Source organism: Monodelphis domestica, chromosome 3 (assembly GCF_027887165.1).
Source record: "Monodelphis domestica isolate mMonDom1 chromosome 3, mMonDom1.pri, whole genome shotgun sequence".
Classification (NCBI taxonomy): Eukaryota; Metazoa; Chordata; class Mammalia; order Didelphimorphia; family Didelphidae; genus Monodelphis; species Monodelphis domestica.
This window is the reverse complement of record NC_077229.1, coordinates 68,180,205-68,438,981: the sequence shown is the minus strand read 5'-3', so window position 1 is coordinate 68,438,981 and position 258,777 is coordinate 68,180,205. Positions and strand designations below refer to the sequence as shown.

Genomic DNA, 258,777 nt, shown 5'->3' with positions numbered 1-258,777 from the left:
ATGGCAGAGTAGAAGCAGGAAAGCTCAAAGCTACCATGAGAATCCTCTCCAACCAATGTACATTAGAAGGGAGGATAAGGGTGATGATTTGCAATGCTTAAACTTTCCTCTCATCATAACTGACTCAGAGAGGGAATAATTACCATAATCATCAGGGTACAGAATCATATGTTATTGTATAGAAAAGTAGGAGGGGGGGACTCTGATTAGGAAAGAGGGATGGTAGTAGGAGAGAGGGGAAAGTAAGGGGGAGATAAAAAGCAAGACTCTGGTGAAGTGAGAGGGAAAGGAAAAAGAACAGAAAGGGGTATTATAATATTAAATAGGTGGTCACCAGGGATTTAATTCCAAAATCTCAAAATGAATTAGTAAAGTGTAATTTATGATAGTTTATTTTTACAATAGAGGGAAGATATTGAAGAAGAGAGAAAAGGGGAGAGACAAAGAAAGAGAGTGAGAGAGATAGAGAGAGTGATAGACAGAGACAGAGACAGAGGGAGAGAGAGAGAGCTAGAGCTCCAGTTTCCTCTGAACCACTTAGAAATTCTAAGGCACCAGTCAGGGGAAAGGTGTCTCAAGACAATAGGCCTTTCATGGAGGTTCATACCTCCAGGAAGGACAAGGAAGATGTCAGCCTAGACACTCACCACTGTGACTGTCTAAAAGGAAAGTAGTCTGAAGCCTCCTGCACAAGCTCCTCCACGGGTCCAGTTCCACAGCCAAGTGTCTTCACTCCAAGTCTGACTGTTTATCTTCCAGTCTCTCCTGAAGTGTCTGTCTTCCCTCCAGCTCCACGTGACTTTCTTCACTCCAACTTCAAGGGACTGTCTCTGTGTGTCTCTTTTTCCACTATTTTAAAGACATTTTTCTGCTGTGTAGCTTCCCCTAATTTTTATGTCTACCAATCACAGCCAATGCTCCACACCAGAACTGCCCACTCTTTCACATGTGGGTCACAGACCTCCCATTCAATGTATGAAATGGGTGTTCACAACTTTCGTGGTTAATTCACACCTTTTTTGGTTAAAATGAAAAATGGGTAGATCTAATTTAAGAACTTAGTTTACACTTTGGGGATTAAAATCTAAAAATAAACAGGTGATTACAATGTAATCTTCACTATCAAGGAACAGCTAAGTACCTCCATTGTTGCAATTTGGGGAGAGCCAAATCCAATCTTCACAAGGGAAATCAAGATGGAAGGGAATATACAGTTGGTAATCATAACTGTGAATGTGAATTGCCTTGAATTTACCCATAAAACAGAAATGGATTTTAGAGTGGATTAAAAACCAGAATCCTACTATATGTTGTTTACAAGAAATGCATTAGAGACAGGATAACCCATTTAGATTAAAGGAAGGGACTGGAGCAGAATTTATTGTATATCTAAAGTAAAAAAAAAAGTAGCAATCATGGTTTTTTAGACAAAAACTAAAGTAAAATAGATCTTATAAAAAGAGACAAGGAAGGAGATTACATCTTGTTAAAAGGTACTATAAACAATCAAGTAATATCAATACTAAATATATATGTGTATATATATATATACTGATTGGTAAGTTTTGTATGGGCCTTTATGATTGATTTGTGTGTTGGCTTCATGAGAATAAGTTTCTGTGAGTGGGAAAGTTCTTGACTTCGTTTGTAGCTGCAGTTTTGCCTGGAATTATGTACCTAAATAAAAGCTAACCCATGATAGTCTTTTGGCGTTGGATTTGAGGGTCTGATCTTTTGGTGATGTTTTAGAGAATTAAGGTACAGGTGTTTTACTCTTGCATTATTCCTTCTGAGACCAGGGAATTCCATAGGTAAGGGATATTGATGAGAGGTTATGCAAAGAGTGGGCAATCACATCTTGCCAAGGGCTACTCTGAGGCCTCCTTAGCTACCACTCCTGACTCTGTCAAGGGGTCCTAGGGCCTGATGGCTCTCAGCAAGTAGACTTTCATGCCCAGATTGTAAATTCAGCCCCCAGAGCATGAGGTCTTGGTCAGAGCTGGGTGAGGGTCTTTGCATTAGGAATCCATAAAATACTTTTATCTGTACTCATGCAGTGGACATTGCCATTAGGGAGATGTCTCCTTCCTCAATGGGAAAGAATAAAGACTGCAAAATCTACTATGTACTCTTTGACTCCAGATTTGTAATTAAAATTTGTGTGTGGTCATTTTATTTCATCCTACACTCCAGAAAGAGAACAAATTTAAAAGTCCTTATTTAAAGACTAAATTGGAAATTCTAAAAAAAGGAGAAATGAATAAAAGCAAAAGTAAGAGAAATATTGAACCAATAAATAAAAGTAGAAGGTGGTTTTATGAAAAAAAAAACAGTGTTGGTTAATTTGATTTAAAAAAAGGAAAGAAGAATATCAAATAATCAGTATCAAAATTGAAAAGGGTAAAATCATAACCAATGAAGAGGAAATTAAAGCTATCATTAGGAGCTATGGTAGTGTTGGTCTCTCAGTAACCGAGGATGACGATTGTCTTTGTGTGCTTTTATCTATGATAGATGAGTGTGCACAAAGACACTTGTGTGTGAAAAGTCCATGTACAGAGACAGTCCCACTCTCTTGGCATTGGAAGCCTGGGTCTAGTGGCACGAAAAGTTGTTACACCTAGAGACTTCCTCAGCTGCATTGGATGGCCGTTTTGTCTTTTGTGCTCCAACACACCCTAAGCACTCCACAGTGCTTTGCTGTGTCGCCTTCTCAGCCATTGAAACTTCTTATTGGTTTCTTCTGTCTGTTCAGCCGAAGCATTCTTCACATGCTGGGTGAGCAAGGCCCTGGTTCACCAGGGGTCTATGACCCGATGGCTACACCAACAAGGTTTAGCCGGCCTGTCGAAGCCGTTGCCTGGGGTGTGGCCACTGCCGCATGCTAGCAGCTACTGGGAGCCACAAGTGAGAGCTGGGTGTCAGGTGGGGGTCAGAGGCTGGAGAGCTGCCCTAGAAGGGCACAACAAGCCCTCCATACCAGAGATACTACCCCTCTCTGAGCTCCCCATACACCCCATTAGGAGCTATAATGCCCAATTATATGCCAAGAAATCTGACAAAGTGTAATGGATGAATATTTACAAAAAGAGAAATTGCCCAGATTAGCAAAAGAGGAAGTAAAATCCTTAAACAATGATAGGGAATAGGGGAAATGGAGTGTTAATTTGGAAATAACATAGAACTATCAAATAGTCAGAAAAACCAAGTCTTTAATCAGGATAGGGATAAGTCCAGTATTTAATTCTTTATTGGTGCCACAACTTTTACAGGGTATAAACCCTGGAATCTGGGGATGTGGCACCACACTAGATGACCACTCCAAGGAACAAAAGACTTGGGGGAACCCATATGCCATTTGGGGGGAAACCAGGGTCAAGGAAAGGTGATTGACAATACAATAGCTACAAGAAAATGAGACTGTTCAAACTACATGGATAGGATACAATCAAGCCTGGGAAAGGAATCATAGCTAGAGGCTAGGATGTAAGAGAAGGGGGCTGCTTGTGAGGGAGGCCAAAATGACCAACCTTGAAAATACAGGAAGAACTTAACAAGCTGGCTAGCCTTGGAAGTTAGTCAAACCATAAATATGCCAAACCCCAGCTGCAAGGGGTACCAGATAAAGGCCAAGAAGACCCCAAAAACATAAGAACCATAAACATGCCAAACCCCAGCTGCAGTGGGTACCAGATAAAGGCCAAGGAGACCCCAATAACATAAAATTGTCAAAGTTCCAAGGATGGTATGTCGCAGATAAGGTTCTGGAATTGGGGGGGCCATACATGCTGAAAAGTATTTAAAGCCCAGCTTCTCAACTTGTAACTCTGATGGCAGAGGTTCCCACTGGTGTGTACTAGTTCTATAATAAATGGCCTTTTTCCTTGCCTGATTGCATTGTCCGCGGTCTTCCTTGGTGGTGGGTGAAATCCTAGACCTTAACATTTGGGAGCTTGCCCGTACCCCTCCACCTTGGAACCCCCCAGACAGGAGGGCCTAAGGCACTGCCTTGGACCAGATCTTCAGGTGAGCTGAGTGTGTTGTGGCTGTGTGTGCGAATGGTGACCGAATGTGTATGGGAGAGATGAGGACCCCAGATGGGCATAAGGCTTAATGGAACATTCGTCCTTGCGGTTTGTACAAGGGTTCCTATGCCAAGCCCCAGGGCCTGCCTTTTTCTAAGGCAAGAGGCTTAGCCTCGCCACGTTGGTCCAACCCTCTCACCTGTTTCTGAGTGTGGACTCCCGATTTCTGCAGTTCTGTTTCTTTCTCGAGAAAGCCAGTCAGAAAATGGAGAAAGCATCTCTGTTCAGGGAATACGGTCCTGGGCACGTCCCTAAATCGGAACTTTCAGGGTGTTTGAGGCCCCCGAGTATGGAGTTCAAATCTCCATCTGGCTGTCAGGGCCCTGAGCATGAGATTTCACATCTCTGTCAGGTACCCTGGCACTTTTCGGAATTCCAGTTCCCCCAGAACAGAGTTCAAGTTTCTGTCTAGTTTGGGAAAGGGGTTGTTGTTGAGGCACCTTTTTGGGAAGATATTGCCCCTAAGAGAGACTGGGGGACGCCCCATGATCTCTAGGTGATTTTTAGACACACTGAGGTTTTTTTGCCATGTGGAGGAGTCGGGTGGCCAGCCGCTTGCTGCCGGACCCTGACAGGTAACCGGAGACAGTTGGAGACAGCCGAAGGGACCTGGCCACTGATGAGTAATTGCTGGTATCAGGTTTCTTCTTTACTGGGGCTGGCCTGACAGGCAGAGGAAGGAAGCCAAAGGCAGTTGCTGGTGTCAGGTTTTTTCCTGATTAAAATCTAGCTGCTTTGGACAGTTGTTAACCCTTTCCTTGCAACTTCTTGGTCTCAACAATAGAAAATCAGCCTGTTTGTCAAACAGCTTGCTTAAGGTTTTACGGTCCTTACAAGTACATGCCAAGAAATTAGATCTTAAGATAAGTTCCTAGGATCGGGGTAGTTTACGTGTCCGTGTCTCTGTTGTTTGTGTTCTGGCTTTTGCTGTTTGTCTCATGTGTCTTTCTGTATTTGGATGCAGATATGTGGATGTATGGGAGAGGGTGTCCTATAGGATTCGTTGAGTCTTTGTTGTGTCTGGATTAATGGGAAAAAAAACAGGGGGGATTTTTGGATGCAGGGTCACAAAGGAGAATAGATTTTGCACCCCTGCTCCCTCTGCCTGCGTTCCAACCAGGCAGGCTATGATGAAGTAACACTGTGCTTGCTCCTACAGCAGGCTTCAGGGTGGGAGAGAGAGTACAATTACCTGTTCAATGATTTTTCCCTCCTTCATCCTTTGGATGGGCCCCCAAAGGAGCGGAAGAGAGAAAATTCTGAACAGAAAAGGGAGATTCTTACTCCACAGTTAGAACTTTTCACTTAAAATTAATTCTCTGGCCTCAGACACTTCCCAGCTGTGTGACCCTGGGCAAGTCACTTGACCCCCATTGCCTAGCCCTTACCACTCTTCTGCCTTGGAGCCAATACACAGTATTGACTCCAAGACGGAAGGTAAGGGTTTAAAAAAAAATAAATAAAAAATTAATTCTCAACATCGGTGGATAGCTAATGATTTTGATATAGTACAAATGTAATGTATTACAACAAAACTCCTGATTAATGTTTTCTTTGTTAAACCTTGCAATGCATAATGATTTCAGTGAATTTGAGAATTGTGTAAATGTAATTGATAGCAAGTCTGATGCAGAGAGGAAAGTTTATTCTGTATGGACAGAAATCGCACTGACTACTTTATAGATGTAAATGTCTTTCAGAAAAACTTATGTTGTTGAAAAGAACTTATTCTAGAATTTGAACTTGGGAATCCTTCAAATCACATTTATTTTAATGTATGTGTTGTCAGAAATAGCAGCAAGAAATTATATTACACACAAGAGTTTTTTTGTTTTTTTAATAGTTAATCTGCATGGGATTAATGAGATAAGTGCTAAAAATTGATATCTTACAAAAGGGGAAATTTTTAAATGATCAATGTCATATGAATTGTTTTTAAACGTGCAAAATGCATAGGAAGGAATTTGTCATCTAGAAATTCATGTATGTATTCAGATGCCAAATGCTGGAAATTAGTAATGCTGAATGAATGCTAAATATGTATGCATTATATTATGAAGAGGATTAAGTTTTCCACCTAAATAGGTTAAGGGTATATGACATACATCCTGTATGCCTTTAACAAGACAAATTCAACCAGCCCTGTAATCGAGAGGGCTTGTCATGAGGATTAAATACAGTCTAGTTCCAGATATATCAGAGAGGTCAGGCTGGAATGCCAGGTAACATGTCACTAACTAGGGAAAGGTGATTAAGTACATGTGAGAGGAAATAACTTCATATCTTATAACCTAACTATATAAGTTAATAATTGGATTTTGGGGTGTCTGGATTCATTTTATGAAGTGCTCCATTTCAATGAGAGTAATGAATAGAGATACTAGTTGATATTATGATACAACAAATTATAAATTGGAATTTAATCAAGTATGTAGCAATATTTTGAGCTAAAAGACAACTAAAATGGAGGATCTAAATGCTTTGTACTTCAGTTTGGTTACACATTGAAAGATAGCTAAAGAACTTAATCAAAGTTATTTGGAAGTTGTGGAGTTCAAACTAAAATTTGCTAAGAATAAATTATTATGAAAGAGGTTTGATAAATTCAAAATTTTAAATTGCAGTAAGCTAGTCACTGGTTAAAGACGGATGGGCCAGGGTTGCTAAGTAATAAAATCTAAGTCAAGGCCAGCAGCCTTGCGATAAAATTGCTCAGAAGCTATTAACCCCTTCCTTGCACCCAGGAAGGAGAAAGAAGTGCTTATAAAATTATGAACTGACATAGGGGCTTCAAAGAGTTAACAACCGCTGTGTGATAGAACTTAAAGATGAGTATATCTTAATTGTAGGAACGGAGGATTTAAGGTGCTCAAGCAAGCAAATATTGCCATCCCTGTCTGACCAAAAAAAGGTTGTTTGCAGCTGTGGAATCTTACTACAAACATTCCAGGTCCAGAATGATAAAATGAGTAGTGTAATATTTAATTGATAAAGTTACCTCATATGAGTTCTGGGATTGTTGGTTGATATTTTAATTACATTTTTGATCTGTATAAGGATATATGTGGCAAACAAGAGCCAACGAATGGGTAGGGTATTAAAAATGGCACATATGTGAAAATGCTTGCTCATAAATTTATGATTGTTATATGTTATATGAAGAATGGCTCAGAAACTGGAGTGAGTTGCCTGTACACACACAGGAGAAACCTCAGAAGCTCATTCAGAGACCAAGAGAAGGGTTACTGGGATGCAAAAAGAGCATTTCACTAAGCTGGGCTTTTCCTCCTCCCTTGAAAGAGCCAGTCTACTCAATGATGAGGAGCACAACAGAATCCCCAGCCTTTTCCTCTATCCCCATGCTACTTTCCCCTCCTCCTGCTAAATTTCCATTATGATTCTGACCTTAATATTCTCTCAAAGAATCATTATTTCTCAATACCCTTTTATTACACCAACCACAGAAAATAAACCCGGCCCCTATCTACTTTCCTGTATTTTCTTTCATTTGGGATTTTCTGGGTTATTGTATTTTAGGTGCAAAAACAGAGATATCTCAGTTTCCTATTCTATTCAATGCTTTTGCTTTTATTTTTTAAAGTCCCTTATCTTTTGTCTTAAACTTGAATCTAAGTATCACCTCCAAGGAAAAAGAGCTGTAAGATGGGGAGGGAAGAGGCTAATCATTTGGGATTATATGATTTATGGGGAGTCACAGCAAGGATGTTTCTGAGGACAGACCTGAGCCCAAGACTTTTCCATCTCAAGACCTGGCTCTCTATCCATTGATTCATTTAGCTGCCTCTATTCAATGTTGTTAAATATAATTTGCAATTTCTGGGTCCAAAGGCAAGATGGCAGAGTAGAAGCAAGAAAGCTCAAAGCTACCATTAGAATCCTCTCCAACCAATGTACATTAGAAGGGAGGATAAGGGTGATGATTTGCAATGCTTAAACTTTCCTCTCATTATAACTGGCTCAGAGAGGGAATAACTACCATACTCGTCAGGGTACAGAATCATATGTTACTGCATAGAAAAGTATGAGGGGGGGGACTCTGATAAGGGAAGAGGGATGATAATAGGAGAGAGGTAAAGTACGGGGGAGATAAAAAGCAAGACTCCGGTGAAGTGAGAGGGAAAGGAAAAAGAACAGAAAGTGGTGTTAAATTTAGACTGAATATAAATTGGTGGTCACCAGGGATTTAATTTCAAAATCCCAAAATGAATTAGTAAAGTAAAATGTAATTTATGGTAGTATATTTTTACAATAGAGGTAAGATATTAAGGAGGAGAGAAAAGGGGAGAGAGAAAGAAAGAGAGTGAGAGACAGAGAGACAGAGGGAGAGAGAGAGAGAGAGAGAGAGAGAGAGAGAGAGAGAGAGAGAGAGAGAGAGAGAGAGTGAGTGAGAGACAGAGACAGAGACCAAAGGAGAGAGAGAGAGCTAGAGCTCCAGTTTCCTCTGAACCAGTTAGAAATTCTAAGGCACCAGTCAGGGGCAAGGAGTCTTAAGACAATGGGCCTTTCATGGAGGTTCATACCTCCAGGAAGGACAAGGAAGGATGTCAGCCTAGACATTCACCACAGTGACTGTCTAAAAGGAAAATAGTCTGAAGTCTCCTGCACAATCTCCTCCACGGGTCCAGTTCCACAGCCAAGTGCCTTCACTCCAAGTCTGACTGCCTATCTTCCAGTCTCTCCTCAAGTGTCTGCCTTCACTCCAACTCCAAGGGACTGTCTCTGTGTGTCTCTTTTTCCACGATTTTTTAAAATTTTAAACATTATTTTATTTGGTCATTTCCAAACATTATTCACTGGAAACAAAGATCATTTTCTTTTCCTCCCCTCCCCTGCTCCCACCACCATTCACTCTCCCATAGCCGGCAAACGATTCCACTGGTTATCACATGTGTTCTTGACTCGAACCCATTTCCCTGTTGTTGGTATTTGCATTAGAGTGTTCATTTAGAGTCTCTCCTCAGTCATATCCCCTCAACCCCAGTAGTCAAGCAGTTGCTGTTCATCGGTGTTTTTACTCCCACAGTTTATCCTCTGCTTGTGGATAGTATTTTTTAGATCCCTGCAGATTGTTCAGGGACATTGCATTGACCCTAATGGAGAAGTCCATCACCTTCGATTGTACCAAAGTGTATACTGCAGTCTCTGTGTACAATGTTTTCTTGATTCTGCTCCTTTCGCTCTGCATCACTTCCTGGATATTGTTCCAGTGTCCATGGAATTCCTCTACTTTATTATTTCTTTTAGCACAATAGTATTCCATCACCAACATATAACACAATTTGTTCAGCCATTCCCCAATTGATGGGCATCCCCTCATTTTCCAATTTAGCCACCACAAGGAGTGCAGCTATGAATATTCGTGTACAAGTCTTTTTCCGTATTATCTCTTTGGGGTACAAATCCAGCAGTGCTATGGCTGGATCAAAGGGCAGACAGTCTTTTACTGCAATTTGAGTATAGTTCCAGATGGCCCTCCAGAATGTTTGGATCAATTCACAACTCCACCAGCAATGAATTAGTGTCCCCACTTTGCCACATCCCCTCCAGTATTCATTACTTTTCATAGCTGTCATGGTAGGCAATCTGCTAGGTGTGAGGTGATACCTCAGAGTTGTTTTGATTTGCATCTCTCCGATTATAAGAGATGTAGAGCACTTTTTCATGTGCTTATTAATAGTTTTGATTTTCTTGGCTGACAACTTCCTGTTCATGTCCCTTGCCCATTTATCAAGTGGAGAATGGCTTGATTTTTTGTACAATTGGTTTAGGTCTTTGTAAATTTGAGTAATTAAACCTTTGTCAGAGGTTTTTATGAAGATTGTTTCCCAATTTGTTGTTACCCTTCTGATTTTGGTTACATTGGTTTTATTTGTACAAAAACTTTTTAACTTGATGTATTCCAGATTATTTATTTTGCATTTTGTAACTCTTTCTAAGTCTTGCTTGGTTTTGAAGTCTTTCCCTTCCCAAAGGTCTGACATGTATGCTATTCTGTGTTCGCCTAATTTTCTTATAGTTTCCTTCTTTATGTTCAAGTCATTCACCCATTTTGAATTTATCTTGGTGTAGGGTGTGAGGTGTTGATCTAAACCTAATCTTTCCCACACTGTCCTCCAATTTCCCCAGCAGTTTTTATGACATAGTGGATTTTTGTCCCAAAAGTTGGAATCTTTGGGTTTGTCATATACTGTCTTGCTGAGGTCGCTTGCCCCCGGTCTATTCCAGTGATCCTCCTTTCTGTCTCTTAGCCAGTACCAGATTGTTTTGGTGACCCCTGCTTTATAATATAGTGTGAGATTTGGGACTGCAAGGCCCCCTTCCTTTGTATTTTTTTCATGATTTCCCTGGATATCCTTGATCTTTTCTTCTTCCAAATGAACTTTGTTATGGCTTTTTCTAAACCAGTAAAAATTTTTTTTCTAAGTTCTATGGGTATGGCATTAAATAGATAGATGAGTTTGGGTAGGATGGTCATTTTTATTATATTGGCTCAACCTAACCATGAGCAGTTAATGTTCTTCTAATTGTTCAAGTCTAGTTTTAGTTGTATGGAAAGTGTTTTGTAGTTGTGTTCATATAGTTCCTATGTTTGTCTCCGGAGACACATTCCTAAGTATTTTATTTTGTCTAAGGTAATTTTGAATGGGATTTCTTATTCTAGTTCTTGCTGCTGAGCTATGTTGGAATTATATAGAAATGCTGATGACTTATGTGGGTTTATTTTGTATCCTGCAAATTTGCTAAAGTTATTGATTATTTCGATTAGCTTTTTGGTTGAATCTCTAGGATTCTTTAACTAGACCATCATGCCATCTGCAAAGAGTGATAATTTGGTCTCCTCCTTGCCTATTTTGATGCCTTCAATTTCTTTTTCTTCTCTAATTGCTACTGCTAGTGTTTCTAATACAATGTCAAATAATAGAGGTGATAATGGCTATCCTTGTTTCACTCCTGATCTTAATGGGAATGAATCTAGTTTATCCCCATTGCAGATGATATTTGTTGATGGTTTTAGATATATACTGTTTATTATTTATAGAAATGACCCTTCTATTCCTATGCTTTCTAATGTTTTTAGTAGGAATAGATGTTGTATTTTATCAAAGGCTTTTTCTGCATCTATTGAGATAATCATGTGGTTCTTGTTGGTTTGCTTGTTGATGTGGTCAATTCTGTGGATAGTTTTCCTAATATTGAACCAGCCCAGCATCCCTGGTATAAATCCTACTTGATCATGGTGGATGACCCTTCTGATCACTTGCTGGACACTTTTTGCTAGTATCCTTTTTAAGATTTTTGCATCTGTATTTATTAGGGAGATTGGTCTATAATTTTCTTTCTCTGTTTTTGGCCTGCCTGGCTTTGGGATTAGTACTATGTTAGTGTCATGAAAGGAGTTTGGTAGAACTCCCTCTTTGCTTATTATGTCAAATAGTTTGTATAGTATTGGAGTTATCTGTTCTTTGAATGTTTGATAGAATTCACTGGTGAATCAGCCAGGCCCTGGGGATTTTTTCTTAGGAAGTTTTTTAATGACCTGTTGGATTTCTTTTTCTGATATGGGATTATTTAAGAAATCTATTTCTTCTTCTGTTAGTCTAGGCAATTTATATTTTTGTAAATATTCATCCATATCACCTAGGTTGGTATATTTATTGCCATATAGTTGGGCAAAGTAGTTTTTAATGATTGCCTTAATTTCCTCTTCATTGGAGGTGAGATCCCCCTTTAAATCCTTGATGCTGTTAATTTGCCTTTCTTCTTTCCTTTTTAAAATTAGATTGACCAGTACTTTGTCTATTTTGTCTGTTTTTTCAAAGTACCAGCTTCTAGTCTTGTTTATTAGCTCAATAGTTCTGTCACTTTCGATTTTATTAATTTCTCCCTTAATTTTTAGAATCTCTAGTTTGGTTTTCTGCTGGAGGTTTTTAATTTGTTCATTCTCAAGTTTTTTGATTTGCATTTCCAATTCCTTGATCTCTGTCCTCCATAATTTGTTAATATATGCAGTTAGTGATATGAATTTTCCTCTAAGTACTGTCTTGGCTGTATCCCATAAGGTTTGAAAGGATGTCTCACCGTTGTCATTTTCCCCAATGAAATTATTAATTGTTTCTATGATTTCTTCTCTAACTAACAGATTTTGGAGTATCATATTATTTAATTTCCAAATAATTTTTGATTTGGCTCTCCATGTACCCTTACTGATCAATATTTTTATTGCCTTGTGATCTGAAAAGCCTGCATTTATTGTTTTTCCTTTTCTGCATTTGAGTGCCATGTTTCTGTGACCTAGTGTATGATCTATTTTTGTGAATGTGCCATGTGGTGCTGAAAAGGTGTATTCCTTTTTGTCCCTATTTATTTTTCTCCATATGTCTATTAACTCTATTTTTTCTAAGATTTCATTCACCTCTTTTACCTCTTTCTTGTTTTTGGTTGGATTTATCTAAATTTGATAGTGGTTGGTACAAGCCTCCCACTAATATGGTTTTACTGTCTATTTCCTCCTTCAATTCTCCTAGTTTCTCTATTAAAAATTTGGATGCTATACCATTTGGTGCCTACATGTTGATTAGTGATATTTCCTCATTGTCTATGCTCCCTTTTAACAGAATATATTTACCTTACCTATCCCTTTTGATCAGGTCTATTTTTGCTTTGGCTTTTTCAGATATCATGATTGCAACTCCTGCCTTCTTTCTGTCAGTTGTGGCCCAAAAGGTCTTACTCCAACCTTTAATTCTTACCTTGTGAGTGTCAACCCGCCTCTTATGTGTTTCTTGAAGACAACAAATGGTAGGGTTTTGGGTTCTAATCCAATCTGCTATTTGTCTACATTTTATGAGTGAGTTCATCCCATTCACGTTCAAAGTTATGATTGTCATTTGTCGATTCACTGGCATTTTGATATCTTGCCCTAGTTCTGACCTTTCTTCTTTAGCTATATACTTTTGAACCAGTGATTTACTTTAGGTCAGTCCCCCTAGTCCCCTCCCTTGAGATGCTTCCCTTTCTAGCCCCTCCGTTTTCATGCTCCCTTCCCCTCCCCCCTCTCCTTCCCTCCCTTTTTATACTCCCTTCCCCCTTCCCATCCTTAATTTTCCTTTCTTTCTTGCCCTGTTGGATAAGATAGAATTCAGGATCCCACTGCATCTAGATGTTCTTCCCTCTCTGATTTGATTTCACTGAGAGTAAGGTTTAAGTAATTCCACTTCACGCTCTCTTCCTCTCCTTCTCATATGAGAATTCTTGCCCTCCCCCTTCCCATGTGTATCTTTATATGGGAAAGATTATTCTATTAAGTCCCCCCCCCATTTCTTTAAGAAAATCTTAGTGTTATCGACGGTTCCCCCCTCCCTTTTCCATTCTTTGACCCCACTTTCCCCAAATCTGTGTAAGTCTAATGAAGATTAATTTAGATTTTTAAATAAAATTATTTATACCTTTAATTCCTTCATCTGAAAACTGCTAGTTTACATCCTTTGACCATTTGTCAATTGGGGAATGGCTTGTACTCTTATAAAGTTGACTTAGTTATCTACAAGTTTGAGAAACAAGACCTTTATTAGAGAAATTTTATACCCTTCTGCCTTTTTATTGTTTCCCTTCTAGTCTTGGTTATATGGGATTCATGTACACAAAAATTAATGAAATCAAAATTATTCATTTTCTATTTTGTAATGTTTTCTTTCTCTTGTTTGGTCATAAATTATTTCCTTTTGCACAGACCCATCAAGAAAACATTCCTCCCTCCCTTGTTTATTATAGCATCACTCTTTATTTCTAAACCATATACCCATTTTGACTTCATCCTGGCATAAGGTATGAGATATTGGTCTCTACCTCATTTCTGCCACACTGTTTTAACAGTTTACACAGTTTACACAGCAGTTTTTATTCAACATTGAGTTCTTATCCCCAAAGCTTGAATCTTGTCACTTTTTAGCCAGGACTATATTGTTTTGATGTTTCAGCTTTATAGGTCAGTTGAGATTTGGTACTGCTAGGCCATATTCCTTCATTTTGCCATTTATTCCCTTCATTAAATTCTTACTCTATTGTTCTTCCAGGAGAATTTTGATATTTTTTCTACTTCTAGAAAATATATCTTTGATAGTTTGAATTGTGTGTCACTGAATAAGTACATTAATTTAGATACAATTGTCATTTTTATAATATTTATTAAAACAGGAAGAAGTTTCAAGGGCTAACATGAGCTAGTTGCACTGTGAACTCTTTTGCACTGGGGCTTGGGGCTTCATTGCACTCTGCATCTATATAAGGCATATTCTTTGTGGACTACCTTACACTGGGGTTTGGGGCCTTGCTGAAATCTTTTCCAAGAGTTCTAGCCTCCTCTTAGACTTGCACTGGCCAGCAACTCCATGGATTGCTTTCAATTAGGGTATGGGGCCTCATTACAGGCTTGAGCTAGGGCTTGGAATTTCATGGTTTAGGCAAGGGGTGTACTGTTAATCGGCTTAGGCAGGGACTCAGGGTACCAAAATTGACTATGACTAGACCTAAAGCAGTAGGTGAGTAGTTGGCAAGGGTTGCTATTGCCTTGTGCCTTTACTCTTTGGTACAGCCTTGCTGCCAGCTGCACTCTCCTCTCACCACCGTGAAAGAGATCCCCTGTCTACCTTCCAAGTTATTTTCTGCAGGAAAGTTACTGCACTCTGTGCCCGTGTTGGTTCAATTACTCCAAAATTCATTTTGAAATGTTATTTTAGAGTGGTTGGAGAGGATTTTCAGAGCAATTGGAGCTTTCCCTGCTTCTATTCCATCTTAGCTCTACCTCAAATCATCTCTTTTAGGCACAGGATTGTCCAGCAAGTACACAAAGATAGCAGTTCCCAGGGGTCTATCCCTGGATAACTCAGAGGACATGGCCAACCAGTCTTTTTGAGGTTGGATACACAGATTTGGTACCTCCCAGTTTAAAGACACTAGGAGGGACCTCTTATGGCCAAGGCTCTGATCAGTCCTGCCTGTGAATTCTGCTGCAGGGAAACAATGTCCAGAGACAACTCAGACAACTATTTCTTTTCTGGAACAACCCTCCCTCCTACTCCAAACAACGTTTCTTCAAGAGTATCTATGGGCACTAGCTCTCTCCCACATGGATCCACAACAGTTGAGTCCAAGGGCATGCTAGACTCTAATCCTTCCTTAGACACTAGCCCCAAAGGGACCTTTTCCCCTTTTCCCACATGGCAGCCATTAGAGAAGGCACAACAACAGGGTGGGAATCTAACACTACTAGACATCCTGAAACAAGTCCAAGTAAGTCTTTTCATACTAGGGTTATTTCCTTCAGAGGAAGTCATCAGCTCACCATTTGCTGTCTTCATCTGACTCCATCTCTACTAGCAAAGATTCCATTTCCATGACAACACACACAGTGGATCCTGCCAATACAATGAAAGCCCATATAAAAGGAATGGACCTATCTTAGCTGGGCTATCTTGAAATAAGGTCCCATTTTCCCATAGCCCTCTTTTTCTCCTTTGTTCCCCCAACAGGGATGCAAAGTATACCCATCTTCCTAAAAAAGGAAAAAAAAAACCAGGTACTGTTTTTAGTTCAGTCCATGGTGCTTCATGAACTCTTTTTCTTCTCTGGAAGATCAGAGTCATGTTTGAGTCAGGGAGGCTGATTCATTTCTGCTTTAAGATGGGAAAGAATTATATGTATTTAACATGAAGACATTCCATTCTCTAGCAATTGCCCATCATGGTCTCTGTTTCTGTCTTCTGGGGAGACTGATTTTCATAGTCACTTTAGTTTCCCACAATCTTCTTGAGAGTAGCCTTGTCATCCTTGGGACTGAAATGACCCTTCCTTTCCTTATCATGGTCAGATGCTTTAGGTATGTAGTAAAATTGGACTGTGGCAAGTGGAAACCTTCGAGGCAGCTAAAAAAGGGAAGGGGATACCAAAGATTAACTTCTGGGAGACCTTACATCTTTACATGTTGCTTTTTATGTGAAAAGACTCTCTGCCTGATGTGCAATAAATGCTCAATAAATGCATACTGAATTAGAGATTGACTGACTTTCCTTTTTGAGAGGCATCAGCAGGAACCTGAGTCTCAGCACCACCACTGTACACCTATCCTGGCATGATGGAACTATATCTCCAGGAGGGAGCCCCTCCTGCCCTCTACTAGTGTTAGTGCTTCTGGTCTGTAAGAATCTCCCCTCTGCTTCCTCTCCTGGACAAACCTACATGTGCACCCATTCTCTGTTTACTTTTTCTAGGAGTTCTTCATCTCATGAATATTTGTGGTATTATTCTTGGGTTTTGTGTCCTTCTTTCCCCCCAAAGCCACCCTTAGTGTAGCCAACAGAGCAGGTTGGGACCTTGACATAGTCAGGCATAAGTGATTACTTCAGGTGACTTTTTCCACCCCCCTGGTGTCCTCCAGATCCCTGTTGCCAGACCAGGACTGTGGGTTATCAGCTGTCAACAAAACTAGAGCCATGTGGTCACTACCTGGGGAAAACCAGAAGTTCAGAAATAGTCACCCTGACCAGTAGTATGATGTTATTGCTTCAGCCCAGGCTGGATGACTCTGTCTACCACCTCAGGTGTGACTGTCATGGTTCCATCAAGAAGATGGTCATATTTAGTGGAGAAAAGTACTCATTCCCTAGTGCTAAGCCAGGTAATGGGCAAAGGAAGCTTTCCAAAGTTGTGTCCTATTTGGGGTTCTCCCAGGAGGCTGAAAGTACCTGAGATTAGTTTTCGACAAGTACCTGAGAGACTCCTCCCTGCTCTTTCAGGTGGAGCTCCTGTACTGGGAAGTCCTGCAGGTAGAGCTACCTCTTGAGCACTACTGGCTACGATGTCCCAGAATGGAGGGTGCCAGCCTTCCTGGGACATGATTATCCACAGCTGTGCCAATGAAGAGGCTGCCCAGGAAAACCCTCTTCCATCCTGTGGATGAGGACTTCTGGCTTTTTCTTCTCCACTTGACAAGATTCTTAATGAAACATTTGCCTTCAGGAGGGGCCAGGTGATGCTATAGGAGGTGCATCCTGGTGGTACTCTGGACAGCTTGACTCAGACACTCTGGGGAGAAGCTGTATCCCAGGAAAGCAACAAGTAAGACAGCGTCACCATGTCCCGCAGTGTTCGGACAGTCTCAGCAGAAGCCATTTGCCTACCCACCTCTGAAAGATCCTGAAGGCATCTGCTGTATCCCTGCGAGCTGAGTGAGCGCAAATTTCTAAGTATTAAAGAAAAAAAGGGGAAGTGAAGGGGTTGGAGAGAACAGCGGTCAGCTGCAGCCATGCTGGGGAACCACCTGCACATCTGAGGCGCTGAAGAGTCCCAGCCTCCCGGGCTGTTCATGCTCCGGCCAGAGCTGGACAGCAATGGCGATGATAACGCCGACAATGACGAGGCAGAGGGGACGGCAGGGGACCCGGATACCCAGCACGCTGTTGAGCCGATTCAACGGCTCAGCCCACTGGAAGCCTTCTTACCGGCGGCGAATTGTAGAGCGCGAGCCCGAATCACCAGCAGCCAAGATGGCTGGAGTGAGCGCGGCAGCAGGCGCTCCTGCTACCTTCCCGCCAGGCTCCTGCAGGACACTGATGCTGGAGGCGCCAAGCTGCTGCGGGAGCTGACAGAGGCCAGTGCTTGAGATGTACGTGCTTCAGGCCAGTAAGAGTCATCTTTGCTTGTTCTGCAGGACCAACCTTCATGCCTCCTCGGGTTCTGTGTGCTGCTTTCCGGAGCTCTCAGTCTCCTAGGTATTTGCAGTGTGATCCTTGAGTCTGGGCCACTTCCCACAGGGCTTCCCATGTGGGCAACATTTTCACTTTGCCTTCATTGATTTCTCTTTGCAAGTCTTTCCCTCAGTTTCTAGATGATCAAAAACAAGCTCATTTCTTTTGGATGGGGTAAGGCCCACCAGGACTTGTATACTGGCTGTGTGGGGGTCTGTTATAAGCCCATCCACACTTCTGAGCAGATGACATCTCCAGGTCCACCAGGGGGTCCTCCAGAGGAAGCGAATCTGAGGAAATGGTCTGTGGGGTTGAAAAGCGACCGAGAGCATATTGAGGAGGGCTCAGTAGGAGTCTCTTGATAGACTCCCAGGCTAACCCCTCTCTCACAGCACTGTCTTTCAGCATCAGAGGTGAACTCTGGCTCATAGTTTGTGACAGGGAACTTTGAGTGACAAAAGTGCTAGCTGCTCAGTTGGAACCTTTGACTACAGTGGGTTCTTCATCATTGCCTTTAGCCATCTGACAAGAATGATCCCAACACCCCTCCCTCTCCTTCATTCTGGTACCCACCAAGAATATTCCTGCTTCTGCATCACCTGTAGGAACCCCAACACCCACAGAGAGTTGATGGCCACCATCAGTACTGGAGGTAAGCAGAAACGCCCTTTCCCCCTTCTCAGCTGAATGGGTATTTGGCCTGCCTGAAACTTTTCTTCCTCTTCTCTAGGGCAAAAGCCATTTTTCAAAATTCTGGAAGATTGTCTTTTCAGTTACACATTTCTTACACCATAATTTCTAACACCTAAATTCTCACTTCTTGGACTGTTCTTTTTTACTTCTTGCCCATAGTTTCTATTCACTTGTGTTCTATCCTGCTTAAATGTAGCCTCCTTGATGTTAGGCACTGTCTTTTTGGCTTTATATCTCCAGTGCCTGGTATAGTGACTACTACATGGTAGTCGTCCCTCGGTAACCGAGAATGACGATTGTCTTTGTGCGTTTTCATCTATGGTGTATAGATGAGTGTGCACAAAGACACTTGTGTGTGAAGGAGATTTAAGTGGAAAAGTCGATGCACAGAGACAGTCCCACTCTCTCGGCATTAGAAGCCTGGGTTCAGTGGAACGAAAAATCGTTACACCTGGAGACTTCCTCAGCTGCATTGGATGGCCGTGTTGTCCTTTGTGCTCCAACAAGCCCTAAACACTCTACAGCGCTTTGCTGCGTCGCCATCTCAGCTGTTGAACCTTCTTATTGGTTTCTTCCATCTGTTCAGCTGAAGCAGTCTTTACTTGCTGGGTGAACAAAGCCTTAGTTCACCAGGGGTCAATGACCCGATGGCTACCCTCACAAGTTTTAGCTGGCCTGTGGAAGCCATTGTCCGGGGTGTGGCCTCTGCCACATGCTAGCACCTACTAGGAGCCACAAGTGAGAGCTGGCTGTCAGGTGAGGGTCAGAGGCTGGAGAGCTGCCCTAGGAGGACACAAGAAGCCCTCCATACCAGAGATACTACCCCTCCCTGAGCACCCCATACACCCCACTAAATAGTACTGCTACATAGTACTTAATAAATGTTAACCAATAGCCTATTTTTTTCCCTCTGTGAAGATGTGCTTTGTCTATTGATTAGGTATGGGCCCTGGACTTTGGGAGCATCCCAGGACCCCTCCTAAGATAGTTGGCAGCCTCTTTTATTTTTTTTTAATATATTTTATTTGATCATTTCCAGGCATTATTCGTTAAAGACATAGATCATTTTCTTTTCCTCCCCCCCACCCCCCATAGCCGACGCGTAAGTCCACTGGGCATTAGATGTTTTCTTGATTTGAACCCATTGCTTTGTTGATAGTATTTGCATTAGAGTGTTCATTTAAAGTCTATCCTCTGTCATGTCCCCTCAACCTCTGTATTCAGGCAGTTGCTTTTTCTCGGTGTTTCCACTCCCATAGTTTATCCTTTGCTTATGAATGGTGTTTTTTTTCTCCTGGATCCTTGAAAGTTGTTCAGGGACATTACACCGCCCCTAATGGAGAAGTCCATTACGTTCGATTATACCACAGTGTATTAGTCTCTGTGTACAATGTTCTCCTGGTTCTGCTCCTCTCGCTCTGCATCACTTCCTGGAGGTTGTTCCAGTCTCCATGGAACTTCTCCACTTTATTATTCCTTTTAGCACAATAGTACTCCATCACCAACATATACCACAGTTTGTTCAGCCATTCCCCAATTGATGGGCATCCCCTCGTTTTCCAGTTTTGGGCCACCACAAAGAGCGCAGCTATGAATATTTTTGTACAAGTCTTTGTGTCCATTATCTCTTTGGGGTACAGACCCAGCAGTGCTATGGCTGGGTCAAAGGGTAGATATTCTTTTGTCGCCCTTTGGGCATAGTTCCAAATTGCCCTCCAGAATGGTTGGATCAGTTCACAACTCCACCAGCAATGAATTAATGTCCCTACTTTGCCACATCCCCTCCAGCATTCATTACTTTCCTTTGCTGTTATGTTAGCCAATCTGCTAGGTGTGAGGTGATACCTCAGAGTTGTTTTGATTTGCATCTCTCTGATTATAAGAGATGTAGAACACTTCTTCATGTGCTTGTTAATAGTTTTGATTTCTTTATCTGAGAACTGCCTATCCATTTCCCTTGCCCATTTATCAATTGGAGAATGGCTTGATTTTTTGTACAATTGATTTAGCTCATTATAAATATGAGTAATTAAACCTTTGTCAGAGGTTTCTATGAAGATTTTTTCCCAATTTGTTGTTTCCCTTCTGATTTTAGTTATATTGGTTTTGTTTGTACAAAAGCTTTTTAGTTTGATGTAGTCAAAATTCTTTATTTTACATTTTGTGATTCTTTCTATGTCTTGCTTGGTTTTAAAGCCTTTCCCCTCCCAAAGGTCTGACATGTATACTATTCTGTGTTTACCCAATTTACTTATGGTTTCCTTCTTTATGTTTAAGTCACTCACCCATTTTGAATTTATCTTGGTGTAGGGTGTGAGGTGTTGATCTATTCCTAGTCTCTCCCACACTGTCTTCCAATTTTCCCAGCAGTTTTTATCGAATAGTGGATTTTTGTCCCAAAAGCTGGGATCTTTGGGTTTATCGTATACTGTCTTGCTGAGGTCGTTTTCCCCCAGTCTATTCCACTGATCTTCCTTTCTGTTTCTTAGCCAGTACCAAATTGTTTTGATGACTGCTGCTTTGTAATATAGTTTGAGGTCTGGGACTGCAAGGCCCCCATCGTATGTGTTTTTTTTCATTATTTCCCTGGATATCCTTGATCTTTTGTTCTTCCAAATGAACTTTGTTATGTTTTTTTCTAAATCAGTGAAGAAGTATTTTGGTAGTTCAATGGGTATGGCACTAAATAGATAAATAAGTTTGGGTAGGATGGTCATTTTTATTATATTGGCTCGTCCTATCCATGAGCAGTTAATGTTTTTCCAATTGTTCAAGTCTAGTTTTAGTTGTGTGGCGAGTGTTTTGTAGTTGTGTTCATATAGTTCTTGTGTTTGTCTTGGGAGATAGATTCCTAGGTATTTTATTTTGTCTAAGGTGATTTTGAATGGGATTTCTCTTTCTAGTTCTTGCTGCTGAGCTGTGTTGGAGATATATAGAAAAGCTGATGATTTATGTGGGTTTATTTTGTATCCTGCAACTTTGCTAAAGTTGTTGATTATTTCAATTAGCTTTTTGGTTGAATCTCTAGGATTCTTTAAGTAGACCATCATGGTCTCCTCCATGCCTATTCTGATGCCTTCAATTTCTTTATCTTCTCTAATTGCTACTGCTAGTGTTTCTAGTACAATGTCAAATAGTAGAGGTGATAATGGGCATCCTTGTTTCACTCCTGATCTTATTGGGAATGCATCTAGTTTATCCCCATTGCAGATGATATTAGCTGTTGGTTTTAGATATATACTGTTTATTATTTTTAGGAATGACCCTTCTATTCCTATGCTTTCTAGTGTTTTTAATAGGAATGGGTGTTGTATTTTATCAAAGGCTTTTTCTGCATCTATTGAGATAATCATGTGGTTCTTGCTAGTTTGCTTGTTGATGTGGTCAATTATGTGGATGGTTTTCCTAATGTTGAACCAGCCCTGCATCCCTGGTATGAATCCTACTTGATCATGGTGAATGATCCTTCTGATCACTTGCTGGACTCTTTTTGCTAGTATCCTATTTAAGATTTTTGCATCTATATTCATTAGGGTGATTGGCCTATAGTTTTCTTTCTCTGTTTTTGACCTGCCTGGTTTTGGAATCAGTACCATGTTTGTGTCGTAAAAGGAGTTTGGTAGAACTCCCTCTGTGCTTATTATGTCAAATAGTTTGTATAGTATTGGGGTTAACTGTTCTCTGAATGTTTGATAGAATTCACAGGTGAATCCATCAGGCCCTGGGGATTTTTTCTTAGGAAGTTCTTTGATGGCTTGATGGATTTCAATTTCTGATATGGGATTATTTAAGAATTCTATTTCCTCTTCTGTTAGTCTAGGCAGTTTGTATTTTTGTATATATTCATCCATTTCTCCTAAATTGGTGTATTTATTGCCATATAATTGGGCAAAGTAATTTCTAATGATTGCCTTAATTTCCTCCTCATTGGAGGTGCTGTCCCCCTTTTCATCTTTAATGCTGTGAATTTGCTTTTCTTCCTTCCTTTTTTTAATTAGATTGACCAGTACTTTGTCTATTTTGTTTGTTTTTTCAAAGTACCAGCTTCTTGTCTTATTTATTAAATCAATAGTTCTATCACTTTCGATTTTATTAATTTCTCCCTTAATTTTTAGGATTTCTAATTTGGTTTTCTGCTGGGGGTTTTTAATTTGATCGCTTTCGAGTTTTTTCAATTGCATTTCCAATTGATTGATCTCTGCTCTCCCTTGTTTGTTAATATGAGCTTTCAGGGATATGAATTTGCCTCTGATTACCGCTTTGGCTGCATCCCAAAAGGTTTGAAAGGATGTTTCGCCATTGTCATTTTCCTTGATGAAATTATTAATTGTTTCTATGATTTCTTCTTTAGCTAAACGGTTTTGGAGTATCATATTGTTTAATTTCCAATTGGTTTTAGATTTGGTTTTCCATGTACCATTACTAATCATTATTTTTATTGCCTTGTGATCTGAGAAGGCTGCATTCATTATTTCTGCTTTTTTGCATTTGTGTGCTATGTTTCTGTGACCTAATGTATGGTCAATTTTTGTGAATGTGCCATGTGGTGCTGAGAAGAAGGTGTATTCCTTTTTATCCCTATTTATTTTTCTCCATATGTCTATTAATTCTAATTTTTCTAAGATTTCATTCACTTCTTTTACCTCTTTCTTATTTATTTTTTGATTTGATTTATCTAAATTTGATAATGGTTGGTTTAAGTCTCCCACTAGTATGGTTTTATTGTCTATTTCTTCCTTCAATTCTCCTAGTTTCTCCATTAGAAATTTGGGTGCTATATTATTTGGTGCATACATGTTGATTAATGATATTTCCTCATTGTCTAGAGTCCCTTTTAACAAAATATAATTACCTTCCCTATCCCTTTTGATCAGGTCTATTTTTGCATTGGCTTTATCAGATATCATGATTACCACTCCTGCCTTCTTTCTATCAGTTGAGGCCCAGAAGATCTTACTCCATCCTTTAATTCTGACCTTGTGGGTGTCAACCCGCCTCATGTGTGTTTCTTGAAGACAACATATGGTAGGGTTTTGGATTCTAATCCATTCTGCTATTCGTCTACGTTTTATGGGTGAGTTCATCCCATTCACGTTCAAAGTTATGATTGTCATTTGTGGACTCCCTGGCATTTTGATAGCCTTCCCTAATTCTAACCTTTTCTTCTTTGGCTCTACCTTTTAGTCCAGTGATTTACTTTGAATCAGTCCCCCTTGTCCCCTCCCTTGATGTTTCCCTTTTTAGTCCCTCCCTTTTTGTTCCCTCCCCCTCCCCCCTCTCTTTCCCTCCCTTTTTGTTCTCCCTCTCCCCCTCCCCCCCTTGGTTTTCCCTTCTCCTTACCCTTGTTGGGTAAGATAGAATTCAAGATCCCAATGGATCTGGATGTTTTTCCCTCTCAGAGTTGATTTCCCTGAGATTGAGGTTTAAGTAAACCCCCCCCCCTCTCTTCCTCTCCTTCTTATAGGAGTTTTCTTCCCCTCCCCTTCCCCTGTGAATCTTTGTGTGAGAACCATTATTCTATTTGGTCTTTCTTTACCCCCTATTTATACATTACATTTTCCCCACATATTAGTATACATAGGTTGATATAAATGTAGTCCTTATAGAAGAGAGTTTGAGTAAAAGAAGATAACATTTTTCCCCTTTCCTTAATATTTACCTTTTCAGGTATTCCTTGCTCTTTGATTTTCGGTGTCAAACTTTCCACAGAGCTCTGGTCTTTTCTTTGCAAAAAGTTGGAAGTCTTCTATTTTGTTGAATGCCCATACTTTCCCTTGGAAGTATATAGTCAGTTTTGCTGGGTAGCTGATTCTTGGTTGGAGACCCAGCTCTCTTGCCTTTCTGAAGATCATGTTCCATGCCTTACGATCATTCAGAGTAGAACTTGCAAGGTCTTGTGTGACCCTGATTGGCATTCCTTTATGTCTAAATTGTCTTTTTCTGGCTTCCTGTAGGATTTTTTCTTTTGTTTGATAGCTTTGGAATTTGGCAATTACATTCCTGGGAGTTGTCTTTTGGGGGTTTAGTGTAGAAGGTGTTCTGTGAGCTCTGTCAGTGGCTGTATTGCCCCCTTGTTCTAGAATCTCTGGGCAATTTTCTTTGATTATATCTTGTATCACCATGTCCAGTTTGGTGTTTATTTCTGGCTTTTCTGGGAGTCCAATTATTCTTAAATTTTCTCTTCTCCCCATGTTTTCCAGATCTATCACCTTGTCGGTGAGATATTTTATGTTCTCTTCTAATTTCTTGGTGTTTTGGCTTTGCTTTATTAGTTCTTGCTTTAAAGCCTGGTTTTCTTTTACAGTTTGGTCAAACTGGTTTTGTAGATGCGTGAATTTCTTTTGCATCATTTCCCACTTTTCCTCCCAGAGGGCTTCCATCTTTTTGGTCCTTTCTGATTCAAATTCTTCATGGGTTTGTGGAGTGTTTCTATTTCCTTTGGAAGATTTTGGAGAATTTTCTTGTATATCTTCTTCTATCTGCTCTGTATTTTGTATTTTGGCTCCATAGAATGTGTCCAGAGTCGCCCCTTTCTTCTTATTTTTCTTGGTATTTTGGGGCTTCTGTGCTTCTGTGGAGTTTGTCATCTCTGAACGTGGAGGATTGGCTTTTCTTGTCTTTGTCTGGTGATCAGAGGCTTTAGTCCTGGGCAGATGTTGGTTCTATGAGCGTTCCCTGGGTTAAACTGAATATGCCTCACTGGAACTGGAATGGAAGGGTCGGACCACGAGGCCACACTCTCCCCCTGGCTCGATTTCCGGAAGTTGCCTTCAGAATCCCTGGCCGTGAGGCTGTTTCCTCGGCCTGCGGGGGGATGGGCTGCCGCTTCCCCAAGCTCCGAGAGCACAGACTTTCACTGAGACTTGGATAGCAGGATCCAGCCCGTGAGGCTGTCTTGCCCGCCCTGAGGGTTCCTGTTGTTTTGACCAGCTCTCTGCAGCGGAGGCCCCAGGCAGTAACTTTCACCCGGACCGACCAGCTCTTTGCAGCGGAGGCCCCAGGCAGTAACTTTCACCCGGACTGGGACTTGGGTAGAAGACCCTGAGGGTTGTTGTTCCTCAGACCCTGCTCTCTGAGCCCGGCGGGGCTGCTGCTTCCGGGAGCCTTGGACTCTGCGCTCCTACCCCTGAGGTCCGAGGGATCTCGGGTTCTGGCTTTTAAGGGGAGCCGTACCTTTTGAACCGGGTCCAGGTCCAGGAGGAGGGTTCCCAGGGTCTGTGCTGTTGATCGTTTTGAATTTCGGCGCCTTAGGAGCTTCTAGTTTGAGATCGGTCGGGAAGGGTTTTCCGGAGATCTGAACTTCAGCTTTCTCTAAGCCGCCATCTTAACCGGAAGTCGGCAGCCTCTTTTATATCAGTATCTTTGGAAGTAATTCCTTCTGTTTAATCATGAAGGACAAGCAATTTGGACATGTTCTACCCAACTGACACCCAAAGCCCACCCATGAGGAGATATGGGAGAGGGATGAGGTAGAAGCAATCCTTCTGGGAGTGGTCAGGGTTGTTGACCATTTCTAGCTCTGGCAAGGAGGGAGAACAGATGACTCTGTGGAGGGACAGAGGTTCAGGAGGAAAGAAATATGACAGAAATCCACTGATACTGATTCCCAAGGCAATACCCTGTCACTGTTCTGAATCAAAAGATTGAGTATGGTGTACCTCTGACTTGTTGCCCTCTTTCTGCTTCTGATATGACTGAGACACAGGTCTATCTTTTAACCTTCTTTTCAGGCATTGATGCTAGTGTGGTGACTGTCACCCACAATCTAGACCAGGTGGCATTAGAAGCTTCTGGGTATCTACAAGTAAGCACTATGGAGAAGCAGGAGCCTTCTTTATGATCATTCTCCTAGGTGGTTTGGAGATGTCTAGCTTATATAGGGCACACCAAAAATCTTATTGTACTAGGAAGTTAAATTAGGTTAAGAGACTCACCCAGCACGAACCTGGGAGAGATTTTTTTTATTTTTTTAACTTTTAAACATTATTTTATTTGGTGATTTTCATACATTATTCATAGGAAACAGAAATAATTGTCTTTTCGTTCCCCAACCCCGCCACCCCTCCCCTAGCCGAAACGCGATTCCACTGGGTATCATGTGTCCTTGCTCTGAACCCATTTCCATGTTGTTGGTATTTGCATTAGAGTGTTCATTTAGAGTCTCTCCTCAATCATATTCCCTCCACTCCTGTAGTCAAGTAGTTGCTTTTCCTCTGTGTTTTTACTCCCACAGTTTGTCCTCTGCTTGAGAATAGTGTTTTTTTTTTCTTATAGATCCCTGCAGATTTTTCAGGGACATTGCATTGCCATTAATGGAGAAGTCCATTACGTTCGATTGTATCACAGTGCCTCAGTCTCTGTGTACAATGTTCTCCTGGTCTGCTCCTTTCATTCTGCATCACTTCCTGGAGGTTGTTCTAGTCTCCATGGAATTCCTCCACTTTATTATTCCATTTAGCACAATAGTATTCCATCACCAATATTTACCATAATTTGTTCAGCCATTCCCCAATTGAAGGGAATCCCCTCATTTTCCAATTTTTGACCACCACAAGGAGCGCAGCTATGAATATTCTTGACCTGTCTTTTTCCTTATTATCTCTTTGGGGTACAGACCCAGCAGTGCTATGGCTGGATCAAAGGGCAGACAGTCTTTTATTACAATTTGAGTATAATTCCAGATTGCCCTCCAGAATGTTTGGATCAATTCACAACTCCACCAGCAATGAATTAGTGTCTCCACTTTGCCACATCCCCTCCAGCATTCATTACTTTCTTTTGCTGTCATGTTAGCCAATCTGCTACGGTGAGGTCATACCTCAGAGTTGTTTTGATTTGCATCTCTCTGATTATAAGAGATTTAGAAGACTTTTTCATGTGCTTATTAATAGTTTTGATTTCTTTATCTGAAAACTGCCTATTCATGTCCCTTGCCTATTTTTCAATTGGGGAATGGCTTGATTTTTTGTGCAAATGGTTTAGCTCTTTATAAATTTGAGTAATTAGACCTTTGTTAGAGGTTTCTGTTATGAAGATTGTATCCCAATTTGTTGCTTCCCTTCTAATTTTAGTTACATTGGTTTTGTTTGTAGAAAAACTTTTTAATTTGATATATGTAAAGATTCAAAATTTGGGGAATCTGAGGCAGGGTAGAAATTAGTTTCTCTCTGCAAGGAGTATTATTTTTATGAGGTTTATTAAAGGTCAAGGGTTAAAGAAAATACAAGCAAGAGAAGCACATGCTAGGTTTGCCATGAGGCCCATCCAAATTTCACTCACATCATGAGACGTGTCTCTTTGACAGTGGGTGCCAGGAAGAGAAGAGACCCTTTAAATAATGATTTTGCTGTCAGCCCAGGTGAGAATTCAGTGAGATTACAAAGCATTCTGGGGAAGTGGATCAAGGACTTCTGGGGATTGAAGTCCTGGATTCAAGTCTATTTTTACATACCCTCGTTTGATCCTCTTCTGAAGAAGGACTTCCCCAAAGGATCATAAAAACATAGTCAATTTAAAGATTAGAACAATTTGAGGATGAGGGGAAAAAACACCCAAACCAATAATTGACAAAAATCCAGTTAGGGGGCAATCCCCCCCCCCAAACTTCTCTCTCGTTTGTACTGCTTCCCTCCCCACAAGTCCATTTTTTACCCTTCTACTCCTCTATAGGATGCAAATCTATTCTCTGCCCCAATGGATTGGATTGTTCTTTGCTCTTTGGGTCAGTTTCAAAGCACGTAAGAGTTGAGTATTTCCTATCTCCAACCTCTTTACCCTTCCAGTGTATCGATGTTCTCCCCCTCCCGCCATGAGCTTCTTTGTGACATATAAATTTTCCTCCAATTATTTCTTTTCCCATTTCTTTTAGTATTAACCTCTTTTTTTTCAGCTCTGGTTGTATATATATATGCATATATATATATTCACAGACACATGTATATGTATTTATGCATGCATATATCTGTATACCTATTTATGTCTTGTCTTTTCATCCTATACAGTTTGTCATTGTTCCCTCTAAGTGTAATTCTTCTAGCTGCCCAGGTGATAGCAACAGTTTTTAAGAGTTACCAATGACCTTTTTTCTTATAGGGATACATACCATTTTTACTTATTGAGTCTCTTAAACATTTTTTGTTGTTGTTTTGTTTTTTTCCCTTTTTTATTACTTTTTTTAATTACCTAACTCAAGATGATTCTCTTGAGTTCTGTGCTTGGACATCAAATTTTCTGTTCAGGTCTGGTCTTTTCTTTATGAATGCTTGGAATTCTTCTATTGTGTTGAACTTTCCCCTGTAAGAATATAGTCAGTTTTGATGGCTATTTGATTCTTGGTTGTAGACCTAGTTCCCTTTCTTTCCAGAATATCCTATTTCTTGCCTTTCGGTCCTTCTGTGTGTATGCAGCCATATCCTGTGTTATCCTCACTGTGTTTCCATGGTATCTGAATGGGTTCTTCTTGGCAGCTTGTAATATTTTTTCTTTGGTCTGATAGTTTTTGAATTTGGCTATAATATTCCTGGGTGTTGTCAGTTGGGGATTAAATACAGGAGGTGATCTGTGCATCCTTTCAATCTCCACTTTCCCCTCTTGTTCTAGGATATCGGGGCTGTTTTCCTGAATAATTTCCTGTAGTATTATGTCCAGGCTTTTTCTTTTGTCATGGTCTTCTGGTAGACCAATGATTCTTAAATTGTCTCTTCTCAAATGATTTTCTAAATCATCTGTTTTGTGAATGAGATGCTTCATGTTTTCCTCAATTTTTTAATTCTTTTCGTTTTGTTTTATAGTGCCCTGCTGCCTTGTGAGGTCACATAATTCCAGTTTTTGTATTCTGGTTCTTAAAGACTGGATGCCATCCCTGTTTTTTTTTTGTCATCCTTTTCCTTCTGGTCTGATTTTCTTTGAAGGTTGTCTCTCATCCTCTTTACCTCATCTTTCATCTCCTTTGCCTCATTTTCTAGCTTGTTGATTTTGGCTTTCAAGACACTATTTTCTTGTTTTAGTTCAAGTGCCTCTGTTTCCCAATTACACATCTTAATTTTTAAGTTCTTTCCCCAATTGTATTCAGGCTCTCTTAATTGTGTTTTGAGTTCTTCATAGCCTGTATCCAATTTGCTGGGATTTCTGATTTATGGTTTGCTGATTTCTCCTCCTCTGTTCCATTTGCTGAGTAGAAGCTGTCTATCATAGTTTCTTTCTCCCTTTTCTGTTTTTTGCTAAAATTCATCCCTTCTTCCCCCCCCCCTATTTGTTTGTGCACTTGTTCCTTTAATATTTTTGGTTTTGGGGGCTTCTGTCTGTCTCCTCTCTTGGAGTTTTAACAGGAGATCTCTCGGTGTAGTCTCTGTTGGAAATTTGTTGGGATTTGAGCTTCCCTGTCCTCTGGAGGCTTTTGATTAGATTAAAGTACAGCAGTCAGTGAGGATGGGTGTGGATCCTGGGCTTCCCTCAGTTCTGGAGACTTTTGATGGGATTAAGTTCAGCTTAGTTGGGCTGGGTGTGCTCTGAGTCCAAAATTTCCTGGAAGGCTGGAACAATATGGAGGATCTCCACAGCTCGGACCAGGCTGCCAGGTCTGTGCTCCCTCTCTAGCTCCTTCTCCTTTTTCTGTATTGGATGCTCTGAACTTGGTACATCCCTGCTCGCAAGGTAAGCCCTTCAGACCAACACCTTTGCCCACCCAGAAGTTCCCGCTGATGCTGGAGTCTCAGCGCTCTGGGTGGGAGAGTGGATGGGTCCTGGAACGGTCCTTTTGTCTTCCCCTTAAACCTGAGTATTCTCAGATTCTGGTTTTTTGGGGGGTGTACCCTTTGAATTAAGTCCAGCAGGAGGGTTCCGTGGCTCTGTCTTGTTGTTAGGTTTGTTTTTCAGTCCTCTGGGAGCATTCAGTTTGTGATCGGTTAGGAAGGGTATTCAGAGGTCTGAACTTCTGCTCCTTCTAGGCCTCCATCTTGACCTCTTGTCTTCTTTAAAGACAGAATGCCCATAGGCATAAGCCCTGTATCCCAGAATCCATTCTTGACCACTTTTCAACTCATCAAAAATCTCTAATTTAGTTTGTTCAATTCCCATAACCATGTTCACTGAAGGGGCTGTTATCTATATTTTACAGATGAAGAAAGTGAGAAAATTTAAGTATTTATCCCAGGGAAAGAGGATTTGAACACAGGTTTCCCTGACTACCAGTCTAGTAATCTTATTCTCTGCATCAGCTGACTGCAAAGGATCTACTGTTAGGAACTTTAGTGAAAGTTCTCTCTTTTGGAAATTCCTGGCCAAGTGGCAGTCTATAGTTATTTGAACTGGTAGGGACCTTCAGAAGGGACCTATTAAATTTCTCAGAGAACAAATTGAGATTCAAGTAGGGGAAGGATTTACTTTCAAGATCACTCAGCTAGCAAATGTCAGAAATAGATTATGGGGTCTCTAACTCCAAGTCCCAGTTCACAAAGAATAATAAAAATGAAAGGGAACTCAGAAGGCATCTAGTCCAACTTTTAAGTAATGGAGAATACTTCCTAGTTGCTGGAGAGGGGAGGAAGCTTCATTTAACCTACTTATTTGCTCAACAATCATTTGTTAAATACTTGTATTCACAATACTGGATATGAGAGGCTATTTCTACTCTTCACCTTTTTTGTGTTATAGACCCTTCTAGCAGTCTGGTGAAACAGAATAATGTTTTTAAGTGCATAAAAGAAAAAATATACCATTACCAAAAGGATTCTCAAAAACCAAGAGGTTACATAGTAATAAAAAATGTTTTTTATTTTTTCCCATTCAAGTTGATGATCGCGCCTCCCTGAAATCTATATAAGGGTCGATAGACCCCTTAAACCCAATGGACTGTGTTAAAAACCCTTATTTTAGATATAATTTCAGTTCTGCTGGACCATAGTCTAACAGATGGAATGAGACAGAGAGCCATATTTGTAGAACTAAAGAACTGTATTTAGTTACAAATTTGCACAAAGCAGAAATAGGAGAAAAGTAACCAGTTAGATATTATCTCCAACAAGGTCCCTCTCATAGGAAGCTGGGCATGGTGATAAGCGAACCAAGATGGGCACAGGACTCTTGTTATGGGATGGACTCAAAGAAGACCTCATGAAACTGCTTCTGAACACTGTGACAGGAGAGTTGCGAAACTGGAATTACAAGGGGTGTGTAAGGAATGTTGGATTTAGAATCAGAGGAAATGGACTCATATCTTGACTCTGTTACTACCTAAGTGAACTTGGGAATGTTATTTACTCAGATCCTTAGTTTCTTATTCTATCAAATGAGAGAGTTTAACTAGATGAACCACAACACCTTTTCCAGCTCTAAACCCAAAGAGTTCATTTCTCACTAGAGCAAAGGAAAGAATGGAACCTCTCACCACCTAACTTGACCTAACCTAACTACCTTCTCTGCTTGTGGATATAGATCTGGGCTCTCATTCTGAGATGGAAACTGAATGGGAAGAATTAGAAGGAGGTCCATATGCTGCCTAGCCTGACCTTCCTCCAAGAGCAGGAATCCCCTCTGCTGCCTCCCCAAAGCTTTTCTCCCTTTTGAGTTCTGCCCTTGTAGCATAAGAGCTCCCTTAATGGAGCCTTGGGATTGTCTTGGCTCTCTCAGAAGTGACATTACATTTGGAAAAATGTGACCATCCATCCTCTGAAGGAAGAATAAGATCTCCCTGTCTCCTGTCTTCTTAGAACCAGCAGTAAACACGATTAGGACAATAGTGGAGATTTTGTTCAGTTCTTAGTATTGACCCTCTTCTTGGAGGGAATTTGGGTGAGTGAATGGCTGGTTGTCCTTTCCTGCCTTCTGGAGAGGGTTTTATCCCAACCAAAGGTCAACAAGTCCTGGCTGAGTCAAACCCTGGAGTAATATTCAGATAGATAGGCTAAATGTCTTCTCTACCTTTCTGTATTTACTTTCACTCAACCTCTTTTGTAAATAAAAGCTATTAAAAGTCATTTCAACTTTGAGCAATACTACTTTAAATTGGTGACCACCAAATTATTTATAATTTTCATATGTTTTAGTCAAAGCATTAAAATTTAATTCCTACACTCAGAATAGGAGATGCCAGGTCAGATTCTACTCTTTCCCCAGGCATGGGGGTCAGCTCTTCTTTCATTTTCCCCATGTTTACATCTGAGAAGCAAAGTGGATCTTCTCACAAGACCACATCTCTATGCCCCATGAATCTCAGGACAGATGTCTCAATCTCTAGGCCCGCCACCAATTCAGAGTGTTGTGTTCACATTGGCTCAGCTACTGGGGAAGAGGCCCCAAGGCTAGGGGACAACCATCAGGGACTGGCCTGCCCTTCAGCTCTCCCCTGACAAGAGACGCTAGTTTTCTTCTGCACACATACTGACTCATGAACAAGTTTATCTAGATTTATGCTCAGGTACCTAATGACATCAGACAACAGCATTCTCATCTTGGTCACCACCTTGACTGAGGCAGCTAGCCTTTTCTTTGTTCATTCCCTAGAGGCAGGTACCTCTGGCAAGCTGCATTTGCTGTCCAACCTCACCTTAGACTCTTCTCCTATGTTCAACTACACCACATCCTAGAGTAGCACCTCTTCTCCTGGGATGACCCCATTCTCTGGGGCCCCAACAACATTTTTTACCCACACTGGCTCAGAGCAGAACAAAGGAAAGAAAGCAGAACAAGGGAGATAGGAGAACAAAGGAAATTAGTTATTTACATCATCCTCAATGGGCAAGGAGACCCAGTGGACATCTGCCTCTTCCCCCTCAGGGTCCACATTCAGAAGCAGGCATCCCTCCCTCATCTCTGCTTCGGGCCTTGATGCTTCCATTTCAGTCCTATTCATGAGTATTTGTGACCTCCCCCCTCCTTTCTGGAGTGTCAGATTTGAGGTGGGGGAGGTTGATTCATTTGTGTCTTGAGGTTTGAAAAATCCCTGTGTCTTTAACAGGAAACCATGTCCTTCCTGGATAGTTCCCCCTCAGGCCCTCTATTTCCATCCACTCAAGATCCCTGACCTCTGTTGAGCACTCTAGTTCCCCACACTGGCCATGAGGGTAGCCTTGTGGTCTTTGGGGTTAAAATGACCCTCGCCTTTGGGCAGAAATTGCAATTTTACATTCTGGTCAAATACTTTGGTGTGATGCAGAATTGGGCTGTGTAATGAGTGTAATTCTGGAGGTTCTTTAAGGAAGGGATGAAATAACCAAAGACACAGAGATTATGCATGAACCTGTGGGAGATCATAGGTCTTTTTATGCTGCTTCATATCTGAGAGGACTCCCTGCCTGGCATACAGTAAATACTCAGAAAATATATACTGATGGAAGGAATGAGCAATTTCCTTTTTTGCGAGCATCAATTAGCATTTGGGTGCTGGCACCCCCATTACAGGCTTATCCTTACTTGAAGATACCAAAGTTAACAGCCAATCAGCCCTAGTGCCTACCACTACTGTCAGTGTTTCGAGTTAGGAAAAGTCTCTTCTGTCCCCCTTGTACTGGACAAATCTTCACGAATGCTTGGTTTCTCTTTCCTTCTTTGGAAGGTCTCGATTTCATGGATAATTCTTGGGCCCTAGGAAATTTTATTTCTCACAATATTTAATTCTATCTTCCTCGATTTCTCTATTTGAAACCTTTTCCAATTTCTTTTTTTTTAATTTCTTTTTTTCTTTTTTAATTTTTATTTGGTCATTTCCAAACACTATTCATTGGAAACAAAGATCATTTTCTTTTCTTCCCCACCCTCCCACCACCTCTCCCATAGCCCACACGCGATTCCATTGGGTATCACATGTCTTTTCCAATTTCTATTCCTTTGAGATTGTGAATTTGGACTCTTCCTTTGGAAGATGTAGGAGAAGCAATATTTTTCCCATTGCTTTTCTTTTTAAAATTTTATTTCAATAGATTAAAAAACTCAATGAAACAAACATATCTATACAGAAAGAACAAGATTGTTCATATATGAAGTTACAAATCTCTGCTATGTTTAACTTACTTTTCTTCACATCTAAATAATAAGTTCTGAACACAAGTATCCCTGCTCTTCCCTACCCTATCTGTATCACAGAAAGTATTATATGGGAAATCAGTATGTTCATACAATGAAATTCTTTAGTGTTTTCACATTTCAGTTTACACACTGGAGGTAACATTCACAATTTATTCCTCTAGTATTAATTCTGTCATTGTGTATAGTGTTCTCTTGGTTCTAATCATTTCACTGTTCATTAGCCTGTGTAGTTCTTTCCCAGTTCCTTAGAAATTTGCCAGTTCATCACTGCTTGCAGCATAGAAGTGTTCAATCATACTCATTTACCACAATTGGTATAGCCAATTCCCAATTAATGGGCATCGCTTCAGTTGCCAATTCTTTGACACCACAAAGTGAACCACTATAAATCTCTTAGAATATATGAATTCTTTTCCCTTTCCTCTGATCTTCTTGGAAAACAGACACAATTATGGGATTCCTGAGTCTATACAATTTTATAACTCTGTATGTGTCGGTCAGGAATAACTTCACAATGGATGGATTGGCTGGTTTACAGCTCCACCAACAGTGTATTTGTGTTCTTTTTTTCCACATCCCTTCCAATAATTGCCCTTTGGTCAGTTTAGCCAATCTGATGGATATGAAATAATATCTCAGAAGTTGGCATTTCTCTAATCACTAGTGACTTGGAGCACTTTTTTCATATAACTATATATGGCTTTGATTTCTCCATCCAAAACTTGTCTATTTATAACTTTGGGCCATTTACCAATTTGGGGATGGCTGTGTTTCTTATAAACACACAGCAAAGATCTCTATATGTTTGACATTTGAGTGTATAAAAATGTCTACCCAATTTTCTGCTTTCCTTCTAATCTTGACAGAATTTATTTTATTTCTACAAAATCTTTTCAAATTAATGTACTCAAAATTATCCATCTCATATTTCACAATGCTCTCTGCTCAATCCACCAACTCCCACTATGAATTGTGCTACAGGGAAATAATGTCCAGAGGCTCCACAAACAATCATTTCTTTTCTTTAAGGACCACCCTATCCCCAGAACTACTGAAGCTTCTTCAAGAGAGTCTGTGGACACTAACTTTCTCCCACATCATTCCACATCAGTCGAGTCTAAAGGTATGCTAGACTCTGATCCTTCCTCAGACATCCGCCCAAAAGGGATCTCTTTTTCCTTTCCCCCCATGGGCACCCCTAGTGAAGCCACAACCACAGGGTGGGAACCTAACACTACCAGATATCCTGAAACTAGTCCATTCAACTCCTTCCACAAAAGGATCTCTTCTTCAAGGGAAGGCATCAGCCCAACATTTACTATTTTCATCTGACTCAGTCTCTATCAACAAAGTTCCCATTTCCATGGTAACATGGAATCAATATACAGTTGAAACTGACATCACAATAAAGGCCCCTATAAAAGGAATTAACTGAGCTCAGTTGGGTTACCTTGGACTAAGGTCCCCATCAACCCTTACCTCTATTCATTTTCTCCCCTGAACGATGGGTGCAAATTGTACGCACCATTATAGGAAACAGAGAAAAACAGGTAAAGTCTTTGGTTCAGTCCATGGTCCTTCATGAACCCTTTTTCTTCTTGGGAAGATCAGGGTCATGTTTGAGTTGGGGAGGTTGATTACTTTCTGCTTTAAGGTAGGAAGAAACCATATATATTTAACATGAAGACATTCCATTTTCTGATAGAGCTTCCCCTGGGGAATTTTGGATTCTAATAGTCAATTTAGTTTCTCACACTCTTCTTCAGTGGAGTCTTGTCTTCCTTGGGCCTCAAATGACCCTTCCTTTCCTCATTTTGGTGAAAGGCTTTACATAGGAGTTAAAATTGGGCTGTGGTAAGTGCCTTGGGGCAGTTGAGAAAAGGGATAGACTGATCAAAGATACTCAGATTTTTTTGTATGGACTTCTTTCATCCTTATCTAAATGGGCTCTGCCTGGTGTGCAGTAATTCTCAATAAGTGTGTGCTGGATGAGGGATTGACTGACTTCCCTTCTTTAAATGTATGAGCAACAGCCTAGGTCTCAACACTGCCACTGGCAGACCTAACCTGACATGAAGATGCCATATCTCCAGCCAGTGAGTCCATGGTGCCCATTACCAGTGCTAGTACTTCAGGTTTGTAAGAGTCAATCTCTGCTTCCTCTGCTGGACAAATGTACATGGGACCCAGTTTTGGTTTCTTCTTTCTGAGAGTTCTCCATCTCATGGATATTTACAGTGCTCTTCTTGGGTCTTGGTGATTTGCACTTGAATTTCCATTTCTGGGAACATTTTTGTTCTTTCTTCCTCAGTTTCTCTCTTTGGAGCTTTCTCCTAAGTATCTATTTTTTCTTGATTGAAAATAGATGGCCTTTTTTATCCTTTGGAAGATGTAGGAGAAGTAACAGTTTGCCCGCTGCTTGTCTAGGAGGCTATTTGAGGAGAGTGAACATTTGTCAGTAGTTGACATGTACTAGTCTGCCAAGGGGAGTCATCCAGAGGAAGAGGATTTGAGGAGGTGGACTGTGGAGTCCAGGAGGGAGTAAGAACACATTGCAGACAGGTCTTGTTCCCACCACCTCCAGTGGATTCACAAGGAAGCCTCAACTCCTGTTGGGGATCTTGTTAGTCCATGGGAATCACTCCTGACTGTCTTCTTTCGTAATCTGTATTGGTGGGCCTGACTTCAGGGTTTTTAGGATATTCTGTCATGCTCACTCCAGTTCCCTTTCAGACTGTCTGGAAGGGCGTCATTTGGCACTCAAAATAGCTTCTTTCCCTCCTTACTTTTTTTCATCTTATCTTTTCTCCTTCTCCACTCCTCCCTTCCTATTGACTCAAATTGACTGTCATTATTTTGGGCAGTGTATTTAAGTCATCCGACTGACTTTGAGAAAAAAGGGACCTATGGAGCCAAGATAAGGAAGTAAAGGAGAGAGAGAGAAGAGACAGGCAGTATATTTTGAATTTTGAATCTTTCTAAACATTTTTTGTACTTTGCCTTCCTCATGAGGGTACTCAAGTCAATAAATGTTAATAAGTGTTATTTGATTGACTTTATGACTGACTTCCTTTTCCCACAGATTTAAACAGAAGACTGGCTTCTGGAAGAAAAAAATTTGACACCTCTTTGCCTGATGGTACCGTTGCCCCATCAGATGACTCCTCGGTGTCCACAATAACTGCCAACAATACTTCAGGTCAGTAAAAGCCTCCTTTTTGCTTTCTCTGTTTGACAGAAATTCTTTCCTCCCAGGTCATCCTTCCTCTTTTAAGGGCTTTCCATTTCACCATTATTTGTACTGCTTTTCCTTCAGCTTATATTACTTACATGGTTGATACAGTTGAATATCTGAAGGTAGTAGGAGGAAAAATATGTGATCTGAAGTCTCTTTATTTTTCAAAATGTTAGAATGAAATAGATAGAAGAAGAATGTTGTTAAAAGTTTTAACCACAGGGACCAGAGTACACTGGAAAAAGATTACGGTTTGTTTTTCTCAGAAGCCTTCTTCAGTATATGCTCTGTATAGGCTTTGTAGTAAGACTCCTAATATTTGAATTGAACGTCGTAGCTCATCCATCACTAAGGGTTTTTTGATCATCGGAATATTATGATTACTTCTCCAACTGGTCTGTTGGATCTACCTGCTATTCCTTGAATGTCCATTTCTTTTCCATTACATCAAAGTTGAATATCTTTTCTATATTTTCCCCCGGGATAATAACTTGAATCTTCAACCAGAATACCACCTGTTTATTTGTATCAGTTTGAGCACAAACAAATTTACTTATAATAGGCAATGGTGAGCTTGGAGTTAGGAAAACTATTCCATTCAGCCTCAAACTCTTATTAGAGCTGCATGACCCTGATCAAATCAGAGTCCCTTAATTGCTGCCTGCCTCAGTTTCCTCATCTATGATATGGGGATAGCACATACCTCCCAGGGTTAATTTATGAACAAATATGATGAAATAATCAAATAATAGTAGTCTTTAGCACAGTGGTTGTCATATTGTTTTATTGAAACATCATTATTAGCTCTGTAATGTCCTTCATGAGATAATACATTGCAGAAGATCAGAGGGTTAGAAAATATATAAGTCTGGAGGGGAACATCAGGATTATTTAGTTCAAAGACCCCCTTTTACAGATCAGGTTTGCCCAAAGTCACAGCAGGAGTAAGTATCTCGGTTAGGAATTTAGCCCAGGTATAATATACTACCTTCTATTTCTTGAGCTCCTTCGATTTTACTCTGCTGTCTCCTGGGTGAAATCTCTCCACTGGCTTTTTCCTCTCTGGGTGCCTATTTTGGGCTACTTTGGGGCTTGGATTTCCAAGTTATGTCTCTTAAATCAGTCTTGTCTCCCTCAGATCACTCTCCAGGAGGGTAGCCTGCCTAAGTGGTCTGTGTGGTTCCACTGCTTGTTGGTGAAAACTGAATAGTCCTATTGGTCCTGGGATATCCAAATCTGAGATACAGTTTTGTAACTTTCCCTGGAGTCAGAGTACATATTAATAACAGAATGCATACAATCTTAGGCTGTGAAGTGAGTACCATGCTTTTGCTACCTTGCACACTATGAGTTAATCATGACAGATCCCTGGACCCCTCCCTCATTCCTTCCTGCAGACAGAGTAGCTGATGTGATGTGCACCACACAAATGCTAAACCAAAGAGCAGCAGGAGGTCCTGTAGCAACCTAGAAACAGCTTTCTAGCACTCAGAGAACCTCAGTTCTAATCTGGCCTCAGATGTTTCCTGACTGTGTGACCCTGTACAAGGCATTTAATCCTCATTGCCTAGTCCTTACCCCTCTTTTGTATATATAGTATGTATTGTTTCCAAGGCAGAAGAATGTAAGGGTTAAAAAAATACCCTTAACCATACAGGTTAGTAGATGCTTCCTCTTTGCTTCCTCTCCTGGAGAGTGATTCCTTCCTACTCTTTGGAGAAAACCCAGTGAAATCACCTCCAGAGACTGCAGTGAAGATACCTTTGTGAAGGGCATTTGGCTTCAAGCCTTTGTGGCAATAATTGCTCTTTTGATCTATCTTCCCGAGCATATTATATAGGGCTTCCTCTTTCCCCTGGGAGAAATATTTTGGGTTTGACCAACCAAAGTAGGCCAGGATAGGAGCCCTTAATTAAGCCTGATCATCTATTGAATTCCCTGTTCTCACCTGTGTCTTCTTTAGACTTCATTTGGGATGAAACAAGGATATTGGTAAGAATAAACCATATCCCTTCAGAATCTTTTCTATGATTGGTAAATTTCTAATGAGAATTGGAGGCTGGTAGCCAACTGCCAAAGATAATGGCCTGTTTTTCTATGGGACCTAGCAAGCCACCATCAGGAGTTTTGGGTAGAGTCTGTCCCAGCCTAGACAAATGGACTTCTAGCTCCTGAGTCTACTGTCCATGTTGCATTAGAGTTCTCCTCTATCCCTCCTCTGCCGGGGGTTTACAATTCTTGAGGTTTCATTTTCTGCTGTGTGGCAATAATTCACTGGTTCATCTTTAGAATCTCAGAGGAATGGGCTTCTTGAGAATTGGTTTGGCCATAGCTTTCAAGTCCCCAAGGATTATGGAATGAAAAGCAGGTACTTGGAAGAGACTGGAGTGAGTCCCACCCACAACTGCAGAATCTCCACTCCAGACTAGCCAACAAGCATCCCCAGTGCAGCATTTCTAACTTTTTCAGTAAGATTTTACATATAGGAGAACCCACTACTTTCTGGGGCAGCCTCTCATTTGGGGGCAGTGCTCAGTGGTAGAAAGTGATTTCCTGATACTCAACGTTAATTTCTCTTTGTTCTTTTGCATTTATTGCTTTTGTTCTTCCCCTGGGAAACAAACCAAAAAAGGGTTTCCAAGAAAACACTTCCAAAGGAAAATCATTCAAATACTTAGAAAACAACCATCATGTTCCCTCTGAGCCATTACTTCTCTGAAATCAGTTCCTTCAACAGATACTTAGTGGATATGGTGTTGAGATGTTTCTTCATTCTGGTTACCCTCATGGGATCTGATATCTAGAACTTGAAGGGGCCCCTCGGATTTATCTAGCACTAATGCCTTATTTCAAAGTAAAGGAAACTGAGTCTGAGGATGGCCCTTGCAAGGTAAACCACTCCAGAGAAGCAGGATGCCCAGACAGTAACAGAGTCAGGCTTATCTCAACATCTGCTGGTGGAGAATCAAGCCCTTTTCTGTCTAGAGAAGGACCAAGTGATGGTAGAAACAGTGTTCAGCATTTTTTTCAGAGAACACAGATGCTCCTGGAATCACTCAGAATGCATGTAGTCCACAGACCCACAGTCAGAAAGGGGCTCCACTTTTTGCCTAGCCTAAGCAAAGGAACCAACTAGTCCAGGACTGTCCCTTCACCCTTTGTTAGGGGTATGATGAACACTGCCATGATTGGAGCTCAGATAAGCCCAATTGGACCTTTTTCAATGGAACCCCTTGAGTCCACACTTCCTAAGAGGGGTACTCCCTCTGTTGCACCAGTGACTGAATTCAGAACCAGGGACAATGGACAGCTCACTGGTGTTTCCTCCTTCTCCCCCAGTACCCCAGGATGGGAGGCCATAGAGCTGGTAGTTTAGGTGTTTCACATCTCAGCACACTCACATCTGGACAGTCTCCCTCAGAGGAGCTTGACTGGCTGTCTTCATGGCAAGTCCTGTGAAAGGGTCCAACCCAGAGCCGGATGTTTACCCCACTTTAGTCCAAATCTCAGTTACTACAAGAACTAGGATCATAGCAGAGTCTGTCTCAAACTTGACATCAACCAGTGAAATACCAGCTATCTCCACCAGCAGCAGCTCCCCAGCATTTTCTGAAGGAAGAATGGGTGCTCTGTCCCTAAGGCTCAGAAGTCACAAGTCTCTCACAACTTCAGTCCTACTTGGCACATGACACTCTTTTCCCTCCAACTCCTGTAGCCTCTTCCAGTTATGCCCATGGCAAAAGAACATGAGATCTGCTGAAACTGCCACTAGTAACAAACAGACAACTCTGTCTCTTAGCAGCAAAGTCAGACATAATCCTTTCTCCTATGAGCCCTGTCACTCGAGCTCCAAGCACTGAGTCAGAAAGCAGGACAAGTCACCCCTTGACCAATTCTTTTTCTGAAGACCCCAAGGTGTCCTTAACCACTGTTCTGCAGAAAAATCCCTATTAGTCACCTCTGTTAAATAGCATCCCTTGACAACCACAGCCCATGGTGGCCGACATAAAGAATCAGAGAAAATCTCTCTTAATCCCCTTACCCACAGAGGCCACAGCCAGAACTTTTACTGTCAAGGTGACAAACAGTACCTATCCTCAGCAATTTCATTACTCAGCTCATCACCTGAAGTGAATTCAGTCCTGCCTCCTAGTACAATTCCAGGGGATATCCCAAAGAGTTTAAGGCCACAACTCTGGAGAGACGGGCCCTTTGTCCAGGTGGACTATGCTAAACACAGTGACCCCTGCCTATGCTGAATCAGGTACAAATCCAGCTGCTGTGAACCAGGCTGGAACTATCTATAACTCAAATTCCATTAGTCACCAAAACTCACAGGGGAGGGACATAGAATCCCTATTCTTTTCTCATCCTGTACTTGAGTCCAGTGGAACTAGTTCAAGGTCAGCTTCCACTCTGATGCCAGGACTATGGGACAGCCAATATTCTATGGGTAACATAGGCACAGAGGCCAGCCATTAACTGTGCAATCTCATACCCTCGTATTTATGCAGCACAAACAAATGGGTGTATTGTGCACACTGTCACCCTCAATGGAAAGCAGTCTTTGAGGCCAAGGATAGTGTCATTTTCCTCTTTGCATCTATAGATTTAAGCACTGAATACTTGTGGATTTGTTTGATAAGGAGACACGAGGTTCAGGAAAACAGGCCAAGGAAACAGAGGTTGGACCTCAGATATGTGTCCCATGAAGTGATCTCTCTTAGAACCTGACACCTAGCTTTCTAAGCTCTTGGACTTGGATTTAATCATCTAGGAGGTCTCTTGCAGCTCTAATAATAATAACTAACATCTATATAACACTTACTTTGAACCAGTCTCTCTGCCAAGTGCTTGACAAACATCTCATTCCATCCTCGCAACAACCTTTGGAGAGGTAGGTGCTCTTATAACCCCCGTTTTTATGATGAAGAACCTGAGGCAGTCAGGGTCAAGTGACTTGCCCAGAGTACCAGAACTAAAATGTCTGAGGCTAATTTTGAACTCAGGTCTTTCTGACTAAGTTAAGTTCTCTGTCCACTGCACTACCTAACTATTGGATCATAGGTAGATTTATTTTCTTCTGTTTCTCTCCTAACCATAGTCTCTCCACTCATGGCTGTTTTCTCTCCCTACAGGCTATAAACACCAAATCAGCTTCCCTTGCTTCAGAAACAGTGAGTATTCTTATCCTGGCACTAAACAGAGGATACAATTTGTACATCCTGATCTTGTTCCAATAGCATCTTAGGAAAGAGAAGCTGGGATAGGAGGGCCAAAGAGAGAGAAAGACACCAGAAAATCCTGGTTCCTTTCTCATATTTCAATCCCCACATGTCAGCCTGTGACCATGTGAAACAGAGATAGTTTCCCTTGTATTTTATAGCCCCTCCCTATAATCATACCATGCTTACCTGGTCCATAGTTTTCATTCACGATCTTTCTTCCTCAGTGCCTCAGAGAAAAACCATCACTTTAGCATTCTCTCTGACTTCATCCTCAGTTCCTCTCACTGCAGGAAGCAGCCATTTGCATTTTTGATGACTGCTGGTAAATTTTGCTGCATTTAATTATGAAGTTGAAAGCTAGCTACTGGTCCTAGACTCGTAACATCACAGACTTAGATCTCGAAGTGAACTTCCAGGCTATCTAGTTTAATCTACTCCTCATGATAAAATTAAATAATAAATTTCCAATGTAAAAAGCTGTCTTTTCTACCTCCCCTTAAATTATTACTATAAGAAATACCTATAATCTATAAAAATGTATTTCATTAGCTGTTTCCAAAATATATATCCTAGTCTGCCCCCTGAATCCAACACCAATCTGTTCAAACGTATGCTTCATCAATGATTCTCTGGTATTCTGATTAGTCATGGTAGTGATCAGAATTCTTAAATCTTTTAAAGTTATTTATTTTTACGATGTTGTTATTGTATACATTGTTCTTCTGGTGCTGCTCACAAGTCTCCCCAGGTTTTTCTGAAAATATCTCAAAATTTATTTTCAAGAAAGCCATGCTTTTCTGTCTGAAAACTGGTACTAAGTATCCATTCCAAGGCAGAAAGAATGTTACAAGCTAGGCAACTGGGGTCAAGTGACTTATCCAGAGTCACACAGCCAGGAAGAATTTCATGCCAGATTTGAACCCAAGACCTCATAACTCTAGAAGTGGAGCTCTCTGCTACTCTTCAATAATTTATTATAGCAAAATAATATTTCATCACACTCATGAACATGAGAACTTGTCCAGTCATTCCCTTACTGATGAGAGTATCTCCTCAACTTCTCTTCTTTAGTATCCTCTCATTTCCATTCTTTGCCACATTAAAAAGGTTTGGTATTTTTTCCTTAGGATATCTGGTTCTTTTTTTTTTTGTACTCTTTGGGATGTAAACCTAGTAATGATATTTTTCAGCCAAAGGCTATATGCATAGTTTCATGGCATAGTTCTAGTTTACTTTCTTAAAATTTGAGTCCAATGTGCAGATCTGCTCTACCAACAGTGTATCAGTAGCCCATTTTCTCCATTACCAATATTGGTCCTTTTCCTTTTTTCCAGCTTTTCCAATTGTATGGGCTTATGTGAAACACCAAAATTGTTTTAATTTTTATTTCTATAATTATCAGTGATTTGGGTAATTTGTACACATAGATATTGTTTACTTGAGTTTCTTCATTGAGACCTCCCTATTCATAAACTTTGACTATTATTGGAGAATCATTTTGATTTTTTCAACATTAAATTTTTCTATTATATGTAACAACAGTTTCCAAAATTTTTAAGGATCATTGAGTCACAAATTCCCCCACCCACTCACCCATTTTGAAATGGTAAGCAAATATTATGTAGATCTAACATATGTAAACATATAAAAGTTTCCTATATTAGACCTTTTATGAAATGAAACTGAAATAAAAAAATTAGAAGGTGAAAACAATCTTGCTTTCTTCTGGATTTAGAATTCATCAATTCTTTTTCCCTGGAAGCAGATGGCATTTAAAAAAATCACGAGTCCTGAGGCATAGTTTTGGATCATTATATTCCTGAGAAAAAACTGTTATTCATAGGTCTGTTCATTGTACTGCATTCCTGTCCCTGTGTTCAATGTCCTCCTGGTTCTGTTTATTATACTATGCTTTAATTCCTGTAAATCTTTCCAGGTTTTTCTGAGTTCCTCCTTTTCATTTCTTATATCACAATAGTATTCCATAATAATCATATATTACAACTTTGTCATTCCCCAATTGATGGATATCCTTTCACTTGCCAAATATATATCCCCCCACATCCCCCTAAAGAGCTGCTTTAAATATTTTTGCACATATAACCCCTTGCTTCCCCCCCTTTTAATCTCTTTGGTAAACAAACCTAATAATGGTATTACTGGCTCAAAGAGTATGTACTGTTAGGCCTATGCCTTTGGGCATAAGTCCAAATTGCTCTCCAGAATGGATAAATAACTTCAAAAATTCCACAAAAGGGCATTAGTGTCTCAACTTTTCCATTTGCCCTCCAAGTTTTACATTTTCCTTTTCTTCCATAATAGCCAATATCTTTTTTTTTTGTAAATTATTTATTTAGTCAATTTAGAACATTATTCCTTGGTTACAAGAATCATATTCTTTCCCTGCTTTCCCTCAACCCAACCTTCCCATAGTCGACATGCAATTCCACTGAGTATTACATGTGTCCTTGATAAAAACCTATTTCCATGTTGTTGGTGTTTGCATTAGGATGTTCATTTAGAATCTTCATGCCCAATCATATCCCTTCGACCCATGTAATCAAGTAGTTGTTTTTCTTCTGTATTTCTATTCCCACAGATTTTACTCTGAATGTGGATAGTGTTCTTTCTCGTAGATCCCTCCAAGTTGTTCAGGATCACTACTTTGCCACTAATGGAGAAGTCCATTACATTCGATTGTAGCACAGTGTATGGGTCTCTGTGTACAATGTTCTCCTGGTTCTGCTCTTTTCACTCTACATCAATTCCTGGAGGTCATTCCAGTTCCCATGGAACTCCTCCAGTTCATTATTCCTTTGAACACAATAGTATTCCATCAGCAACAGATACCACAATTGGTTCAGTCATTCCCTCAAATGAAGGGTATTTCCTCATTTTCCAATTTTTTTTGCCACAATAAAAAGCCCAGCTATGAATATTCTTGTACAAGTATTTTTCCCTTATATCTCTTTGGGGTACACACTCCAGCAGTGATCAAACGGCAGACAGACTTTTAGTGCCTCTTGGTCATAGTTCCAAATTGCCCTCCAGAATGGTTGGATCAATTCATAACTCCACCAGCAATGCATTAGTGTCCCAACTTTGCCACATCCCCTCTAGCATTCAGAATGGATGAATAAGTTCACAAGTTCCACTACAGGGCATTAGTGTCTCAATTTTTCCATATCCCCTCCAAGTTTTGTCATTTTCCTTTTCTTTCATAATAGCCAATCTCTGATGAGCTGTAGAGTGACAACTTAGAGTTGTTTTAATATGCAATACTCTATATTATAGTGGTTTAGAGCATATTTTGCACATCTAAAGAGAACATTAATTACTTTAAGAATTCCCTCTTCATCTCCTTTGACCATTTATCATTTTGGGAAAGATTTGTATTCTTGTATATTCTACTCATTTCTCTACGTATTTGAGAAATGAGTCTCTTATTAGAGAGCTGTGTAAACTTTTTTTTTTTTGCTTCATTATGATTAGTGAATAAAACACTCTCCATCTTATTTACTCCTGTTTAGGTTCTGGCCTCCACTTTCCCCAATTTGCCCTCTTTTTCTATCAGTTCTCTTAACCCCTTCTCTTACTCCCTTCACTTCCTTCTTTAATTCAGGGTAAATAGATTTTTAATACACAAGTGATTGTGGGTATTCTTCTCTCATTGAGCCAATGAAATGAGACCTCCTTCCCAATCTCTGCTCTCTTCCCCTCCACTGCAAAAAGCTCTTTCTTGTCTCTTTTATGTGAAATAATTGAGCCCTTTTTATTTTACTCTTCTTCTTCCTCCCAATGCATTACCCTTGTCTCATATTTCTATTTTATACTATTTTATTTTGTAACATCCCATCATATTCAACCCATACCCTTGCCTTCTGTCTATGTATGTTCCTTCTAAGTTCCCTAATAATGACCAGATACTTTATAAGAATCATCTTCTCATGCATGGTTGTATGCAGTTTAATCTTATTGAAAGTCTTTTGATTTCTTTTTCCTGTTTAGCCTTTTAGGCTTCTCTTGAATGTTGTGTTTGAGAGTCATTTCCCATTTAGTTCTGATCTTTTCATCAAGAATTTTTGAAAGACCTCTATTTCATGGACTATCGATTTCCCCCCTCTGAAGCATTATGCTAATTTTTACTGGTTAAGTGATCCTTGATTGAAGTCCTAGCTCTTTGCCCTTTGGAATTTCACATTCCATCCATTATGATCCTTTAATGTAGAAGCTGGAAAAATATTGATTATCCTGATCATGGTTCTATGGTATTTGAATTGTTTCTTCTTGTTTCATGGTATTTTCTCTTTGACCTGGGATTTCTGGAATGTGGCTATACTATCCTAGGGTCCTTTTGGACTTGCTTTCAGGAGGTAATTGATGAATTGTTTTGATTTCTCTTTTGCCCTCTGATTCTGCAATATTGGAGCAGTTTTCCTTGATAATTTCTTTAAAGATAATGCCTAACCTCTTTTTTTAACATGAAATTAACATAACTCCATAATCCTTAGATTATCTCTTCTAGATTTATTTCCCATATAAGAGTTTTTCAAATGAAGGAAACATTTCAAATATGCTTTTTTTCATTTTTTGATTTTCTTTGATTATTTCTTGATATCTCATGGAGACATTATCTTCCACTTTCGTAATTCTCATTTTTAATGTCTGATTTTTTCCATTTTTATTTTTAATTAATTAATTAAGACTATTTTTTCACTGTTGCATGATTCATGTTCTTCCCCTCTCCTTCTACTTCCCACCTCCCAGAGCTGAAGAGCAATTTCACTGCATTATACATTTATTGTTGTTCAAAACCTATTTCCCAATTACTAATAAAGTGATTTTTTAAAGTCAAAAGCAGGACTTCTGGGTTAAGATGGCGGCTGTGTCTAAACAGGACTTTTACTCTCCAAACCACCAACCAATATAGAATACCTCAAAAAAACAAGTTCAGATGAAAGAAGGGACACCACAGTAGAACTTAGTATTGAAATGCTAGAGTCACAGCCAGCAAGCCATAATCAGAGACAACTCTAGCTCCTTGGTAGCTAAGTATGACCACCAGGGACTTCTAACCCCAGAGAGCAGCTAGACATTTAGGACTCTAGAAGACTGAAGTTTGTGAACCTTGGGTGCAGAGATAGAGCAGGGAGATAACACCTCTAATGAAGAGGCAATTAAGGCAATCACTAAAATCTATTTTGCTCAAATGTATGGCAATATAGATATGGAAATCTAGGTGATATAAATGAATATTTACAAAAATATAAATTGCCTTGATTAACAGAAGAAAGCATAGAATGCTTAAATAATCCCATATCAGAAAAAGAAATTGAATAAGCAAGCAATCAAAGAACTCCCTGAGAAAAAATCCACAGGACCAGATGGATTCACAGATGAATCCTATCAAACATTCAGAGAACAACCAATCCCAATACTATTGAAAATATTTAACATAATAAGCAAGTAAAAGGAGTTCTACCAAATTCCTTTCATGACAAAAATATGGGACTGATTTCCAAAGTCAGGTAGATTAAAACCAGAGAAAGAAATCTACAGACCAGTCGCCCTAATGAATATAGATGCAAAAATCTTAAATAGAATATTGGGAAAAAGAATCTAGCAAGGCATGAGGGTTATTCATTATGATCAGGTGGGATTTATACCAGGAATGCAAGGATGTTTCAGTATTAGGAAAACTATTCATATAATTGACCATATCAACAAGCAAAGCAACAAAAGTAACATGATTATCTCAATAGATGCAGAAAAAGCTTTTGACAAAATACAACAGTTTTTCCTATTGAAAACACTAGAAAGTATAGGAATAGAAGGACTTTTCCTAAAAATAATAAACAGTATATATATATATATATATATATATATATATATATATATATCCACACACACTCACACACACACACACATATATATATATCCAAAACAATTAGTAAGCATCATTTGCAATGAGGACAAATTAGAATCATTCCCAATAATAAAAATAGTGAAACAAGGATGTGCCCTTTATAACCTCTATTATTTAACATTGTACTAGAAACACTAGCTATAGAAATTAAAGAAGAAAAAGAAATTTATTAAAATAGGCAGTGGGGAGAACAAGCTATCACTCTTTGCAGATGATATGATTGTCTACTTAAAGCATCCTAGAGAATCCACTAAAAAGCTGATGGAAAAATCAAGAATTTTAGAAAAGTTGCAAGATACAAAAGGAACCCACATAAATCATCAGCATTTCTACATATTTCCAACACACCCAAGCAGCAGATGATAGAAAGAGAAATTCCATTTAAAATCACCCTAGACAATATAAAATACTTAGGAATCTATTTGCAAAGATAAAGAGAGGAATTATACAAACACAACTACAAAATACTTTCCACCAAACTAAAACTAGATCTAAAAAATTGGAAAAATATTAATTGCTTATGGGTAGGATTAGGAAACAATAAAAATTATCATTCTACCCAAATTAATTTACTTATTTAGTGCCATACCTATCACACTACCAAGAAACCTTTTTACTGAATTAGGAAAAAACTATGACAAAGTTCATTTGGAAGAACAAAAGATCAAGAATATCAAGGGAAATAATGAAAAAAATGTGAAGGAAGGTTGCCTAGCAGTACCAGATCTTAAACTTATACTATAAAGCAATGGTCATCAAAACAATATGGTACTGGCTAACAGACAGAAGGAGAGGATCAGCGGAATAGGCTTGGGGTAAGTGACCTCAGGAAGACAGTCTATGATGAACTCAAAGGTCCCAGCTTTTGGAACAAAAATGCACTATTTGACAAAACCTGCTGGGAAAATGGGAAAACAGTATGGGAGAGATTAGGTTTAGATCAGTGTCTCACACCCCACACCAAGATAAACACAGAATGGGTGAATGACTTGAATATAAAGAAGGAAACTATAAATAAATTAGTTGAACACAGAATAGTATACTTGCCAGTCTTTGGGAAAGGAAATAATTTAAGACCAATCAAAAATCACAAAATGTAAAATAAATAACTTTGATTACATTAAATTAAAAAGGGTTTGTTCAAACAAACCAATGCAACCAAAATTAGATGGGAAGCAAAAAGTGGGAAAATTTTTTATAAGAAACCACTGACAAAAGTCTAATTACTCAAATATATAAAGAGCTAAATCAATTGTACAAAAAATCAAGCCATTCTGCAATTGATAAATGGGCAAGGGAAGGGACATGAATAGACAATTTTCAGATAAAGAAATCAAAACTGTCAATAAGCACATGAACAAATGTTCTAAATCTCTCATAATAAGAGAAATGCAAATCAAAACAAGTCTGAGGTATCACCTCACACCTAGCAGATTAGCTAACATTAGCAAAGGAAAATAACAAATGTTGGAGGGGATGTGGTAAAATTGGGACATTAATACATTACTGGTAGAGTTGTGAATTGATCCAACCATTTTGGATGGCAATTTGGAACTATGCCCAAAGGGTTTTAAAAGACTGTCTTCCCTTTGATCCAGCCATATCACCCTTGCGTTTATACTACCCCAAAGATATCAAAGGGAAAAAACTTGTACAAAAATAATTATAGCTGTGCTCATTGTGGTGGCAAAAAACTGGAAAATGAAAGGTGTGCCCTTCAAATGGGGAATGGTTTAAGAAATTGTGGTATCTGTTGTTGATGGAATACTATTGTGCTATAAAGAATTATGAACTGGAAGGATTCCATGTGACCTGAACAACCTCCAGGAACTAATGCAGAGTGAAAGGAGCAGAACCAGGAGAACATTATACAGAGAGACTGATACACTGTGGTACAATTGAATGCAATGGACTTCTCTATTTGCAATAATGCAATGATCCAAGACAATTCTGAGGAACTTTTGGGAAAGATAGCTATACACATTCAGAGGAGGAACTGTGGGAATAGAAACACAGAAGAAAAACATCTGCTTGATCACATGGGTCATTGGGGATATGACTGGGGATGTAGACTCCAAACAATCACCAGAGTGCAATTAAAATTCGGAAACAGGTCTTCATCAATATATCTTTCCTTGATACGTGTGACTTAGAATCATTTTGCAGTCCTTATCTTTCCTTGATAAATCAATGACACAAGTAAAACCCAATGGTATTGTGTGTTGGCTATGGGGGAGGAGGAGGGGAGGGAAAGAACATGAACCATGTAACCATGGGAAAATCTTCTAAATTAATTAATTAAATGAATTTTTTTTTTCATTTCAATGAAAAAAAAATAAAGTGCAAAAGTCAAAATCCTCAATCATTTTGTCAATCAGACCATTTGATCAATCATAAGTTTTTCTTAAGCATTTCTGTAATCACTCCTCTTTCTCTGGATGTAGGTAGCATTCTCTTATAAGTTCCTATAGATTGTCCTAGAACATTGCATTGCTACTAGTAGAGAAGTCCATTACATTTGATTATGGCACAATGAATCAGTCTCTGATTACCATGTTCTCCTGCTTCTGCTCATTTCTCTCTGCATCAATTTCTGAAGGTGTCTTTCTGATTCACATGGAATTCCTTCAGTTCAACAATTTGTTTCAACACAATACCATCACCATCAGATGCCACAATTTGTTCAGCAATTTTCCCATTGATGGACAACAGAAGATAATTTTCTTGAGTGAGGTTTTGTAGTTCATATTCCCTTTGGCCCATTTTACTATCTAAAGTTGTTTTCCTCAGCAAATTTTCATACCTCTTTTTTCCCCTAGTGCTAATTTTGCCTTTCAAGAAATTCTTCTTCAGTGTATTTTTGTGTATCTTGTCCCATATGGCCAATTCTACTTTTTGAAAGAGTTCATCTCTTCATTGAATTTTTATAAAATGTCTTTTACCACTTCATATATTCTGACTTGAAAGATGTTCATTTCTTCAATATTGTTTGTGCCTCCTTTTATAAGGTGTTGACTTTTTACATGAATTTCCTGTATCACTGTCATCACTTCTCCTGAATTTTCTTCTACCTCTCCTAATGGATCATTAAAGCTCTTTTTGAGCTTCTTCCATTAATTTGTTTTTTGGCTTGATCCTTATTTTTATTGAAAATCCTTATTTTTATTGGAAAGTTTGCATGCAGTGGCATTGATTTTTGTAGTCTTCTACTTTTCTGTTTTGGTTTTCTTTGTCACCAAAATAGCTCTCTGTGTTGAATTTCTTTTTCATCTTTTTGCTCATTTCCAGCTCTTTCCTTTCCATTTTTAAAATGAGAGTTAAAATTGAATCTGTACCTGTGGTAGAGTTGAGTACTGCTCCAAGTTTAAGGTTCTTTGTACAGCTGCCCTCAGAGTTAACTCTAGGGATCAATCTGCTTTCAGCCCTTCACATTTGGTATCATGAAAGCAATGGTTTGTTTAGTACCCTTCTGGTCTATATTCTGCTTTGTGAGTAACCCTAAGCACTCTTTCCTCCCTTGGAACTGTGACCAGGGAGAGTCTGCTGCTCTCCTGTGGCTACAAGCACTGGTCTCTGCTAGCCCTTCTCCACCCAGAGAATCTCTCCCACAGACTGGGATCTGAATATGAGCAATGTAACAAGAATTGCCGTAAGAGTGAGTAAAGGGACCCATGTAATCTTCTAAGCAATTTTCTGATCCCCCCCACCCATTTATTATCTGGGACTTAATGCTCCAGAAGTCTTTCCTGTTACTTCAGTTGTGGTCAAGGCCTGCTGGCTTGGTGGGCCTGCCCTGGTGCAAAATGTGTTCCACTTCCACCTCTACCACAGTCCATTCCATCTGTCCTGCTAGCTTTTCTAAGTTGTTTTGTGCTGGAAAATCAGTCATCTTTTTTGTGTGTGTTATAATACTGCTCCAGAATTCATTGTAAGGCATTTTATCAGGATTTTAAAGGGTAATTTGATAGAGATCAGACGAGAGATCTCTATATCTTCAATCAACTTGGATTCGCTTCAAATTCTTCTGATCAGGGTCTCATTTCTAATCCAAATTTATAAAAATAAAAGCCAAGTGCAAAGACTTTTTCTCCTCAAATACCTGATTCCCTTCTAATTTTACTACATTGGTTTTGTTTTGAGGGGAAAGCAACTTAATTTCATGTAAGCAACATTGTCCATTTTATCTTTCTGACCTATTTATCCCTCATGTGATCATGAACTCTCCCCGTCCATTAATATGTAAGTTGAAATTTTCCCCATTACTCTCATTTGTTTTATATCACCTTTTGTATCTAAGTCATGTACCCATTTGGAAGGTATTTTGTTATGTGATGCAAGAATATTGGTTCATCCCTAGTTTCTGCAAAACTAATTTTCAGTATTTTCAGCAATTTTTTTAAGTAATCAGTTCTTAACCTTGAAAATGGATTAACCTCCTCATTTTACTTGTGAGGAAACTAAGGCAAAAACATAGCACATGGCAGGGCCACAATTTGAATCTAGGTCTTATTTTGAGATACGTCCAGCGGTCTTTCAGAGGGTGAGGTGTTACTCCTTCTTTGTGTAATGAATCAGTTGAGTAATAGAGATGAGACACGCTATGTGCTCAGTCGCACATGCCCAGGAGTCACATAGCATTCTGCTATAGCATGGAGGCTTGTTTATTATATAGGTTAGTGATTACATACTTCTTTGGCACACAATCCATTTTATACATATTTTTCCATGGAACTTAACAGCAAATGCCAAGCTTAAGTAAATACTCAATGAAACATTGTTGCTATAGATGAATGACATCAGAACAGGGTGATCCTAGATGTTAGTTCTCCCTGACCTAAGGATAATCATTGTTACTTTTGTTCAGCTTCCACAATCAATCACAATTACTTAGGAGATGGATAACAAAACATTTTGTAGCTAGGTACATGATTAGAAGGTTAATTTGAGACAGACCAGATTTGGGGTTTCCTTCAATTTACATGTTCAATTTTTTGTGTTACTTTAAAGCACCTGGCAATGTTGCTTGGTTTCTATCTGCAGTGGAGTGTGTCTTGAAGGCTATTGATGTTCTTGGATTGCCTGGCTTGTAATAGAAGTGAATGTAACTCTGTGGAGAGGAAAAGGAAGGGGGGTAATGATCTTTAGGTTTTAATTCTGTGAATGTAAACTTTTAGGGTAATAATCTGGGGGATTATGTATGGGATATATGTGTGTTAATCCTATAGGTATTTGCTCTCATATTATTTCTCCTGTATTAGGGAGGAGACAGTAATCTTAACAAGACCATTGTAGTGAGGGAAGTTGGAGAGAGAGTGAAGTCACTGAGAGGGATCAGTGGGGGCCTCATTTTCAGGGAGCTGCCTTGCCAGCCCCCATCTCCCAAACTGTGACTTTGTCAGACAGTGAGGATTTGTCAGCTTCCCTCAGTCTTCTAACTCCAAGTCCACAATTTTAACACTGCTAGAAAAATTGTGTATGGCTGGAGGGATCCTCAAAATTTCATTAGTGGGTTCATTTTGCTGAGTTTTCCTCTGAGGAAGGACTTGAACAGTGTCACCTGGAATAATGATGATGATCATTGTAATGATCTTCACAATAACTAGCTTTTAGATAGAACTTGAAGATTTACAAAGCATTTTCTCTCATTTGAATAACATTTGCAAGGCTCAGCCAATGGGATACCTTTCCTTTTGTACAGTATCATGGAGCTCTTACTACAAGAACTTCACACTCAGCTTCACTATTACCAACATGTTTTACACAACAAAGATGAATCAAAAGGACTCCAGAACATTCAAGGCTGCTGAGCATATCCTGCAAATCTTGGTGAGATTCTACTGCCATTCCCTTCTACCTCCTCTGTCCTCTGTCCCATGCTACCTTCCTTAGCCCTGTGTATTTAGGCTTGCCCTAGCCAGGCACACAGAAGTTCCCTTCTCTTCTTTTGTTTCCAGCTCAAGGTATTGTTTGGAAGCAGCAGGATTGGCTCTCAGTATTCTGGATGCAGTGACCTTTCACTGAGGTGAGAATCCTTCAAGACATCATCAGCTCAGATATTAGGGACCAGCAATTTCCATTTCACTCAGATGATGCCCAGGCTGGTTTCTTCTTCTGCTTCTTAATAGAAATTCCTTCTTTCCCAAGCTGTAATGGATAAAATCTTCCAACCAAGAAGCCTTTAAAATATTTTACACTCCTTATACTCTTTCTCAGGTAGAAAAATATCCTTTCCCCATTACGCTTTCCATAGATAAGTTTGCAACTGTTTTCACTTTATAACGCCACATGAAAGGAATAACATAGGAGGCACCAAATGAGTGCTTAGAAAATGATTGATTAATACATATCAACATTACCTTTCTCTAGAATCATATAGGCACCAAGCTGGAAGGGACAGTAGAGGTTATCTGGACCATTCTCTTCATTTACAGATGAAAAAATGAAGACCCAAGGAGATCCCAATAACTTTCCCCAGGTCAAAAATAGTCAGAATTTGAACACTTGATCTTTGATTTTAAATTCATTGTTCTTTCCACTACTCTAAAGAAATACTGAAAATAATCGGACCCCACAGACACTTGTAAACATACAAATGAGTGATGTTACAGAGCGCTGCCAATTTCCTTGTTGTGGATAAAGTGCTAAGTGTGGAATCAGAAAGAACAAGTTCAAATTTTCTCTCACTTACCAGATGTGTGATGCTATGCAAGTCACATAATCTGCCTTAGCCTCCATTTCTTTCCTCTATAAACTGAGAGGGCTATATTTGATGGCTTCCCATGTCCTTTTCAACTTTAAATCTACAATCATCTCTAAACCTTTATTCCAAGTCAGCCACTTCTCTCAAGAGTGTTCTCTGAATAACTAATTTCAGAAACTAAACCAGTGGTGTCCAACTCAAAAGGAAATTTCTGAAGCCACTAAATTATACATCATCACGGTCCCTATTGCCTGCATTTTGGCTCAGAAAAACATATACATACATGCATACATACATACATATATAACTTTTTAAATTAATAAGCTAGCACATTAAAATCAGTTTGGAACTACCCTTAATATAGCTCATGTGACTCCTAGGAAGTACTGTTTGAAACCACTTGTCTGAACCATTAATTTCCAGGTCTCTGAGGAACAGGATAGCAACCGGAGTGGATATAGTCTGCAGTTTCAAGAAGGACTCCTCCAACCATGTCCTGGACAAAAAGGTGGTTTACTGGGAGCTGACTGAACAGCTCTGTACAAGAAAGCTAAAACACCTGGTTATAGACAATGATAGCCTCATTGTGAATGGTAAATAGCTTGACTTTTGGGATATATGCCTCTCTTTCTCTGGGTGGTTCCCTTTCCAGAAAACAACTCACCTGCCCCAAATTCTTCTTTCCTTTTGGGTCTCCTTTGTTTTCATGGTTTCTCTCTCACTCCTGGGAGCCCTGGCCCTCAAAGTGGTGACAAACTATGAAGACATGGGGAGCTCACTTCTCAAGATCAGAAGAGACTTGATTGTTTTTAGACTCCTTCAACAATGAAGTATGCCATGAATCCCTTCTTGAATGCTGAATCACCATTTCCCCCCTATGGGCCCCAAACCAACTCCTCTCCATTACTCCTTTAACCCTTTGCCCACAAAGAGATACCCTACTCAAACTCTCTTCCTCCCTCTCCCACCTCTATCTTTCCTTCCCTCTCTCTCCTTCTCTCTCTCTCCCTCTCTCTCTCTCTCTCTCTCTCTCTCTCTCTCTCTCTCTCTCTCTCTCTCTCTCTCTCTCTCTCTCTCTGTCAACTTTATATATTTCTTCTATCTTTTCTCCCTTTCTTTTCTTTCTTTTTTGGCCTTTCTTTTCTGTATCTTTCCCAAAATCTTGTGTTTATGTCTCTTCTGTCCTATTCTCTTTTTTTCCTCTGCTATTCTCTTCTTGTCTTCCCTCCTTTCATCTGCTGTTCCTTGCCTTGTCCTTCCCTGCCCTCACCTTATCTCCAACACTTGTTCCCTCTGAATTTTTCTTTCTTCTTTTCTTTTCCATTCTCAAACTACAGGGTATCAACATAAGCTGCCAGGAATCAGATCCACAAAGAGTAAGTTTTAGATTTCTTTATTGTCTATTTATATCTATATTTATATCTCTCTCTCTTTAATGGGACACTACAATGAAAGATTTTTTATCTTTTTGTAAGGGAGTAATATAAGGCAGAGGATTAAAAGTGTTGTAGGGATTCAGAATTAGATACACTATTAGATATGGCTAAAGTTTAGACTCCATTTACTCATTTTTCTATTTTCTTTTTGCTACTCAAAATATATATAAATAGTTCAAAAGGGAAAATTATCCCAGGGGCCTGGGAAAGCAGGCTGTCCCTATCTCTTTCTTGTTCAAAATTAAGAGTCAGACCTTGTGGTTTTTCTAATCTGATACAATGAGGGGATCTCCCAACATTCCAGAGAGTCTTGTGGCTCTTCCTTATATTCTTCATTCACCAAAGTTGCCCAATAGTTTTCATTAATAATGTTTTTATCCTCTGCTTCTTCAATTATTACACTCTCTCAAACCTTAGTGTCTTGCTCAGTTCTCATGATCCTCTGGCATTACAGGTAGGAATAAACTATTCTTAACTTATCTTCTGGTTTTTCTTCCCTGGAAAGGTTCAATTAAATCTAAAACCCATAAAGACATGAAACAGGAATTGGAGAGGGCAGGAGAGACACATTCTCAGGTGTCAGGTATGACAAAGAATGAAATAATACCTTCTTCCAAGGTCCATGTATTCTAACAAGGCTAACAACTACAGAGATGAATCTATGTTGATTATAAACTGAGAACAAATACAATTAACAAGGCAGGTAGGGAGGAAGAATGTGGGAAATCATGAAAGGTTTCATGTAGAAGGTGGTGCTGGAGCTCAATCTTGACCTTTAAAGGGGGGGTGTCTCTGAGTTGGAGGGGAGGAAGGGGAGAGCATTACAGGTATAGAAGATAGCTGGTGCAATGTCATAGCTATGGGAGATGAAGTCACCCATAGCCAACAAATGGAGGACATATTAAAATTATACAAAGTAAGAGGAGGAACAACATCCAATTACCTTGAAGAGAGAGATGGGTTGAGGCTGTGATATAAAATGTAAATGCCTTATATTAATAAGATAGAGAAAATCAGATCTTTGTTCATGCAACTAAAACAAGTATAAAAAGAAGAAATCAGAAATCTCTTAATAAAGTTCAAATTGGAAATCCTAAAAATCAAAGGAGAAATTGATGAAATTGAAAATAAGAGAGCTACTGAACTAATAAACTAGGATTTGGTTTTATGAAACAAACAAACAAAACACCTGCTCCATATAGCATAGAACTTTGGTTAATTTGATTCAAAAGGTAAAGAAGAAAATCAAACTACCAGTATGAAAAGTTTATGAAACATGACTTCACCATACATGAAGAGGAAATTAAAGTATTCAATAGTAGCTATTTTACACAAGTATATGAAAATAAGAGTATTTTAGTGGACTATCTAGTGGAAATGGATGAATATTTACAGAAATGCAAATGGGATTTTGTATTTTATCCTTGAAGCAATTGGGACTTACTAGAGTTTCTTGAATAGGACAATGACATGATTAGATATGGGTTTTAGGAAAATCACTTTGGCCATTGAATGGAGGAGCAAGTGGAATGGGATGGGACTTGGGACAGGGACCAGAAAACTCCTGGAGTAGTTGAGGCATAAGGTGATGAAGGAAGTATAAGAGACAGGGAATTTAGGAGAAATGTGATGAAAGCAAAATCTATAGATCTTGTCAACAGATTGGATATGGTGGGTTGGAGGGTGAGCAGTCAGGAATGACCTAGCTGTCTAGTCCTTGCCCTTCTGTCTTAGATTTGCTAATAAAGCAGAAAGTAAGGGTTTTATTTGAAAAGAATGATGACCAGGCTTGTGAGCCTGGGTGATTTGGGAGGAGAGTGATACCCTGGATAGCCACTGGGAAGTTTAGAAAGAGTCAGAAAGTTTTGAGGGAGTTTTGGACATGTTGAGTTTAAGATTTCTTCAAGATGCCCCATTCAAAATTTCCAACAGGCATTTGTCCCATAGGAGTTGTAAATCTGGAGGTCACCACAAAGATTAAGGATGGATGACCTGATTTGAGACTCATCAGAAAAGAGATGATAGATAAATTTATGTGAGTTTATGAGCACTGAGTGAAATCCCATAGAAGAAGAGAAGAAGGGCCCAGTTCAAAACTTTATAGGGCACCTACACTAAGGACTTAATTAAGTAAGAATCCAGCAAATGGTGTGGGAGAGACTAGGAATAGATCAACACCTCACACCCTACACCAAGATAAATTCAAAATGGGTGAGTGACTTAAACATAAAGAAGGAAACCATAAGTAAATTGGGTAAACACAGAATAGTATACATGTCAGACCTTTGGGAGGGGAAAGGCTTTAAAACCAAGCAAGATATAGAAAGAATCACAAAATGTAAAATAAAGAATTTTGACTACATCAAACTAAAAAGCTTTTGTACAAACAAAACCAATATAACTAAAATCAGAAGGGAAACAACAAATTGGGAAAAAATCTTCATAGAAACCTCTGACAAAGGTTTAATTACTCATATTTATAATGAGCTAAATCAATTGTACAAAAAATCAAGCCATTCTCCAATTGATAAATGGGCAAGGGAAATGGATAGGCAGTTCTCAGATAAAGAAATCAAAACTATTAACAAGCACATGAAGAAGTGTTCTACATCTCTTATAATCAGAGAGATGCAAATCAAAACAACTCTGAGGTATCACCTCACACCTAGCAGATTGGCTAACATAACAGCAAAGGAAAGTAATGAATGCTGGAGGGGATGTGGCAAAGTAGGGACATTAATTCATTGCTGGTGGAGTTGTGAACTGATCCAACCATTCTGGAGGGCAATTTGGAACTATGCCCAAAGGGCGACAAAAGAATATCTACCCTTTGACCCAGCCATAGCACTGCTGGGTCTGTACCCCAAAGAGATAATGGACACAAAGACTTGTACAAAAATATTCATAGCTGCGCTCTTTGTGGTGGCCCAAAACTGGAAAACGAGGGGATGCGCATCAATTGGGGAATGGCTGAACAAATTGTGGTATATGTTGGTGATGGAATACTATTGTGCTCAAAGGAATAATAAAGTGGAGAAGTTCCATGGAGACTGGAACAACCTCCAGGAAGTGATGCAGAGCGAGAGGAGCAGAACCAGGAGAACATTGTACACAGAGACTAATACACTGTGGTATAATCGAACGTAATGGACTTCTCCATTAGTGGCGGTGTAATGTCCCTGAACAACTTGCAGGGATCCAGGAGAAAAAAAACACCATTCATAAGCAAAGGATAAACTATGGGAGTGGAAACACCGAGAAAAAGCAACTGCCTGAATACAGAGGTTGAGGGGACATGACAGAGGATAGACTTTAAATGAACACTCTAATGCAAATACTATCAACAAAGCAATGGGTTCAAATCAAGAAAACATCTAATGCCCAGTGGACTTACGCGTCGGCTATGGGGGGTGGGGGGGAGGAAAAGAAAATGATCTATGTCTTTAACGAATAATGCTTGGAAATGATCAAATAAAATATATTAAAAAAAAAAAAAAGAATCCAGCAAATGAGACTAAAACAGGATAATTAGAGAAGTCCTAGGACAACCAGGAGAGTTTTGTTATCAAAATTAGATAATTAGGTATCAAGGAGTGCAGAGAGCTTAAGAAGAATGAAGATTAAGAAGAAGGTCATTAAGAGATTTTTGCAATTTCATTTGAATGATGAAGTTGAAAACCAGACTGTAGTTAAAAAAAGAGAGTAAGATGAAGGGAAGTAGAAGCACCTTTTATAGGTAGCATTTTCAAAAATTTCAGTCACAAACGGGAAGAGAGATGGGAAATTATAGCTATCAGGTACAGGTGGATAAAATGAAGGCTGTTTTTCATTTGGGGTTGAAGGAAAGCTGCCAGTAGATGAGGAGAGTTTGAAAACAAAATGAAACAATGGGAATACTAGAGAGATTCTCTGCTGGGTGAAGGATGAAGGAAAGAGAGCACATATTTTGGCATTTCCTTCAGAATATATAGGGATAACATATTTTTCTTTCTACGCCCACTCCTGTGGCTGAGATATATGTTGTGATTTATTCTTCTAGGAAGTGAGGCTGGTGTAGGAGCTGTCACCCATATCCCCGACCATGGAGAACCAGGAAAAATCATGACATCACTGACTAGTGGCCTCCTGATCCGGGAATCCACTGTATATGCTATAGGTAAGAAAATGTATTTTCTTTCCATTATACTGGTATTTATCCTTGCTTTGAGTACTTGTTTTCAATTTTGAGATATGGAGTCATCTTCATAGTCTGAGAACAGGACAATCACTGATGGGGGAAGTTTGTCATTAGGTTGTAAGATTTGACAATTTCCTCTGGCCTATTACTTTCTGCCCTAACATAGGCTGTGATAGCAGCCTTTGGATGAAGATCTCATGGGGGATTTTGCCTTTTGTTTGTTTGGGTGTATACATATAATAGCCTATTCATTTTCTTTTATTATTTCTCAACGGGGGAATAGCTCTTCTAAAAATAATTTTGTTAATTTATAAAACATATAAATTCATAATATGTATCACATATTATATATGATACATAAATTTTATACCTGTCCCCTCCAATGTAATAAACAAATAAAAAAATAAGTGACAAATAGTACCTAAAACCATCAGCAAAGGTCATCTGTAATGGGGATAACTTAGAAGCTTTCCCAATAAAATTAGGGGTGAAGCAAGGATGTTCTCTATCATCACTATTGTTTAATATCATTTTAGGAATTATAGGTTTGGGAATGAGGGGAGAAAAAGAAATTGAAGGAATTAAACTAGGCAAAGGTTTAAAATAAAACAACTTTTACCTCCCTCCCCCATTGAGAAGGTAAGAGATATGATATTCATTATCCATGTGAAGTCATGCAAAACATTTCAACATTAACTATGTTGTGGGGAAAAACCCAACTAAAATAAAGAAATTAAAATATCTACTTTAGTCTGCACTCAGAATTCATCAGTTCTCTGTCTGGAGGGGGGGATAGCATTAGTGGAGAGCTTAAAAGCTAAAGAGACTGGGGCAGCTGGCTGGTTCAGTGGAAGAGATCCAGACCTGGAGAATCGATAATCTTAGAGTGAAATCTGACCTCAGATATTTGCAAGCTGTGTGAGACTGGGAAAATCATTTAATCCCAATTGCCTGAATCGGCTCGAATAAGGAGAAGGCAAGGGAGTTGATATAAAAATCTAAAGAGAGGATTTTAAAATGTAAACAGGTAAAGTCTGTGTTCTTTTCCTTTCCTAGGACTAATTTCTAAGTCCATGAGGACTCATTGTTTAAACAAACGCTCCTGGTAGACTGTAAGCTTCTCCAGGGCAGGGGATGTTTTATTTTTGACTCCAAGTTTTCAATACTAAGAACCATGCCTGGCTTAGCATAGGTGCTTAATAAGTGTTTGTTGATTGACTTTATACAAATACGATAAAATTTGTACTTTGATAAAAAATAAATAAAATAAAAATTTTTTATAAATATATATATTTATATATGTTATATATATAAAATAAAATAAAATAAGTAAAAAGATAAAAAAGTACTTTGCAAATCTGAAAGTGTTACATTGTATTATCATCATTATATTCATGCTTACCTTTCATCTTATGCCTTGATGTGGTGTCTATCCTGGGCCCCCTTTATTGGTTACTGAGTTTTGAGATCTGAGAAGCAATGGTGGTACAGGGGGAGTGGGGAGTAAGAGGAGTTAGGAGTAGAGAAGAAAGGATAAATTAAGCATCAACTAAGTACCAAGTTCTGGAGGGAGGTGCTATTATTATCCTCATTTTATAATTGAGAAAATGAGGCAGAATTGAAGTGACTTGAGAACTCAATGGAAGTACAGACTAGCTTAGGTACCTTTGTTTCCAAAATGTTTTCTGAAGTCACTGTTTGAGCACCAGGGACAGCTGGCCAGGATTCTGAAAATCAGAACACAGCTACCCTGGAGGCCAGCATTGCTTCAGTAGTGAAGATCAGTGCTGTGGTGACCAGGATCTTCTGCTGTCAAACATCACTGCTTCTATAGCATGGATATGGAGACTGAATCAAGTTCACCTTCCTGGACTGCCAGGCACTCATCAAAGGGGGAAACAAGCCACCCTATTGGTGAAAGAGTCCTTGGTGAAAGGAACTCGATGTGGCCAAGCCTCATTCTGCCTTTACCTATTGTGCAGCCTCCACAAGCACAGGATCAACTGGGGCTAACTCCTCATTGGAGAACTCCAGGTTAGCCAGCCTGACTGTAGAGTCTGAGAGGAGTTCAGGAGAAACATCAACTATCGCTATCATCCTGACTCCAGCTAGCACAAAGGAAAGCTGGACATCAGCTTCTCTGAGCCAGCTCCCACAGTACAGAAGGCAGCAGCGCTAGGGCAGAGACAACTTCTCTTTTTGCTCATGTGCCTGTTAGCTCTATCCTGTTCCTAAGGAAGAATGTTTGAAGCAGGCTTCCTCTTTAGCCCTGGAGGATGGGGGTCAGATGTGTCCAGGGAGGAGAGCTTAACATCTCAGGGGAAATCACTTTCCCTTCCATTTCCCTCTTAGAGCTTCTTCTTCTTCTTCTTCTTCTTTTTTTTTTTGGTACACTTAAGACCTTGTTGTGTCAGTTGGGTGAGTAAATGCATTTCAGGATCCCTCATCTCTCTATAGTTGCACACTCTGCTGGTCCTTGAGCTACAAGGACCCTTCTGTGGTGATTAGTATTGAGTCTAACATATATGGAGCCTGTAGAATAATAGCTACACAGGGAAAATTTCCTTAGGCAATGTCAGTGTCAGTGAGTTGATAACCATTCATTGTTTCTGCTCTGTTTCCCCACACTCTGCAAAGCATAGGGGATAGGAAGAAAGGCACCCTTAGTCTTAAGAAGCTTACAGTCTAATTGGAGAGACAATGTGCCAACAACAACAATGTGCACACAATCTAAAAACAAGATCAATTGGAAATAATCAAGAGAAGTAGGGCACTAGAATTTAGAAGGATCACCTAAGAAGCAGAGGAGCTCTTAGCAGGGACTTGAAGAAACTCAGGGAAATGAGGAAAGTATTCCAGATTTTTCTTCCAAAGATCAAATATTACAACATGACATTTGGATATATATATATATATATATATATATATATATATATATATTCATAAAAATTGCAGCAGTTGTGTTTACAGAGCAGAGCATTACTTGAGAGTGGCCCCTCTGTATAGTGAGCTAATGTATTGAAAAGACATTCTCTATCCTCCCCCAAACCCCACTCCCAAGTAACTGGGTGCAACCTAGTGGCCATATTTTCAATTTGGTATGGCCAAAGTTGAATTGAGATAGCAAAGTCAGTGCAAGGAAAGGTGAATGTTATAGGAGGAGGAGGAATAAAATCTAAGGAGAATAGTAAAAAAGGGGAAGGTTAAGAAGCACATTGATTGCTAAATGGGGTTTTTATTTTATCTTTAAAGCAATAGGGAGTTTTTGAAGTTTACTGAGTAGGACGATGACATGGTCAGACCTAGGTTTTAGGAAAAGCACTTTCGCAGTTGAATGGAAGATGGACTGGAGTTGGATGACACTTAGGATAGGGAGACCAAAGAGAAAACTACTACAATAGTTAAGGCATGAGGTAAGGGAGGCCTATACCAGTGTACTTACAGGGTTATATGAGAGACAGAGAATATGGGAGAGATGTGATGAAAGCATAACCTCTAGATCTTGTCAACACATTGGATATGGTGGGTGAGAGGTTGAACAGTCATGAATGACCTGGTTGCCTAGCCTTTGCCTTTCTGACTTAGAGTTTCTACTAAAGAAGAAAGTAAGACTTTTTAAAAATAATGATTACTTGGCTTGTGAGCTTGGATGGCTTGGGAGGACCGTGATACCCTAGACAGCCAAAGGGAACTTAGAAAGAGTTGAAGGTTTTGAGGGGAAGGCAATGAGTTAAGATTTGGACATGTTGAGGCTCAGATGTCTACAAGAAACCCAGTTCAAAATTTCCAAAAGGCAGTTTGTTCAATAGGAGTCATAAGACTGGAGGTCATGACAGAGATTAAGGGATGGATGACCAGATTTGAGAATCATCAATATATAGATGATGGTTAAATCTTCTGAGTTTAGTAGAATATTGAGTGAAATCTCATAGAAGAAGAGAGGGGCCCAGCTCAAAGTCTTGTAGGTCACCTACATTAAGCATTTATGACCTAGATAAGAATCCAGCAAATGAGACCAAAGAGAGTAGTCATACAAGTTAAAGGAGAACCACGAGAGTTGTGTTATGAAAATGAAAGAGAATGGGTTGATGATATCAAAGACTGCAGAAAGCTTCAGAAGAATGAGGATGAAGAAAGGGCCATTAAGAGATTTTTGCAATTAAGAGATTGTTAACAACATTGGAGAGAGCAATTTCACTTGAGCGATGAGGTTGAAAACCAGACTGTAGTTAAAACGAGAGTAGAAAGAAGGAAAGTGGAAGCACCTTTTATAGAGAGCTTCCTCAAGGATTTCAGTCACTAAAGGGAAGAGAGACAGGAGATGATAGCTCTCAGGGACAGGTGGATAAAAGGAAGGTTTTTTCCAGATGGGGAAGTAGGAAATCTGTCATTAGATTAGAAGAGTTTTTAAAAAAAATGAGAGAATGGGAATACTAGAGAGATTCTCTGTTCGATGAACGACGAAGAAAAGAGAGCAGATATTTTGGAGTTTCCTTCAAAATATAAGGGATATAATATATAAAATATAAAATATATATAAATATAATATATATATAAAATATAATCTTGTCCTTTCTACCCCCAGTCCTGTGTCTGAGATTTATGTTCTCATTTATTCTTCTAGCGAGTGAGATTGGTGTAGGGCCCTTCACCCATATCCGAGACCACGGATCAGCAAGAGACATGACATCAGTGACCAGTGAATCTACTGCAGGTGCCATGGGTAAGAAAATATTTCTTTTCTTTCTATTATACTGGTATTCATCCTTGCTCTGGGCCCTTGTTTTCCAGCTTTCAAATATGATATGGACTCATCTTCATAGTCCGAGAACAGGAAAGTTTGTGATTAGGTGGTAAGACCCGGCAACTTCCTCTGTCCCATTATTGTCTGCCCAGATGTCAGCCTTTGGATGAAGAGCTCATGGAGGATTTTGTCCATTTCTTGTGTTAGTTTGTGTGTATACATATAATTTACTATGATAAAAGTCAGCTACTGGAGGACAGGCTTTTCTATGCCCAGCACCTAAAACCCTGAATGGAGTAGCTGATTCTTAACAAATGATTACTGCTTCATTTTCCATTTAACCTGAGCAGGTATCCATCAGGCAGTTTGTCGGAGCCTGGATCCCTATCTCATCTGAGGGCAAGATGACAGGACAGATCCATCTACATATCAGTCTCTTCTTATTTAATACTTTCTCATGGTGGCCATGCACCCTGGAGCAAAAGTAGATCCTAATTTCTGTCAGTCTTTTTGTTTTGCAAGTGCTTGAACTCAGGTCTTCCTGACTCCAGGCTAAGCACTATCTCCACTATGCCACCTAATTACTTTTATGGTCCGAGCCACAGAGTTTCCGGTGTCAAGAGTCAGGAATGGAGACAGATCCAAAGGCTCTGCTCTTTAGCAGTGAACTTGGGGAAGGTGGATGATGCAGATATGGGCAGAACACTTTATTTCTATCAGCCTTGACTTGCCAAGAGGAAAAGAATGGTTCTAGTACCTTCCCTTTGAGGCATGATTTCATGACCACCTCCCTAATCTTAGCTTAATAATTCACTTGGACCTTTGGTGATTGATTGCACTTGGCCCACCCATTAAATGCTGAATCCAGTCATTTACCTCTAACTTTTGTCCTTTCTGAGACATTGTTCTTCAACCAGGGATGCTTCTTGGTCACGAGTTTATGGATTGATTCCTACACATTAGCTCTGTGATTCCTGTGAACTGGTCCTACTCTAGTATGGCCTCTGAGTGTTTCCACGAGCTTCTGTAGCCAGGAGATCCTAGAATTGGTCAGAGGTCAGAACTGAAAAACTGGACCTCTCTGATGTTATTGTCTCCACATGGCTCCTGGCAGCCCATCAGCCTGGTGGACAAGGTCATGTTTGGAGTTCTAGATATGATGGAGATGAAGATGAGGAGACAAGTGTCTCTAGATCAGCAGTTCTCAACTTCTCAATATGTAGCAATGAGAATACATAATGCATATCAGGTATTTGCATTCTGAATCATAACTGTAGCAAAATTATAGTTTTGAAGTAGCCACCAAAATAATTTTTGGATGACTGCAACATGAGGAATTGTATTACGGAGTCATGGCATTAGAAAGGTTGAGAACCACTGCTTTAGATAATCTTAGGTGAGGATTGGAGGGAGACCATCAAGCCATTTCCTGGATAAGAAACTTCAAGGAAGGGGAAGTGTGTCCCATGTACCATAAAATCCCTAAAGCATCCTTTTATTAAATTGTGACTGATATTCCCCTCTTAATTTATATTGCTCTTGTTTAATAATCCTTGTTCAGACACCTATTTCCACTAGAAAATCACCTATGTTATTAGAGAAGCTGTATGTCATTCAGCATTGCTGATGAGAAATCAAGCCATATCTGATTGGCATGTTGCTTAATAGTCTATGATGCTTTTCATCTTTTAAAAATTAACTTTAAAATAATTTAATTTAAAGATATGATATTTTCCTAATTAAACCTAGTAACCATTTTCAATATATGTTTTCTGAAATTATTAGGTCCAAATTTTCTCCCCCCCTTCCCTTCTGTCCCCCTCTTGGAGAGATGGTATGTAATTTGAAATGGATTATACATGTATTATCATGTAAAACATAATTCCATATTGGTCATTTTTATAAGAGAACACTCATATAAAACCAGAGCCACATAAACTGTACATAAAATAATGTGAAAGGGAATATGCTTTGATCTGCAACTGACTCCCACATTTCTTTCTCTAGAGGTGTAAAACATTCTTGGTCAAAAGTCCTTCAGAGCTGTCCCAGATTGCTCTCTTTCTGAGAGTAGCTACAACTTTCACAGTTGATCAAATGCAGATCAAAGCATCTCCCCTTTAAATTCCATTCAAAATTATTCATGTTATATCTTATAATAGTTTCTGTTTCTTGTTTCTTCTTGTTGTAAGGTGCTGTCCAGCAGCCCTTACAAGAAAGGAAAGATAGAAGATTGACCCTTGGGGGAAGGGCTGAAGCCCAGGGGATGGATCAGAATGGAGGCAGACACCAATGCAATATTACCAATGAGCAAGCTGCACAGATCAAGCTCCAGCTACCTAACTTCAAAGGACATGAGGCAGTTAGATAACCTTAAATCAACAACACGGGAGTTAGGAATGAGTATTGAGATCAGCTGAGAGAAAAGCCACTGATCCCTTAGAGCCCATGCTCTAAGTAGGGACCACTCTGGCTAGAGGATAGGAGATTAAGAAGGAAAGGTGTTTCACAGAGATAGAGGAAATTCCATGAGAAAGCTGTTCTTAGCCAGAGGCTAAGCTCCAGGAAGGAGAGGGAGAGGTGAAGAAGATAATAAGGGCTTTTTCTCTGTCAGATGCTTGTATTTATTACCATTGTGATGCAAAGGGACTTAATACATATTAATGAAGACACAGTGGATTGCCATTGGTTCAGTTGTAAATTACCACAAGGCAGAGGCATGGATTGTCTCAGTCAGGTGAGCACAAAGAATCCTGAGTTTGTGCCTAAACCTTAGGAATGCTGGGATCAAAGGTCAATGCCTTTCTTGCCATGGGCAGGTCTGAGCATGCTCTTTCCTAAGACAATCCTTACAGATTAATTATTTCCCTTGTGTATACACAGGTGTGGATTGTTACACTTGTCATGGTTATTGTTTGCCTAGTAATTATTGATCTGAAGAGAGCTGTTAAAGAGAGATGAGTGAGGAAAGGTAGTAGTCAAGGTGGAATGGCTCTTGTTGTACTCTCTCACTCTCTTCTCCTGGTCTATGATAGCTGAGGAATATCTCTTGGAAATGGTGACCCTGGGTGATGTGCTGGTTGTAAATCTTGAAATCTCTCAGACTTGTGAATGTTAAAAATTTCCCCATCAGGGAATTCTTAATTGGAACAAATTCCCTACTGAGAAACATTCTCCATTTTGACGTGAGAACTCGCCAGGATCAGAAATGGGAGGACTTCTACTCCAACCGTACTTAAGGCTGCTTTAGGGGAGAAAACTCCTTGCTATGGGAGGACCCCTATTCTACCCATACTTAAGACTGCTTTAGGAGAGAAAACTCCTTGCTAAACAATGAAAGTACTTGGACCCATGCTTATAATAATGCAAGGAGTTCTTTGAGCCAGGCCTGTTTTTAGAATTGATACAATGGGATGCTAGGTACCTAAAAGGGTTGGGCAAGTTTTCTCTTGATGAGATTAGTTGACTCAGCTGTGTTTTCTCTGGTTCAGACTTACTGAGGAGATTAGTCGACACAGCAGCATTTTGTTCTGATTCAGACTTACTGAGGAGATTGGTCAACTTAGCAGGAATTTAGATGGGCAGTCCTTTGGAAAGCATCTACAGTGATTGGTAGATGTAGGGACTTAGGGGAGGTGACATGGGAGAAAAACCCCTATATAAGAAAAAGCAGAATCTCTTGAGGATATATCATTTTGGAGAAATCCTTTTGGAGGATCTCTGATGAGGATCGCTTGGGAAGAATCTCTTGAGAGAGGCTCTGGAGAAGGGAAGCTCTTGGAGGACCATCTCTAAGGAGATCTGGCTGGAGCTCCTCTTAGGGGACTCTGTCCCTCTGGAGGCTCTGGAGAGAGGCCCTTTGGAATTCTCTCTGGTGAAGTCAGCTGAGATGGAGCTGGCCTGGTGTCACTAGAATCCTTGCTTAGACAGACCTTGTGGTGAGTGTTAAAGGACTGACTGACTGATCTTTCTCTCTTAAGACTCAGGTCTAGGCCATGTTGGCTTAAGGCCCTTCATACTTATTTCCTTTTTCTCTCTTTCTTTGATTACTCATTGTATTATTAATTAAAATCTCTGTAAACCCAGTTGACTCGGGTATTTGAATAAATTGGGAATATATTCCCTGGTGACCACCTTATAGTTGATTTAAAACAGGACACTGTAGGAAAACATATTTTGAGCAGTCATAATGTTTTTCCTTGTCTCTCCACATTTTAAATGCCACAGTTTAAGGCTACAACTTATTTTAAATCTCACATGGTATAAGTAAGTTAGGGGAAGGTTTCCCATATTGAGTGATAAGAGGGTTACCCCAGAATTAATAAACACAGTCTTTTAGAATTGTAAGCCTCTCCTCAGTTCATGACTCAGTGGGTAGTCCTGATCAGAATTTTTTTTTTTTTGCAATGGCTGTTCACTAACCTCTGTGAATTAGCTTCCTCAAAGATCCTTGAATAAATCCCTTTCTTCCAATTTGACTGTGGCTTAAATTGGTTTAATAAATACAAGATATCTGGAAGTGGGCAGTTCAGGTGGAGATTAGTGGTGTCCCTATATCTAAAGCCTAAGTGTTCCTTCTTTCTGGATACCTTGGGCAAACCAGAAATTCACCTCCCCTTCCCAGTGTCTCCTTAAGATAAACTTCATCTTGGGATGAAGGCAAGATAAGGCAGGTGCTATTAGACTGTGGGGTACTGTTGAGTCAGAGGCCTCTATAGGTCCAATGGGATCTGTATCTCTCTTCCGCTGTCAGGCAGGTATAAATTTCTTCTTGAGAAGTCCCAAAGCTGATACTCCTGGCTATCTTTTAGCTGGCTGTTGGCTGATCACCAGCAAGGCAAGAAAACCTCTTCTCACCTCAAGATCAAGTCTCAAAACCCACCTTTTTTCACTGGCATTCTTCCCCATCCCTGTTCTACAGCCATGTTACTCTGCTTCCAACAGTCTTTACTCATCAATCATGTCCTCTTCAACATTCCATTTCTCATCCTCTTTGCACATTACTCTTACAGTCTTAAATTCTTCCCTTCTTCATAGATCTGGAAGATAAACTATTCTATGTTCCCCAAATTTAGTTATGGTATCACTCATTATATATAAATCACATACTCATTTTGATCTTATCTTGCTATAGGGTGTAAGATATTGGTCAATACCTAGTTCCTGCCATAAACTTTAATTTATAAAAATCATTTTTAGTTATAAGTAGAAAATTTTTTTCAATTTTTCATATTAATTTTATTTTAAAAATATTTCTCTGTTTACGTATTTCATTTTCTTTCCTTCCCCTCTTCCTTCCCCCATCCCAAATCTAATAAGCACTTCCACTGGGTTATATAGATGTTATCACTGATACCACTTCCATATTATTCATTTTTGGAATAGAATACTCTTTTAAAATACAAACCTCCAATTGTATATCTATATAAACAAATGATTGTCATTTGTTTTTCTTCTGGGTTTCTACTCCCACAGTTCTTTCTCTCGATGTAGAGGGGAATTGGGATTGTCTTGTAATAGCAAAGTCCATTATATTGGATTGTTTCACAATGTTTCATTTTCTGTGTATAATGTTCTTTTGGTTCTGTTCACTTCACTCTGCATCAGTTCCTGGAGTTCTTCTACAGTTCCTGGAGTTCTTCTTTGATATAAAATTCCTTTGGTTCATCATTCCTTACAGTCCAGTGTAGTATTCTATCACCATCATAAACCACAATTTGTTCAGCGATTCCCCAATTGAAGGTCACGTTACCCCCCCATTTTACAATTATTTGCCACCACAAAGAGCACAACTATGAATACTTTTGCACAAATATTTTTCATTATTATCTCTTTAGGGTACGATTCTAGTAGTGGTATTGCTGGATCACAGGGTATGCATTTTTTTAAAGCTCTTTGGGCATAGTTCCAAATTGCCTTCTAGAATGATTTGATCAATTCACAACTCTACCAGTAGGGCATTAATTTCCCAATTTTGCCACATCCCCTCCAACATTTATTATTTTCCTTTACTGTTATATTTGCCAATCTGTTAGGTATGATGTGGTACCTCATTTTTGATTTGCATTTCTCTAATTATGTGGGATTTTAAACACTATTCCATGTATTTATTGATAGTTTTGACTTTTTTTTATCTTAAATCTATCTGTGTCACTTGACCATTTGTCAATTGGGGAATGACTTGTTTTTTTTTTTCTTTTTTTACAATTGACTTAGCTCCTCATAACGTTAAGAAATTAGGCCTTTGTCAGAGAATTTTGTTGTAAAATTTCCCCCAAATTTATAGCTTCCCTTCCAATTTTGGTTGGATTGATTTTATTTGTACAAAATCTTTTAAATTTAAAGTAATCAAGGTTATTCATTCTATATTTTGCCATGTTCTCTATCTTTTGCTTGGTCTTAAATTCAATTTCCCACAGATCTAACAGATATACTATTCTGTGTTCACCTAATTTACTTATAATTTCCTTCTTTATGGAAATTATCCTGGTATAGGGTATGAGATATTCATCTCACACTAATCTGTCTCATACTGTTTTCCAATTTCCCCAGCACTTTTAACAAATAGTGTATTATTGTCTCAAAAGCTGGGATCATTGGGTTCATCAAAAACTATCTTCCTGAGGCCATTTACCCCAAGACTATGCCATTGATCCCCCTTCTATCACTTAAGCAGTATGTAATAATTAAAATAGTGGAAGACTTAAATTGTGGCAGATAAAAAAGTGTTTGGCTTAAATTGTGACCACAGAAATTATGGTTTCAAGAGTGTCTTGTTTTTAAATCAAATATAAGGTGGTCGCCAGGGAAAAATTCCCAATTATTAAATATACCCAAGTCAGCTGGGTTCTATAGAGATTTTAATTCATTCAAATGAGGAATTAAAGAAAGGGGGAGAGAGAGAAAAAGGAAATAATGGGAAAAGATAGGTCAGCCCAGGCCAGCCCAGGCCCAAGCCCTAAGAGAGAGATCAGTCAGTCTTTTATCCACTCACCACAAGATTTGTCCATCCAAAGATTCTAGTGTTCAGAGAGACACCAGTTCAGTTTTGGCCAGCTGCCATCTCCAGAGAGAGAATCTCTGAGACTCTGAGACTCACCCAAGACTAAGAGAATTTTCTCTTATGTCACCTCCCCTAAGTTCTCACATCTACCAATCACAGTAGACATTTTCCAAAGGATAGACAATTCTTAATTCACACCTAAGAAGGTTTGAACTTTTGATTAAGTTCACACCTGAAAAACCTCCGAGTAAGTTTCTCACCTCTTTGCTCCTTGTAAATTCACAAGTTGCCTGACCTTTATAGGTACTTAGCACCCTTTTGTATTAGATCTAAAACTAGGCACAGATTAAGAACTTTTGCTTTACTATAAGTATGGGTTTAAGTATTTTTCATTTTTCAGCAAGGAGTTTCTTCCCCTAAAGCAGGCTTAAGTAGGGGTGGAGTAGAGGTTTCACATTCCTGATCTAAGTTCCTTCATTATTTAAAATGAGGAATGGTCTTAACCAAACCTTATGAAGTAGGGTCTGAGAATTTTTAAGGTTCACAAGTACTATACTTGATGATCACCACTTTATAATACAGTTTAAGATCTGATACTGCTAGGACTCCATCCTTCACATTTTTTTCATTCATTCCCTTAATATTGTTGATCTTTTGTTTTTACAAATGAACTTCGTTATCATTTTTTCTAATATATATTTTTTGATAGATTGATAGCTATGGCACTGAATAAGTAAATTAGTTTTGATGGAATAGTCGTTTTATTATATTATCTTATCCTACCCTTGAACAATTAATATTTTTGCAATTGTTTAGATCTAGTTTTAATTGTATATAAAGTGTCTTTTAGTTGTTTTTGTTTAATTCTTGAGTTTGTCTTGGCATATAGATTCCCAAATATTTTACATTATCTAGAGTGATTTTTAATAGAATTTCTCTTTCTAATTCTTGCTGATGAATTTTTTTGGATATAAAAAGAAATGATGATGATTCATGTGCTTTATTTTGTTTCCTGAAACTTTGCTAAAATTATCATTTCCACCAGGTTTTTAATTGATTTTCTTGGGTTCTCTAAGTATACCATCATATCATTTGCAAAGAGTGATAGTTTAGTTTTATCACAGCCTACAACTTTTGATTTCTTTTTTTCTCCTCTAATTGATGCAGTTAGCACTTTCTAGTATGGTATTAAATAATGGTAGTAATGATGGGCATCCTTGCTTCACTCCTAAATTTATTGGGAAGGCTCATAACTTATCCCAATTTCAGATGATACCTGTTGGTGGTTAGAAACAAATACTGTTTATTATTTTGAGGAAAGCCCCTTCTCTTCCTTTATGTCCTACTGGCTTTTTAAGTAGTAATAGGTATTGTATTTTGTCAAAGACTTTTCTGAATGGATTGGGATACTGATGTGATTTTGTGTGCTGTGTTTTAACATAAGTGCTTTGAGTTCATGTGGACAAAAAATTCTGAGTAGGCATCCTAGCACCAGGTCTGTATCTTTGGTAATTAGCATTGCTGTCTCTTCCACACCCCAACTCATGGCTGAGCACCTGCAGCTATGGGATCTACTTGGCCAGAATAATAAACTACAGGTCAGTGATGTTGTCCCAAACACTGTGTCAAAACACCTGAAGCTACCCTTATGTTCATACACAGAGTAATTAGGTTTTGCATACTGGTACCCACTATAATACCCAGTGTTAAACCCATTTTAAAAATCAAAGTCTCCATAACCATTGAACCCATCAAATCTGTTGCCTTGCTTTCTCACATTATAATTTCTTGAATTGTCTAAAAACCTATCCCCTAAAATGACTGAGTTTCATTAAGTGACCAGGTTTATTACAAAATAGCAGTGAGGGGTTTGTCTACATTCTCTAGAATTTATAATATGCTATTCTAGGTGCTCTGTAATACTCTTAAGTGCAGCCACTGCTCAATCTTGCACTTCATTAGTTTTTAATTTAAGTATCAGATCTTTGATTTCTTTTGCTAAATTATCTAGGATATTATTCTTTATCTCAGCTTGTCTATCTTTGTTATCCTGAAAAATGTCAGAAGCTACACACCTAAGTTTATCCAGTCCCATCTCATCCCAATTTGGACAGTTGCTTATATGGTTTACATCTTTATCCAATTCATTTCTCAGCAGAATCTATCACCCTGTTCAGGAAAGTAGATGGGGTCTTTCATATGTCTTGTCTCAATCTTTCAAACTTTGACCACAACTCTGGTCTCTTTGAATTATCCTTCATCGTCTGGATAATGGCCTCTCTGGCAGTAATTAAATTTTTGTAACCCACAAAAGAATTATCTTCCCAATGGGAGTCCTGGGAAAACCAGTCAGCTAAACTAGGATTCCTATGTATATCCCCAATGATTTTCTGTTTTTCCCTTTTTGATAACAATTCATCCATTAACATGTCAAAGTCCAGATAGGTTGGATCTTTACTTTCTTCTTAAATTGTTTTACCATGGCCATTGGTTTTTCATCATAGCTTGGGTTAGGGTTATTGATGATATGATGATTTAAAAGACTCTAAATATGCTTGGGTAAATCTCTTGTGAACTCTTATATTGAAGATCCCAATCTCTGCGGTTATCATTGGCACCTCCCTGAGTGGAAACATAAGGGCAGGATTGTTTTCTAATGCTTGAGTTTCTTGTCCCACTTGGTTACCTCAATTTCTGTCTAATTCCATTGCCCCTGTGTCTTAGCCAACTAGTTATATTACATTTTAATTCTTTTCCTCTTGGTCTCCAGATAATTAACCCTCGGTTTAAGCCCACTGTTTTCTAATTTTGTCTCATTCATGACTTTTCAATAGTTACAGATGGATAAGAGAACTTTCAGCATCATAACCATGGATACTAGCATTAATATTCTGAAGGGTAGATAGGATATAACCTAAAGGACCATAAGAGTCAAAACTGTCATCAAAAATCCATATGCCAACATCCCTTGGATATATAGAGGGATGGTAGGCTTAAGAAGAGTCCAGGAATAAATCCAATGTTAAAACAATTCAGCCATGTGTTGCTTAATGAGGCTGCCCTGCAAACTGCTTCATTTAACACAGTTGCTGGCTGGCTGACTTTTGCCTTTTGGTGCCACCTAAGGTTCAGTTCACTGAAACTGCAGGTACCAGACAAACAGCTTCAATCTTTCTCCTTCTCCAAAACTGTTATCCAGCAAAGCGGATCTACAAGCTTCTTCTTAGATAGGACTCCTCTTTATGAGGAAAGTAGAAACCCTCTTCAAATGGGTTTCAGAGGTCTCTTCCAGTGAGGTGCGGTGGTGTGGTCTAGTTGTTTTCTGAGAGCTTCTGAGCGGCATTGGAAGGAAGGGTAAATTAGGAGTCCGTTCCTCAAAATGTGGCGGTTCTTGGCCACCCTGTGTTGCCTGGTCGTACTGACCAGTGCCAAGAGCAGATTATCCTTTCCTCCTCTATCAGATGAAATGGTCAACCACATCAACAAGCTCAACACTGCATGGCAGGCTGCGCACAACTTCCTTAATGCAGACATGAGCTACATAAAGAAACTCTGTGGTACCTTCATGGGTGGAGCCAAGCTACTACCTTAGAGAATGATAATGGCTGATAATATGAAGCTACCAGAAAACTTTGATGCCTGGGAACAATGGCCAAACTGCCCTACTATCAAGGAAATAAGAGACCAGGGTTCCTGTGGATCTTGCTGGGCATTTGGAGCTGTGGAAGCTATTTCTGACAGGATCTGTGTACACAGTAATGGAAATGCTAATGTAGAAGTGTCTGCTGAGGATCTCCTTAGCTGCTGTGGATCTGAATGTGGGGATGGCTGTAATGGCGGTTTTCCTGCTGGAGCTTGGAACTTCTGGACTAAGAAAGGCCTTGTATCTGGTGGTCTCTATGATTCCCATGTGGGCTGCTGACCTTATTCCATCCCTCCATGTGAGCACCATGTGAATGGCTCCCATTCTGCCTGTACTGGAGAAGAGGGCGACACCCCCACGTGCAGGAAGAAGTGTGAAGAGGGCTATTCTACTCAGTACAAGGATGACAAAAACTACAGATCAACCCCCTATAGGGTACCTTCAAGTGAGCAGGAGATCATGGCTGAGATCTACAAGAATGGCCCTGTGGAGGGAGCTTTTAGTGTGTATGAAGACTTCCTACACTACAAGTCTGGAGTATACCAGCACGTTGCTGGAGAGATGCTTGGAGGTCACGCCATTCAAATCCTGGCTGGGGTGTGGAAAATGGAATCCGTTACTGGCTGGCTGCCAATTCCTGGAATATTGACTGGGGTGATAATGGCTTCTTTAAATTCCTCCGTGGAAAGAATCACTGTGGGATAGAATCTGAAATTGTGGCTGGAATTCCCAGAACGGATCAATATTGAAAGAAGATGTAACCTGCTGCTATTTGTCTAACTATCAATAGCCCTTTGTGACTTTTAATCTTTCAAGAAAGAAAAAAATCTTGGGAATGGGAAGAAGGTGAATGTGGGCAAATGAATACTTTTAAAAGACATGTTTGGAGAGATGCTCTTTTATTTATCTTTTGTTTAAAAGGGAAGTTTAAGGAGAGGATTTAGATAAATCATTGGGCTTTGAAAATTTGGTTGAGCTAAATTCTTGTGGGGTCAGCCAGCTCCATTGATAATAACATAGATGAATATTTCTTGATCTGACTCCAACTAATAATGCATGCCATTTCAGTTTAAGTAACTCTGTGAATAGCACATAGCACTGCTGGTAAACAGGCTGTGTAATACACTTGAGACCCAGGATGCTTTCTTTTAAAAAGGCCATTTTTTCCAGGGGTGTCTCCCAATTCCTGTTATCTTGACTCCTAAAATTCCCCTCAACATTCATCTTTTAGGAACCTGAAGTCCAGGAACCAACAAAGATTGAAGGAGTGGGGGGAGGAGTGTTTTCTCCCACAGGAATAGGGATGGGTTTTTTGTTTTGTTTTTTTAATATTTTGACTTAGGAAGGAGGCAAAGAAATTCTCAGAAATTGACTTGGCTCCCACTTGTTAGGGGTAGAGGGAGGTAGAGTTGTGGGATGGGCCACAAAATGTTAGAATCCTATTTTGTCCCAGTTCTCACTGGTAAAAATCTTATACTATGCTTACTTCTCCTTAGTGCCACTCCACTTTTAGTGCCAGTTAGCCTGAAGCTATTAAAGCTTTGCAGTATTGCACATGCCCTTGGGTCTTTTCTGTGGTGATAAAAAAAAATAGATTTCTCTATTTTTGTTTAATGTACCTTGGTTGATCATACAAAAGAGTAGCCAGGATCCCTTTTACTCAATAGAAACCTGTGCCTGTGGTTTTAAAAGAAAAGCAGTAATCCCTCTTCTGATGTTCTTGGGGGACAGTCGAGAAGGAGCAGGATTATGGTTCTGTCCACAGGAAAAACAAGATTTTGTTGTTCTTGGGAAATCACTGCTTTACCCTATCATGCAATTTAATCTCAGTGTTGATTTTAGTGACTAAATGGAATCCAGGACCCTTGTGCCAATAAAAGATTTCTCGTAAAAAAGCCAAAAAAAAAAAGAAGTCTCTTCCCTTTCACCAGCCGAGAGTAAAGTCAGAGAGGCCTGTCTCCAACAGCAGTCAAAGAAAGCAAGCTCAGTAACTGAAACCCAGTGAGTGAGTGACCCAGTCAGAGACCCAGTGAGAGGACATCACCAACTGACAGAACTTTTCTTGTGTTCTTTCTTGTAAATTCTGGTCTCACAAACTGCTTGTCCCCTCAGAGATCTCTTTATCAAATATCTTATTTAATCAACATGTTCATCAATATTCTGTTTTCCTTAGTATATTTTTATTAATTAGTTCATCCCATTCACATTCAGCATCCTAATTACTGTATTTCCCACCATCTTATTATTCCCTTTAGATGCTGCTCTATTCCCTTTCACTCTGATCCTCTGCTTTATGTTATATAGTTTTCACATTCTCAATCCCTTCCCTTTCCTCTCAGTGTAATCATCTCTTTCACCCCCTAATTTTTTGTACATTTCCTATCATACATACATATCATTTCATATCACATTTACATATCATGATATCATCATAATCAGTTTGCTTCCTCATCCTCTTTTTGTTTTCTTTCTCTTTTTATTTAGTCAATTTAGAAATTATTCCTTGGTTACAAGAATCATATTCTTTCCCTCGATCTCCTTCCTCCCCACCCTTCCCTTAGCCGACGTGCAATTACACTGGTTATTACATGTGTCCTTGATCAAAACCTATTTCCATGTTGTTGATGTTTGCACTAGAATGTTCACTCAGAGTCTACATCCCCAGTCATATCCCCTTGACCCATGTATCAAGGAGTTGTTTTTCTTCTGTGTTTCTACTCCCACAGTTTTCCCTCTGAATGTGGATAGTGTTCTTTCTCATAGATCCCTCTAAGTTGTTCAGGATCACTGCCTTGCCACTAATGGAGAAGTCCATTACATTCACACAGTGGATCAGTCTCTGTGTACAATGTTCTCCTGGTTTTGCTCCTCTTACTCTGCTTCAATTCCTGGAAGTTGTTCCAGTTCACATGGAATCCCTCCAGTTTATTATTCCTTTTAGCACAATAGTATTCCATCACCAACATATACCACAATTTGTTCAGCCATTCCCCAATTGAAGGGCATCCCCTCATTTCCCAATTTTTTGCCACCAGAAAGAGCGCAGCTATGAATATTTTTGTACAAGTCTTTTTCCTCATTATCTCTTTGGGGTACAAACCCAGCAGTGCTATGGCTGGATCAAAGGGCAGACAGTCTTTTAGCACCCTTTGGGCATAGTTCCAGATTGCCCTCCAGAATGGTTGGATCAATTCACAACTCCACCAGCAGTGCATTAATATCCCAATTTTGTCTGCAGTTATTTTAAATGGAAGTGCTCTATCTCTACCTGTAGGATTTTGTCAATAAAATATAGAAATGCTGATAACTTAGGGTTTTTAATATCTTGCAACTTTGATAAAGCTTTTATTTTAACTAGTTTTTTAATGGAATCTTTAGGGCTCTCAAAGTATACCATCATATTGTCTGCATGGTATGATAGTTTTCTTTCCTTGTTGCCTATTCTTATTATCTTAATTTTAAAAAATCTTACTGATATAATATTTCTAACACAATATTGAATAATAGTGATGATAATGTACATTCTTGCTTCACCTTTTATATTTTTAGAAGTTTTCTAGCATAAGTTCTCCATAGCATAAGGTCTCTAGCATAAGAACATAAGTTCTCCAAAATTACAAGATCCAAATTGTCTCCCTCCCTCCCTAGCTACCCCATTCCTGAGATGGTAAAGCAATCTGATCTCCACATTAGTCACTCTTGTGAGAAGATACTATATAAAATTAAAACACAAATAAAATACAGTGATGAAGAGTACAATTGATCTGCATTCAGACTCCAGTGGATTCTCTCAAAGTGGCTAGTATTCTTTTTTTTTTTAAACCCTTACCTTCCATCTTGGAGTCAATACAGTGTATTGGAATCTTTAGGGCTCTCGAAGTATACCATCATGTTGTCTGCATGGTGTGATAGTTTTGTTTCCTCGTTGCCTATTCTTATTCATTTAATTTAAAAAATCACTGATATAATATTTCTAACACAATATTGAATAATAGTGATGATAATGGACATTCTTGCTTCAACTTTTATATTTTTAGGAAGGTCAATACTGTGTATTGGCTGCTCCAAGGCAGAAGAGTGGTAAGGGGGGTAGGCAATGGGGGTCAAGTGACTTGCCCAGGGTTACATAGCTGGCAAGTGTTTTGAGGCCAGATTTGAACCTAGGACCTCCCATCTCTAGGCTTGGCTCTCAATCCACTGAGTTCCCCAGCTGCCCCCAGGGAGGTGGATAGTATTCTTATAGAAAGTCGGTGCATCTTTCTTTCTCTCACTTTTTTTTATATCATTCCAACAAAAATAATCATACTTGTGGCTCGTCTATGTAGAATCCTTCTAAGTGTCCTAATAAAGATAAAATTCTTAGGAGTAACATGTATCATCTTTCCATATAGGAATATAAACAGTTTAACCATATTCAGTCCCTTATGATTTCTGTCATGCTTACCTTTTCATGCCTTGAAACGTCTCTATTTCATTAAATAGTCTTTTAAGCCTCCTTTTTCCCCCAAAAAGGTGGTACTCAATTTTTCTGTATAAGTCACTCTTGATTGTAATCCTAGCTCCTTTGCCTTCCAGAATGTCATTTCAAGCTCTCTTCTTTTATTATATGGCAGCTGCTAAATCTTGTGTGATCTTGGCTATGGCTCCAGAATATTGAATTAGTTTCTTTCTGGCTGCTTACTAAATTTTTCCTTGATCCCTGGGAATTCTGGAATTTGGTTTAATATCCTCAGGAATTTTCATTTCAGGATCTACTTTAAGACATGATGGGTAGATTTTTTCAATTTCTATTTTACCCTTTTGATTCTAAGATCTCAGGGTAGTTGTCTTTGAAAAAAAATTTGAAATATGATATTTAGGCTCTTTTTATGTCATGGCTTTCATTTCAGTTCATCCAAAAATTCCAAGATTATGTCTCCTCAGATCTTTTTTCAGGATCAGTTGTTTTTCCACTGACATATTCCAAATTTTATTTTTCCCCTTTCAATTTTGTTTTATTTTTTATTGATATGTCATAGAATCATCAGCTTCCATTTGCTCAATTCTAATTTTTAAGAAATTATTTTCTTCAGTGAGGTTTTGCATATCCTATTCCAGTTTGTCAATACTGTGTTTTAAGTAGTTTTTTCTTCAATAAATTCTGATGACTTTTTTTTTTACTATTTGGCAGATTCTGGTTTTTAATATATTCTTCTCTTCAATATTTTTTGTGCCTCTCTTACAAAATTGTTAATTTTCTTTTCTTACTTTACCTGTGTCACTCTTTTTTTTTTTGCCCAAAATTTTCTTCTACATTTATCTTTCTCTTTTTTGGGGGGGGGTTTGACTAGTTTACATTTTTCTTTGAGACTTTGCTTGTATCTATTTTCACATTGCTGAATTCTTCAGTTTATAGCTTGATCTTCCCTGTTATCGGAGTAGCTTTTTATGACCAAGTTCTTTTGTTGTTAATTCATTTTTGCAGCCTATTTTTCGACTTTAAATTTTATGGTAAAGTTGGGTTCTTCTCACCTGTAGGTGGGGGAGGCAGCATCCCAAACTTCAGGGTTTTTTGTGCTACTATTTTCAGAAGCAGTCTTGTGGTCCATAAGTTTTGGGAGCTACCCAGGTGGGGTGGTCTTTCATCAGTCATCGCTCACTTGGTATATGCTATGGTTTTTACCTAGGAATAGCTCTATTCTCCTGTAGCCACAAGCATTAGAATTCTTTTTGCCCTAGAATAGGGCCCCTGCTCCCCTTCAGCTTTAGCTCCTTCTTTAATCCTTCTCTCTTTTTTCTTGTCCCCACCTGTTTCCTGCTTGAGTTTAATTTACTTCTATACAAAGCTCTGGATGTGTGTGTGTGCTTGACACTTCTTTTTCTGGGTCAGACCAGAGGCTTTCCCCACTTTTTTATGCTTTTTGTATCTCTTCTTCTCCTGTATCCTAGCTATGAGAAACAGCAGGTTCTTCCCCATTAATTCTCTATGGCAATCCTTCATTCTGCTTTTTCTTTCCTCTTAAAACCAATCAAACACAACAGAATCCTCCCTGTGTACTGTCTGTCTTGATTGCTCAGTGGAATTCTTACAGGAGAGTTGTTCCATCTTTTTTATTTCTGTTATGATATAAATCCATCCTTGCCATCTATCTAGTATGAGAGACAGAGCAGTAGGGAGCTAGTAGGCTGAACCATTGCTCTGCTTTGGTCACTGCATCTCTTCCACCTGGGCTAGACCTTCCTCCCAAGAACCCTGAGAAGAGGAGCACTCCTCTGCAAGCTCCCCTGCTTCATGCTGATCTGTGTGGACATCCCTGAGGGTAAGCCTCTCCGAGGAGAAGGAACGGGACATCCTGACCACTATGGACACTGATGGACGACGTAATAACTGACCAATAGCTGGGTCTGGGTAGTCCAAAAGCCCTAGGTATAGCGGCAAAGCTGCCCAGACCACTGGCTCAGGCCCACTCAGTCCTCTTGAGGGAGCAATCCCAATGGAGGCAGAACCTGAACACTGTCTCTGCCAGCCTGTAGACTTTGCCTCCTCAGCAGCCACAGCTCCTTATAGCCCGGCCTCGCAGAGGATGAGTCCAGCTGACGCCAAGAGCTGAGCCAAGCGCAGGAAGAACAAGCCGGGCGGTGGGAGCAGCGGTAACAGCGGCGGTGGCTGCGGAGGCCGCAAGGCTGGCCGGGCCGTGGCCCAGGCAGAGGTGGAGGCGGCCTTGAAGGGTCCCCAACCCCTGGCATGGCTTCCCTCCAGAGCACTGCAGTAGGCCTGCTCTTGGCCCAGGCCACGATGCCCAACGGGCCCCTGGACAATCCCTCACCCTCTTTCTAACTTAGTTTCTTCCATATTCTCTACTACAAAGAATACTTTTTGACAATTACAGATATCCTCTTTCCATTTAGACATATAAACATTTTGACCTTAATGAGTCCATTCAATTTTCTCTTTTTTATTTACCATTTTGGGCTTCTCTTCTGCCTCATGTTTGGGCATAAATTTTTTTATTTTGGTCTGACTTATTCCTCAGGAATGCTTGGAAATCTGCTATATTATTGAATTTCCATTCTCCCCCTGAAAGAATATACTCAGTTTTGCTGTATAGGTGACTCTGGGTTATAAACACAGATCTTTTGCCTTCCTGAATATCCTATTCCATAACACTCTATCCTTCAGTGTAGAAGCTGCTAGATCCTGTGTAATCCCGATTTCAGTTTCATGATATTTGAATTTTTTTTATGGCTGCTTACAGTATTTTCTTTTTAGCTTGGTGGCTCTTGAATTTATTACATTCTTGGAAATTGTCATTTGAGCATTTCTTTCTAGAAGTGATCTGTGAATTTTTTCAATTTCAATTTTATTTTTGTGTCTGAGGATATCTCATGAGTTTTCTTTGGTAATTTCTGGTAGTGTGACACCCTACACCAAAATAAACTCAGAATGGATGAATGAACTGAATATAAAGAAGGAAACTATAAGCAAATTAGGCAAACACAGAATAGTATACTTGTCAGATCTTTGGGAAAGGAAAGATGTTAAAACCAAGCAAAAGCTAGAAAAAAATCACAAAATGTAAAATCAATCATTTTGATTACATCAAATTAAAAAGCTTTTCTACAAACAAAACTAATGCATCCAAAATTAGAAGTGTAAAGATTAAAATTTGGGGAAGCTGAGGCAGGTAGAAATTAGTTTCTCTCTGCAAGGACTATTATATTTTTAGAGTTTTATTGAAGATTAAGGATTAAAGAAAATACAGGATAAGAAAGCACGTGTCTAGGCCCGGCCTAGACACCCTCATCTACATTATGAAAAGAGCTGTGTCTGCTTGCAAGCAGAAACAGGAAAGGGCCACAAAAGCCTTTCCAATCAGGTTAAATACTCCTTCTCCATCTCTGCCCAGGTGAGAATTCAGTGACATTACAAAGCATCGTGGGGAAGTGGACCAAGGACCAATTCTTTGGATTGAAGTTCTGTATTCAAGTCCATTTTTACATTTCACCATTTGATTCTAATTGGGAAAGGTTTCCCCAAAAAGGATCATGAAAACATAATCAACTTAAAGATTACAATAATTTGAGAATGAGGAGAGGAACAAAACCAATAACTGCTGGACACATTGACAAAGAGCCAGTTAGGGGGCAGTCCCCTTTCTGGCATGAAAGTATACATACAAATAAATGTTCAATCAACTACACCCAAATTTCATTTTTGTGCAGCTTGTGATCTGGAGGCTTCTTCTTTTTTTTTAATATATTTTATTTGATCATTTCCAAGCATTATTTGTTAAAGACATAGATCATTTTCTTTTCCTCTCCCCCACCCCCCATAGCCGACGCGAAAGTCCACTGGGCATTAGATGTTTTCTTGATTTGAACCCATTGCTTTGTTGATAGTATTTGCATTAGAGTGTTCATTTAGAGTCTCTCCTCTGTCATGTCCCCTCAACCTCTGTATTCAGGCAGTTGCTTTTCCTCGGTGTTTCCACTCCCATAGTTTATCCCTTGCTTATGAATGGTGTTTTTTCTCCTGGATCCCTGCAAGTTGTTCAGGGACATTACACCACCATTTATGGAGAAATCCATTACGTTCGATTATACCACAGTGTATTAGTCTCTGTGTACAATGTTCTCCTGGTTCTGCTCCTCTCGCTTCCTGGAGGTTGTTCCAGTCTCCATGGAACTTCTCCACTTTATTATTCCTTTTAGCACAATAGTATTCCATCACCAACATATACCACAGTTTGTTCAGCCATTCCCCAATTGATGGGCATCCCCTAGTTTTCCAGTTTTTGGCCACCACAAAGAGCGCAGCTATGAATATTTTTGTACAAGTCTTTTTGTCCATTATCTCTTTGGGGTACAGACCCAGCAGTGCTATGGCTGGGTCAAAGGGTAGATATTCTTTTAGCACCCTTTGGGCATAGTTCCAAATTGCCCTCCAGAATGGTTGGATCAGTTCACAACTCCACCAGCAATGAATTAATATCCCTATTTTGCCACACCCCCTCCAGCATTCATTACTTTCCTTTGCTGTTATGTTAGCCAATCTGCTAGGTGTGAGGTGATACCTCAGAGTTGTTTTGATTTGCATCTCTCTGATTATAAGAGATGTAGAACACTTCTTCATGTGCTTGTTAATAGTTTTGATTTCTTTATCTGAGAACTGCCTATCCATTTCCCTTGCCCATTTATTAATTGGAGAATGGCTTGATTTTTTGTACAATTGATTTAGCTCATTATAAATATGAGTAATTAAACCTTTGTCAGAGGTTTCTATGAAGATTTTTTCCCAATTTGTTGTTTCCCTTCTGATTTTAGTTATATTGGTTTTGTTTGTACAAAAGCTTTTTAGTTTGATGTAGTCAAAATTGTTTATTTTACATTTTGTGATTCTTTCTATGTCTTGCTTGGTTTTAAAGCCTTTCCCCTCCCAAAGGTCTGACATGTATACTATTCTGTGTTTACCCAATTTACTTATGGTTTCCTTCTTTATGTTTAAGTCACTCACCCATTTTGAATTTATCTTGGTGTAGGGTGTGAGGTGTTGATCTATTCCTAGTCTCTCCCACACTGTCTTCCAATTTTCCCAGCAGTTTTTATCGAATAGTGGATTTTTGTCCCAAAAGCTGGGATCTTTGGGTTTATCGTATACTGTCTTTCTGAGGTCACTTTCCCCCAGTCTATTCCACTGATCTTTCTGTTTCTTAGCCAGTACCAAATTGTTTTGATGACTGCTGCTTTGTAATATAGTTTTAGGTCAGGGACTGCAAGGCCCACATCATATGTGTTTTTTTTTTTTTCATTATTTCCTTGGATATCCTTGATCTTTGGTTCTTCCAAATGAACTTTGTTATGTTTTTTTCTAAATCAGTGAAGAAGTATTTTGGTAGTTCAATGGGTATGGCACTAAATAGATAAATAAGTTTGGGTAGGATGGTCATTTTTATTATATTGGCTCGTCCTATTCATGAGCAGTTAATGTTTTTCCATTTGCTCAAGTCTAGTTTTAGTTGTGTGGTGAGTGTTTTGTAGTTGTGTTCATATAGTTCCTGTGTTTGTCTTGGGAGGTAGATTCCTAGGTATTTTATTTTGTCTAAGGTGATTTTGAATGGGATTTCTCTTTCTAGTTCTTGCTGCTGAGCTGTGTTGGAGATATATAGAAAAGCTGATGATTTGTGTGGGTTTATTTTGTATCCTGCAACTTTGCTAAAGTTGTTGATTATTTCAATTAGCTTTTTGGTTGAATCTCTAGGATTCTTTAAGTAGACCATCATGTCATCCGCAAAGAGTGATAACTTGGTCTCCTCTTTGCCTATTTTGATGCCTTCAATTCCTTTATCTTCTCTAATTGCTACTGCTAGTGTTTCTAGTACAATGTCAAATAGTAGAGGTGATAATGGGCATCCTTGTTTCACTCCTGATCTTATTGGGAATGCATCTAGTTTATCCCCATTGCAGATGATATTAGCTGTTGGTTTTAGATATATACTGTTTGTTATTTTTAGGAATGACCCTTCTATTCCTATGCTTTCTAGTGTTTTTAATAGGAATGGGTGTTGTATTTTATCAAAGGCTTTTTCTGCATCTATTGAGATAATCATGTGGTTCTTGCTAGTTTGCTTGTTGATGTGGTCAATTATGTGGATGGTTTTCCTAATGTTGAACCAGCCCTGCATCCCTGGTATGAATCCTACTTGATCATGGTGAATGATCCTTCTGATCACTTGCTGGACTCTTTTTGCTAGTATCCTATTTAAGATTTTTGCATCTATATTCATTAGGGTGATTGGCCTATAGTTTTCTCTCTCTGTTTTTGACCTGCCTGGTTTTGGATTCAGTACCATGTTTGTGTCGTAAAAGGAGTTTGGTAGAACTCCCTCTGTGCTTATTATGTCAAATAGTTTGTATAGTATTGGGATTAACTGTTCTCTGAATGTTTGATAGAATTCACAGGTGAATCCATCAGGCCCTGGGGATTTTTTCTTAGGAAGTTCTTTGATGGCTTGTTGGATTTCAATTTCTGATATGGGATTATTTAAGAATTCTATTTCCTCTTCTGTTAGTCTAGGCAGTTTGTACTTTTGTATATATTCATCCATTTCTCCTAAATTGGTGTATTTATTGCCATCTAATTGGGCAAAGTAATTTCTAATGATTGCCTTCATTTCATCTTCATCAGAGGTGCTGTCCCCCTTTTCATCTTTAATGCTGTGAATTTGCTTTTCTTCCTTCCTTTTTTTAATTAGATTGACCATTACTTTGTCTATTTTGTTTGTTTTTTCAAAGTACCAGCTTCTTGTCTTATTTATTAAATCAATAGTTCTATCACTTTCGATTTTATTAATTTCTCCCTTAATTTTTAGGATTTCTAGTTTGGTTTTCTGCTGGGGGTTTTAATTTGATTGCTTTCGAGTTTTTTCATTTGCATTTCCAATTGATTGATCTCTGCTCTCCCTTGTTTGTTAATATAAGCATTCAGGGATATGAATTTACCTCTGATTACCGCTTTGGCTGCATCCCAAAAGGTTTGAAAGGATGTTTCGCCATTGTCATTTTCCTCGATGAAATTATTGTTTCTATGATTTCTTCTTTAACTAAACGGTTTTGGAGTATCATATTGTTTAATTTCCAATTGGTTTTAGATTTGGTTTTCCATGTACCATTACTAATCATTATTTTTATTGCCTTGTGATCTGAGAAGGCTGCATTCATTATTTCTGCTTTTCTGCATTTGTGTGCTATGTTTCTGTGACCTAATGTATGGTCAATTTTTGTGAATGTGCCATGTGGTGCTGAGAAGAAGGTGTATTCCTTTTTATCCCTATTTATTTTTCTCCATATGTCTATTAATTCTAATTTTTCTAAGATTTCATTCACTTCTTTTACCTCTTTCTTATTTATTTTTTGATTTGATTTATCTAAATTTGATAATGGTTGGTTTAAGTCTCCCACTAGTATGGTTTTATTGTCTATTTCTTCCTTCAATTCTCCTAGTTTCTCCATTAGAAATTTGGGTGCTATATTATTTGGTGCATACATGTTGATTAATGATATTTCCTCATTGTCTAGAGTCCCTTTTAACAAAATATAATTACCTTCCCTATCCCTTTTGATCAGGTCTATTTTTGCATTGGCTTTATCAGATATCATGATTACCACTCCTGCCTTCTTTCTATCAGTTGAGGCCCAGAAGGTCTTACTCCATCCTTTAATTCTGACCTTGTGGGTGTCAACCCGCCTCATGTGTGTTTCTTGAAGACAACATATGGTAGGGTTTTGGATTCTAATCCATTCTGCTATTCGTCAACGTTTTATGGGTGAGTTCATCCCATTCACATTCAAAATTATGATTGTCATTTGTGGACTCCCTGGCATTTTGATAGCCTTCCCTAATTCTAACCTTTTCTTCTTTGGCTCTACCTTTTAGTCCAGTGATTTACTTTGAATAAGTCCCCCTTGTCCCCTCCCTTGATGTTTCCCGTTTCAGTCCCTCCCTTTTCCCCCCTCCCCCTTTCTTTCCCTCCCTTTTTGTTCTCCCTCCCTCCCTTCCCCCTTTGGTTTTCCCTTCTCCCTACCCTTGTTGGGTAAGATAGAATTCAAGATCCCAATGGATCTGGATGTTTTTCCCTCTCAGAGTTGATTTCCCTGAGATTGAGGTTTAAGTAACCCCCCCCCTCTTCCTCTCCTTCTTATAGGAGTTTTCTTCCCCTCCCCTTCCCATGTGAATCTTTGTGTGAGAATGATTATTCTATTTGGTCTTTCTTTACCCCCTATTTATATTTTACATTTTCCCCACATGTTGGTATACATAGATTGATATAAATGTAGTCCTTATAGAAGAGTGTTTGAGTAAAAGAAGAAGATAACATTTTTCCCCTTTCCTTAATATTTACCTTTTCAGGTATTCCTTGCTCTTTGATTTTCGGTATCAAACTTTCCACAGAGCTCTGGTCTTTTCTTCGCAAAAAGTTGGAAGTCTTCTATTTTGTTGAATGCCCATACTTTCCCTTGGAAGTATATAGTCAGTTTTGCTGGGTAGTTGATTCTTGGTTGGAGACCCAGCTCTCTTGCCTTTCTGAAGATCATGTTCCATGCCTTACGATCATTCAGAGTAGATCTTGCAAGGTCTTGTGTGACCCTGATTGGCATTCCTTTATATCTAAATTGTCTTTTTCTGGCTTCCTGTAGGATTTTTTCTTTTGTTTGATAGCTTTGTAATTTTGCAATTACATTCCTGGGAGTTGTCTTTTGGGGGTTTAGTGTAGAAGGTGTTCTGTGAGCTCTGTCAGTGGCTGTATTGCCCCCTTGTTCTAGAATCTCTGGGCAATTTTCTTTGATTATATCTTGTATCACCATATCGAGTTTGGTGTTTATTTCTGGCTTTTCTGGGAGTCCAATTATTCTTAAATTATCTCTTCTCCCTCTATTTTCCAGATCTATCACCTTGTCGGTGAGATATTTTATGTTCTCTTCTAATTTCTTGGTGTTTTTGCATTGCTTTATTAGTTCTTGCTTTAAAGCCTGGTTTTCTTTTACAGTTTGGTCAAACTGGTTTTGTAGATGCGTGAATTTCTTTTGCATTATTTCCCACTTTTCCTCCCAGAAGGCTTCCATCTTTTTGGTCATTTCTGATTCAAATTCTTCATGGGTTTGTGGAGAGTTTCCATTTCCTTTGGAAGATTTTGGAGCATTTTCTTGTAGGTCTTCTTCTATCTGCTCTTTATTTTGTATTTTGGCTCCATAGAATGTGTCCAAAGTCGCCCCTTTCTTCTTATTTTTCTTGGTATTTTGGGGCTTCTGTGCTTCTGTGGAGTTTGCCATCTCTGAATGTGGAGGATTAGCTTTTCTTATCTCTGTCTGGTGTTCAGAGGCTTTAGTCCTGGGCAGATTGTCGGTTCTATGAGGTTTCCCTGGGTTAAATTGAGTATGCCTCACTGGAACTGGAGTGGAAGGGTCGGACCAGGAGGCCACACTCTCCCCCGGCTCTCTGGGTCGGGTTGCTTTCCGGAAGTTGCCTTCAGAATAGCTGGCCGTGAGGCTGTTTCGTCGGCCTGGGGGGGATTGGCTTCGGCTTCCCAGAGCTCCGAGGGCAGGGACTTTCGCTGAGACTTGGATAGCAGGATCCAGCCCATGAGGCTGTCTTGCCCACCCTGAGGGTTGCTATTGTTTCAGACAAGCCTGCTCTCTGCAGCGGGAGCTCCGAGGGCAGTGACTTTCACTGAGATTTGGATAGCAGGATCCAGCCCGTAAGGCTGTCTTGCCCGCCCTGAGGGTTGCTGTTGTTTCAGACAAGCCTGCTCTCTGCGGTGGGGAGCTCCGAGGGCAGTGACGTTCACTGGGACTCGGATAGAAGGCCCTGAGGGTTGCTGTTGTTTCGACCCTGCTCTCTGCCGGGGGAGCTCCGAGGGCAGTGACTTTCACTGGGACTCGGATAGAAGGCCCTGAGGGTTGTTGTTCCGAGGACCCTGCTCTCTGAGCCCAGCAGGGCTGAGGCTTCCGGGAGCCTTGGACTCTTAGAAAGACTTGAAGGTTTTGAGGGGAAGGCAATGAGTTAAGATTTGGACATGTTGAGGCTCAGATGTCTACAAGAAACCCAGTTCAAAATTTCCAAAATGCAGTTTGTTCAATAGGAGTCATAAGACTGGAGGTCATGACAGAGATTAAGGGATGGATGACCAGATTTGAGAATCATCAATATATAGATGATGGTTATATCTTCTGAGTTTAGTAGAATATTGAGTGAAATCTCATAGAAGAAGAGAGGGGCCCAGCTCAAAGTCTTGTAGGTCACCTACATTAAGCATTTATGACCTAGATAAGAATCCAGCAAATGAGACCAAAGAGAGTAGTCATACAAGTTAAAGGAGAACCACGAGAGTTGTGTTATGAAAATGAAAGAGAATGGGTTGATGATATCAAAGACTTCAGAAAGCTTCAGAAGAATGAGGATGAAGAAAGGGCCATTAAGAGATTTTTGCAATTAAGAGATTGTTAACAACATTGGAGAGAGCAATTTCACTTGAGCGATGAGGTTGAAAACCAGACTGTAGTTAAAACGAGAGTAGAAAGAAGGAAAGTGGAAGCACCTTTTATAGAGAGCTTCCTCAAGGATTTCAGTCACTAAAGGGAAGAGAGACAGGAGATGATAGCTCTCAGGGTCAGGTGGATAAAAGGAAGGTTTTTTCCAGATGGGGAAGTAGGAAATCTGTCATTAGATTAGAAGAGTTTTTAAAAAAAAATGAGAGAATGGGAATACTAGAGAGATTCTCTGTTCGATGAACGATGAAGAAAAGAGAGCAGATATTTTGGAGTTTCCTTCAAAATATAAGGGATATAATATATAAAATATAAAATATATATAAATATAATATATATATATAAAATATAATCTTGTCCTTTCTACCCCCAGTCCTGTGTCTGAGATTTATGTTCTCATTTATTCTTCTAGCGAGTGAGATTGGTGTAGGGCCCTTCACCCATATCCGAGACCACGGATCAGCAAGAGACATGACATCAGTGACCAGTGAATCTACTGCAGGTGCCATGGGTAAGAAAATATTTCTTTTCTTTCTATTATACTGGTATTCATCCTTGCTCTGGGCCCTTGTTTTCCAGCTTTCAAATATGATATGGACTCATCTTCATAGTCCGAGAACAGGAAAGTTTGTGATTAGGTGGTAAGACCCGCAACTTCCTCTGTCCCATTATTGTCTGCCCAGATGTCAGCCTTTGGATGAAGAGCTCATGGAGGATTTTGTCCATTTCTTGTGTTAGTTTGTGTGTATACATATAATTTACTATGATAAAAGTCAGCTACTGGAGGACAGGCTTTTCTATGCCCAGCACCTAAAACCCTGAATGGAGTGGCTGATTCTTAACAAATGATTACTGCTTCATTTTCCATTTAACCTGAGCAGGTATCCGTCAGGCAGTTTGTCGGAGCCTGGATCCCTATCTCATCTGAGGGCAAGATGACAGGACAGATCCATCTACATATCAGTCTCTTCTTATTTAATACTTTCTCATGGTGGCCATGCACCCTGGAGTAAAAGTAGATCCTAATTTCTGTCAGTCTTTTTGTTTTGCAAGTGCTTGTCAAGGACAAGGTGCTAACGTGAGGGGTTGGGGACTCTGGACGTTCAAAATCCTCACAGGCTCTGGGGAACTCTGTCCAAATGGCTCCAAACTCCCCCCCCCTATAATGTCACCACAGGAGATGGACCCTCCCTGGGAACAGAACCTCACACTCCTATCCACGAATCTCTGAGCCCAGGGCCAGGCTCCTTTCCTGCCTTAAGTACTCCCACAGCCTGCACAAGCACAGCTTCCCTTGAGGCTGCTACTTCATTGGAGGACCCAGGGCCAGCCGGCCTGACTCCATAGACTGAGAGAAACCCACAGGCAACACCAACTCCAGCTATTACCCTGCCTCTAGCCAGCACACAGGAAGTTTGCACAACAGCATCTCCCAGTCCTCCTGACACAACCACAGAGGGCAGCAGTGTCAAGGCAGGCACAGCCTCTGTTTCTGATCAAGTGCCTTCCACTTCCTGCCTCTTCCCAAATAAGCATATTTTAAATAAGCTTCCCAGGGAGGGAATTGGGGTGTGGCCTTGGAGGAAATGGGGAGTGTCTGTCCAGGGAGGGTCAGTTTGTGCCTTTCTAAGGAGAAGGGTCTTCCTCCCAGGTCCTTCCTGTCTATAGCCTTCCAATGGGCCACTGTAGGGACTTTTTCTTGGCTCCATATCTGTTGAATTAGTGTCATCTCTCCAGGCTTCCTCAACTCCATGCAAGGATAGTTTCACAATCCCTGTGCTAAAGTGATTCTCCTCTTCTTATTGATGGATTCTGATTCCACTAAATCAAACATATATGGAGGTTGTCCATCAGTGAGTCCGTGCTTTGAAGGGGGAAACTTGGTTATTCATCCTGTGGAGAAAAGTCAGAGAAGCCATGTATTTTTGGTCTCAGCAGATAGTAGCAACAATGTACTTTCCTTTGGGAGTCCTCTAATAATGACTTGACTGAGCTCTGGTCTCCCCTTCTCTCTTCCTGTAGGAGGTGATGCTGGTGTGGTGCCAGTCACACATGCCCAAGGCCATGAAGGACCAGGAAGCACAGGAGCACTGATGAGGAGCCCCCTGACCCCTGTGTCTACTGTTATTCCCACAGGTAAGTAGGTACCTCCTCTCTGTCTTTGTGTTGGAGGTTTATCCTTTTTAGGGCCTTGTTTCCCAGTCTTACAGAGGAAACATGAAATTATTTTAGAGATCAATCCTCAAGAACTCTTCTGAACCTCTGATTGCTTTCTTTGTACAGCCTGGAGAAGAGGAGTTTTAGAGGTAGGAGTGAGGTTCCCACTGCTAAGGTCTTTTATATAATCAACCATAGGTATAAAGTTGGAAGGAAACTTTGAAGTATCAGGTATTATGGATAGCCTCTCATTTTACTGATGTGGATACTGAGGCCTGGAGAAGTAAAGTAATTATCTCAGGGTGACCGGATATGCCTGGAAGGGACCCTCAATAGCCATCTAGCTGGACCCCATCATTTTACATATGGGAAAAGTGAGGTGCAGAGAAGTTAAGTGACATGCCTCATGACACAAAAGTAGAAAGCATCAGAGGTGAGATTTGAACCCAGGACTCTATTATGCTGTAATTCAAGGTCAACAGGAAAAGTCAGCCCTGACACCTCACATTGAATGGCTTCCACTTTGGGGAAGGTTCCTTCTATGAACTCTCCAAGGGTAGAGATGTGTTTTTAAATTTTTATTTACATCTCCAGTATTTAGGATAGGGCTGAACACATAATAAACACTTAGTCGATGGCAACTAATTGATTGCTTTGATCTAATTTATGAGTAGATTTGTGAGATTCAGTTTATTAAAAAAATTTGTCTTCAAAATGTATCTTATACACCTACCAACTGAACTTGCCTATGGAGAAGTGAAGGGGAATGGAATGAGCAATTATGTAATGCCTACTATGTGCCAGGCACTGTGACTATTTTTATAGAAATAGTATCTCATTTGATTCACATAACAACCCTAAGTGTTGGGTTTTATAGTTAGCCCCATTTTTCAGATGAGAAAAACAGAGGCAAGCAATGACTGCTTGATTTTCCCAGGGTCATACAGCTAATGAGTTCTTAGGTCAAATTTGAACTCAGGTCTTCCTGACTCCAGGCTAAGCACTATCTCCACTATGCCACCTAATTACTTTTATGGTCCGAGCCACAGAGTTTCCGGTGTCAAGAGTCAGGAATGGAGACAGATCCAAAGGCTCTGCTCTTTAGCAGTGAACTTGGGGAAGGTGGATGATGCAGATATGGGCAGAACACTTTATTTCTATCAGCCTTGACTTGCCAAGAGGAAAAGAATGGTTCTAGGACCTTCCCTTTGAGGCATGATTTCATGACCACCTCCCTAATCTTAGCTTAATAATTCACTTGGACCTTTGGTGATTGATTGCACTTGGCCCACCCATTAAATGCTGAATCCAGTCATTTACCTCTAACTTTTGTCCTTTCTGAGACATTGTTCTTCAACCAGGGATGCTTCTTGGTCACGAGTTTATGGATTGATTCCTACACATTAGCTCTGTGATTCCTGTGAACTGGTCCTACTCTAGTATGGCCTCTGAGTGTTTCCACAAGCTTCTGTAGCCAGGAGATCCTAGAATTGGTCAGAGGTCAGAACTGAAAAACTGGACCTCTCTGATGTTATTGTCTCCACATGGCTCCTGGCAGCCCATCAGCCTGGTGGACAAGGTCATGTTTGGAGTTCTAGATATGATGGAGATGAAGATGAGGAGACAAGTGTCTCTAGATCAGCAGTTCTCAACTTCTCAATATGTAGCAATGAGAATACATAATGCATATCAGGTATTTGCATTCTGAATCATAACTGTAGCAAAATTATAGTTTTGAAGTAGCCACCAAAATAATTTTTGGATGACTGCAACATGAGGAATTGTATTACGGAGTCATGGCATTAGAAAGGTTGAGAACCACTGCTTTAGATAATCTTAGGTGAGGATTGGAGGGAGACCATCAAGCCATTTCCTGGATAAGAAACTTCAAGGAAGGGGAAGTGTGTCCCATGTACCATAAAATCCCTAAAGCATCCTTTTATTAAATTGTGACTGATATTCCCCTCTTAATTTATATTGCTCTTGTTTAATAATCCTTGTTCAGACACCTATTTCCACTAGAAAATCACCTATGTTATTAGAGAAGCTGTATGTCATTCAGCATTGCTGATGAGAAATCAAGCCATATCTGATTGGCATGTTGCTTAATAGTCTATGATGCTTTTCATCTTTTAAAAATTAACTTTAAAATAATTTAATTTAAAGATATGATATTTTCCTAATTAAACCTAGTAACCATTTTCAATATATGTTTTCTGAAATTATTAGGTCCAAATTTTCTCCCCCCTTCCCTTCTGTCCCCCTCTTGGAGAGATGGTATGTAATTTGAAATGGATTATACATGTATTATCATGTAAAACATAATTCCATATTGGTCATTTTTATAAGAGAACACTCATATAAAACCAGAGCCACATAAACTGTACATAAAATAATGTGAAAGGGAATATGCTTTGATCTGCAACTGACTCCCACATTTCTTTCTCTAGAGGTGTAAAACATTCTTGGTCAAAAGTCCTTCAGAGCTGTCCCAGATTGCTCTCTTTCTGAGAGTAGCTACAACTTTCACAGTTGATCAAATGCAGATCAAAGCATCTCCCCTTTAAATTCCATTCAAAATTATTCATGTTATATCTTATAATAGTTTCTGTTTCTTGTTTCTTCTTGTTGTAAGGTGCTGTCCAGCAGCCCTTACAAGAAAGGAAAGATAGAAGATTGACCCTTGGGGGAAGGGCTGAAGCCCAGGGGATGGATAAGAATGGAGGCAGACACCAATGCAATATTACCAATGAGCAAGCTGCACAGATCAAGCTCCAGCTACCTAACTTCAAAGGACATGAGGCAGTTAGATAACCTTAAATCAACAACACGGGAATTAGGAATGAGTATTGAGATCAGCTGAGAGAAAAGCCACTGATCCCTTAGAGCCCATGCTCTAAGTAGGGACCACTCTGGCTAGAGGATAGGAGATTAAGAAGGAAAGGTGTTTCACAGAGATAGAGGAAATTCCATGAGAAAGCTGTTCTTAGCCAGAGGCTAAGCTCCAGGAAGGAGAGGGACAGGTGAAGAAGATAATAAGGGCTGTTTCTCTGTCAGATGCTTGTATTTATTACCATTGTGATGCAAAGGGACTTAATACATATTAATGAAGACACAGTGGATTGCCATTGGTTCAGTTGTAAATTACCCCAAGGCAGAGGCATGGATTGTCTCAGTCAGGTGAGCACAAAGAATCCTGAGTTTGTGCCTAAACCTTAGGAATGCTGGGATCAAAGGTCAATGCCTTTCTTGCCATGGGCAGGTCTGAGCATGCTCTTTCCTAAGACAATCCTTACAGATTAATTATTTCCCTTGTGTATACACAGGTGTGGATTGTTACACTTGTCATGGTTATTGTTTGCCTAGTAATTATTGATCTGAAGAGAGCTGTTAAAGAGAGATGAGTGAGGAAAGGTAGTAGTCAAGGTGGAATGGCTCTTGTTGTACTCTCTCACTCTCTTCTCCTGGTCTATGATAGCTGAGGAATATCTCTTGGAAATGGTGACCCTGGGTGATGTGCTGGTTGTAAATCTTGAAATCTCTCAGACTTGTGAATGTTAAAAATTTCCCCATCAGGGAATTCTTAATTGGAACAAATTCCCTACTGAGAAACATTCTCCATTTTGACGTGAGAACTCGCCAGGATCAGAAATGGGAGGACTTCTACTCCAACCGTACTTAAGGCTGCTTTAGGGGAGAAAACTCCTTGCTATGGGAGGACCCCTATTCTACCCATACTTAAGACTGCTTTAGGAGAGAAAACTCCTTGCTAAACAATGAAAGTACTTGGACCCATGCTTATAATAATGCAAGGAGTTCTTTGAGCCAGGCCTGTTTTTAGAATTGATACAATGGGATGCTAGGTACCTAAAAGGGTTGGGCAAGTTTTCTCTTGATGAGATTAGTTGACTCAGCTGTGTTTTCTCTGGTTCAGACTTACTGATGAGATTAGTCGACAGAGCAGCATTTTGTTCTGATTCAGACTTACTGAGGAGATTGGTCAACTTAGCAGGAATTTAGATGGGCAGTCCTTTGGAAAGCATCTACAGTGATTGGTTGATGTAGGGACTTAGGGGAGGTGACATGGGAGAAAAACCCCTATATAAGAAAAAGCAGAATCTCTTGAGGATATATCATTTTGGAGAAATCCTTTTGGAGGATCTCTGATGAGGATCGCTTGGGAAGAATCTCTTGAGAGAGGCTCTGGAGAAGGGAAGCTCTTGGAGGACCATCTCTAAGGAGATCTGGCTGGAGCTCCTCTTAGGGGACTCTGTCCCTCTGGAGGCTCTGGAGAGAGGCCCTTTGGAATTCTCTCTGGTGAAGTCAGCTGAGATGGAGCTGGCCTGGTGTCACTAGAATCCTTGCTTAGACAGACCTTGTGGTGAGTGTTAAAGGACTGACTGACTGATCTTTCTCTCTTAAGACTCAGGTCTAGGCCATGTTGGCTTAAGGCCCTTCATACTTATTTCCTTTTTCTCTCTTTCTTTGATTACTCATTGTATTATTAATTAAAATCTCTGTAAACCCAGTTGACTCGGGTATTTGAATAAATTGGGAATATATTCCCTAGTGACCACCTTATAGTTGATTTAAAACAGGACACTGTAGGAAAACATATTTTGAGCAGTCATAATGTTTTTCCTTGTCTCTCCACATTTTAAATGCCACAGTTTAAGGCTACAACTTATTTTAAATCTCACATGGTATAAGTAAGTTAGGGGAAGGTTTCCCATATTGAGTGATAAGAGGGTTACCCCAGAATTAATAAACACAGTCTTTTAGAATTGTAAGCCTCTCCTCAGTTCATGACTCAGTGGGTAGTCCTGATCAGAATTTTTTTTTTTGCAATGGCTGTTCACTAACCTCTGTGAATTAGCTTCCTCAAAGATCCTTGAATAAATCCCTTTCTTCCAATTTGACTGTGGCTTAAATTGGTTTAATAAATACAAGATATCTGGAAGTGGGCAGTTCAGGTGGAGATTAGTGGTGTCCCTATATCTAAAGCCTAAGTGTTCCTTCTTTCTGGATACCTTGGGCAAACCAGAAATTCACCTCCCCTTCCCAGTGTCTCCTTAAGATAAACTTCATCTTGGGATGAAGGCAAGATAAGGCAGGTGCTATTAGACTGTGGGGTACTGTTGAGTCTGAGGCCTCTACAGGTCTAATGGGATCTGAATCTCTCTTCCACTGTCAGGCAGGTATAAATTTCTTACTCCTGGCTATCTTTTAGCTGGCTGTTGGCTGATCACCAGCAAGGCAAGAAAACCTCTTCTCACCTCAAGATCAAGTCTCAAAACCCACCTTTTTTCACTGGCATTCTTCCCCATCCCTGTTCTACAGCCATGTTACTCTGCTTCCAACAGTCTTTACCCATCAATCATGTCCTCTTCAACATTCCATTTCTCATCCTCTTTGCACATTACTCTTACAGTCTTAAATTCTTCCCTTCTTCATAGATCTGGAAGATAAACTATTCTATGTTCCCCAAATTTAGTTATGGTATCACTCATTATATATAAATCACATACTCATTTTGATCTTATCTTGCTATAGGGTGTAAGATATTGGTCAATACCTAGTTCCTGCCATAAACTTTAATTTATAAAAATCATTTTTAGTTATAAGTAGAAATTTTTTTTTCAATTTTTCATATTAATTTTATTTTAAAAATATTTCTCTGTTTACGTATTTCATTTTCTTTCCTTCCCCTCTTCCTTCCCCCATCCCAAATCTAATAAGCACTTCCACTGGGTTATATAGATGTTATCACTGATACCACTTCCATATTATTCATTTTTGGAATAGAATACTCTTTTAAAATACAAACCTCCAATTGTATATCTATATAAACAAATGATTGTCATTTGTTTTTCTTCTGGGTTTCTACTCCCACAGTTCTTTCTCTCGATGTAGAGGGGAATTGGGATTGTCTTGTAATAGCAAAGTCCATTATATTGGATTGTTTCACAATGTTTCATTTTCTGTGTATAATGTTCTTTTGGTTCTGTTCACTTCACTCTGCATCAGTTCCTGGAGTTCTTCTACAGTTCCTGGAGTTCTTCTTTGATATAGAATTCCTTTGGTTCATCATTCCTTACAGTCCAGTGTAGTATTCTATCACCATCATAAACCACAATTTGTTCAGCGATTCCCCAATTGAAGGTCACGTTACCCCCCACATTTTACAATTATTTGCCACGACAAAGAGCACAACTATGAATACTTTTGCACAAATATTTTTCATTATTATCTCTTTAGGGTACGATTCTAGTAGTGGTATTGCTGGATCACAGGGTATGCATTTTTTTGAAGCTCTTTGGGCATAGTTCCAAATTGCCTTCTAGAATGATTTGATCAATTCACAACTCTACCAGTAGTGCATTAATTTCCCAATTTTGCCACATCCCCTCCAACATTTATTATTTTCCTTTACTGTTATATTTGCCAATCTGTTAGGTATGATGTGGTACCTCATTTTTGATTTGCATTTCTCTAATTATGTGGGATTTTAAACACTATTCCGTGTATTTATTGATAGTTTTGACTTTATTTTTTATCTTAAATCTATCTGCGTCACTTGACCATTTGTCAATTGGGGAATGACTTGTTTTTTTTTCTTTTTTTACAATTGACTTAGCTCCTCATAACGTTAAGAAATTAGGCCTTTGTCAGAGAATTTTGTTGTAAAATTTCCCCCAAATTTATAGCTTCCCTTCCAATTTTGGTTGGATTGATTTTATTTGTACAAAATCTTTTAAATTTAAAGTAATCAAGATTATTCATTCTATATTTTGCCATGTTCTCTATCTTTTGCTTGGTCTTAAATTCAATTTCCCACAGATCTAACAGATATACTATTCTGTGTTCACCTAATTTACTTATAATTTCCTTCTTTATGGAAATTATCCTGGTATAGGGTATGAGATATTCATCTCACACTAATCTGTCTCATACTGTTTTCCAATTTCCCCAGCACTTTTAACAAATAGTGTATTATTGTCTCAAAAGCTGGGATCATTGGGTTCATCAAAAACTATCTTCCTGAGGCCATTTACCCCAAGACTATGCCATTGATCCCCCTTCTATCTCTTAAGCAGTATGTAATAATTAAAATAGTGGAAGACTTAAATTGTGGCAGATAAAAAAGTGTTTGGCTTAAATTGTGACCACAGAAATTATGGTTTCAAGAGTGTCTTGTTTTTAAATCAAATATAAGGTGGTCGCCAGGGAAAAATTCCCAATTATTAAATATACCCAAGTCAGCTGGGTTCTATAGAGATTTTAATTCATACAAATGAGGAATTAAAGAAAGGGGGAGAGAGAGAAAAAGGAAATAATGGGAAAAGATAGGTCAGCCCAGGCCAGCCCAGGCCCAAGCCCTAAGAGAGAGATCAGTCAGTCTTTTATCCACTCACCACAAGATTTGTCCATCCAAAGATTCTAGTGTTCAGAGAGACACCAGTTCAGTTTTGGCCAGCTGCCATCTCCAGAGAGAGAATCTCTGAGACTCTGAGACTCACCCAAGACTAAGAGAATTTTCTCTTATGTCACCTCCCCTAAGTTCTCACATCTACCAATCACAGTAGACATTTTCCAAAGGATAGACAATTCTTAATTCACACCTAAGAAGGTTTGAACTTTTGATTAAGTTCACACCTGAAAAACCACCGAGTAAGTTTCTCACCTCTTTGCTCCTTGTAAATTCACAAGTTGCCTGACCTTTATAGGTACTTAGCACCCTTTTGTATTAGATCTAAAAATAGGCACAGATTAAGAACTTTTGCTTTACTATAAGTATGGGTTTAAGTATTTTTTCATTTTTCAGCAAGGAGTTTCTTCTCCTAAAGCAGGCTTAAGTAGGGGTGGAGTAGAGGTTTCACATTCCTGATCTAAGTTCCTTCATTATTTAAAATGAGGAATGGTCTTAACCAAACCTTATGAAGTAGGGTCTGAGAATTTTTAAGGTTCACAAGTACTATACTTGATGATCACCACTTTATAATACAGTTTAAGATCTGATACTGCTAGGACTCCATCCTTCACATTTTTTTCATTCATTCCCTTAATATTGTTGATCTTTTGTTTTTACAAATGAACTTCGTTATCATTTTTTCTAATATTATATATTTTTTGATAGATTGATAGCTATGACACTGAATAAGTAAATTAGTTTTGATGGAATAGTCGTTTTATTATATTATCTTATCCTACCCTTGAACAATTAATATTTTTGCAATTGTTTAGATCTAGTTTTAATTGTATATAAAGTGTCTTTTAGTTGTTTTTGTTTAATTCTTGAGTTTGTCTTGGCATATAGATTCCCAAATATTTTACATTATCTAGAGTGATTTTTAATAGAATTTCTCTTTCTAATTCTTGCTGATGAATTTTTTTGGATATAAAAAGAAATGATGATGATTCATGTGCTTTATTTTGTTTCCTGAAACTTTGCTAAAATTATCATTTCCACCAGGTTTTTAATTGATTTTCTTGGGTTCTCTAAGTATACCATCATATCATTTTTTTTTAGATTATCCTGAATAATTTCTGAATTTACAAAATCATCAGGATGTCACTACATAGCAATAGTAACTTGTTTTGATAATGCTTTATAAACCTTAGGAACTTCTAACAATACTGTGAGGTAGAAACTAAAAGTATTATATACCCTTTCCATTTTACAGATGAGACTGAAATTCAGAGAGATTAAAAGTGACTTTTTCATGGCCACACAACTATTAAGCATCAGAGCCAGGGTTCAAACTCAAAAGTGTTAATTCCAAATTTAGTATATCTTTCTGTTATGTCATTGTCCCTCATTAATATGATTTTTTCATCAATTTGAGTAACTATACAACTTGTATTAGCCATTTTATGAAGAACTAGCAAGCTTTATTTAGGTTACAAAAAAAGGAATAGGAAAAAAATTTGTAGCATTCATTACAAATATTAAGTAATTCTACAAATACTAGGTAGTGTTGGGTTAAATTATGCAATTTATTTAACTGTTATTTCATAAAACATAAAGAAGCAATGCTCAAGTAGATGAATTTTCTGTCTGGCCTTTGTAAAGGCAGAGAGTGACATAAAATCATCACATTTTGAGGACTGAAAAAGGTGAGGTCAAGATGTAAAGTGGACAGAATTTGAAGAATCTATATGAATATTCACTTAAATGTTAACAAAAGTACTGATTTCAAAATTGGAAGGGACCCCAACTACCATCTAGTCCAACTTGTACCCTAAAATGAATTCTCACAATAGCATATTTGACATTAAAAACTTCACATCTTTTTCAGAGAAACTAACAATGCTTCCCTATATTGTCATTCTAAATTCATTTTTTAAGGGTAAGATTTTGGTTTTCCCCCCCCTATTAAAATGTTGACTTTTTTCTTATAAAATCATCCTGGCCATAGGACTTATTCGACAAGACAAGGAATTGGATATATATCCTGCTGCTATATGCATTTTTATTCCCCAAATCAAATTCCCGTTAATTACCCTTTCTACTGTGAATGGTCTGATATCTACTATTCTGTTGTTCCTGTCAGAATACATCTGATTTCAAGTTGTAAGCTACCTTGGTTGGAGTTTCTTTCCCTTGCGACCTCTCTAATATCCATTTTATGTCTACTCTATCACTCATGTGTCCTTCCTCTACAGTTTTCTACCTTTCCATTTTGCTCTTTAGGACTCCTGGCATATTTTTTTTTAAAATATATTTTATTTGATCATTTCCAAGCATTATTCGTTAAAGACATAGATCATTTTCTTTTCCTCTCCCCCACCCCCCATAGCCGACGCGTAAGTCCACTGGGCATTAGATGTTTTCTTGATTTGAACCCATTGCTTTGTTGATAGTATTTGCATTAGAGTGTTCATTTAGAGTCTCTCCTCTGTCATGTCCCCTCAACCTCTGTATTCAGGCAGTTGCTTTTCCTCGGTGTTTCCACTCCCATAGTTTTTCCTTTGCTTATGAATGGTGTTTTTTCTCCTGGATCCCTGCAAGATGTTCAGGGACATTACACCGCCACTAATGGAGAAGTCCATTACATTCGATTATACCACAGTGTATTAGTCTCTGTGTACAATGTTCTCCTGGTTCTGCTCCTCTCGCTCTGCATCACTTCCTGGAGGTTGTTCCAGTCTCCATGGAACTTCTCCACTTTATTATTCCTTTTAGCACAATAGTATTCCATCACCAACATATACCACAGTTTGTTCAGCCATTCCCCAATTGATGGGCATCCCCTCATTTTCCAGTTTTGGGCCACCACAAAGAGCGCAGCTATGAATATTTTTGTACAAGTCTTTGTGTCCATTATCTCTTTGGGGTACAGACCCAGCAGGGCTATGGCTGGGTCAAAGGGTAAATATTCTTTTGTCGCCCTTTGGGCATAGTTCCAAATTGCCCTCCAGAATGGTTGGATCAGTTCACAACTCCACCAGCAATGAATTAATGTCCCTACTTTGCCACATACCCGCCAGCATTCATTACTTTCCTTTGCTGTTATGTTAGCCAATCTGCTAGGTGTGAGGTGATACCTCAGAGTTGTTTTGATTTGCATCTCTCTGATTATAAGAGATGTAGAACACTTCTTCATGTGCTTGTTAATAGTTTTGATTTCTTTATCTGAGAACTGCCTATCCATTTCCCTTGCCCATTTATCAATTGGAGAATGGCTTGATTTTTTGTACAATTGATTTAGCTCATTATAAATATGAGTAATTAAACCTTTGTCAGAGGTTTCTATGAAGATTTTTCCCCAATTTGTTGTTTCCCTTCTGATTTTAGTTATATTGGTTTTGTTTGTACAAAAGCTTTTTAGTTTGATGTAGTCAAAATTATTTATTTTACATTTTGTGATTCTTTCTATATCTTGCTTGCTTTTAAGGCCTTTCCCCTCCCAAAGGTCTGACATGTATACTATTCTGTGTTTACCCAATTTACTTATGGTTTCCTTCTTTATGTTTAAGTCACTCACCCATTTTGAATTTATCTTGGTGTAGGGTGTGAGGTGTTGATCTATTCCTAGTCTCTCCCACACTGTCTTCCAATTTTCCCAGCAGTTTTTATCGAATAGTGGATTTTTGTCCCAAAAGCTGGGATCTTTGGGTTTATCGTATACTGTCTTGCTGAGGTCGCTTTCCCCCAGTCTATTCCACTGATCTTCCTTTCTGTTTCTTAGCCAGTACCAAATTGTTTTGATGACTGCTGCTTTGTAATATAGTTTTAGGTCAGGGACTGCAAGGCCCCCATCATATGTGTTTTTTTTCATTATTTCCCTGGATATCCTTGATCTTTTGTTCTTCCAAATGAATTTTGTTATGGTTTTTTCTAAATCAGTGAAGAAGTATTTTGGTAGTTCAATGGGTATGGCACTAAATAGATACATAAGTTTGGGTAGGATGGTCATTTTTATTATATTGGCTCGTCCTATTCATGAGCAGTTAATGTTTTTCCATTTGCTCAAGTCTAGTTTTAGTTGTGTGGTGAGTGTTTTGTAGTTGTGTTCATATAGTTCCTGTGTTTGTCTTGGGAGGTAGATTCCTAGGCATTTTATTTTGTCTAAGGTGATTTTGAATGGGATTTCTTTTTCTAGTTCTTGCTGCTGAGCTGTGTTGGAGATATATAGAAAAGCTGATGATTTGTGTGGGTTTATTTTGTATCCTGCAACTTTGCTAAAGTTGTTGATTATTTCAATTAGCTTTTTGGTTGAATCTCTAGGATTCTTTAAATAGACCATCATGTCATCCGCAAAGAGTGATAACTTGGTCTCCTCTTTGCCTATTTTGATGCCTTCAATTCCTTTATCTTCTCTAATTGCTACTGCTAGTGTTTCTAGTACAATGTCAAATAGTAGAGGTGATAATGGGCATCCTTATTTCACTCCTGATCTTATTGGGAATGCATCTAGTTTATCCCCATTGCAGATGATATTATCTGTTGGTTTTAGATATATACTGTTTGTTATTTTTAGGAATGACCCTTCTATTCCTATGCTTTCTAGTGTTTTTAATAGGAATGGGTGTTGTATTTTATCAAAGGCTTTTTCTGCATCTATTGAGATAATCATGTGGTTCTTGCTAGTTTGCTTGTTGATGTGGTCAATTATGTGGATGGTTTTCCTAATGTTGAACCAGCCCTGCATCCCTGGTATGAATCCTACTTGATCATGGTGAATGATCCTTCTGATCACTTGCTGGACTCTTTTTGCTAGTATCCTATTTAAGATTTTTGCATCTCTATTCATTAGGGTGATTGGCCTATAGTTTTCTCTCTCTGTTTTTGACCTGCCTGGTTTTGGATTCAGTACCATGTTTGTGTCGTAAAAGGAGTTTGGTAGAACTCCCTCTGTGCTTATTATGTCAAATAGTTTGTATAGTATTGGGATTAACTGTTCTCTGAATGTTTGATAGAATTCACAGGTGAATCCATCAGGCCCTGGGGATTTTTTCTTAGGAAGTTCTTTGATGGCTTGTTGGATTTCAATTTCTGATATGGGATTATTTAAGAATTCTATTTCCTCTTCTGTTAGTCTAGGCAGTTTGTCCTTTTGTATATATTCATCCATTTCTCCTAAATTGGTGTATTTATTGCCATCTAATTGGGCAAAGTAATTTCTAATGATTGCCTTCATTTCATCTTCATCAGAGGTGCTGTCCCCCTTTTCATCTTTAATGCTGTGAATTTGCTTTTCTTCCTTCCTTTTTTAATTAGATTGACCAGTACTTTGTCTATTTTGTTTGTTTTTTCAAAGTACCAGCTTCTTGTCTTATTTATTAAATCAATAGTTCTATCACTTTCTATTTTATTAATTTCTCCCTTAATTTTTAGGATTTCTAGTTTGGTTTTCTGCTGGGGGGTTTTAATTTGATTGCTTTCGAGTTTTTTCATTTGCATTTCCAATTGATTGATCTCTGCTCTCCCTTGTTTGTTAATATAAGCATTCAGGGATATGAATTTACCTCTGATTACCGCTTCAGTTTGCTTCCTCATCCTCTTTTTGTTTTCTTTCTCTTTTAATTTAGTTAATTTCGAAATTATTCCTTGGTTACAAGAATCATATTCTTTCCCTCGATCTCCTTCCTCCCCACCCTTCCCTTAGCCGACGTGCAATTACACTGGTTATTACATGTGTCCTTGATCAAAACCTATTTCCATGTTATTGATGTTTGCACTAGAATGTTCACTCAGAGTCTACATCCCCAGTCATATCCCCTTGACCCATGTATCAAGGAGTTGTTTTTCTTCTGTGTTTCTACTCCCACAGTTTTCCCTCTGAATGTGGATAGTGTTCTTTCTCATAGATCCCTCTAAGTTGTTCAGGATCACTGCCTTGCCACTAATGGAGAAGTCCATTACATTCACACAGTGGATCAGTCTCTGGGTACAATGTTCTCCTGGTTTTGCTCCTCTCACTCTGCTTCAATTCCTGGAAGTTGTTCCAGTTCACATGGAATCCCTCCAGTTTATTATTCCTTTTAGCACAATAGTATTCCATCACCAACATATACCACAATTTGTTCAGCCATTCCCCAATTGAAGGGCATCCCCTCATTTCCCATTTTTTTGCCACCAGAAAGAGCACAGCTATGAATATTTTTGTACAAGTCTTTTCCCTCATTATCTCTTTGGGGTACAAACCCAGCAGTGCTATGGCTGGATCAAAGGGCAGACAGTCTTTTAGCACCCTTTGGGCATAGTTCCAGATTGCCCTCCAGAATGGTTGGATCAATTCACAACTCCACCAGCAGTGCATTAATATCCCAATTTTGTCTGCAGTTTTTTTAAATGGAAGTGCTCTATCTCTACCTGTAGGATTTTGTCAATAAAATATGGAAATGCTGATAACTTAGGGTTTTTAATATCTTGCAACTTTGATAAAGCTATTATTTTAACTAGTTTTTTAGTGGAATCTTTAGGGCTCTCATAGTATACCATCATATTGACTGCATGGTATGATAGTTTTCTTTCCTTGTTGCCTATTCTTATTATTTTAATTTTAAAAAATCTTACTGATATAATATTTCTAACACAATATTGAATAATAGTGATGATAATGTACATTCTTGCTTCACCTTTTATATTTTTAGAAGTTTTCTAGCATAAGTTCTCCATAGCATAAGGTCTCTAGCATAAGAACATAAGTTCTCCAAAATTACAAGATCCAAATTGTCTCCCTCCCTCCCTAGCTACCCCATTCCTGAGATGGTAAAGCAATCTGATCTCCACATTAGTCACTCTTGTGAGAAGATACTATATAAAATTAAAACACAAATAAAATACAGTGATGAAGAGTACAATTGATCTGCATTCAGACTCCAGTGGATTCTCTCAAAGTGGCTAGTATTCTTTTTTTTTTTAAACCCTTACCTTCCATCTTGGAGTCAATACAGTGTATTGGAATCTTTAGGGCTCTCGAAGTATACCATCATGTTGTCTGCATGGTGTGATAGTTTTGTTTCCTCGTTGCCTATTCTTATTCATTTAATTTAAAAAATCACTGATATAATATTTCTAACACAATACTGAATAATAGTGATGATAATGGACATTCTTGCTTCAACTTTTATATTTTTAGGAAGGTCAATACTGTGTATTGGCTGCTCCAAGGCAGAAGAGTGGTAAGGGGGGTAGGCAATGGGGGTCAAGTGACTTGCCCAGGGTTACATAGCTGGCAAGTGTTTTGAGGCCAGATTTGAACCTAGGACCTCCCATCTCTAGGCTTGGCTCTCAATTCACTGAGTTCCCCAGCTGCCCCCAGGGAGGTGGATAGTATTCTTATAGAAAGTTGGAGCATCTTTCTTTCTCTCACTTTTTTTTATATCATTCCAACAAAAATAATCATACTTGTGGCTCGTCTATGTAGAATCCTTCTAAATGTCCTAAGAAAGATAAAATTCTTAGGAGTAACATGTGTCATCTTTCCATATAGGAATATAAACAGTTTAACCATATTCAGTCCCATATGATTTCTGTCATGCTTACCTTTTCATGCCTTGAAACGTCTCTATTTCATTAAATAGTCTTTTAAGCCTCCTTTTTTCCCCCAAAAAGATGGTACTCAATTTTTCTGTATAAGTCACTCTTGATTGTAATCCTAGCTCCTTTGCCTTCCAGAATGTCATTTCAAGCTCTCTTCTTTTATTATATGGCAGCTGCTAAATCTTGTGTGATCTTGGCTATGGCTCCAGAATATTGAATTAGTTTCTTTCTGGCTGCTTACTAAATTTTTCCTTGATCCCTGGGAATTCTGGAATTTGGTTTGATATCCTCAGGAATTTTCATTTCAGGATCTACTTTAAGACATGATGGGTAGATTTTTTCAATTTCTATTTTACCCTTTTGATTCTAAGATCTCAGGGTAGTTGTCTTTGAAAAAAAATTTGAAATATGATATTTAGGCTCTTTTTATGTCATGGCTTTCATTTCAGTTCATCCAAAAATTCCAAGATTATGTCTCCTCAGATCTTTTTTCAGGATCAGTTGTTTTTCCACTGACATATTCCAAATTTTATTTTTCCCCATTCAATTTTGTTTTATTTTTTATTGATATCTCATAGAATCATCAGCTTCCATTTGCTCAATTCTAATTTTTAAGAAATTATTTTCTTCAGTGAGGTTTTGCATATCCTATTCCAGTTTGTCAATACTGTGTTTTAAGTAGTTTTTTCTTCAATAAATTCTGATGACTTTTTTTTTTACTATTTGGCAGATTCTGGTTTTTAATATATTCTTCTCTTCAATATTTTTTGTGCCTCTCTTACCAAATTGTTAATTTTCTTTTCTTACTTTACCTGTGTCACTCTTTTTTTTTTGCCCAAAATTTTCTTCTACATTTATCTTTCTCTTTTTTTTGGGGGGGGGTTGACTAGTTTACATTTTTCTTTGAGACTTTGCTTGTATCTATTTTCACATTGCTGAATTCTTGAGTTTATAGCTTGATCTTCCCTGTTATCGGAGTAGCTTTTTATGACCAAGTTCTTTTGTTGTTAATTCATTTTTGCAGCCTATTTTTCGACTTTAAATTTTATGGTAAAGTTGGGTTCTTCTCACCTGTAGGTGGGGGAGGCAGCATCCCAAACTTCATGGTTTTTTGTGCTACTATTTTCAGAAGCAGTCTTGTGGTCCATAAGTTTTGGGAACTTCCCAGGTGGGGTGGTCTTTCATCAGTCATCGCTCACTTGGTATATGCTATGGTTTTTACCTAGGAATAGCTCTATTCTCCTGTAGCCACAAGCATTAGAATTCTTTTTGCCCTAGAATAGGGCCCCTGCTCCCCTTCAGCTTTAGCTCCTTCTTTAATCCTTCTCTCTTTTTTCTTGTCCCCACCTGTTTCCTGCTTGAGTTTAATTTACTTCTATACAAAGCTCTGGATGTGTGTGTGTGCTTGACACTTCTTTTTATGGGTCAGACCAGAGGCTTTCCCCACTTTTTTATGCTTTTTGTATCTCTTCTTCTCCTGTATCCTAGCTATGAGAAACAGCAGGTTCTTCCCCATTTCTTCTCTATGGCAATCCTTCATTCTGCTTTTTCTTTCCTCTTAAAACCAATCAAACACAACAGAATCCTCCCTGTGTACTGTCTGTCTTGATTGCTCAGTGGAATTCTTACAGGAGAGTTGTTCCATCTTTTTTATTTCTGTTATGATATAAATCCATCCTTGCCATCTATCTAGTATGAGAGACAGAGCAGTAGGGAGCTAGTAGGCTGAACCATTGCTCTGCTTTGGTCACTGCATCTCTCCCACCTGGGCTAGACCTTCCTCCCAAGAACCCTGAGAAGAGGAGCACTCCTCTGCAAGCTCCCCTGCTTCATGCTGATCTGTGTGGACATCCCTGAGGGTAAGCCTCTCCGAGGAGAAGGAACGGGACATCCTGACCACTATGGACACTGATGGACGACGTAATGGCTGACCAATAGCTGGGTCTGGGTAGTCCAAAAGCCCTAGGTATAGCGGCAAAGCTGCCCAGACCACTGGCTCAGGCCCACTCAGTCCTCTTGAGGGAGCAATCCCAATGGAGGCAGAACCTGAACACTGTCTCTGCCAGCCTGTAGACTTTGCCTCCTCAGCAGCCACAGCTCCTTATAGCCCGGCCTCGCAGAGGATGAGTCCAGCTGACGCCAAGAGCTGAGCCAAGCGCAGGAAGAACAAGCCGGGCGGTGGGAGCAGCGGTAACAGCGGCGGTGGCTGCGGAGGCGGCAAGGCTGGCCGGGCCGTGGCCCAGGCAGAGGTGGAGGCGGCCTTGAAGGGTCCCCAACCCCTGGCATGGCTTCCCTCCAGAGCACTGCAGTAGGCCTGCTCTTGGCCCAGGCCACGATGCCCAACGGGCCCCTGGACAATCCCTCACCCTCTTTCTAACTTAGTTTCTTCCATATTCTCTACTACAAAGAATACTTTTTGACAATTACAGATATTCTCTTTCCATTTAGACATATAAACATTTTGACCTTAATGAGTCCATTCAATTTTCTCTTTTTTATTTACCATTTTGGGCTTCTCTTCTGCCTCATGTTTGGGCATAAATTTTTTTATTTTGGTCTGACTTATTCCTCAGGAATGCTTGGAAATCTGCTATATTATTGAATTTCCATTCTCCCCCTGAAAGAATATACTCAGTTTTGCTGTATAGGTGACTCTGGGTTATAAATACAGATCTTTTGCCTTCCTGAATATCCTATTCCATAACACTCTATCCTTCAGTGTAGAAGCTGCTAGATCCTGTGTAATCCCGATTTCAGTTTCATGATATTTGAATTTTTTTTATGGCTGCTTACAGTATTTTCTTTTTAGCTTGGTGGCTCTTGAATTTATTACATTCTTGGAAATTGTCATTTGAGCATTTCTTTCTAGAAGTGATCTGTGAATTTTTTCAATTTCAATTTTATTTTTGTGTCTGAGGATATCTCATGAGTTTTCTTTGGTAATTTCTGGTAGTGTGACAACCTACACCAAAATAAACTCAGAATGGATGAATGAACTGAATATAAAGAAGGAAACTATAAGCAAATTAGGCAAACACAGAATAGTATACTTGTCAGATCTTTGGGAAAGGAAAGATGTTAAAACCAAGCAAAAGCTAGAAAAAAATCACAAAATGTAAAATCAATCATTTTGATTACATCAAATTAAAAAGCTTTTCTACAAACAAAACTAATGCATCCAAAATTAGAAGTGTAAAGATTAAAATTTGGGGAAGCTGAGGCAGGTAGAAATTAGTTTCTCTCTGCAAGGACTATTATATTTTTAGAGTTTTATTGAAGATTAATGATTAAAGAAAATACAGGATAAGAAAGCACGTGTCTAGGCCCAGCATAGACACCCTCACCTACATTATGAAAAGAGCTGTGTCTGCTTGCAAGTGGAAACAGGAAAGGGCCACAAAAGCCTTTCCAATCAGGTTAAATACTCCTTCTCCATCTCTGCCCAGGTGAGAATTCAGTGACATTACAAAGCATCCTGGGGAAGTGGACCAAGGACCAATTCTTTGGATTGAAGTTCTGTATTCAAGTCCATTTTTACATTTCACCATTTGATTCTAATTGGGAAAGGTTTCCCCAAAAAGGATCATGAAAACATAATCAACTTAAAGATTACAATAATTTGAGAATGAGGAGAGGAACAAAACCAATAACTGCTGGGGGGCAGTCCCCTTTCTGGCATGAAAGTATACCTACAAATAAATGTTCAATCAACTACACCCAAAGTTCATTTTTGTGCAGCTTGTGATCTGGAGGCTTCTTCTTTTTTTTTTTTTTAATATATTTTATTTGATCATTTCCAAGCATAATTTGTTAAAGACATAGATCATTTTCTTTTCCTCTCCCCCACCCCCCATAGCCGACGCGTAAGTCCACTGGGCATTAGATGTTTTCTTGATTTGAACCCATTGCTTTGTTGATAGTATTTGCATTAGAGTGTTCATTTAGAGTCTCTCCTCTGTCATGTCCCCTCAACCTCTGTATTCAGGCAGTTGCTTTTCCTCGGTGTTTCCACTCCCATAGTTTATCCTTTGCTTATGAATGGTGTTTTTTCTCCTGGATCCCTGCAAGATGTTCAGGGACATTACACCGCCACTAATGGAGAAGTCCATTACATTCGATTATACCACAGTGTATTAGTCTCTGTGTACAATGTTCTCCTGGTTCTGCTCCTCTCGCTCTGCATCACTTCCTGGAGGTTGTTCCAGTCTCCATGGAACTTCTCCACTTTATTATTCCTTTTAGCACAATAGTACTCCATCACCAACATATACCACAGTTTGTTCAGCCATTCCCCAATTGATGGGCATCTCCTCTTTTTCCAGTTTTTGGCGACCACAAAGAGCGCAGCTATGAATATTTTTGTACAAGTCTTTTTGTCCATTATCTCTTTGGGGTACAGACCCAGCAGTGCTATGGCTGGGTCAAAGGGTAGATATTCTTTTGTCGCCCTTTGGGCATAGTTCCAAATTGCCCTCCAGAATGGTTGGATCAGTTCACAACTCCACCAGCAATGAATTAATGTCCCTATTTTGCCACATCCCCTCCAGCATTCATTACTTTCCTTTGCTGTTATGTTAGCCAATCTGCTAGGTGTGAGGTGATACCTCAGAGTTGTTTTGATTTGCATCTCTCTGATTATAAGAGATGTAGAACACTTCTTCATGTGCTTGTTAATAGGTTTGATATCTTTATCTGAGAACTGCCTATCCATTTCCCTTGCCCATTTATCAATTGGAGAATGGCTTGATTTTTTGTACAATTGATTTAGCTCATTATAAATATGAGTAATTAAACCTTTGTCAGAGGTTTCTATGAAGATTTTTCCCCAATTTGTTGTTTCCCTTCTGATTTTAGTTACATTGGTTTTGTTTGTACAAAAGCTTTTTAGTTTGATGTAGTCAAAATTATTTATTTTACATTTTGTGATTCTTTCTATATCTTGCTTGGTTTTAAAGCCTTTCCCCTCCCAAAGGTCTGACATGTATACTATTCTGTGTTTACCCAATTTACTTATGGTTTCCTTCTTTATGTTTAAGTCACTCACCCATTCTGAATTTATCTTGGTGTAGGGTGTGAGGTGTTGATCTATTCCTAGTCTCTCCCACACTGTCTTCCAATTTTCCCAGCAGTTTTTATCGAATAGTGGATTTTTGTCCCAAAAGCTGGGATCTTTGGGTTTATCGTATACTGTCTTGCTGAGGTCACTTTCCCCCAGTCTATTCCACTAATCTTTCTGTTTCTTAGCCAGTACCAAATTGTTTTGATGATTGCTGCTTTGTAATATAGTTTTAGGTCAGGGACTGCAAGGCCCACATCATATGTGTTTTTTTTTTTCATTATTTCCTTGGATATCCTTGATCTTTGGTTCTTCCAAATGAACTTTGTTATGTTTTTTTCTAAATCAGTGAAGAAGTATTTTGGTAGTTCAATGGGTATGGCACTAAATAGATAAATAAGTTTGGGTAGGATGGTCATTTTTATTATATTGGCTTGTCCTATTCATGAGCAGTTAATGTTTTTCCATTTGCTCAAGTCTAGTTTTAGTTGTGTGGTGAGTGTTTTGTAGTTGTGTTCATATAGTTCCTGTGTTTGTCTTGGGAGGTAGATTTCTAGGTATTTTATTTTGTCTAAGGTGATTTTGAATGGGATTTCTCTTTCTAGTTCTTGCTGCTGAGCTGTGTTGGAGATATATAGAAAAGCTGATGATTTGTGTGGGTTTATTTTGTATCCTGCAACTTTGCTAAAGTTGTTGATTATTTCAATTAGCTTTTTGGTTGAATCTCTAGGATTCTTTAAGTAGACCATCATGTCATCCGCAAAGAGTGATAACTTGGTCTCCTCCTTGCCTATTTTGATGCCTTCAATTCCTTTATCTTCTCTAATTGCTACTGCTAGTGTTTCTAGTACAATGTCAAATAGTAGAGGTGATAATGGGCATCCTTGTTTCACTCCTGATCTTATTGGGAATGCATCTAGTTTATCCCCATTGCAGATGATATTAGCTGTTGGTTTTAGATATATACTGTTTGTTATTTTTAGGAATGACCCTTCTATTCCTATGCTTTCTAGTGTTTTTAATAGGAATGGGTGTTGTATTTTATCAAAGGCTTTTTCTGCATCTATTGAGATAATCATGTGGTTCTTGCTAGTTTGCTTGTTGATGTGGTCAATTATGTGGATGGTTTTCCTAATGTTGAACCAGCCCTGCATCCCTGGTATGAATCCTACTTGATCATGGTGAATGATCTTTCTGATCACTTGCTGGACTCTTTTTGCTAGTATCCTATTTAAGATTTTTGCATCTCTATTCATTAGGGTGATTGGCCTATAGTTTTCTCTCTCTGTTTTTGACCTGCCTGGTTTTGGATTCAGTACCATGTTTGTGTCGTAAAAGGAGTTTGGTAGAACTCCCTCTGTGCTTATTATGTCAAATAGTTTGTATAGTATTGGGATTAACTGTTCTCTGAATGTTTGATAGGATTCACAGGTGAATCCATCAGGCCCTGGGGATTTTTTCTTAGGAAGTTCTTTGATGGCTTGTTGGATTTCAATTTCTGATATGGGATTATTTAGGAATTCTATTTCCTCTTCTGTTAGTCTAGGCAGTTTGTATTTTTGTATATATTCATCCATTTCTCCTAAATTGGTGTATTTATTGCCATATAATTGGGCAAAGTAATTTCTAATGATTGCCTTCATTTCATCTTCATCGGCGGTGCTGTCCCCCTTTTCATCTTTAATGCTGTGAATTTGCTTTTCTTCCTTTTTTTAATTAGATTGACCAGTACTTTGTCTATTTTGTTTGTTTTTTCAAAGTACCAGCTTCTTGTCTTATTTATTAAATCAATAGTTCTATCACTTTCGATTTTATTAATTTCTCCCTTAATTTTTAGGATTTCTAGTTTGGTTTTCTGCTGGGGGTTTTAATTTGATTGCTTTCGAGTTTTTTCATTTGCATTTCCAATTGATTGATCTCTGCTCTCCCTTGTTTGTTAATATAAGCATTCAGGGATATGAATTTACCTCTGATTACCGCTTTGGCTGCATCCCAAAAGGTTTGAAAGGATGTTTCGCCATTGTCATTTTCCTCGATGAAATTATTGTTTCTATGATTTCTTCTTTAACTAAACGGTTTTGGAGTATCATATTGTTTAATTTCCAATTGGTTTTAGATTTGGTTTTCCATGTACCATTACTAATCATTATTTTTATTGCCTTGTGATCTGAGAAGGCTGCATTCATTATTTCTGCTTTTCTGCATTTGTGTGCTATGTTTCTGTGACCTAATGTATGGTCAATTTTTGTGAATGTGCCATGTGGTGCTGAGAAGAAGGTGTATTCCTTTTTATCCCTATTTATTTTTCTCCATATCTCTACTAATTCTAATTTTTCTAAGATTTCATTCACTTCTTTTACCTCTTTCTTATTTATTTTTTGATTTGATTTATCTAAATTTGATAATGGTTGGTTTAAGTCTCCCACTAGTATGGTTTTATTGTCTATTTCTTCCTTCAATTCTCCTAGTTTCTCCATTAGAAATTTGGGTGCTATATTATTTGGTGCATACATGTTGATTAATGATATTTCCTCATTGTCTAGAGTCCCTTTTAACAAAATATAATTACCTTCCCTATCCCTTTTGATCAGGTCTATTTTTGCATTGGCTTTATCAGATATCATGATTACCACTCCTGCCTTCTTTCTATCAGTTGAGGCCCAGAAGGTCTTACTCCTTCCTTTAATTCTGACCTTGTGGGTGTCAACCTGCCTCATGTGTGTTTCTTGAAGACAACATATGGTAGGGTTTTGGATTCTAATCCATTCTGCTATTCGTCAACCTTTTATGAGTGAGTTCATCCCATTCACATTCAAAATTATGATTGTCATTTGTGGACTCCCTGGCATTTTGATAGCTTTCCCTAATTCTAACCTTTTCTTCTTTGGCTCTACCTTTTAGTCCAGTGATTTACTTTGAATTAGTCCCCCGTGTCCCCTCCCTTGATGTTTCCCTTTTTAGTCCCTCCCTTTACCCCCCTCCCCCTTTCTTTCCCTCCCTTTTTGTTCTCCCTCCCTCCCTCCCCCCTTTGGTTTTCCCTTCTCCCTACCCTTGTTGGGTAAGATAGAATTCAAGATCCCAATGGATCTGGATGTTTTTCCCTCTCAGAGTTGATTTCCCTGAGATTGAGGTTTAAGTACCCCCCCCCTCTTCCTCTCCTTCTTATAGGAGTTTTCTTCCTCTCCCCTTCCCATGTGAATCTTTGTGTGAGAATGATTATTCTATTTGGTCTTTCTTTACCCCCTATTTATATATTACATTTTCCCCACATGTTGGTATACATAGATTGATATAAATGTAGTCCTTATAGAAGAGTGTTTGAGTAAAAGAAGAAGATAACATTTTCCCCCTTTCCTTAATATTTACCTTTTCAGGTATTCCTTGCTCTTTGATTTTTGATATCTAACTTTCCACAGAGCTCTGGTCTTTTCTTTGCAAAAAGTTGGAAATCTTCTATTTTGTTGAATGCCCATACTTTCCCTTGGAAGTATATAGTCAGTTTTGCTGGGTAGCTGATTCTTGGTTGGAGACCCAGCTCTCTTGCCTTTCTGAAGATCATGTTCCATGCCTTACGATCATTCAGAGTAGAACTTGCAAGGTCTTGTGTGACCCTGATTGGCATTCCTTTATATCTAAATTGTCTTTTTCTGGCTTCCTGTAGGATTTTTTCTTTTGTTTGATAGCTTTGGAATTTTGCAATTACATTCCTGGGAGTTGTCTTTTGGGGGTTTAGTGTAGAAGGTGTTCTGTGAGCTCTGTCAGTGGCTGTATTGCCCCCTTGTTCTAGAATCTCTGGGCAATTTTCTTTGATTATATCTTGTATCACCATATCGAGTTTGGTGTTTATTTCTGGCTTTACTGGGAGTCCAATTATTCTTAAATTATCTCTTCTCCCTCTATTTTCCAGATCTATTACCTTGTCGGTGAGATATTTTATGTTCTCTTCTAATTTCTTGGTGTTTTGGCTTTGCTTTATTAGTTCTTGCTTTAAAGCCTGGTTTTCTTTTACAGTTTGGTCAAACTAGTTTTGTAGATGCGTGAATTTCTTTTGCATTATTTCCCACTTTTCCTCCCAGAAGGTTTCCATCTTTTTGGTCATTTTTGATTCAAATTCTTCATGGGTTTGTGGAGAGTTTCCATTTCCTTTGGAAGATTTTGGAGCATTTTCTTGTAGGTCTTCTTCTCTCTGCTCTGTATTTTGTATTTTGGCTCCATAGAATGTGTCCAAAGTCGCCCCTTTCTTCTTATTTTTCTTGGTATTTTGGGGCTTCTGTGCTTCTGTGGAGTTTGCCATCTCTGAATGTGGAGGATTAGCTTTTCTTATCTCTGTCTGGTGTTCAGAGGCTTTAGTCCTGGGCAGATTGTCGGTTCTATGAGGTTTCCCTGGGTTAAATTGAGTATGCCTCACTGGAACTGGAGTGGAAGGGTCGGACCAGGAGGCCACACTCTCCCCCGGCTCTCTGGGTCGGGTTGCTTTCCAGAAGTTGCCTTCAGAATAGCTGGCCGTGAGGCTGTTTTGTCGGCCTTGGGGGGGATTGGCTTCGGCTTCCCAGAGCTCCGAGGTCAGGGACTTTCGCTGAGACTTGGATAGCAGGATCCAGCCCGTGAGGCTGTCTTGCCCGCCCTGAGGGTTGCTATTGTTTCAGACAAGCCTGCTCTCTGCAGCGGGAGCTCCGAGGGCAGTGACTTTCACTGAGACTTGGATAGCAGGATCCAGCCCGTGAGGCTGTCTTGCCCGCCCTGAGGGTTGCTGTTGTTTCAGACAAGACTGCTCTCTGCGGTGGGGAGCTCCGAGGGCAGTGACTTTCACTGGGACTCGGATAGAAGGCCCTGAGGGTTGTTGTTCCGAGGACCCTGCTCCCTGAGCCCAGCAGGGCTGCGGCTTCCGGGAGCCTTGGACTCTGTGCTCCTACCCCTTAGGTCCGAGTGATCTCGGGTTCTGGCTTTTGAGGGGGGCCGTACCTTTTGATCCGGGTCCAGGTCCAGGAGGGTTCCCAGGGTCTATGCTGTTAATCGTTTTGAATTTCGGCGCCTTAGGAGCTTATAGTTTGAGATCGGTTGGGAAGGGTTTTCCGGAGATCTGAACTTTAGCTTTCTCTAAGCCGCCATCTTAACCGGAAGTTGGAGGCTTCTTCATGGTGTGTTCTCCAATAGTTCAGTTTCTGGATTCAGAGAGGTAGCATCTTCCTTTACCTAAACTTTTTCTCAAGACGAATTTAAACTTTGTAAATTAAATAATCATATTTTTTACATTCCCCCTTTAAGAGGGTGATTGAAAAATACATGATCACTTAGGGATGCATGGCTGAGGTATGAGGTATATGAATCAATTGGCAAGAGAAATTAAAAAAGATATCAGAAAAATCCAAATAAAAGAAAATACTGTATGAAAATATAGACTATCAAAGTATCTTATATGTGTAAAATTCCAAGTAAAAAGAAAAATAAATCTATAACAGATCCTTGAATAAGGGCGCAATTAAAATGATCTAAGCAATGATACATTTACCCAGTCAGTAGCCAGGACTACAGAAAGTTACCACACTATGAAAGACAGAAAAGGGACCAGATTATAGGAGCCAAGGATGAGATACTTGGTAGAATGGGGAACAAGGAAGACCAGCCTTTAGCACATGTTAAACAGCCGCAACCTCAAACCCCAAACACGTTCAAGTCCTCTTTGTCTAGGCTGAAAATTACATCAATCCCACCAGGATTGGTTGGTCTCTTTGACCTTGTGCTTGATTGGCACATGAAGGGAAGCAATAAATTGGGAAACAATCTCCATTACAAAAACCTCTGACAAAGGTTGAATTACCCAAATTTATAAAGAGCTAAACCAATTGTACAAAAAATCAAGCCATTTTCCAATCGATAAACAGGCAAGGGACATGAATAGGCAATTTTCAGTTAAAGAAATCAAAACTATTAATAAGCAAATGAAAAAGTGTTCTAAATCTCTTATAATCAGAGAAATGCAAATCAAAACAACTCTGAGGTATCACCTCACATCTATTAGATTGGCTAAGATGACAGTGAAGGAAAGTAATGAATGCTGGAGGGGTTGTGGCAAAGTCAGGACATTAATTCATTGCTGATGGAGTTGTGAATTGATCCAACCATTCTGGAGGGCAATCTGGAACTATGCCCAAAGGGTGCTAAAAGACTTTCTGCCCTTTGATCCAGTCAAAGCACTGCTGGGTTTGTAAACCAAAGAGATGATAAGGGAAAAGACATGTACAAAAATATTTATAGCTGCTCTCTTTGTGGTAGAAAAAATTGGGAAATGAGGGGACTCCCTTCAATTGGGGAATGGCTGAGGAAATTGTGGTATATGTTGGTGATGGAATACTATTGTGCAAAAAGGAATAATAAAGTGGAGGAATTCCATGGAGACTGGAACAACCTCCAGGAAGTGATGCAGAGTGAGAGGAGCAGAACCAGTAGAACATATATCTTTTTCTGATACGGGATTATTTAAGAATTCTATTTCTTCTTCTGTTAGTCTAGGCAATTTATATTTTTGTAAATATTCATCCTTACCACCTAGGTTGGTTTATTTATTGCCATATAGTTGGGCAAAGTAGTTTTTAATGATTGCCTTAATTTCCTCTTCATTGAAGGTGAGGTCCCCGTTTTCATCTTTGATGCTGTTAATTTGCCTTTCTTCTATCCTTTTTTAAATTAGATTGACCAGCACTTTGTCAAATTTGTCTATTTTTTTCATAGTACCAGCTTCTAGTCTTGTTTATTAGTTTGATAGTTCTATCACTTTTGATTTTATTAATTTCTCCCGGTGCCGCTCTCGGCCTGCGAGAGGCTGCAAGGGGAGAAAGAGAGGATAGAGATAGGGTAGAAGATTTTATCCCGCGAAGGGCGTGAACGAGCCGACTTTAGAGATGTGAATAACCGAGTCAGTAGACAAATATTATTTATATGAGCCACAGCTAAGCTCCGACCACTGAGTGTAATTATTCAGGCTGAAACCACCCAATGATCTCAATTTAACACCGCACTGGTCAGAGGATAAAGCTAGCTCAGATGGAAAGGAGATCAGAAACTACAAGAGGTAGATAATGCTAGGTAGCATTAGGAGAAAGAGAGGAAGTAAGGCAGGCCTGGCCTAAAGACCAGGCCTTAGTGAGAAAGATAGAGAAGAGAGAGAGAGACAGGGGAGAAGATGCTACTTGCCAAACCTGGGGATGCTGATCAAGTGGGGGGAGCTTACTGGAGCTTGTTTATTTATAGTCTTGCCAGCTCAATACATATTGAACAGTTATATGATACTTCAATACATATGGATGAGTTACCTGGGGTATCCCTATTGGATAATACAACCTATGACAAGGTGAAGGTGGGGTTATACTCCTCAGGTGAGTGGGACAAAGGAAAGCAAGATTTCGTGCCTAAACTTCAGCCATGCTGGCAATAAAATTCATTGCCATGCACAGAATGGCCATGTGCTCACTCACATTCCTTGTTTCCCCATAATGTCTATGGGCTGGGCTGCTACATCTCCCCCTTTTTGTTTGACACACAAATGAATAGAGTAATATCAAAATGTAACTCAACACACGCTAAATATAAACACACTGGTGCACAATCATAACAATTCAAAGTGAGAAAATCAAACCAGATTATAAAACTCAAATATAAAAATCAAGTGTGAACCTTCTTTCTATCTATGTGCTTAACAAAATAATTATATAAGATATAAAAATGTCAAAAAGAAAAATAATTTCCATAACACTGATCCTGGTTTCATGAGGTAGAAGTTCTCTGTCTGACAAGATAGGTGCTTCAGTTAACCACGTCACTCTTCACCAGTCAGGACCATGAGAAGCTGTCAGATCTCATCATGATTAGCAAAACTGACCTCCTCTGGACCCGAAGGATAAATGCTTTCCTTCTCTCGAACTGATTCTGCATCTTTGGGATCTATTTGCTCTCACTGCCAGATGCCTGCCACCTAAGAAACTGGTTGGAAGGACGATGCCAGGACCTCCAGTGACTGAGGGCGTCAGTGCACTATGTCTCTGCATTCCCCAACCTCAAGCATCCATTTCACATGGAAAATGCACCACCGTGGCTTAGGCTGTCTGGTCCATAATGAAAGATTCATCATGATTCCCGTTGCATGCAATCAGACATCACTCTCCAGAATGGTCAACTGAAAATTAACAATTTCTGTCATGTTCTCATGTTTACTGACCGTAAGGTGACTGTAATTCTAGAAATCTTTGCACCTTCATAATTTGGATCAGAGCATTAACAGTACCTTCTTTATACTCAAAGTTCTGTCCTTAATAGTGTAAAAGAAAAAATCAAGGTTGATCAATCAAGAGTGACCTTAAAAAGTGTCCTCTAAAATATAAATACTGATCTTAGAGCAAAATACTGATCTCTGTAAGATTTCTTAGAAATACTGATCTCTATAAGATTCCTCTCCCTTTTCTTTTTGATTGTGTGATGGGAGAGATCCCTTTAAAGAAAAACATCCTCTCTGAACAATTCAGGAGGGACAGACATGTGACATAGCAAACATGCCTTCACATTCTCAGTATATAGCAAAGATTGGAATGTAAAATATCATGATACTCTGGTCTTTCATAAAACGGTTGTGTTCAAATCAACATTTTCAGGCACCAATTGCCTAGTGTGATAAGACCGTGCCAATTCTGGCAGTATGCCTCGAATGTAGGCTCTGTTTTTACAGCTTCTGCTGCAAAGTATAATCAAACCAATAGCCAATAATATGAATAAAATGATAGTACCAATGCTGGTTAAGTTAGCTCTACCAAACCAATTTTGGGGATCTAGGGAAGATAAAGTTGCTTCCCAATTTGCAGCTATATTTGCAGCTTCATTCTCATATACAATTTGGTCTAATCTGTTGATCTGCTGTTGCAACTTAATAATGTCCAAGGTGCTGTTATGACTTCCCCAAGCACCCTTGATGTGCTGAACGACCAGTTGCCATTCATATGACACATTATCATATGGCAACGGAGTAATACAATAACCCGTTTGATTGTAATGACAGGGATAAGTAATTCTTGTGTGTAAAGCTTCAACCTCTTTACCTAACCAAAACACAGCATCTTTTAAACTGTCCAGCTCATCTCTGTAAGCTAAGTCAATACTCTGCTGAGTGTGCCATTATTTGGAAGAGTTAGACACCACTTCCTGTATGAACTCATGGTTCTGGATAGAGGAAGTTAATGCCAATGTTGCCGTGGTTAGTGATGTGATCATGGCAATTACTGAGACTACGGCTCCTATAATCTCCAAGACCATTCTCTTGGACCTGTGTATAACCATGTTAAATGCCTTTTGAACAATGTGCACAGTAGGCGTAGATGCCCACGTCTCTGTCAAGTTGACAGGTACCCACATTAAAGGTGGATGATACATGATAGCAACATATGAATCTTGGTTTTTAGGACTAAGGCATTGATGTAGTCGACATTTTGTGCAGTTGATCTCATATAGACCGTGGTCATTTTTAAAAATTCGAAGGCTGTTACCCACTAGCATTACATAAGGAGCAAAAACACATGCAGTGACATTGATGTGACTGTCATACTCAAGATCAAGTCCTGAGTTTTTCACCTTGACCTTAAACTTGTATATTGGCTGCGTGGCAGCCACTATCTTCCACTGTGTGTTCTGTATTGGACCTGCCTCAATAGCAAGTCTAGAACCAGCCATATCCACTTCTAGTAAGTCCTCAATTTTCTGAAAATTCTGACATGGCATGTGCCATTTCTCATAGTCAGTGTATTTGTCTAATCGTGTCAGTTGTTCAGAGCGACCACAGCGTAACCTGGGTGCCCAATTGTAAATGTTAAAGTCTGTGGTTGCCGGCATCTTAACCTTTCTGGGAACTCGGACAGAACACTCTGTCCATGGCAACTCTTTTTGTACCGTACCTATCTGATTTGGACATAGGTACTTGTTAGCAGGGTGTTTAGATTGGAACGTCTTATGTGCTAACTCATCTCCCATTCCTATCACACCCATGCCAACCCCTACATAACTGTTGTCAGTGGCATTTTTGACAATCCACGCTTGATGCCTGCGTGGTACACAGAAAGAATTACCAATAAACGAATTTCTAAAAGATATACAAAATGGAGGATACACAGTAGATCCTGAATAATTGTACAGAGCCCCTTCAGACTCTAGAGGAACACGTTTGGCTAGAATAGGGTGTGGTAGCCAGTCTGTGTTGTTAACATATACCAGAGGGGGCTTGTCCATCCAAGTTAACATTCTCAAAATAGGAGGTTTGGGCACGATGGACCAGTAGACTTCAGCATGACAGATGTTCAGCAAAGTCAAAATAGTGAATGTCATCAGAGTAAATGTAATGTCAGTGTTCAGAGTGCGTGCATTCACCAGTGTTGCCTTCGATCCCGGTGCCCTGCGCTTGACCATCAGGTAGCTGACTGGAGACAGCAGCGATGCTCGTCTGCTTCTCGTCCTGGTCTCGGGCAGCCGGTGCGGTGCTAGACTGGTGAGCCTGTTCCTCTGCTCCCCTTGCATCTGGAAGCGGTCCCTTCCACGGTTTGAGGTGCTTACTGGGAGTCCAGATTTCTCCATCATCTGTGGAAACACAAGCATAGCCTCGACCCATTGTTATTAGTCTGTTCGGACCTCTGTAATCTTTGTCTCCTGGCAATCTCCAAAAAACCCAGGGCTGCTGCACCGTGTCCATTGTATCATGACACTCAAAATGCGTCTGCATAGGTGTAGCATTCAGCCCTTCTGGGATGGAGAAATGATTAAGAGTTAAAAGCACCATCCTTAACAGTTTGTTAGGGATAATAGGTTTGGGTTTAGAGATATCACCCTCATAAATTGTCAGGTATTCTCCTTTTTGTTTTTGTATCTGGTTCTTGAGAGTCCTGTTAGCTCTCTCCACTATTGCTTGACCAGTGGAGTTACCTGGAATTCCAGTTTTGTGGTTTATATTCCACAGTTTGCAAAATTCTGCAAACCTTTTGCTGGTGTATGCAGTACCATTGTCAGTTTTTATCTGACTTGGAATGCCCAAATGCGCAAATGCTTCCAGCAAGTGTGCAATGACATGAGAAACTTTTTCTCCCGTTTGTGCCGTGGCCCATATGACCCTTGAGTATGTGTCAATTGTCACATGCACATACTTCCACCTTCCAAAAGGAGCATATTGAGTCACATCCATCTGCCAAAGCTGGTTAGCTTTGAGTCCTCGGGGATTAGCTCCTGGGGGAAGAGGTGTAGAGGAGAACTGGGCACACGAGCTGCATTGCTGGATTATCTCCTGTGCCTGTCTTTTAGTAATGTCAAATTGGCATTTGAGAGATTTCGCATTTTGGTGCAATAAAGAATGTGATCTAACTGCATCTTGAAAAGCAGATGCCACTAAGGTATCCACCTTAGCGTTTCCCTCCGAGAGAGGACCAGGGAGGTTAGTATGCGAACGAATATGCGTTATAAAAAATTTGTTCTGCCTCTGCCATATCACCATCTGGGTGGTACGGAACAAGAGATATAACTCCTCATCAGGTACAGGTTTAATCTTTGCTGTTTCCAGCGAATTAACCAAATTAACCACATATAATGAATCACAGATTATATTACAAGGTTGTACTACATCCCTTAGTACACTGCGAACTGCAGCTAATTCAGCTTTTTGTGGAGAGCCATAAGTAGTGTCTAACAACATTGTGCTATCCTGGACTACAGCTCCTGCTCTCCCCTGTTTTGATGCATCTGTAAAAACGTTCACAGCATCTACAAGGGGATGCATGGATGTCATTCTTGGAAAAATAATAGGAGTCAATTTTACAAACTGCAGTATCTTATTAGCAGGAATGTGATTATCTATCTGTCCTGTATAATCTGCAAAAGCAATTTGCCATGGCAAAGACTGTGCAAATAAATTCTGAACTTGCTCTCTTGTTATTGGCACATGAATTGTACTAGGATCTACGCCAGTTAACTGTCTTGCCCTTTTTCTGATCTGAGTTATCAGTAAAATGATAAGTTCTATATAGCTAGTGAGGGATTTAGTTTGTTGATTGGCTAAGTGAATCCATTCTATGATGTGTTGACCCTGATGCAAAGCACCTGTGGGAGTATACCTTGTCTGTAGAACAGATGCTATTAAAGGTAATGATGGATCAATTCTATACAATCTGGCTTTTGACACCGCTTCTTCCACTACCTTTAACTCCTCCTCCGCTTTGGGAGAAAGTGTTCTAGGGGATGATAACGCAGCATCTCCCTTTAAAGTGGCATACAGGTTTTCCAACTGTCCTGTAGAGATTTTTAGAAAAGGTCTGAGCCAATTAATATCACCTAACAACTTCTGGAAATCATTCAACGTATTCAGGGAATCTCTACGAATCTCAATTTTCTGTGGTCAGATCTCTTGATCATACACTAGCGTTCCTAGGTACTTGTAAGGGGGCGTGGTTTGAATCTTTTCCTTAGAGATCACCAGATTTGCCACCATTAAAGCTTTGGTGGCATCTGCGAGCAATATCTCCACTTCGCCACTAGATGGCGCTGCTAACAGAATGTCATCCACATACTGGATTATGTGATATTTTGCGTGTTTATGTCTAACCTTTTCTAGTGCATGAGCTACATATTTCTGACATAAACAGCTGCTTACACGCAAGCCTTGTGGAAGGCAGAGCCATTCAAATCTTTTGAAAGGAGTACCATAATTTATTGAGGGTACAGAGAATGCAAATCTGTGACAATCTTGTGGGGACAGGTGGATATTGAAAAAACAATCCTTCAAATCTATAACTATCAGCTTCCAGTTTATGGGAATCGGACCCGGGGAAGGTAATCCTGGTTGCCTTGTCCCCATGTCCACTAGCTGTTCATTGATCTTCCTAAGATCATGGACTAGCCTCCACTTCCCTGCCTTCTTTGGCACCAGAAAAATCGGGGTGTTCCAGGGACTGTTTGATTCTCGTATGTGACCTAAGCTTAATTGTTCCTGTATTATGGCCTCTAAATGTACTAATTTCTCCTTAGATATCGGCCATTGGTTAATCCAAATGGGTTTGGAACTTAACCATGTGATAGGGTCAGCAAATAGCGGGGCGACGCTTGCCGCACCCACAAATTCCGGTGCAGTTTGTCCGATGTGGTCAATGTCATGTTCATAGCGGACATCACCTCTCTGCCCCAAAGAGATTGGGCAATATCTAGTACATAAGGTTTAAATACACCTCTATGTCCCTCACTATCAGACCACGATAAAGTATTCGCTGATTGGAGAATGTGCTCAGGAGTGCCTATGCCTATTAACTTCTGGTGAGGTTCAATGACTTCCCATGATTCTGGCCAATCCGTAGCAGAGATCACCGAGATGTCTGCTCCAGAATCCAGGATACCTGATATAATCCTGTCTTCTACAAACAAAGACATTACCATCCTATCCTGAGTCACTTTTTGAGACCAAAACAATCCATGGGCTGTGGAGTCAAGGCTGCTTTTTTGAAGCTTGCTCTTTAGAGGGAAATCAGCTTCAGGGAATATGGTCAGGTAGGCTAGATTAGTGTCCTTTGAAATGCAAAATGCTGGCTTTGCAGCAGCCAGGATGTGGAGCCCATTGGTCTCCTTATCCTGAAACAATGTAGGAAAGATTTCTAAACCTTTTGCAATGAGGTCAGGGTCACCTAGTATTAACCCTTTAACACCGCGAGGTACTGGAAAACGAAAGCTAGCTGGAATGCGAGTAGGTTCTGACTTCTCTTTTAGTACTATGCTTTTGGCTGCAATTATAGGGAATCGAAAAGAATATCTCACGGTTCTGCCCTGATTTACTCCCGGGCTCAAGGCTAGCCCGAAGTCTAGTTTAACTGGGTGTTAGACCCTGTTTTGGGGAGACGTCGCTTATTGCTAGCTCTGCACGCAGAAGCCCAGTGCCTGCCCTTTTCGCATTTGGGGCAGATATCTGGAGTCTTTCCTGATCTTTTATTTGGACATGCTCTACGATAGTGACCTCTCCTGCCGCACGCATGGCATTGTCCTTTAGGCATTCTTGGCTGCTCACGTACTGTTAAAATAGTTCGTGTCTCACCCATGCCTATGTCTTGGCAAGCTCTTAAAAAATCTGTCAGGGTCCCTGTAGCTTTAATGGGAGCTAAAGCTCTCCTGGCCTGTTCATTAGCATTTAAAAAAGCAAGGTCCCTAATGAGAACCTTAGCTGCATCTTCGTGAGGGATATGTCTGCGGACTTCTGTACTGAGCCTATCCACAAAGTCAGCAAAAGATTCGTTTTGCTTTTGGATAATCTCTGTGTACAGGCTCTCTGAATCCTTCCCGGGTAGGGCTCTCCATGCCCTAGTGGCAGCGCTGGCTATCTGGTTAAAAACCTGCTCTGTCGCTGTAATTTGCCTAGCAATAGGTTCGAATTCTCCTTGCCCTACCAATTGTTCAAAGGGCACATTGATTCCTGCCTGCCTGTTCTCGGAGGCCTGCAGGGAACATAGATCATGGAATTTCAGTTTCCAGGTCAAATAGTCACCTCCGCTGAGGGCGGACTCGGCTGCCAGGTACCAGTCAGCCGGTGTGAGTGTCTGTTGAGCCAGATTACTGAGGAGCGCTAATGTGAATGGCGCGATTGCCCCGTTTTTCAATACACTGCTTCTGAGCATTTTCAAGACCTTACAGTCTATGGGCTTATGCTGAGCAATGCGTCTGTTGGCATCCTCAGGGTCCTCTATATACCTGACTGGGAAAGCAGAAATGTCCTCCTTGCCTTTTTGAGTAGGCGAGATCAGCTCATTCCTGGGTGAATAAGGCTTAGAAACTTCAGGCGAGCAAGGTGGGGGTGGGGTGGCCACGAGGGAGGCTCGTGAAGCCAACCCGTAGTCTGAGGGAGGAGTGGGAGGGGGAGGGGTCAGAGTGTCTAAGGAAGGATACAGCTTTGGAGTTGCAAATGACTCTTTTGTTTTACTCCCCTTCGAATTATAGCCTGGGGCCTCTGGAGGATCCCTAGACCATCCTGAACACTCTCCTTCCCTTCCCCCATCAGTTGCCTCAGGAGCAGTGGGTGTGAAATCCTGCTTTTTTAATTCCTGAGTCTGTGGCAATTCCTTCTCCCCTGCATTAGAGGTTCAAATAGCTAAATCCTCTAGAATAGTTCTGATAATTGACCAGGTGTTAAATACCGTTTTCCTGACTCTGTTACCTTCCTTTTGATAGTCCTTTAAAGATTGTCCAATTCGGTCCCATTGCGCAACTTCTAGCGTCCCTGCGGCTGGGAAGGCTGGGAAAGCCTTTTGAATTACTCGTAGCAAGGCTTTGATCTGCACTTTGGAGACCTTCCTACCTCCCTGTTCAATTAACGACATGAGGAGTCGTATATAACCTGCATGGGAGGAAATAGTCAAACCCATCTCTGAGAACAACTCACCTTCTGTTGGCCAGACCCGAAGGGAATCGTCTTTTGGCACCGTTCAGCCAAGCCTGAAAAAATCCTTCGCGTCCTGGGGCGCGCCCTCCCTATTGCTGTGAGAAATAAAGGTAGAACGCCACGAGAAAGTGCCAGGTGTAGGTCCTAGGCACGTGGGCACCAGGTGCCGCTCTCGGCCTGCGAGAGGCTGCAAGGGGAGAAAGAGAGGATAGAGATAGGGTAGAAGTTTTTATCCCGCGAAGGGCGTGAACGAGCCGACTTTAGAGATGTGAATAACCGAGTCAGTAGACAAATATTATTTATATGAGCCACAGCTAAGCTCCGACCACTGAGTGTAATTATTCAGGCTGAAACCACCCAATGATCTCAATTTAACACCGCACTGGTCAGAGGATAAAGCTAGCTCAGATGGAAAGGAGGTCAGAAACTACAAGAGGTAGATAATGCTAGGTAGCATTAGGAGAAAGAGAGGAAGTAAGGCAGGCCTGGCCTAAAGACCAGGCCTTAGTGAGAAAGATAGAGAAGAGAGAGAGAGACAGGGGAGAAGATGCTACTTGCCAAACCTGGGGATGCTGATCAAGTGGGGGGAGCTTACTGGAGCTTGTTTATTTATAGTCTTGCCAGCTCAATACATATTGAACAGTTATATGATACCTCAATACATATGGATGAGTTACCTGGGGTATCCCTATTGGATAATACAACCTATGACAAGGTGAAGGTGGGGTTATACTCCTCAGGTGAGTGGGACAAAGGAAAGCAAGGTTTCGCGCCTAAACTTCAGCCATGCTGGCAATAAAATTCATTGCCATGCACAGAATGGCCATGTGCTCACTCACATTCCTTGTTTCCCCATAATGTCTATGGGCTGGGCTGCTACACCCTTAATTTTTAGCATCTCTAGTTTGGTTTTCTTCTGGGGGTTTTTAATTAGTTCGCTTTCAAATTTTTTTAATTGCATTTCCAATTGATTGATCTCTGCTCTCCCTAATTTGTTAATATATGCACTCAAGGATATGAATTTTCCTCTGAGTACTGCTTTGGCTGCATCCCATAAGGTTTGAAAGGATGTCTCACCATTGTCATTTTCCTCAATGAAATTATTGTTTCTATGATTTCTTCTCTAACTAACCAATTTTGGAGTATCATATTATTTAATTTCCAATTAATTTTTGATTTGGGTCTCCATGTACCCTAACTGATCATTATTGTTATTGCCTTATGATCTGAAAAGGTTGCATTTATTATTTCTGCTTTTCTGCATTTGTATGCCATGTTTCTGTGACCTAGTGTATGATCTATCTTTGTGAATGTGCCATGTGGTGCTGAGCAGAAGGTGTATTCCTTTTTGTCCCTATTTATTTTTCTCCATATGTCTATTAACTCTAATTTTTCTAATATTTTATTCACATCTTTTACCTCTTTCTTATTTATTTTTTGGTTTGATTTACTACATTTGATAGTGGTTGTTTCAAGTCTCCCACTAATATGGTTTTACTGTCTATTTCCTCCTTCAATTCTTCTAGTTTTTCCATTAAAAATTTGGGTGCTTTGCTATTTGGTGCATACATGTTGATTAGTGATAATTCCCCATTGTGTAGACTCCCTTTTAACAGAATATATTTACTTTCCCTATCCCTTTTGATCAGGTCTATTTTTGCTTTGGCTTTATCAGATATCATGATTGCAACTCCTGTCTTCTTTCTATCAGTTGAGGCCCAGAAGGTCTTACTCCATCCTTCAATTCTAACCTTGCAAGTATCAACCTGCTTCATATGTGTTTCCTAAAGTCAACATATGATAGGGTTTTGGATTCTAATCCATTCTGCTATTTGTCTATGTTTTATGGGTCAGTTCATCCCATTCACATTCAAAGTTATGATTGTCACTTGTGGATTCCCTGGCATTTTGATATCCTCCCTTAATTCTGACCTTTGTTCTTTAGCTATAACCTTTTATACCAGTGATTTACTTTAGATTAGTCCCCCTAGTCGCTTCCCTTGATATGCTTCCCTTTCTAGCCCCTCCCTTTTTCTTCCCTTCCCCTCCCACTTCTCCTTCCCTACCTTTTTATTCTCATTCCCCCCACCCTTACTTAATTTCCCCTTCTATCTTACCTTGTTGGATAAGATAAAGTTCAAGATGCCAATGGATCTAAATATTCTAAGCTCTCAGAGATGATTTCACTGAGAGTAAGGTGTAAGTAATACCAGTTAGCACTTTCTTCCTCTCCTCCCTATAGGAAATCCCTTCCCCTCCCCTTTCCATGTGTATCTTTGTGTGAGAAAGATTATTCTATTTAGTTTTTTTCTATTTCTTGAAGTATATCTTAGTACCATCAATGATTCACACCCTCCCTTTTTATTTCTTTCACCCCCTTTTCTCCATATTGTCTTAATGCCCCAATCATTCCCTATGTGTGATTCTTCTAACTACTCTAATGATGCATACAACTTTTGAGTTACACATTACATTTTCCCCACATATTAATATATATAATTTGATATAAATGTAGTTCTTATAGAAGAGAGTTTGAATAAAAGAAAAAGATAACATTTTTCTCCTTTTCCCTTTCCTTCATATTTACCTTCTCAAGTTTTCCTTGCTCTTTGTGTTTGAATGTTGAACTTTCCACAGAGCTCTGGTCTTTTCTTTACAAAAACTTGGAAGTCTTCTATTTTGTTGAATGCCCATACTTTTCCCTGGAAGTATATAGTCAGTTTTTATGGATAGCTGAATTTTGGTTGAAGACCCAGCTTTCTTGCCTTTCTGAAATCATGTTCCATGCTTTACGGTCATTCAGAGTGGAAATTGCAAGGTCTTCTGTGTCCCTGATTGGCATTCCTTTATATCTAAGTTGTCTTTTTCTGGCTTCTTGTAAGATTTTTTCTTTTGATTGAAAGCTTTGGAAATTGGCTAACTTTCTAGGAGTTGTCTTTTGGGGATTTAGTGTAGAGGGTGTTCTATGAACTCTTTCAATGCCTGTATTGCCCCCTTATTCTAGAATCTCTGGGCAGTTTTCTTTGATGATATCTTGTATGATGATGTCAAGATTACTATTTATTTCTGGCTTTTCTGGTAGGCCAATTATTCTCAGATTGTCTCTTTCCTCTATATTCCAGGTCTGTCACCTTGTCAGTGAGATATTTTATGTTCTCTTCTAATTTTTTAGTCTTTTGGTTTTGATTTATTAATTCTTGCTCTTTTGCAAGATCATTGTCTTCCAGTTGCCTGATTCTGATCTTTAAAGCCTGGTTTTCCTTTTCAGTTTGTTCTATCCTGCTATTTGAGGCCTCAAGCCCAAGGACTCCCCTTTCCAGCCTTCCAGTGTTTTGGGAGTTAGTGCTCTCAGGTGAAAGGCTTTGGTGGTCTTAGCTAATTCCCAAGACCTGTAGGTGCCTCTTGCTCACCTCAGGGGATCCCTTCGTGGACTTGGTGACTACAGTACGCTAGTTCTGGGTGCCTGAGATCTGTACTCCCCTTGCCTGCCTGCCGGGGTTTCAGGTGTTAGTACTCTCAGGAGAAGGACCGTAACTTTTTCAGGTCCCCACACCTGGGACTGCCCGTTCATTCCTGGGGTACCCCTCCCTCTCTTGTTGATTCTGGACACTGCTGACTTTAACTCTGTCTCCAGCTGTTTGGTGGGTGAGGGGAGAGTGTGTGAGCTTTTTGTTCCCTTATATTGTGGAGGTGACAGAATCCCTCCTACCTTCAGAGCTTCGCCTTGTTGTGGGGTCTTTCCATTCTTATGAGGATGGTTGTTTTTTATTTTGGGAGGGTTTTTTGCAGTTGTGTTTGTCATTGGGTCTGAGGAGAGGAAGCAAGCTGCATCTACTCTGCAGCCATGCTTACCTGGAAGTCCCTATTGTGATTTAAAGGTATTAATTTCTTCAATATTTTTTTGCCTCCTTTGCCAATTTGTTGACTTTTTTAAAAATAATTTTATTTGATCATTTCCAAGCATTATTCATTAGAGATAAGATCATTTTCTTTTCCTCCACAACACCCCATAGCCGAAGCGTGATTCCACTGGGTTTCACATGTGTTCTTGATTCGAACCCATTTCCATGTTGTTGGTATTTGCACTAGGGTGTTCATTTAGAGTCTCTCCTCAGTCATTTCCACTCAGCCCCTGTAGTCAAGCAGTTGCTTTTCATCGGTGTTTTTACTCCCACAATTTATTCTCTGCTTGTGGATAGTGTTTTCTAGATTCCTGCAAGTTGTTCTGGGACATTGCATTGACTCTAATGGAGAAGTCCATTACCTTCGATTGTACCACAGTGTATTAGTCTCTGTGTACAATGTTCTCCTGGTCTGCTCCTTTTGCTCTGCATCACTTCCTGGAGGTTGTTCCAGTCTCCATGGAATTCCTCCACTTTATTATTCCTTTTAGCACAATAGTATTCCATAACCAACATATACCACAATTTGTTCAGCCATTCCCCAATTGATGGGCATCCCCTCATTTTCCAATTTTTGGCCACCACAAAGAGTGCAGCTATGAATATTCTTGTACAAGTCTTTTTCCTCATTATCTCTTTGGGGTACAAACCCAGTAGTGCTATGGCTAGATCAGAGGGCAGACAGTCTTCAATCTCCCTTTGGACATAGTTCCACATTGCCCTCCAGAATGGTTGGATCAACTCACAACCCCACCAGCAATGAATTAGTGTCCCTACTTTGCCGCTTCTCCTCCAGCATTCATTACTTTCCATAGCTGTCATGTTAGCCAATCTGCTAGGTGTGAGGTGATACCTCAGAGTTGTTTTGATTTGCATCTCTCTGATTATAAGAGATGTAGAGCACTTTTCATGTGCTTATTAATAGTTTTGATTTCTTTATCTGAGAACTGCCTATCCATGTCCCTTGCCCATTTATCAATTGGAGAATGGCTTGATTTTTTGTACAATTGATTTAGCTCTTTGTAAATTTGAGTAATTAAACCTTTGTCAGAGGTTTTTATGTAGATTGCTTCCCAATTTGTTGCTTTCCTTCTGATTTTAGTTATATTGGTTTTGTTTGTACAAAAGCTTTTTAATTTGATGTAGTCAAAATTATTTATTTTACATTTTGTGGCTCTTTCTATGTCTTGCGTGGTTTTAAAGTATTTTCCTTCCCAAAGGTCTGACATATATACTATTCTGTGTTCGCCTAATTTACTTATAGTTTCCTTTTTATGTTCAAGTCATTCACCCATTTTGCATTCATCATGGTGTAGGGTCTGAGGTGTTGATCCAAATCTAATCTTTCCCATACTGTCTTCCAATTTTCCCAGCAGTTTTTATCGAATTGTGGATTTTTGACCCCAAAGCCGGGATCTTTGGGTTTATCATATATTGTCTTGCTGAGGTCACTTGCCCCACGTCTATTCCACTGATCCTCCTTTCTGTCTCTTAGCCAGTACTAAATTGTTTTGATGACTGCTGCTTTGTAATATAGTTTGAGATCTGGGACTGCAAGGCCCCCTTCCTTTGTATTTTTTTTTTCATTATTTCCCTGGATATCGTTGATCCTCTGTTATTCCAAATGAACTTTGTTATGTTTTTTTTCTAAATCAGTAAAGACATTTTTTGGAAGTTCTATGGGTATGGCACTAAATAGATAGATAAGTTTGAGTAAGATGGTCATTTTTACTATATTGGCTCGTCCTACCCATGAGCAGTTAATGCTTTTCCAATTGCTCAAGTCTAGTTTTATTTGTGTGGAGAGTGTTTTGTAGTTGTGTTCATATAGTTCCTGTATTTGTCTCGGGAGATAGATTTCTAGGTATTTTATTTTGTCTAAGGTGATTTTGAATGGGATTTCTCTTTCTAGTTTTTGCTGCTGAGCTGTGTTGAAGATGTATAGAAATGCTGATGACTTATGCGGGTTTATTTTGTATCCTGCAACTTTGCTAAAATTGTTGATAATTTCGTTTAGCTTTTTGGTTGATTCTCTAGGATGTGTTGACTTTATTTTTCATGGTTTCTTGTATCACTCTCATTACTTCTCCCAAATTTTCTTGGAGCTTCTCTTATTTGATTTCTAAACCTCTTATTGAGCTTCCTCCATTAATTCATTTTTTGGGATTGAGAGCAATCCCTGTTTTTATTGCGAATTTTGGGTTCACCAGCATTGGTTTTGTTTTTTCTGTTACCAAAGTAGCTTTCTCTATTGTGTTTCTTTTTTTTCTGTTATTTGCTCATTTCCACCCCTTTCCTTTTCATTTCAAAAGAGGTAGTTAGCCCTTTGATCCAGCTATAGCACTGCTGGGATTATACCCCAAAGAGATAAGGAAAAAGACTTGAACAAGAATATTCATAGCTGAGCTCTTTGTGGTGGCAAAAAAAAATTGGAAAATGAAGGGATGCCCTCCATTTGGGAATAGTTGAACAAATTGTGGTATATGTTGGAGATGGAATGCTATTGTGCTCAAAGGAATAGTGAACTGGAGGAATTCCATGTGAACTGGTATGACCTCCAGGATTGATGTAAGAGTGAGGAGAACAGAACCAGGAGAACATTGTACACAGAGACTGATACACTGTGGTACGATCAAATATTATGGACTTCTCTATTACCAGCAATGCAATGATTGAAAACAATTCGGTAGGATTTATGAAAAAAAAAACCATTATCTACATTCAGAGGAAAAACTGTGGGAGCAGAAGCACAGAAGAAAAACAATTGCTTGACCATATGGGTCAATGGGGATATGATTGGTGATGTAGACTCTAAATTATCACCCTAGTGTAAACATCAATAATATGGAAATAGGTTTTGATCAAGGACACCTGTAAAACCCAGTGGAATTTCACGCTGACTACAGGAGGGAGGGTGTGAGGGATGTGAGGGAAAGAACATGATTCATGTAACCAGGGAAAAATATTCTAAATTAACTAATTAAATAAAATTTAAAAAAATAAAAAGAGACTGTTAAACTTGGAATCTGTACCTGTGGTGAATGGAGCACTGTTCTCAGTTTCAGGTTCTTTGTACAGCTGCCTTCAGAGTATACTCTCTGGGGATCTATCTTCTTTCAGTTCTTCAGATGTGGTATCTTGCAAACAAAGGTGTTTTTAATAGCCTTCTGATCTAAATTCTGGCTTCTGAGTAACCCCAGTCATTTTCCTCCACTTTGAAATGTGACCAGGGAGAGTCTGCTGCTCCCCTGTGGCTACAAGCACTCCTGTCTGCTAGCACTCCTCCACCTTGAGATCTCCCCCACAGACTGGGATCTGTTTCTGAATATGAGCAATGCAACAAGAAAATCACCTGCATTGTAACAAAGGGATTCCTGTAATCTCCTTCTGAGCAACTGTCTGATCTCTCACCCCCTTATTGACTGGGGATGAATGCTCCAGAAGCCTTTCCTGTTGCTTCAGTTGTGGGTAAATCCTTTTGGCTTGATGGGGTCTGCCCTGGTGCACTGTGCTCTACTTCCACCTCCACCTCTGTACACATCATCTGTCCTGCCGGTCTTTAAAGTCGTTTTGTGCTGGAAAATCATTTGTTTGTCTTTTTTTGTGTGACATACTCTTCCAGAATTCATTTTAGGACATTGTATCAGGTTTTTGGGTGCAATTTGATAGAGATCAGATGAGGGATGTGTATCTTCTCCACCATCTTGGCTCTGCCCTTGGCTTCTATTCTTATAAATTTCAATTATTGGAAATAGGAAATGAGACCCTTATCAGAAGAATATGAAGCAAAGATTTTTTCTCTCCAGTTACTCATTTCCCTTCTCATTTTACCTATATTGGTTGTGTTTTGGTGGAAAAACTAAATTTAAGTTGGCAACACGTGGTCCATTTAAACTTGCTGTCCTATCTATCCCTCATGTGAACATGAACTGTCCCTCTGTCCATTAAAATGAACGAATCAATTTTCCTGATAACTCTCATTTCTTTATATCACCTTTTAGGTAGCTAACTCATATACCCAATTTGGAGTTTACTTTGTTATGTCAAGCAAGATATCAGTCTATCCCTAGTTTCTCCCGGACTAATTTTCAGTATTACAAGCAATTTTTGTCAAGTAATGAGTTCTTACTCTTGAAACTGGATTTAACCTCCTCATTTTACATGTGAAGAAACTAAGGCAAAAACATAGGATATGGCAGGGCCATGATTTGAATACAAGTCTTCTGACTCCCAAGTCCACAATTTTTAATACTGCCAGAAAAAAGGACAGTAGAGGTATCCTCAGTTTTCCTCTGAGGAAGGACTAGAACAGTGACACCTGGAATAATGGTCATGATCATGATAATTTTCACCACAATAACTAGCATTTAGATAGATCTTTAAGGTTTACAAAACATTTTTTCTCATTTGAATAACATTTGTAAGGCTCAGACAATTGGGTATCTTTCCCTTCTGTACAGCAGCAGGGAGCTTCAACTCGAAGACCTTCACCATCAACTTCACCATCACCAACATGTTTTACAAAACCAAGATGGGTCAAAGGGGTTCCAGCACATTCCGTGTTGCTGAATTTGTCCTGCAGCACCTGGTGAGACCCACCCTCCCCTCCCCCTCTTCCTCCTTGCTTCCATGCTGCCTTCCTCATCCCTGGGTATACAGACTTCCTCTAGACAAGTACTCAGAAGTTCCCTTCTCTCTTTTTGTTTCCAGTTCAAGGTATTGTTTGAAAGAAGCAGCCTTGGCTCTCAGTATTCTGGATGCAGTGTGACCTTGCTGAGGTGAGAATCTTGAAAGCTCAAATAGCAGGGACCATAACATTCCCATTTGACAAAGATCACACACAGGCTGCTTCTTCTTCCCAATAACAATTCCTTCTTTTCCAAGCTGTAAAGGATTAACCCCTCCCCCAACCAACAAGCCATTAGAAATATTGTGGGCACCTTCTACCCTTTCCCTGGTGGAGAAAAACTTCTTTTCCCATAAGTCTTCCAAAGACAAGGTTGTAAATTTAATCGCTTTAACTTTATAACTCCACGTGAAAGAAATAACAAAGGAGGCACAGAGTGCTTAGAAAATAATTGATTAGATCATATCAACATTCACTGTCTCTATAATCATAGGATTATAGAATGGAAGCTTAAAGAGATAGTAAGGCCATAAGGACCACTCTCTTCATTTACAGATGAAATAACGAAGACCCAAGGAGATTCCAGTGACTTTTCCAAGATCATAGATACTGTCAGATCCAGAATTTGAACACACAGTCCCTTTGATTTTAAATCCAGTGGTCTTTCTACTACTCTAAAGAAATTACTGAAAGTAATATGATCCCATACACACTTGTAAACATAGATGTGAGTGAATTTACACAGCACTGCCAATTTCATTGCAGCAGATCAGAGTGCTGAGCTTTCGATCAGGAAGACCTTAGTTCAAATTCTCTCTGAGACTCTTAGCAGCTGTGTGACCCTCAGCAAGTCACATAACTTGTCTTAGTCTCAATTTCTTCATCTTTAAAATGAGAAGGTTGGTTTTGATGTCTTCCAATGCCCTTTTCAACTCTCAAACTACAATTCTCTCCAAACCATTGTTCAAAGTGGGTCACTTCTTTCAAGTGTGTTTTCTGAATAACTAAATTTCATTAATTAAACCACTGGTGTCAAACTCAAAAGGAAACAGAGGCCACTAAATTGTACAGCAACATCCCTGGCTCCTGCATATTGACTCATAAAACTATCCATATTTATATATTTCATCATCAACACTTTAAAATTAGAGAGGAACTACTACACTTTAGTCTTGTTCAGGTGATTTTTCAGGAAGGGCCATGTTTGATATCTCTTGTCTAAATCATCAATTTCTAGGTCTATGAATAATGGGAAAGCAACAGGAGTGGAGGTTATATGTTCTTATCAGGAATTTTTCTCCATCCCTGTCTTGGACAAGAAGAAGATTTACCAAGAGCTGAGTCAACAGACTAATGGAATAACAAGGCTCGGAGGTTATATTCTAGATGAGGAAAGCCTGTATGTGGATGGTGAGTAGCCTAAATTGGGACATATATCTTTATTTCTCTAGGTGGTTCTATTTCCAGAAAACAACCCACCTGCCCCAAAATATTCTTACCTTTTAGACCACCTTCATCTTCATGATTTTTTTCTATCCCTCCTGGTAGGCTGGCCTTCAAAGTGGCGACAAAATATAGAGATATGGGGGTTTACTTCTAAAGATCATAAGTGGCTGGATTTTTCTTAGGCTCCTTAAACAAAGATGTATGCCATCAATCTCCCTCTTGATTGAGGAAGTTCCTTGAATGATAAAGTGCCATTTTACCAACCCTGTGGGCCCCAGAACATCTCTCCAATGCTTCCTTCAATGTTTGCCCAGATACCCTACTGAAAGATTTATGTGTATTCTCTCTCTCTTCCTCCCTCCCTGCTCATCTCTCTCCTCTTCCCTCAACCATTACTTTTCCTTCTCATTTCATTTCTCCTTCATATTTTCTCTCTTTTTTATTCTTCTCTTTTCTCTATTTCCCCTCTCCCCTTGTCTTCACTTCTCTTCTGTCCAATTCTCTTCCATTCTGTTCTCTTCTCCTCTCCTCTCCCCTCCTTTCATATCTGTTTCACTGACTTCTTCCTTCCCTTCTTTTTCTCTTCCCTCCCCTTAATCTCTCCTCTCCTTCCCTCTGAATTTCTTTCTTCCTTCTCTTTTTCTTCTCTCCTCCCCAACTATAGGGTATAACCCCCAGATGCCAACTCCCTCCACAAACAGTGAGTTTTCCATTTCTTAATTTCTCTATTTTCTGGGAGATTACAATGAAAAGTATATTTTGAACTTTTTTTGGAAGGAGGGGAATAGGACAGAGGGGAAAAATGGGTTTGGGAGTTCAGAATGAGGTATACTTTTAGAAATGGCCAACATAAAGAGACCTTCTTTACTCATCTAGGCATGTGGGTTATTTTGCTACTCTAAACATATCTAAATTGTTCAAAAAATTAAAAAAATTAACCCAACAGGACTTGGAAAGCAGGTTACCTCTATCCCCTTCTTATTCAATATTTAGAGTCAAACCTTGTGGTCTTTATAACCTTGGTACACAGAAGGCATCTCCAAGCATTTCAGGGATACTTGTGCCCATCCTCCATGATCTTCATTCAGTAATGTTGGCCAATGTTTTTCTTTTTTTTTAAATTCAATTAAAAAAAAATTTTTTGTTACAATACTCACTTTATTTCCCTTCCTCCCCTCCACTCACCCTTTTCCTGCAGGCAACTTGCAATTTCATTCAGTATTACTTGTGTCCTTGATCAGAACCTATTTCCATGTTGTTGTTTGCACTAGGATTTGCAGGTGTTTGCAGAACCTATTTCCATGTTTTTGTTTGCACTAGGATGTTCATTTAGATTCTATATCCCCAACCATATCCCTTTGACCCATGTATTCAAGCAATTGTTTTTCTTTGGTGTTTTTACACCCACAGTGTTTCCTCTGAATGTGGATACTGGTTTTCCTCAAAGGTTCCTCTGAGTTGTTCAGGGTCATTGCATTGCCACTAATGGAGAAGTCCATTACATTTGATTGTACCACAGTGTACATTGTACACGGTGTCTCTATGTATAATGTTTTCCTGGTTCTACTCCTCTCACTTTGCATCAATTCCTGGAGGTTTATCCAGTCCCCATGGACATGCTATTCCTTTCAGCATTTTATGGGTGAGTTCATTCCATTCTCATTCAGAGTTATGAGTACCAGCTGTGTATTTCGCAGCATTTTGATTTCTACTCCTAGTCCTGCCTTTTCTTCTTTCACTATTTCCTTCTACACCAATGATTTTTTTAATCAGTCCCATTAGTTCCCACCCTCATTTTAGTTCCCTTTCTACCCTCTCCCTCTTTATTCCCCCCTTATTTTTTACTGTCTTTTTAAAAATACCCCTCACCATCTCTCTCCCTTATACTGCTTCCCTCACCACCAGTCTGTTTGTTGCCCTTCTACTCCCCTATAGGGCACGAATCTATTCTCTGGCCCAATGCATTGGATAACAATCCCTCTTTAGGTCAATTTCAATGCACGTAAGATTAGAGTATTTCCTATCTCCAACCTTTTTACCCTTCCAGTGTATTGATGTTTTCCCTCCTCCCACCATGAGCTTCTTTGTGACATGTAAGTTTATTATTCCCTTTTGTTTCTTTTCCCATTTTTTAATATTAACCTCTTTTTAGCTGTATTTGTATATATATACACACATGTGTATGTATTTATGCATACATGTATCTATATACCTATTTATGTCTTGCTGTTTCATCCTATACAGTTTGTCACTGTTCCCTCTAAGTGTCGTTCTTCTAGCTTCCAGGGAGATAACAATAGTTTTTAAGATTTACCAATGACCTCTTTTCTTATAGGGATATATCATTTTAACTTATTGAGTCTCTTAAAAAAAGGTTTGTTGTTGTTCTTTTTCTCTCTTTTTTAATTACATTTTGATGATTCTCTTGAGTTCTGTGCTTGGACACCAAATTTTCTGATGAGGTCTAATCTTTTCTTTACAAATTCTTGGAATTCTTCTACTTTGTTGTATAACCATACTTTCCCCTGTAAGAATATAGTCAATTTTGCTGGGTAGTTGATTCTTGGTTGTAGACCTAGTTCTCTTGCTGTCCAGAATATCATATTCCATGCCTTTCAGTCCTTCAGTGTAGATGCAGCCATATCCTGTGTTATCCTCACTGTGGTTCCATGGTATCTGAATGACTTCTTCTTGGCAACTTGTAATATCTTTTCTTTGGTCTGATAGTTCTTGAATTTGGCTATAACATTCTTGGGTGTTGTCAGTTGGGGATTAAGTAGAGGAGGTGATCTGTGTATTCTTTCAATCTCTACTTTTCCCTCTTGTTCTTCAATAATTTCCTGTAGTATTACGTTCAGTCTTTTTCTTTTGTCATGGTCTTCTGGTAGACCAATGATTCATAAATTTTCTCTCCCTGAAGGATTTTCTCAATCTTCTGTTTTGTGAATGAGATGCTTCACATTTTCCTCAATTTTTTCATACTTTTGGTTTGGTTTTATAGTGTCCTGCTACCTTGTGAGGTCACTTAATTCTAGTTGTTGTATTTGTTCTTAAAGACTGAAATTCATCCCTGGCTTTTTAATCATCCTTCTCCTTCTGGTCTGATTTTCTTTGGAGGTCATCTTCCATCCTCTGTGCCTCATCTCTCATCTTCTTTGCCTCATATTTCATCTCTTTTGCCTCATTTTCAAGCTGGTTGATTTTGGCTTTCAGGACACTATTTTCTGTTTCCAGATGACTTATCTTAGTTTTTAAGTTCTTTTCCTAATTGTCTTCAGCCTCTCTTAATTGTGTTTTGAATTTCATTTTGAGTTTTTCCAAAGCCTATATCTAATTCACTTGGATTTCTGATTTATCATTTTCTGATCGCTCCTCCTCTGTTCCCATTTGCTCTTTGTTTGTTGCCTATATAGAAGCTGTCTATTGTAATTTATTTCTTCCTTTTCTGTTTGCTCATATTTACCCCTTCTTTACTCCCAGTATTTGTCTGTGCTCTTGATCCTCTGATTTTTTGGTTTTGGGGTTTTCTGTCAGTCTCCCCTCTTGGAACTTTGATAGATGATCTCTCCATGCAGTCTGTGGGGGAAGGGTGTTGGAGCTTGGGCTTCTCTGACGACTGAAGAATTTTGATGGGATTAAGTTTAGCTGGGTTGGCTTGGATGTGCTCTGAGGCCAAAACTTCCTGGAAGTTTGGAGCAATATGGAGGGTCTCCACCTCTGTGACCAGGCTGCCAGCTCTGAAATCCCTCTCCAGCTCCTTCTCCACTGCCTGTGTTCCATGCTCTGAACCTGGCATAGCCCTGCCCGCAAAGTCCACTCTCCAGACAAGTGCCTTTGCCCGCCCAGAGGTTCCTGCTGCTGCTGGAGGCTTAGTGCTCTAGGTTGTGGGGAGGTGTCCTGGGACCTTCCTTCTGCCTTCCCCTTAAACCCAAGTGTTCTTGAATTCTGGCTTTTGGGGGGCATACTTTTTGTATTGAATCCAGCTTGAGGATTTCTTGGCTCTGTCTTGTTTTTAGGTTTGATTTTCGGTCCCTTAGGAGCAATCAATTTGTGATCTGTAAAGGAAGGGTTTTCAGAGGTCTGACCTTTTGCTGCTTCTAAGCCACCATCTTGACTCTGCCCCCAGAAATGGCCAATGTTTTCAATAAAAATGTTTTCATTCTTCCCTACTTCAATAATTACACTCTTGAACCCTGTCTCTTGTTCAATCATTATTATCCTCTGGGGCTGAAGATAGGACATAAGTATAAATATAAATGTAAATATAAAAAATATAAAGCAGAAAATGGGAGAGGATGGGAGAAATGCACGTGTAGGTGTCTGGTATGACAAAGAATGTAATAATCCTTTCTCACAGGGACCCTGTATTCTAACAAGGGTGACAACAACTCCAGAGATAAATCTAGGTAGAATAAAAACAAAGAATGTCTGACCCCTTTAGCAATAGCTGACACTGTCTTTGTGTTACAGACAGATCTGTCCCACTCCCACTGAGTCACATTTTTCTTCTGCTAAATTCTTAAATTTTCTAAGGAAAGAAAGATGCTTCACTTTAACCTTTTGCTGGCTCTGCCACTGCCAAATTTGATCTGAGGTGTTATTTTATATTCTTAGGATGGAAACATTAGGAGGCTTCAGCTGGGTAGCTGTTGCTAATCTACCATCTTGCCTCCAGCTTATTCACATAATTCTACTTTGTAATGTATGGATTCACACTATTTTATAATTCTATAGTTATTTTGAATGGGTTTTGTTTTTCTATATCTTCCTGCTTGATATTTGTTGGTAAAACACAAACAATTGTGGATTATTCTGTTTTTTAAAATATCTCAAGACTTAGTTGAATATTTTAATTGTTTAAATTAATTTTAGTTGATTCTGTAGGGTTCTTTAAGCAGGCCATCATATCATCTGCAAATACTGATCACCCCCCCCCAAATACATATTTCTTCAAAGTATTACTGTAGCTTCCATTTCTAGAATTATTTCTAACATTAATGGTGTTAATAGATTTCCTAATTTTACTCCTCAGAATTTCATTGGACAGACCCTTAAAATTTCTCTGCTATATATATTGCTGACTCTTCATCTTAGCTAAATGCTATTTACCTCCCATCTTTATGCTTGACCTTCAGTTCACTGAGCTACCCAGCTGCCCCTGAGTGGAACATCTTTTAAACATGTGACTGTAATTATTTTGCTAATTCTTTATTTAGCATTTTTTTGTATCAGAAGGGATAGTATGCATAGTCTTGAATTTTCTTTCCTTTCCTTTGTCTTTCCCTTTTGTAGGTATCAAGACTTTGTAATAATAATAGTTTCAATAGAATTGCATATTTCTGATAATAGTTTATGTAATATTGGGATTTATTTTTTCTTTGAAGGTTTGATAGAATTTACTTGCAATTTTATCACTAGAAATTAAAGAAAATTATTGAGAGAATAGCAGGAATGGCTTCACAGAAAGATGACATTAAAACTCCAATTTTAACAAAATTGGATAAATTTAATCATTTCATAGTGGAGTACATGAATGGCTCATTCCACTCGTAGAAAAAAAGTGTGAGGATTCTTTTTGGCACCATAAGAATTTAACAACTTTATAACCATTTAACCCCTTTCAATTTCCTGTTGGGTGAGAAAAGGGAAGGAAAAATATTGGTTATTAAATAAGTAATAAGTAGGTAGAACCCATTTCTCATCATTGGAGTATTCTAGAAGAAGAATATACAAATATGGAAGGAGTTGGGGGAGCAGGCATCACTTGAACTTCACTCTCCTCTGAATAGACAAAGGAGGGTTGAATACTTATTCCCATCTCCTGAAACCCCAACACAGAATTGTGCCTTTGCATTCAACTCAGCAGGGAAAGAGGGAGAGACAGAAAAAAGAGATAGAGTTCTCCTGGTTCTGCTCCCTTCGCTCTGCATCAATTCCTGGAGGTTGTTCCAGTTCCCATGGAATTCTTCCACGTTATTATTATTCCTTTGAGCACAATAGTATTCCATCACCAACATATACCACAATTTGTTCAGCCGTTCCCCAATTGAAGGGCTTCCCCTCATTTTCTAATTGTTGGCTACCACATAAAGCGCAGCTATAAATATTTTTGTACATGTCTTTTTCCTTATTATCTCTTTGGGGTACAACCCCAGCAGTGCTATGGCTAGATCAAAGGATAGACAGTCTTTTAGCACCCTTTGGGCATAGTTCCAAATTGCCCTCTGGAATGTTTGGATCAATTCACAACTCCACCAGCAATGCATTAATGTCCCAATTTTGCAACACCCCCTCCTGCATTCATTACTTTCCTTTGCTTAGCCAATCTGCTAGGTGTGAAGTAGAAGGTGGCACGGTAGCTACTTCAAGGATCAATAAAGGAGCTGAAAAAAGCTCATCCATTCCCTTTCCTACAAATCGAGAAGATATTCCAAATGCTTCTGAGGCTATGACTCCCAGAGGAACAAGCCCTTCCTCTCTGTGGCCAACAGTGATCACAGAGACTTCTTTTCATTACTGGATTGGGTTTAGGTCTGGATGCTGTTAACCAGCCTGAGCTGTCTGAAGTACAAAGTCCACTAATCATCACTGAAGTCTCCCAGAAGAGTGATGCAGGATTCCCATTTTCTTCTACTGCAATTGAGGTGACTAGAGCAATGACCATAACAGCTTCCACTCTGAGCTCAGGATTGGGTGAGAGCCAGTCTTCCATAGGCACCATTTCAGGAACAGAGGCCATCAGAGACTCTCCCACCTTGTTCTCTCATTTGGAAGGCACTGGAACACATGCCACTAGTCCTGAGATTCCATTGATCAATGGACAAGCACTGTCCACTCTGCCAACAGAGACATTATTTGAAATGGGCACCAGCTCACTTACTTTTGTTTCCAAAATGACTTCTGAAGTCACTGCTTCAGCAGCAAGGATGAGTCTTCAAGTGTTTGGCAGTCAAAGCATGTCTATCCTGGAGGCGAATGATGCCCTAGCAGTAGGCACTGGCCCTGCTGTGACCTTTCATTCTCCAATGTCAAGGGGCACAGCTTTTAACAGTATGGATGTAGATGTGGAAACTGTGTCAAGATTAGCTCCATGGTCAGTCAGCTCCTCATCACAAGTAGAAGCCAGTTTTCCAAATTTGGTTTCGACCACCGGAGATGGACTCTCCTTGGGAAGAGAACCTCACAATTGCATCCATGAATCTCTGAGCCCAGGGCCAGGCTCCTTTCCTGCCTTAAGACCCCCCATGACCTGGACAAGCACAGCTTCCCTTGACACTGCTACTTCATTGGAGGACCCAGGGCCAACCTGCCTGACTCCAGAGACTGAGAGAAACCCACAGGCAACACCAACTCCAGCTATCACCCTGCCTCCAGCCAGCACACTGGAAGTTTGCACAACTAAATAAACTTCCCAGGGAGGGAATTGGGGTGTGGCTAGGAGGAAATGGGGAGTGTCTGTCCAGGGAGAGTCAGTTTGTGCCTTTCTAAGGAGAAGGGTCTTCCTCCTAGGTCCTTCCTCTTTTTAGCCTTCCAATGGGCCACTGTAGGGACTTTTTCTTGGCTCTATATCTGTTGAATTAGTGTCATCTCTCCAGGCTCCTTTATCTCCCTGCAAGGGCAGATTCACAATCCTTGTGCTAAAGTGGTTCTCCTCTTCTTATTGATGGGTATTCTGATTCCACTCAGTCTAACTTATGTAGGGATTGTCCATCACTGAGTCAGTGCTTTGAAGGGGAAATTTTTTTTTATTCATTCTATGACAGAAAGTCAGAGAAGCCATGTATTTTTGGTCTCAGCAGTTAGTAGCAACAATGTACTTTCCTTTGGGAGTCCACTAATAAGGATTTGACTGAGCTCTGTGTTCTCCCCTCCTCTCTTCCTGTAGCTGGTGATGCTGTGGTGGGGCCAGTCACACCAGCCCAAGGTCATGGAGCACCAAGACTCACAGTAGCACTGATAAGGAGTCCCCTGACTCCTGTGTCTACTATTATTCCCACAGGTAAGGTACCTCCTCTCTGTCTCTGTGTTGGAAGTTTACCCTTTTTAGGGCCTTGTTTCCCAGTCTTACAGAGGAAACATGAAATTATTTTAGAGATCAATCCTCAAGAACTCTTCTGAACCTCTGATTCTTTTCTATGTACAGCCTGGAGAAGAGGAGTTTTAGAGGTAGGAGTGAGGTTCCCACTGCTAAGGTCTTTAAATAATAAATCTTAGGCATGAAGTTGGAAAGAACCTTAAGAAGTATCAGGTATTGTGTATAGCCTCTCATTTTACAGATATGGAGACTGAGGCCTAGAGAAGTAAAGTAATTAGCTCAGGGTAATTGGATATGACTGGAAGGGATGCTCAATGGCCATCTAGCTGTACCCATCCTCTTATATAGGGGAAAACTGAGGCCCAGATAGGTTAAGTGGCATGCTCCAGGACACAAAAGTAGAAAGAATCAGAGGTGAGATTTGAATCTAGGATGTCTTCTTCCAGAGTCATTGTTCTTTCCACTCTATTATGTACTACTTCAAGGTCAAGAAGAGAGTTCAGGCCTAGCACCTCCCACTGAATGGCTAAGGCTCTTTCCACTTCAGGGAAGGTTCCTTCTATGAACTCTCCAAGGGTAGAGAATCTGTTTTTAAATTTTTATATTTATATCCTCAGTATTTAGGACAGGGCTGAAAACACAATAATCACTTAATCAATGGTGATTGATTGATTGCTTTGATCTAATGGGTACATTGGTGAAATCTAGTTTATTAGAAAAAATTGTCTTCAAAACTTATCTCTTAGACCTACCAAGTGTTTTGTTTTCCTATGGAAAAGAGAAGGGGAAGGGATTAAGCATAATGTAGCACCTACTATATGACAGGCATCATGACTAAGCATTTTTTAGAAATATTTCATTTAAATCATATAACAAACCTAAGAGTTTGGTGTTATAGTTAGCCCCATTTTTCAGATGAGGAAAACAGTGGCAAGCAATGACTGACTGATTGACCTTCCCAGGATCATACGGCTAATAAGGTCTTAGATTAGACTTGAACTGGGGTCTTCCTGACTCCAGACTCAGCACTCTCTCCACTTTGTCATTTAGTTACTTCTATGGTCCAAGCCACAGAGGTCCTAGTGTCAATTGACAGGAATGGAGACAGACCCAAAGGCTCTGCTCTAGAGCAATGAACTTTGGGTATGGTGAATGATGCAGATATGGGCAAGTCACTTCTCACATCTCTGTGAGCCTTGACTTCCTCATCTGCAAAAGAGGATAATAGTTGTAGGAACTTCCCTTTCTCATAAGTTTCCATGACCTTCTTCCTTACCTTTGCATAATAATTCACTTGGACCTTTGATGATGAATCACACTTGGGCCCACTCTTTTAGTGCCAAATCCCAGGGATTTACCTCTAAGTCTTATCCTTTCTGAGGCATTGTTTTCCATCCAGGGATGCTTCATGGTCCCTAGATTATGGATTGGTTCCTACACATTAGCTCTGTGATTCCTTTGACATGGTCCTGCTATGCTATGTCCTCTGAGTTTTTCCAAGAACTCCTGTAGCCAGGAGATCCTGGAATTATTCAGTGGTCAGAACTGGAAAACTGGACCTTTCTGATGTCATTGTCTCCACATAGCTCCTGGAAGCCCATCAACTTGGTGGAGGAGGTCAAGTTTGGAGCTGTAGGTGTGGTTAGAGATGAGGATGAGGAGACAAATACCTCTAGATGATCTTATGTGAGGAATGGGGGCAGACCATCAAGCCATTTTCTGGACAAGAAACTTCAAGGAAGGGAAATGTGTCCCATGTACCATAACATCCCATGAGCATCCTTTTATTCATCTGTGACTGCTTTTCCTCTTTGAATTAACTTATTGGTAGTAAGCCAATCTGAACAAGGCGTGTTCAGGTATCTATTTCCAATAGAAAATCACCTATGCTATTAGAGAAGCTGTATGTCATTCAGCATTGCTAAGAAATCAGGTCATGTAGCTTAATAGCCTCTGATTGTTGCTTTTTGTCTTTTAAAACTTTGACTTTAATAAAATACTAATTTAAGTCAAAGATATTATATTTTCCCAATTACATCTAGTAACAATTTTCAATATACAATTTCTGAAATTATAATTTCAAAATTGTCTCTCCCCTTCCCTTCTGTTGTCCTGCCTCTTGGAGGAGATGTAAGTAATTTGAAATAGATTATACATGTATTATCATATAAAACATATGTCTGTATTGTTCATTATACTAAAAGAACATTCATATAAAACCAGAACCGTAAAATAAAACTGTTCATAAACAAATGTGAAAATGAGTATGCTTTGATTTGCAACTGAATCCCATATTGCTTTCTGTAGAGGTGGAAAATAATCCTTATCCAAAGTCCTTCAAACCTGTCCCAGATTGCTGTCTTTCTGAGAGTAGCTTAGTCTTTCACAGTTGATCACCTTAGAATATTTCTGTTACTGTGTACAATATTCTCCTTGTTCTGCTGATTTCACTCTGCATCAGTTCATAAAGATCTTCCATTATTTTTCTGAAATTATGCTATATATCATTTCTTATAGCATAATAATACGCCATTACCACCATATACCCATTTAGCCACTTCACAATTGAAAGATATTTCCTCAATTTCCAATTCTTTACCACCATACAAAGAGCAACTATAAATATCTTTTTTTGTACAAATTTTTTTTTGTACTTTTTATTATCTTGTTTAGATACAGACCCAGTAGTGGTATTATGGGATTAAGGACTATGCACCAATTTTATAGCTCTTAGGGCCTCCTTCCAAATTGCTCTCCAGAATGGTTGACTCACTTCAGAAACCCCAACAACAATGCATTAGTGTCCTAATTTTGCCATATACTCTCCAAAATTTATCACTGTCTTTTAATGTCACCTGGACCAATTTGATAGGTGTGACGTGGTACCTTGGGATTGTTTTAACTTGCATTTCTGAAATCTAAAGTAATTTAGAACATTTTCCCAGATGATTAGTGATCGCTTTGATTTCTACACCTGAAAATTGCTTTTTCACATCCTTTGACCATTTGCCAAATTGGGGAATTACTTGTTTTCTTATAAATTTGAGAAATGAGACCTTTATCACAGAAATGTGTTATAAAAAATTTCCCCCAGTTTGTAGTTCCCCTTTAATCTTGGTTCCATTAGTTTTGTTTGTACAAAAGCTTTTAAAAATTCAATTGAAAATTATTTATTTTATATCCGATTATGCTCTCTGTTTATTGTTTAGTCATAAATTCTACCCTTTTCCTTTGGAGAGCTTGAAGGTAAACTATTTGATTTCCCTAATTTAGTTATGGTATCACTCATATCTAAATTATATACCCATTTTGACTATATCTTGATATAGGGTGTGAGATACTAGTCAATACCTAGTTCTTGCCATAAACTTTAATTTTTAAAAAATTATCTTTTTTACTTATAGGTAGAAAAAAATTTCAATTTTCAAATTTATTTTATTTAAACAATGTTTCCCATGTTTAGATATTTCATTTTCTTTCCTCCCCTCTTCCTTCCCCATCCCAGATCCAATAAGCACTTCCACTAGGTTATATAGATGTTATCATTGATAAACACTTCCATATTATTCATTTTTGCAATAGAGTAATAGAATAAAACCCCAAACCACAATCACATATCCATATAAACAAATAATTAGTCATTTGTTTTTCTTCTGTGTTTCTATTGCCACACTTCTTTCTCTTGATGCAGAGGGCATTGGGATTGTCTTGTATTAGCAAAATCCATTACATTGGATTGTTCCATAATGTTTCACTTTCTGTGTATAATGTTCTCTTGGTTCTGCTCATTTCACTCTTCATAAGTTCCTGGAGGTTCTTCCAGTTGATATAGAAATCCTCCAGTTCATCATTCCTTACAGCATAAGTAGTATTCTATCACAATAATATACCACAGTTTGTTCAGCCATTCCCCAATTGAAGGATGACCCCCTACATTTTCCAATTTTTGTCACAAAGAACACAACAATGAATACTTTTGCACAAACATTTTTAATTTTTATCTCTTTAGGGTACCAACCCAGTAGTGGTATTTCTATATCACAGGGTATGCATTTTTTTAAAGCTCTTTGGGCATAGTTTCAAATTACCTTCCAGAATGGTTGGATCAATTCACAACTCCATCAGCAGTGCATTACCATCCCAATTTTGCCACACCCCCTCCAACACTTATTATTTTCCTTTACTGTCATATTGGCCAGCCTGTTCAGTGCAATGTGTTACTTCAGTGTTGTTTTGTGCATTTCTTTAATTGTGAGGGTTTTAGAACACTTTTAATATACTTATTGATAGTTTTGATTTATTTATCTGAAATCTGTCTATTCATATCTCTTGACCATTTGTCAATTGAAGAATGGCTTGACTTTTTGTATAATTGATTTAGCTCCTCATAAATTTTCTAAATCATTTGATTTTTCAATAAGAAGCTTCATGTTTTCCTGTTTCTTTTTTTTTATTCCTTTGATTCTGCTTTATTTTTTCTTGATTTCTCATGAAATCATTCATTTCTAGTTTCTGAATTCTAACTTTATGGCCTGATTTTCCTTCAGCAACTTTTGGGTCTCCTTTTTAAATATTTTCTTGCATTGCTTTCATTTCTCTTTACCACATTTCCTTTGCTTTTTAAAGTTTTTGGGAAGTCTTTTTCGAGCTCTTCCAGAATGTGCTCAATCCATTGTTTTCCTTTGGATGTTAGGTATGTTTGCTTTACTTTCACTGTCCCCTTCTGTGTCTGTACCTTGCTCTTTGTCTCTATAAAAACTCTTTAGAGTTGGGTGCTTTTTTGCTGATTTTCTCATTTTCCCTATCTATAAATAGGCTCTATTTTTTGGGAAGTTGAGGTGCCCTCTTAAACTTCAGTCCTTCCTTCATGATATTCTCAGTTTATTTTCTGGGTTTTGGACAATTTCATTTCTTGGAGGATGGTGTGATAGCTCATGTGCTGAGAGCTCTGAGAGCCCCCTCCACCCTGCTGATCCAATTGACCCTTGAGATGCTGATAGGTTGCCTTAGGCTTAGGTGTAAGCTTTTGCAGTCTGATCAAATTCCAGCCCTAGGTTTAGTCTCAAGTGTTTGGTCTCATTTTGTACTTGATCCAATCAGGCACACCCTTGATTGCCCTGTCATGGAGCATTTCCCTGAGTTTTAGGCAAAAAGATCAGCCACCTCAAAACTGTGAACTATGCCCTAAACTGAAACCTATACTTGTACTCCTGGCTTCATTCTGGGTCAACACAATTTTGAGCCCATTTCAGCCCATATTTCCCTGGGATGAGACTCCAGACTAATTAGGTTTGAAATTTCAAGGGCATGAGTTGGCTAGGACCACTGTTTGCCCCAGGCAGGATATCAGGGTCTGAATGTTCGCTTGATCTTAGGTTCTGAACCTGGGACAGCAGATGTGAGGTGGAGATGTGTAGCTTGCCTCTGAATTGCTCTTCACTCCTTGCTATAATCTTGCCAAATGAGGTATCCTCTCACCCCAGGGTCCCAGATATTCTCTGCCTACCTTTGAGGTTTTGCTTTTCTTGGAAGTTTTTTGGTCCTGTCTCCTTATTGGTTCTTTGGCTCCTGTATTCATTTTGTGGTGATATTTTGATATCAGTTGGAGATGATTCTCATGTTGGATTGGAGCTTCTCTGTTCTACTCTGCTTTATTGGACCCACCTGTATAGAAACAATTTTTGACAATTGTTTTCTGATATTTTAGCATTCAGACTTTCTTTCTCTTTCCTTTTCCCCACCTCCAGGAGGCACTAAATAGTCTCATAGAGGTTCTACAACTGTTTTCATGTAATACGTATTTCCATATTGCTCATGCTATGACAGAAGAAACTTGTCAGATAAAGAATAAAAAACACTTGAAGGAAATGAAGATGGCATTATTTGCTCTGCAACCAGACTCCAGTAATTTCTTTTTTGTTGTGCATAGCATTTTTCATCAAGGGCTCCAAATGCCTTTTAGAAAATGTGGCCCTAGAATGTTTTCTCCAAACTCTTTATTCACAGTTTGGCAGTCCTTGTTTTTTTTTGTTTTCCATTTCAAATGATTAGCTTCTGACTGTATTAGACACTGATCTGGGAAAGAGGATTAGGGTGGGGTACTTAGGTAGCATGGTAGCTAAATAGTTAAGATCAATAAAATGTGGTCCAGCACCAATTTAATATCAGTAGCTGGGTGGAAGGTGGATGGGAAATGGTGGTGAGTGTGGAAGCTGGTAGATCAGTTAGGTTGTAACAAGAGTCCAAGCAACAGTAGGTATTGGTTGTTGGATTAGAGTGGTAGCCACATAAAGTGGGGAGAAGGGGACAGATGAGAGAGATGATATGAGTATAGAATCACTGAGTCAAGGCAAGCAATTGACAGAGAGGGGTGAGAGAAAGGGAAGAGTCAAGGACAGTAGTTAAAGTTTGGGTCCAGGACATGGACGGGATAGTGGTGTTTACTTTGTTAAGGTGTGTGCCCAGAGATCAGATGTGTGGATTTTTTCATCCTTCCCTTATAGCAAGTGGGAGACCAAGACTGGAAACTTTTACTATGAATTTCACCATAAACAACACTCTGTACACAGAAGATATGGAACAGCCATACTCAGAGAAATTCAGCTCTACAGAGAGAATCCTCCATCACCTAGTGAGTCTCTCCCTCTATCTAGTCAGAGGTTGCCTTTCTCAGCCCTTAGGGATGGGGATCCTGTTCTGTTCTATGCATTTATTTACTCACCCCTTTCCCTCTTCTGTCTTCCAGCTCAGAGGCTTGTTCAAGAACAGTAGCCTGGCTTCTAGCTATACTAGGTGAGTGCTGACCTCACTGAGGTGAGAGCCCCTGGAAAGACTGGACCCCAAAGGTCCAGAGTCCCTGCTTATCTCCACTGGGGCTGGCTTGGTTCTGCCCTTTTTTGCTTCCTCACCTCCTAAGCTGGATTCCCAAGGAATTGATCCATGCATGTTACTACATATCTTGGAAGGGAAGAGGAAAGGAATGAGCATTTACCATGTATCAGGAATTGTGCTAAGCACTTTACAAACATGATCTCATTTGATCCTGACAACCCTGTGGAACAGATCATACCCTTTTATCAACATGCTCATTTGACAGTTGAAGAAAATGAGTCAAACAGAACTTAAGGGGTTGGTCCAGGGTCACAAAGTTGTAAATGTCTAAGACCAGATTTGAACCTGGGTCTTTTTGACTCCAGGCTTGGTGCTCTATCCACTACACTATCAGATCCTTGAGGAGCATTAGATGCCCCTGCTTGACCTTAAGCTGGAGATGATTATTGGAAGAGAACCGAGAGCCCAACAAGGCCAACCCCTCCCCCACTTTCTTTTATAGATGAAAGATACAATAGAGCTGGACAGAAACTCAAGTTCAACTTCTTCATCTTAAGGGAAACAAAACTGAAGGCCCAAAGATATGACAGAAACAAGAATTAAAGCTCTGATTTTAGAAATTCAAATTCATTTCCTCTTCTGGTATTTTTGGTAAACATTCTTATAAAGTGGAGTAAGGTCTTGACTTGGAGTCAGGGGAGTTTGGGTTGAAATCCCACCCTAATAGTAGCTATTAATTCTATTGGGCAGGCCATTTACTTCTCTGAGCTTATTTCCTCATCTATAAAAATAGACACTTTGATTCCTTACTTCATTAGGTGACCGGGTAAGTCCCAAATCAATTAATAAGGCATTCATGCAAGGCATCCCCAAAGTCTTAGTGTGATTTGAAGGTATTAAAGCTTTTGGGAGATCATATAAAATGCTTTAAAGTCTGCAAAGCATGCACATATGATCTCATTTCTTCCTAAATAACCACCCTGTGAGGCAGATTCTAATTTTATCCCTGTTTTAAAGACTAGAGATTAAATATTTGTGGAACCATCACTAATGAATCTAGTGAGATGGATTTAAACACCAACCTCTTGATTCCAAGTCCAACTCTGCCCACTAAACCATACAAGAAGAACCTCAGTATTCCAGATTCCAGCATACCATCTACTGTGCCATTTCCTTTATTATCTTTAAAGTATTATAAAACACTGCCTAATTCTCTCCACTTCCCCAACACCTACTTGGTCTTTTCCCAGACATGAAGAATCTCTTTTCCTCTTACTCTGTTCCAAAACAATGTTGGAACATTACAATACTGACTCTCCCAAGGAAACAGCATTAGTACATAGAACATACAGTTATGGAAAGAAAAGAGTTTACTGGAAGCACTGATAACTCATTCTTGGGGTAACTAACTCGATCTTGTCTAAAAGCATCCTTCCCAGGAGTTTTCAGGCTCCCTATCAATGTCTTCCCCTAGGCCTGTGAAGGATGGGGAAGCCACTGGAGTGGATGTTGTGTGTGCCCATTATAAAGACCCCAGCAGGCCTGTCCTGTACCACGTGAAGGTTTACTTGGAGCTGAGCAACCAGACCTATGGCATCATCAGGCTCGGCCCCTACACCCTGAACAGCGACAGCCTCTTCCTCATTGGTGAGCAGCCTCATTTTAGACATGCATTTCTATTTCCCTGACTCCTTCCCTTCTCAAGAAATGGTCAATTGGCCAAATTTACACTTTCTGTGATGTAGAAATTCACAACCTGGGTTCCAGGGACTCATTTAAACAATTACCTTCTGTCTTGGATTTCATTTTAAAGCAGAAGAGCACTAAGTGCTAGGCAACTGGGGTTATGTGATTTGCCTAAAGTCACACCACTGGGAAGTATCAAACCAGGTTTGAACCTAAGACCTCTCATCTCCAGTCTTGGCTTTCTATCCATTGCACCTCATCCCTGCCAGTCCATGAAGTTATTTAAAAACAATTAGATAATCTTAATATAGAATGGGTTTCCTTTGTATCATTTTTGTTTTATATATTTGGAATGTGATTCTGAGAAAGGATCCATAGTCTTTGCCAGACTTCCCAAGGAGTATGTGACACAAAATAGGGTAAAGACCATCACCCCTCTACAGAGCCAATTTGATTTCTGTAGTTTCTACTCTTCCTGTCAGTTTTAATGACTTGAAATGTAGGATAAGACTAAACTAAAATAGAGAGACCATGAAGTGAGACCTGGTGCTGAGTCTAGGCACCGTCTACTCCTAGTGATGCTCCAGTGCTCCCCCAAACTCCTCATCAATTGCTTCTCCTATTTCTTTCTCTGTCTCTGTCTGTCTGTCTGTCTGTCTGTCTGTCTCTTTTCTCCACAGGTTATAATGATAAACATTCTGGGACCATAAGCAGTAAGTATTCATTTTTTTATTTCTCCCTAAATAGAAGGAAAACAATCACCCATTTCACCTTGGACTTTGGGAAGGAGGGAAAAAGCACAAGGGAATGAAATTAGTCAGGGAAGAAACTTTCTCTCTTCCTTCTATATTGATGGCTCAGGACTGAGTACAAAATTCAGGCTAACAAGCAAAAGAGATTTATTTCTACAGTACCTCAGAGAACCTAGCAGTTTTCCCTACCCTTCAATTTCCTTCATGATGGATGACTTTAATTCATGATGATTTTATTCTCAGTTACTTCAGTAACCACATTTTCTCCAATCACCTCTCTTGTTCCATCATCATTCTCCAAACCAACAGTAGGAACCATCTGGGTCTCTACTTCTATTCCTCAAATATTTCATTTCCATTAGATAAGAGCACTGGATAGGTAGAGAGAGGAAAGGGAGGGGTAGTAGTCTACTGACTGGCAGAGCAGGAAGGCCAGGCAGGCTGCTGCTGAGAGTGAATTCTTGGGCTAGAGTATCTAAAAACCACCTCTGGGTATTCCCTTTTCCACCATTGCATGGGGTAATTGCTTTTTCTTGCATATTTCTACAAAACCAGAATACAGATACATCATCCTCCTTGTTTTCCCTAAATTTGACATTCTATCTTCTAAGTTGGTGTCTTTGCATGGCATTTCCAAAATTCCTGAAAAACATTCCCACTTCCCCTCCTCCTCTGCCTTGTAGAATCCTCAGCTTCCTTCAAGACCCAGTTCATGTGGCAACTCTTACAGTGAGCTTTCCCTGGTCCTTCTTAGATGTTAGAATAACCATGTATATATTTTTCCTCTTAGGTGCTCTGTCTTCTCATAGAATGTAAGATCCTTGAGGGCAAGACCTCATTTTCATTTCTTTTATTTTTTTTGTATGTTGAGGGCCCAGTACACTGTCTAGCACAGAACCAAAAGCTACTAAATATTTGTCAATTGAAATTAGAATTTTTCAAGTTCTTCAAAGTCTGTCAGAAGGACTGTATCCCATGTTAGCCCAGCCTGGACAAATGGCAGATTTAATAATTACCTTAGTGTTCATTTGCTGTTTCTTGATTATAAGTGTCCTGGAAACTCAAGCGTACATTCCCAGTCATGACTCCTGTACCCCAAATGTTCTGTTGGGAGACCCATGAAATTAGCAGATTGATCCAGGGCTGCTCTTGAAGTACCCAGTTATGATTCCAAAGATTAATGTGAGATTTGAAATGGTTGAGGTCTTAAACTATAGTGATTAAAATAGTGGAAGATATAAATTGTGATAGATATAAGAGAGGGTGAGTAAATTTGACCACAGAAATATGTTTCACTACAGTGTCTTGGGTTTAAAACCAAATATAAGGTGGTCGCCACGGAAATATTCCCAATTATTCAAATACCCAAGTCAATTGGGTTTTATAGAGATTTTAATTAACAATAGAATGAGTAATCAAAGAAAGAGAGAGAGAGAGTAAGAAAGGAATAAGTATGAAGAGCCTCAAGCCAATATGGCCTAGACCTGAGTCTTAAAAGAGAAATGAGTCAGTTTTTTATAACTCACCATAAGATCTGTCTAAGTAAGGAATTCTAATGACACCAGGCCAGTGTCCTTCCTCAAAGAGTCTTCCAGCCAGAGATTGTTTCAAAGGGCCTCTCCCAAGAGCCTCCAGAGCTCCTACCGCAGAGGGACAGAGCCCCTCAGAGGAGCTCCTCAAGGAGCTCTCCTTCAGAATGAGAGTCAGAAATTGAGGTCCTCAGAATGAGTCTTCTCAAAATGAGCTCCCTCAGAATCAGATCCAGCTCTTCTCTGAGCTCTTATTTTTACGGGCAAAATCTCCTATGCCACCTCCCCTAAGTCCTTACATCTACCAATCACTGTAGATGTTTCTAAAGGACCGCCCATTTTGAATTCACAGCTGAGTAGTTTTAATCTCTTTAGTAAGTCAGGAAAAAAATGCTGCTGTGTCGACAAATTTCATTAGAAAAAACCTCTGAATAAGTTATCACCCTTTTAGGTTTAAGTAGTTTACAAGTTGCCCCACCTTTATAGGTACTTAGTATCCCACTGTATCAATTCTAAAACAGTCATGACTCAAAGAACTTCCTGTCCCTTCCATAAGCATGGATCAAAGTAGTTTTCATTGTTCTCAAGGAGCTCTCTGTCCTAAAGCAGTCCTAAGTAGGGTGGAGTAGGGATATTCCCAAAGCAAGGAGCCCTCACATTCAAGTAGAATTCTCACTATCTGCTAGGGAATTTTTTAAAGTAGAAGATTCCCCAATGGGGGAAACCCCTAACATTCATAAGTCTGAGAAATTTTGAGGTTCACATTAAATGATAACCAACAACATAACACACAGAAGGCAGTTTTATTAACCAAACTGCAGCTTGGGGCTCAACACTAAAAATGGCTGGCCCCGAGTCTGGGACTTGCAGGCTTATTATACACTTTTGTGGTAGAGAGAGTGCAGAGGAATTCCTGGGCTAGGGGGAGTGAACAGGAACTCCTGGGGCTGGGGTCCTTATCAGTTCCTAGCACATTCCAGGGTATAGTCACTGGTTCTTCAGTAACTTGACTACAGGGGCTCTAGGGGGTCAGGGAAGGGGAATACAGGTTTTGGTGACTTGCCTGAAGGGAGTCTAGGGGCCAGGGTGTCAGGGAAGGGCATAGGAGCTGGTTCTTCACTCTGACCTTGGTTTCATCAATCAAAAAATAAATCAACAAACATTAATTAAGTACCTACTATATGCCAGACATGGTGTGAACTGTGTCTTGCAAGCATTTCTGGAATTATTTCTAACATTAATGGTGGTAATAGATGTCCTTATTTTACCCCTAATTTCATTGGACAGACCTTTAAAGTTTCTCCTCTCTCTCTATATTGTTGGTTCTTGGTCTTAGCTAAATACTCTTTACCATATCAAGGAAACATCTATTCCTCCTTAGGATATTATATGTTTGTTAAATATATGCCATTTTCTGTGAAAGTGTTTAGTGCATATATTGTTATAAGATTTTTATTTTTGTTGTTAATCTGTGGTATTATTTTTATAGTTTTATAGTTTTCTTGAACCAACCTCCCATTCCTAGACTTAATATATTCCAGTATCAGTGGAAACTCTTTTTTTAAATTTTTTATTTTTTTAAAACCCTCACCTTCTGCCTTGGAGTCAATACTGTGTTGACTCCAAGGCAGAAGAGTGGTAAGGGCTAGGCAATGGGGGTCAAGTGACTTGCCTAGGGTCACACAGCTGGGAAGTGTCTGAGGCCAGATTTGAATGTAGGACCTCCTATCTCTAGGTCTGACTCTGAATTCACTGAGCCACCCAGCTGCCCCCTGGAAACTCTTTGAAACATTTGAATGTATGTTGTTTTCTTTTGGTAATGTTTCACTCAATACTGTTGCATTTGTATTCATTAGGGATAGGGTAGTCTTAAATTTTCTTTTCATTCCTTTGTCTTTCCCTGGTGTAGGTATGAAGACTATGTAATAGCAATAATTTTAATAGGATTACTTATTTTTGATATTGCTCATGTAATATTGGCATTGTTTTTTCTTTGAGTATCTGATAGAATTTGCATTTAAATTAATCTCTGGAATCAATTCCAAATTGTTGAGAAAACAGCAAGAATGACTTCACAGAGGAGATGGCATTAAAACAGAGATTTTAAAAAATGGGTTGAACATAATCATTTCATAGTGGAGGGTGGAAATGAGTCATTCCATGAATAGAAAATAGTGTGAGCAAAGACACAGAGACAAGAAAAATCTGGATAGTTATGAAGTGTGAATAGGAATCCAGTTATCAGAAAGTATATGGAAGAGAGTTATATGAGATAAGGTAGATTAGATTCAGACTTTCTGAAGTTTAGCACAATGTCTTAATTAATGTGTATTGAACTAAATTGAAATACATTGGGCCTTGAATGCTAAATCCAGTTTCTTTGTATTCCTTTTGCATACAATATGCATTAAACTTCATTGAGCCTTCAAAGAATTAGGGTTTTGAAGGATTCTTTTCTCCCCCATGAAAATTTAACAACTTTATAACTGTTTAAACCCTTCCACTTTCCTGTTGCTTGAGAAAAGGGAGGGGGGAAAAGGAATATGTTGGTGATTAAATAGGGAATAAGTAGGTAGAACTTAGAATTTCTCATAATTGGAGTACTCTTGGGGGCAGCTGGGTGGCTCAGAGAGTCAGGCCTAGAGAAGGGAGGTACTAGTTTCCAATCTGGCCTCAGTCACTTCCCAGCTGTGTGACCCTGGGCAAGTCACTTAACCCCCATTGCCTAGCCCTTACCACTCTTCTGCTTTGGAGGCAATAAGCAGTATTGACTCCTAGATGGAATGTAAGGGTTTAAAAAACTAATAGTTGGAGTACTCTTGAAGAAGAATATACAAATATGGAGGAAGGAGCTGGAGGAGCAGACCTCACATGAAAGTCATTCTTATATGAATGGACAAAGGACAGTTAAATACATAGTCACATATATAACTTCTTTTGCTCCTCCTGCACAGAATTTTGCACTTGCATTCAACACAGCAGGGAAATGGGGGGAGATAGACAAAAGAGATGGAGAGACTTCAAAATGATAGAAGGGAGGGTCTAGTTGGGGAGGAAAGTCACAAGCAAAATAAGACTTCTTCCTTAGAAGGATATATCAATTAAGAGTAAATTGGACTGATTCCGCCCTCATTCCTGAAGTACAGAAGGCAAGGATGAAACCTTTCATTGCGAGGCTAATGGAAAATGGGCCATAGTCCAAAACATGCTGTAACTCACTTATCCACCCTTCTGATCACAGGGCCCAGTAGAGCAAGCGAGGGCAGAATGATGACCACAGCTGGAGAATCACAGACCATAATCATTACAATTTCCAGCCCTGCAGTAAGAACACACTCTGTTCTGGCAACAACAGCAGCCCCGACCACTGCCTGTGCTATTGACTTGGAAAAAATCACTGTGCCTGCTTCCTCTGCCTTGCCAGAGCTCATGGTAGCACCATTTGCCTGGTCTGGAGTGGCGACCAGCCCATCTGAAACTACGCTCATTGCCGAAATCTGTACCCCACTTGGGGCTGGGACAGGAGGAGGGAGCCCCATAGGTGTCCCTTCACACCTCACTAGTCTTGACACGACAACATCAACCACAGTCTTTCCCTGCACCAATGTGCCCCCAGCACAGTCTACAATGTGCTCTACAATCAGCCTACAATCAGCCACAACTCTTTGCCGGGTCAGTAGAGAAGAACGAAAGCCAAAGACCTCTCTGGACACATCTGCTTCAGAGACCACAGCCATGGCTACTGCAAGGGTATGGCTGGCCCTGACCAAGACTCCAACCACAATGGACATCAGCAGAGGAGCTGAGGCTGTGGTTCTGTCCACAAGTGATTTGCCCACCAGCTCAGCTGTCCCACTCATTCCCACAGATAAAGTATCCACCCAGACCACCATGACCACTATTGCACACACTGGTAAGAATAGTTCCTTCATTATCTTCCCTGCTGGAACATGGGGTTATATTTTAGTAAAAAATAGAGAGTAAAACAGTCACCACAGTTATGGTTTCTGAGTCTGACATGTCCAAGGAGGAGGTCAACCTTGTTCTTTTTCCCTTAATGACTCATGAAGGGTGTGTGATGCAGTAGTAAGAGCAGACATTCATGTCAGAGGACCTGGGTTCAAATCTTAGATCTGATATTTTCTACCCATATGGGGAAGATTGATCAGGAAAGACAGATAATAAGGATGGAGCTTTTGCAGGATGGAGAAGATAAGCCTTTGTTTGGAATTGTGACTACACACCCATTTGGCAGTTGTGTACAAAACACCTCCTGGTACTTTGTAGATAGGATTGAGAACATGCCCAGGGCTAGAGTTATCAACTCATTCATACCTGCCCTGGGCAGATGAATAATAGCTAACATTTAGCATGCCTAGTATACAGCTAACACATATAAGTCCTACAAGATTAGTAGGGTAGTACTAAGAGAGACCCATTTGGAGGTCCTACCAAAAAGACTCAGAAGGTGTTCAAGCCAGGATTCAAGTTGTAGGTCTTCTGACTTTTGTCTAAAATTCTTTCTACTGGACTACAGTGAATACTCTTTAAGCAGACATGGTGTGGGAAGAGGAAGTTCTATGCCAGTGGAATGGTGGACTCAATAATGGGCCCAGAGTTGCAAAGTAGTAGATGGCTAGACGACCCAAGCTTTCATGATAAGTCTGCCTAGTGCAAGACTGAGGGGCTGATGATGCAAAAATGAACAGCTCCCCCCAGAGGTCAGGATGGATTTCCCTCCCCCTCTGACCAGATGATTCAGTGGCTGATCTGAAGAGATCATGTGACAACCACATCACCTCTATATCCCATAGACTGTACCCTTCCCTGTAGTATTCCTGTATGCATGTGGTCAAGAGTTTTCATTCATAGTTTGCTGTGGTTTTTCTGTCTGTTCCCCCATTTTTTTAGCACCATCTCTGACTCCATCACCTTCCTCTAGCACTACAGGTAGGAACTCCTCTGTGCCTCTGATGCCTTTCTATGCCCAGCCTTGAGAATAGGAATTGCAGAATGTGGAGTGAGTTTCCCAATGCTATGACCTTTCATATAATTAGTTGGAAGGAACCTTAAAAGTGTCTGGGATTACGTATAGCCTCTTGTTTTACAGAGGTGGGAACTGAGGCCCAGAAAACTTAAAATGTTTGTGTCAGCATGATTGGATAGGACTGGAAGGGGCCCTAAAAGGCCACTTAGCTGAACCCCTTCATTTTGCATTTGGGAAAACTGAGGCCCAGAGAAGTTATATAAGATGTCCCAGGCCACAAATGTAGAAAGCATCAGAAGTGATATTTGAACCCAGGACCTCTGATTCCAGAGTCATTGTCTTTTCTAATCTGTTATGCTGTACTTCAGGGGCTAAAAGAGAGTTCAGCCCTAGTGCTTCACATTAAATGGCTAAGGCTCTTTCCACTTCAGAGGGTGCCTTCTGTGACCTCTCCAAGGGCAGCAAATGTTTTTTAAAACTTTTATCCGTATCCTCAGTATTTAGGACTACACTGGGCACATAATGAACACTTAATGATGGAGAAGGCTGCTAGCTTAATGGGACATGCCCTGGTGCATTGTTGTCTACTTCCACCTCGACCCCTGTACACATCATCTGTCCTGCTGATCTTCAAAGTGGGTTTCTGCTAGAAAATGACTTCTTTGTCTTTTCTCTGTGTTATACTTCTCCAGAATTCATTTTGAAGGCATTATGTTGGGTTTTGGAGGGGAATTTGGTAGAGATTAGATGAGGAATCTCTATCTTCTCCACCAACTTTGGCTATGTCCTTTACTGTTACTCTCATAAATCTGATTCATTGGATATTGGAAATGAGTCTCTCATCAAAAGAATTTGAAGCAAAGATTTTTCCCTCCAATTACCCGAATCCCTTCTCATTTTGCCTACATTGGTTTTGTTTTTGGGGAAAAACTATTTTGTCATAAGTTAACAACAGTGTCCATTTTTATCTTGCTCTCCTATCTTTCCCTCATGTGATCATAAACTGTCCCCTTGTCCATTACCATGAAAGATACAATTTTCCTCATCACTCTCATTTGTTTTATATCACCTTTTGTATCTAACTCATGTACCCATTTGGAGTTTACTTTGTCATGTCATACAAGACATTGGGCCATCCCTAATTTCTGCCAGACTAATTTGCATTATTCCCAGCAATTTTTGTCAAGTAATCAGTTCTTAACTTTGAAACTGGATTCAACCTCCTAATTTTACTTGTGAGAAAACTAAGGCAAAAACATAGCACATGGCAGGGCCATGATTTCAACCCAGGTATTCTGACTACAAAGGCACAATTTTAATACTTCCAGAAATGGTGTGTATGGCTAGAGATGTGTTCAGGTTTTCATTAGTGGGTTCATTCTGCTGAGTTTCCAACTGAGGAAGGACTAGAAGAGTGCCCCCTGGAGTCATGATGATGATAATGGTCATCATAACTGACATTTAGATAGAACTTGAAGGTTTACAAAGCATTTCCTCTCATTTGAATAACATTTGTAAGGCTCAGACAATGTGATATCTTTCCTTCTGTACAGCAGCAGGGAGCTCCTACTCCAAGACATTCACCCTCAACTTTACCATCACCAACATGTTTTATACACCAGACATGGGTGAAAGGGGCTCCAACACATTTAAGGCTGCTGAGAATGTCCTGCAAGTTCTGGTGAGACTCCATTCCCCTTCCCCTACCTTCTCTCCCCCATGCTGCCTTCCTTAGCCCTGATTATCCAGGCTTGGTCTAGTCAGGTTCTCAGAAGTTCCTTTCTCCCCTTTTGTTTTCAGCTGAAGTTCTTATTTGGAATGAGCAACCTTGGCTCTCACTATTCTGCATGCAGTGTGAACTTGCTGAGGTGAGAATCCTGCAAGATGTCCACTCAAATAGCAAAGACCACGCTTTCCCATTTGACTTAGATTTTGTCCAGGCTGCTGCTGCTTCTCCTTCCCAATAGCAATTCCTTCTTTCCCACGATGTAATGGATAAAATTCCCCAACCAGCAAGCCATTAGAAACATTCCAGGCATCCTCCTATCCTTTATGTGGTGAAGAAAAACTTCTTTCCACATAAGTCTTCCAAATTTAAAACTCCATGTGAGAAGGAATAACATGGCAGGCACCAAGTGAGTGGGTAGAAATTGATTGATTCAAACACATATCAGCATTGATTTTCTCTAGAATCAGAGGATTATATTTTAAAAGTTGGAAGGGGCAGTAGAGGTCATCTAGACCATTCCCTTCATTTACAGATGAAAAATGAAGAACCAAGGATAGTTCAATAACTTTTATAATGTCAAAGATAATTGTCCAATTCCAAATTTGAACACAGGCCCTTTGACTTTAAGTCCAAGTTCTTTCTACTACTCTAAGGAAACTACTGAAGATAATCAGACCCCATACATACTTGTAAACATAAAAATAAGTAAATATACAGAGCACTGCCAACTCCAGTTTGGTGAATAAAGTGCTAAGCATGGATTCAGGAAGAACACAGTTCAAATTCTCTCTTAGACACATACCACTTTGTGACCTTGTGCAAATCACATAACCTGCCTTAGCCTCAATGCATTCCTCTATAAAAGGAAGGGGCTGAATTTTATGGCTTCTAATGTCCTTTTCAACTATAAAATTACAATCCTCTATAAACCTTTGTTCAAAGTTGTTGACTTCTCTCTAGAGTGTCCTCTGAATAACTAAATTTCAGAAACGAAACCAATGGTGTCAACCTCAAAAGGAGGCCATTAAATTATACATCAGGGTCCCTAAGGCCTGCATTTTGACTCTGAAAACCATACATATTTATATATTACCTTTTAAATTAGTAAACTAACACATTAAAATCAGATTGGAATTACACTTTAATCAGGACTGACACTTTAATCTGGTTCATATGACCCTCAGGAAGGGCTGTGTTTGACACCTCTTGTATGTTTGACACCTCTTGTCTGAAACATCAATTTCCAGGTCTCTGAAGAATGGGACAGCAACAGGAGTGGATGTCCTGTGTACTTTTCAGGAAGATTCCTCCAACCCTGTCCTGAACAAAGAGAAGGTTTACTGGGAGCTAACTGAACAGATTCAAAGAAGAAGGCTAAAACATGTGCTTATAGAGAGGGACAGCCTCTTTGTGGATGGTAAATATCTTGATTTGGGAAATGTACTTCTCTTTCTCTGGGTGGTGCCTGTTCCAGAAAACAAGCTAATCTGCCCCAAATTCTCTCCTTTTGAGCCTCCTTTGTTTACATGGTTTCACTATGTCACTCCTGGGCACTGGCCCACAAAGTGGTACCAAACTAGGAAGACATAGGGAGCTCACTTCTAAAGATCAGAAGAGGCTGGTTTGTTCTTATGCTCCTTGAACCAAGAAGTATGCCATAAATCCCTTCTTCTTGAAAGTTGAAGCACCATTTCCCCATCCCTATGGTCCCCCAAACATCTCCTCTCCATTCCATCATTAACCTTTTTCCCACAGAGAGATACCGTACTCAAAGATTTATGTGTTCTCTCTCTGTCTCTGTCTCTCTGTCTCTGTCTCTCTCTCTCTCTCTGTGTCTATCTTTTTCTCTCTCTCCCCGTCCTACACTGTTTCTCTCCTCACCTATCACTTTCTATATTTCTTCTTTGTTCTCTCCCTCTATTTTCTCTTTCTTTTTTTTGTTTTCTCTATTCTCTATTTTTCCCAAACTCTTATCTTTATAACTTTTCTGACCTATTCTCTTTTTTTTCTATCTTCTTCTCCTTTCCTCTTCCCTCCTTTCACCTACTTTTCCTTGTCTTTTTCTTCCCTACCCTTACCTTCTCTCCAACTCTTGTTCCCTCTGAATTTCTTTGTTCTTCTTTTTTCCCCTTGCCGCAACAGGGTATCATCATAAGCAACCAGGCATCATATCCACAAAGAGTGAGTTTTCAATTTCTTTATTTTCTGTTTTTTTGGGGACAATATCAGGAAAGATATTTTTCTCCATTTTCGATGGGAGCAGTGTAGGGCACAGGAATAAAAAAATAGTTTTAGGATTTCCGAATTTGATATCGTATTAAATATGGCCGATGTTGAGACATTATTTCCTCATTGGCCTATGTTTTTAATTGCAATTAAAACATATCTAAATTCTTCAGTGGAAAAAAAATCAGCCCATGGAATTTAGAAATCAGGCTGTCTATCTCCTTCTTGTCTTTGTAGCCTGGTATATAGAAGGTATCTCCCAGCATTCCAGTGTCTTGGGCTTCTCACCCATATCCTTCATTCATGAATGTTGGCCACTGGTTTTCATTAATAATGTTTTTATTCTCTGCTCCTTCAATAACTGCACTCTTTCCAATCATGTCTCTTACTCAGTCATCATTTACCTCTGGCAGTACAGTTAGGAAATGCCTAATGCCTAACTTCTCTTCTGTTTTTTCACCTAATTTCTCATCCAAGGACATGAAGTAGGAAATGGAGAGGGCAGGAGAGACCCAGTCCCAGGTGTCATATATGACAAAGAATGAAATGATTTCTCCTCACAATGTCCTGGTATTTTATCAATGGTGTCAATAACTACAGAGATGAATATATGTTGAATAAAAACTAAGAAGAAATTAGAATTAACAAGGTAGTTAGGGAGGAAGAGTATAGGGAATCATGAAAGGAGGTGCTAGTGCTGAATGTTGACAAAAGAGGGGGTTGGGGGTGGGGGTTAGGTCCTCTGAGTTGGAGGTGAGGAAGGATGGCATTTCTGGTTGAGAAGACAGCTAGTGCAAAGACATAGCTATGGGAGAGGAAGTTTCCCATACCAGGGAAAGGGAGAGGGCCATATTAGCAGAATTATATACTGTAGGAGGAAGAATAACATCCAATGACCCTGGAGAAGGGGTTTGAGACTGCAGTGTTAAATGTAAATGCTTTACATTAATAAGATAGAGAAAAGGCAGATCTAAATTTATGCATTGAACTAAAAAAACTAGAAAAAGAACTAATCAGAAATCTCTAACTAAAGTCAAAATAGGAAATCCTAACTAAAAGTCAAAAGAGATAAAATTGAAAGTGAGATTGCTGCTAAACTAATGAACAAAAAGTTGGTTTCATGAAAAAAAAAAATCCACCTGTTCCATATAGCATAGAGCCTTGATTAATTTGATTGAAAAAGTAAGAAGAAAATCAGATTACCAGTATCAAAAGTATAAAGGATGACTTCTATCCTCAATGAAGATGAAATTAAAGCATCTTTAGCAGATCATTTATCCAATTATATAAGAATAAAAGTAATAATCTAGTGGAAATGGCTAAATATTTACAAAAATATAATTTCCCCAGATTAACAAAGGAGGAAATAGTATATTTATGTGATCCCATTTCAGAAAAAATAAATTGACCATGTTGTCAAAGAATTCCCCAAGAGAACCATTCAAGGTCATATGGGTTCACAAGGGAATTCTTTCAGATCTTTGAAGGGCAATTAGTCCCAATGGTATATAAAGTTTTTGGCAAAATTGTCCAAGAAGGAGTGTTACCAAATGCTTCTTATGACACAAATTTAGTGCCTGATACCTAATCCAGAAAGAGAAAATCAAAGAAAATTATAGATCCATTTCCTTAATGAATATTGATATAAAAATCTTAAATAAAATACTAACAAAGAGACTCCAGTAACATATCACTAAGATCATTCACCATGACCAGGTGGGATTAATACTAGGAATGCAAGCCTGGTTTAATATAAGGAAAACCATCAGCATAATTGACTAGATCAATAATGAAATCAATACAAAATATATGATTATCTCATTAGATGATGAAAAAGAAACCTTGAAAAGATTCAACACATATTCTTGTTAAATAAAAAAGAGAAACAATAGGAATGAATGATAATTCCTTAAAATGCCAAGTAGTATCTTAAAACATTAGCCAAGTGTCAACTGCAATGGGGATAACTTAGAAGCCTTTCCAATAAAATTCGGGGTGAAGCAAGGACTCCCTTTATCACTATTTTTAAATATTATATTAGAAATTACAGCTTTAAAAATAAAGGTAAGAAAAATAAATTGAAGGAATTAACCTAGGCAAACATTAAAAAAAAAAAACCTTTACCTCCCTCCCCCATTGAGAAGTCAAAAGATATAATAGCCATTATCCATATGAAGTCATGCAAAACATTTCAACATTAACCATGTTGTGGGGAGAAAAAACAACCAAAATAAAGAAAATTAAAATATCTGCTTTAGTCTGTACTCAGAATTCATCAGTTCTCTGTCTCGAGGGAGATAGCATTAGTGGAGAGCTCAAAAGCTAAAGATACTGGGGCAGCTGGCTGGTTCAGTGGAAGAGATCCAGACCTGGAGAATCGATGATCTTAGAGTGAAATCTGAGCTCAGACATTTGCAAGCTGTGTGACACTGGGAAAATCATTTAATCCCAATTGCCTAGCACTTTCCAGTCTTCTGCTTAAGAACTAATATTTAGTATCCATATTTAGGCTGAAGGTAAGGGATTTGACGTAAAAAATCTATAGAGAGGATTTTATAATGTAAACAGGTGAAGTCTGTGTTCTTTTCCTTTCCTAGGACAAATTTCTTTTTTTTTTTAAACTATATTTTATTTGATCATTTCCAAACATTATTCATTGGAGACAAAGATCATTTTCTTTTCTCCACCCTCCCCACCTCTCCCATATTTGATGGGCGATTCCACTGGGTATCACATGTGTTCTTGATTTGAACCCATTTCCATGTTGTTGGTAATTGCATTAGAGTGTTCATTTAGAGTCTCTCCTCAGACATGTCCCCTCAACCCCTGTGGTCAAGCAGTTGCTTTTCCTCCATGTTTTTACTCCCACAATTTGTCCTCTGCTTGTGGATAGTGTTTTTCTCCTAGAACCCTGCAGATTGTTCAGGGACGTTGTATTGCCACTAATGGAGAAGTCCATTACGTTCAATTGTACCACAGTGTATCAGTCTCTGTTTACAATGTTTTCCTGGTGATGCTCCTCTCCATCTGCATCACTTCCTGGAGGTTACCTAGGACAGATTTCTAAGTCAATGAGGACTCAATGCATAAAGTCACCTGGTAGATTGTAAGCTTCTTGACGGCAGGGTATGTTTTATTATTGTCTCCAAGTTTTCAATACCAAGAACCATGACTGGCTTAGCATAGGTGATAATAAGTGTTTGTTGATGGATTTTTTACAAGAGATAAAATTTGTAAGGTACTTCACAAATCTGAAAGTGTTACATTTTATCATCATTATATGAAAAATATGCTTACCTTTCAACTTATGACTTGTTGTGGTATCTATCCTGTGTCCCCTTTTCTGGTTACTGAATTTTGGGATTTGATGCTTACCTTTCAACTTATGACTTGTTGTTGTATCTATCCTGTGTCCCCTTTTCTGGTTACTGAATTTTGGGATTTGAGAAGCGCAATGGTGGTACAAGGGGGAGTAAGAAGGGTGTAAGGATAATTTTTAGTGTTTTGACTTAAAATCCAAAATAAGTGGTCGCCATGGGAAATTCTCAAATATGAAAATACTCAAGTCAGCTGGGATTCATGAAGATTTTAATTAATGAAGAAAGAAGGAATTAAGGGGAGAGAGGGAGAGAGAGAGAATTATTTAATACTGTCCTAGCTCAGGCTGATCCAAGTAGTAGACAAAGGCCTAGGCCTGAGCCTAAGGGAGAGCGAGTCAGTCTTTATCACTCACAACAAGACCACCTCCAAGCTGGGTTCTTCCACTCCAAACTGAAATTACTCTCGAAACTGAATTAAATTGTTTTTTTATCCCTTCCTTTTAAAGAAATTTTCTCTTATGTCACCTCCCCTAAATTTTTAATCACAGTAGACACTTTTTCCCAGGATTGCCCATTCTTAGTTTTCACCTTCTTTGGTTTTCACCTTCTCTGGTTAGATTAAATGTTCTGAGTCCTTCACACCTCTTTGTTTAGCTTGCCTTTTGTAGGTTACTTGATCTTTTTAGGTACAAATTTAACCGTTACAGGTACTTAACACCTTTTTGTATTATTTCTAAAAGTAAACTTAGCTTAAGTTTTAGCTTCTCTGTAAGGAATGAGTTAGGGACTTTCATTGTTCAATCAGGAGTTTACAGCTTTATCTTCCTCTAAGGCACTGTCTGAGTAGGGTGGAGTAATTTTAAAAGTTCCCAATATATTCCTGATTCTTGTTAGACCAAATATCTCCATTGTTACAATAAGGCAACAGTTTCAATAAAATCTTCTAAGGTACAGTATGAGTAGTCTTTAAGATTCACAAGAGTTAGGAGGAGAGGAGAAGAAAGGGTAAATTTAAGCATCTACTAGGTACCAGGCTCTGGAGGGAGGTGCTATTATTATCCTCATTTTATAATGGAGAAAATGGAGGCATAATTTAAGTGACTTGAGAACTCAATGGGAGTACAGACCAGCTCAGGTACCATTGTTTCCAAAATGTTTTCTGAAGTCACTATTTGAGCACCAGGGACAGATGGCCAGGAGTCTGAAAATCAGAACACAGCTACCCTGGCAGCCAGCATTGCTCCAATAGTGAGGATCAGTCCTGTGGTGACCAGGATCATTCTGCTGTCAAACATCACTGCCTCTATAGCATGGATATGGATATTGAATCATGTTCACCTTCCTGGACTGCCAGACTCTCAGAAACAAGCCACTGCTATTGGTGAAAGACTCCTTGGTAAAAGGAACTCGATGTGGCCAAGCCTCATTTCTGCCTTTACCTTCTGTGCAGCCTCCACAAGCACAGGCTCACCTGGGGCTACGTCCTCATTGGAGAACTCCAGGTTAGCCAGTCTGACTGTTGTCTGAGAGGAATTCAGGAAAACATCAAGTCTCACTATCATTCTGTTGGTTCTCTCAGAGGTGAGAGAAGCCACAAGGTGGGAAGATAGAGACAGGATAGAAGTTTTGATACCACGAGGGAAGTGACGGAGTCCTAATAGAGATATGAGGTGGTCAGGATGAGTCTTTATTAATTATCAATGAGCCACAGCTAAGCTCTGATCAAAGGACCAATTCCGTAGGCTTTTCCAGTCCTGAGATCCATACCACGCAGGCCAGAGAGGTGAATAGAGAAAGATTAAAGATGGAGCTTGGCCAGAGGCCAAGCTCCTGCAAGGACAGCCATCAGGTAGCCTGAAAGAAAAGGAGAGCAGAGAGCAGAGAGAGCAAAGGCGGAGCTTGCTGGGCTAGATATAGTTTTTGATATGCAAATATACACAGTACATAGGGATGATTCTCATTGGTTAATGACAAGGCGCAGGTGTGGTTTCTCTTAACCAGGTGAGAACAAAGAAACCTGTTTTCCCGCCTAACCTGGGAGAAGCTGGGGTCAAGGGTCAGAGGCCTTCCTAGCCATGAGCACTACTGAGCATGCCCAAGACTGAGCAATCTGCACATACTGTTTTCCCCTTGCCCATAGCCAGGGGGCGGACTGCTACATCTCCCCCTTTTTGTTTTACACACAAATGAATAGTGTAATATCAAAATGTAGCAACATTACAGCATTAACAAATACAAACACTCTGGTGCATAATCATATTCTGATACAGAGATGAAAAACCCATCCTGATTGTATGACTTAGATATCCCAATCAAGAATGAACATCAGCATAAATTGATTCAGTGATCAATCTTAAAAATTCCCAAACTGATCTTTCTATCTGTCTGTCTGCATTTCAAGATCAATGCAACAGTCTTAGTAGATATAAAAATGTTAAGAAAATAATTTCCACGCTACTGATCCTGGTCTAATGAGGTAGAACTCCATGGTTCACATGACAGGTGCAATAACCAAACATGCCACCATTCACAGTCTGGACTATCAGAAGTTGTCAGCCTTTTCAACAGTTAGCAAAATACTATCCCTGGAGATGAAGGATAAGTCCTTCCTTTCTCTCGTCCTGATACTACATCTTGGGGATCTTTCCGTGCTCACTGCCAGATGCCTGCCACATTAAGAAACTGGTTGGTAGCTCGATGCCAGGACATCCAGCGACTGAGGGTGTCAGTACGCCATGTCTCTGCATTTCCCAACCTCAAACATCCATTTCACATGGAAAGTATATAATCGTGGCTGAGGCTGTCTGGTCCATAATGAAAGATTCATTATGATTCCCCTTACATGCAATCAGACATCACTCTCCAGTATGGCCATCTGAAAATTAACAATTGCTGTCATGTTCTCATGTTCACCGACTGTTAGGTGACTGTAATTCTAGAAATCTTTTCACCTTCATAATTCTGGATCAGAGCATTAACAGTACTTTCCTTGTACTTAAAAATTCTGGCCTTAATTGTGCTACAGAAAAATCAAAGTTGAATAATTGAAAATGAATCAAAAGTGTTCTCTCAAATGAACATACTGATCTCTATGAGATTCCTCTCCCTTTTCTTTTTGTTTGTGTGTTGGGAGAGATCCCTTCAAAGAAAAGCATCCTCTCTTAACAATTCTGGAGGATCATGTTATCACATGTCAAATGATCTCAGACAATTGATCCTGGGAACCTGATCCCAAAATTAATACAAGATTCTCTTGGCTCACTGTCTATGTAGTATCTTTGAAACTGAGCCAATGTAAAATATCAGAACTTACATTCCCAATGATTTCTAATTCCTGATCTAAATAGATCAAAATTCGCCTTGTATATGAACATAATTTTGCACCATTACAGGCTTTGCAAAAACATTAATACATCAATCACAGTGCAATTTTTAACAAATACCAATATTCCCATCCATTTTACATTCTCAATGGTAGCTTAAATAACCATGATGGTGATAATGAAGTAATATTTCAAGTTCTGACTGCATATTCCTTATGTCTTCCTTATTTTAAATCTCTGCTTGTATAAATAAACCCATCAATATGATAACCAAGCCTATACCATTACCAATATTTGCAAAATTCTTTCCACCAAACCAATGTTTGGGTAAATAGAAGCTTAAGTTGTTTCCCATGTAGAAACAATTTCTACAGTTTCTTGCACCTACAGCATTTGACATAGCTTTTTCATTCCTAATTGTCAGTGAATAATATTCAATGTGCTTCTTCTACAAGCTTATCTGTGCCTATTGTGTCATGTTTTTAATCCATACTCCAAAACAGTAAAACTTAGATTATACTTTGCCCTTGCTCCATGTTTTTGTGCAATAATAATTTTTTCCACCTAGGAGAGACAATGACTGCGCGTCCACAGAAATTGTCAAACCTAGAGCCCTCAGTTTTTCATGAGGTCTTACTTCCATATACCAGAACGTCTTCCAGTACATGAAAGGGAAGCCAATAGATCCCGAATCCAGCGGCCGTCTGAATTCTGGGATTGTTGGAGGAGAGCAAGACATTTTTCCTATCAAGATATTACCCACCAAGACAGGGTATCAGGAGTAATGGTTAACAATGGTATTAACACTTAACTACATCTCTGGTAGTCAGCCCTTAATGTCCATCCTGGTATTGTCAGGAACATAATCTTTGCCTGGATGTCAATGATCTCTTACAATAACTCAGGTTCCTGATTAAAGATTTCCTAGTGTCTTTTCCCTGATCTCTCATCCTTTCTTGAGAGTAACATTAGCGTCACCTGTCCATTAAACCTGTCTGTGCAGCATTTTCTGCTTAGCACCTCATTTTTGATGTCAGAAATATCAGATCTATCCTATGAATGAACGTTTTCTATCTCCTACTCTTTGGAGAGTCATACCAAGGTCTATACCCTTGTTGATAACAGCATTTCTTACAATACAAGTGGTAGCTTTATAATGCATACAATTCATAATGCATACAAAATTCCCTTTGACAGTATCATATACAAAATACAAGGTATACTTTAGTATCTAGACAATTTGTAGCTATTTCATCTCAATCCCATTGCAAAGTCTTTGGCATGTGGGATGTATCTGGTGTCTTGTACAGACACAAGTGTGATTTAGTCCTTCTGAATTAGCATACTTGATGTTGCTCTGGGTACCCCATCTCAATGGATGTCAGCATGACAAGTGTCCATCAGTGGCCTAATAGCCAATGTCTCTAATAGTGTAATGTCATTGTTCTAGAGTGATATTAGTCACCAGAGAAGTGTCCCTCCAGCGTGCCTGGATTGTGGCTGGCATGCAGGTAGCTGATGCCATCACCTTCCGTCTGCTTCTCTTCCTGGTCTGTATCAGCTGGCATGAAGCATGACGTGGGTGACCAGATGTTTTCATTATCTGTGAACATACAAACGAGACCTCGACCCAACATTATCATCCCCTTGGGTCCCTTACAGTCTCAATATCTTGATATATTTAACCCAATTCAGGTATCTCACACAATGTGATCTTTATCATTACATTCAATATTGATTACTACAAAGCTTTAACTTATCTTCCTTTTGGGGTGTAGAAAAGATAGATGATTAGTGATACCATATCCACCTCTTTCCTTAAGAAAGTGGAACAGTCACAGCTAGACAAAATTGACTTCTAGATAAGTCTGATTCTAATAGAGACATGTTGTTTGCAAATATAATGTACCCTTTAAGATCATAATCATCATTACATTTTGGATAGTAATACCCATTTGTGCTGCAAGTGGACAGCATTCCTTATACTGTCATAATATTCCCAATTATACCCTTTTGATATTTGATCAAATTTGGCTAACATGGAACAATTCCAATAATATGATTTCAAGTTACACATTGTACCAGTACCATTCAAAATTGTCAGGCATGTAATAAAGTTAGATCTTTTACCAAATACCCATATATTCCTAGAACAGAATATCTGTTAGTGACTCAATGATACTCTTCTGCATGTACATTGTTTCTCATACAATTACATGTGTGTGTGCATAGTGTGTTAAACCTGCCTATAGGGCAGTCTTTACAGTCCATGTGCCGCTTTTCTGGTGTCCTGTGCCAGACACCTCTGCCTTCTGTCCTTCTTCCGGGCAGATTTTCTTGCCATCAGATGCTCTTAATCATCTTCCATGGACTCCATGTATCTGAGAAAGTAAACAGAAAACCTCGACCCCAAATGAAAGCCTCATTGGGTCTTAGAAAGTTAGAAAGTGACAGAACATATATACTTTCAGTTTTTGAACCTTGGGGCTCATGAATTCCTTTGAGCTCTTTTTACCATAGCTTGCATGTAAGCCATGAGCTATGCAATTTAGCCTTTGCATTGCTGTTAAAAGCCCTGCTATTCCAAGCTGTTTGGAATAGACAGTAGTGCACAGATATTTATAAAATCTGCAATCACTTTGCTCACTTCTTCATTTGAGCTTGAACCCATAAACCAGGAGAGTAAGTATCTCCCATCATTTTTCACAGTTCAACCTTTGTGCCAGGAGCAAACTGAAATGCACCTTTTGCTCCAAAATATGCATGGATATCCCTCAGGGGTGAAATTAATCCACAGCAGTTTGCATTGATAAGCGATATCACCTGCTTGTTCAGGATATAGATGTACCATAGATCTTGCAAAGCAGCATGTATAGATGCTTAAATATTTGCTTTTTCAAACCCATAATCATAAAAATATCATTCTATAAATCACTTATGAATTGACCCATGTGTGCTGGGATCTTAAGTCTTTGTCTGCCTGCACACAATTTTTGCTTTTTGAAAAATTTCACTGTGTGCAGTTATTGAAATTATAGCATTGTCTTATGCTGTACAAATATGCATAGAATTATCAAACAATTGCACAGAAGTTGTTATTTCTGAACTACTGCCCTTAGCTTCATAACTGAAAAGATCTTAATACTGTGAATAAAATCATTACTTTCACCTGCTAATTCTGCAAATCTTCACTGCAGAAATAAATCAAATTATGCCAGTAACCTTTGAATTTGCATTATTATCATAGGTCTCTTTTCAATATCATGATCAGCTTCAATATCTGCAATTTCAATACATGATAGTAGTGCCTCTTTCAAATCCTTCATAAATTACTGTACTGAGTAACAGAGTTCCTGATAACCTTAATAATTAACCACTGGTAAACAGATTGAATCCTTCTAACCATGCTTTTACTCTGCTGAGCATGTGTCTTAATTTTCCATAGTAAAAGCTATTCTAGTTATAAATCATTTGCTTTCTGGATACAGGTATAGTAATATGCCCAGTAAAAAAGTTTCTGAACTGCATAAAGGCTGTTTGAATAAGCTCTGCTCAAGATTCATCCTGTTGCTTTATGTCCTGTTTAGAAAAGTGTTAATAATTCCTCCATAGTTAAAATTAGAAAGCTTTATAAATTCCTTTAAATCATATTCCAATTCATGCTTATTATATCTTAGTATTAAATTTTTTCTTCTAGCCAATTACAGCCTTAGTGATAAAACTTGCAACCTCAGTTGCTCTGATGCTATCTTCCACGTGGCTCAAGCCACGTGGCTGGTAGAGAGAAAAAAATTCAAGCTGCTTCAGATTTAAACCCAAACCTTAAAAGTTTTCTGTTTGCACTTTAATTACCTCGTGATTTATACCAAAATTTCTCTACAGATAAAACATTTCTAGTCCTGATATTCTGTGGCATATAACAAAAGTCAGAGAAAGATATTTAATTCTCCTTTTTTAACTTCCTTTATCAAAAAATATAAGCAGACATTCCTTTATAATTTTGCCTATATCCAACCCAAATTAAAACAATTCAAATTCCCAGATCTTACTTCACTGTGCTTTTTATCATTTGCAAGCACCCAGGTAAAGCCTGCCTTTACCTGGCCAGACCTCAAACAAAAGAGTTCCTAGGACCTTTTTCAAATGCTAAATGAGTTTGGAGGCTTGCTTTTTTAAAAAAAAATCTTCTGCCTTTGGTTACAGAATGGCAATATCTTTTTACAACTTAGGCTGTTCCGAATTTAACCTAATTCAGGATTATTGCCTTGATTCCTTAATTTTGCTGAGACCTACGGTTTTATTAGAAAAATTTTTTGTTTTTTATCCGTTTTTTCCAAGTAATTCTGATCTTTTAAATGCCCTGCTTTGAGGTAAAGCAACCACTTCCTGATAGGCCTTTCAAATGCATCTGAGTCCGACCTCTCCTGAAAAGGTACAGGGATTTTCTTGTAAAGATTAGCTTGCTCCCTGCAAAACTTTTGAAATAAGAAATGCTTAAGAAAGAACTCCTTAGCATTCTGCAGCAGTTTCTGCCTTGCTTCTTCGCTAGCCTTTCCCGCTTTTGCTAAACTGACTGTTTTGCCTATGAATAGCAGCCTGGCTCTTTCAGCTTTTTGTCTCAGGAGCCGGTAAATTTGACTTTGCTTTCCTGATGAAATTTTAACTCCTGCTTTGTCTTTTCCCAGTTGCTTCGTTTGAAATTCACTATGCTCTAGCAACTGTTTGTTTCAGACTGAGATTTTTCAAGTTTTCAATCGCCCCTAGTGAGGGTTTCCCTGGGTCAAATTTTCTTTTTCCTTCCCCTCCCCCTCAGACCACTCCTCAGGTGTTTCTTAACCTCCGGAGATCCAGGTCCGAGAGAGGAGGCCTCCGCATAGTATTGTACTAGCAGGCCCAGGTGGGGGAGGGAAACTGCACTTCCCCCCACAGAGATAGTTTAAGAATCCCGCTCTGACCGACCATGTGCTTCCCTCATCCTGATTCAGTCTCCGGCAGTTAAGCTCTTGAGACTTCCATTTCTCCCCCATCAAGCTATGACATTAAGAGTCGAGCAGGGTTCAGAGGGGAGACCCACCTCAAGCAGAGGAGGACTTACCGTCCTTGGCCAGAGGATCGGCAACCTTCCTGGAACTCCGGCACCTGCCTACGCTCTTTAGCCTCGTGTCCTGGAACGCGTTCTCCCATTAGCTGTGTGAAATAAAAGGTTTGAATGCCACGAGAAAGTGCCAGGGGGCAGGTCCTGACACTCTGGGCGCCATTTGTTGGTTCTCTCAGAGGTGAGAGAAGCCACAAGGTGGGAAGATAGAGACAGGATAGAAGTTTTGATACCACGAGGGAAGTGACGGAGTCCTAATAGAGATATGAGGTGGTCAGGATGAGTCTTTATTAATTATCAATGAGCCACAGCTAAGCTCTGATCAAAGGACCAATTCTGTAGGCTTTTCCAGTCCTGAGATCCATACCATGCAGGCCAGAGAGGTGAATAGAGGAAGATTAAAGATGGAGCTTGGCCAGAGGCCAAGCTCCTGCAAGGACAGCCATCAGGTAGCCTGAAAGAGAAGGAGAGCAGAGAGAGCGAAGGCGGAGCTTGCTGGGCTAGATATAGTTTTTGATATGCAAATATACACAGTACATAGGGATGATTCTCATTGGTTAATGACAAGGCGCAGGTGTGGTTTCTCTTAACCAGGTGAGAACAAAGAAACCTGTTTTCCCGCCTAACCTGGGAGAAGCTGGGGTCAAGGGTCAGAGGCCTTCCTAGCCATGAGCACTACTGAGCATGCCCAAGACTGAGCAATCTGCACATACTGTTTTCCCCTTGCCCATAGCCAGGGGGCGGACTGCTACACATTCTGACTTCAGCTAGCACAAAGGAAAGTTGGAAATCAGTTTCTCTGAGCCCAGCTCCCACAGCTACAGAAGGCATCAGTGCTAGGGTGGGGACAACTTCACTTTTTGCTCATGTACCTGTTAGCTCTATCCTGTTACTAAGGAAGAATGTTTGAATCAGAATGGAGGTCAGATGTATCCACGGAGGAGAACTTAACATCTCAAGGGAAATCACTTTTCCTCCCATTTCCCTATTAGAACTTCTTTTTTTGGTACACTTAAGACCGTGTTGGGTCTGTTGGGTGAGTGAATGCCTTTCAGGATCCTTCATCTCTCTATAGTAGCACACTCTTCTGGTCCCTGAGCTACAAGGACCCTTCTGTGGTGATTAGTATTGAGTCTAACATATATGGAGCCTGTAGAATTATAGCAAGATAGGGAACATTTCCTTAGGCAATATCAGTCAGTCAGTGAGTTGATAACCATTCATTGTGTCTGCTCTGATTCCACACACTCCGCAGAGCACAGGGTATAGGAAGGAAGGCACCGTTGTGACAAGGAAATCACTTTAAAAGACTGATATATATTAATTTAAGGTCTCCAAGGAATTCAGCTATGTAATTCCTAAATGAAAACTCAAGTCAGCCATCAGCCTTTTATGGAGTTTTTAATTACAAACAGGAGGAAGAAAAGTATGAGAGAGAGAGAGAGAGAGAGAGAGAGAGAGAGAGAGAGAGAGAGAGAGAGAGAGAGAGAGAGAGAGAGAGAGAGAAAGGGGAGAGAAGGGAATAGGGCTTAAATACCCCTTCTGTTTAGGCTGGGCCCAAAGGCCCAAGCCCTTAGATAGCTGGGGCAAAGAAAGGAGATCAGTCCCTATTACTCACATGACCAAAATGGAGAAACAGTCTCCGGGGCCTCCACCTGCAGCTTCCTTCAGAGCAAGCTTCTCAGAGCACCTCTCCAACCACTCAGAGCCAAAACTCTCAAACCACCCTCCAGTCCTCAGACCCCTCTATCTTTAAGGAAACCATCCAAGTTTCCTCCCCTCAGTTCTCACATCTACCAATCACTGTCCATCAATTTCCCTGTGCCAATGGTGGCTCTAGCTTAACCCAGGACTGCCCAGAGGTCTGTGGCTTTGCACATGTCTGTTGGAGGTCATATTTTCAAATAATTAAATCTTGATCTTTTGCTGCAGCCCTTCCTAAATCCTGTTAGGACTGAGTAGGGTGGAGATTGATTCCAAGTATCTCCATTGTATCAATTCTAAAATCAATCATGACTCAAAGAAATTCCTGTTCTATGCTTAAGCATAGGTCAAAGCCCTTTCCATTGTTCAGCAAAAGGTTTCTGTCCTAAAGTAATCTTAAGAAGGGAGGAGGAGGAACCTCCCATGCCAATGGGGTTCACATTCCAATAGACTATCACTAAGAAATTTTCCAAGTATGAAATTTCCCAATGGTGAAATTTCCAACATTTATAAGTCCAAGAAATTTTAAGGTTTACACCATTAATCTTAAGAAGCTTATAGTCTAATTGGGGAGACAATATGCCAGGAACAACAATTTACACACAATCTAAAAACAAAATAAATCCGAACTAATCAAGAGAAGCTGGCATTAGAATTTAGAAGGATCACCTAAGAAGCAGAGGAGCTCTTATCAGGAACTTTAAGAAAGTTAGGGAAATGAGGAAAGTATTCCAGATTTTTCTTCCAAAGATCAAATATTACAACAAGACATTTGGATGTATTTATAAAAATTGCAGCAGTTGTGTTTATAGAGCAGAGCTTTACTTGAGAGTGGCTGCTCCCCATAGAGAGCTAATGTCTTGAAAAGACATTCTTGAGCCTTCCCCAAATCCCACTCCCACTTGAAGTTGCAGTATCAATATAATGTAACTGGGTGCAACCTAGTACGAATATTTTCTATTTGGTATAGCCAAAGTTGAATTGAGATAGCAAAGTGAGTGCAAGGAAGAGCAAGAAGGCAAATGTCTCAGGGGGAGAAGGAATAATGTATAAGAAGAATAGGAAAAAAGGAGGAGAAGATCATGGAAGGCTTTGATTGCTAAATGGGGTTTTGTATTTTATCCTTAAAGCAATAAGTAGTTACTGAATTTTATTGACTAGGACAATGACATGGTCAGACCTAGGTTTTAGGAAAAGCAATTTTGCAGTTGAATGGAAGATGGACTGGAGTTGGATGGCACTTAGGATAGGGAGATCAAATAGAAAACTACTGCAATAGTTAAGATATGAGGTGAGGAAGGCCTATACCAGAGTAGTTACAGGGTTATATGAGAGACAGAGAATATGGGAGAGATGTGATGAAAGCAAAATTTATAGATCTTGTGAACACATTGGATATGATGGGTGAGCAGTCAAGAATGACCTGGTTGCCTAACCTTTGCCTTTCTGTCTTAGAGTTTCTACTAGAGAATGAAATGAGGCTTTTTTTTTTTAAAGAATGATGACGTGACTTGTGAGCCTGGGTGACTTGGGAGGACAGTGATACCCTGGTTAGCCAAAGGGAACTTAGAAAGAGTTGAAGGTTTTGAGGGGAAGGCAATGAATTAATTTTTGGACATGTTGAGGCTCAGATATCTACAAGACACCCAGTTCAAAATTTCCAACACGCAGTTGTTCATTGGCAGTTGTAAGACTGGAGGACACGGCAGAGGTTAAGGGATGGATGACCAGATTTGAGAATCATCGATATAGAGATGATGGTTAAATCTTGTGAGGTTGAGAATGCTGAGGGAAATCTTATAGAAAAAGAAGAGAGGGGCCCAGCTCAAAGCCTTGTTGGGCACCTACATTAAGCATTTATGACCTAGATAAGAATCCAGCAAATGAGACCAAAGACAGTGGTCATACAAGTTAGAGAACCAGGAGAGTTTTTTGTTATAAAAGTGAAAGAGAATAAAATAATGGTATCAAATGCTGCAGAGAGATTACGAAGAATGAGGATGAAGAAAGGGCCATTAAGAGATTTTTGCAATTAAGAGATTGTTAACAACATTGGAGAGAGCAATTTCACTTGAGTGATGAGGTTGAAAACCGGACTGTAGTTAAGAAGAGAATAGGAAGAAGGGAAGTGGAAGCACTTTTTATATAGAGCTTCCTCATGGATTTCAGTCATAAAAGGTAAGAGAGACAGGAGATTATACCTCTTAGGGACAGGTGGATAAAAGAAAGGTTTTTTCCAGATGGGGAAGTAAAAAAGCTGTCATTAGATTTGGAGTTCGAAAAAAAATGAGAGAATGGGAATACTAGAGAGATTCTCTTTAGATGAAGGATGAAGTAAAGAAGGTACATATTTTGGAGTTTCCTTCAGAATATAAGGGGACAACAATATTGTTTTTTCTACCCCTACTGCTGAGGCTGAGATGAGATATATGTTCTCATTTATTCCTCTAGAGAGTGAGATTGCTGTAGGACCTGTCACCCATATCCCAGACCATGGAGCACCAGGAGACATGACATCAGTGACTAGCAGCCTCTATGAATCCACAGTAGGTGCCATTGGTAAGAAATTATTTTTTCTTTCTATTATACTGGTATTCATCCTTGCTCTGGGCCCTTGTTTTACAGCTTGGAGATATGATATGGACTCATCTTCATATTCTGAGTACAGGACACTCACTGATGGGGGAGTTTGTGATTAGGTTGTAAGACCTGGCAACTTCCTCTATTCCATTACTGTCTGCCCAGATGTATGCCATGATACCAGCCTTTGGATGAAGAGCTCATGGAGGATTTTGTCCATTTCTTGTGTTAGTTAGTGTGTATACATATAATTTACTATGCTAAAAGTCAGCTACTGAAGGACAGGCTTTTCTATGCCCAGAACCTAAAACCCTGAATGGGGTACCTGACCAGAGAAGTTAAATAAGATGTCCCAGGACACAAATGTAGAAAGCATCAGAAGTGATATTTGAACCCAGGACCTCTGATTCCAGAGTCATTGTCTTTTCTAATCTGTTATGCTCTACTTCAGGGGCTAAAAGAGAGTTCAGCCCTAGTGCTTCACATTAAATGGCTAAGGCTCTTTCCACTTCAGAGGGTGCCTTCTGTGACCTCTCCAAGGGCAGTGAATGTTTTTTAAAATTTTATCCGTATCCTCAGTATTTAGGATTACACTGGGCAGAAAATGAACACTTAATGATGGAGAAGGCTGCTAGCTTAATGGGACATGCCCTGGTGCATTGTTGTCTACTTCCACCTCGACCCCTGTACACATCATCTGTCCTGCTGATCTTCAAAGTGGGTTTCTGCTAGAAAATGACTTCTTTGTCTTTTCTCTGTGTTATACTTCTCCAGAATTCATTTTGAAGGCATTATGTTGGGTTTTGGAGAGGAATTTGGTAGAGATTAGATGAGGAATCTCTATCTTCTCCACCAACTTTGGCTATGTCCTTTACCGTTACTCTCATAAATCTGATTCATTGGATATTGGAAATGAGTCTCTCATCAAAAGAATTTGAAGCAAAGATTTTTCCCTCCAATTACCCGAATCCCTCCTCATTTTGCCTACATTGGTTTTGTTTTTGGGGAAAAACTATTTTGTCATAAGTTAACAACAGTGTCCATTTTTATCTTGCTCTCCTATCTTTCCCTCATGTGATCATAAACTGTCCCCTTGTCCATTACCATGAAAGATACAATTTTACTCATCACTCTCATTTGTTTTATATCACCTTTTGTATCTAACTCATGTACCCATTTGGAGTTTACTTTGTCATGTCATACAAGACATTGGGCCATCCCTAATTTCTGCCAGACTAATTTGCATTATTCCCAGCAATTTTTGTCAAGTAATCAGTTCTTAACTTTGAAACTGGATTCAACCTCCTAATTTTACTTGTGAGAAAACTAAGGCAAAAACATAGGATGTGGCAGGGCCATGATTTCAACCCAGGTATTCTGACTACAAAGGCACAATTTTAATACTTCCAGAAATGGTGTGTATGGCTAGAGATGTGTTCAGGTTTTCATTAGTGGGTTCATTCTGCTGAGTTTCCAACTGAGGAAGGACTAGAAGAGTGCCCCCTGGAGTCATGATGATGATAATGGTCATCATAACTGACATTTAGATAGAACTTGAAGGTTTACAAAGCATTTCCTCTCATTTGAATAACATTTGTAAGGCTCAGACAATGTGATATCTTTCCTTCTGTACAGCAGCAGGGAGCTCCTACTCCAAGACATTCACCCTCAACTTTACCATCACCAACATGTTTTATACACCAGACATGGGTGAAAGGGGCTCCAACACATTTAAGGCTGCTGAGAATGTCCTGCAAGTTCTGGTGAGACTCCATTCCCCTTCCCCTACCTTCTCTCCCCCATGCTGCCTTCCTTAGCCCTGATTATCCAGGCTTGGTCTAGTCAGGTTCTCAGAAGTTCCTTTCTCCCCTTTTGTTTTCAGCTGAAGTTCTTATTTGGAATGAGCAACCTTGGCTCTCACTATTCTGCATGCAGTGTGAACTTGCTGAGGTGAGAATCCTGCAAGATGTCCACTCAAATAGCAAAGACCACGCTTTCCCATTTGACTTAGATTTTGTCCAGGCTGCTGCTGCTTCTCCTTCCCAATAGCAATTCCTTCTTTCCCACGATGTAATGGATAAAATTCCCCAACCAGCAAGCCATTAGAAACATTCCAGGCATCCTCCTATCCTTTATGTGGTGAAGAAAAACTTCTTTCCACATAAGTCTTCCAAATTTAAAACTCCATGTGAGAAGGAATAACATGGCAGGCACCAAGTGAGTGGGTAGAAATTGATTGATTCAAACACATATCAGCATTGATTTTCTCTAGAATCGGAGGATTATATTTTAAAAGTTGGAAGGGGCAGTAGAGGTCATCTAGACCATTCCCTTCATTTACAGATGAAAAACGAAGAACCAAGGATAGTTCAATAACTTTTATAATGTCAAAGATAATTGTCCAATTCCAAATTTGAACACAGGCCCTTTGACTTTAAGTCCAAGTTCTTTCTACTACTCTAAGGAAACTACTGAAGATAATCAGACCCCATACATACTTGTAAACATAAAAATAAGTAAATAGACAGAGCACTGCCAACTCCAGTTTGGTGAATAAAGTGCTAAGCATGGATTCAGGAAGAACACAGTTCAAATTCTCTCTTAGACACATACCACTTTGTGACCTTGTGCAAATCACATAACCTGCCTTAGCCTCGATTTCATTCCTCTATAAAAGAAAGGGGCTGAATTTGGGGTTTCTAATGTCCTTGTCAACTCTAAATTTACAATCCTCTTTAAACATTTGTTCAAAGTTGTTGACTTCTCTCTAGAGTGTCCTCTGAATAACTAAATTTCAGAAACGAAACCAATGGTGTCAACCTCAAAAGGAGGCCATTAAATTATACATCAGGGTCCCTAAGGCCTGCATTTTGACTCTGAAAACCATACATATTTATATATTACCTTTTAAATTAGTAAACTAACACATTAAAATCAGATTGGAATTACACTTTAATCAGGACTGACACTTTAATCTGGTTCCTATGACCCTCAGGAAGGGCTATGTTTGACACATCTTGTATGTTTTTGACACCTCCTGTCTGAAACATCAATTTCCAGGTCTCTGAAGAATGGGACAGCAACAGGAGTGGGTGTCCTGTGTACTTTTCAGGAAGATTCCTCCAACCCTGTCCTGAACAAAGAGAAGGTTTACTGGGAGCTAACTGAACAGATTCAAAGAAGAAGGCTAAAACATGTGCTTATAGAGAGGGACAGCCTCTTTGTGGATGGTAAATATCTTGATTTGGGAAATATACTTCTCTTACTCTGGGTGGTGCCTGTTCCAGAATACAACCCATCTGCCCCAAATTCTTCTCTCCTTTTGAGCCTCCTATTTTACTTGGTTTCACTATGACACTCCTGGGCACTGGCCCACAAAGTGGTGCCAAACTAGGAAGACCTAGGGAGCTCACTTCTAAAGATCAGAAGAGGCTGGTTTGTTCTTATGCTCCTTGAACCAAGAAGTATGCCATAAATCCCTTCTTCTTGAATGTTGAAGCACCATTTCCCCATCCCTATGGTCCCCCAAACATCTCCTCTCCATTCCACCATTAACCTTTTTCCCACAGAGAGATACCGTACTCAAAGGTTTATGTGTTCTCTCTCTGTCTCTGTTTCTGTCTCTGTGTCTCTCTGTGTCTCTCTGTCTCTGTCTCTGTCTCTGTCTCTGTCTCTGTCTCTCTCTCTCTCCCCTGTCCCACTCTGTGTCTCTCCTCACCTATCACTTTCTATATTTCTTCTTTGTTCTTTCCCTCTATATTCTCTTTCTTTTTTGTTTTCTCTATTCTCTATCTTTCCCACACTCTTATCTTTATAACTTTTCTGACGTATTATCTTTTTTCTATCCTGTTCTTCTTTCTTCTTCCCTTCTTTCAACTACTGTTCCTTGCATTTTTCTTCCCTGCCCTTACCTTCTCTCCAACACTTGTTCCCTCTGAATTTCTTTGTTCTTTTTTTATTACCATTCCCCACTACAGGGTATCACCATAAGCAACCAGGCATCATATCCACAAAGAGTGAGTTTTCAATTTCTTTATTTTCTGGGTTTTTTTGGGGGACAATATCAGGAAAGATATTTTTCACCCTTTTCGATGGGAGCAGTGCAGGGCACAGGAATAAAAATTAGTTTTAGGATTTCAGAATTTGATATCTTATTAAATATGGCTAATGTTGAGACATTATTTCCTCATTGGCCTATGTTTTTATTTGCAATTAAAATATATCTAAATTCTTCAGTGGAAAAAAAAATTCAGCCCATGGAATTTAAAAATCAGGCTGTCTATCTCCTTTATAGCCTGGTATATAGAGGGTATCTCCCAGCATTCCAGTGTCTTGGGCTTCTCACCCATATCCTTCATTCATGAATGTTGGCCACTGGTTTTCATTAATAATGTTTTTATCCTCTGCTCCTTCATTAACTACACTCTTTCCAATCATGTCTCTTACTCAGTCATCATTTACCTCTGGCAGTACAGTTAGGAAATGCCTAATGCCTAACTTCTCTTCTGTTTTTTCACCTAATTTCTCATCCAAGGACATGAAGTAGGAAATGGAGAGGGCAGGAGAGACCCAGTCCCAGGTGTCATATATGACAAAGAATGAAATGATTTCTCCTCACAATGTCCTGGTATTTTATCAATGGTGTCAATAACTACAGAGATGAATACATGTTGAATAAAAACTAAGAATAAATTAGAATTAACAAGGTAGTTAGGGAGGAAGAGTATAGGGAATCATGAAAGGAGGTGCTAGTGCTGAATGTTGACAAAAGAGGGGTTTGGGGTGGGGGCTAGGTCCTCTGAGTTGGAGGTGAGGAAGGATGGCATTCCTGGTAGAGAAGATAGCTAGTGCAAAGAGTGCAAAGACATAGCCATGGGAGAGGAAGTTTCCCATACCAGGGAAAGGGAGAGGGCCATATTAGCAGAATTATATACTGTAGGAGGAAGAATAACATCCAATGACCCTGGAGAACGGGGTTGAGTGTTAAATGTGAATGCCTTACATTAACAAGATAGAGAAAAGGCAGATCTAAAATTGTGCATTGAACCAAAAAAAATAGAAGAACAACTAATCAGAAATCTCTAACTAAAGTCAAAATAGGAAATCCTAACTAAAAGAGACAAAATTGAAAGTGTGAGTGCTACTAAACTAATGAACAAAGAGTTGGTTTCATGAAAAAAAAATCTATCTGTTCTATATATCATCGAGCATTGGTTAGTTTGATTGAAAAAGTAAGAAGAAAATCAGATTACAAGTATCAAAAGTATAAAGGATGACTTCCATCCTCAATGAAGACGAAATTAAAGCATCATTAGCAGATGATTTACCCAATTATATAAGAAAAAAACTGATAATCTAGTGGAAATGTCTAAATATTTACAAAAATATAAATTTCCCAGATTAACAAAGGAAGAAATAGTATATTTATGTGATCCTATTTCAGAAAAAATAAATTGACCATGTTGTCAAAGAATTCCCCAAGAGAACTGCTCAAGGCCATATGGGTTCACAAGGGAATTCTCTCAGATCTTTGAAGGGCAATTAGTCCCAATGGTATATAAAGTTTTTGGCAAAATTGTCCAAGAAGGAGTGTTACCAAATGCTTCTTATGACACAAATTTAGTGCCTGATACCCAATGCAGGAAGGGAAAATCAAAGAAAATTATAGATCCATTTCCTTAATGAATATTGATATAAAATCTTAAATAAAATACTAACAAAGAGACTCCAGTAACATATCACTAAGATCATTCACCACGACCAGGTGGGATTAATACTAGGAATGCAAGCCTGGTTTAATATAAGGAAAACCATCAGCATAATTGACTAGATCAATAATGAAATCAATACAAAATATATGATTATCTCATTAGATGATGAAAAAGAAACCTTGAAAAGATTCAACACATATTCTTGTTAAATAAAAAAGAGAAACAATAGGAATGAATGATAATTCCTTAAAATGCCAAGTAGTATCTTAAAACATTAGCCAAGTGTCAACTGCAATGGGGATAACTTAGAAGCCTTTCCAATAAAATTCGGGGTGAAGCAAGGACTCCCTTTATCACTATTTTTAAATATTATATTAGAAATTACAGCTTTAAAAATAAAGGTAAGAAAAATAAATTGAAGGAATTAACCTAGGCAAACATTAAAAAAAAAAAACCTTTACCTCCCTCCCCCATTGAGAAGTCAAAAGATATAATAGCCATTATCCATATGAAGTCATGCAAAACATTTCAACATTAACCATGTTGTGGGGAGAAAAAACAACCAAAATAAAGAAAATTAAAATATCTGCTTTAGTCTGTACTCAGAATTCATCAGTTCTCTGTCTCGAGGGAGTTAGCATTAGTGGAGAGCTTAAAAGCTAAAGAGACTGGGTCAGCTGCCTGGTTCAGTGGAAGAGATCCAGACCTGGAGAATCGATGATCTTAGATTGAAATCTGAGCTCAGACATTTGCAAGCTGTGTGACACTGGACAAATCATTTAATACCAATTGCCTAGCACTTTCCAGTCTTCTGCTTAAGAACTTATATTTAGTATCCAGGCTTAGGCTGAAGGTAAGGGATTTGATATAATAATCTAAAGAGACGATTTTATAATGTAAACAGGTGAAGTCTGTGTTCTTGTCCTTTCCTAAGACAAATTTCTAAGTCCATGAGGACTCATTGTATAAACTCTCTTGGTAGATTGTAAGCTTCTCGAAGGCAGGGTATGTTTTATTTTTGTCTCCAAGTTTTCAATACCAAGAACCATGCCTAGCTTAGCATAGCTTCTTAATAAGTGTCTGTTGATTGATTTTTTACAAGAGAAAAAATTTGTAAAGTACTTTGCACATTTGAAAGTGTTCCATTTTATCATCATTATATGAAAAATATATTTACCTTTCAACTTATGACTTAATGTGTTATCTATCCTGGGTCTCCTTTTCTGGTTACTGAATTTTCAGATTTGAGAAGCATTGCTGGTAAGGGTAGGGGGAGAAGGTTATAAGGATAATTTTTAGTGTTTTGACTTAAAATCTAAAATAAGTGGTCGCCATGGGAAAATCCCAAATGTGAAAACCCCCAAGTCAGCTGGGATTTATTGAGTTTTTAATTGATAAAGGGAGAAGGAATTAAGGGGAGAAAGCGAGAGATAGAGATCTCTCTCTCTCTCTCTCTCTCTCTCTCTCTCTCTCTCTCTCTCTCTCTCTCTCTCCCTCCCTCTCTCTCTCTCTCTCTCTCTCTCTCTCAGGAGAGAGAGGGAGGGAGAGAGAGAGAATGAATACTGCATTGGCTTAGGCTGAGCCAAGTAGTAGAAAAAGGCCTAGGGCTGAGCCTAAGGGAGAGCAAGTCAGTTTTATTACTCACCACAAGACCATCTCCAGGCTGGGTTCTTCCACTCCAAAAAGAAATTATTCTCCAAACTGAATTCAATTTTAACTGAATTCAATTGTCTTTTTATCCCTTCCTTTTAAAGAAATTTTCTCTTTTGTCACCTCCCCTAAATTTTCATGTCTATGAATCACAGTAGACATCTTTTCCCAGGATTGCCCATTCTTAGTTTTCCCCTTCTTTGTTTTTCACCTTCTCTGGTTAGATTAAATTTTCTGAGTCCTTCACACATCTTTGTTTAGATTGTCCTTTGTAAGGTACTTGACCTTTTTAGGTACCAATTTAACCGTTACAGGTACTTAAAACCTTTTTGTATTAGATCTAAAAATAATCTTAGCTTAAGTTTTAGCTTCACTGTAAGGTATGAGTTAAGGAATTTCATTGTTCAATCAGGAGTTTACATTATCTTCCCCTAAGGCACTGTCTGAGTAGGGTGGAGTAAATTTAAAAGTACCCAATACATTCCTGATTCTTGTTAGACCAAATATCTCCATTGTTACAATAAGGCAACAGTTTCAATAAAATCTTCTAAGGTACAGTATGAGTAGTCTTTAAGATTCACAAGAGTTAGGAGTAGAGAAGAAATGATAAATTAAGCATCAACTATGTACCAGGCTCTGGAGGGAGATGCTATTATTATCCTCATTTTATAATTGAGAAAATGGAGGCATAATTTTTTTTTAAATATATTTTATTTGATCATTTCCAAGCATTATTCGTTAAAGACATAGATCATTTTCTTTTCCTCCCCCCCACCCCCCATAGCCGACGCGTAAGTCCACTGGGCATTAGATGTTTTCTTGATTTGAACCCATTGCTTTGTTGATAGTATTTGCATTAGAGTGTTCATTTAAAGTCTATCCTCTGTCATGTCCCCTCAACCTCTGTATTCAGGCAGTTGCTTTTTCTCGGTGTTTCCACTCCCATAGTTTATCCTTTGCTTATGAATGGTGTTTTTTTTCTCCTGGATCCCTGAAAGTTGTTCAGGGACATTACACCGCCCCTAATGGAGAAGTCCATTACGTTCGATTATACCACAGTGTATTAGTCTCTGTGTACAATGTTCTCCTGGTTCTGCTCCTCTCGCTCTGCATCACTTCCTGAAGGTTGTTCCAGTCTCCATGGAACTTCTCCACTTCATTATTCCTTTGAGCACAATAGTATTCCATCACCAACATATACCACAGTTTGTTCAGCCATTCCCCAATTGATGGGCATCCCATCGTTTTCCAGTTTTGGGCCACCACAAAGAGCGCAGCTATGAATATTTTTGTACAAGTCTTTGTGTCCATTATCTCTTTGGGGTACAGACCCAGCAGTGCTATGGCTGGGTCAAAGGGTAGATATTCTTTTGTCGCCCTTTGGGCATAGTTCCAAATTGCCCTCCAGAATGGTTGGATCAGTTCACAACTCCACCAGCAATGAATTAATGTCCCTACTTTGCCACATCCCCTCCAGCATTCATTACTTTCCTTTGCTGTTATGTTAGCCAATCTGCTAGGTGTGAGGTGATACCTCAGAGTTGTTTTGATTTGCATCTCTCTGATTATAAGAGATGTAGAACACTTCTTCATGTGCTTGTTAATAGTTTTGATTTCCTTATCTGAGAACTGCCTATCCATGTCCCTTGCCCATTTACCAATTGGAGAATGGCTTGATTTTTTGTACAATTGATTTAGCTCATTATAAATATGAGTAATTAAACCTTTGTCAGAGGTTTCTATGAAGATTTTTTCCCAATTTGTTGTTTCCCTTCTGATTTTGGTTATATTGGTTTTGTTTGTACAAAAGCTTTTTAGTTTGATGTAGTCAAAATTATTTATTTTACATTTTGTGATTCTTTCTATATCTTGCTTGGTTTTAAAGCCTTTCCCCTCCCAAAGGTCTGACATGTATACTATTCTGTGTTTACCCAATTTACTTATGGTTTCCTTCTTTATGTTTAAGTCACTCACCCATTTTGAATTTATCTTGGTGTAGGGTGTGAGGTGTTGATCTATTTCTAGTCTCTCCCACACTGTCTTCCAATTTTCCCAGCAGTTTTTATCGAATAGTGGATTTTTGTCCCAAAAGCTGGGATCTTTGGGTTTATCGTATACTGTCTTGCTGAGGTCGTTTTCCCCCAGTCTATTCCACTGATCTTCCTTTCTGTTTCTTAGCCAGTACCAAATTGTTTTGATGACTGCTGCTTTGTAATATAGTTTGAGGTCTGGGACTGCAAGGCCCCCATCATATGTGTTTTTTTTCATTATTTCCCTGGATATCCTTGATCTTTTGTTCTTCCAAATGAACTTTGTTATGGTTTTTTCTAAATCAGTGAAGAAGTATTTTGGTAGTTCAATGGGTATGGCACTAAATAGATAAATAAGTTTGGGTAGGATGGTCATTTTTATTATATTGGCTCGTCCTATCCATGAGCAGTTAATGTTTTTCCAATTGTTCAAGTCTAGTTTTAGTTGTGTGGCGAGTGTTTTGTAGTTGTGTTCATATAGTTCCTGTGTTTGTCTTGGGAGATAGATTCCTAGGTATTTTATTTTGTCTAAGGTGATTTTGAATGGGATTTCTCTTTCTAGTTCTTGCTGCTGAGCTGTGTTGGAGATATATAGAAAAGCTGATGATTTATGTGGGTTTATTTTGTATCCTGCAACTTTGCTAAAGTTGTTGATTATTTCAATTAGCTTTTTGGTTGAATCTCTAGGATTCTTTAAGTAGACCATCATGTCATCCGCAAAGAGTGATAACTTGGTCTCCTCCTTGCCTATTCTGATACCTTCAATTTCTTTATCTTCTCTAATTGCTACTGCTAGTGTTTCTAGTACAATGTCAAATAGTAGAGGTGATAATGGGCATCCTTGTTTCACTCCTGATCTTATTGGGAATGCATCTAGTTTATCCCCATTGCAGATGATATTAGCTGTTGGTTTTAGATATATACTGTTTATTATTTTTAGGAATGACCCTTCTATTCCTATGCTTTCTAGTGTTTTTAATAGGAATGGGTGTTGTATTTTATCAAAGGCTTTTTCTGCATCTATTGAGATAATCATGTGGTTCTTGCTAGTTTGCTTGTTGATGTGGTCAATTATGTGGATGGTTTTCCTAATGTTGAACCAGCCCTGCATCCCTGGTATGAATCCTACTTGATCATGGTGAATGATCTTTCTGATCACTTGCTGGAGTCTTTTTGCTAGTATCCTATTTAAAATTTTTGCATCTATATTCATTAGGGAGATTGGTCTATAGTTTTCTTTCTCTGTTTTTGACCTGCCTGGTTTTGGAATCAGTACCATGTTTGTGTCGTAAAAGGAGTTTGGTAGAACTCCCTCTTTGCTTATTATGTCAAATAGTTTGTATAGTATTGGGGTTAACTGTTCTCTGAATGTTTGATAGAATTCACAGGTGAATCCATCAGGCCCTGGGGATTTTTTCTTAGGAAGTTCTTTGATGGCTTGATGGATTTCAATTTCTGATATGGGATTATTTAAGAATTCTATTTCCTCTTCTGTTAGTCTAGGCAGTTTGTATTTTTGTATATATTCATCCATTTCTCCTAAATTGGTGTATTTATTGCCATATAATTGGGCAAAGTAATTTCTAATGATTGCCTTAATTTCCTCCTCATTGGAGGTGCTGTCCCCCTTTTCATCTTTAATGCTGTGAATTTGCTTTTCTTCCTTCCTTTTTTTAATTAGATTGACCAGTACTTTGTCTATTTTGTTTGTTTTTTCAAAGTACCAGCTTCTTGTCTTATTTATTAAATCAATAGTTCTATCACTTTCGATTTTATTAATTTCTCCCTTAATTTTTAGGATTTCTAATTTGGTTTTCTGCTGGGGGTTTTTAATTTGATCGCTTTCGAGTTTTTTCAATTGCATTTCCAATTGATTGATCTCTGCTCTCCCTTGTTTGTTAATATGAGCTTTCAGGGATATGAATTTGCCTCTGATTACCGCTTTGGCTGCATCCCAAAAGGTTTGAAAGGATGTTTCGCCATTGTCATTTAGAAAATGGAGGCATAATTTAAGTGACTTGAGAACTCAATGGGAGTACAGACCAGCTCAGGTACCATTGTTTCCAAAATGTTTTCTGAAGTCACTATTTGAGCACCAGGGACACAAGGCCAGGAGTCTGAAAATCAGAACACAGCTACCCTGGCAGCCAGCATTGCTCCAATAGTGAGGATCAGTCCTGTGGTGACCAGGATCCTTCTGCTGTCAAACATCATTATCTCTATAGCGTGGATATGGAGACTGAATCAAGCTCACTTTCCTGGACTGCCAGGCCCTCATCACAGGGGGAAACAAGCCACTGCTATTGGTGAAAGACTCCTTGGTAAAAGGAACTCAATGTGGCCAAGCCTCATTCCTCCCTTTACCTTTTGTGCAGCCTCCACAAGCACAGGCTCACCTGGGGCTACCTCCTCATTGGAGAACTCCAGGTTAGCCAGTCTGACTGTAGAGTCTCAGAGGAGTTCAGGAGAAACATCAACTCTCGCTATCATCCTGACTCCAGCTAGCACAAAGGAAAGTTGGAAATCAGTTTCTCTGAGCCCAGCTCCCACAGTACAGAAGGCAGCAGCGCTAGGGCAGAGACAACTTCTCTTTTTGCTCATGTACCTGTTAGCTCTATCCTGTTCCTAAGGAAGAATGTTTGAAGCAGGCTTCCTCTTTAGCCCTGGAGGATGGGGGCCAGATGTGTCCATGGAGGATACCTTAATATCTCAGGGGAAATCACTTTCCCTCCCATTTCCCTCTTAGAGCTTCTTTTTTTGGTACACTTAAGATCTTGTTGGGTCTGTTGGGTGAGTGAATGCCTTTCAGGATCCTTCATCTCTCTATAGTAGCACACTCTGCTGGTCCCTGAGCTACAAGGACCCTTCTGTGGTGATTAGTATTGAGTCTAACATATATGGAGCCTGTAGAATTATAGCAAGATAGGGAACATTTCCTTAGGCAATATCAGTCAGTCAGTGAGTTTATAACCATTCATTGTGTCTGCTCTGATTCCCCACACTCTGAAGAGCACAGGGGATAAGAAGAAAGGCACCCTTAATCTTAAGAAGCTTACAGTCTAATTGGGGAGACAATAAGCCAACAACAATGTATACACAATCTAAAATAAGATTAGTTGGAGATAATTAAGAGAATCAGGGCACTAAAATTTAGAAGGATCACGTAAGAATCAGAGGAGCTCTTAGCAGGGACTTTATGAAAGTCATGGAAATGAGGAAAGAATACCAGATTTTTCTTCCAAAGATCAAAAATTACAACATGACATTTGGATATATTCATAAAAATTGCAGTAGTTATGTTTATAGAGTAGGGCTTTACTTGAGAGTGGCCCCTTCCCAGATGGGGAAGTAGGAAAACTGTCATTAGATTTGGAGAGTTTGAAAAAAAATGAGAGAAAGGGAATACTAGAGAGATTCTCTGCTAGATGAAGGATGAAATAAAGAAGGTACATATTTTGGAGTTTCCTTCAGAATATAAAGGGACAACATATTGTCTTTTGTACCCCCTACTCCTGCGGCTGAGATATATGCCCTCATTTATTCCTCTAGAGAGTGAGATTGCTGTAGGACCCGTCACCCTTATCCCAGACTATGGAGCACCAGGAGATATGACATCAGTGACTAGTGGCCTCCTGACCTATGAATCCACAGTAGGTGCCATTGGTAAGAAATTATTAATTTTCTTTCTATTATACTGGTATTCATCCTTGCTCTGGGCCCTTGTTTTACAGCTTGGAGATATGATATGGATTCATCTTCATATTCTGAGTACAGGATACTCACTGATGGGGGAGTTTGTGATTAGGTTGTAAGACCTGGCAACTTCCTCTGTCCCATTACTGTCTGCCCAGATGTATACCATGATACCAGCCTTTGGATGAAGAGCTCATGTCCATTTCTTGTGTTAGTTAGTGTGTATACATATAATTTACTATGCTAAAAGTCCACTACTGAAGGACAGGCTTTCCTATGCCCAGCACCTAAAACCCTGAATGGGGTACCTGATTAGTAACAAATGATTACTGCTTCATTTTCCATTTAACCTGAGCAGGTATCTAACAGGCATTTTTTCTGAGCCAGGATCCCTATCTCATCTGAGGGCAAGATGACCGGAGAGATCCATGTAGGTGATGATATGTAGATTTCAGTCTCTTCTTATTTAATACTTTCTCATGGTGGCCATGCACCCTAGAGCAGAAGTAGATCATAATCTCTGTCACAGACCTTTTTATTTTGAAAGTGCTTGTTAGGGAGAAGGTGCTCTTCTCAGGAAGGACAAACTCCTCACAGGCTCTGGGGATATCTGTCCAAATAACCCCAAACTTCTTCCATCAACCCTTAGGCACACTTTAACTAACTACTTTGGTCATAGAATTCTCTACTGAGACTTCAGGGACACTGAAGAAAGTGAGTGGATCTGACTAGGGAAGAGAACCAACAGATTCCACCAGTATCCCTGTGACTGGCTCTACTGGGAGAGATTCTATTTCAGACACTGAAACAGACATACATGTCATGGAGACAACTCCAAGAGCCACAGCCACTCAAGACCCACTTCTCACTGCACCCACTGGAACAGGTCACAGGAGAACTGTGTCCTCTCCCATCTCACCCTCAGCTCTAAGTGAGATATCCTCTAGAGTCACCATGGCAATTGCAAAGCCCTCACTCTCCATGACTCCAGTAGAACCCACATGGCTCCAGTGGTCCCTTAAACATCACCCTATCTGGAATAATTTTTTGTACACCCCTTGCAGACACACCTATGGCAGAAATAGCTCCTTGAGAGAGTTCCAGTACCCCCCTTTCTCCATGGCCCACTCCAGTTGATTCTTTCAATACTGCTAACTCAGCCCCAGGAACTGAAATCACCTCCATTGTGCCTCTATCTTCACTTCCAAGAGCCACAGGTGCCACAGAAACCATACCAAATCATGATTCATCAATGAGACATACCACACTAGAGCCAGGCTCAGCTGCCCTAACTTCCACTGCTACCAGCACCATTCCAACATTATCTGGAGAAGATGCAAACACCCCATTGTTGTCTATAGAAGGACCAACAGAAGATAAAACAGTGTCCAGAACCTTCCCAGAGAATTTAGACACTCCTGGTATCACTCACAGCGAGCACTACTTCACAGGTCCTGGAATAACTTTTCAACCTGACATGGCCTCTACTTCTCTGGCCAATTTAAGTGAAGGGATCAGTTACTCCAGAATTGTACCCTCATCCCCTTTAGAGAGTAGGAAAAGCACTGCCATGTTTGGAATCTGGATAAGCCCAGCTGAACCTCTCACTCTGGAGCCCAAGAAGCCCACCCCTCCTGAGGGTTCACCAGTGACTGAATTTAGCAGCAGGGAAAGTGGACATTTACAGAATAGTTTGGCCACAGGCAGCACTACAGAATCAGATATCAGTACACTCATCCCTGGCAATTTTCATCCTTCTGAGGGCACTGCTAACCTCATATCAAGCCCAGTGGAGGGCTCCAGCCCAAAGGCATCTGTCTATACCTCTCTACCCCACACCTCAGGTACTACAGGGACCAGGATTGGAGAAGAGACAGACTCATCCTTGGTGTTGACTACACCAGCACCTGCTGTCTCTATCAGCAGCATCTCTGGGGCTCTCCTTGGTACAAGAACAGTGGTTCCATGGTCTTCGAATTCAGCTGAAGCTACATTTCTTACCATGAATCACCTTGATCCTATATCCATGTTGCCATCCAAATTCTCCACTTCATCTCCTGTAACATTTTCAGGGGTTACTTACAAGGCTGAAGACAAGAGCTCCAATGTTCCTGGGACTGACAGCATAAGTATCATCTTCAGCAGCAAGGTCACAGACAGGGTCTCTCTCCATCCTGAGATCACTCCTAACCAAAATCTACTGGGCACAATGGAAGAGAGCACAGGTGCTTTGCTGACCCCTTCTTTGCCTGGACCTCCTGGGTCTTCAGCTGCTAATATGGGAAGTGTATCAAACATGTCAGGTACCAATACTGGCTCAACTCCACAGGTGACTTTAGCTTATGAAATCTTAACTAGAGACTTAGAGAAGACCTCAAACTTCCCACTGGCCATGGAAAATACAACTAAGACTGTCCCAGCCAAGATGATGGGAAATACCTCCATGGCTTCCATGAGCCCAGATGCTCAAGTGGGCTCAGCATTGCTTCTTACCACCACCAGCAGCCCTGTGGCTCTCCCTGGACAAAGCACAGTTCCTATTTTGTCAACCATAGCTGAAGCTGGGGCTCTCACTATCACTGGGACAGATAGCACTCCTACATGGCAAAGCACACACTCTTCTTCAACTACTATAACATCATCTAAGGATACCCCCATGACCAAGAACATGAGATCAGCTTCCCCCAGGACTCACTCCAAACATCTAATTTCCAGCACAAAAATCACGGACATTGTTCCCTTTTCCCCTGTGGTCACTCTTAGCCATAAGTTTCCAAGTTCAGTGGTAGAGAATAACACAGATGCCCCACTGACCACTCCTAAATCCCCAGTGGTCTCAGACACTCATCCTGGAGGCTCATTGGTCACCTCTGCTGACTCAGCTGTCCTGGGGACGACAGCTCATGGTGAGCCACATGAAATCTTAGAAAAAGGCTCAACACTTTCTGTGAACACTTTTACCACAAAGATCAGAGAACATACTGTTACAGCAAAAGTGATAGAAGGTAGCACTTTAGCTCCTCCAAGGATTAACACAGGAGTTGAAGGAAGATCATCTATTCCTTTTACTACAAATCTAGGAGAGATTCCAAAAAGTTCTGAGGCTGTGACTCCCAGAGACACAAGTCCTTCTTACTTGTGGCTAACAGTGACTACAGTGAGTCCTTTTCATATTGGATTGGGTATAGGTCTGGATGCTGTTTTCCAGGCTGAGCTGTCTGAAATTCAAGGTCCACTAATCATCATTGAAATCCCACAGGAGAGTGATGCAGGATTCCCATTAACTTTTACTGCAACTGAGGCAACTAGAGCAAGGACCATAACATCTTCCACTCTCATCTCAGGATTGGGGGAGAGCCAGTCTTCCATAGGCAGCATTTCAGGAACAGAGGCCATCAGAGACTCTCCCACCTTGTTCTCTCCTTTAGAAAGCACCAGGACACATGCCACCAGACCTGAGTATGCATTGAGCTCTGAACAAGCACTGTCCACTCTGCCAACTAAGAAATTACTTGAAATGGTCACCAGCACACTTACTTTTGTTTCCAAAATGCCTTCTGAAGTCACTGCTTTGGCACCAAGGACAAATGCCCAAGGGTTTGAAAGTCACAGCATGTCTACCCTGGAGGCCAATGATGCCCTAGCAGTAGGCACTGGCCCTGCTGTGACCTTTAACTCTCCACTATAAAGCGTCACTGCTTCTAGCAGCATGGATGTCGATGTGGAAACTGTCAAGATTAGCACCCTGGACAGCCAGATCCTCATCACAAGTAGAAGCCAGTTCTCCCAATCTGGTTGTCACCACAGGAGATGGACCCTCCCTGGGAACAGAACCTCACAATCCCATCCATGAATCTCTGAGCCCAGGGCCAGGCTCCTTTCCTGCCTTAAGTACCCCCAAGGCCTGGACAAGCACAGCTTCCCTTGAAACTGCTACCTCATTAGAGGACCCAGGGCCAGCGGGCCTGACTCTAGAGTCAGAGAGAAACCCACAGGCAACACCAACTCCAGCTATCACCCTGCCTCCAGCCAGCACACTAGAAGTTTGCACAACAGCATCTCCCAGTCCTCCTGACACAACCACAGAGGGCAGCAGTGTCAAGGCAGGCACAGCCTCTGTTTCTGATCAAGTGCCTTCCACTTCCAGCCTCTTCCCAAGTAAGCATATTTTAAATAAGCTTCCCAGGGATGGAATTGGGGTGTGGCCTTGGAGGAAATGGGGAGTGTCTGTCCAGGGAGGGTTGATTTGTGTCTTTCTAAGGAGAAGGGTCTTCCTCCCAGGTCCTTCCTGTCTATAGCCTTCCAATGGGCCACTGTAGGGACTTTTTCGTGGCACCATATCTGTTGAATTAGTGTCATCTCTCCAGGCTTCCTCATCTCTATGCAAAGGATAGTTTCACAGTCCCTGTGCTAAAGTGATTCTCCTCTTCTTATTGATGGATTCTGATTCCACTAAATCAAACATATATGGAGGTTGTCCATCAGTGAGTCCATGCTTTGAAGGGGAAAAGTTGGTTATTTATGCTGTGGAGAAAAGTCAGAGAAGCCATGTATTTTTGGTCTCAGCAGATAGTAGCAACAATGTACTTTCCTTTGGGAGTCCTCTAATAATGACTTGACTGAGCTCTGGGTTCTCCCCTTCTGTCTTCCTGTGGGTGGTGATGCTGGTGTGGTGCCAGTCACACATGCCCAAGGCCATGGAGCCAGGAAGCACAGTAGCACCAATAAGGAGCCCCCTGACCCCTGTGTCTACTATTATGCCCACAGGTAAGTAGGTACCTCGTCTCTGTCTCTGTGTTGGAGGTTTACCCTTTTTAGGGCCTTGTTTCCCCGTCTTACAGAGGAAACATGAAATTATTTTAGAGATCAATCCTCAAGAACTCTTCTGAACCTCTGATTGCTTTCTATGTACAGCCTGGAGAAGAGGAGTTTTAGAGGTAGGAGTGAGGTTCCCACTGCTAAGGTCTTTTATACAATCAATATTAGGCACAAAGTTGGAAGGAAACTTTGAAGTGTCAGGTATTATGGATAGCCTCTCTTATTACAGATGTGGATACTGAGGTTTAGAGAAGTAAAGTAGTAATTAGCTCAGGGTAATTGGATATGACTGGAAGGGACCCTCAATGGTCACCTAACTGAACCCCATCATTTTACATATGGGAAAACTGAGGCCCAGAGAAGTTAAGTGGCATATGCCCAATGCACAAAATTAGAAAGCATCAGATGTGGAATTTGAACCCAGAACCTCTGATTCTAGAGTCATTGTTCTTTCCACTCTATTATGCTGTATGTTCAATGGCCAATAGAGAGTTCAGACTTAGCACCTCACATTAAATGGCTATGGCTCTTTCCACTTCGAGAAACTTTCCTTTTGGGAAACTTCAAGGGCAGGAAATATGTTTTTAAATTTTTATTTACATTCTCTTTATTTAGGGTAAGGCTGGGCACATAATAAAAACATTTATTTAATGGTGATTGATTGATTGATTGCTTTGATCTAATGGGTACATTGATAGAGTTCAGTTTATTAGGAAAATTTGTCCTCAAATACCTCTTACACCTACCAACTGCTTGCCTATGGAAAAGGGAAGGGGATGGGAATAAGCATGTATATAGCACCCACTATATGCCAGGCACTATAACAAAGCATTTCTTAGAAATATTATCTCATTTGGTCCTCATAATAACCCTAGGAGTTTGGTGCTATATTTAGCCCCATTTTGCAGAAGGGGAAACAGAGGCAAGCAAAGCTAAGTGACTTACCCAGGATCACACAGCTAATAAGGTTTGATTTGAACTCAAGTCTTCCTGTCTCCAGGCACATCACTCTGACCACTCTCCCACTTAGTTACTTCTATGGTTAGAGCCACCAAGGTTAGAGGACCACATGTCAGGGGACACAAGGGTAAGGAATGGAGATAGACCCAAAGCCTCCACTCTTGAACAAAGAACTTTAGGTAAGGTGAATGACATAGATGTGGGTAAGTCACTTTGTCTCTGTGAGACTCAACTTTCTCATCTGTAAAAGGGGATAATAATAGTTGTAGGACTTTCCATTCAAGGTAGGTTTCCATGACCTATGTATTCTCCTTGGCACAATAATTCACTTGGACCTTTGATGATTTCTTGCATTTGGCCTACCCTCTGAGTACCAAATCCAGGGGTTTACCTCCAAGTCTGGCCCTTTCTGAGGTACTGTTCTCCTTCCAGGGAGGCCTGTTCATCCCTAGTTTATGCACTGGTTCCTACATTGTAGTTCTGTGACTCCTGCAACCTGGTCCTACAATGCTCTGGCCTCGAGGTTCCAAAAAACTCCCATAGCCAAGAGAACCTGGAACTGGTCAGAGGCCAGAATTAGAAAACTGGCCCTCTCTGATATCATTGTCCATACTTGTCTCCTGGCAGCCAAGTGGCCTGGCAGATAAGATCAGATTTGGAGCTCTGGTGTGCTGGTGATGAGGATGAGGGGACAAATGCCTCTCCATGGTCTTAGGGAAGGAATGGAATCAAACCATCAAGCCATTTTCTGGACAAAAAACTTCAGGGAAGGGAAGTGACTCATGTAACATAAAATCTCCCAAAGGTCTGTTTATTCAGCTCTGACTGAATTTCCTCTCTTCATTTACTTATTGAGCCTGGTAGTAAGCCAGTCTGAACAAGGAGAATTCAGGTATCTATTCACAATAGAAAACTTCCTGTGTTATTAGAGAAAATCAGTATGTCATTCAGCACTGCTAAGAGGCCAGGCCACATCAGATGAGCATGCTGCTTAATAGCCTTTTATCTTTAAAAAAAATATAACTCTTAATTAAAAAATAATTTTATTCAGAGATATTTTATTTTCCTGGTTACATATAATTAAAAATTTCAATGTATATTTTCTGAAATTATAAGGTCCAAAATGACAGGAAGCCAGTGGGCTCCCAAGAAATGTAGTTCTTTTTTAGGGAAACAGATTTTTCAAATATACAGTTGGGAGACCCAGGAAATTAGCAGATCGATCCAGGGCTGCTCTGACCTCTGTTTCATCAATCAACTAACATTAATTAAGCACTTACTATATGCCAGACATTGTGCAAAATGCTGAATATTACAATGCCCTCTATTATAAAAATCAAAAAAATACTAAAACAAACAAACAAACAAAAAAAAACCTATCCCTGTACTCCATGACCTTACCAACCAGTGGAGGAGAAAACATGTAAACAAAAACATAGAAAACTAGTTTTGTAAAGGATAAATAAGAAGTTGTTTCCTTTATTTTTGTTGTCCCCTTCTGTGTGTACCTTGTTATATTGTCTCTGTAAAAGGTCTCTAGAGTTAGGGGCTTTTTTGATTGTTTGCTCATTTTCCCTATCTAATTATAGGTAGGTTCTGTTTTCTGGGAAGTTGAAGTGCCCTCTTAAACTTCAGTCCTTTCTTGGTGCTAGTTTTGACTTATGTTCTGGGTTATTACTAGTTTATCAGATGGTCTGAGGGCTGAGAACTCTGAGGGCCCCCTCCCCCTCCTGATTCCATTGACCCTTGAGATATGCTGATAGCTTAAAGACTTTCCTCAGGCTTAGATGTGAGCTTTTGATCTCAGTCTGAACTTGATCAGGTCAGGTGCAGATCTAATGCCAGGCTTAGGCTCAGGGTTTTGGTCTCAAGGTGTTCTTGATTTAATCAGGCACACCCTTAATTGTTCTGTCCAGGAGCTCCAATTCCAATGTTAAATAATGGAGGTGACAATGGGCAAACTTGCTACCTTCCTGATCTTATTGGGAAGACTTCTGATTTATCCCCATTGCAGATGATGCTTGCTGATATTTTTAAATACATACTTTTTATTATATTGAGGAAAGTCGCCTGTATTCCTATACTTTCTGTTGTTTCTAATAGGAATGGATGTTGCATTTTGTCAAAGGCTTTTTCTGCATCTATTGAGATAATTGTGTGATTTCTGTTGGTTTGGTTGTTGATATGGTCAATTTTATGAATGTTTGTCTGTACCCCCAAAGAGATAATGGACAAAAAGACTTGTACAAAAATATTCATAGCTGCGCTCTTTGTGGTGGCCAAAAATTGGAAAACGAGGGGATGCCCATCAATTGGGGAATGGCTGAACAAATTATGGTATATGTTGGTGATGTAATACTATTGTTCCAAAAGGAATAATGAAGTGGAGGAATTCCATGGAGACTGGAACGACCTCCAGGAAGTGATGCAGAGCGAGAGGAGCAGAACCAGGAGAACATTGTACACAGAGACAAACACACTGTGGTATAATCGAACGTAATGGACTTCTCCATTAGTGGCGGTGTAATGTCCCTGAACAATCTGCAGGGATCTAGGAGAAAAAACACTATCCATAAGCAGAGGACAAACTGTGGGAGTAGAAAAACCGAGGAAAAGCAACTGCCTGCCTACAGCGGTTGAGGGGACATGACAGAGGAGAGACTCTAAACGAACACTCTAATGCAAATATTAACAACATGGCAATGGGTTCGAATCAAGAACACATGTGATACCCATTGGAATAATGTGTCGGCTATGGGGGTTGGGGGGGAGGAAAAGAAAATGATCTTTGTCTTTAATGAATAATGTATGGAAATGATCAAATAAAATACTATGAAATTAAAAAAAAAAAAACCATCCTTGTAGTCCTGGTATAAATCCTAACTGATCATAGTGAATAATCCTTGTGATAACTTGTTTGACTTTTTTTTTGCTAGTATTTTATTGAAGATTTTTGAATCTATATTCATTAAGGAGATTGGTCTGTACTTTTCTATTTCCAGTTTTAGTCTTCCTGGTTTGGGAAATCAGTACAATATTTGTGTCATTAAAGGACTTTGGTAAAACTCCTTCTTTGCTTATTTTGTCAACTACTTTGTATAGCATTGGGATTACTTGTTCTTTCAATGTTTGATAGAATTCATTTGTGAATCCATCTGGCCCTGGAGATTTTTACTAAGGGAGTTCCCTGCTGACTTGTTCAATTTTGTTTTCTGAGATGGGATTGTTTAAGTATTCTATATCCTCTTGTTCATCTAGGCAATTTATATTTTTGTAGATATTCACCCTTTTCACCTAGATTGTCATGTTTATTGTCATATATTGGGAAAAATTGTTCTTAGTAATTGCCTAAATTTCCTCTTCATTAGAGATGAGGTCTCCCTTTTCACCTTTGATATTATTAATTTGATTTTCTTCTTTCTTTTTTATTAGATTAATCATTACTTTCATTACTTTATCTATTTAATGTGTTTTTTCAAAGTAAAAGCTCCTAGTCTTTTTATTAGTTCAATACTTCTTTTACTTTCAATATTATTAATTTCTTTTTTGATTTTTAGAATTTCCAATTTAGTTTTATCTGGGGATTTTAATTCATTCTATTTCTAGTTTTTTTTTTTTTGAGCTCTACCCTCTCTGATATATTGTTATATGCACTCAGGGATATAAATGTTCCTCTGAGCACTCCTTTGGTTGCATTCCACTGATTTTGATATGTTGTTACTCCATTGTCATTCTCTTCAATGAAGTCTGGACTTGTTTCTTTGATTTGTTCTTTGACCCACCACTTTTGAAGAATTAGATTATTTAGTTTCCAATTAATTTTAAATCTGCCTTTCAATAAGCCCTTATTATTTTTTATTGAAATAGGGTCTGAAAATTGCATTCCTTCTGCTTTTCTACATTTGTTTGCAATGTTTTTATGCCTTAGTGTACACGGTCAGTGATTGTATATGTGCTATGTGCTATTGAAATGTTGCTATATTCCTTTTTCCCTATTTAATTTTCTCCAGATATCTATAAGCTCTAATTTTCAAACATTTCATTGATTTTCCTTACTTCCTTCTTATTTATTTTTTGGTTTGATTTATCTAGTTCTGAAAAGAGAAGGTCAAATTCCCCCACTTGTATGGTTTTTGCTCCTATTTCCTCCTTTATCTCCTTTAGAAATCTGAATGCTATACCATTTGGTGCATATATGTTGAGAACTGATATTTCTTTATTTCTTCTGCATTTCATCAGAATGTAATTACCTTCCTTTCCTCTTTTAATGCAATCTATTTTTGGTTTAGCTTTGTCTGAAATCATAATTGTTACTCTTGCCTTATTTGTCTCAGTTGTAGCCAAGTAAATTCTTCTGTACCCTCTTACCTTTAACCTGTATATGTCTACCTGCTTCAAGTGTGTTTCTTATAGAGAACATAAGGTAGGATTATGGTTTTTAATCCATCGTGTTTTCTACTTCCATTTTATTGGTGAGTTCATCCCATTCACATTCATGGTTATGATTACTGTCTGTCTATATATTCCCCTCCATTTTCATTTCCTCCATTGATTGTGCCTTTTCTCTTATCCTTCTTTCCCTCCCCTCCAACATATCTCTTTCAGTCACGAAGCTGTGGAGGCTGAAGATAGTTATCCTTGTCCTTCTCACTTCCTTTCTGCCAGCTGCCTGGTCAGAATCCTGAGCTTCCTGTAGTGGTACCAAGTTACTCTGTCATAGTTGCAGCCTTCTCCTTGGGATCCCCAGCAGCAGGATTCTTACTGCTGGTCTCAACATAATAGGTACTGAGTGGTGGAGGAGTGGTTTTGGAGGTTGAACTTTTCTGTCTCCCTGGAGTTTTTCTTCACTATCTATAGATTGGATTGATCCAGTTTAGATGATCTACAGAGCTCAATGAGCTCTGAGGTCAAGCAGGGACCCCAGATGGAGGAGTGGAAACTGAAGGCTATGACCAGGCTTCCCTCCTCTCTGCCCTTCTCCTCTAGTGCTGCCTCTCCGCCAGCTGTGGTAACAACCCTGAACCTGGGTAGCAGTGGTAGCTGGAGCCCCTACTCTGAGATCCCAGCAACCACCTACTTCTCAGCAGAGTAGGTGGGGTAAGGGACCTGGAAATTTCCTTTTTCTATTCCTTAAACTGAGAATTCAACCTTCTCTGTGTACCTTTTATGTTGAATCAAGTAGGAGGGTACCCAACTCTGTCCTGTTGTTGTATTTAGTTTTCTGACCTCCTCAAAGAGCTTTTTTTTCATTGCTATGGCTGGGTTTTCATAGAGGATTTGACTTTTGCTGCTTCTAAGCCACCATCTTTATTCTTCCCCATCCCCTCACTTCCTAATTCTTTTCCTTCCCCCACAAAAGAGCTGTTTTCAATATTTTTGTATATGCAAATCCTTCCCCTTTTTATTTTTTATCTCTTTGAGATAGTAACCAAATAATTGCATTACTGGCTCAAAGAGTATGTACTGTTATAGGCCTTTGGACATAGACCAAGCTACTCTCTGGAATGGTCGAATCAGTTCACAGCTCCCTCAATGAGGCATCAATGTCTCAACTTTTCCATATCCCCTCCATGTTTTGTAATTTTACTTTTCTATCATAAGAGCTAATCTCATAGGTTGTAAGGTGGTACTTCAGATTTGTTGTACTTTGCATTTCTCTAAATAATAATGATTTAGAGTATTTTTGCATGTCTAGAGTTGCATGTCTAAAGAGAGCTTCAATTACTTTGCCTGATAATTCCCTTTACATATCCTTTGACCATTCATCAATTGGGAGATGACTTGTATTATATCAGTTTTGTGAAGGGTAATTTGATAGACATCACATGAGGATTTGTACCTTCTCCACCACCTTGGTGGAGGTCTCCACCCTCAGCTTTTACTCTTACAAATTTGAATTAGTGGAAACTGGAAAGGAGACTCTTTTCAGAAGAATTGGAAGCAAAAGTCCACCCTATTACCTCATTCCTTGTAATTCTTTTACCTAAGCTATTTTGTTTGGGAGAGGGGGGACTTTTAAATTTCATCTTAAAAACATAGTTCATTTTATCTTGCTATCTATACTATATCCCTCAAGTGATCATAAACTGTCCACCTGTTGATAAATTTGAAAGTTAAAATTTTCCTCATAACTCTCATTTTTTTAGCATTTCACCCTTTATATCTTACTAATTTGAAGTTCATTTCTCTAAGTCAGGCAAGATGTTGGTTCATCCCTAGTTTTTGTCAGATTAATTTTCAGATTTCTTTGAAAATTTTTTTCAAATAATGAGTTCTTACCCTTGAAGGTGGACAAACCTCTTCATTTTACATGTGAGGAAACTAAGGCCCAAAGGTAGGACATGGGAGGGTAAGGATTTGAAGCCAGGTTTTCTGACTTCAAATTCACAAGTTCTTTATAGTGCCAGAGTAATGATAATGATTGTAACAATCAACATTTGAATCAAATTTAAAGGTTAACAAAGCATTTTATCTCATTCATGTAACATTTCTGAGGCTCAGACATGGGACTCTCTTTCTCTCCTGTACAGCATCAGAGAGCTCCTACTTGAAGGTTTTCAACCTCAAATTCACCATCCTCAACCTGTTCTACACAACAGACATGGGTCAAAGGGGCTCCAGCAAATTCAACTCCATTGAGGATGTCCTGCAACCTCTGGTGAGACTCTACCTCCACTCCTCTACCTCCTCTCTCCCAAGCTTTCTTCCTCAGCCCTGGGTATCCAGGCCTGCTATTTATTTAGCCAGGCACTCAGCAGTTCCTTCCTTTCCTTTTGTTTCTAGATCAACAACTTGTTTAGAAAAAGCAGCTTTGGCCCTCACTATTTTGGATGCAGGCTGACTTTGTTAAGGTGAGAGTCATGGGAGCTGATGGTTCAAATAGTAGGAACTAGCACATTCCCATCTGACTTAGATGGTGTCCAGATTGGTTCTTCCTCCACTTCCCTGTTGTAATTCCTTCTTTCCCAAGCTGAGGTGGGTAAAATATCCCAACCAACAAGGCATTAGAAAAATTCTGGGTTCCTTCTAGCCTTTTTCATGTGGAGAAAAGCTCCTTTCCCCACAACTTTTCTAAAGACAATGTTGCAACTGTTTTTACTTTTTCTTTATAGTTCCACATACAAGGAATAACTTAGGAAGTACTGAGTGGTGCTTAGTAAAGGACTGCTTAGAAATTATAAACATTACCTTTCTCTAGAATTAGAGAATTGTAGATTATAAGCTAGAAGGGACTTTCAAGTTCATCTGGATTAATTTCTTCATTTACAGATGAAAAGTGAAGACCCAAGGAGAATTTTCTAGAGTCAAAGATACTGTCAAATCCAGAATTTTAACACAGGCCCTTTAACTTTAAATCCAATGATCTTTCCACTACTCTAAAGAAATTACTGAAAATAATCAGACCCCATACACACTTGTAAACATAGATATGAGTGAATTCACACATCCCTGCCAATTCCACTGTGTCCGATGAGAGTGCTAGGCTTGCAAATAGGAAGACCTGAGTGCAAATTCTCTCTCAAACTCAATGAACTGATGCGGAGTGAAATGAGCAGAGCCAAGAGAACATTGTATACAGAAAGTAAACCATTGTGGAACAATTCAGTGTAATAGATTTTGCTACTAGTAGCAATTCAAGAATCCAGGAAACTCTTGAAGGACTTATGGGAAAGAATGCTAACCACATTGAGAAAAAGAACTATGGAAGTAGAAATGCCAAAGAAAAACATGGAAATTGGTATCAAGTGATAACAATTTGTACATCAAGTGACAACAATTTGTACAAACCAGTGGAATGGCTTGTTGGCTCTGAGAGGGGAGATTGAAGAAGGGAGGGAAAGAAAATGAAGCATGGAAACAGTGAAAAATATTTTAAAATAAAAATTAATTTATGAATTCTCTCTCAGACAATTACCAGTGGTATGATTCTCAGCAAGTCACATAACTTCCTTTAGCCTCAATTTCTTCATCTTTAAAATGGGAAGGTTAATTGTGATCTCTTCCATGTCCTTTTCAACTCTAAATCTATAATTCTTTCCAAACCTTTTTTTTCAAAGTAGGCCACTTCTCTCATGAAATATTCTCTGAATAACTAAATTTCACTAACTAAACTATTGGTGTCAAACTCAAAAGGAAACAGAGGTCACTAAATTGTACATCAAAGTCCTTGTGCCCCACATATTGACTCAGAAAACTATGCAAATTTATATATTTCATCATCAACAGTTTAAGATTAGAGAGGAACTATGAACTACATTTTAGTCTGGTTCAAGTGACTATCAGGGAGGGCCATGTTTAATACTTCTTGTCTAAATCCTCAATTTCCAGATCTATGAAGAATAGGATAGCAACAGGAGTGGATGTCGAATGTGCTTATCAGGAAGATTCCTCCACCCCTGTCCTGGACCGAGAGAAGATTTACTGGGAGCTGAGTGAACAGACCCATGGAAAAACAAGGCTGGGACCCTACATTCTACATAAGGAAAGCCTTTATGTGGATGGTGAGTGAATTGGAACATGCGCCTTTGTTTCTCTGAGTGGTTCTATTTTTAGAAATTGACCAGCCTGCCCCAAATTCTCCTTTACTTTTAGACCACCTTTGTCTCCATGGGTTTTTTTTTTCTACCCCTCCTGGGAGCACTGGCTCTCAAAGTTATGGCAAACTATAAAGACATGGCAGGGGGTGGTTACTTCTAAAGATTAGAAGTGGCTTGGTTTTTCTTAGTCTCCTTAAACTAAATTTACTCCATGTATCCCTTCCTATTGAATAAGGAAGTGCCTTGAATGATGAAACATATTTCATTTTACCAACCCTATGGGTCCCAGAACATCTCTCCATTCCTTCTTTCAGCTTTTTCCCAGATAGAGCTACCATATCAAATATTTATGTCTCTCCCTCACCCCACTTTCTACCTCTCCCCACACCAATCACTTTTATTTCTCCTTCCTCTTTTGTCTCATTTTGCTCACTCTTCTCTTTTCTCTATCTACCCTCTTCTCTTATAATCACTTTTCTTCTGTCCTATTCTCTTCCATTATGCTCTATTCTCCTTTCACCTCATTTCATCTGTTTCCCTGAGTTCTTCTTTGCTTCCCTCCCCATTCATCTCTCCTTCTCTCCTTCCCTCTAAATTTCTTTTTTTTCCTTCTCTTATTTTTCTTCTCCCTTTCCCAACTACAGGGTATACCCATCAGATACCAACCACCACCACAAACAGTAAGTTTTTAATTTCTTAATTGCTTTATTTTATGGGAGATTGCAATGAAAATTTTCTTTACTTTTTGGAGAAGGGGGGGTATGGTAGGGCAGAGGAGAAAAAGTGGGTTGGGGGTTCAGAATGAGGTATTCTGTAAGATATGGCCAATGTATAGATTTTCTTTACTTATTTGCCTATGTTTTTTTCTTTTTAATTAAAAGCGTATCTAAATTGATCAAAAAGGGGAAAATACCCAATGGGACTTGGAAAACCCCTATCACCTTCTTGATCTGTATTTAGAGTCAAACCTTGTGGTCTTTGTAACCCTGGTACACAGAAGTGATCTCTCAACATTACAGGGAGACTTGTGCCCACTCCTCTATAGCCTTCCTTCAGCAATGTTGGTGAATGGTTTTCATCAAAAATATTTTTCTTTTTCCCTCCTTCAATAATTGCACTCTATCCAAACCTATCTCTTGCTTAGGCATCATTATCCTCTGGCATTATAGGTAGGAAATGAGTGATGGTTTACTTCCTCTCCTGGCAAGGTTTAATTAAGACTAAAGGACCCAAGAAGATAAAGCAGGAAATGGGAGAGGTCAGGAAAGATGTACTCCTAGGTGTTAGGTCTAACAATGAATGTAATGATCTCTTCTCACATGGACCCTGTATTCCAACAAGAGTGACAGCTATTCCAGAGATAAATCTAGGTAGAATAAAAACAAAGAATAAACATAACTACCATGTAGTTAGTGACAAAGAGTTTATATACTGAGAGGGCAGTCAGGAATGGTTTAATGTAGGGGGTAGTAGGTGGAGCTGCATCTTGAGAGAAGAATAGGGGTCCTCTGAAGTGAAAGGGAGAAATGAGGGCTTTCCAAGTATAGATATACTGGTTTTATGAGAAACTGAATAAAATAGAGCATTGGCTAATTTTATTTAAAAAGTGAAAGTACTAAATTAAATGATCAGTATCAAATCTAAAATGAGTGAATCTACCACCAATAGAGGGAATTAAGGCAATTATAGGAGTTGTTTTACCCAATTATATGAGAAAAGTTACAATCTAGTTGGATTAATGAATATTTACAAAAATGTAAATTGCTGAGATTAACAAATGAATGAAATAGAATATTTAAATGACACCATCTTGGAAAAAATAAATTGAACAAACCATCAAAGAAGTCTTTTAGGGAAAAAAAACCCAGGGTTAGATGAATTGACAAAGGAATTCTCTTAAAACATTTAAAGAGTAATAAATCCCAATATTGTGTAAAGTATTTGGCAAATTAGGCAAAGAAGGAATCTTAATGAATACTTTTTATGACAAAAATATGGTGCTCATTCCTAAGTCCGGAAGATGAAATATAGAGAATGTAAAGTACAAATTAATTTCCTTAATATGAATATTGAGGTAAAATTTTAAATCAAATATATACTAGCAAAGAGACTACACCAATATAACACAAGGATCATTCACTATGGCCAGATAGAATTTATGCCAGGAATGCAAGGTTGCTTAAAAATTAGGAAAACTATCAGTATAATTGACTATATCAATAACAAAAGTAACAAAAGTCACAGGATTATCTCAATAGATAATGAGACAAAATGTAAAACTCGATCCTATTAAAAAACACTGGAAAGCATAGGAATTAATGGGCATTTCCCCAAAATTAAAAGTAATATTTACCTAAAGCCATCAGCAAGGAACATCTATGATGGAGAGAAGTTAGAAGGCTTTCCAAGAAGATTAAGACTGAAGCAAGGATGCCCATTATCATCATTACTATTCAACGTAGTACTAGAAATGTTAGCTTTTTATTAAGAGAAGAAAAGAAATTGAAGAAAGGAAAGTAGGCAGAGGTTTCTTTTAAAAAATTATATTCTATTCTAAATTCTCTATTTGCCCATTGAAAAGATAAAAAATGTGATACCCATTATCCATATGAAGTCATGCAAAATATATTTCAACATTATATTATTATATTCAGCATTCAAGCATAAAAAAGAAACATAAAATATCTGCTTCAGTCTGCACTCAGAATTCAACAGGCCTCTCTCTGCAGTAGGATAGTACTTGTGGAGGGCTTTAAAAGCTAGAGAAGGGGGACAGCTATGTGACTCCATGGATAGAGGGCCAGATTGGAGATAGGTGATCCTGTGTTCAAATTTGACTGCAGATACTTTCTAGTTGTGTGACTCTGGGCTTCACTGGGCAAATTACTTAACCCCAGTTGGCTAGCCTTTGCCACTCTTCTGCGACCAATATTTTCTACTGATTCTAAGTCAGAAGGTAGGGGGTTCAGAAAAATCAAACAAACTAAAGAGAAGGTTTTAAAATTTAAACATGTGAAGTATGTTCTTTCCTTTTCTAAGGCAAATTTCTAAGTCCATGAGGACTCAATGTATAAAGTCTTCTGATAGAATGTAAGCTCTTTGAGGTCAAGGAATGTTTTATTTTTGTCTCCCTGTCTTCAATACCTAGAGCAATGCCTGGCTTAGTGTAGGCGTTTAATAAATGTTTGTTGATTGATTTAAAAATGAGATAAAATTTGTAAAGTACTTTGTAAATATGAAAGTGCTAGATACCGTCATTGATATGAAAAAAGTGCTTATCATTCAACTTCTGATTTGATCTGGTATCTATCTTGGGACCACTTTTCTAGTTTCCAAGTCTAGAGTAATCTATTCTTCTTGACCTTGAGAAGCAATGTTGGTACAGGGGGAATAAGGGGTTGGAAGTGGAGAATAAGAGCTTTCCCCCCTGGTAGGAAGGTGCTATTATTATGCTCATTTTACAATTGAGAAAATGGAGGCAGAGGTGAAGTGCCTTGCCCCAGGGTCAAACAGCTAGAAATTGTTTGAGATATAGGAGAGACTCAGAGTCAGATCAGCATTAGATAACCAATGTTCCTTTGTTAGTTCTGATATTTCCCTCCTGTGTGGCCTAGATCATAGGTGTCACACAAACACCCAGAGCCTCAGTTTGCCCCTACTTCCACAGATCATTTCCAGGAAAGTATTTCCCAAACCTCTGAAGTTCTTTGTATGCATTAAATCAATCAGCCAGAATCTGTCTCCAGGTTTGTGCCAGGAGCTGTCCACGGTGCTGGAACTCTAGAGGCAAAAATCACCTAGATTCTGCCCTTGAATTTTTCTATTCTCTTGAGGGAAAGGAACAAAGTATCCATTTGCTAATATCTAGAAAATACATACAAAGCAATTGGGTAAGGACACTAAAAGGTAAGGGAAGTGGCCTGGCATTTGAAATGAAGGAAGCCAAAAGTTCTAGGAAGCAGAAATGAGGAAGGCATACATTCTATCTAGCCTCTGTTGAACTATGGATACATGACCCAGGCTTTTGAGTTTTTGTGCTTTGTGTTCCACCCACACCCTCAACCCTCCTGCCTCCCTCCAGCCTGGAGACCCAGTCTAGAGGCTTTCACCCTGAACTTCACCATCACCAACCTGCTGTACACAGAAGACATGGGGCAGAAGGATTCCATCAAATTCAAGTCCACTGAAAAGATTCTTCAGAACATGGTAAGGGTTGCCACTGCTTTGATTTGCAAAGTGTTTATTCTATTCAAGAAGCTTCCATTGCTCCTCATGCCTTTACCTCTAGACAATACTTAGCTCACTTCCCTTTTCTTCTCTTATCTAGCTTGGCCCTTTGTTTGAGAACAGCAGCCTTGGTTCCAGTTATTCCAGGTGCAAACTGACTTTCCTAAGGTGAGGCCCAGCATCCTTAATGGACTCCAATTATGTAGACTTACTTAAATAAAGCCACCTCTTTCTGCCTCTTCTTCTTCTTCCAAGTCAGGATATCCACTGTTCCACTCATAGCTGACCCATTCAGTCACACTGATCTCATTTCCTATTCTCAGACCATTGGATTTAAGAGTCAGAGTGAGCTTGAGTAAAAAATCTTGTCTCACAACATGAGAAAATTGGGTCCAGAAAGGCTGGGACTATATCAAGGTCACAAAGGGATTCCGTGGCAGATTTTTAATCTCATGTAAGATTTTAGGCCATACATCTGATTCCTGTTCTTTCATCTTCTTGTTCAATTCATTCAGCCAACAGACATTTATTTATTTGTAGTTTTAAATTTTTATATCAAATTTAATTTTAACAGACCAAAAGGAGACACTTTCATGTGTTCATTTCAGTCATAGATCAGTAGGTGGAAGTGATAATAAAAATTATATTATCTGACATTTACATCAAGTTTGCTATTTGCTAAGGGCTATGCTTAGTTTCTTTATAATTAATATCTCATTTGGTTTCTCAGAACAGTCCTTGGATGTTGGTGCTACAAGAGGCATTCTTTTAGTGCTTTAGTAGGTTCTGACTATGTAAAATGAAAAAGAGTCCCTTTCCCTCCCAAGAAGCTTATATTCTATGGTAGGAATACTACATGTATACTAGGTAAATTGCTGCATTTAGGATCAGTGGATCTGGGTTCAAATTCCAACTCTTGTCATTTGATGCCTGCGAGACTATGGGCAAGTCACTTCATCTCTGCTGGGCTTGGGATTCCTCCTCTGTAAAGTCAATGTATTGGATTAGCTTAGCTTGAAAGTTCCTTCCAGCTCTAGCTCTATGATAAATAAATAAAAACAATCTGATGTCAGAACATAGGTAACAACTGAGTGAGAAAATGAGGAAAGGCAAGCAAGTGTCAATGAGAGACCAAAGCTCTAGAAAGGCACTAGGTTTGGATTTATCTTTATAGGAATTAACTTTATACATCTAGGTTCCAAAAAGTGAATAATGGATGCTATGAAGCAGTTGTATCATTCAAGAATATGCTAGTGTACTAATTACCCTATTTCATATATAGCTAGCTATTTATAAAATAGGGTAATTGGTGTCAGCCCAGCAGAAACATGAAATGAAAATTTACATCATACAAATGTTTGTTGTGGGATTCATTGTTTGAACTAACAAAGAGCTACCTGCAGAGAAAATAGGTAAAGTGATTGGAAATTTTGAAGTCACCATAGGGTGTTGAGATGACTAGGGGAAGGGGGAAATCAGAGTTTTTGAAAAAGACATGGATCTTGATGGCACAAAGTTAAGAATTAATGAACAAATTTTTTTAAAAAAGCACCCAAGTACTTACTATGTGCCAAACAGAGCATGCTCGAAGTTCTAGAAGTATAGGGGAGGCAAAACATGAAAAAAAAATTGGGTTTCATCTGAGAGAGAGACAGAGAGAGAGACAGAGAGATGCGACCGTGAAAAAGTTGGGTTTCAAGACTGTGAATTGCCAAATCAGTAAAGATAATTTTGGTGTCTTGATTATAATAAAAAATAAGTGGTCACCATGGGAAAAATTCCCAAATTTGAAAATACCCAAGTCAGCTGGGTTTTATGGAGTTAAGGGAAGGGAGAGAGACAGAGTAAGAGGAAATATTAGGAAGGGCCTAGGCCGAAGGGCCTATGTCTGAGCCTTAACAGAGATGAGTCAGTCTTTAATCACTCACCACAAGATTTGTCCCAAGCAAAACTACAGTCCAGAGACCCAGCTCCTCCAACTAACTCCAAACTCCAACTACTGTGAACTCCAACTAAAAAGACTCCACCTTGAGCTCCTTCCTTTTAAAGAATGTTTTCTCTTGTGTCACCTCCCCTAAATTTTCACATCTACCAATCACAGTAGACATTTTCCCCAGGATTGACCATACTTAATTCATATCTTCTTTTATTATCACCTTCTCTGGGTAGACTAAAACTTCATACCTCTTTTGTTAAGCATGCCTTTCTTGAGTTGCTTGACCTTTTAGTGATTAATTTAACCTTTAATAGGTACTTAGCACCCTTTTGTATTAGATCTAAAAATAGACCTAGCTTAAGGTTTTAGCTTCACTCTAAGTATGAGTTGAGGACTTTTCATTGTTCAGTAAGGAATTTTACAACTTTATTTTCCCCTAAAGTATGCCTAAGTATGGGTGGAGTAATGTTAAAATTCCCAATACATTCCTGATCAAGTACCACCATTTGTTTCAATAAGGGAATAGCCTTAACCAAATGTTCTAAGGTAGACTCTGAGCAGTTTTAAGATTCAGAGAGAAAGACAGACAGACAGAAACAGAGACAGAGACAGAGACAGAGACAGAGAGAAGAGGACTAAGAAAATGCCATTGATTTTAGTCTTGGAAACAGCAGTTTTCAGTGTTTCCATGTCAGATCATTTCAGAAGTAAGACTACAAGGGACGGATGAATGAATGGGTTAAGGGGAACCAGAAGTTCTGAGTGTAGATAGGCAGATCCAGCTAGATGACCTCATTCCAAAGAAATAGGGCAGGGTTAACAAAAAGGGTTAGTGATCCAAAACCAAAATTAGAACATTTCAGCTAGTACAAAATGAGCAGAAACACATATTTGCAAGCTTGAGTTTACAGAGCACCAGTCACCCACTCAATGAGTAACTAAAAATATGAATTGCCTTAAGGAGGGAGGGAATAAGCATCTACATTTACATACAATCGTATACACTTTCATCAAGAGTTTTTCATTTGATCAAATTTGAACAAATTTCAACCACCCTGTAAGAAAGGTACTAATAGTATCCCCATTTTGCAGATGGGAAAACTGAGTTAATCAAATGTTAAGTGACTCACTAGATCTGCCTGATTAGTAAGTGCTGTGTGCTGAATTTGAACTCAGGTTTTTGTGATTCTAATCCCAAAGCTTTATGCACTGGGCCATCAGTGGTCTCCTATGGAATCATTCTCCATCATTTTAATGATCCTATCAATGCATCTTTTTCCAGACCTCTGAAGAATCTGACAGTGACTGAAATAGGTGTCATCTGCCTCTATCAGAGTGATTCCACTGGTCCCTTCCTGGATAGAGAGAGGGTTTACTGGGAATTCAGCAATCAGACTGGGGGCATCACTAGACTGGGGCCCTATACACTCGACAGGGACAGTCTCTACCTCAATGGTGAGTAAGCCCACTCAGGACATGGCTCTTGAATCTTCTCCTTGATTTTGTCCCTGTTTGGAAAATAGACATTCTGCCCAAATTCTTGCTCCATTTTCCTCTGCCCACCGTAAGGTAAACACAGCAGAGAAGCAGGGGACCCAAAGAAACCAGGTGAATCAATTAAATCAGAACCCTGTCTGTCTCTGACTGTCTGTTTGTCTTCTCATTTCTTGCTTTCTCTAGGTTATAACCATCACTTACAATCTTCCACCTGTAGTAAGTATTCATCAACTTCATGTCTCTATCTATCTTCCTGTGACCTGGAAGAAGAAACAATTGATACTCCTACCAATCCTATTTACTCTGTTTTTTTTTGAAAGGGAAGGGATAGAAGGACCCAAGGGATGGCCTGTGGTCCCTCAGAATTTTAATCCTCACATTCCATGGACTACTTATTTACCAAGCCCAGCAAGAATCCTTTCCCCCATATTCCATATTCAAACATAATTTTTCTGTGACATTCAAATAGCTTTTCCAAGGTTTTCATTCTTGATTCTCTACCCTTCAGCTCCTATCCAGACCACAATCCCTTCAAGAATTTCCTCAGCTCCTTCACTACTGACCAATTCCTCAGGTACCATCACATATTTCTGACCTGTTTCTTGGGTAGTCTTAATTGAATTGGTCCCTTGGGAAGATGACTCTAAGATGAAGAGGTGGGAGTTGTAGAGTAAAATTGTGGTGGAGGTGGGAGTGGGGAAGTGAAAGAGCTCTTCTTATAGATGCATCATTGGGAGTCAGTTTGGTGTTTTCCTTCCAGTAAAGAATAAGCCAACCTTCATTGGGTGTCCCTTGGTAAGCTGATGGATGTCAGAATGTTTCAGTGAATTGGGCATCCATCTAAAAGTCAAAAAGAAAAAAATAACCATCTGTAAGATCTAGTTTGAAATTTCTCCTTTGACACTAGCTATGGGACCTTGGGCACATCCCTGAATCCTCCCTGGACTTCAGTTTCCTCACCTGTAAGATCAAGGGGTTAGATGTGCCATTCTAGATCTAAACTGACAATCCCATGATCCTCTATACCCAAGTCTCAACCATGAAGGTTTCTCTGCTCCCCCTACAGTATCTGGCAGCTTTAGCCTGGAGTCTTTTACCCTGAACTTCACAATCAACAACTTGCTCTGCACAGCAGACATGGGACGGCCAGGCTCCCAAAAGTTCAACGCCACTGAAAGAGTCCTACAGCGCCTGGTGAGATTTCCCATTCTCTATCCTACCTTGCTCCTCCCTGGGACTGAAACCCCTGTCTGTCCAGGTGCTCACTCATTCTCTCTTTTCCTTTATAGCTCAGCCCCTTGCTTGAAAACAGTAGCCTTGGCTCTGACTATTCTGGATGCAGGCTGACCATGCTGAGGTGAGATGGGGCCAGGTGGTCAGGGACTCAGAAGATGTGTGGAGCAGTCCTTTCCCCTGCACTGGCCCCATGGCCACTTCTTCCCCACAAAGCCAAGAAGGCTACAGTGCTTACATAGCTGATCATAAGGGGGCGATCTGACCTCTCTTTAGTTCAAGAAGCATTTAGCAGCTACACATCAGGTGCTTAGTAGACTGCTAGCTACTGGAAATAGAAAAACAAAACACTCTCTGACATCGAGGAGTTTATGTTCTGTTGGGATAAAGGAGGTACAATGTGTACACATGGGAGTCTGAGGAGGGAGAGAACACTGATGACTGGGAGATCTGGCAAAGGTTTTCCCTTGGTGGCATTTGAACTCACTTACTTGAAGGAAACAAAGTATTTCAAGAGGCAGCTAGTTGGTACAGTGGTGGATGGAATGCCAGACCAGGCTTCAGGTAGATGACAAGTTCAAATCTGGCCTCAGACCTTTCAAGGTATGTGACCTTGGACAAGTCACTTAACTCCTGTGTCTCAATCTCCCCATATATAAATATAAATATATAAAATGAGCTGGAAAAGGAAATGGCAAACCATTCCAGCATCTTTTACAAGAAGGCCTCAGATGGCATCATGAAGAGTCAGACATGACTGAAACAACTGAACAACAACAGCAAAAATATCCCATGAGGAATGGTCATTGTAAGCAAAATCCTGAAGAAAGGGGAATGAATTCTGAGATGCAAGAACAGTTAATTGCCTAATTTGATTAGAATGTCAAGTGTATAATATAAACACCAGTTTGGCAAGGGAAACCAGCTCCTCATGGATTTTAAAGGTCAGGCTAAGGAATTTTCATTTATTACCAGAGGGGAGAGAAAGCTACTAACAACCAAAAATCCCCTTTCCTTTCTGTCTTGGAATGACTACTAAATATTGGTTGCAAATCAGAAGATTTTGGTAAGGACTCTGCAATTGGAGTTAAGTGACTTGCCCAGGGTCACATAGCTGACACACAATCCTGGTGTAGGACTCTTTAGAAGAAGTGATTGAAAAGTTGTATTATGTGTTGAAAAGATAATTTAAAGGTAAATAGTTGCAGTGTAGATCTCATTCACTGTTAAGCTTTCAGAGGCAGCATGGGGTAGTGGGTTAGAGAACAGGACTCAAGGGTCAAGAGACCATGGGTAGCTTTGGAAAGCCAGGTCCAGAGATGGGAGGTTCAAATCTGGCCCTCAACTTCCCAGCTGTATGACCCTGGGCAAGTCACTTTACCCCAGTTTCTTAGCCCTTGTCTCTATTCTGCCTTGGAAGTGGCACTTTATTTAAGTACCACTTCTAATTCTAAGTAGCAATTCTAAGAGAGAAGAAAAGGGCTTTTGAAAAAAGAGACATGAAGAGCAGGGTTTGATTCCCACCTGGGTGACCTACTGGTTATATGATCCTGGGCAAATCATTTCATAGTCCCCAGTAATGGTAGTGTGAGGCTATACGTTTCAGAGAAGATGCTGCTCTGTATTAGTCAAGACAAATCTGCCCCCTCCTCTGCTCCAGCTCCTGAGATCAATAAAATGGCAGGTCTGGCCTCCCACTTTTTTGACAATAAGCTAGAACTCTACAAAGAAATGGATGACTTTGCAGAGCATTCATGGTGCCTTCTCACTGCAGCTGTCTTTGGCATGCCTACGTTTGCTAGATCCTTCACAGTTACCTCCAATGTGTCCTTTCCCAGGCCCATACAGAATGGGACAGCAACCGAATTCCTATGTGGCCACTGGAAAACTCCCACCACCCCTAGCCTGGACAGGAAGAAGATTTACTGGGAGCTGAGCAATCAGACCCAAGGTATCACCAGGCTGGGTGCCTATACCCTGGACAATAAGAGCCTCTATCTCGATGGTGAGTAGCCAGCTCTGGCCAGGACATAGGCAGCTCCTTGACCTCCCTCGCTTGCTTCCTTCCATTCCTGTTAAGCCCTCACCTATTGAAAAAACTTTCTGTGCCTTTGAGGGTGCAGCTTTGCCTCTATGGTTTTACCTGGTCTGATAGAAGGTGTTTTCCTATGAGTTTTTTAGAGTGTGAGGGGGAGCCGGTATCAGACCCCAGAAATAGGACCCTCGGTGGGTGGATAGCCTCCTGACCTAGAAACTCCAGGAATCCCTTTCACATTGCAGTGGTTAGAGGCACAACACGCTGCGATCTGAAAAATCTGTGCAAAATTTTTTGGTCCTCCGTTTGTACCAGAGAAGATGTCTGATTTCCCCTTTTTCTTTTATATGGTGTTTACGTGGCCTTATCTGTATTCATGGAAAATTAATTAATGAAAATGAAAAGTACTGAAAATAATCTCTACATTTTCAGCCTTTGTGTTTCATCTACTGCCTTCCTCACACTTTTCACAAATTTTAACTTTTGATGTATTTTAACATTAAAATATAAATTGTGTATATTGAAAGCATTAAAAGATAAAATATTGATATTATACCATATATAATATATTTTATGCGTTTATGAGTTTCTTGACTTTTTCTGTGTCATCTGCTTACCTTCTTGTGCTATCTGCAGCTTCCACAATACTCCCCCAAATCCCCTCTTAATTTCTTATGCCAATCCTATAATATATTGGAACCACAATTGGAAAAATAAGGAATATCGGTACTTTGTGAATCATCTCTCTTAGCCAGTGACCCATATTTTTCCAAATTATTGGGCTTCAGATGCTCTCTCTTATTCTCTTTAATCCTTTCTTGAAATCTCAGTTCCTTGCATTCAAGGCTGTTCTCTCCCTCCCTCCCTCTCTCTCTCTCTCTCTGCAGGATACAGCTATCAGATGAATCTTTCCTCCTCCACAAGTGGTGAGTATTTTCATTCTGGAAACAAACAAAGAACACCACTTGTCTGTCCTGACCCTGTTCTGATAGCATTCTAGGAAGAAGAGGATGAACCAGCAGTGTAAAAGAGAGAGGAAGACATCATGTCTTCTGACTCCTATACTTCAGTCTTTCCCAGTTGACTCAGTGGCCAAGCCCCAATGGGGTGTCAGTTTTACCTGTGTCTTATACACTCAAACCTTCCATGTCACTTGGGTATTTGGTCCACAATTGTCCACAAATATCCGATTTCTCTTGAGCTGTGGCACTAACAACTCTGACTCCAACTCCACTGTCAATTTCTTTTTCCTTTTTTTTTTTAACTTTTAGCTTCTGTCTTAGAACCAATACTATGTATTATCACTAAGTAGTAAAGGCTAGGCAATGAAGGTTAAGTGATTAGCCCAAGGTCACAATGCTAGGAAGTGTCCGAGACCTGATTTGAACCTAGGACCTCTTGTCTTTAGACGGGGCTCTCAATTTACTGAGCCACCCAGCTGCCCCCCTCCACTGCCAATTTCCACAGGTATGGTCTGCCTCTGTTTTCATTCATTCTTTGGAAACTCTTGCTGCCCTTAACTGTGAGACAGAGATAAGAGATGTTCAGATCACAGATTTAGAGCTGGTAGGAGACTTTCAGATCATCTAGTCCAATTCCTGGTCTCATTTGACAGTTGAGGACACTAATGTCCAGAAAGGAACAGAGGCTCAAGGTCATATAGGTAGGAAGCAGGACGGCTGGGTTTGGAACCCAGATCTCCTTTCTCCAAATCCAATATTCTTTCTTCTGCATTGCATTGCAAGAGATATTCCTCTGATTTATGGCTAGAGATTTCATGAAGGATTCATTAGTGAACAGATTCTGCTCAGTTTTCCTTTGAAGAAGAAATTGGAGTTTCAGCTAGGTGTCCTTAATGATGGTGATGCTCATCATCATCATCATTGTCTATCTAGGATTTTAAGGTTCTCAAAGTACTTTACAGATATTATCCTTTTGGATTACACATCTGAAGCTCAGGCATGGGAGATATCTGTCCTTCCTATACAGTAGTTTGTGTTTGGTCATGATGCTGGGAGACTAGAAAGGGTGTGCAAAGTCTTGGAGATTTGTGGTTCCCTCATGGATGTGTTAAGAGGGCCAGAAAACTTCATTTTCTCCCGAAGGACAACACCTAATGGTGGTTGCTGAATGTGTTGAATGATGCACAGGCAACATCTCAGACAGAGCTCTCTCCTCTTTTTTGCAGCTGGAGGTCCCAACTTTGAGCCTTTCACACTGAAGTTCACCATCACCAACATGAGGTACACAGCAGACATGGGGGAAAGGGGCTCCAGCATATTCATCTCCACTGAGAGAGTGCTGCAGCGCCTGGTAAGACATGATCCTCTCCCATCCTTTTACTCAGCTGCCTTCTTTAGCCTGGGTATTGGGAGTTGATCTACAAGTCCCATTTCCTTCTCTCCTTTCTAGCTCAGTTCCTTGTTTGAAAAGAGCAGCCTTGGCTCTCAGGATTTTGCAAGCAAATTGACCTTACTGAGGTGAGAGCTCTGGGAGTCACTGGCCTTGCCCTCAAGCATGTATACATTGGTGGCCTCTAGAAAGATGACCTCAGCCTTTAGTGGACAGGCAGACTTTCCAGGCCTTAAATGAATTTATCCACATCCCCTTATCGATATAATGAATTCAGACTTGAAATTTTGGCAGTTCCCCCCAAATTCTCTAAAGTAATCCAGTGAGACCTATGGCTGTTGCCCCATTTCACCATCATTACCGTTTCAGTGTTTGCTTCAGACTTCATGGGGGTGGCTGTCCATATTTCAGAAGTTGTTACCAAGCTTCTCAGACCCTCTTTCAAAAGATTTCCAGTGACCCTTTTTCTCCTTTCCCAGGCCTATGAAGGAGGGAAGAGCAACCCTAGTTCATTTCACTTGCATCCATCGGAGAGATCCTTCCAGCCCTGTCCTAGATAGAGAAAAAATTTACTGCGAGTTGAGCTATCTGACCTGGAGCATCACCAGGCTGGGCCCCTACACATTAGAGAAGGATAGCCTCTACCTCAATGGTAAGTATCCCCATTCAGGATATGCTCCTTGAGACATCTCCTTCATTTTCAGGAAATAGCCATCCTGCCCAAAATTTTCTCTGTCTCTTCCTCTCCCCACTATAATATAAACCCACTACAGAAGCAGGGTACCTAATGAAATAAGAGGAACAACCCTGACTCAGCAAGTGTATTCTCTCCCTCCCCTTCCCTCCCTCCCTCCCTCTCTCTCCCTCTTTTTCCTTCTCTCTCTCTCTCTCTCTCTCTCTCTCTCTCTCTCTCTCTCTCTCTCTCTCTCTCTCTCTCTCTCTCTCTCTCTCTCTCTCTCTCTCTTCCCCTGCCCTGGCAGAGGAAATAGTTTATCTTTCTCCCAATATGATTCATATCATTCTCTGAAAAAGGGAAGGGACAGACTGACCTAAGGGACGGCCTGTTGTCCACCCCGTAGTTCAGTATTTTAAGCATCAATTTCCATTGGAGTACTTAGTGACCTAGCCCAACACCTTTGCATATAGTAATAGTTCCATAAATGTTCCTTCACTGGTAAGTAGACCACGCCTACAAATTAACTTCTTTGTTTTATTTCCTAATTTCATTTGGCTCGGCCATCTTTCCCCTATCCCCTCTCTGTTCTTAGACCCATATTTCTTTGTTTTTGCTTACCTAGTTTTCAATGATGTTATGATCCAGACTTTTCCATGCTTCTTCCTGGGAAGAAGTTATCTTTTCCCTGAGATATAATGAGCCATCCCATATCTGGAAATGAAGCAATCAAGGAGACCTTTGTTGGAGTAGAAATTTATGTTCTGCTTGAAGTGCAACAGACTCCTGATCTGGACCCTTTCTTCTTCCTTCTAGCACCAGCCCTGATAGTTTTACTACCTGATTGCCTAATCCTAATGGCCCCAGATTTCTCTCCTCAGATTTTTGTCTTTCCTCACATGGTGCATCTCTTTCTCTTTCTCTGTAGATTACAATCATTTGGCCATGGCCCCCACCAAAATGCGTGAGTGTCTCTATTGGAAAGGGAATAGTTACTTCATTTTACCCTTCACCTTCAAGACTGATTGGATTTCCTGGTGATAATGACAATAATACCATTCATATATTATTTAATATGTTATTTCATTTGATCCTCAATAAAACCCTGGGAGGTGGGTGTTATTGATTTCTGAATTTTCCATATGAGGAAACTGAGACCGAGAGACATTAATTTCAGCTAGCAAGTACAGGAGGCAAAGTTCATACTCAGGTCTTCCAAACTCCCAAATCCAGCACCCAATTTACTCTGCTGTCCTTAATTTCAAGCCTCTCATTCTCTTTGAGCCCCAGTTTTCCTCATCTGGAGAAGGAAGGAATTGTATTAAACAGCCACTGAGGTCTATCTCAGCTCTATATTTATGACCCTAACCTTCCTATTAAGCCAGGAGAATAAGGAGAGCATGTAGTTTCCTAAAGATCGGAGCAGAAAAAGAGTGGATTGTTTCATACACTTAGTGTCTCTTTGTCTCATTCTCTTTTTCCCATGCTGAAAGCTTCCTATTCTCTCATAGCATTTCATAGAGGTCTCTCCTCCACGGAACAGATCTGTCTCCCAAGTGACCAGGTCCAACAAATGGGATTCTGTTTCATTGGGTCATTCACCCCGAACTTTATTTTTCTCTTTTGCCATGTTGGGCTCACTCTCCCATGTTGTCCACTTTTTGGATTCCGGGTTATAATGAATGAAGTCCAGTCCTACGCAGTGTTAATAAGTATGTTCATACTCATTTGAATCCTGGGTTCATTCCCCTATTTGACAACTGGAGTTAGGCCCCAATGTGACTGTGTGAGCTAGTCAAAGACCTTATTATCCAAGCCCCTGATCCTGAATGACATCCTGCAGAAGTGATGAGGAAGGAATCCAAGAAGTGGCCTTCGCAGCTTTGGGGAAGCAGTGAGAAAGACTTCATACACAGCAGGAAGCCTTTGAATGGATATTAAATGACCACTTTTCTAGGATGTTCTTCAGCCACATGTGTTTTGAGCAGCCTTACAGCTTTGAAATTGTACATTTTGGTGATTCTGTGAAGAAAAGACTCCAGTTAAGGAAAGGGGACTCTAGATCTTTCTATACCCTCTTGCCTCAGAGCCATGGCCTTTTGCTCTAATATTTCCTCTTCTTTTACTATAAATTGGATGGAGATGACAAGATAAACTGTCTTCAAAGTCAGTAAATTACTCAACAAACATGTGTTAAGCTCCAACTATGTATCAGCTACTCTGTCAGGTGATGGGGGTGTAGAGTCAAAATGAAAGGAAGCAATCCTTTCTCTAAAAGCATTCACATTTTATTGTGAGGGATGACATCCATATGAGCATTGATGGGTGTGTATGATACACACACTTATGTAGCCCAAATTCAAAAGTCAATTCAAGTTTGATGGAAGAGTGTTAGCAGTTGGTAATAATCAGAAAGGAATCCCTTGCAAGGTGGTCTTGAAGGAAGAAAGAGAGATTCTATTGAAGAGGTGAGGAGCAGTGCATTCTAGGCATGAGTTGGGTCAATGAAAAAGAATGGAGATGAGAAATATAGTACCCTATGTGAGGAACAGAGAGAGTCTTGTTTGGCCAGACCATAGGGTGTGGGAAGGAGAATAGGGCATCACAAGGCAAAAGGTGGTAGTTTAGGGCCAAGTTGCTAAGGGTGCAAAAATGATTCTGGAGTCAGCAAATCTGGGATCAAATCCTGCCTCTGACATTTATGACCACTGTGGCCTTAGGCAAGTCATGGGAACTCTCTAGGTCTCCATTTCCTCTTCTATCACATGAGGGTGTTGGACTTGATAGACTTTGAGAGCCCATCTTGCTCCAGAATGTCTTCTATTTGATTCTAGAGGTGATAGAGAACCACTGGAGCTAACTGAATAAGTGCATGACATGGCTAGATCTTTACTTAAGGGAGCATGATAGAGATCAAGGATACTGGCAAGTCACAAGCTCACCTCAGCGCTATGGAACACAGGAGGAGGAGGAGGATAAGGAGGAGGATTCACAGGTTGGAAGTATTTCTGTCAATCATAGACCAGGCACCTCAGCTCCTTTTCTTATGCCAACCTTCCTCACAGGAGCTTGGGCATCCAGCAAAGGCACTGGATCCCATGGATTAAATCATTTGGTGAACTAGTGCATATTGAATTCCTCTCCTATAGGGCCCTGAGGTTGTACAGAGCATTCACAACTGCTCTGAGTTCTCTGCTTTTAGGTACAAGAAATTTCTGCCCACCTTGAAACATTTTCCTTTTTTTCCGGTTTTAGCACCAGACCCAGCAGTAGCACCTGGTTGTCCCCTGTGGGCCACAGAGCCTGGAGGCTCCCAAGGTAAGGAAGAGAGGTTGATTCTGTGTTCTGGCAGTGGTGTCAAACTAGATACAGATTCCTGTGCATTTCATATTGGCTAAAAAACTACAGATCAGCATTACCTATGTTAGCTACTGTAATCCCTTTATCTTGTTAAATATTTCCCAATTGTATTTTATTCTTATTCTGCCACACAGAGGGCTTTGTGGGCCTCAATGTGGGCTATGAATGTGGCACCTCTGGGGGCCTATTCCCAAATGGAAAGTGGGCAAAATATATGCTGTTTAAAAGAAGAATGGGCCCCAGGCCTTTCAGAGGTGATGTCTTTCTAAGAAATAGGCACTTTCCAAACAAGGAAAGGGAAGAGCTGAGGTTGCATATCATCTAGAAGCCCTAAGTCATAAAGACCAGAGATTTAAGTTTTGAAAAATTAGTTTCTACCATTGAAGGATGTTCTCTGTGGGAATTTGGAATAAATCCCTCTGTTCCTATTTGAACAATAAGGAAACTATAGCTGATTTAGGTAGGAATTCCCTGCCCTGATGGGTTTTTGCCACAAGGATCCTTCACCCCCAGGTCCCTGTAGTATCAGGGGCGGGGGAGCACAGGACTGATCCTGCCCCCTTTGACTTAGGATTTCCAAATCATGTTCACCACCAAGGCAAAGGAGTCTGGTGAGGAACCTCATGGTCATATGATGTGAAGGAGTTAGTGTTGTCTAACTTATAGAAAAGACGAAAGGAAGATATGATAACTGCTTCCAAGCTTTTGTAGGAGTGTCACATGGAACAGAGATTAGGCTTCTCATTATGTCCCAGAACAAGAAATCTAAATTGTAAATATGTAAATTATAGCTTGAGATTAGGAAAAACATCCTAACAGTAAGTGCTGTCCCAAAGTGGAATAGGCTGCCTCGAGGAGTAGTGGCTGCTCCTTCACTGAGGACCATAAAGCATTGGTGAATGTTCATTTGTTGAGATCATTGTGGAGGGGTTTGTTTTCCTCAGATAGCAAACAGACAAGATGGCCTCTGACATTCCTTACAATTTTAATACCGTCCAAGCCAAGAGATATCTTGTCTCCCTGTCTCATAGCTAGTTTTCCATCTTATAACATTCAGAGCTGATGCTATTAACTATCTTTCATTACAACTGTTTTTCCAATAGCTTCTGTGCTAACCACGTCCCCTTTAGTCACATCCCCTCCAGCTCCATCCCCAGCACCAACAGCTTTCTCAAGCACAACAGATTCAAAGACTGGATCTCTGGGTTATATCCTGGAAATCGTGCCATGCTTTACTCTGGGATTAGAGCTCAAGAGACATAGAGCAAGGGGGAAATTGGAAGACTGGGCAAGGCTGCTTTATGGGATGCATCAGCAGGTCTAGGATGTGAGGTTTTCATTCTAGGGCTGGGGTAGGTGGAGAGGGAATGGAATGCTGAAAGAACAATCAAACACAGGGTGTTAGTGGGTGTGCTGACTGGATATCCAGGATTGAAGTATTGGTATTCCTCTCCCTTTTTGGCCACAGCTGCTAGTTTAAGCTTCCAGTCTTTCACCACCATTCCCGAGGTGCTGTACACAGAAGATATGCATCTTTCTGGATCTGACAAGTTCAACTTCACCAAAAGAACCCTGCAGCAGTGAGTCTGCCCAATCCCTTCCTCATACCCCAAAAAGTCTGCTTTGTTGTGAATCTCCCCTTACCCTTGTATTCTCAGGAAATTCATTCCTGTTTTGGGGGTATGGTTTAGAACAAATTTTCTAAGATAAATATTCAATCCAGTGGGGATCTTGGTTTAAACTAAGCTCTCATTTATAGACATAATGGAAGCAATTCAGCCATACTTCAGGCAAACCAAAGGCCTTTCCCACAGCCTGAAGGCTATTCAGTTTTTATGTCTTTGTATCTGGGGTTCCTGTCATTATTCTTGCTATGTTTCTGTGTCACCATCAACATTTTTTTTCCAGACCTTTGAAGAATGGCTCAGCAAGTGGAGTGAGTTGCCTGTACACACACAAGAGAAATGTTAGAAGTTCATTCAGAGACCAAGAGAAGGTTTACTGGGATGCAAAAAGAGCATTTCACTAAGCTGGGCTTTTCCTCCTCCCTTGAAAGAGACAGTCTACTCAATGATGAGGAGCACAACAGAATCCCAAGCTCTTTCCTCTATCCTCATGCTACTTTCCCCTCCTCCTGCTAAATTTCCATTCTGATTCTGACCTTAATGTTCTCTCAAAGATTCATTATTTCTCAATACCCTTTTATTACACCAAACACAGAAAATAAACCATGCCCCTATCTACTTTCCTGTATTTTCTTTCATTTGGGATTTTCTGGGTTATTGTATTTTAGGTGCAAAAACAGAGACATCTGTTTCCTATTCTTTTTTTTAAATATTTTATTTGATCATTTCCAAGCATTATTCATTAAAGACATAGATCATTTTCTTTTCCTCCACCCCACCCCCCATAGCCGACGCGTAAATCCACTGGGCATTACATGTTTTCTTGATTTGAACCCATTGCTATGTTGATAATATTTGCATTAGAGTGTTCATTTAGAGTCCTCTGTCATGTCCCCTCAACCTCTGTATTCAGGCAGTTGCTTTTCCTCGGTGTTTCTACTCCCACAATTTATCCTCTGCTTATGGTGTTTTTTTTTCTCCTAGATCCATGCAAATTGTTCAGGGACATTACACCACCACTAATGGAGAAGTCCATTACGTTCGATTATACCACAATGTATTAGTCTCTGTGTACAATGTTCTCCTGGTTCTGCTCCTCTCGCTCTGCATCACTTCCTGGAGGTTGTTCCAGTCTCCATGGAACTCCTCCACTTTATTATTCCTTTTAGCACAATAGTATTTCATCACCAACATATACCACAATTTGCTCAGCCATTCCCCAATTGATGGGAATCTCCTCGTTTTCCCGTTTTTGGCCACCACAAAGAGTGCAGCTATGAATATTTTTGTACAAGTGTTCTTGTCCATTATCTCTTTGGGGTACAGACCCAGCAGTGCTATGGCTGGATGAAAGGGTAGATATTCTTTTGTCGCCCTTTGGGCATAGTTCCAAATTGCCCTCCAGAATGATTGGATCTGTTCACAACTCCACCAGCAATGGATTAATGTCCCTACTTTGTCACATCCCCTCTAGCATTCATTACGTTCCTTTGCTGTCATGTTAGCCAATCTGCTAGGTGTGAGGTGATACCTCAGAGTTGTTTTAATTTGCATCTCTCTGATTATAAGAGATTTAGAATACTTCTTCATGTGCTTGTTAATAGTTTTGATTTCTTTATCTGAGAACTGCCTATCCATGTCCCTTGCCCATTTATCAATTGGAGAATGGCTTGATATTTTGTACATCAGTTTCCTATTCTATTCAATGCTTTTGCTTTTATTTTTTAAAGTCCCTTATCTGTTGTCTTAAACTTGAATCTAAGTATCACCTCCAAGGAAAAAGAGCTGTAAGGGGGGGGAGGAAGAGGCTAATCATTTGGGATTATATGATTTATGGGGAGTCACAGCGAGGATGTGTCTGAAGCCAGACCTGAGCCCAAGACTTTTACATCTCAAGACCTGGCTCTCTATCCACTGATTCATTTAGCTGCCTCTATTCAATGTTGTTAAAAATAATTTGCAATTTCTGGGTCCAGAGCCAAGATGGCAGAGTAGAAGCAGGAAAGCTCAAAGCTACCATGAGAATCCTCTCCAACCAATGTACATTAGAAGGGAGGATAAGGGTGATGATTTGCAATGCTTAAACTTTCCTCTCATCATAACTGGCTCAGAGAGGGGATAATTACCATACTCATCAGGGTACAGAATCATATGTTACTGTATAGAAAAGTAGGAGGGGGGGGGACTCTGATAAGGGAAGAGGGATGGTAATAGGAGAGAGGGGAAAGTAAGGGGGAGATAAAAAGCAAGACTCTGGTGAAGTGAGAGGGAAAGGAAAAAGAACAGAAAGGGGTGTTATAATATTAAATAGGTGGTCACCAGGGATTTAATTCCAAAATCTCAAAATGAATTAGTAAAGTAAAGTGTAATTTATGGTAGTTTATTTTTACAATAGAGGGAAGATATTGAGGAAGAGAGAAAAGGGGAGAGACAAAGAAAGAAAGAGAAAGAGTGATAGACAGAGACAGAGACAGAGGGAGAGAGAGAGAGCTAGGGCTCCAGTTTCCTCTGAACCAGTTAGAAATTCTAAGGCACCAGTCAGGGGCAAGGTGTCTCAAGACAATAGGCCTTTCATGGAGGTTCATACCTCCAGGTAGGACAAGGAAGATGTCAGCCTAGACACTCACCACTGTGACTGTCTAAAAGGAAAGTAGTCTGAAGTCTCCTGCACAAGCTCCTCCACGGGTCCAGTTCCACAGCCAAGTGTCTTCACTCCAAGTCTGACTGTCTATCTTCCAGTCTCTCCTCAAGTGTCTGTCTTCCCTCCAGCTCCACGTGACTGTCTTCACTCCAACTTCAAGGGACTGTCTCTGTGTGTCTCTTTTTCCACTATTTTAAAGACATTTTTCTGTTGTGTAGCTTCCCCTAATTTTTATGTCTACCAATCACAGCAAATGCTCCACACCAGAACTGCCCACTCTTTCACATGTGGGTCACAGACCTCCCACTCAATGTATGAAATGGGTGTTCAGTTTTCGTGGTTAGTTCACACCTTTTTTGGTTAAAATGAAAAATGGGTAGATCTAATTTAAGAATTTAGTTTACACTTTGGGGATTAAAATCTAAAAATAAACAGGGGATTACAATGTAATCTTCACTATCAAGGAACACTAAGTACCTCCATTGTTCCAATTTGGGGAGAGCCAAATCCAATCTTCACAAGGGAAATCAAGATGGAAGGGAATATACAGTTGGTAATCATAACTGTGAATGTGAATTGCCTTGATTTTACCCATAAAACAGAAATGGATTTTAGAGTGGATTAAAAACCAGAATCCTACTATATGTTGTTTACAAGAAATGCATTAGAGACAGGATAACCCATATAGATTAAAGGAAGGGACTGGAGCAGAATTTATTGTATATCTAAAGTAAAAAAAAAAAAGTAGCAATCATGGTTTTTTAGACAAAAACTAAAGTAAAATAGATCTTATAAAAAGAGACAAGGAAGGAGATTACATCTTGTTAAAAGGTACTATAAACAATCAAGTAATATCAATACTAAATATATATGTGTATATATATATATATACTGATTGGTAAGTTTTGTATGGGCCTTTATGATTGATTTGTGTGTTGGCTTCATGAGAATAAGTTTCTGTGAGTGGGAAAGTTCTTGACTTCGTTTGTAGCTGCAGTTTTGCCTGGAATTATGTACCTAAATAAAAGCTAACCCATGATAGTCTTTTGGCGTTGGATTTGAGGGTCTGATCTTTTGGTGATGTTTTAGAGAATTAAGGTACAGGTGTTTTACTCTTGCATTATTCCTTCTGAGACCAGGGAATTCCATAGGTAAGGGATATTGATGAGAGGTTATGCAAAGAGTGGGCAATCACATCTTGCCAAGGGCTACTCTGAGGCCTCCTTATCTACCACTCCTGACTCTGTCAAGGTGTCCTGGCCTGATGGCTCCCAGCAAGTAGACTTTCATGCCCAGATTGTAAATTCAGCCCCCAGAGCATGAGGTCTTGGTCAGAGCTGGGTGAGGGTCTTTGCATTAGGAATCCATAAAATACTTTTATCTGTACTCATGCAGTGGACATTGCCATTAGGGAGATGTCCCCTTCCTCAATGGGAAAGAATAAAGACTGCAAATTCTACTATGTACTCTTTGACTCCAGATTTGTAATTAAAATTTTTGTGTGGTCATTTTATTTCATCCTACACACTGAAAGAGAACAAATTTAAAAGTCCTTATTTAAAGACTAAATTGGAAATTCTAAAAAAAGGAGAAATGAATAAAAGCAAAAGTAAGAGAAATATTGAACCAATAAATAAAAGTAGAAGGTGGTTTTATGAAAAAAAACAGTGTTGGTTAATTTGATTTAAAAAAAGGAAAGAAGAATATCAAATAATCAGTATCAAAATTGAAAAGGGTAAAATCATAACCAATGAAGAGGAAATTAAAGCTATCATTAGGAGCTATAGTAGTAGTAGTCTCTCGGTAACCGAGGATGACGATTGTCTTTGTGTGTTTTCATCTATGATAGATGAGTGTGTACAAAGACACTTGTGCATGAAAAGTCCATGCACAGAGACAGTCCCACTCTCTTGGCATTGGAAGCCTGGGTCTAGTGGCACGAAAAGTTGTTACACCTAGAGACTTCCTCAGCTGCATTGGATGGCCGTGTTGTCTTTTGTGCTCCAACACACCCTAAGCACTCCACAGTGCTTTGCTACGTCGCCCTCTCAGCCATTGAAACTTCTTATTGGTTTCTTCCGTCTGTTCAGCCGAAGCATTCTTCACATGCTGGGTGAGCAAGGCCCTGGTTCACAAGGGGTCTATGACCCGATGGCTACACCAACAAGGTTTAGTCGGCCTGTCGAAGCCGTTGCCCGGGGTGTGGCCACTGCCGCATGTTAGCAGCTACTAGGAGCCACAAGTGAGATCTGGGTGTCAGTTGGGGGTCAGAGGCTGGAGAGCTGCCCTAGAAGGGCACAACAAGCCCTCCATACCAGAGATACTACCCTTCTCTGAGCACCCCATACACCCCATTAGGAGCTATAATGCCCAATTATATGCCAAGAAATCTGACAAAGTGTAATGGATGAATATTTACAAAAAGAGAACTTACCCAGATTAGCAAAAGAGGAAGTAAAATCCTTAAACAATGATACGGAATAGGGGAAATGGAGTGTTAATTTGGAAATAACATAGAACTATCAAATAGTCAGAAAAACCAAGTCTTTAATCAGGATAGGGATAAGTCCAGTATTTAATTCTTTACAGGTGCCACAACTTTTACAGGGTATAAACCCTGGACTCTGGGGATGTGGCACCACACTAGATGACCACTCCAAGGAACAAAAGACTTGGGGGAACCCATATGACATTTGGGGGGAAACCAGGGTCAAAGAAAGGTGATTGACAATACAATAGCTACAAGAAAATGGGACTGTTCAAACTACATGGATAGGATACAATCAAGCCTGGGAAAGGAATCATAGCTAGAGGCTAGGATGTAAGAGAAGGGGGCTGCTTGTGAGGGAGGCCAAAATGACCAACCTTGAAAATACAGGAAAACTTAACAAGCTGGCTAGCCTTGGAAGTTAGTCAAACCATAAATATGGCAAACTCCAGCTGCAAGGGGTACCAGATAAAGGCCAAGAAGACCCCAAAAACATAAGAACCATAAACATGCCAAACCCCAGCTGCAGTGGGTACCAGATAAAGGCCAAGGAGACCCCAATAACATAAAATTGTCAAAGTTCCAAGGATGGTATGTCGCAGATAAGGTGCTGGAATGGGGGGGGGGGGCATACATGCTGAAAAGTATTTAAAGCCCAGCTTCTCAGAAGCAACTTGTAACTCTGATGGCAGAGGTTCCCACTGGTGCGTACTAGTTCTATAATAAATGGCCTTTTTCCTTGCCTGATTGCATTGTCCGCGGTCTTCCTTGGTGGTGGGTGAAATCCTAGACCTTAACATTTGGGAGCTTGCCCGTACCCCTCCACCTTGGAACCCCCCAGACAGGAGGGCCTAAGGCACTGCCTTGGACCAGATCTTCAGGTGAGCTGAGTGTGTTGTGGCTGTGTGTGTGAATGGTGACCGAATGTGTATGGGGGAGATGAGGACCCCCGATGGGCATAAGGCTTAGTGGAACATTAGTCCTTGCGGTTTGTACAAGGGTTCCTATGCCAAGCCCCAGGGCCTGCCTTTTTCTAAGGCAAGAGGCTTAGCCTCGCCACGTTGGTCCAACCCTCTCACCTGTTTCTGAGTGTGGACTCCCGATTTCTGCAGTTCTGTGTCTTTCTCGAGAAAGCCAGTCAGAAAATGGAGAAAGCATCTCTGTTCAGGGGTGGGGAAGGAATATGGTCCTGGGCACGTCCCTAAATCGGAACTTTCAGGGTGTTTGAGGCCCCTGAGTATGGAATTCAAATCTCCATCTGGCTGTCAGGGCCCTGAGCATGAGATTTCACGTCTCTATCAGGTACCCTGGCACTTTTCGGAATTCCGGTTCCCCCAGAACAGAGTTCAAATTTCTGTCTAGTTTGGGAAAGGGGTTGTTGTTGAGGCACCTTTTTGGGAAGATATTGCACCCCTAAGAGAGACTGGGGGGTCGAACCATGATCTCTAGGTGATTTTTAGACACACTGAGGTTTTTTTGCCATGTGGAGGGATCGGGTGGCCAGCCGCTTGCTGCCGGCCCCTGACAGGTAACCGGAGACAGTTGGAGACAGCCGAAGGGACCTGGCCACTGATGAGTAATTGCTGGTATCAGGTTTCTTTCTTTACTGCGGCTGGCCTGACAGGCAGCCAAAGGAAGCCGAAGGCAGTTGCTGGTGTCAGGTTTTTTCCTGATTAAAATCTAGCTGCTTTGGACAGTTGTTAACCCTTTCCTTGCAACTTCTTGGTCTCAACAATAGAAAATCAGCCTGTTTGTCAAACAGCTTGCTTAAGGTTTTACGGTACTTACAAGTACATGCCAAGAAATTAGATCTTAAGATAACCTCCTAGGATAGGGGTACTTTACGTGTCCGTGTCTCTGTTGTTTGTCTTCTGGCTTTTGCTGTTTGTCTAGTGTGTCTTTCTGTATTTGGATGCAGATATGTGGATGTATGGGAGAGGGTGTCCTATAGGATTCGTTGAGTCTTTGTTGTGTCTGGATTAACGGGAAAAAAAAAAACAGGGGGGATTTTTGGATGCAGGGTCACAAAGGAGAATAGATTTTGCACCCCTGCTCCCTCTGCCTGCATTCCAACCAGGCAGGCTATGATGAAGTAACACTGTGCTTTCTCCTGCAGCAGGCTTCAGGGTGGGAGAGAGAGTACAATTACCTGTTCAATGATTTTTCCCTCCTTCTTCCTTTGGATGGGCCCCCAAAGGAGCGGAAGAGAGAAAATTCTGAACAGAAAAGGGAGATTCTTACTCCACAGTTAGAACTTTTCACTTAAAATTAATTCTCAACTTCGGTGGATAGCTAATGATTTTGATATAGTACAAATGTAATGTATTACAACAAAACTCCTGATTAATGTTTTCTTTGTTAAACCTTGCAATGCATAATGATTTCAGTGAATTTGAGAATTGTGTAAATGTAATTGATAGCAAGTCTGATGCAGAGAGGAAAGTTTATTCTGTATGGACAGAAATTGTACTGACTACTTTATAGATGTAAAAGTCTTTCAGAAAAACTTATGTTGTTGAAAAGAACTTATTCTAGAATTTGAACTTGGGAATCCTTCAAATCACATTTATTTTAGTGTATGTGTTGTCAGAAATAGCAGCAAGAAATTATATTACACACAAGAGTTTTTTTGTTTTTTTAATAGTTAATCTGCATGGTCTTGAGGCCCAGCTCTCTGGGAAACATATATGAGGTGGGTTGACACTCACAAGGTAAGAATTAAAGGTTGGAGTAAGACCTTTTGGGCCTCAACTGACAGAAAGAAGGCAGGAGTTGCAATCATGATATTTGAAAAAGCCAAAGCAAAAATAGACCTGATCAAAAGGGATAGGTAAGGTAAATATATTCTGTTAAAAGGGAGCATAGACAATGAGGAAATATCACTAATCAACATGTAGGCACCAAATGGTATAGCATCTAAATTTTTAATAGAAAAACTAGGAGAATTGAAGGAGGAAATAGACAGTAAAACCATATTAGTGGGAGACTTGAACCAACCACTATCAAATTTAGATAAATCAAACCAAAAAATAAACAAGAAAGAGGTAAAAGATGTGAATTAAATCTTAGAAAAAATAGTTAATAGACATATGGAGAAAAATAAATAGGGACAAAAAGGAATACACCTTTTCAGCACCACATGGCACATTCACAAAAATAGATCATACACTAGGTCACAGAAACATGGCACTCAAATGAAGAAAAGGAAAAACAATAAATGCAGGCTTTTCAGATCACAAGGCAATTAAAATATTGATCAGTAAGGGTACATGGAGAGCCAAATCAAAAATTATTTGGAAATTAAATAATATGATACTCCAAAATCTGTTAGTTAGAGAAGAAATCATAGAAACAATAATTTCATTGGGGAAAATAACAATGGTGAGACATCCTTTCAAACCTTATGGGATACAGCCAAGACAGTACTTAGAGGAAAATTCATATCACTAACTGCATATATTAACAAATTATGGAGGACAGAGATCAAGGAATTGGAAATGCAAATCAAAAAACTTGAGAATGAACAAATTAAAAACCTCCAGCAGAAAACCAAACTAGAGATCATAAAAATTAAGGGAGAAATTAATAAAATAGAAAGTGGCAAAACTATTGAGCTAATAAACAATACTAGAAGCTGGTACTTTGAAAAAACAGACAAAATAGACAAAGTACTGTTCAATCTAATTTTAAAAAGGAAAGAAAGGCAAATTAACAGCATCAAGGATGAAAAGGGGGATCTCACCTCCAATGAAGAGGAAATTAAGGCAATCATTAAAAACTACTTTGCCCAACTATATGGCAATAAATATACCAACCTAGGTGATATGGATGAATATTTACAAAAATATAAATTGCCTAGACTAACAGAAGAAGAAATAGATTTCTTAAATAATCCCATATCAGAAAAAGAAATCCAAGAGGTCATCAAAGAACTTCCTAAGAAAAAATCCCCAGGGCCTGGCGGATTCACCAGTGAATTCTATCAAACATTCAAAGAACAGCTAACTCCAATACTATACAAACTATTTGACATAATAAGCAAAGAGGGAGTTCTACCAAACTCCTTTCATGACACTAACATAGTACTAATTCCAAAGCCAGGCAGGCCAAAAACAGAGAAATAAAATTATAGACCAATCTCCCTAATAAATACAGATGCCAAAATCTTAAAAAGGATACTAGCAAAATGTGTCCAGCAAGTGATCAGAAGGGTCATCCACCATGATCAAGTAGGATTTATACCAGGGATGCAGGGCTGGTTCAATATTAGGAAAACTATCCACATAATTGACCACATCAACAAGCAAACCAACAAGAACCACATGATTATCTCAATAGATGCAGAAAAAGCCTTTGATAAAATACAACATCTATTCCTACTAAAAACATTAGAAAGCATAGGAATAGAAGGGTCATTTCTAAAAATAATAAACAGTATATATCTAAAACCATCAACAAATATCATCTGCAATGGGGATAAACTAGATTCATTCCCATTAAGATCAGGAGTGAAACAAGGATAGCCATTATCACCTCTATTATTTGAAATTGTATTAGAAACACTAGCAGTAGCAATTAGAGAAGAAAAAGAAATTGAAGGCATCAAAATAGGCAAGGAGGAGACCAAATTATCACTCTTTGCAGATGACATGATGGTCTAGTTAAAGAATCCTAGAGATTCAATCAAAAAGCTAATCGAAATAATCAACAACTTTAGCAAAGTTGCAGGATACAAAATAAACCCACATAAGTCATCAGCATTTCTATATAATTCCAACATAGCTCAGCAGCAAGAACTAGAATAAGAAATCCCATTCAAAATTACCTTAGATAAAATAAAATACTTAGGAATGTATCTCCCAAGACAAACACAGGAACTTTATGAACACAACTACAAAACACTTTCCACACAACTAAAACTAGACTTGAACAATTGGAAGAACATTAACTGCTCATGGGTAGGATGAGCCAATATAATAAAAATGACCATCCTACCCAAACTCATCTATCTATTTAATGCCATATCCATAGAACTTAGAAAAAAAATTTTTAATGGTTTAGAAAAATCCATAACAACGTTCATTTGGAAGAACAAAAGATCAAGGATATCCAGGGAAATCATGAAAAAAATACAAAGGAAGGGGGCCTTGCAGTCCCAAATCTCACACTATATTATAAAGCAGGGGTCACCAAAACAATCTGGTACTGGCTAAGAGACAGAAAGGAGGATCAGTGGAATAGACCGGGGGCAAGCGACCTCAGCAAGACAGTATATGACAAACCCAAAGATCCCAGCTTTTGGGACAAAAATCCACTATGTCATAAAAACTGCTGGGAAAATTAGAGGACAGTGTGGGAAAGATTAGGTTTAGATCAACACCTCACACCCTACACCAAGATAAATTCAAAATGGGTGTATCACTTGAACATAAAGAAGGAAACTATAAGAAAATTAGGCGAAAACAGAATAGCATACATGTCAGACCTTTGGGAAGGGAAAGACTTCAAAACCAAGCAAGACTTAGAAAGAGTTACAAAATGCAAAATAAATACTCTGGAATACATCAAGTTAAAAAGTTTTTGTACAAACAAAACCAAAGTAACCAAAATCAGAAGGGTAACAACAAATTGGGAAACAATCTTCATAAAATCCTCTGACAAAGGTTTAATTACTCAAATTTACAAAGACCTAAACCAATTGTACAAAAAATCAAGCCATTCTCCACTTGATAAATGGGCAAGGGACATGAACAGGAAGTTGTCAGCCAAGAAAATCAAAACTATTAATAAGCACATGAAAAAGTGCTCTACATCTCTTATAATCAGAGAGATGCAAATCAAAACAACTCTGAGGTATCACCTCACACCTAGCAGATTGCCTAACATGACAGCTATGAAAAGTAATGAATACTGGAGGGGATGTGGCAAAGTGGGGACACTAATTCATTGCTGGTGGAGTTGTGAATTGATCCAGCCATTCTGGAGGGCAATTTGGAACTATACTCAAATTGCAGTAAAAGACTGTCTGCCCTTTGATCCAGCCATAGCACCCCAAAGAGAAAATAAGGAAAAAGACTTGTACAAGAATATTCATAGCTGCACTCTTTGTGGTGGCTAAATTGGAAAATGAGGGGATGCCCATCAATTGGGGAATGGCTGAACAAATTGTGGTATATGTTGGTGATGGAATACTATTGTGCTAAAAGGAATAATAAAGTAGAGGAATTCCATGGAGACTGGAACAATTTCCAGGAAGTGATGCAGAGCAAAAGGAGCAGAATCAGGAAAACATTGTACACAGAGACTGATACAATTTGGTACAATCGAAGGTGATGGACTTCTCCATTAGGGTCAATGCAATGTCCCTGAACAATCTGAAGGGATCTAAAAAATACTACCCACAAGCAGAGGATAAACTGTGGGAGTAAAAACACCGATGAACAGCAACTGCTTGACTACTGGGGTTGAGGGGATATGACTGAGGAGAGACTCTAAATGAACACTCTAATGCAAATACCAACAGGGAAATGGGTTCGAGTCAAGAACACATGTGATAACCAGTGGAATCGTTTGCCGGCTATGGGAGAGTGAATGGTGGTGGGAGCGGGGGCGGGGAGGAAAAGAAAACAATCTTTGTTTCCAGTGAATAATGTTTGGAAATGACCAAATAAAATAATGTTTAAAATTTTTAAAAATCGTGGAAAAAGAGACACACAGAAACAGTCCCTTGGAGTTGGAGTGAAGGCAGACACTTGAGGAGAGACTGAAGATAGGCAGTCAGACTTGGAGTGAAGGCACTTGGCTGTGGACCTGGACCGGTGGAGGAGCTTGTGCAGAAGGCTTCAGACTACTTTCCTTTTAGACAGTCACTGTGGTGAATGTCTAGGCTGACATCCTTCCTTGTCCTTCCTGGAGGTATGAACCTCCATGAAAGGCCCATTGTCTTAAGACTCCTTGCCCCTGACTGGTGCCTTAGAATTTCTAACTGGTTCAGAGGAAACTGGAGCTCTAGCTCTCTCTCTCTCCTTTGGTCTCTGTCTCTGTCTCTCACTCTCTCCTCTCTCTCTCTCTCTCTCTCTCTCTCTCTCTCTCTCTCTCTCTCTCTCTCTCTCTCTCCCTCTCTCTCTCTCTCTCTCTCTCTCTCTCTCTCTCTCTCTCTCTCTCTCTTTCTCTCTCTCTCTCTCTCTCTCTCTCTCTCTCTCTCTCTCTCTCTTCTCTCTCTCTCTCTCTCTCTCTCTCTCTCTCTCTCTCTCTCTCTCTCTCTCTCTCTCTCTCTCTCTCTCTCTCTCTCCTTCTGTCTCTCTGTCTCTCACACTCTTTCTCTCTCCCCTTTTCTCTCCTCCTTAATATCTTACTTCTATTGTAAAAATATACTACCATAAATTACATTTTACTTTACTAATTCATTTTGGGATTTTGAAATTAAATCCCTGGTGACCACCAATTTAATATTCAGTTTAAATATAACACCCCTTTCTGTTCTTTTTCCTTTCCCTCTCACTTCACCGGAGTCTTGCTTTTTATCTCCGCCTTACTTTCCCCTCTCTCCTATTATCATCCCTCTTCCCTTATCAGAGTCCCCCCCATACTTTTCTATACAATAACATATGATTCTGTACCCTGACAAGTATGGTAGTTATTTCCTCTCTGAGCCATTTATGATGAGAGGAAAGTTTAAGCATTGCAAATCATCACCCTTATCCTCCCTTCTAATGTGCATTGGTTGGAGAGGATTCTCATGGTAGCTTTGAGCTTTCTTGCTTCTACTCTGCCATCTTGGCTCTGGACCCAGAAATTGCAAATTATTTTTAACAACATTGAATAGAGGCAGCTAAATGAATCAGTGGATAGAGAGCCAGGTCTTGAGATGGAAAAGTCTTGGGCTCAGGTCTGTCCTCAGAAACATCCTTGCTGTGACTCCCCATAAATCATATAATCCCAAATGATTAGCCTCTTCCTCCCCCCTTACAGCTCTTTTTCCTTGGAGGTGATACTTAGATTCAAGTTTAAGACAAAAGATAAGGGACTTTAAAAAATAAAAGCAAAAGCATTGAATAGAATAGGAAACTGAGATGTCTCTGTTTTTGCACCTCAAATACAATAACCCAGAAAATCCCAAATGAAAGAAAATACAGGAAAGTAGATAGGGGCCGGGTTTATTTTCTGTGTTTGGTGTAATAAAAGGGTATTGAGAAGTAATGATTCTTTGAGAGAATATTAAGGTCAGAATCAGAATGGAAATTTAGCAGGAGGAGGGGAAAGTAGCATGGGGATAGAGGAAAAGGCTGGGGATTCTGTTGTGCTCCTCATCATTGAGTAGACTGGCTCTTTCAAGGGAGGAGGAAAAGCCCAGCTTAGTGAAATGCTCTTTTGGCATCCCAGTAAACCTTCTCTTGGTCTCTGAATGAGCTTCTGAGGTTTCTCTTGTGTGTGTACAGGCAACTCACTCCAGTTTGTGAGCCATTCTTCATATAACATATAACAATCATAAATTTATGAGCAAGCATTTTCACATATGTGCCATTTTTAATACCCTACCCATTCTTTGGCTCTTGTTTGCCACATATATCCTTATACAGATCAAAAATGTAATTAAAATATCAACCAACAATCCCAGAACTCATATGAGGTAACTTTATCAATTAAATATTACACTACTCATTTAATCATTCTGGACCTGGAATGTTTGTAGTAAGATTCCACAGCTGCAAACAACCTTTTTTTGGTCAGACAGGGCTGGCAATATTTGCTTGCTTGAGCACCTTAAATCCTCCGTTCCTACAATTAAGATATACTCATCTTTAAGTTCTATCACACAGCGGTTGTTAAATCTTTGAAGCCCCTATGTCAGTTCATAATTTTATAAGCACTTCTTTCTCCTTCCTGGGTGCAAGGAAGGGGTTAATAGCTTCTGAGCAATTTTATCGCAAGGCTGCTGGCCTTGACTTAGATTTTATTACTTAGCAACCCTGGCCCATCCGTCTTTAACCAGTGACTAGCTTACTGCAATTTAAAATTTTGAATTTATCAAACCTCTTTCATAATAATTTACTCTTAGCAAATTTTAGTTTGAACTCCACAACTTCCAAATAACTTTGATTAAGTTCTTTAGCAATCTTTCAATGTGTAACCAAACTGAAGTACAAAGCATTTAGATCCTCCATTTTAGTTGTCTTTTAGCTCAAAATATTGCTACATACTTGAATAAATTCCAATTTATAATTTGTTGTATCATAATATCAACTAGTATCTCTATTCATTACTCTCATTGAAAGGGAGCACTTCATAAAATGAATCCAGACACCCCAAAATCCAATTATTAACTTATATAGTTAGGTTATAAGAAATGAAGTTATTTCCTCTCACATGTACTTAATCACCTTTCCCTAGTTAGCGACGTTACCTGGCATTCCAGCCTGACCTCTCTGATATATCTGGAACTAGACTGTATTTAATCCTCATGACAAGCCCTCTCGATTACAGGGCTGGTTGAATTTGTCTTGTTAAAGGCATACAGGATGTATGTCATATACCCTTAACCTATTTAGGTGGAAAACTTAATCCTCTTCATATTATAATGCATACATATTTAGCATTCATTCAGCATTACTAATTTCCAGCATTTGGCATCTGAATACATACATGAATTTCTAGATGACAAATTCCTTCCTATGCATTTTGCACGTTTAAAAACAATTCATATGACATTGATCAGTTAAAAATTTCCCCTTTTGTAAGATATCAATTTTTACTGGCTTCCTGTAGGATTTTTTCTTTTGTTTTATAGCTTTGGAATTTGGCAATTACATTCCTGGGAGTTGTCTTTTTCCAAAGCTATCAAACAAAAGAAAAAATCCTACAGGAAGCCAGAAAAAGACAATTTAGATATAAAGGAATGCCAATCAGGGTCACACAAGACCTTGCAAGTTCTACTCTGAATGATCGTAAGGCATGGAACATGATCTTCAGAAAGGCAAGAGAGCTGGGTCTCCAACCAAGAATCAGCTACCCAGCAAAACTGACTATATACTTCCAAGGGAAAGTATGGGCATTCAACAAAATAGAAGACTTCCAACTTTTTGCAAAGAAAAGACCAGAGCTCTGTGGAAAGTTTGATACCGAAAATCAAAGAGCAAGGAATACCTGAAAAGGTAAATATTAAGGAAAGGGGAAAATGTTATCTTCTTCTTTTACTCAAACTCTCTTCTATAAGGACTACATTTATATCAACCTATGTATACTAACATGTGGGGGAAAAAATGTAATGTATAAATAGGGGGTAAAGAAAGACCAAATAGAATAATCATTCTCACACAAAGATTCACATGGGAAGGGGAGGGGAAGAAAACTCCTATAAGAAGGAGAGGATGGTTAAGATGGCGGCTTAGAGAAAGCTGAAGTTCAGATCTCCGGAAAACCCTTCCCGACCGATCTCAAACTAGAAGCTCCTAAGGCGCCGAAATTCAAAACGATCAACAGCACAGACCCTGGGAACCCTCCTCCTGGACCTGGACCCGGTTCAAAAGGTACGGCTCCCCTTAAAAGCCAGAACCGGAGATCCCTCGGACCTCAGGGGTAGGAGCGCAGAGTCCAAGGCTCCCGGAAGCGGCAGCCGCGCCGGGCTCAGAGAGCAGGGTCTGAGGAACAACAACCCTCAGGGTCTTCTACCCAAGTCCCAGTCCGGGTGAAAGTTACTGCCTGGGGCTTCCGCTGCAAAGAGCTGGTCGGTCCGGGTGAAAGTTACTGCCTGGGGCCTCCGCTGCAGAGAGCTGGTCAAAACAACAGCAACCCTCAGGGCGGGCAAGACAGCCTCACGGGCTGGATCCTGCTATCCAAGTCTCAGTGAAAGTCTGTGCTCTCGGAGCTTGGGGAAGCGGCAGCCCATCCCCCCGCAGGCCAACGAAACAGCCTCACGGCCAGGGATTCTGAAGGCAAAGTCCGGAAATCCAGCCAGGGGGAGAGTGTGGCCTCGTGGTCAGACCCTTCCATTCCAGTTCCAGTGAGGCATATTCAGTTTAACCCAGGGAACGCTCATAGAACCAACATCTGCCCAGGACTAAAGCCTCTGATCACCAGACAAAGACAAGAAAAGCCAATCCTCCACGTTCAGAGATGACCAACTCCACAGAAGCACAGAAGCCCCAAAATACCAAGAAAAATAAGAAGAAAGGGGCGACTCTGGACACATTCTATGGAGCCAAAATACAAAATACAGAGCAGATAGAAGAAGATATACAAGAAAATTCTCCAAAATCTTCCAAAGGAAATAGAAACTCTCCACAAACACATGAAGAATTTGAATCAGAAAGGACCAAAAAGATGGAAGCCCTCTGGGAGGAAAAGTGGGAAATGATGCAAAAGAAATTCACGCATCTACAAAACCAGTTTGACCAAACTGTAAAAGAAAACCAGGCTTTAAAGCAAGAACTAATAAAGCAAAGCCAAAACACCAAGAAATTAGAAGAGAACATAAAATATCTCACCGACAAGGTGATAGATCTGGAAAACAGGGGGAGAAGAGAAAATTTAAGAATAATTGGACTCCCAGAAAAGCCAGAAATAAACACCAAACTGGACATGGTGATACAAGATATAATCAAAGAAAATTGCCCAGAGATTCTAGAACAAGGGGGCAATACATCCACTGACAGAGCTCACAGAACACCTTCTACACTAAACCCCCAAAAGACAACTCCCAGGAATGTAATTGCCAAATTCCAAAGCTATCAAACAAAAGAAAAAATCCTACAGGAAGCCAGAAAAAGACAATTTAGATATAAAGGAATGCCAATCAGGGTCACACAAGACCTTGCAAGTTCTACGCTGAATGATCGTAAGGCATGGAACATGATCTTTAGAAAGGCAAGAGAGCTGGGTCTCCAACCAAGAATCAGCTACCCAGCAAAACTGACTATATACTTCCAAGGGAAAGTATGGGCATTCAACAAAATAGAAGACTTCCAACTTTTTGCAAAGAAAAGACCAGAGCTCTGTGGAAAGTTTGATACCGAAAATCAAAGAGCAAGGAATACCTGAAAAGGTAAATATTAAGGAAAGGGGAAAAATGTTATCTTCTTTTACTCAAACTCTCTTCTATAAGGACTACATTTATATCAACCTATGTATACTAATATGTGGGGAAAATGTAATGTATAAATAGGGGGTAAAGAAAGACCAAATAGAATAATGGTTCTCACACAAAGATTCACAGGGGAAGGGGAGGGGAAGAAAACTCCTATAAGAAGGAGAGGAAGAGAGGGGGGGGGTTTACTTAAACCTCAATCTCAGGGAAATCAACTCTGAGAGGGAAAAACATCCAGATCCATTGGGATCTTGAATTCTATCTTACCCAACAAGGGTAAGGAGAAGGGAAAACCAAGGGGGGGAGGGGGAGAGGGAGAACAAAAAGGGAGGGAAAGAGAGGGGGGAGGGGGAGGGAACAAAAAGGGAGGGACTAAAAAGGGAAACATCAAGGGAGGGGACAAGGGGGACTGATTCAAAGTAAATCACTGGACTAAAAGGTAGAGCCGAAGAAGAAAAGGTTAGAATTAGGGAAGGCAATCAAAATGCCAGGGAGTCCACAAATGACAATCATAACTTTGAACGTGAATGGGATGAACTCACCCATAAAACGTAGACGAATAGCTGAATGGATTAGAATCCAAAACCCTACCATATGTTGTCTTCAAGAAACACACATGAGGCGGGTTGACACCCACAAGGTCAGAATTAAAGGATGGAGTAAGACCTTCTGGGCCTCAACTGATAGAAAGAAGGCAGGAGTGGTAATCATGATATCTGATAAAGCCAATGCAAAAATAGACCTGATCAAAAGGGATAGGGAAGGTAATTATATTTTGTTAAAAGGGACTCTAGACAATGAGGAAATATCATTAATCAACATGTATGCACCAAATAATATAGCACCCAAATTTCTAATGGAGAAACTAGGCGAATTGAAGGAAGAAATAGACAATAAAACCATACTAGTGGGAGACTTAAACCAACCATTATCAAATTTAGATAAATCAAATCAAAAAATAAATAAGAAAGAGGTAAAAGAAGTGAATGAAATCTTAGAAAAATTAGAATTAATAGACATATGGAGAAAAATAAATAGGGATAAAAAGGAATACACCTTCTTCTCAGCACCACATGGCACATTCACAAAAATTGACCATACATTAGGTCACAGAAACATAGCACACAAATGCAAAAAAGCAGAAATAATGAATGCAGCCTTCTCAGATCACAAGGCAATAAAAATAATGATTAGTAATGGTACATGGAAAACCAAATCTAAAACCAATTGGAAATTAAACTATATGATACTCCAAAACCGTTTAGCTAAAGAAGAAATCATAGAAACAATTAATAATTTCATCAAGGAAAATGACAATGGCGAAACATCCTTTCAAACCTTTTGGGATGCAGCCAAAGCGGTAATCAGAGGCAAATTCATATCCCTGAAAGCTCATATTAACAAACAAGGGAGAGCAGAGATCAATCAATTGGAAATGCAATTGAAAAAAACTCGAAAGCGATCAAATTAAAAACCCCCAGCAGAAAACCAAATTTGAAATCCTAAAAATTAAGGGAGAAATTAATAAAATCGAAAGTGATAGAACTATTGATTTAATAAATAAGACAAGAAGCTGGTACTTTGAAAAAACAAACAAAATAGACAAAGTACTGGTCAATCTAATTAAAAAAAGGAAGGAAGAAAAGCAAATTCACAGCATTAAAGATGAAAAGGGGGACAGCACCTCCAATGAGGAGGAAATTAAGGCAATCATTAGAAATTACTTTGCCCAATTATATGGCAATAAATACACCAATTTAGGAGAAATGGATGAATATATACAAAAATACAAACTGCCTAGACTAACAGAAGAGGAAATAGAATTCTTAAATAATCCCATATCAGAAATTGAAATCCATCAAGCCATCAAAGAACTTCCTAAGAAAAAATCCCCAGGGCCTGATGGATTCACCTGTGAATTCTATCAAACATTCAGAGAACAGTTAACCCCAATACTATACAAACTATTTGACATAATAAGCAAAGAGGGAGTTCTACCAAACTCCTTTTACGACACAAACATGGTACTGATTCCAAAACCAGGCAGGTCAAAAACAGAGAAAGAAAACTATAGACCAATCTCCCTAATGAATATAGATGCAAAAATTTTAAATAGGATACTAGCAAAAAGACTCCAGCAAGTGATTAGAAGGGTCATTCACCATGATCAAGTAGGATTCATACCAGGGATGCAGGGCTGGTTCAACATTAGGAAAACCATCCACATAATTAACCACATCAACAAGCAAACTAGCAAGAACCACATGATTATCTCAATAGATGCAGAAAAAGCCTTTGATAAAATACAACACCCATTCCTATTAAAAACACTAGAAAGCATAGGAATAGAAGGGTCATTCCTAAAAATAATAAACAGTATATATCTAAAACCAACAGCTAATATCATCTGCAATGGGGATAAACTAGATGCATTCCCAATAAGATCAGGAGTGAAACAAGGATGCCCATTATCACCTCTACTATTTGACAATGTACTAGAAACACTAGCAGTAGCAATTAGAGAAGATAAAGAAATTGAAGGCATCAGAATAGGCAAGGAGGAGACCAAGTTATCACTCTTTGCGGATGACATGATGGTCTACTTAAAGAATCCTAGAGATTCAACCAAAAAGCTAATTGAAATAATCAACAACTTTAGCAAAGTTGCAGGATACAAAATAAACCCACATAAATCATCAGCTTTTCTATATATCTCCAACACAGCTCAGCAGCAAGAAATAGAAAGAGAAATCCCATTCAAAATCACCTTAGACAAAATAAAATACCTAGGAATCTATCTCCCAAGACAAACACAGGAACTATATGAACACAACTACAAAACACTCGCCACACAACTAAAACTAGACTTGAACAATTGGAAAAACATTAACTGCTCATGGATAGGACGAGCCAATATAATAAAAATGACCATCCTACCCAAACTTATTTATCTATTTAGTGCCATACCCATTGAACTACCAAAATACTTCTTCACTGATTTAGAAAAAACCATAACAAAGTTCATTTGGAAGAACAAAAGATCAAGGATATCCAGGGAAATAATGAAAAAAAACACATATGATGGGGGCCTTGCAGTCCCAGACCTCAAACTATATTACAAAGCAGCAGTCATCAAAACAATTTGGTACTGGCTAAGAAACAGAAAGGAAGATCAGTGGAATAGACTGGGGGAAAACGACCTCAGCAAGACAGTATACGATAAACCCAAAGATCCCAGCTTTTGGGACAAAAATCCACTATTCGATAAAAACTGCTGGGAAAATTGGAAGACAGTGTGGGAGAGACTAGGAATAGATCAACACCTCACACCCTACACCAAGATAAATTCAAAATGGGTGAGTGACTTAAACATAAAGAAGGAAACCATAAGTAAATTGGGTAAACACAGAATAGTATACATGTCAGACCTTTGGGAGGGGAAAGGCTTTAAAACCAAGCAAGATATAGAAAGAATCACAAAATGTAAAATAAATAATTTTGACTACATCAAAATAAAAAGATTTTGTACAAACAAAACCAATATAACTAAAATCAGAAGGGAAACAACAAATTGGGAAAAAATCTTCATAGAAACCTCTGACAAAGGTTTAATTACTCATATTTATAATGAGCTAAATCAATTGTACAAAAAATCAAGCCATTCTCCAATTGATAAATGGGCAAGGGAAATGGATAGGCAGTTCTCAGATAAAGAAATCAAAACTATTAACAAGCACATGAAGAAGTGTTCTACATCTCTTATAATCAGAGAGATGCAAATCAAAACAACTCTGAGGTATCACCTCACACCTAGCAGATTGGCTAACATAACAGCAAAGGAAAGTAATGAATGCTGGAGGGGATGTGGCAAAATAGGGACATTAATTCATTGCTGGTGGAGCTGTGAAATGATCCAACCATTCTGGAGGGCAATTTGGAACTATGCCCAAAGGGCGACAAAAGAATATCTACCCTTTGACCCAGCCATAGCACTGCTGGGTCTGTACCCCAAAGAGATAATGGACACAAAGACTTGTACAAAAATATTCATAGCTGCGCTCTTTGTGGTGGCCCAAAACTGGAAAACGAGGGGATGCCCATCAATTGGGGAATGGCTGAACAAACTGTGGTATATGTTGGTGATGGAATACTATTGTGCTCAAAGGAATAATAAAGTGGAGAAGTTCCATGGAGACCGGAACAACCTCCAGGAAGTGATGCAGAGCGAGAGGAGCAGAACCAGGAGAACATTGTACACAGAGACTAATACACTGTGGTATAATCGAACGTAATGGACTTCTACATTAGGGGCGGTGTAATGTCCCTGAACAACTTTCAGGGATCCAGGAGAAAAAAAACACCATTCATAAGCAAAGGATAAACTATGGGAGTGGAAACACTGAGAAAAAGCAACTGCCTGAATACAGAGGTTGAGGGGACATGACAGAGGATAGACTTTAAATGAACACTCTAATGCAAATACTATCAACAAAGCAATGGGTTCAAATCAAGAAAACATCTAATGCCCAGTGGACTTATGCGTCGGCTATGGGGGGTGGGGGGGAGGAAAAGAAAATGATCTATGTCTTTAACGAATAATGCTTGGAAATGATCAAATAAAATATATTTAAAAGAAAAAAAAAAGAAATTAGGGTCCAAATGTGGTAGTTCTACTGCCCCCAGTATTAAAAATAGTTTTTATATTAAAAAAAAAAAAAGAACACAAGGTTTGTCTACCTGTCATCCCCTGTTCTTCCTATGTGGCCAACCCATCTTCTCTTCTTATCACAAAATTCCTTGCTGTCCATCAGAATTCCTCATTAATCTATGGTGCAGCCTGGATCACACCCATCAGAAGCTTCCCCATTGCACTCTATGCAAAGATGTTCATTCTGTTTGACATTAAATAACCAAGTCTGAGGGAGAGGGAAACTAAGTTTAATCTGCATTATTAACATTTTCTCCACTACTTTCTTAAGTCTACATAGTTAACAAAACACTAAATGAAGCCGTGTAGCTTTTACTTATTTCCAGAGAATAAACGTTCAGCCTGAATATTTAACAAGCAGCTATCAAAACCAATTCAAGTTGGCTCCAACACACTCCTAACTTTATGTGATATTTATTTATGATTCTTCAGTGATAGTTGTAAATTCACAAAATCCTTCCCAAATTGTGTTGCTTAGAACTGTATCTGAATGCTGGTCTAATCAAACTTGATTGATTGCCTCAATAGAGTCTTTTTCAGTCTTCAAAAAAAAAGTCCCTACAAATTATACTCTTTATTTTTGTGCCTATGTATGTTATTTCAATACTAACTTCATTAATTCAGAATTGGTAATTAACATCACCAAGGGCAATGCAAATTTGCCCTTGCTCTTTCTTAAAAAAAAAAAAAGGTGTATGGGGGGGACATGATGAAGTTGATAGGCAAATAAATTGTGTAAACACTCAAAAAAAAATAGTTAATCTGCATGGGATTAATGAGATAAGTGCTTAAATTGATATCTTACAAAAGGGGAAATTTTTAAATGATCAATGTCATATGAATTGTTTTTAAACGTGCAAAATGCATAGGAAGGAATTTGTCATCTAGAAATTCATGTATGTATTCAGATGCCAAATGCAGGAAATTAGTAATGCTGAATGAATGCTAAATATGTATGCATTATAATATGAAGAGGATTAAGTTTTCCACCTAAATAGGTTAAGGGTATATGACATACATCCTGTATGCCTTTAACAAGACAAATTCAACCAGCCCTGTAATCGAGAGGGCTTGTCATGAGGATTAAATACAGTCTAGTTCCAGATATATCAGAGAGGTCAGGCTGGAATGCCAGGTAACATGTCGCTAACTAGGGAAAGGTGATTAAGTACATGTGAGAGGAAATAACTTCATATCTTTTAACCTAACTATATAAGTTAATAATTGGATTTTGGGGTGTCTGGATTCATTTTATGAAGTGCTCCCTTTCAATGAGAGTAATGAATAGAGATACTAGTTGATATTATGATACAACAAATTATAAATTGGAATTTAATCAAGTATGTAGCAATATTTTGAGCTAAAAGACAACTAAAATGGAGGATCTAAATGCTTTGTACTTCAGTTTGGTTACACATTGAAAGATTGCTAAAGAACTTAATCAAAGTTATTTGGAAGTTGTGGAGTTCAAACTAAAATTTGCTAAGAGTAAATTATTATGAAAGAGGTTTGATAAATTCAAAATTTTAAATTGCAGTAAGCTAGTCACTGGTTAAAGACGGAAGAGCCAGGGTTGCTAAGTAATAAAATCTAAGTCAAGGCCAGCAGCCTTGCGATAAAATTGCTCAGAAGCTATTAACCTGGACTTCCGGGTAATCATGGCTGCAATCTAGACGCCACACGCTTCCTCTCCCCAGCACCGAACGAAATAGACTACATCAAAGGAGAATAAAATCACCTTTGGAGGAACAAAAGGACTCCCCAGTACCCCCACAGAGGCAAAGGTACGTGGGGCTTCAACCTTTCCACACTAAAATAAGAAGGAAAAGCTTGCACAGAAAAGTGAATTGAGCCGCCCTTCCCCCACCCAACCTCCCCCACTAAACCAGTGTGAGCTACCTGAGCGCTCACCGGGACAGCGAGTGAGTGGGGAGCGTCTCTGTCTGGGGGGGGGGGCACTCCAGGGTCCTTGGGACCTGGGGACTGCCAGGAAAAAACATCTCAGGGTGCTTTCACTGGAGAATCCAGCAGAGCTGTACTTGGGGCGGGCTGCGCTGAACACCTGGGTGGGCTGTGCTGAACACCAGGGCGGACCACGCCCTGATTATCTGGGCGGAGCTGAACACCTGGGCAGTGTGCTGTAATCAGGGACCCAGCCCTCTAACAAACCTTGGAGGCTGGGAAGAACTAGTCTGAAGCAACCTAAATTCACAGAAAAACCACATATATAACCCAGATCCCAGACCAAAAAGGAAAGGGGAATAAAACCACCAAAGGGATGGCTCACATGGCCCAAAATCAAGCCTCCAGGAAGAAAGGGAAAAAAGTGACTATTGAAAACTTTTATGGTGGAAGTACCCAAGTAAAAGAGGAGAATGAGGAAGAAATCCAAAAAAATTCAGAACACGCCTCCCAAAATGGAAACTATCAACAATCTCTGGAAGATCTCAAACTGGAACTTATCTAAAAGATGGAAACCTGGAAAGAAAAATGGGAGAAAGAGATCAGCTGTCTGACAGATAAGAATGCTCAATTAGAAAAAGAACTCGAAGAATCCAATAGAAGGGCAGACAAGGCTGAAAAGCAAAACCAGTCCCTAATGACCAGAATTAAGCACCTCGAAGAAAGTGAGATGATAAAACAGCAAGAATCAATAAAGCAAACCCAAAAAATTAATGAATTAGGAGAAAACATAAAATATCTCACTGAGAAGGTCACAGACCTGGAAAACAGGGGGAGACGAGAAAATCTCCGAATTATCGGTCTCCCAGAAAAACCAGAGGTAAAAAAAATTGGATATTATTCTACAGGAGATTATAAAAGAAAATTGCCCTCACGTTCTGGAGCAAGGGGGCAAAATAGAAATAGAAAGGATTCATAGAACACCTTCTATACTAAATCCCCAAAAGACAACCCCTAGGAATGTAATTGCCAAATTCAAGAGCTTCCAAGTAAAGGAGAAAATCCTACAAGAAGCCAAGAAGAAGAGCTTCAGATATAAGGAGGCTCCCATAAGGTTGACACACGACTTAGCGGCTAACACACTAAGAGACCGCAAAGCATGGAACATGATATTTAGAAAGGCAAGAGGGCTGGGTCTCCAACCAAGAATCAACTACCCAGCAAAACTGACTATATACTTCCAGGGGAAAGTATGGGCATTCAACAAAATAGAAGATTTCCAAGCATTTGCTAAGAGAAGACCAGAGCTCTGTGGAAAGTTCGATATCCAAGCACAGAAAGCAAGAGAAACATGAAAAGTTAAATATGAAAGAAAGGGAAAAGGAGATAAATCTTATCTTTTTCTTTAAGTCAAACTCTCTTCTATAAGGACTACATTTACATCAAATTATATATATTAATATGTGGGGAAAATGTTTTGTGTAACTCTCATAAATTGTATCATCATAAGAGTAGTTAGAAGAAACATGCATAGGGAAAGATTGGGGCATTAAGAAGATTTGGGGAAAGTTGGGGCAAAGAAAGGAAAAGGGAGGGGGGAATCGCGATAATACTAAGATTAACTTCAAGAAATAGGGGGGGAATCAATAGAATAAACTTTCCCATATAAAGATACACATGGGAAGGAGAGGGGAAGAACTCTCATATGAGAAGGAGAGCAAGAGAGCGTGAAGTGGAATTACTTAAACCTTACTCTCAGTGAAATCAAATCTGAGATGGAAGAACATCTAGATCCAGTGGGATCCTGAATTCTATCTTATCCATTAGGGCAAGAAAGACAGGAAAATCAAGGAGGGGGAGGGGGAAGGGAGTACAAAAGGGAGGGAAGGAGAGGAGGGAGGGGAAGGGAGCATAAAAAGGGAGGGGCTAGAAATGGAAGCATCTCAAGGGAGGGGACTAGGGGGACTGACCTAAAGTAAATCACTGGTTCAAAAGGAGAAAGCTAAAGAAGAAAGGTCAGAACTAGGGGAAGCTATGAAAATGCCAGCGAATCCACAAATAACAATCATAACTTTGAACGTGAATGGGATGAACTCACCCATAAAACGTAGACAAATAGCAGATTAGATTAGAACCCAAAACCCTACCATATGCTGTATTCAAGAAACACATATGAGACGGGTTGACACTCACAAGGTTAGAATTAAAGGTTGGAGTAAGACCTTTTGGGCCTCAACCGATAGAAAGAAGGCAGGAGTTGCAATCATGATATCTGAAAAAGCCAAAGTACAAATAGACCTGATCAAAAGGGACAGGGAAGGTAAATATATTCTGCTAAAAGGAAGTATAGACAATGAGGAAATATCACTAATCAACATGTATGCACTAAATGGTATAGCATCCAAATTTTTAATAGAGAAACTAGGAGAATTGAAGGAGGAAATAGACAGTAAAACCATATTAGTGGGAGACTTGAACCAACCACTATCAAATTTAGATAAATCAAACCAAAAAATAAACAAGAAAGAGGTAAAAGAGGTGAATGAAATCTTAGAAAAATTAGAGTTAATAGACATATGGAGAAAAATAAATAGGGACAAAAAAGAATACAGCTTCTTTTCAGCACCACATGGCACATTCACAAAAATAGATCATACACTAGGTCATAGAAACATGGCACTCAAATGCAGAAAAGCAGAAATATTAACTGCAGCCTTTTCAGACCACAAGGCAATTAAAATATTGATTGGCAAGGGTACATGGAGACCCCAATCAAAAATTAATTGGAAATTAAATAACATGATACTCCAAAATCGGATAGTTAGAGAAGAAATCATCGAAAAAATTAACAATTTTGTTGAAGAAAATGACAAAGGCGAAACATCCTTTCAAACCTTATGGGATGCAGCCAAGGCAGTACTTAGAGGAAAATTCATATCCCTGAGTGCATATATTAACAAATTAGGGAGGACAGAGACCAAGGAATTGGAAATGCAAATCAAAAAACTTGAGAATGAACAAATTAAAAACCCCCAGAAGAAAACCATACTAGAGATCCTAAAAATTAAGGGAGAAATTAATAAAATCGAAAGTGACAGAACTATTGAGCTAATAAACAAGACTAGAAGTTGGTACTTTGAAAAAACAGACAAAATAGACAAAGTACTGGTCAATCTAATTTAAAAAAGGAAAGAAGAAAGGCAAATTAACAGCATCAAGGATGAAAAGGGGGATCTCACCTCCAATGAAGAGGAAATTAAGGCAATCATTAAAAACTACTTTGCCCAACTATATGGCAATAAATATACCAACCTAGGTGATATGGATGAATATTTACAAAAATATAAATTGCCTAGACTAACAGAAGAAGAAATAGATTTCTTAAATAATCCCATATCAGAAAAAGAAATCCAACAGGTGATCAAAGAACTTCCTAAGAAAAAATCCCCAGGGCCTGATGGATTCACCAGCGAATTCTATCAAACATTCAGAGAACAGTTAATCCCAATACTATACAAACTATTTGACATAATAAGCAAAGAGGGAGTTCTACCAAACTCCTTTTATGACACAAGCATGGTACTGATTCCAAAACCAGGCAGGCCAAAAACAGAGAAAGAAAATTATAGACCAATCTCCCTAATGAATATAGATGCAAAAATCGTAAATAGGATACTAGCAAAAAGACTCCAGCAAGTGATTAGAAGGGTCATCCACCATGATCAAGTAGGATTTATACCAGGGATGCAGGGCTGGTTCAATGTTAGGAAAACTATCCACATAATTGACCACATCAACAAGCAAACCAACAAGAACCACATGATTATCTCAATAGATGCAGAAAAAGCCTTTGATAAAACACAACACCCATTCCTAATAAAAACACTAGAAAGCATAGGAATAGAAGGGTCAATCCTAAAAATAATAAACAGTATATATCTAAAACCATCAGCTAATATCATCTGCAATGGGGATAAACTAAATCCATTCCCATTAAGATCAGGAGTGAAACAAGGATGCCCATTATCACCTCTATTATTTGACATTGTATTAGAAACACTAGCAGTAGCAATTAGAGAAAAAAAAGAAATTGAAGGCATCAAAATAGGCAAGGAGGAGACCAAAATATCGCTCTTTGCAGATGACATGATGATCTACTTAAAGAATCCTAGAGATTCAACCAAAAAGCTAATCGAAATAATCAATAACTTTAGTAAAGTTGCAGGATACAAAATAAACCCACATAAGTCATCAGCATTTCTATATAATTCCAACACAGCTCAGCAGCAGGAACTAGAAAGAGAAATCCCATTCAAAATTACCCTAGACAAAATAAAATACTTAGGAATCTATCTCCCGAGACAAACACAGGATCTATATGAACACAACTACAAAACACTTTCCACACAACTAAAACTAGACTTAAACAATTGGAAGAATATTAACTGCTCATGGGTAGGACGAGCCAATATAATAAAAATGACCATCCTACCCAAACTCATCTATCTATTTAGTGCCATACCCATGGAACTTCCAAAAATTTTTTTTACTGGTTTACAAAAAACCATAACAAAGTTCATTTGGAAGAACAAAAGATCAAGGATATCTAGGGAAATAATGAAAAAAAAAATACAAAGGAAGGGGGTCTTGCAGTCCCAGATCTCAGACTATATTACAAAGCAGCGGTCATCAAAACAATTTGGTACTGGCTAAGAGACAGAAAGGAGTATCAGTGGAATAGACTGGGGGCAAGCAACCTCAGCAAGACAGTATATGACAAACCCAAAGATCCCAGCTTTTGGGACAAAAATCCACTATTTCATAAAAACTGCTGGGGAACGGTGTGGGAAAGATTAGGCTTAGATCAACACCTCACACCCTACACCAAGATAAATTCAAAATGGGTGAATGACTTGAACATAAAGAAGGAAACTATAAGAAAATTAGGTGAACACAGAATAGTATACATGTCAGACCTTTGGGAAGGGAAATACTTCAAAACCAAGCAAGAATTAGAAAGAGTTACAAAATGCAAAATAAATAATCTGGATTACATCAAATTGAAAAGTTTTTGTACAAACAAAACCAATGTAACTAAAATCAGAAGGGTAGCAACAAATTGGGAAACAATCTTCATAAAAACCTCTGACAAAGGTTTAATTACTCAAATTTATAAAGAACTAAATCAATTGTACAAAAAATCAAACCATTCTCCAATTGACAAATGGGCAAGGGACATGAACAGGCAGTTTTCAGATAAAGAAATCAAAACTATTAATAAGCACATGAAAAAGTGCTCTACATCTCTTATAATCAGAGAGATGCAAATCAAAACAACTCTGAGGTATCACCTCACACCTAGCAGATTGGCTAACATGACAGCTATGCAAAGTAATGAATGCTGGAGGGGATGTGGCAAAGTGGGGACATTAATTCATTGCTAGTGGAGTTGTGAATTGATCCAACCATTCTGGAGGGCAATTTGGAACTATGTCCAAAGGGCGATAAAAGATTGTTTGCCCTTTGATCCAGCCATAGCAC

General features: G+C 39.5%; 2 protein-coding genes and 1 pseudogene across 3 annotated transcripts; all 3 read left to right on the top strand.

The window, feature by feature from the left end:
- Positions 1-35,226: 35,226 nt before the first annotated feature.
- On the top strand, positions 35,227-66,348 carry LOC103099645 (mucin-16-like). Of its 2 annotated transcripts, XM_056820635.1 has the most exons (10): positions 35,227-36,111; positions 37,644-37,760; positions 42,935-42,973; positions 54,649-54,776; positions 54,905-54,972; positions 56,074-56,243; positions 56,988-57,026; positions 57,592-57,669; positions 61,126-61,242; positions 65,888-66,348. In XM_056820635.1, exons 1-10 carry the CDS (start codon positions 36,066-36,068, stop codon positions 66,118-66,120), a joined length of 1,035 nt encoding a protein of 344 aa, XP_056676613.1. In that variant the 5' UTR covers positions 35,227-36,065; the 3' UTR covers positions 66,121-66,348. The 2 variants fall into 2 exon arrangements, with proteins under 2 accessions (XP_056676613.1, XP_056676614.1); XM_056820636.1 differs by lacking the exon at positions 57,592-57,669.
- A 9,700-nt stretch (positions 66,349-76,048) lies between these two features.
- Positions 76,049-77,552, top strand: LOC130457905 (cathepsin B-like; annotated as a pseudogene).
- Positions 77,553-93,673: 16,121 nt separating this feature from the next.
- Positions 93,674-230,033, top strand: LOC103098060 (mucin-16-like). Its single transcript, XM_056820594.1, has 40 exons — positions 93,674-93,810; positions 137,669-137,796; positions 137,919-137,986; positions 139,073-139,245; positions 139,946-139,981; positions 147,167-147,280; positions 153,820-153,947; positions 154,062-154,108; positions 155,622-155,794; positions 156,514-156,546; positions 161,356-162,027; positions 164,655-164,782; positions 164,902-164,969; positions 166,078-166,247; positions 166,973-167,011; positions 182,950-183,057; positions 184,714-184,841; positions 184,961-185,028; positions 186,139-186,308; positions 187,056-187,094; positions 196,019-196,132; positions 208,471-208,598; positions 208,724-208,791; positions 210,269-210,441; positions 211,122-211,157; positions 214,559-214,683; positions 214,805-214,872; positions 217,923-218,095; positions 218,321-218,353; positions 218,646-218,711; positions 219,204-219,331; positions 219,427-219,494; positions 221,209-221,375; positions 222,293-222,331; positions 223,594-223,718; positions 223,818-223,885; positions 224,237-224,409; positions 225,359-227,748; positions 229,259-229,370; positions 229,699-230,033. Exons 1-38 carry the CDS (start codon positions 93,768-93,770, stop codon positions 225,469-225,471), a joined length of 4,398 nt encoding a protein of 1,465 aa, XP_056676572.1. The 5' UTR covers positions 93,674-93,767; the 3' UTR covers positions 225,472-227,748; positions 229,259-229,370; positions 229,699-230,033.
- Positions 230,034-258,777: the final 28,744 nt, after the last annotated feature.

Excerpts from the sequence above, each read along its gene's own strand:
- LOC103099645 (XM_056820635.1), top strand. The coding sequence starts at position 36,066 with ATGGGTGCAAATTGTACGCACCATTATAGGAAACAGAGAAAAACAG. Across the intron at positions 36,112-37,643 it reads TAGGAAACAGAGAAAAACAG|ATTTAAACAGAAGACTGGCT; the intron begins GTAAAGTCTTTG and ends CTTTTCCCACAG. Across the intron at positions 54,973-56,073 it reads TGCAGTGACCTTTCACTGAG|GTCTCTGAGGAACAGGATAG; the intron begins GTGAGAATCCTT and ends ATTAATTTCCAG.
- LOC103098060 (XM_056820594.1), top strand. The coding sequence starts at position 93,768 with ATGAGGAGCCCCCTGACCCCTGTGTCTACTGTTATTCCCACAG. Across the intron at positions 162,028-164,654 it reads GACCACTATTGCACACACTG|CAGCAGGGAGCTCCTACTCC; the intron begins GTAAGAATAGTT and ends CCTTCTGTACAG. Across the intron at positions 218,096-218,320 it reads GGACAGTCTCTACCTCAATG|GTTATAACCATCACTTACAA; the intron begins GTGAGTAAGCCC and ends TGCTTTCTCTAG.